The sequence below is a fragment of the Coregonus lavaretus genome, assembly GCF_964263955.1.
Source record: "Coregonus lavaretus genome assembly, chromosome: 1".
Classification (NCBI taxonomy): domain Eukaryota; kingdom Metazoa; phylum Chordata; class Actinopteri; order Salmoniformes; family Salmonidae; genus Coregonus; species Coregonus lavaretus.
The window spans coordinates 71805247-72046865 of record NC_139988.1 but is presented as its reverse complement, the minus strand read 5'-3'; the positions used below and the strand labels follow the sequence as shown (position 1 = coordinate 72046865).

General features: G+C 43.4%; 4 protein-coding genes and 1 pseudogene across 6 annotated transcripts; 3 read left to right on the top strand and 2 right to left on the bottom strand.

Annotated features, from left to right (window-relative positions):
• The first annotated feature begins 50246 nt into the window (after positions 1-50246).
• On the top strand, positions 50247-102863 carry rundc3ab (RUN domain containing 3Ab). The gene is made up of 11 exons (XM_084163835.1): positions 50247-50430; positions 56745-56860; positions 57024-57151; positions 57433-57518; positions 63496-63585; positions 63843-63923; positions 80540-80705; positions 82209-82366; positions 100590-100703; positions 101007-101110; positions 101367-102863. The coding sequence occupies exons 1-11, from the start codon at positions 50318-50320 to the stop codon at positions 101507-101509; spliced, it is 1299 nt and encodes a 432-aa protein (XP_084019961.1). The 5' UTR covers positions 50247-50317; the 3' UTR covers positions 101510-102863.
• Positions 102864-107568: 4705 nt separating this feature from the next.
• On the top strand, positions 107569-153839 carry LOC311126991 (protein FAM117A-like). 2 transcript variants are annotated; one of them, XM_084158724.1, is made up of 8 exons: positions 107569-108204; positions 113428-113573; positions 116731-116826; positions 122701-122820; positions 134496-134612; positions 150362-150527; positions 151217-151385; positions 153059-153839. In XM_084158724.1, exons 1-8 carry the CDS (start codon positions 108090-108092, stop codon positions 153303-153305), a joined length of 1176 nt encoding a protein of 391 aa, XP_084014850.1. In that variant the 5' UTR covers positions 107569-108089; the 3' UTR covers positions 153306-153839. The 2 variants fall into 2 exon arrangements, with proteins under 2 accessions (XP_084014850.1, XP_084014849.1); XM_084158723.1 differs by having other exon boundaries at positions 107569-108213.
• Positions 153840-177557: 23718 nt separating this feature from the next.
• LOC311133931 (26S proteasome regulatory subunit 8-like) lies at positions 177558-182695 on the bottom strand (the record flags this gene model as incomplete). The annotated part of the gene is made up of 2 exons (XM_084167553.1): positions 177558-178422; positions 182662-182695. 2 exons carry the CDS (start codon positions 182693-182695, stop codon positions 177698-177700), a joined length of 759 nt encoding a protein of 252 aa, XP_084023679.1. The 3' UTR covers positions 177558-177697.
• A 3733-nt stretch (positions 182696-186428) lies between these two features.
• Positions 186429-219219, top strand: LOC311131052 (speckle-type POZ protein). The gene is made up of 10 exons (XM_084163871.1): positions 186429-186498; positions 208820-209013; positions 209208-209329; positions 209550-209701; positions 212347-212474; positions 213367-213544; positions 213657-213712; positions 214639-214761; positions 217113-217255; positions 217408-219219. Exons 2-10 carry the CDS (start codon positions 208936-208938, stop codon positions 217550-217552), a joined length of 1125 nt encoding a protein of 374 aa, XP_084019997.1. The 5' UTR covers positions 186429-186498; positions 208820-208935; the 3' UTR covers positions 217553-219219.
• Positions 219220-236345: 17126 nt separating this feature from the next.
• On the bottom strand, positions 236346-236846 carry LOC311133923 (neurexophilin-1-like; annotated as a pseudogene). The gene has a single exon. The product of its transcript is annotated as a neurexophilin-1-like (transcript).
• Between the last annotated feature and the right edge of the window lie 4773 nt (positions 236847-241619).

Below are 241619 nucleotides of genomic sequence, written 5' to 3'. Positions count from 1 at the left end.
GAATAAGCAGCAGTATGCTGCATTTGAAGACATCCTTACCTGGGGCCTATCGGCCAACGAGGAAAACTAGTGCATTTAAAATCCCAACACACTTTACCATGAAACAATAATAGATTACTAAAATAACATAAACACATGATGTCTAAAACAGTCAAATATCAGCTCAGGATTTACCTTAGCTTCACACAGGAAGCACAGACATAAAGAAATTGTTATCTTGGATTCTAATAGCACACGTGGTATGTCCAGTGCATTCGGAAAGTATTCAGACCCCTTCACTTTTCCCACATCTTGTTACGTTACAGCCTTATTCTAAAATGTATTAAATTGTTTTTTCCCCTCATCAATCTACACACAATACCACATAATGACAAAGCAAAAACAGTTTTTTTTACATTTTTGCAAATGTATTTAAACTTAAATATTACATTTACATAACATTTACATTTACATTTTCGTCATTTAGCAGACGCTCTTATCCAGAGCGACTTAAAATTGGTGCATTCACCTTATGATAGCCAGTGGGAGAACCACTTTACAAAAAATAAAACTTCTTTTTTTTTTCTTTGGGGTAAGGGGGGTAGAAGGATTACTTTATCCTATCCCAGGTATTCCTTAAAGAGGTGGGGTTTCAAGTGTCTCCGGAAGGTGGTGAGTGACTCCGCTGTCCTGGCGTCATGAGGGAGCTTGTTCCACCATTGGGGTGCCAGAGCAGCGAACAGCTTTGACTGGGCTGAGCGGGAACTGTGCTTCCGCAGAGGTAGGGGGCCAGCAGGCCAGAGGTGGATGAACGCAATGCCCTCGTTTGGGTGTAGGGACTGATCAGAGCCTGAAGTTAAGGAGGTGCCGTTCCCCTCACAGCTCCGTAGGCAAGCACCATGGTCTTGTAGCAGATGCGAGCTTCAACTGGAAGCCAGTGGAGTGTGCGGAGGAGCGGGGTGATGTGAGAGAATTTGGGAAGGTTGAACACCAGACAGGCTGCGGCGTTCTGGATGAGTTGTAGGGGTTTAATGGCACAGGCAGGGAGCCCAGCCAACAGCGAGTTGCAGTAATCCAGACGGGAGATGACAAGTGCCTGGATTAGGACCTGTGCCGCTTCCTGTGTAAGGCAGGGTCGTACTCTGCGAATGTTGTAGAGCATGAACCTACAGGATTGGGTCACCGCCTTGATGTTAGTGGAGAACGACAGGGTGTTGTCCAGGGTCACGCCAAGGCTCTTTGCACTCTGGGAGGAGGACACAACGGAGTTGTCAACCGTGATGGCGAGATCATGGAACGGGCAGTCCTTCCCCGGGAGGAAGAGCAGCTCTGTCTTGCCGAGGTTCAGCTTGAGGTGGTTATCCGTCATCCACACTGATATGTCTGCCAGACATGCAGAGATGCGAAACGCCACCTGGTTATCAGAAAGGAGAAGATTAATTGTGTGTCGTCTGTGTAGCAATGATAGGAGAGGCCATGTGAGGATATGACAGAGCCAAGTGACTTGGTGTATAGCGAGAATAGGAGAGGGCCTAGAACTGAGCCCTGGGGGACACCAGTGGTGAGAGCACGTGGTGCGGAGACAGATTCTCGCCATGCCACCTGGTAGGAGCGACCTGTCAGGTAGGACGCAATCCAAGAGTGAGCCGCGCCGGAGATGCCCAACTCGGAGAGGGTGGAGAGGAGGGTCTGATGGTTCACAGTATCAAAGGCAGCAGACAGGTCTAGAAGGACGAGAGCAGAGGAGAGAGAGTTAGCTTTAGCAGTGCGGAGAGCCTCCGTGACACAGAGAAGAGCAGTCTCAGTTGAATGACCAGTCTTGAAACCTGACTGGTTTGGATCAAGAAGGTCATTCTGAGAGAGATAGCAAGAGAGTTGGCTAAAGACGGCACGCTCAAGAGTTTTGGAGAGAAAAGAAAGAAGGGATACTGGTCTGTAGTTGTTGACATCGGAGGGATCGAGTGTAGGTTTTTTGAGAAGGAGTGCAACTCTCGCTCTCTTGAAGACGGAAGGGACATAGCCAGCGGTCAAGGATGAGTTGATGAGCGAGGTGAGGTAAGGGAGAAGGTCTCCGGAAATGGTCTGGAGAAGAGAGGAGGGGATAGGGTCAAGCGGGCAGGTTGTTGGGCGGCTGGCCGTCACAAGTCGCAAGATTTCATCTGGAGAGAGAGGGGAGAAAGAAGTCAAAGCATAGGGTAGGGCAGTGTGAGCAGGACCAGCGGTGTCATTTGACTTAACAAACGAGAATCGGATGTCGTCAACCTTCTTTTCAAAATGGTTGACGAAGTCATCCACAGAGAGGGAGGGGGGGGGGGGATTCAGCAGGGAGGAGAAGGTGGCAAAGAGCTTCCTAGGGTTAGAGGCAGATGCTTGGAATTTAGAGTGGTAGAAATTGGCTTTAGCAGCAGAAACAGAGGAAGAAAATGTAGAGAGGAGGGAGTGAAAAGATGCCAGGTCCGCAGGGAGTCTAGTTTTCCTCCATATCCGCTCGGATGCCCAGAGCCCTGTTCTGTGAGCTCGCAATGAGTCGTCAAGCCACGGAGCAGGAGGGGAGGACCGAGCTGGTCGGGAGGATAGGGGACATAGAGAGTCAAAGGATGCAGAAAGGGAGGAGAGGAGGGTTGAGTAGGCAGAATCAGGAGATTGGAGGGAGAAGGATTGAGCAGAGGGAAGAGATGATAAGATGGAAGAGGAGAGAGTAGCGGGAGAGAGAGAGTGAAGGTTGCGACGGCGCATTACCATCTGAGTAGGGGCAGAGTGAGTAGTGTTGGAGGAGAGCGAGAGAGAAAAGGATACAAAGTAGTGGTCGGAGACTTGGAGGGGAGTTGCAGTGAGATTAGTAGAAGAACAGCATCTAGTAAAGATGAGGTCAAGCGTATTGCCTGCCTTGTGAGTAGGGGGGGGGGACGGTGAGAGGGTGAGGTCAAAAGAGTAGAGGAGTGGAAAGAAGGAGGCAGAGAGAAATGAGTCAAAGGTAGACGTAGGGAGGTTAAAGTCACCCAGAACTGTGAGGGGTGAGCCATCCTCAGGAAAGGAACTTATCAAGGCATCAAGCTCATTGATTAACTCTCCAAGGGAACCTGGAGGGCGATAAATTATAAGGATGTTAAGCTTGAATGGGCTAGTGACTGTGACAGCATGGAATTCAAATGAGATAGACAGATGGGTCAGGGGAGAAAGAGAGAATGTCCACTTGGGAGAGATGAGGATTCCTGTGCCACCACCCCGCTGACCAGATGCTCTCGGGGTATGCGAGAACACATGGTCTGACGAGGAGAGAGCAGTAGGAGTAGCAGTGTTTTCTGTGGTAATCCATGTTTCTGTCAGCGCCAAGAAGTCGAGGGACTGGAGGGTAGCATAGGCTGAGATGAACTCTGCCTTGTTTGCCGCACAACGGCAGTTCCAGAGGCTGCCGGAGACCTGGAACTCCACGTGGGTCGTGCGTGCAGGGACCACCAGGTTAGAGTGGCAGCAGCCACGCGGTGTGATGCGTTTTTAGAGCCTGTGTGGAGAGGAGAGAACAGGGATAGACAGACACATAGTTGACAGGCTACAGAAAATGGCTACAATAATGCAAAGGAGATCGGAATGAAATGAACTAAACATCTGGGAAAGCGAGAGAGCGGGGCCTCCCTCACTTACGTTTCACTGAAACACTCAAATATAACTCTCCCAACTTCCACTTTAGAAATTATCATTGTTATAAACTACAGCGGTTCTTAGTTTATTCAGCTAGCTAACTTGGTACAGTATTCTTCCGTGAAAACCGTCCAGGGCACTGAATCCTATGATGCCATAGCCAACTAGCATGCCAGCCTCCAATAACACGGTTTAGCACCAACACTCGGTTACAACAAACCACCAGTGTGTTAACACGCCAAGCAGATCATTTGTGTCCATGTCTAACGTTGTGTAAAGTTTTGGGTTAGTTTTGACAGTTTGAGTGAGTCCGTCGTCAACTTATTCAGCCAGTTAGTTAGCTAGAATTGTTAGCCTACTAGCTAGACATTGCTCTCTGCCAACGAAAAAACCCTCCTCCCACGGCACGAACACACAGAGAGAGCCAAGCTAACGTTAACTAGTCACCCATGTCCCGAATTCCCTTGAACGACTCTGGTTACCAGTATGTAAAAACAAAACACAAATGTAGGTTATAACTTACCCTTATTAGCTACTGTTAGCCAGTTAAGTGCAAAGCTAGCCACTGAATCGATTCAGCCAGTTCGCGTCTGTTTGCTAGGTCGTTCCGTCTATTGTTTAGTTAGCTATCCAGGTAGCAACAAGCTAGCTACATTTCGAGTACAGTAGCTACTAACTACCTAATGTTAACGCTTCAGATAATGAGGTTAGAAAATCAGCTGAATGGTAGGCAGCGAGCTGGCATAATTACAGGTACTCTTAAGCGTGAAATAATATTGGAAACAACTATCCACAGTTGCTAATAGCTACCAGTAGCTACCCGCTAGCTAGTCCAGGTAGTGGGTTAGCTAGCCTCGTGCTTCACCGGGCTCAGCCGAATACAATACTTACCTACAATAATTATCTACAATAACCTACGATAACTACCTAGATAAACTACCTACAATACCTAACTACAATCTAAATACATGGTTTAAGCTTTACTCAACACCATATAAGCCAAGCTTACCTCCCGCCAGAGAGAGACACAACCTCACCCGACGACTACATAAGTATTCAGACCATTTACTCAGTACTTTGTTGAAGAACCTTTGGCAGCGACTCCAGCCTCAAGTCTTTTTGGGTCTGACGCTACAAGCTTGGGACACCTGTATATGGGGAGTTTCTCCCATTCTTCTCCGTAGATCCTCTCAAGCTCTGTCAGGTTGAATGGGGAGCGTCGCTGCACAACTATTTTCAGGTCTCTCCAGAGATGTTCGATCGGATTCAAGTCCGGGCTCTGTCTGGCCCACTCAAGGATATTCAGAGACTTGTCCCGAAGCCACTCCTGCGTTGTCTTGTAGTGTGCTTAGGGTCATTGTCCTGTTGGAAGGTGAACCTTCACCCCAGTCTGAGGTCCTGAGCGCTCTGGAGCAGATTTTCATCAAGGATCTCTCTGTACTTTGCTCCGTTCATCTTTCCCTCAATCCTGACTAGTCTCCAAGTCCCTGCTGCTGAAAAACATCCCCACAGCATGATGCTGCCACCACCATGCTTCAACGTAGGGATGGTGCCAGGCCAAAGAGTTCACTCTTGGTTTCATTAGACCAGAGAATCTTAATAATAATATGTCATTTAGCAGACGCTTTTATCCAAAGCGACTTACAGTCATGCGTGCATACATTTTTTGTGTATGGGTGGTCCCGGGAATCGAACCCACTACCTTGGCGTTACAAGCGCCGTGCTCTACCAGCTGAGCTACAGAGGACCACATCTCTTGTTTCTCATGGTCTGAGAATCTTTAGGTGCCTTTTGGCAAACTCCAAGTGGGCTGTCATGTGTCTTTTACTGAGGAGTGGCGTCCATCTGGCCACTCGACCATAAAGGCCTGATTGGTGGAGTGCTGCATAGATGGTTGTCCTTCTGGAAGGTTCTCCCATCTCCACAGAGGAACTCTGGAGCTCTGTCAGAGTGACCATCAGGTTCTTGTTCACCTCTATGACCAAGGCCCTTCTCCCCCGATTGCTCAGTTTGACAGGGCGGCCAATTCCTGCGGCCAATTCCTTCTGACAATTCCTCGACTTGAATTTACCACAGATGGACTCCAATCAAATTGTAGAAACATCTCAAGGATGATCAATGGAAACAGAATGCACATGAGCTCAATTTTGAGACTCATAGCAAAGGGTTTGAATACTTATGTATATAAGGTATTTCTATTTTAATTTTTTTATAAATTAGCAAAAATTGCAAAAAATCTGTTTTCGCTTAGTCATTAAGGGGTATTTTGTGTAGATTGTGTGAGGAAAAAAAGTCATTTAATAATTTAATCCATTTTAAAATAAGGCTGTAACGTAACAAAATATGGAAAAAGTGAAGGGGTCTGAATACTTTCCGAATGCACTGTATGTAATTGGCTATATTAGGCCGTCAGGTTTGTATTGTAAATTAAAAAGAAGTAAATGAAGAATTTTATTTTTCTATCCTTAAAAATCGCCCACCCTTTTGTAACACCTCTTTTCATTATTTATCTTGGGGGGGAAAGTGTTGACAGATTATGTACAGTAAATTGTGGTATTGATAACATAAACCATGCATTGTCAAACTCTACTCCTGTCACACCCTGATCTGTTTCACCTGTCTTTGTAATTGTCTCCACCCCCTTCCAGGTGTCGCTCATTTTCCCCATTATCCCCAGTGTATTTATACCCGTGTTCTCGTTTTGTCTGTTGCCAGTTCGTTTTTTTCGTCAGGCCTACCAGCGTTTTCCCCCTTGCTCCTGTCTTTCTCCAGTTCCTGTTTTCTAGTTTTCCCGGTTTTGACCTTTCTGCCCTGAACCTGCTTGCCGTTCTGTACCTTGTCACACCACCCTGGATTATTGACCTCTGCCTGCCTTGACCCTGAGACTGCCTGCCGTTCTGTACCTTTTGGACTCTGATCTGGATTACTGATCTCTGCCTGCCCTTAACCTGTCATTTGCCTGCCCCCTGTTTTGGTCATATATTTTGTTACTTTGACACTGTCTGCATCTGGGTCTTCTCCTGAAACGTGATAGTACGAACTGGCCATGACTGACCCAGCAGACTCGGACCAGCTCCGCAACGCCATCTCCTCCCAAGGAGCCACCATTGGAAGGCACGAGGAGTTGCTTCGTGGTCTCATGGAAGGGTTCCATACCTTGGCCGAACGCCATGACAGAGCGTTTAACACATTGCTGGAGCAATTATGGGGGTTGTCTGTTTTAGGCAGCCTACCATGACGGTAACCTCCCAGCCCATCAGTAACCCAGCTGTTAGCAGCGCGGCCTCCCCGGCCACCCCGGTTTACCAAGAACTCCACTTACAGTTGAAGTCGGAAGTTTACATACACCTTAGCCAAATACATTTAAACTCAGTTTTTCACAATTCCTGACATTTAATCCTAGTAAATGTTCCCTGTCTAAGGTCAGTTAGGCTCACCACTTTATTTTAAGAATGTGAAATGTCAGAATAATAGTAGAGAGAATGATTTATTTCAGCTTTTATTTATTTCATCACATTCCCAGTGGGTCAGAAGTTTACATACACTCAATTAGTATTTGGTAGCATTGCCTTTAAATTGTTTAACTTGGGTCAAATGTTTTGGGTAGCCTTCCACAAGCTTCCCACAATAAGTTGGGTGAATTTTGGCCCATTCCTCCTGACAGAGCTGGTGTAACTGAGTCAGGTTTGTAGGCCTCCTTGCTCGCACACGCTTTTTCAGTTCTGCCCACATATTTTCTATAGGATTGAGGTAAGGGCTTTGTGATGGCCACTCCAATACCTTGACTTTGTTGTCCTTAAGCCATTTTGCAACAACTTTGAAGTATGCTTGGGGTCATTGTCCATTTGGAAGACCCATTTACGACCAAGCTTTAACTTCCTGACTGATGTCTTGAGATGTTGCTTCAATATATCCACATACATTTCCTTCCTCATGATGCCATCTATTTTGTGAAGTACACCAGTCCCTCCTGCAGCAAAGCACCCCCACAACATGATGCTGCCACCCCTGTGCTTCACGGTTGGGATGGTGTTCTTCGGCTTGCAAGCCACCCCCTCTTTCCTCCAAACATAATGATGGTCATTATGGCCAAACAGTTCTATTTTTGTTTCATCAGACCAGAGGACATTTCTCCAAAAAGTACGATCTTTGTCCCCATGGCTTTTTTATGGCGGTTTTGGAGCAGTGGCTTCTTCCTTGCTGAGTGGCCTTTCAGGTTATGTCGATATAGGACTTGTTTTACTGTGGATATGGATACCTTTGTACCTGTTTCCTCCAGCATCTTCACAAGGTCCTTTGCTGTTGTTCTGGGATTGATTTGCACTTTTCGCACCAAAGTACGTTAATCTCTAGGAGACAGAACACGTCTCCTTCCTGAGCGGTATGATGGCTGCGTGGTCACATGGTGTTTATACTTGCGTGCTATTGTTTGTACAGATGAGCGTGGTACCTTCAGGCATTTGGAAATTGCTCCCAAGGATGAACCAGACTTGTGGAGGTCTACCATTATTTTTCTGAGGTCTTGGCTGATTTCTTTTGATTTTCCCATGATGTCAAGCAAAGAGGCACTGAGTTTGAAGGTAGGCCTTGAAATACATCCACAGGTACACCTCCAATTGACTCAAATGATGTCAATTAGCCTATCAGAAGCTTCTAAAACAATGACATCATTTTCTGGAATTTTCCAAGCTGTTTAAAGGCACAGTCAACTCAGTGTATGTAAACTTCTGACCCACTGGAATTGTGATACAGTGAAATAATCTGTCTGTAAACAATTGTTGGAAAAATTACTTGTGTCATGCACAAAGTAGATGTCCTAACCGACTTGCCAAAACTATAGTTTGTTAACAAGAAATGTGTGGAGTGGTTGAAAAATGAGTTTTAATGACTCCAACCTAAGTGTATGTAAACTTCCGACATCAACTGTACCTCCCCCAGAACGCTTTGCTGGAGAGTCGGGAAACTGTTGAGCATATCTCGCTCAGTGTTCGCTCATCATCGAGCTGCAACCCTCCTCCTTCCCCTCGGACCGCTCTAAGATAGCGTACCTCATCACGCTGATGTCCGGGAGGGCTCTTGCTTGGGCTACGGCAGTGTGAGAACAACAGTCAGCGGTATGCTTCAGTCTGGAGGAGTTCATGCAGGAGGTAAAGAAGGTTTTCGATGCTCCATTGTCTGGGAGAGAGGCTGCCCAGACGTTACTCCAGCTTCGGCAAGAATCCCGCAGTGTGGCAGACTATGCAGTGGATTTCCGCATGTTGGCAGCTGAGTGTGCCTGGAACCTGGAAGCGCTGTTCGACACGTTCCTGCACGGTGTATCGGAGGAAGTAAAGGACGTGTTTGCAGCCCGGTAACTACCGACTGATATCGACTCGCTCATCGCCTTGACCATTCGGATCGATGGGTAACTACGGGAACGAAGGAAGGACAGGAAGTCCGATTCCACTCGCCCGCCCGAGGATTCCACCTCGCCTCCAAGGCATCCCGGAAGTCCCCGAAGCTTCGTTGCCGAGAGAACCCGAGTCTACCCGAGTTCCCCCGAGAGTCTCCGAAGTCTGCCGATTCACCTCTTCCCGAGCCGATGAAACTAGGCAGAGCTAGGCTGTCTCCAGCCGAATGGCAATATAGGCTTCACACGAAGAGTTGCCTGTATTGCGAGACTACTGGTCATTTTGTGTCCACTAAAAGACCAGGCTCACTGGTAGGAGCGAGTACTCTGGTGGGCCATATGATAACTTTTCCTCTCCCCTTACTCGTACCCGCTTTCATGCCATCTTGCTGTTGGGGAATCAGTGAAAACTCTCCGAGTACTCTGGGGCTGATGAGCGCTTTATGGACGCTACCATAGCATCCGAGCTGGGCATCCCCACTCAGCCCCTCTCCCTTTCCATGGACGTTAGAGCGCTGGACGGGCGCTCTATAGGCCGGGTCACCCACAATACCACTCCCATCAACCTACAAGTACCAGGGAACCACAGCGAGACGATCCAATTCCTGCTAATTAAGTCTCCTCAGGTTCCCGTGGTATTGGGTTTCTCTTGGCTCCAGCGACACAACCCCTTTATTGACTGATCTACTGGTGCCATCATGGGCTGGAGCCCGTTCTGCCACGCTCATTGCCTAAAGTCAGCGCAGCCTGCCCCGGGACGTCTTCCTGGGGGCTCGGAAGTTGCCTCGGACCTCTCCGCCATTCCTGCATACAAGGACTTCCGGGAGGTGTTCAGTAAGGCCCGGGCCACTTCGCTTCCGCCGCACCGACCCTACGACTACTTCTTTGTGGAGAAGAAGGATAAAACCCTGAGCCCGTGCATCGACTACTGGGGCCTCAATGACATCACAGTAAAGAACCGCTACCTGCTACCACTCATCTCCTCGGTCTTTGAGCCGCTCCAGGGGGCCAACGTGTTCTCCAAGCTGGATCTACGGAATGCCTACCACCTGGTGCGGATACGGGAGGGGGATGAGTGGAAGATTGCCTTAAACACGGCCAGCGGTCACTACGAATATCTGGTCATGCCATTTGGCCTTACCAATGCCCCAGCTATGTTCCAGGCCCTGGTTAATGATGTTCTCTGCGACATGTTGAACCGGTTCATCTTCATCTACCTCGACAACATCCTCATTTTCTCATGCTCTGCCCAAGAACACGTGCTCCACGTCCGACAGGTCCTCCAATGTCTCCTGGAGAACCAGCTTTTTGTGAATGCGGAGAAATGCGAATTCCATCGCTCCACCATCCCCTTCCTGGGCTACATCATCGCTGCAGGGAGTGTACAGATGAATCCCGGGAAGGTGAGCGCAGTGGTGAATTGGCCCCAGCCTACATCCAGAGTGCAGCTGCAATGTTTCCTGGGATTCGCCAACTTTTATTGTCGCTTTATCCGGGGTTACAGCACCCTGGCTTCCCCCCTGTCTGCACTCACCTCTCCCAAGGTTCCGTTCACATGGTCCCTAGCTGCTGACCGGGCATTCCGGGACCTCAAACACCGTTTCACCACTGCTCCCATCTTGGTTCATCCTGACCCGTCCCGCCAGTTCGTGGTGGAGGCCGATGCTTCGGATGTCGGAGTGGGGGCAGTCCTGTCCCAGCGTTCGGCCCTGGACCTCAAGTTACATCCCTGCGCCTTCTTCTCCCATCACCTCAATACCACAGAGAGGAATTACGATGTGGGGAATCGTGAGCTTCTCGCTGTGAAGATGGTGTTGGAGGAGTGGAGGCACTGGCTGGAGGGGAGGAACATCCGTTCATTGTGTGGACAGACCACAAGAACTTGGAAAGTCTCCGCACCGCCAAGCGTCTCAATTCCAGGCAAGCTAGGTGGGCCCTGCTCAGAAAGGAAGGAATCTGGTATGCATCAGCTTACGAAGACCAGTGGCTATCTGGTATACTGTATACATTTCCAGGTTATCTTACAGCCCCCAATGGAACAGGGTATCTCATACAGTACACTACATTCCTAAAGAAAATAATGTTATTTTTACTCCATACATTTTCCCTGACACCCAAAAGTACTCGTTACATTTTGAATGCTTAGCAGGACAGGAAAATTGTCCAATTCACACAGTTATCACGAGAACATCCCTGGTCATAATAATAATATGCCACTTAGCAGACGCTTTTATCCGAAGCGACTTACAGTCATATGTGCATACATTTTTACGTATGGATGGTCCCGGGGATCGAACCCACTACCCTGGCGTTACAAGCGCCATGCTCTACCAATTGAGCTACAGAGTCATCCCTACTGCCTTTGATCTGGCGGACTCACCAAACACAAAAATGCTTCATTTGTAAATGATTTCTGTTGGAGTGTGCCCCTGGCTATCCATAAATTAAAAAAACAAGAAAATTGTGTCGTCTGGTTTGCTTGATATTTGGATGTCAAAAAGGCAGGAATCTGGTATGCATCAGCTTATGAAGACCAGTAGCTATCTGGTCTATGTGAGTCAATAGCGTCTGTTATACTGTATACATTTCCAGGTTATCTTACAGCCCCCAATGGAACAGGGTATCTCATACAGTACAGTTGTGGGCACTAAAACGTTTTTGGAGAAGATAAGAGTGCCACATTGCCAGTGGTGTAAAGTACTTAAGTAAAAATACTTTAAAGTTCTACTTAAGTAGTTTTTTTGGGGTGTCTGTACTTTACTTTACTATTTACTCCACTACATTCCTAAAGAAAATAATGTTATTTTTACTCCATACATTTTCCCTGAAACCCAAAAGTACTCATTACATTTTGAATTCTTAGCAGGACAGGAAAATGGTCCAATTCACACACTTATCACGAGAACATCCCTGGTCATCCCTACTGCCTCTGATCTAGCGGACTCACAAAACATAAAAATGATTCATTTGTAAATGATGTCTGTTGGAGTGTGCCCCTGGCTATCCGTAAATTTAAAAAACAAGAAAATCATGTCGTCTGGTTTGCTTAATATAAGGAATGTGAAATGATTTAAACTGTCACTTTTGATACTTAAGTATATTTTAGCAATTACATTTACTTTTGATACTTATGTATAGTTAAAACCAAATACTTTTAGATGTTTTACTCAAGTGGTATTTTACTGGGGGACTTTTACTTTTACTTGAGTCATTTTCTATTAAGGTATCTTTACTTTTAGTCAAGTATGACAATTGTGTACTTTTTCCACCACTGTACATTACTGAATTGGGGGATTGGGCAGGCTGGGTGGGTGGGCACGGATGGATGTGTTTTCACTCCACTGTCTAACTCAATGCCAAGGCATGCCTGCCAGGCTTGGACAAACAGGGCCAGTGTCTGCACAGATTATGTATAGCCCTATAGCCTTTTCAGTCCTGCTGCCTCAAAAGAGAAGTCAAAGAGAGAGAAAATAGGCTTTCTTAAAATAACTTATTATACCCACAGGTTAAGTACAGTTACAGGTGGTCCAGAAACTTTCTGTGGCCTTTGTTAGAGTGAGTGAGTAAATGGTTGAAGGGATGGATGGATGGGATGGGGGGGGGATAAAGGAATGGATAAATGGTGAGTGGGTGGTTGAAGGGCTGAATGGAGCAGATGATGAGGGAAGACATGCATTGAGGTATAGACAGACAGATTTATATACCATTTCTTGTTGTTGTAGACAAATGGACCTGATCTGGAGATTTCAGAGCCACTGCCACAACTTTAGGTTGGCAAGAAAGGTGCCCCTTGAAGTAGCCAGACATTGCATTTAGTTGCCACTGAAACTTTCCAATTTACACTAAGGTGTCAGAATAGCAACACCTTAATTTTCCATTAGCAATCGGAAAGTGCGGCTCCTGAACAGTTGCCCTGATGTGCAAAAAAAGTGAGACTTTCATGTGATTTTTCCTCCCTTGCATCTTCTGTGTTGTCTTTTCCAGGCTGGACTATTTAAAAGCAAATACTTTTAGAATTTTACTCAAGTAGTATTTTACTGGATGACTTTCACTTTTCTATTAAAGGGATCTTTACTTTTACTCAAGTATGACAATTGGGTACTTTTTCCACCACTGGGATTATGTCATCATTGTAACCACTTTTCAACATAGACCAACCTTGCATAAAATGTTGAATTTGTATCTTTGAAACAACATCAGATCTTCAACGTTATATCCACTATCAGAATGGGCAGCACCTCCTGTTCTATCTACAGCTTTTCATTTGGTCTCCCATCCAGGGCTTTAAGAGGTCTCTTAATAACTAAATATATTCACTGTTGATATCAAAGTCATTCCAAAGGGTAGGTTTAAAGAGCAAATGAAATGTAACCATACTTTATAAGTCATATATCATCACTGATATTATTTAGGCCTATATAGCATTTGCAAAGTCATCAACAGCTATTGTTTCAATTCAACCTATAAAGTTCAACAATAAATAGACAATACATATACAGTGCCTTCAGAAAGTATTCATACCCCTTGGCTTATTCCACATTTTGTTGTGTTACAGCCTGAATTCTAAATGGATTAAATATTATTTTTTTTCTCACCCATTTACACACAATACCCCATAATACAGAAATATCTCATTTACATAAGCATTCACACCCCTGAGTCAATACTTGTAGAAGCACGTTTGGCAGTGATTACAGCTCTGAGTCTTTCTGGGTAAGTCTCTAAGAGCTTTGCACACCTGTATTGTACAATACTTGCACATGACACTTTCAAAAATTCTTCAAGCTCTGTCAAGTTGGTTGTTGATCATTGCTAGACAGCAATTGTCATGTCTTGCCATATACTTCCAAGCAGATTTAAGTCAAAACTGTAACTAGGCCACTCAGGAACACAAGTCGTCTTGGTAAGCAACTCCAGTGTATATTTGGCCTTGTTTTTTAGGATATTGTCCTGCTGAAAGGTGAATTTGTCTCCCAGTGTCTGTTGGAAAGCAGACTGAACCAGGTTTTCCTATTCCATTTCTTTTTATCCCCCCAAAAAACTCCCTAGTTCTTGCCGATGACAAGCATACCCATAACATAATGCAGCCACCACCATGCTTGAAAATATGAAGAGGGTTACTCAGTGATGTATTATGTTCGATTTGCCCCAAACATAAAACTTTGTGTTCAGGACATTAAGTTAATTTCTTTGCCATTTTTACTTTAGTGCCTTATTGCATGTTTTGGAATATTTGTATTCTGTGCAGGCTTCCTTCTTCGCACTCTGTAATTTAGGTTAGTACTGTGGAGTAACTACAATGTTGTTGATCCATCCTCAGTATTCTCCTATCACAGCCATCAAACTCTGTAACTGTTTTAATAATATAATAATAATATGCCATTTAGCAGACGCTTTTATCCAAAGCGACTTACAGTCATGTGTGCATACATTTTTACGTATGGGTGGTCACGGGGGTCAAACCCACTACCCTGGCGTTACAAGCGCCATGCTCTACCAATTGAGCTACAGAGGAAGTCAACATTGGCCTTGTGGGGAAATCCCTGGGTGGTTTCCTTCCTCTCTGGCAACTGAGTTATGAAGACGCCCGCATCTTTGTAGTGACTTGGTGTATTGATACACCATCCAAAGTGTAATTCATAACTTCACCATGCGCAAAGGGATATTCAATGTCTGTGTTTTTTTCCCCCATCTACCAATAGGTGCCCTTCTTTACAAGGCATTGGAAAACCTCCCTGGTCTTTGTAGTTTAATCTGTGTTTGAAATTCACTGCTCGACTGAGGGACCTTACAGATAATTGTATGTCTGGGGTACAGAGATGAGGTAGTCATTCAAAAAATCATGTTAAACACTATTATTGCACACAGAGTGAGTCCATGCAACGTATTATGTGACTTAAGCACATTTTTACTCCTGAACTTATTTAGGCTTGCCATAACAAAGGGGTTGAATACATATTGACTCAAGACATTTCAGCTTTTCATTTTAAATTAATTTGTACAAATTTATAAAAACATCAATACACTTTGACATTATGGGGTATTGTGTGTAGGCCAGTGACACAAAATCTAAATTGAATCAATTTTAAATTCAGGCAGTAACACAACTAAATGTGGAAAAAGTCAAGGGGTGTGAATACATTCTAAAGGCACTGTATCAATTATACATTTGTAGACAAACTGGAATTAATGCCAGACTAAGTCAGTGACACAAAAGATGCATCTCCTTCAAATGTTGATATTTGGTTGAATTGACAACCAAACACAATTCAGTACCACTTTTGCAACACAGTAAATAGCCTATTAACTTGTTGACAAGTTAACAAATGATATGTTGGATTCACGTCTCCAACTAAACCAAAAATAAAAGTTAAAAAAGTAGAATTTAACCAGTGGCTCAGATGAAACTATCCAAGCATTAGATATCCTTGAAATGTTGATATTTGGTTGCGTTGTCAAACAAACACAATTCAATAATACTTTTGTAATACAGTAAATAGCCTAAAGTTAAGGGTATCTTACAAACTAATGTTACAGTATTTATTCAACCTTAAAATGAGTAACACATCCATGGCCACATTACAGAAGGCTTAATGTAACTATCAATGTATTTTTATGTAATCTTAGAAAGCGTGCATGTTGAAGATAGCATGCATTGGTGGAGATTTTCACAATTGCTATAATAATCTGTGCAGAATCTTGAACAGCATTGATAACTTGCACTACGTACTTTTAATGTAATCTCAACTGCAATCTTGGTAATTCGGTTGTGCTATTAGAGGAAGCACAGTGATAACATTAAGTGTTACATAAATACAAAATATCTGACTTTGTATTCCCATTTGAACTTTGTGCTTTTAAATGGTTGAAAGCGCAGTGATAACACATTTAGATGACAATTAAACCAAAGATCCTAAATTGTTTTTCTATTGGAATTTGGTTGTGCTTTTAGATGGCTGAAAGCATAGTGATAACCCTGGGAATTCAGTTAACTTATGGCTGTCTTTTTGAGTGGGTGAATAAAGGTTGAAATCTCCTTGATCAACGTCTCAACCAAATATTACCAAAATGTAAATTATAATTTACATGGTCTGCCCAGTGGGACGTACACACACACACACACCTTCTCCTCTCTTCTCTCGTCATGAACTACAAAAGGCATTCTGTGGCACTGACTGTATTCCTTCTAGGCCTGCTTTAGAGATGATCCCGTTTCCGCTGCTAGCAAATATTGACCTGTACGTTTCAGGGAACGTTTACCCAAGCTGGTGATGGAAAAAGAGAGTTTTTCATCGCTTTCTTTTTTTCTCTCACAGTTGACTGTATTATTTCCACAATGGTCAGTCTAAACTCTCCTTTTGTTTCAGGCTTGTGTACCTTGCATATTAATTGCAGATACACGTGGGTTGCCATACTCAAGGTCGCTGGTTTGTTTTTTGTTTTCGAACCTTATCACAACCCCTAGACTTAACCAATTGATTTCTTTCTCAAACTTCACCCAACCCCTTACCCTAACTTTAACCAATTGTGATTACTTGCCTAATCTTAACCAATAACATTTGTTTCTGCCTTCGAGACAGTAATGCCCTCAGAACAAGGTCGAATAAGGAAAACTCTAATGTGCGTGAAAGCTGGGGTTACAGACAAGAGGACCAAGAGAGGTGGTCGGTGGAAGCTTCTGCACCTGGAAGGGCAACTTGAAGCCTTCCCTCCCGAAACCCTTCTCTGTCCCAAACGCCCTCGCGACCGGGTCTGGAATTTCACAGCCGGCCATGAGGTCTCGTCCCTGAGCAAGAGGTAGCCAGGCTGTGTCTGCAGGACTCGAGTCTTAGTGGCAAAACCTGACTCATAACCCACCAGTGTCTCTCATCCACATAGCACAGCGAAGATAAATACCAACACAAAATGGTGGTGGTGGCTAAGACATCTAATAATACCTGTTTTAGAACAAATGGGGGATTCAAAGGCAACTTGGCAAGCCAAGAAGGACATTTCAGCCCATGCGAGAATGAACGTGGCAAGAGACTGAATTCTCCAATAATAGTTTATTGGTTAGAAACTTTTTGGAATGACTCTTGTAAAATTCTTGCAACTCTCCTTAGATATAATAGAGGTTCCTTAATTATCAGTGGGCAAAAATAAAGGAATGACAATACTGTTAACAGACAACAAAGTCGGATGCCCCTTTTAAAACATTTTGGAATCACTTGCAGAGAACACAAGAAGAGGCACTGTTGAAGTCCAATGGAAGTTGAAGTGATATTGACCCTGGTTGGGATTTATTTTCTTCCAGTCAGTGACATAAAAGTTGGTAGACATAGTGGTTCTCTCTCCCTTTAAGTCTATCTCTGGTCTAGTCTCTTCCTGTTTGCTTAGAGCAGACACACTGACCCCCTGAACATCCTTCTCCAGGCTGTCTACACATGTCATACTTACACACTATAGTGTAGCCTAACACAGAAATTAACATTCTACAAGCATTTCAATTACCAGCTTCTTGAAAGAAGAAAAACTGTAAATGTTATAAATTGCACTAAACTATGTCATGCTGTGTAGGTTTCATTTAATGCAGATTTCTTTCTTTTAAAGAAAAAAATTAAACTTCATCCAAATGGTCTCTCTAGAATGTGATTCAACCCTTACTTATAGTATAGTGTCAGAATGTGCAACTTAATGGATAAAATATGGTCTACATCCACCATCTTGTGGCCAACTATGAGAACAAATATGCCAAACGTTAAAGTCTGATGCCATCAATGCCACAGTGAAACAGCCAAGAATGATTTCCTATAAGAACATATTAGGGTTTTAAATAAATAATTGAATGCAGAGGTTAAATAATAGTGTGAAGGTGAGGGTTTATAGAGCTGTCAGTGCCACATGCTCCAAATGCTCTAAATGGTATCCAAATGCAATATGTTTGCATACATTTTGTGTAGGCTATATCGTGTATTTTTCTCTCCTAACAAATGAATGGGCATATGGCCCCTCAGTTTCAATGTGCAATTGTGCATGCATGGCTCTGGCATCTGTGGAATGACCTGGAGTGGGTCTGGCGAGGGTTTAGTCTTCATATGTAAACCTGTAAAAAGGGTGTTGGCATTTGTGTAGGATACAATTGTCCAATTGCCATTACAACTGTAGGCCTATGGATTTTCATCTCCTAAAGCTCAGCCTTCTTTTACCATACATACACTACCTATCAAAAGTTTTAGAACACCTACTCATTCAAGGGTTTTTCTTTATTTTTACTATTTTCTACATTGTAGAATAATAGTGAAGACATCAAAACTATGGAATAACACATATGGAATCATTTAGTAACCAAAAAAGTGTTAAACAAATCAAAATATATTTGAGATTTGAGATTCTTCAAATAGCCACCCTTTGCCTTGATGACAGCTTTGCACACTCTTGGCATTCTCTCAATCAGCTTCACCTGGAATGCTTTTCCAACAGTCTTGAAGGAATTCCCACATATGCTGAGCACTTGTTGGCTGCTTTTCCTTCACACTGCCGTCTGACTCATCCCAAACCATCTCAATCTGGTTGAGGTCGGGGGATTGTGGAGGCCAGGTCATCTGATGCAGCACTCCATCACTCTCCTTCTTGGTAAAATAGCCCTTACACAGCCTGGAGGTGTGTTGGGTCATTGTCCTGTTGAAAAACAAATGATAGTCCCACTAAGCCCAAACGAGATGGGATGGCGTATCGCTGTAGAATGCTGTGGTAGCCATGCTAGTAAAGTGTGCCTTGAATTCTAAATAAACCACAGACAGTGTCACCAGCAAAGCACCCCCCACAACATAACACCTCCTCCTCCATGCTTTACGGTGGGAAATACACATGCGGAGATCATCCGTTCACCCACACCGCGTCTCACAAAGACATGGCGGTTGGAACCAAAAATCTCACATTTGGACTCCAGACTAAAGGACAAATTTCCACCAGTCTAATGTCCATTGCTCGTGTTTCTTGGCCCAATCAGGTCTCTTCTTATTATTGGTGTCCTTTAGTAGTGGCTTCTTTGCAGCAATTCGACCTTGAAGGCCTGATTCACACAGTCTCCTCTGAACAGTTGATGTTGAGATGTGTCTGTTACTTGAACTCTGTGAAGCATTTACTTGGGCAGCAATTTCTGAGGCTGGTAACTCTAATGAACTTATCCTCTGCAGCAGAGGTAACTCTGGGTCTTCCATTCCTGTGGCGGTCCTCATGAGAGCCAGTTTCATCATAGAGCTTGATGGTTTTTGTGACTGCACTTGAAGAAACTTTCAAAGTTCTTGACATTTTCCGGTTTGACTGACCTTCATGTCTTAAAGTAATGATGGACTGTCGTTTCTCTTTGCTTATTTGACCTGTTCTTGCCAAATATGGACTTGGTCTTTTACCAAATAGGGCTATCTTCTGTATACCCCCCTACCTTGTCACAACACAACTGATTGGCTCAAACACATTAAGAAGGAAAGAAATTCCACAGATTAACTTTTAACAAGGAACACCTGTCAATTGAAATGCATTCCAGGTGACTACCTCATTAAGCTGGTTGAGAGAATGCCAAGAGTTTGCAAAGCTGTCATCAAGGCAAAGGGTGGCTATTTGAAGAATCTCAAATCTAAAATATATTTTGATTTGTTTAACACTTTTTTGGTTACTACATGATTCCATATGTGTTATTTCATCGTTTTGATGTCTTCACTATTTTTCTACAGTGTAGAAAATTGTAAAAATAAAGAAAAACCCTTGAATGAGTAGGAGTTCTAAAACTTTTGACCGGTAGTGTATGTATGTTCTAGTATCCCATAAATCAGCTGTCAAAGACAACTGGTGAATGTGGGAGTCTACAGCAACCTTGCTGCCATTTCCCACTTCTGCAAACAGCGGTTCATAGTAGTGATGTGCAGTTCGCGAACGATTCGTTATTTTAGAACAACTATTTTTACTGACTCAAGAGTTATGATTTGTTTATCTGAGTGACTCGTTTATTTAAGTCGTTGTTTGAATTACTAGTGCTTGCAGCAATTAGCCCTACAGCAGGATTAATAAACACTTCTCCGGCTCAGCGGCTCCAGAGACCTGTTCCAACCACCAACTGTCTGTCATATGCATGCAGGAAAATAGTTAATGAGCCTAGAAAATAATAATACATGTTTAGAACTGACAATTGATCTCAAGGTTCAGGAATGATTGCAGTGCAGGAAAATAGATCATGGGCCTAGAAAAGAAAAATACATTTTTAGAACTGACAATTGATGGCATGGTGTAAGAATGAATGCAATTAATTTATACTGAACAAAAATATAAACACAACATGGAACAATTTCAAATATTTTACTGAGTTAGTTCATATAAGGAAATCAGTCAATTAAAATAAATGCATTGGACCCTAATCTATGGATTTCACATGACTGGGAATACAGATATGCATCTATTGGTAACAGATACCTTAAAAAAAGTAGGGGCGTGGATCAGAAAACCAGTCAGTATCTAGTGTGACCACCATTTATTTGCCTCATACAGCGTGACACATCTCCTTCGCATAGAGTTGATCATGCTGTTGATTGTGGCCTGTGGAATGTTGTCCCACTCCTCTTCGATGGCTGTGCGAAGTTGCTGGATATTGGCAGGAACTGGAACACGCTGTTGTACACGTCGGTCCAGAGCATCCCAAACATGCTCAATGGGTGACATGTCTGGTGAGTATGCAGGCCATGGAAGAACTGGGACATTTTCAGCTTCCAGGAAGTGTACAGATCCTTGCGACATGGGGCTGTGCCTTATCATGCTGAAACATGAGGTGATGGCGGAGGATGAATGGCACGACAATGGGCCTCAGGATCTCGTCATTGTCACGATCGTCAGGGTAAGGAGTAGACCAATGCGCAGCGTGATGAACGAACATGTTACTTTATTATATTAAAGCACAAAACAATAAACGACTCGTGAAGTCCACGGTGACAATGACCGAACACGGAACAAAAACCAACAAACACCAAGGGAAAACAGACAGTATAAATATGGTTCCCAATCAGAGACAACCAGCCAACAGCTGACACTCGTTGCCTCTGATTGGGAGTCACTAAGGCAAACATAGAAAACGACAAACTAGGACCCCCAACATAGAAATAAACCACATAGAATGAACACACCCTGGCTCAACATATAGAGTCCCAGAGCCAGGGTGTGACAGTACCCCCCCCTAAAGGCGCGGACTGCGACCGCGCCTCAATAAGAGCAAAACAGGGGAGGGCTGGGTGGGCATACCTCCTCGGCGGCGGTTCTGGCTCCGGCCTTGCCCACCACCCTCCAATAAACCCCCCATAGCGCCCCTGGTCCGGTCTGGCCCCGCTGGCTGGAGCTGACCTGGACGTAGCAGGAGCGGCTAGCTTCAGCTCCGTTGTGGAGCAGTTGAGCGGTACCTGATTTGGCACCGATGACCCAGGCACGGGTTGTGCCGGACTGACGACGCGCACCCCTGGCTTGGTGCGTGAGGCAGGAACTGACCGGACCGGGCTGACGATGCGCACCCCTGGCTTGGTGCGTGGAGCAGCAACGGGCCGGACCGGGCTGACGATGCGCACCCCTAGCCTGGTGCGTGGAGCCGGAACGGGCTTCACCGGACTGACGACTCGCACCCCTGGCTTGGTGCGTGGAGCCGGAACGGGCCTCACCGGACTGACGACTCGCACCCCTGGCTTGGTGCGTGGAGCCGGAACGGGCCTCACCGGACTGACGACTCGCACCCCTGGCTTGGTGCGTGGAGCCGGAACGGGCCTCACCGGACTGACGACTCGCACCCCTGGCTTGGTGCGTGGAGCCGGAACGGGCCTCACCGGACTGACGACTCGCACCCCTGGCTTGGTGCGAGTAGCAGGAACGGGCCTCACCGGACTGACGACTCGCACCCCTGGCTTGGTGCGAGTAGCAGGAACGGGCTGGACCAGGCTGACGACTCGCACCCCTGGCTTGGTGCGAGTGGCAGGAACAGGCCGGGCCGGGCTGGCGACGCGCACCGTATACTTAGTGCGAGTGGCAGGAACAGGCCGGGCCGGGCTGGCGACGCGCACCGTAGACTTGGTGCGAGTGGCAGGAACAGGCCGGGCCGGGCTGGCGACGCGCAAGTTAGACTTGGTGCGTGGAGCGGGGACAGGCCGGGCCGGGCTGGCGACGCACCCCGTAGGCTTGGTGCGTGGAGCAGGGACAGGCCGGGCTGGGCTGTCGACGCACACCGTAGGCTTGGTGCGTGGAGCAGGGATTGGCCGGACTGGGCTGGCGACGCACACCGTAGGCTTGGTGCGTGGAGCAGGGACAGGCCGGACCGGGCTGGCGACGCACACCATAGGCTTGGTGCGTGGAGCAGGGACAGGCCGGACCGGGCTGGCGACGCACACCGTAGGCTTGGTGCGTGGAGCAGGGACTGGCCGGACTGGGCTGGCGACGCACACCGTAGGCTTGGTGCGTGGAGCAGGGACAGGCCGGGCTGGGCTGTCGACGCACACCGTAGGCTTGGTGCGTGGAGCAGGGACTGGCCGGACTGGGCTGGCGACGCACACCGTAGGCTTGGTGCGTGGAGCAGGGACAGGCCGAACCGGGCTGTGGAGACGGATAGGAGCCCTGGAGTGAAGAGCGGCCACAACCCGTCCTGGCTGAATGCCTACCCTCACACACTCTGTGTGAGGCATCCGCACAGGACGTACAGGGCGGTGTATCCGTAACCTGGTGGCCTCCAGAATCCGCCCCTCTTTTGCCTCCGTCAGCCCCGTCGTCCATGCCGTGTGCCCCCCCCTAAAAAATTTTTTGGGTTGCCTCTCGTCAGTCTCACTCCATGGCCGGCAATCCTCCCATGTCCAGTCTGCCTGCTCCTGGACACGCTGCTTGGTCCTAGTATGGTGGGTTTTTCTGTCACGATCGTCAGGGTAAGGAGTAGACCAATGCGCAGCGTGATGAACGAACATGTTACTTTATTATATTAAAGCACAAAACAATAAACGACTCGTGAAGTCCACGGTGACAATGACCGAACACGGAACAAAAACCCACAAACACCAAGGGAAAACAGACAGTATAAATATGGCTCCCAATCAGAGACAACCAGCCAACAGCTGACACTCGTTGCCTCTGATTGGGAGTCACTAAGGCAAACATAGAAAACGACAAACTAGAACCCCCAACATAGAAATAAACCACATAGAATGAACACACCCTGGCTCAACATATAGAGTCCCAGAGCCAGGGTGTGACAGTCATGGTATCTCTGTGTATTCAAATTGCCATCAATAAAATTCAATTGTGTTCGTTGTCAGTAGCTTATGCCTGCCCATACCATAACCCCACCGCCACCATGGGGCACTCTGTTCACAATGTTGACATAAGCAAACGGCTCGCCCACACAACGCCATACACGTGGTCTCCGGTTATGAGGCCAGTTGGACATACTGCCAAATTATTTAAAATTTGAGAGAAATAAGCTTTTTGTGCATTTGGAACATTTCTGGGATCTTTTATTTCAGTAAAGAACAAGAATGCCCGCACACCGTTAAAGCTCCCAATTCACCGCTTTATTGACAACGTTTCGATTCTAAACTGATCTTCATCAGGTCAAACAAACAAACTGAGTTCTCACTTCCCAAAATATACACATTTCACCTGACATGACCATTACGCACATGACACATGGTGGGTGTGGAAACAATTACATTCCCTTTTGTGCACAATCAATCATAATTAATCACAGAGGTACATATGGTCATAAAGGAGTATACACATACAAATGGGTTCAAGTTAAAACCTAGGCAAGAGTAAAAAATATTATGTTGGAAACTGTTGGAATACCAGCCCATATGACCATTATGCGCAGGAGGCGCTGTGGCCTTAGATATAATTCCAGTGACCTATTTCAAAAACAATTTGTGTATCTCTAATAATTTTATATCAATGAGATGGGCACATGTACTAGTTACAGAATCTAATATATATGTACAAAATGACCAAGTAGGAGACCTGGAAGGCAAGACTAATCAAAGTGACAAGTAAGAAATGGTCTGATATCAAACTCCTGGTTCAGACCTTTAGGAGACATGGTGCACAAACAGTGACTCCAATACAATTCTCTTCTCAATAATAGATTATCAGTATTCAGTATTCATTATCAGTATTCAGTATTTGGGCGTGAGGCTGTCATCCTGGATTATATTTTTTATAACTATCCCTTGCTTCATGCAGCCACTCTGGGTAACCCCGCTGTCTGAAACGCACATTCAGACAGTCGGATTGTTTATCATAGTCACTCTGTTTACTACAAATCCTGCGTATTCAACTGTATTGGCTGATGGGGAGGCTCTTTTTTAGGAGTGTAGGGTGGAAGCTGTCTCCGCGTAACAGGAAATTAATGTCCGTCGGCTTCCTGTATAGGTCTGTGCTAAAGCCACCCCCCTCCCTCTTTATCAATGTCCAGAAAACTTGTTTCATGTGCATCAAAGGTAGAAAACTTGTTTCATGTGCATCAAAGGTGAGGGTGAATTTCAAATGTTCACTGCTTGTATTGATGAAGGAGTGGAATCGATGAAGTTCCTCTGCTGTGCCCTGGCATAGAAGGAATACGTCATCAATGAAGCGTTTCCAGTATTTGATATATTGCGCAAGAATGAATTGTTAGGGCTGAATATCACATTCTTCTCAAACAACCCAACATACAGATTGGCATAATTCGGTGCCATTTTTCTACCCATAGCAGTTCCCTTCTGTTGAATGAACATATCATTTTCAAACATGAAAAAGTTCTTAGTCAGAACAATCTCGTCAAGTTCAACAATACAGTTAGTGATAGGGGGTCGTTTATTTTAGCTCATGAAACATGGGACCAAACTTTACGTTCCGTTTTAATATTTTAATCCAGTGTATTATTGAATGTTATGATGGACACGGCTTTGTAGAACCAAAACATACACAGCCTCAGGTCAACAAACACGAACTTGATAATTAATCATTTGGGGGGCTGCAGTTCGCGAACGATATTGTGATTAGCACCGCAGTCAAGGAATGCATTCTGCCAAGAGTCGTTCACAATCCAGTACGGTTGCGGCTACAACTAGTCTAGACCTCGTTTAAAATGTATCAAGAAATAATCGTATTTGTTTGTATGCCTAGCAATACACAGATGTACATTGTTTAAAGCACACGTTAACAAGTCTCAGTCACAAATGACAGCTCCAATTAGCCCAGTATGGTGAACGAGAGGCTTGTACAATTATGACTCGAATTTCGAGTTTTCAATTCATCGTTCGCCGGTAGGGGGTCCTGTGTGCTCTGGGCATGACTGACTCAAATGAACGAAATGAGTCGAAAGATTTGTTATTTTGACTGAACGAGTCAAAAAGATCTGAGTCAATAAAAAGAGGCGAACTTCCCATCACTAGTTCATTGGTTAATTGTGTGGGGGACGGGGTTATTGCAAAGGCCATGGCGAAAATATTGCCTACTAAATTGTTAATTTCATTACAGTGTGTGTGCGTGTGTTTCTTACATATATTTTAATGCAATGTGAACGTGAGGATGATGATGATGAAGAAAATATAGCTGTCATGACAGTGATTTTTGTGCTGAGTCATCATCAATTTCTGTGATGTGGGTTGAGATCACCATAATGTCAAAGGCGGGGTGCAATGACATGAATATTCATGAGTCTCGACATAGATGGTTGAGCCTTCTTGAGTGTGTGATGTCACACAGATTCTCTACAGAGCCATCTGTTTAGCTAGCTCGTGCCGCCGGCATGAGCAGTTAGCACTGACCCAACGACTTGGGAAACCCAGCTTCAGCTTGATCACCAAATTAATTGGAAATAAATGAAAGCCTCACCAGCTAGCTACCAATCTATTTTAGTTTCACTGTCTGATCATTCACAAAACAAGCCCACTAATTGTTATTTTTACCTTTCCACAAACGATCTGGTATGTGTTGCTTGATATGAGCAAGTTAACCCAAATATATCAAAGAATAGGTCACGCGTCCACGATTAGTTAGTGGCTACTGCCTGGCCAGTGATCTAGCTAGCTACATTTCAGTAATTAGCTATCCTCCTAAATGCGGTGGTCAGTGGATAAACTAACAATGAGTTGAAATATTTGTCTGAAAATGAACTAGTTGCCAGTTATTGTTGCCCATGATGTAATCATGAACTCCCAAATCTAGATAGCTGTGTCTTGGCGTCCACGATTACCTAGCTAGCTAGTTTGATGACTGGTTGCAAATCCCACAACCAGTCATCGAAACTCAACTCTGCCTCGATATAACCCTTAGGAAAAACATTGTAGTGAGAGTGCAGTATAACTACAGTACACTGTAGTATAACTGTAGATAGAGTGTAGTATAACTGCCGTATGCTGCAAATACTGTGTCCAAAATAACAGTTTATTTTACTGCAGTAATTTTGCAGTGTAACTGCAGTTATTCTGCAATTACTGCGTCCAAAATACCATAGTCGACTGCAGTTACTGCACCTTTAGTGCAGTTTCAAAACTGCAATATTTTATTGTAAGGGAAGAGAACAGAGTTGAGGGTTCCTCAGCTATTGCATTACCAGTGTGAGCCAGCATGCTAGCTAGCCAGCTGGCTAGCTACATTTCAGTCAGAACTGCCAACTCTCACGCATTGGCCGTTAGACACACGCATTTGACCCTCTTCTCACGCTCACACACCACACCTCTTATATCTCACGCATTGAAAAAGACTGCTTTTATTTTTCTAATTAATAATTTCCAGTGTATATTTAATGCGTTAACTTTTCAATCGTATTGAAAAAAGAGCATCTGCACCTGCAACTTAACATCACGAGCGGAACCTCTATCATTGTCCCGTCTTGCCACACACAGCACACATTGAAGCATATGATTGGTCTAGTTATGTAAGGGATCAAGGGGATTGGATGCGTGTTTTAAAGAAACACTCCTCAAGATTAGAGTGGAGCTGAATGGAGAGAGAGAACATTCTCCGCTGAGTTTATAAAACTAAAAAATAGCAGTTTTATGTACAATGTTGTCAACAAAATTAGGTTGCTGTTACTCCCGTCCCTATTGCAGAATGCAGCCTTTTGACAGCATGTACTGAAGTCGATTTAATCCACACTTGCATTAGTCCCTGGTTTGGTGACCGGCATTTAGGCTATGTCAACGAAAAGGCAGCAGATAGACCTACAGAGTATGTTTTAGCAGGGAGGTTTGGTAGGGTGACCTGATTTGTAACTATGAAAATCATTTTCTCAAACAGATTTTGAACCCAAAAGTGTAAGTTTGATTCTATAGGGGGGACAGTAAATAGAAAAATAATTTGGTTAGGTTGTAGGGGCAGATTTATGTAATTTTGTCTTCAGGAGTTCCCAGTTGTTTTGAACGCGGCAACCGTCTGCATAAACTCCCGAGTCCAGCCAACATTAGCTAGCTAGTGTCGCGAATTAGCATTTCTCTAGCTAGCGGAGCTGTTTTATAAGAAAACATCTGATATGAATCAAACACTGTAGCTAGTTAGCAAGCCCTCCTTGGCGACAATGTTATTGAGCGTGGCAATGTCAGATTCATATTAAAATGTTAACTAGGGTGAACATATTTTAGTTTTCAAAAAAGAGGACAGGGAGCGGGAGGCAGACGGACACCCGCAGTGGGTGGTAAATACAAATGCGTTCACAACCATGCAACTATGTTATTGAACTTTAATAATAATAAATAATATGCCATTTAGCAGACGCTTTTATCCAAAGCGACTTACAGTCATGCGTGCATACATTTTTGTGTATGGGTGGTCCCGGGGATCGAACCCACTACCTTGGCGTTACAAGCGCCGTGCTCTACCAGCTGAGCTACAGAGGACACTTTAATACATAAAGTAATACAGTGGGGGAAAAAAGTATTTAGTCAGCCACCAATTGTGCAAGTTCTCCCACTTAAAAAGATGAGAGAGGCCTGTAATTTTCATCATAGGTACACGTCAACTATGACAGACAAAATGAGAATTTTTTTTCCAGAAAATTACATTGTAGGATTTTTAATGAATTTATTTGCAAATTATAGTGGAAAATAAGTATTTGGTCAATAACAAAAGTTTCTCAATACTTTGTTATATACCCTTTGTTGTCAATGACACAGGTCAAACGTTTTCTGTAAGTCTTCACAAGGTTTTCACACACTGTTGCTGGTATTTTGGCCCATTCCTCCATGCAGATCTCCTCTAGAGCAGTGATGTTTTGGGGCTGTCGCTGGGCAACACGGACTTTCAACTCCCTCCAAAGATTTTCTATGGGGTTGAGATCTGGAGACTGGCTAGGCCACTCCAGGACCTTGAAATGCTTCTTACGAAGCCACTCCTTCATTGCCCGGGCGGTGTGTTTGGGATCATTGTCATGCTGAAAGACCCAGCCACGTTTCATCTTCAATGCCCTTGCTGATGGAAGGAGGTTTTCACTCAAAATCTCACGATACATGGCCCCATTCATTCTTTCCTTTACACGGATCAGTCGTCCTGGTCCCTTTGCAGAAAAACAGCCCCAAAGCATGATGTTTCCACCCCCATGCTTCACAGTAGGTATGGTGTTCTTTGGATGCAACTCAGCATTCTTTGTCCTCCAAACACGACGAGTTGAGTTTTTACCAAAAAGTTATATTTTGGTTTCATCTGACCATATGACATTCTCCCAATCTTCTTCTGGATCATCCAAATGCACTCTAGCAAACTTCAGACGGGCCTGGACATGTACTGGGTTAAGCAGGGGGACACGTCTGGCACTGCAGGATTTGAGTCCCTGGCGGCGTAGTGTGTTACTGATGGTAGGCTTTGTTACTTTGGTCCCTGCTCTCTGCAGGTCATTCACTAGGTCCCCCCATGTGGTTCTGGGATTTTTGCTCACCGTTCTTGTGATCATTTTGACCCCACGGGGTGAGATCTTGCGTGGAGCCCCAGATCGAGGGAGATTATCAGTGGTCTTGTATGTCTTCCATTTCCTAATAATTGCTCCCACAGTTGATTTCTTCAAACCAAGCTGCTTACCTATTGCAGATTCAGTCTTCCCAGCCTGGTGCAGGTCTACAATTTTGTTTCTGGTGTCCTTTGACAGCTCTTTGGTCTTGGCCATAGTGGAGTTTGGAGTGTGACTGTTTGAGGTTGTGGACAGGTGTCTTTTATACTGATAACAAGTTCAAACAGGTGCCATTAATACAGGTAACGAGTGGAGGACAGAGGAGCCTCTTAAAGAAGAAGTTACAGATCTGTGAGAGCCAGAAATCTCGCTTGTTTGTAGGTGACCAAATACTTATTTTCCACCATAATTTGCAAATAAATTCATAAAAAATCCTACAATGTGATTTTCTGGAAAAAAAAATCTCAATTTGTCTGTCATAGTTGATGTGTACCTATGATGAAAATTACAGGCCTCTCTCATCTTTTTAAGTGGGAGAACTTGCACAATTGGTGGCTGACTAAATACTTTTTTCCCCCACTGTACATCCTTTCCATTCAACTGTTGGCCCTCAACAATAGAATAATAACAACAAAAAAAAAAGGAAAAAGTTTAGCTTTTAACACCTTTTACATGACACTCTTTTCATGGCCATAGGTAAAAAAACAAAAAATAAAAGAACAGTTGTCATAAAAAAATCCACTATGTCAGTCAAAAATAATGTCAGTCCTCCTGATGCTCTCTGGTATACTTTCCCGAAGATCGAATCTTTCCCAACAGTCCTTGATTACCAATCAAGTAGGCATGAAAATCTTTGCAAGACATGTTTTTAAAGTTGTATTGTGTACACAGAAGCCCCTTCAGTGACAGACGACACCATTTTGTATACATCTGGCCCTTCATTGGACACTGTGTTAACAAACCTCCAAACGAGCTTCAATGCCATACAACACTCCTTCAGTAGCCTCCAACTGCTCTTAAACACTAGTAAAACTAAATGCATGCTCTTCAACCGAACGCTGCTTGCACCCGCCCACCCGCCTAGAATCACTACTCTCGACGGGTCTGACCTAGAGTATGTGGACAACTACAAATATCTAGGTGTCTGGTTAGACTGTAAACTCTCCTTCCAGACTCACATTAAGAATCTCCAATCCAAAGTTAAATCTAGAATCGGTTTCCTATTTCGCAACAAAGCCTCCTTCACTCATGCTGCCAAACATGCCCTCGTAAAACTGACTATCCTACCGATCCTTGACTTCGGCGATGTCATTTACAAAATAGCCTCCAACACTCTACTCAGCAAATTGGATGTAGTCTATCACAGTGCCATCCGTTTTGTCTCCAAAGCCCCATATACTACCCACCACTGTGACCTGTACGCTCTTGTTGGCTGGTCCTCACTACATATTCGTCGCCAAACCCACTGGCTCCAGGCCATCTATAAATCACTGCTAGGCAAATCCCCGCCTTATCTTAGCTCATTGGTCACCATAGCAACACCCACCCGTAGTCTGCGCTCCAGCAGGTATATCTCACTGGTCATCCCCAAAGCCAACACCTCCTTTGGCCGCCATTCCTTCCAGTTCTCTGCTGCCAATGACTGGAACAAATTGCAAAAATCTCTGAAGCTGGAGACACTTATCTCCCTCACTAACTTTAAGCATCAGTTGTCAGAGCACCTTACCGATCACTGCACCTGTACACAGCCCATCTGAAATTAGCCCGCCCAACTACCTCATCCCTATATTGTTATTTATTTTGCTCATTTGTACCCCAGTATCTCTATTTGCACATCATCTCTTGCACATCTATCATTCCAGTGTTAATACTAATTGTAATTATTTTGCACTATAGCCTATTTATTGCCTTACCTCCATAACTTGCTACATTTGCACACACTGTATATATATTTATTTATGTTGTATTTTTGACTTTGTTTTGTTTTACCCCATATGTAACTCTGTGTTGTTGTTTTTATCACACTGCTTTGCTTTATCTTGGCCAGGTCGCAGTTGTAAATGAGAACTTGTTCTCAACTGGTTTACCTGGTTAAATAAAGGTGAAATAAATAAAATAAAATAAAAGTGATTCCTTTCCTTTGTCCACTGGCTTTGCATCAGTGAAGAAACTCTCTCTACATTTGCATTGTGAGAAGGAATAGCAAAGAAAAACTGTGCAATCTTCAGTAGCTCTGAATGAAAATCTATGCTTTTGGACCTTTCAAAATATTTGGTCCACTTCTTGTGTGTTTGCAGATTACTGAACTCTCCATCACTGTTATACCTTCTTGTGAATTTCTTCAGGTTGGTGACCTGATCAAAGCACTTTGCATCATCAATTGGCACCCCCTTTTCTCCCAGGTGTTTGATACAGGCTTCTATGTCATTCCAGTCAGGTGTCTCACTCAGATCCATCCACATGAAAGAGGAGAACTCCTCCATGGGTGCCATCCATTTCTCCAGATACTCCAGGCATGAACTGTACAGACCCTGTACTTGAGCACTGAAATGGTCACAATTCTTACCAAGTCCATCCTTGTGCTTTTGTGCCAATAGTCCCTTAACTTAGTTACCTATTCAAAAGGTTCTTCACTTCCACAATTGAATTGCTCTCCCTTTCCATCTCTTGAATGTGTGAATGAAACACACACATGAGTGAGTGCATGTGCCAGAGGTAGATTTCACTGAACTCATCTTCAAAAAACGTATTGATCAAGGAGGGTGTTTTTTCCTGTGACAAAAATAATGCTTTCAAGGCTGGAAACATCTGTAGCAGCCTCTCAATACCTGGGAATAATGACAGCCATCGCGTCTTGCTGTGAGAAAGGAGACTTCTGTATTCAACATCAACAAATTCACAGTACTCCTTCAGATTCTCTGTGCGCACAGTGTAGATGTGAAAGTATTGACATATTTTGAAGATTATGTTCTCAATATCGACATCTAGTGTGTCTGCCCCGTAATGAACACAATTGTTCAAGACGTGTGCTGGGCAGCCCACACCGATTAAAGACTTGTTCTGCAATGACTTCTTTAAGTTTGCGAAAACATTCTTTCCTTCTTCATCACGCCGGATTCCCCCGAACATTGTATTGCAGTTGTCACCTGTAAATGCAAAACATTTTGAAAAAATCCCATTTGTTTCCAGTGTTTCTTTGATATATTGCGCGATCATATCAGCTGTCTCATTTGGAGTGTTTTTAACTTCGACTAATTTACTTTGCACGCCACCATTCTTCCAATCAAGATACTGAATAAGCAGAGGGAATATTTTCACAGCACCGTGATTGCTCCCATCAGTAGAAACACGACAGTAAGGTATGTCTTCTAGTGCTTTCAGAGCTATGTCGACAGAATGTGGTGCTATCACAGCGCTAACAATTGCTTCGGTCTTAGTACGAGCGCTTGAACATTTTCGCGCAGTCTCTGAATCAGGGAAAGCCTTTTTTAACAAGGCAGACGTGCAGTCCATTAATCTGTAGCAATTGTGATGCTTTGTCGTGTAGAATGCAAAAACTCCCTCCGCAGCAGTAACAGCATCTTCTGTTTTACCTGCTCTCACAAAATAGTCAGTTAATTTACCTGACGAACTCTCTCCTTTAGCTGCAATTTTGTGTTTTGCGGAGCTTATGGGGCGGCAGGTAGCTTAGTGGGTAAGAGCGTTGTGCCAGTAACCGAAAGGTTGCTGGTTCTAATCCCCGAGCCGACTAGGTGAAAAATCTGTCGATGTGCCCTTAAGCAAGGCACTTAACCCTAATTGCTCCTGTAAGTCGCTCTGGATAAGAGCGTCTGCTAAATGACAAAAAAAAAAAAAAAAAAAAAAATGTGGGCTTTTATGTCGCTAGCACCTTTATTTGACACTGACACATACGTGCCAGCTTTGCAGGTCATGCATTCTGCTTCACATGGATCCCGACCAAGACGAAAACACGTGAATCTTCTCTGTAAATCGTCAGTGAATTTACATTTGCGTGTGGGCATTTTTACGCTGTTCTGGAGCCATGTGCCACTGTTGACAAGCAGGCTGTTGCCATGGTGAGGGTAATGATTGAGATGCAGTTTGACCAATGTTTGCGTAGGCCTACATGACTGACCAATGGTGGCGTGTGAGAAGGCGGGACCTAAAGAGAAAGGTCAAAGCAATGCAAAACCCCAAAAACGCACACAATAAATGGCGACTGTAGAAAGCAAAAGCCGAATCCCGGACATTTTGGGTGATTTAGAAATCCCGGCCGGACGCATTTTTTTAGGTCCAAAAAGAGGACCTAAAAATGTTAACTGTCATTGAAGTTGGTGGTTACTTACTACCGAGGCGAGATAAATTGTCTGCCATGTTTTGTGTTTTGATAAGGGCTCAGAGTGACGTCACGCACTCAAGAATCCTCAACCAATCACCCAACGGATATTAATGACTTTTGGTGCTTTCAAGACAACTGGGAACTTGGGAAAAAAACGAGGTCGAATCATGACGTCAGTGATATTCAGGTCGGAAAGTCGGAGCTCTAGATAGATGACCGTTCAAAACTAATTTTCCCAGTCGGAGCTCGTTTTTCCCCAAGTTCCCAGTTGTCTTGAAGGAAATGAAGTCGAAGATTTCCCAGTTCTGAGTTCCCAGTTGTTTTGAACGCGGCATTCGACTCCGGGTATCCTACAAAAGGAACTTTCGCTAACCGGAGGCAAAGTCATTAATATTGCCGCATTCACGTGCTAGTCAATTTCGGAGTTTCCTAGTTCCGACTAGCATGTGAACGTGGCATATCTGTTGGGTGATTGGTTAAGGTTTCTTGGGGATACAGTCAAGGGCCCTTAAATTGTGTGTGAGTGCCTTCAGGACGACACCTGTTGTGGCATTGCAGGTGGATAGTGGGGAACTGCCACTGAGGATAAGGTGGGACAAACTTGCATTAGCGTACTTGGGCGAGGTTGAAAAGGAGTTCAGAAGGACATCCTGCGGATACCGCAACTGGGGAATGCTGGAAGCGAGGAGGGGGTAAGCAGAGGGCGTACGGGTGGACAAACGGACAGAAGGTGGTAGAATATGGATTGGGGGAGAGAGAGTAGATGTGGACATGATTGAGGGTAGGAGAGAATGGGGTGATGACATGAGACGGTGTGTGGAGAGATATATAGATAATCGTTTTTATTCCTTTTTAAGGATATATACAGATTGTTCAAAGGATCCAGTCAGTGGTAGGGTGGGGGCAGGGGTGTATATCCCAGATTTCAATGTTAAGAGTATGTAAGCGGTTAACTGATTACGTGTCAGTTTATGCGGCCGCGTTTATGGCCATGATTATAGGTTTGAGATGGATGGAGGAGGTGAAAACACTCAGAGTGGTGATCTGTTCTGATTCGGCTGCAGTGTTGAGTAGTGTGAAGTTGGGAAGGTCGGATAGGGGAGACTTGTTTGTGGAGATGATGGAGCTATTAATGGGATTGGAGAGGATGGGAGTGGTGGTAAGCTTTTGCTGGGTTCCCGCCCATGTGGGTGTGGAGGGTAATGAGAAGGCCGATGTGGTGGCTAAGAGTGCTGTGAGGAGAGAGGGGGTAGATTTGGGAAAGAGAGGGGAGGCAATTTTATCACGTGTATCAGTCGGTAAAGGAATAGGTGGGGAGTATGGGATGTAGGAGAGAGGAAGTTGTGTGGAGTAGACTACGGTTTGGGCACACAGGTTTGAATGCCACATTGTGGATGATAGGGAGACATGAAACAGGTCTGTGTGATAAGTGTTTAGTGGAGGAAACGGTGGAGCATGTGGTGATATTTTGTGAACTGTATGACATAGATAGGGAGAGATTGTGTGAAAGGGTTAGAGAGGCTGGACTGGGTTTGGGGTTTGGGTGGTGTAGTGGGGGGAAGAAAGGGGAGGGAAGTGGTGTCTAGGGCTCTATTTCACTTTCGTAGAGGAACAGGACTAATGAAGATCATTTATTGTAAGTAAGCTGTGACTGGCTTCACACTCCAGTACAGTAGGTGGTGGTGTATGCACCTTAAAAGTTGGATGCGATCCGCCAACCCAATTCCAAAGAAGGAGAAGAAGAAGAAGAAGAAGAAGAAGAAGAGTCCGAACTGAACAGCTGTCTGGAGGCAGATATAACCATATCATTAGGAATTAAAAGGATCTCAATGCATAGAACACAGTAGAAGAAGCTAGTTCGTTGTTTAAGTGTGAGAGAGGGCTTGACAATGTGCTTGGGTTGGAAAAGGTAGCGAGTAGTGTGGACGAAATAAGGAAATTAAGAAAAGGCTGGAGAAGCAACAGCTGTGCTGGAAGGAAAACAATATGGATGTCAGTTCTTATGATATGGAGCGGGACATGGATGAGGGTCAAGAACCTGAATGGTATGTAGTGGAAAGACATAGGAAGAAGAGACATCATGATACTGAAAGCAGTGGCGCGTCTAGTAAAGAAAGCATAAAGAGGGCCAAGGTAGGAAGCAAGAGTAATAATGTGTCGGAGTGGAAAGTGGTGATGGTGTTTGATGAGACCACAGGGCCTCATTTACACCTTATCATACTAACAATGCCATAGAGAAAGAGATAAGTGAAGTCAAACTAGCCCGGTTCATTGGAAAAGGTATTTTGCTAATATTTTGTGGTAGCCAGGCTCAGCAAGGGAAGATTCTGCAAATGGAAAAGCTTAATGGGAAGAAGATTAAAAGCCATGTCCCTGGTGCTTATGCTGAGGTTTGAGTAGGTTTTGCCTGGAAAAGTACAGATAGGATTCCTTAGTTTCAATGTCAGAGAATTTGTCCCATCCCCATTGCGGTGTTTTAAATGCCAAAGAATGGGACATGTAGCTGTTCAGTGTAAAGGAAAGAAAAGATGTGCCAAGTGTGTAGGTGTTTTTTTTACCCAATAAATTACTGGGAGGTTATACATATGGAGTGTGCGACTGTCTTTGTTTTTATAGCTTCCAAGTGTGGAGGGGAACATGATTACGGTGATGTGGGAGCAATGTGAAGGTTAAGTGTTGTAATTGTGTGGGGGAACATTGTGCAGCATTTGGCAGATGCCAGGTGCAGAGAGAGGCTAGAGAGGCTCAGAGATATAGGATCAGTCATGATGTATCATATGCAGAGGCTGTAAGACAGATTGGTGGAACTACAGTGCAGACTGATGGAGCTTCCATGGCTGCTCCTTAACTAAGTGGACCTACTGTCAGGGCTGGTGCTTATGCTGGTCCTGGCATGTTTTCGAGACCTGTTCAGAAATCTTGCTATCATGAATGTGCTGTGACAAAGGACACTTTAATAGTGAATAAATTTAACTTCATAGCTTTCATTGGTAAGGTTATCAACAGGACTCAGGTTGTAGAAAGCAGAAATGCCAGGTTGAAGGTTATAGTGGATATGGAAAAATAGTTATTGGGGGTAACATATGTTACTGTCGAAATGGTTGTTGACATGCTGAATAATGTGGGTGGATTGTTTAAGCATGATATAGATAGAAGTTAATAGGGATTTATTTGTTTTAAACATTTTCTTTTCTTAGTAGTATAGAATTAGGCAGACCATGATTGATCACACACTCCAGCACAGTAGGAGGCGGCATGCACCTTAAACGTTTGTTTGCGGACTGTTATGATATCATAGATGAAGAAGAAGATCACTGCGCCATTAACAAAACATGGAGGACAATTTCTGAAACCAGTTGTAACCACGAACTTCAATGACAATTAACTTTAAATTACAAGACAAATCTAACATTCCCGCACCCCAATAACATTGTCGCAGAGGTGGGCTTGCTAGCTAGCTACAGTGTTTGAGTCATCTCAGCCGTTTTCTTATAAAACAGCTCAGCTAGCTAGCTAACGTTAGTTAATAGCTAGACCACAGACAAAAGGGGAAACATTAGTTAGGGGTTAGTTATCAGTATCTTTGGCTAGACTGCCTCTAGACTCAGGATCTCATGGGCACAATAGGCTTCAGGAGCTAGCGGGTTAGATATGATTCCACGATGGGCAACAACAACACTCACTGGCTACTCATTCGTTTTCAGCCAAATATGATCAACTCATAGCTAGTTTATCTAGTGACCATAGCATTTAGGATGGCTACTGACTGAAATGTAGCTAGCATACTGGCCATGCAATAGCCAACTAGCTAGCTAATTGTGGATGCCAAAATACGCAGCTAGCTAGGTCGTTATCAATAAAACATCACAATTAGGTGCAGAGCGTTCGATTTGCCTGCTGGGGAGCAAGGAGACCCCCAGCTCCACTAAAACCATTCTTCTGAGGTGGGGTTTAACGGCATTTGGCATCCAACATTAATATTACCACCACCAACTGTACTGGAGTATAAATCCATTCTTCTTGTGATACAAAAAGTGGAAAAAGGGAAAAGGAAAGAATTACCCTGCTAACTAACCCTACACTCATTAAAAACCCACCAACTCATTCCCCTATTTTGACCCAAGATGATCCTACACCAGGCCAACAGCCTGGGAGGACAGATCTACCATTCAACACACCCTGTAACTCTTCTGCAGTAAAAATAGTTCTCTGCACAACACCTATTTTCTGTGATTTACGTTCCATTTCTGCATGGCAATGAGCTAAAAAGCCAAAACCTTACCGAAGCACATTTCATTCATACGCCTATCCCTCTGTACTGGCAAAAGTCTACTACTCACCAGAAGCCTCTTAGGATCCCTCACCCTTACCCATCTTCCTCTACTTTCTTCACTGCCTCAGCATATGACACCTTCTGTACAACTCTGACCCTGGCAACCTCAACCTGCCTCTCTCGCACTGGACACTTCTGATCCCCAGCAACATGGGCACCCCTACAGTTAACACATGCCGCTTCACCAGTACTGTACATTCCTTTGTCCCATGCCCTCCTGCACATTTCTTGCATCCAGGAATGTCCCTCCTACACACTGCTGCAACATGACCATAAGCTTGGCACCTGAAACACCATAGTGGATTCGGCACAAAAGCTCTTATGGGATAACGGATATATCCTAACATTACTTTGTCAGGAAACAACTCAGCATCAAAACTCAAAAGGACAGACAGTGACTCTTCTGTTTCACCACGCTTGCCACCGGGTCTGCTTTGCACCAAACGGCGGGTGTTTCAGACATCGGGAATCTTCAACTTCAGTTGATCCACCTCCACCCTTACCGCTACCCCAGTAATCACTCCTTTCAATGGCGCCCTGTACCTGAGAGCAAAGCAAGTAACAGATCTTGTCCACACTTTTTTGTTCACTTGGCACGGAGCGCCTGCTCCCTAAGGACGGAAGAAACACAAAAAAACATCACAATTTCACTTCGGGTTACCTTCACCGATTCAACAGTACTCCTTTTTCGCCCAACCTGAAACCACATACCGTGCATTCTGAAAGTTTTCAGACCCCTTGACTTTTTCCACATTTTGTTACGTTACAGACTTACTCTAAAATGGATTAAATAAAAATCCTCATCAATCTACACACAATACCCCATAATGACAAAGCGAAAACAGTTTTATAGAATAAAAAAACAGAAATACCTTATTTCATAAGTATTCAGACCCTTTGCTATTAGACTTGCGCTTGAGAGGATCTGCAGAGAAGAATGGGAGAAACTCCCCAAATACAGGTGTGCCAAGCTTGTATCATCATAACCAAGAAGACTCGAGGCTGTAATCGCTGCCAAAGGTACTTCAACAAAGTACTAAGTAAAGGGTCTGAATACTTATGTAAATGTGATATTTCAGTTTTTTATTTTTTATAAATTAGCAGAATTTTCTAAAAATCTGTTTTTCCTTTGTCATTATGGGGTATTGTGTGTAGATTGATGAGGAAAAAAACAATTTTATAAATTTTTGAATAAGGCTGTAAGGTAACAAAATGTGGAAAAAGTGAAGGGATCTGAATACTTTCCGAATGCACTGTATGGGTCAGCCAAAAGGCAGGGGTCCACTTTCTCCCAAAATGTCACTCCTACTGGACCAGATTCATCTTTATCATGGCCATCGGTGTGAGGCTCGAGTGCCAAGATCTTCACCACACCTACCACCTCAGGTAATTCCTCCTCACTCTCTTCCAATTCACCTCCAGAGCTATTGGAGTACAGCTAATTCTGTTTGTATTTGACGCCAATTTTCCTCGACCCACGTCTCCCTCGGCACTCAATTCCTCTCCCTCCTCCTCGCTGTCCATCTCCACATTACACATTCCTCTCCGTATCACAGCTAACATCCTTGCTACATCCCGTGTCACCATGCTTCTTTTCTTTCCCCTTGTTCTCAACCTCATAGTCTAGACTCGTCCACGTAAATACGACATATGATGGGCTGGCTTGGCATCCCCGCCCTCGAAAACTGCCTTCCAATGTAACACCTCTTCAAAACTGCTTGAGAACACACCACTGAGGTATAAGGTACACACACACTTTTTCACGCCACTTCGATACCCGCTAAAACCATTGACAACTACACTATATATACAAAAGTATGTGGACACCCCTTCAAATTAGTGGATTCAGCTATTTCAGCCACACCCATTGCTTACAGGTGTATAAGATTGAGCACACAGCCATGTAATCTCCGTAGACAAACATTGGCAGTAGAATGGCCTTACTGAAGAGCTCAATGACTTTCAATGTGGCACCGTCATAGGATGCCACTTTTCCAACAAGTCAGTTTGTCAAATGTCTGCCCTGCTAGAGCTGCCCTGGTCAACTGTAAGTGCTGTTACTGTGAAGTGGAAACGTCTATGAGCAACAACGGCTCAGCAGCGAAGTGGTAGGCCACACAAGCTCACAGAACAGGACCGCCTAGTGCTGAAGCGTGCAAAAATCATCTGTCCTCAGTTGCAACACTCACTACTGAGTTCCAAACTGCCTCTGGAAGCAACGTCAGCACAATAACTGTTCGTCGGGAGCTTCATGAAATGGGTTTCCATGGCCGAGCAGCCGCACACAAGCCTAAGACCACAATGCGCAATGCCAAGCGTCGGCTGGAGTGGTGCAAAGCTCGCTGCCATTGGACTCGGGAGTGATGAATCACTCTTCACCATCTGGCAGTCCGACGGACGAATCTGGGCTTGGCGGATGCCAGGAGAAATCTACCTGCCCCAATGCATAGTGGCAACTGTAAAGTTTGGTGGAGGAGGTAAAATGGACTGGGGCTGTTTTTCATGGTTCGGGCTAGGCCCCTTAGTTCCAGTGAAGGGAAATCTTAACGCTACTACAGCATACAATGACATTGTAGATTATTCTGTGCTTCCACCTTTGTGGCAACAGTTTGGGGAAGGCCCTTTCCTGTTTCAGCATGACAATGCTCCCATGCACAAAGCGAGGTCCATACAGAAATGGTTTGTCGAGATTGTTGTGTAAGACCTTGACTGGCCTGCACAGAGCCCTGACCTCAATCCCATCGAACACCATTGGGATGAATTGGAACGCCGACTGCGAGCCAGGCCTAATCGCCCAACATCAGTGCCTGACCTCACTAATGCTCTTGTGGCTGAATGGAAGCAAGTCCCCGCAGCAATGTTCCAACGTCTAGTGGAACGCCTTCCCAGAAGAGTGGAGGCTGTTATAGCAGCAAAGGGTGGACCAACTCCATATTAATGCCCATGATTTTGGAATGAGATGTTCGACGAGCAGGTGTCCACATACTTTTGGTCATGTGGTGTATGTGACGTTTTCAAGGGCTTGTTAAATAAATGTTAACTATTTAGTTCTAATATCATCATCTCTTGAAGAGCATAGTCAGAACTACACGTCAGATTATTCCATGAAAAACAATTGTGCACATTTAGCTCTATCGTCAGAGTTATACAGCAAGTAACTGCATGCTTTTAATGATCAGTAAACATCAATTGCTCTAGCCTCTTTTAGAATCTGAGAGTGAAATACTTACACACTTGTCTCTAACATGTAGGTTCAGAATTCCAGAACAGTCCCATTACAAGTCAGAATGTAGAACAAACTTCATTTCAACTTACATTACCTGTTGTCTGCCAATTTTGTCTCTATGTCGGAGGTAGTCTGATATAACATATCCAGTGGCGATTTTAGCAAGCAAATCGTGGTGGGGCAAACAAAATAAAAAAATGTGGGATGCATGCCAGCAATGCCACTACACAACACAACACTAAACAATGCATTAATTGCAGTATAACGGTGACAAACGCTGCCCACAAACTGTTCGGGCCTACATAAAGCTGTCCCAACAGCAGTCCCAACATCTTACCACTGCTACACCTGGCTATCAGCGGAGCCTTGTATGGCAGCGAAACAGTTCATTCTGCCTCATTTACTGCCTTTTAAAAAAACATAGCTGATATGGCTGACTTGCTTAAACAAATCGAATGACAATTTAGATGTACAAACTTTTTTATTTTTTTTATTTTTATTTAACCTTTATTTAACCAGGAAGGGCTCATTGAGATTTAAAATCTCTTTTTCAAGAGCGTCCTGGCCAAGATAGGCAGCACCAAGTCATTACAAAAAATTACAGACAGACAACATGAAAAACTACAAGTAATCTAGTAAAAACCATTCATGAATTCACAAGAGTATAACAATATCAAAAACAGCAAATTAAAGACATTGACAGGTCAGGGAATCAGCCTCAAAATCCTTCATCAGAGATTTAAAAACACCAATCGGGACAAGTTCTTCCAGTTTAAAATTATTTTGTAAGGTGTTCCAAGACGATGGCGCAGAGTACATAAAAGACTATGGCATAAGGGGACGACAAGCGGATAAAAGGCTATCCGTAATTTTGATTAAGACATTAATGAGCGAGCTAGGATTGACGTAGTCAATATAACTATTTGTTTAGCACTTTCGAAATGTGCAGCGACAGAATTCAGAACATGGGCCGTTCTTACAGTGTTCTCCCTGTACACCAAGTCAGAACCGTAGGATAAATAAAGGGGGCATATAAGCAGACTATGAAAGCTCATACAATATTCGATGATTACATTTCTTTAAAACAGGTTATTGACTACATGTGCACCACCAAGTCAGAACAGTATGCGAAATTAAGAGGCGAAAATAGACCAAATTATTAGGGTGAGGCACATGGGCTACTAACAGCTTACTACACAACAAACCAGTGGCGACATGTCATTCAGGGCAGGTGGGGCAGAGCCCCACATTTGGGCTTGCCTGTTTTGCATGTTATTTAGGCATTAATACGTGTCACATATCAGTTTGCAAACAATGTATTTTTTGTGAATATAATATTAGTTAATAAAGCCGCATACAAACTGGTCTCTTTTTTGCTTTCATGAGTAAGGCACACAGGCGACATCAGCCAACTGGTTAGACATGATTACACCACGGGCAATAACTGTCGACTAGTCTGTTTTCAGACAAATATGTTCAACTCATCATTTATCCACTGACCACTTCAATTTGCTTACCGCCCCAATAGATCCACAGACGATGCAATCGCCATCACTCAGCACACTGCCCTATCCCATCTGGACAAGAGGAATACCTATGTAAGAATGCTGTTCATTGACTATAGCTCAGCATTCAACACCATAGTACACTCCAAGCTCATCATTAAGCTCGAGGCCCTGGGTCTGAACCCCGCCCTGTGCAACTGCGTCCTGGACTTCCTGACGGGCCGCCCCCAGGTGGTAAAGGTAGGAAACAACACCTCCACTTCGCCGATTCTCAACACTGGGGCCCCACAAGGGTGTGTGCTCAGTCCACTCCTGTACTCCCTGTTCACCCATGACTGCGTGGCCAAGCACGCCTCCAACACAATCATCAAGTTTGCAGACGACACAACAGTAGTAGGCTTGATTACCAACAATGACGAGACCGCCTACAGGGAGGAGGTGAGGGCTCTGGGAGTGTGGTGCCAGGAAAATAAAGTCTCACTCAAAGTCAACAAAACAAAGGAGATGATGGTGGACTTCAGGAAACAGCAGAGGGTGCCCCCCTATCCACATCGATGGGACCGCAGTGGAGAAGGTGGAAAGCTTAAAGTTCCTTGGCGTACACATCACTGACAAACTGAAATGAACCACCCACACAGACACTGTGGTGAAGAAGGTGCAACAGAGCCTCTTCAACCTCAGGAGGCTAAAGAAATTTGGCTTTGCACCTAAAACCCTCAAACACTTTTACAGATGCACAATTGAGAGCATCCTGTCGGGTTGTATCACCGCCTGGTATGGCAACTGCACGGCCCGCAACCGCAAGGCTCTCCAGAGGGTGGTGCGGTCTGCTCAACGCATTACCGGAGGCAAACTACCCACCCTCAAGGACATCAACCACCCAAGCCACTGCCTGTTCACCCCGCTATCATCCAGAAGGCGAGGTCAGTGCAGGTGCATCAAAGCTGGGACCGAGAGACTGAAAAACAGCTTGTATCTCAAGGCCATCAAACTGTTAAACAGCCATCACTAGCACATTAGAGGCTGCTGCCGATAGACATAGACTTGAAATCACTGGCCACTTGAAGAAATGGAACACTAGCCACTTTAATAATATTTACATATAGTGAGGGAAAAAAGTATTTGATCCCCTGCTGATTTTGTTTGCCCAGCTGGAATGGGCTACAAGACCATCGCCAAGCAGCTTCGTGAGAAGGTGACAACAGTTGGTGCGATTATTCGCAAATGGAAGAAACACAAAAGAACTGTCAATCTCCCTGGGCCTGGGGCTCCATGCAAGATCTCACCTCGTGGAGTTGCAATGATCATGAGAACGGTGTCAGATGGCGACGGTGAAATGCGGTAGGCGAAGTCAAACGCAGGACATAGAGCTTACTGGAAACGTACTTTACTTGAAAGTAACCAGAGAAGAAAACCATCTCCATACAAGGAGGAAAACAACCCGCACACTAACACTGCCGAAGATGAATACAATAACACACAACACACAATGCACGACAGAGGGTTAAATAGGGGAAACAATACAACATAATGGGGAACAAGTGTACACAATCAGGACAAAACAAGTCAAACACCGAAACATAGATCGGTGGCAGCTAGTACTCCAGGGACGACGAACGCCGAAACCTGCCCGAGCAAGGAGGAGGAGCAGCCTCAGCTGATTCCGTGACAGTACCCCCCCCCTTGACGCGCGGCTCCAGCCGTGCGCCGACCCCGGCCTCGGGGACGGCCAGGAGGACGCGGAGCAGGGCGAGTCGGATGACTCCGGTGGAAGTCCCTCAACATGGAGGGATCTAGAATGTCCCTCCTGGGGACCCAGCACCGGACCGTACCCCTCCCACTCCACGAGATACTGCAGGCCCCCCGTCCGACGCCTCGAATCCAAGATGGAACGGACTGAGTACGCCGGAGCCCCCTCGATGTCCAACGGGGGCGGAGGAGCCTCTCGTACCTCATTCTCCTGGAGTGGACCAGCCACCACCGGCCTGAGGAGAGACACATGGAACGAGGGGTTAATGCGATAATACCTGGGCAGTTGTAACCTATAACATACCTCGTTCAATCTCCTCAGGACTTTAAAGGGCCCCACAAACCGCCGACCCAGCTTCCGGCAGGGCAGGCGAAGGGGCAGGTTTCGGGTCAAGAGCCAGACCCGGTCTCCCGGTGCATACACCGGAGCCTCACTGCGGTGGCGATCGGCGCTCGCCTTTTGACGCCTGATGGCCCACTGCAGATGGACGTGCGCAGCGTTCCAAGTTTCTTCCGAGCGCCGAAACCACTCGTCCACCGCAGGGGCTTCGGTCTGGCTCTGATGCCAAGGTGCCAGAACCAGCTGATACCCTAACACACACTGGAAAGGCGTAAGGTTAGTGGACAAATGGCGGAGGGAGTTTTGGGCTATCTCTGCCCAGGGAATATATCCCGACCACTCCTCTTGCCGGTCCTGGCAATATGATCTCAGAAACCTACCCACATCCTGGTTAACTCTCTCCACCTGCCCATTACTCTCGGGGTGAAAACCTGAGGTAAGGCTAATCGAGACCCCCAGACGTTCCATAAATGCCCTCCAGACTCTAGAGGTGAACTGGGGACCCTGATCAGACACTATATCCTCAGGCACCCCATAGTGCCGGAAGACGTGTGTAAACAGGGCCTCAGCAGTTTGTAGGGCAGTAGGGAGACCTGGCAGGGGAATGAGACGGCAGGCTTTAGAAAACCGATCCACAACGACCAAGATCGTAGTGTTCCCCTGGGAGGGGGAAGGTCCGTGACAAAATCTACCGATAGGTGAGACCACGGCCATTGTGGAACGGGTAGGGGTTGTAACTATAGAGTATAGGAGTGGGCTCAATGGACCTCTCCTCTGTGTCATATAGTCGGGACAGGGCATCTGCCTTAGCGTTCTGGGACCCTGGTATATAGGTGAGCTTAAATACAAAACGGGAAAGAAACATTGACCACCTTGCCTGGCGAGGATTCAGCCTCCTCACTGCCCAGATGTACTCCAGGTTACGATGGTCAGTCAGAATGAGAAAAGGGTGTTTAGCCCCCTCAAGCCAATGTCTCCACACCTTCAGGGCTTGAACCACAGCCAGCAGCTCCCTATCCCCCACGTCATAATTGCGCTCCGCCGGACTGAGCTTCTTAGAATAGAAAGCACAGGGGCGGAGTTTAGGTGGCGTACCCGAGCGCTGAGACAGCACAGCGCCGATCCCAGCCTCGGAAGCGTCCACCTCCACCTGGAATGCCAAAGAGGGATCCGGATGCGCCAGCACCGGAGCCGAGGTAAACAGGTCCTTCAGACGTTTAAACGCCCTGTCCGCCTCAGCTGACCACTGCAGGCGCACCGGACCCCGCTTTAGCAGAGAGGTAATGGGAGCTGCTACCTGTCCAAAGCCCCGGATAAACCTCCGGTAGTAATTGGCAAAACCCTACCGTGGTGGGAGTCTGCCAATTACACACGGCAGAAACGCGGTCAATCTCCATCTCTACCCCTGACGCGGACAACCGATATCCCAGAAAGGAGATGGACTCCTGGAAGAACAGACATTTCTCCGCCTTCGCATACAGGTCATGCTCCAACAGTCTACCAAGCACTCGACGCACCAGGGACACATGCTCGGCTCGTGTAGCGGAATATATTAGAAAGTCATCAATACACCCTGTCCATGTAAGTCCCGGAAAATCTCGTCCACAAATGATTGGAAGACTGAAGGAGCATTCATTAACCCGTATGGCATGACGAGGTACTCATAGTGACCCAAGGTGGTACTAAATGCTGTCTTCCACTCATCTCCCTCCCTAATGCGCACCAGGTTGTACGCGCTCCTAAGATCCAATTTTGTGAAGAATCGCGCCCCGTGTAATGACTCCGTCATACTAGCAATCAGAGGGAGAGGATAGCTGTATTTGATGGTGATCTGATTTAGACCACGGTAATCAATACACGGGCGTAAACCCCCATCCTTCTTCTTCACAAAAAAGAAACTTGAGGAAGCAGGGGAAGTAGACGGCCATATGTAACCCTGTCTCAAAGATTCGGTGACGTAGGTTTCCATAGCGGCCGTCTCCTCCTGAGACAGAGGATACACGTGACTACGTGGAAGCGCAGCGCCTACCTGGAGGTCTATCGCACAATCCCCCTGTCGATGAGGTGGTAATTGAGTCGCCTTCTTTTTACTGAAGGCGAGAGCCAAATCGGCATACTCAGGTGGAATATGCAAGGCGGGAACTTGGTTCGGGCTTTCCACCGTCGTTGCCCCTACGGAAACGCCTACACACCGCCCAGTACACTGATCAGACCATCCCTGGAGAGCTCTCTGCTGCCATGAAATGTTGGGGTCATGAGCTGTTAACCAGGGAAGCCCCAACACCACGGGAAACGCAGGAGAATCAATCAAATACAAACGTACTATCTCCTCATGACCCTCCTGCGTTTTCATCCGGAGAGGCGCCGTGACCTCCCTAATCAAACCAGACCCCAACGGGCGGCTATCTAGAGCATGAATGGGGAAGGGCACATCAACAGGTACGATAGGAATCCCTAACTTATAGGTGAACTGGCGATCAATGAAATTCCCAGCTGCGCCTGAATCTACTAGCGCCTTATGCTGGGAGTGAGGAGAAACCTCGGGAAACACCACTTTAATACACATATGATCAGCAGAGAGCTCTGGGTGAGTTGGGTGCCTACTCACCTGGAATGACTCATCAGTGCGTCACACACTGCCTCGATTCCTAGGAGACCCTCCCCAGCACCGACCAGCAGTGTGTCCTCTGCGGCCACAGTTGGTGCAGGGACGGCCTCCCTCCTGGTCTCCCTCCTGGTCTCCCTAGCACCAGCACCCCCGAGCTCCATAGGGGTCGGCTCGGAAGTGCTGGGGGATGGAATGGACGGCCCCGAATCCGGACGTCCGCGGGTAGCCAACAGGGTATCCAGGCGAATCGACATGTCCACCAGTTGGTCAAAGCTGAGGTTGGTGTCCCTGCAGGCTAATTCCCGACGCACGTCCTCCCTCAGGCTGCATCTGTAGTGGTCGATGAGGGCCCTCTCATTCCATCCCGTGTTGGCTGCTAGCGTCCGGAGGTCCAGCGCGAACTCCTGCGCGCTCCTCCTCCCCTGTCTAAGGTGGAATAGACGCTCACCCGCCGCTTTACCCTCTGGGGGATGATCGAATACTGCCCGGAAGCGGCGGGTGAACTCCGCATAGCTGACCGTAGCGGCGTCTATCCCACCCCATTCGGCGTTGGCCCATTCCAGCGCCTTGCCGGACAGGAGATGAGGGCGGACACGCTCTCGTATCCCGAGGGCGCCGGGTGAATGGTTGCTAGGTAGAGTTCAACCTGGAGTAGGAAACCATGACACCCGGCCACGGTGCCATCATAAGCCCTCGGGAGCGAGAGCCGAATCCCACTGGACTCCGGAGATTTACCGATGGGTATGGCTGATGGTGGTGGTATCGTAGGATGAGGTGTGGGCAAACCTCCACTCTCCCATCGCCTCAAGGTGTCCATCACCCCTTGGATGGTGGTACCCAGGTGCTGGATCACGGCCTCTTGTTGGGTTACACGCTCCTCCAGTGCTCCCCTGAGCGCGGACGATCCTGCTGACTCCATCGGAAGGTGTGTTATTCTGTCAGATGGAGACGGTGAAATGCGGTAGGCGAAGTCAAACGCAGGACACAGAGCTTACTGGAAACGTACTTTACTTGAAATAACCAGAGAAGAAAACCATCTCCATACAAGGAGGAAAACAACCCGCACACTAACACTGCCGAAGACGAATACAATAACATAATGGGGAACAGGTGTACTTAATCAGGACAAAACAAGTCAAACACCGAAACATAGATCGGTGGCAGCTAGTACTCCGGGGACGACGAACGCCGAAACCTGCCCGAGCAAGGAGGAGGAGCAGCCTCGGCTGATTCCGTGACAAACGGTGAGGAATCAGCCCAGAACTACACGGAAGGATCTTGTGAATGATCTCAAGGCAGCTGGGACCATAGTCATCAAGAAAACAATTGCTAACACACTACGCCGTGAAGGACTGAAATCCCGCAGCGCCCGCAAGGTCCCACTGCTCAAGAAAGCACATATACAGGCCCGTCTGAAGTTTGCCAATGAACATCTGAATGATTCAGAGGAGAACTGGGTGAAAGTGTTGTGGTCAGATGAGACCAAAATGGAGCTCTTTGGCATCAACTCAACTCGCCGTGTTTGGAGGAGGAGGAATGCTGCCTATGACCCCAAGAACACCATCCCCACCGTCAAAGATGGAGGTGGAAACATTATGCTTTGGGGGTGTTTTTCTGCTAAGGGGACAGGACAACTTCACCGCATCAAAGGGACGATGGACGGGGCCATGTACCGTCAAATCTTGGGTGAGAACCTCCTTCCCTCAGCCAGGGCATTGAAAATGGGTCGTGGATGGGTATTCCAGCATGACAATGACACAAAACACACGGCCAAGGCAACAAAGGAGTGGCTCAAGAAGAAGCACATTAAGGTCCTGGAGTGGCCTAGCCAGTCTCCAGACCTTAATCCCATAGAAAATCTGTGGAGGGAGCTGAAGGTTTGAGTTGCCAAATGTCAGCCTCGAAACCTTAATGACTTGGAGAAGATCTGCAAAGAGGAGTGGAACAAAATCACTCCTGAGATGTGTGCAAACCTGGTGGCCAACTACAAGGAACGTCTGACCTCTGTGATTGCCAACAAGGGTTTTGCCACCAAGTACTAAGTCATGTTTTGCAGAGGGGTCAAATACTTATTTCCCTCATTAAAATGTAAATCAATTTATAACATTTTTGACATGCGTTTTTCTGGATATTTTTGTTGTTATTATGTCTCTCACTGTTCAAATAAACCTACCATTAAAATTATAGACTGATCATGTCTTTGTCAGTGGGCAAACGTACAAAATCAGCAGGGGATCAAATACTTTTTTCCCTCACTGTATTACGTTTTTATCTTGAAGTGATTTTCCAATATGCCATCTTGTCACGTGTCTTTGTGAGTGAATGAATGAATACAAACCCGGTGTGTGTGATGCTCGTCGTTTGGTGCAACGCAGACAGGGTGGCGTGAGTGGAGAAACAGAAGAGTCATTGTCTATTCTTTTGAGTTTTGATGTTGAGTCTTTGCCCGACAAAGTGATGTTAGGATATATAAGTTATCTGGTACGAGCTTTTGTGCCGAATACATTACGTTGTTACAGGTGTCAAGATTATCGGCATGTGGCAGTAGTATGTAGGAGGGAGGTTCCTAGGTGTGAGAAGTGTGCAGAAGGGCATTAATAAAAGGAATGTGTAGCATTTGGGAAAGTAGTTGTATGTGTTAATTGTAGGGGTGATCATGGGGCTGGGGATCAGAAGTGTCCGGTGCGAGAGAGGCAGGTTGAGGTTTCCAGGGTTAGAGTAGTGTAGGAGTTGTCATATGCTGAGGCAGTGAAGAAAGTAGAGGAAGATGGGTCAAGGGGGAGGGTGTGAGTAGTAGATATGTACCATTACAGAGGGATAAACCAACAAGTGACATATGTTTCAGCAAGATTGGATTTTTGTCATTTATAGCAATGGTTATCAACTGTACTGCAGGAATGGAACGTAGGTCACAGAAAATAGAGGTTGTGGTGGCAGCTGCAGAGAGGTATTTGGGTGTGCGAGACTTGACATCAGAAGAGTTACAGGGTGTGTTAAGTGGTGGTGTCCCATCCTTTCAGGCTGCTGGCATGAAGTAGGAATAAATAGATTTAAATAGTGGAGTAAGGTAGTTATTATTATTATTATTTTATTTGTATATTTTTGTGAGTGTAGTGTTAGATGGTAGGGTATTTTTTTTACATTGAATTTAAAGCAAAGTATAAGGGAGTTATACTCCAGTCTAGTAGGTGGCGGTAATGCAACATTTATTTGGATGCCAACCGCTGTTAAACCTCATTGAAGAAGAGGGAGGGGTCCTGTGGTGCAGGATTCATAACAGTGAGCTGTTCGGCGCCGCCATCTCCGAATGGAGCCGTGTTGTGTGCAGGCAACTATGGCTATGCTTGATGTCTCGAAAAAAACATCCTCTATTTCTCGGAATGTTGCCGTGGAGCGCAAGAACCTCATCACCGTTTGCAGGTAATGTGCGCATTTTAAAGATGTAGGCTATTACAAAATGGGTGTGCCCATAGCCTATAGATTTCGCTCACTTCTTAGGTCTTAGGTTTAGGTCTCCAATAGCATATTGTGATGTGCTATCTCCTGTTTTTTTCTTATGACGAATTTTGACATTTGCAGACAACCTTCAAAACTAAGCGACCCAGCATTTCCACCACCCACTTCAAAAATAGAGCACTTGCAAGATAGGCTACAGCAGCCATAGCTGGTGAACCACTTACGTCATCCATAGCACTATACTGTAACAAGATGACTTGACAGCACAAGCTTGACTGTTTTAAAAAAAAGGTTTTAATGAATCCTTCTCATCGACCCGGCTCTTGTGAGTTGAGTGTGTCTCATGTCATCATGTGCAATTTATTGTCTCCTCGCGGATGGTGTCGTTGCTATGACGACAACCTTCTCTGGGCAAGGACATAGCATAGCAGCTGGTACCCCAGGGAGTCAGGATACATAGGCTTGCGAGGCCTTTAAAATGGCCTACAATAGGAAGATGAATAATAGGCTATTTCAATGTTGAGTCCTTGGAAATGCAATGTCCTTAGAAGTGGTCCTTAGTCTTTTTAAGTCTCCAATCTTCTATAGTATTATACAGTAAGCCACAGAACAGAGGAATCGCCTACAATTTTGCAGCATCTTTCTTCATTTTAGGCTGAAAAGAAGCGCATGACACTGGCCACTTTATATTCCGCTGTGTTATTTATTTTTATTTTATTTTTTTCTTCAGGTTTTGTTTTTGGAATGCCACGGTTGCCATGGGTAATAGTGCTGTCACAATGCATATGATGTATGCATTTGTAGGCCAATTTGGAAACTGTAGACTGACTACATTACACATAATGCCCCAATGGGCACACACTGGTTGTATCAATGTTGTTTCCATGTCATTTCAATGAAATTATGTTGAACCAATGATGTTAAATTTACGTCTGTGCCCAGTGGGGCTCATTGACTGAACATTCCAAATTACCATAGCAATTATGCATCACAATAGTAATTATATTTTGAAGGGCCTTCTATGATGTAAGGCAAGCCAGTAACTTTTGCAACCAAATGATTTTACTGTGCCTGGTCACACACAGACTTTTATGGTCACACAAGGTGCTGTGAGTAGCCTAAAAATGATTTACTTGGCCCCAGTTGCATTTGAAACCCCCCAAAATGTCTGTGCAAAATCAATAATAGTTGCACTCATAGGTTGACAGTAGGCAATTGACAGTGAGCAGTGAGCAAAATAACCATAGACAGGAAGTTGCCAATATCTTATTAGTAGCATAAATACATTGTATTTCTATGGTTGCAGTCCTCAAAGATTGAATTGCATTGATTCTAATTAATCAGATCCAATGATTTACCACCCATAGTGCGGGGTGCCGCTAGTGTCCTTATAGTTGCTTATGGTTGTATCAGAGCTACAAATTTAGAGCATATCCTAAGATCCAGTAGAACACATTAGAATTTAAAGAAAAAATGACTGCCTGAACTAACCACGGATATCAATTATCCTGTCTTGCCCTAGCTCGTTGCAAGTACAATGAAAAATTAGGGGAATATATGCACTGCTGGCTTTCCACGATTGTCAGCCAGTTATTGTCTTGTATCCGGGATGCCCCAGTGTAGCTGAAGGAGACATTGTTACCCTTCGAACAATGGAGAGTGAAATCACTTGCTTCTCTGCCTGGCCTTGTTACCAAACTACTGTTAGAATAAGCATTGTGATGTGTTACTCAACAGTGTGTGTGTGTGTGACTGACTGACTGACTGACTGCTCCCCTCCCTGAAATTCATCATAATGACTGACCACCTGAACAATGAATGGCCATCCATTTACATACAGTCTCACACTGATATTTCTGAGCAGTGCTTTAGGGTGCAAAACCAGACAAAACACTGAGACTGTAGTCTCTATTATAGTATCCTTATCTATCTAGCTCTGCAGCAGCCTACCCATCATAGTCTAATGACCATAGCAAATGTAGGAGGTTGGAAATGGTTATTCAGCAGGGGTCAGTGGGATCCAATGACCATTTTCACCCAGTAATATCGCTCCGTCTCATTGGACATTCTGTGAAAGGACTTACTGAATAATTTAGTGTCAAAGTTAGTGCATGAGTGTTTTGCTCTACAAGAAATAGTACTCCTGAGTGGCGCAGTGGTCTAAGGCACTGCATCGCAGTGCTAACTGTGCCACTAGAGATCCTGGTTCGAATCCAGGCTCTGTCGCCGCCGGCCGCGACCGGGAGACTCATGGGGCGGCGCACAATTGGTCCAGCGTCGTCCAGGGTAGGGGAGGGAATGGCCGGCAGGGATGTAGCTCAGTTGATAGAGCATGGCGTTTGCAACGCCAGGGTTGTGGGTTCGATTCCCACGGGGGGCCAGTATAAAAAAAAAAAAATTTATTCACTAACTGTAAGTCGCTCTGGATAAGAGCGTCTGCTAAATGACTAAAATGTAAATGTAAATATCTCTTAGTTACCATAACAACAGATTGGTAAAAGGAAAAACTTATTGTATGTAGTAGGTGTGGACAATAGGAACTAAAATTCATATCACGATATTTTCCACTGTCCGGACGATAACGATATAATATCACGATATACTATGATACAATTGTTTAAACATTTTATGAGCCCTTCAAAGTTAATAAATGACAAAATATTGCATTTTACTTCTGTTGTAAACCTGTGCAAACATGAAACATAAACAAAGGTATGTGAGTTAAATAAATATGCAGTAAAATCAAATAAAAAAATATTTAAAGTACTCAGGATGTAAAGAAAATGGAAACATCGTTTTTTTACTTTTTCCTGCCAAATATAAGAAGTGCAGTCTTTTTTCAGCATAACACCAGTCATTATGAATTCAAGTTGTAAACCTTTTCAAACTAACTTCTTCACCATGTAACAATTCACTGCCTCCCTCATCACAAGTTCCATGCCAGGAACACCAGCCTATTGACAGTTTCTGGCTTCAATGTTGCCCGGTGGCATGTGACCACATTGCCCCCAGTGCTAAATGCTCTCTCAGAGGGCGAACTTGTGGCAGGGATGCATAAGTATTTATTTGTCAGACAACTCACTTGTGGGAAGTTGGATGCGTGAACTCGCCACCACTCCAAAGGATCAGCCTCACTGTCTGCTGCCATCATCAGAGTGTAGCTGTCCAGCTCTTGCTCGATGACCTGTCTCTGAGTTCTTAAAGCAGGTGCACTACTGGTTTTCTTAAAGAAGCTCCCAAGGCTCTTCTTGGACTTCTTTGCTGATTGTGGAGCAGTGGCAGCTTCTTTCTCTCTCTCACTCTGGTCCTCTTCAAGAGAGAAGTCTCCCAAGGCTGTGTTCCCTACCAGGAGGGCTTCTGTCTCGGAGGCAGCTCTCACCTTCACCTCCACCAGTTTCTCAGTGGTCATGTAGGTGGTCTTGAACCTTGGTTCCAGAAAGGTAGCCATGGTGAGCAGCTCATCTGTTTCAGGGTCGGTGTATTTGTCATTCAGGTAATTGAGGACCCTCATCTTAATCTCTCGGGTCAGTTTGGCTTCGCCCTGATTTGATTTCAAAACCTCCGTCTTGAACAAATGGAGGACCGGCTTCAGATAGGACACACTCACGTATGTCTCTCCTGACAGGGCATCTGTGAAATCCTGGAGTGGCTTAAGTGCTGCCGTGATAGATTCAAAGACCTCAATGTCTTGCAAGGAGGGTGCAAGGTGCTGTGTTTTTTTGTCTGCTGCCAGGACTTGTGTGATGTCCTTTTCCTGCTCCAGGACTCTTTCCATCATCTGCAGTCGAGATCCCCACCTTGTCGGGGATTCCGTGATGAGCTGGTGGAGGGGCAGGCTCAGTTTATCCTGTGCACATGTCAGGGCCTTCTGCTTCTTCCAACTATAGGAAAATGTGCTGACCACTTTACATTTTACATTTACGTCATTTAGCAGACGCTCTTATCCAGAGCGACTTACAGTTAGTGAGTGCATACATTATTGTTACTTTTTTTTTTTTATACCCCCCCGTGGGAATCGAACCCACAACCCTGGCGTTGCAAACGCCATGCTCTACCAACTGAGCTACATCCCCTGCCGGCCATTCCCTCCCCTACCCTAGACGACGCTGGGCCAATTGTGCGCCGCCCCATGGGTCTCCCGGTCGCGGCCGGCTACGACAGTTTCTTGCACACTCCTGTGGCCCGGGAAACCAGAGGTTCGTTTTGGACATTCCTCTCTGAAAAATAAAAAGGTGAAAAAGAATTACATATGAATCACAATTATTCAATATAAATAACATTGCATCTGCTGTAATTACAACAATTTACAGCATGGACATTGGACATGATTACAAATGTAATCCATCTATAGATTTACATACAACTGTTGTGATTAAGAGAGCTGTGTTGCTTTAGAAAACGGGATCATTAATTGAGTAGGCTATTTATTATTGAAAGAGCAAGGATAGATTCATATATTGAAACCATAGGCTAATGTATCAATTACAAATAAAAGCAATGTAATCCATGTAATGTTTGGATATTGCACACATTTATTACAATTACAAATATTATAGATTTGCATAGCTGTATATATTCGGCTTAACATATAAGAAGGATCAGGCAGTGTAGTCAGCTATAACTTTAAACAGAGGAGATAAGGAATACAATAGTTATTCTGCATTTTAAGTTATGTTGTTTTTAAGTTACGTAATTTTTCTACCTAGCTCTATGTGTTTTGGACGTTGAAACTTACCAATAGCAATGTGTAGCCTGTGTCCGAAACACCCTAGTCTTGTCCATTTGTTCTGCTCCAATGCTTTGACCATGTTCGATCCGCTGTCGGTAGTCATACATACTTGACGCAACTCTTTCAAGCGCGGGATGAAAGTGCCTCCCTCAGCCCAGCAGTAATTATTTATCCGATGTGGTCGTCTGGGAAATAAGAGGTTTGAAGGCATTTGCTTTGCAGCTTCCAGTTGTCATCAATGTAATGAATCGTGAGGCTAATGTATGGCTCTGTGGTCCGGCTTGACCATAAGTCGGCAGTGGTAGAGAAGAATGCAGCGTTACGGATTTCGTTAGCAACTCTGTCCCGATATTCTGTGTAGAGTTCTGGCAGACATGTTTTGCTGAAGTATTTACAGCTCGGGATCTGGTATCTTGGGTCTAGAGTTCGAATTAACTTTCTGAAACAGCCTTTCTCCACAGTTTGAATTGGTTCCATGTCTTTCGCTATGTGATACATAATTGCACTTGTTATCTCATTCCACTTCTTGCTCTTCTTGTCAAAGGGAGTACCACTAACGAATGATGACTTGAGTGATAGCTGAGTGCGGGTCTGGCTTGAAGATTTCTTCGGACTTGCTCCGCTGCTCCGGGGGTTTGTTGCACGCATTCTGGTAGATTCTTCATATTCGCGCACATGCAGGGTTTTCAGGTGGTGAAAAAGATTGCTGGTGCTTCCACCTTTGGCTAGCACAACGCGTCGACACAACGCGGTCCTCTGTAGCTCAATTGGTAGAGCATGGCGCTTGTAACGCCAGGGTAGTGGGTTCGATCCCCGGGACCACCCATACGTAAAAATGTATGCACACATGACTGTAAGTCGCTTTGGATAAAAGTGTCTGCTAAATGGCATATTATTATTATTAACTTACACAGTATTTTCGCAGCACTCATTTTTCACGTCAAAAGTCGTCAAGCAATGAAGTGGCTATGATGACTGAGCGCATTCTGAATCTGTCTGTAGGCCCAAATACAGAGCGTGCTGCCAGGCTACAGCGCCATCTATTGGAGGTTGTTTGTATATTATGGAATGAGTAATTTTAGGCCAAAAATCGTAACTCAAATATAATTATATTTTATACATTTAAAAAATGTCTCGCGGGCCGGATTGAAGTGCCGTACTTTGCCCCCCCTTGATGTAGAGGAACATGTAGGCCTACAATAGGCAGATCTGGTCTTTGTCACATTGAACTTACAAATTATACTGTTATTACTTGTGTTGGAGCATGTGCTGTTGTCTCCTCACTGAGTAATTTCCTAGAAGTGTCTTATTCATGCAGTGTTGTAAATTTGAGCTGCCCGGTAAAAGCTGATTGACTCTTCTTTTGAGAGCTTTCTGAATTTGTAATGATATTTTAGTCTTATGAAGGTATTATGACAAGCTGCTTCAAGTATAGTTTGTAATTGTTGGTCTGTTACCACCCTCGACATTCACATGAAACAAACTTTGTGTTGATTGGTGGAAAAACCATCAGTTAGTAGTGACCTAACCGTCTCTCTCTTCCTGATAGGTTTTCAGTAAAGACACTGTTGGAGAAGTACACCGCCGAGCCCATCGATGACTCATCAGAGGAGTTCATCAACTTCGCAGCTGTCCTCGAGCACATCCTCAGCCACGGCTTCAAAGGTAAAACTAGCATATTATCATTGACATATTATCAAATAAATTTTAATAGTTGCAGTACACAAAGACAGAGAAGTTTTAAGTATCACAATCAGAAGAGGGATACATTCCAAAAAGCAGTGTTTTGAGAGTGACCAGTCTCTACCCTTTCTTTGGGCGGGGTCAGGGTCGGGCAGCTGGTTTGATGGACAGCGCAGCTACTGGGACTTCATCAGGCTGGCCTGCGGGAAGGTCCATAACAGCTGCATCAGCAGCATCGAGAACATGGAGAATATCAGCACCTCGCGGGCCAAGGCAAGGGATCGGCATCCTTACTTACTTAGACTGACTGAATCACTGACTAACTGACTGACTTACTTCTTACTTACTTATTTACTTATTTACTTACTTACTTACTTACTTAAAGCCTAGTAGCACTATGTTTGTCTCACTGGCATTTGGCAGGGACTACAGATTACATTTAGCTATCTAGCTAAATCTGGTGCAATGGCATGTTGTACATGGTCCCTGACAAATAAACTAATAAGTAAATGTGATTAATAGTGTCTGGCTGTCTGTCTGTCTGTCTTCTGCAGGGTCGAGCCTGGGTTCGAGTAGCCCTGATGGAGAAGAGACTCTCTGAATACATAGCCACTGCTCTGAGGGACAGTCGGACAACCAGGTCAGAAGTATGCTCTGACTACAATGCAACCATGCCTCAACCATGCTATTGTAGCGGACATGGTTGCTCATGGTCACGTGATGAGATAGCCCCACCTGCGAATGTCAAAACCAGTGTCTGCCCTCGGACCAAGAGGGAATTTCCTCTTGGACTAACGGTCTAAGACGTGACCCACGGGAGCAACCAACGTCTTAGACCGTTAGACCAAGAGGATATTCCATCTTGGTCTGAGGGCAGACACTGGTTTTGAAGTTCGCAGGCGGGGCTACCTCATCACATGATCATGAGCAACTATTGACAGCCACTATGACTATACAATGTTCACCAAAGACCACAATACAACCATACCTGAACTAAGCCACAACCATACAGTGTGCAACAACAACTAATGCAGGCACACAAACTGGGTGCATAGCATGACAACTGCGGCTGTTGCGGTGACTGTATTACACACCAGCAGTCATGAGTCATGACACAAATTTCATCAGCCGGTGATTGTCAAGCAAATAACTGTCGGTCTCACGGTAATTGACCGTTAATTAACATAAACACATTTAGCATCTCCTGGCTTCCACACGTAGCCTATAAGCCACTGATGCAGACCTTTGGAACATCTACATTTAAAAAAGTATAATAAATCCATGTAATATAGCCTACACCTTCACAATAAATCCTTCTTTTTTTGTTGACAGGTCTAAAGAAACATGATATGAAGAAACTGTAGTCTATTTCAGAAGAAGAGAATAGCATACTCTGAGTTGTCCTTATGTTAGGTCCTGATCTGGCTATGACAAATGGCTGTGGGCTTAACTAGTTCATTTAGCAGACAAGATTTGCTTAGAATTCCATGGCATTTTTTTATATTATTTTATAGTATGAAGAATACAATTGAACATAGCTGAATAAAACATTTCTCCAAACGATTTGAGGGAGTGCACACATGCGGCTATTCTGTGTTGAGCGGTTAACAAAGAAATAGGTACTCCTACATACTTAATTTAGAGTTATTAATGTAACTTTAGTTGTTCTACAAACGTTGGGCTATATGTTTTGATTTTTAATACATTGTAAGGCTGCATGATACGACTCTAATGATGATTTGAAAAAAGTTGCTTGAAAGGCATGAGCTCTGCTTTGTTTTTTGCGCAGGCTGTACACACTTCATCAGTCTATCATTCACAATTTGACAAGCACTTGATAATGCCTTGAATTTCCCGGTGGCATCCCCTTTGTGTGGCCGTAATGCACCCTAAAAAAATCCATGTCTTTTGCGGCCAGTGGCCGTTGTGCCCTTTGCCCGGAGTGCTGCTTTGTGCCTTTCTCCCTGAGTGCTGCGTGATCTGAAGCGCCTCTCACTCACATAGCTCTCCATCACGTGATCGGGTCTTTCTCACAGGCTACAAGCGAAGACAGACACATCGAGGATGCAACTGCGCGCGTCTTATCCAATTCCGAGGTGCATATTGAAGATATTGGAAGAACTGTCCACATTTACATTTCGTCAGCCAACAAGATGAGTAGGCCTAACGAACAGCAAAAGCACTAGCCTATGTCAAATTACTATCCTCCATAGTACAAAAGTTGACCTATTCTGTGCGAGAAATAAATATTCCAAACATAGCCTGGGACAGTTGTGGGATGTGATAGATCCCAAATGAATACAACCACTAGCATCAAAAAACTTTTTTTACGCAATGTGGCTGACGCAACCGATCAGAACGTTTAGCTTAAAATGTTGATAAACTATTAGGCTATTTCTTCACATTATAAGCACAGCAATACGCACACGGCAGTAGGCAAAACGCCATTATCAAAAGTGACTGCAAATACGATTATGCATGTATTGCTTTTATTATCAAGGTGTATTGAAACTCACGCGCTGCTTATGTATGCCAGTTAGGCTCTACACCCCTTGTAAAGCGGATTAATGTGCTTAATATTAAGAAGTTATTTGACCACTTTAGTTGTGATACAAACCTTATCAAAACATATAGGCCTATGGGCTAGGCTACATGATGTGTGTGACTATGATTCGAAAAAGTCGCAAAAAAAAGGCATTGTTTCTTGCCTTACGCTGGGCATCATTCACAAGTGATAATATATTATTCACAAGTGATAGGCTAATATTGTCACCCATCAGACTATTCTTGATTTAATCTTGTCTTTACATATACTAAATAATATGTGTGAAATTTGTTTTGATTTAGAATGGACCAAATCAAATCAAATTTTATTGGTCACATGCGCCGAATACAACAGGTGCAGACATTACAGTGAAATGCTTACTTACAGCCCTTAACCAACAGTGCATTTATTTTAAACAAAAAAAGTAAGAATAAAACAACAACAAAAAAAGTGTTGAGAAAAAAAGAGCAGAAGTAAAATAAAGTGACAGTAGGGAGGCTATATATACAGGGGGGTACCGTTGCAGAGTCAATGTGCGGGGGCACCGGCTAGTTGAGGTAGTTAAGGTAATATGTACATGTGGGTAGAGTTAAAGTGACTATGCATAAATACTTAACAGAGTAGCAGCAGCGTAAAAAGGATGGGGTGGGGGGGCAGTGCAAATAGTCCGGGTAGCCATGATTAGCTGTTCAGGAGTCTTATGGCTTGGGGGTAGAAGCTGTTGAGAAGTCTTTTGGACCTAGACTTGGCACTCCGGTACCGCTTGCCGTGCGGTAGCAGAGAGAACAGTCTATGACTAGGGTGGCTGGAGGCCGTTGTGCCCTTATCATGCACCTGTCTCAAAACATGGGCAGGGGAAAAAATAAATGTCATTTATGCACTTAAATAGCGAATGGAGGACGCTTTTCCCGTGGTTAATTTTCATGCCAGCCAGGTAGGCTATACTCCTGTTGTAAAGATAAGCAATGTGCTTAATATTAGGAAAGTTGAGAAATAAATATAGTAGGCCTAGCCTATAGAAAGCTGATGGGATCCTCCTCTTTTTAATAGAGGCCATCACTCTGTTTTCTCACGCAATTGCATAGCCTATAGAAATGTTGCGCACATGAGCTCATGGGCTCTCATGAAGTGTTTGATTAGATTTTCGATTACATTTGCATTGATGTCAGAGTGATTAGAGGGACAATAGAGTGCTAAGTACCAGGCAGTTAGCAAGTTTGGTAGGCTACTAATGGCGATCAGCAGCATTAGAGCTTGGAGAGAAGCCTAATTACCGTGACTAAACGGTCACGTGGAATTTGACTGCCTTCATGACTCGTGACCGCCTGTGAGGCGGTAATACGGTCACCGCAACAGCCCTAGTCATGACCGCAGTAAAATTCCATGTGACTGTTGAGTCACGGTAATCTCCTTTTACGCACTCTGGACTGTCACGATCGTTTACGGATGAGACGGACCAAGGCGCAGCGTGATAAGCGTACATATTTATTAACGTACTGAACAAAACAACAAACAAACGATACGTGAAGTCCAAGGTAGACTAATAACATACAAGATCCCACACAGACTGGTGCCAAACAGGCTGCCTAAGTATTGTCCCCAATCAGAGACAACGAGCTACAGCTGCCTCTGATTGGGAACCACCCTGGCCAACATAGATCTAAACGATCTAGAACAAAACATAGAAAAACACAACATAACACGGAAAATACACACCCTGACTCAACAAATCAACGTCCCCTGAGTCAGGGCGTGACATGGACATGCTTTGGTAGTACCCAATTTGCTAATGACCATCAGGTCGTAATGGCCTGTTAATCAGGGCTTTATTTTCCCTCTAACCACTCTGACATAAATGCAATCAAAAATCACATCAAACACTTATCATCAAAACAGTATCACGCTTTTAAAACTCACCTCACTGTGATGATCAATATAAAGAAAGAAGTTCAACAGCAGGTTTAAACTGAGTTTAAAACATGGCCGTTGTCGATGTTGTTTCAAAGCCTAACACAACAAAATGGACAGTGCTTTCTAAGGTGTTGATTAATTCAAAACACCTAAATGCATATTAGAGCTTATGCATACACATAGGCTTATGAGCCCAAGCCGAAAAGAAAACCCTGAATTAAAATGATGCTTGTTCTGTTATACAATACATATCCTACCTCAATTACCTCGACTAACTGGTGCCCCCGCACATTGACTCGGTACCGGTACCGCCTGTATATAGCCTTGCTATTGTTATTTTTACTGCTGCTCTTTAATTATTTGTTACTTTTATTTCGTATTGTATTTTTTTGTGATTTTGTTTTTGGTATTCTTTCTTAAAACTGCATTGTTGGTTAAGGGCTTGTAAGTAAGCATTTCACTGTAAGGTCTACACCTGTTGTATTCGGCGCATGTGACAAATACAATTAGATTTCATTTGATTACGCATGGCAGAAAAACGTAAAACAAAACTGATTTAAGATGTCTTTGGTACATAATTGGTCTAGCCTATACTCCAAAATTAAACCAATTTGAGTAATCGCCTTTGAGTGTGGACTGTATTATTATGCATACTGGGGGGACTGGTTACCTTATGCTACACTCCAAAATGTCTATCCACGAGTCTCTGAGAAAGTATAGCCCTAGGCGATGCCTTTAGTTCATTGATTGTGCAGGGCGGCTTACAGTTAGCCTACAATTATAGTGAATTTGTATTTTATTTTGAATAGCCTAGTAATAGGGAATTTTGTATATTTTCATAATTAATTGGGTGACACATTACCTTTAGCTATACAGAATATCTCACCACCATGCGTTTCCATCTCCTCCTCTCTCTCCTTTATTACCTTCTCGAGCACGCAGAGAGGCGGTCAACAGTTTAGTGAAATATGTTTAGTTGCGGAAGCATGTTACTATCGATGTTCCCGAACAGATTTCACTTGGTTTCCCAAATTAAGCACTGGGTAGCTGCAGGAACAGGGTTGGAGAGCCCATGGCATACAGAGTTTGGGCGGAATATCACCTGTCCGCAGCGAGATTATGCTCCTCAAACAGTGGTTGATGCGTGGAGTGAAATAAGTGTTCTTATATTTATTTCTCAGTTGCTCATATTAAGCACAGCTCCACTATAAAACCGAAGTAGCCTAGCCGGCATCATTGAAAAACAGACTGGCGGGAAAGCGTGTGCCTCCATTCGCTATTGGAGTGCATAAGGATGTCTTTTTTCCCCTGCCTCTGTTCCTGCCCATTTGATAATGGGCCATTCTAAATCTAAACAAATTTGACATATTAGTAAAGACAAGATTCAATTGAGAATAGTCTGATGGGTGAAAATATGATCACTTGATGTGAGAACAGCTGTGCAGCCTGAGGCAAGAAACAGAGCGCAAGCTTTTTTTGCGACTTTCTCAAATAATCTATAGCCTATAGTCGCATCATGCAGCCCATATATGTTTTGATTTATAAGACTTTCTAAGGTTTGTATCATTCACAACTAAAGTTGCCAAATAACTCTAAATCTAGCGTACAGGACCTGTTTCAAATGATCACTTTTACACTCAATATAGCCACTTCATATGCACACTCACTCTAGAACGGGAAAAATATCATTTGTATTTTATTCAGATAAGTTAAATTATATTCTTCTTACTATAAAATCGTATAATATAAAATAATGGCACGGGAATTATAAGCATATCTTGTCAGCTACATTAACAAGCCTACAGCCTATGGCATTGAGCATAGCCAGATAACATACAGTAGGCCAACTCATATTCTGTTCTTTCTTCATATCATAATGTTTCTTTAGATCTAACTAAAATAAGGGATTTATTGTGATGGTGTATATTAAATTGATTTATTAGACTTTTTAAAATGTAGATGTTCGAAAGGCGTGCATCAGTGGCTTGTATGCAGCTTGTATGCATGGACTCCGTGGAGACCTGGAGATGCTAAACTTTTGTTAATTAACGGTAAATTACCGTGAAATTTCATTACCGCCACAACCCTAATGACAACTAACAATCCCAACAAACACCTAGGGTTCCTGACAATCCTACCTTTGTGTGTGTGTGTGCTACAGGAGGTTCTATGGTGAGGGGGCCATCATGCTAAGGGAAGAGGCCACGGTCCTAACAGGGATGCTTATTGGACTCGGAGCCATAGACTTCAGGTGAGGCTGGGAGAACACGCTTGCTGAAATCAGAGAAATCAATTGTTTTTATAGTGCTTTTAAAAAATGCATTAGTCACAAAATGCTTTAAAAAAATAAGGCCTTAAGAAAGTTTGAGGAAGTTACAGCAACAATGGCAGAGAGAAACCCGGAGAGGAACTCAAGAGGGCCATATTATTCTGTGATGGACATAGTCATATGACAAGGTTGCTCTCCATAGGTCCATGTGTGATTGGGTTATGACTTTCTCTCCACAGTTTCTGTCTAAAGGGGGAGGCCCTGGATGGAAAATCCTCTGCTGTCATCGACTACACGCCATACCTAAAGTTCACACAGAGGTAATGTAGAGAGCTATGTTAAAGCCACAATTATGATTAAACAAACATTGGACAATACATTGTTTATACATTTTTATAAAGACTGAAAGGACCATAAAACATAAACAAAATAGTATTACAACCTTATGTATTACAACCTGGTGTTATGATAGTGTTAGACAGTTTAAATAATCATGAAGTTTGAACATGTTAGGATTATAAAAAAAATAAAAAAAAAATGTAAATAATATGGATCTTTATTGGGATCTTTGACGGGGTAAATATTGTCCTTGTTATTAGCGTAAGATCCCAATGGGGATTGAAACATTGCCCTTGTGTTGTGCATCTCACCAATAAGTCACTGCTAAGGGTGTGTCGTTGTTGTGGAAAGGAATTACTTTCTCATGCGTGGTCCAGCTCCTCAACCAGTGGGATGTGTATTAATTTGCTTTCATTGATAAATGACTGTTGAACGGGACATACAGTATGAACGAAATTCAACTGAACTGATCTTTAAGGGGGTCGTTACTAATGCTGTGGCGGTCATGAAATTTTGTCAGCCGGTGATTGTCAAGCAAATAACTGCCGGTCTCACGGTAATTGACCGTTAGTTAACATAAACACATTTAGCATAGCCTACAAGCAGACCTTTGGAACATCTACATTTTAGTCTAATAAATCCATTTAATATAGCCTACTCCATCACAATAAATCCATTATATATTTTAGACAGGTCTTAAGAAACATGATATGAGCAAAATGTAGTCTATTTCAGAAGAACAGAATAGCATACTCTTGTCCTTATGTTAGGCACAGATCTGCCTATGCCATATGGTTGTGTGCTACACTAGTTCATTTAGCAGACAAGATTTGCTTAGAATTCCATGGCATGATTTTATATTATTTTATAGTATAAAGAATACAATTGAACATAGCTGAATAAAATAGAAAGGATATTTTCTCCAAACGATTTCTGAGGGAGGGCTATTCTGTGTTGAGCGGTTAACAAAGAAACTGGTCCTCCTATATGCTTAATTTAGAGTTATTTATGCAACTTTAGTTGTGATACAAACGTTGGGCTATATGTTTAGATTTTTAATACATTTTAAGGCTGCATGATGCGATTCTAATGATGATTTGAAAAAAGCTGCATGAAATGCACAAGCTCTGTTTTGTTTCTTGCGCAGGCTGCACACACTTTGTCAGTCTCTTATTCACAATTTGACAAGCATTGGATAATGCCTCTAATTTCCCAGCGGCATCCCTCTTGTGTGGCCGTAATGACCCCTAAATAAATCCATGCCTTTTGCGGCCAGTGGCTGTTGTGCCCTTGGGCTGAATATAATAATTGTAATTCCCTTCTCCCGGCTGCCAATCGCAGTGCTCTGAAGCACCTCTCACTCACATGGCTCTCTCAGATACAGTGCATTCGGAAAGTATTCAGACCCCTTGACTTTTTCCACATTTTGTTACGTTACAGCCTTATTCTAAAATGTATTAAATACAATATTTCCCTCATCAATCTACACACAATAGCCCATAATGACAAAGCAAAAACAGGTTTTTAGACATTTTTGCAAATTTGTAAAAAACTAAAAAACAAACAGATACCTTATTTACATAAGTGTTCAGACCCTTTGCTATGAGACTCGAAATTGAGCTCAGGTGCATCCTGTTTCCATTTATCATCCTTGAGATGTTTCTACAACTTGATTGGAGTCCACCTGTGGTAAATTCAATTGATTGGACATGATTTGAAAGGCACACACCTGTCTCTATAAGGTCCCACAGTTGACAGTGCATGTCAGAGCAAAACCCAAGCCATGAGATCGAAGGAATTGTCCGTAGCGCTCTGAGACAGGATTATGTCGAGGCACAGATCTGAGGAAGGGTACCAAAAGATTCTGCAGCATTGAAGGTCCCCAAGAACACAGTGGCCTCCATCATTCTTAAATGGAAGAAGTTTGGAACCACCAAGACTCCTCCTAGACCTGGCTGCCCGGCCAAACTGAACAATCGGGGGAGGAGGGCCTTGGTCAGGGAGGTGACCAAGAACCCGATGGTCACTCTGACAGAGCTCCAGAGTTCATCTGTGGAGATGGGAGAAACCTATAGAAGGACAACCATCTCTGCAGCACTCCACCAATCAGACGTTTATGGTAGAGTGGCCAGACGGAAGCCACTCCTCAGTAAAAGGCACATGGCAGCCCACTTTGAGTTTTCCAAAAAAGGCACCTAAAGACTCTCAGACCATGAGAAACAAGATTCTCTGGTCTGATGAAACCAAGATTGAACTCTTTGGCCTGAATGCCAAGCGACACGTCAACTTAGTGTATGTAAACTTCTGACCCACTGGAATTGTGATACAGTGAATTATAAGTGAAATAATCTGTCTGTAAACAATTGTTGGAAAAATTACTTGTGTCATGCACAAAGTAGATGTCCTAACCGACTTGCCAAAACGATAGTTTGTTAACAAGAAATTTGTGGAGTGGTTGAAAAATTAGTTTTAATGACCTGAAAGGGCGCTCAGCAAGGAAGAAGCCACTGCTCCAAAACCGCCATAAAAAAGCCAGACTACGGTTTGCAACTGCACATGGGGACAAACATCGTACTTTTTGGAGAAATGTCCTCTGGTCTGATGAAACAAAAATAGAACTGTTTGGCCATAATGACCATAGTTATGTTTGGAGGAAAAAGGGGGTCGCTTGCAAGCCGAAGAACACCATCCCATCTGTAAAGCACAGGATGGCAGCATCATGCTGTGGTGGTGCTTTGCTGCAGGAGGGACTGGTGCACTTCACAAAATAGATGGCATCATGAGGAAGGAAAATTATGTGGATATATTGAAGCAACATCTCAAGACATCAGTCAGGAAGTTAAAGCTTGGTTGCAAATGGGTCTTCCAAATGGACAATGACAATGACCCCAAGCATACTTCCAAAGTTGTGGCAAAATGGCTTAAGGACAACAAAGTCAAGGTATTGGAGTGGCCATCACAAAGCCCTGACCTCAATCCTATAGAAAATGTGTGGGCAGAACTGAAAAAGTGTGCGCGAGCAAGGAGGCCTACAAACCTGAGTCAGTTACACCAGCTCTGTCTGGAGGAATGGGCCAAAATTCACCCAACTTATTGTGGGAAACTTGTGGAAGGCTACCTGAAACGTTTGACCCAAGTTAAACAATTTTAAAGGCAATACTACCAAATACTAATTGAGTGTATGTAAACTTCTGACCCACTGGGAATGTGATGAAAGAAATAAAAGCTGAAATAAATCATTCTCTACAATTATTCTGACATTTCACATTCTTAAAATAAAGTGGTGATCCTAACTGACCTAAAACAGGGAATTTTTACTAGGATTAAATATCAGGAATTGTGAAAACTGAGAGTAATATGTATTTGGCAAGGTGTATGTAAACTTCCGACTTCAACTGTAAATATTATTAGTGTCGCACCATTGTTCTTATGTAATCTAATCATATACAATTTCAGTAGCACATGTCTTAGAGTGATGGACTGTGCCATCCCCATGGCCTCCACAATGGATTAGTCTTGTACAACATGATAAATATATATTTTTAATTGCTACTGCTTGTCTAAAGAAATCTCAGTCGACCAACAGCCTATCGACCAAACAATCGACCAGTCGACTAAATGGGGTCAGCCGTAGTTTAAACCCTTTTTCCTGCTTGGAGTCTTCACAGATTTGGCAAAAATCGTGTGACATTAAACACACCTTTCTTTCCTTTCAATTATTACATTTAACATTTTAGTCATTTAGCAGACGCTCTTATCCAGAGCGACTTACAGTTAGTGAGTGCATACATTTTCATATTGGCCCTCCGTGGGAAACGAACCCACAACCCTGGCGTTGCAAGCGCCATGCTCTACCAACTGAGCTACTGTTGTTTGTCGTTGTATCATATACTAAGTATTTAACAATTGAATTACACATTGACCTTGATCCTGTGAAATTCCTGGATATTGCTGTCAGACTCTTTTTTTGTATGGAGATCTCGGAAGTGTACTGTAACCTTGTAACATTTCGTATCTCCCTATGTTACGGGTGTGAAAACAGTTTTCATGGGCACACATCTCCAAAATAATATATGTGATTGCAAAATCCAATGCTTCAAACAGAAAGAGTAACTTTAATATGATAAATAAAACAAAAATCGATACTGTCATTAACAGGTTCTTCAATAATTTAGCATAATAGTTGTTTGATGCGCGTTTGATGTCTAGCTGTTTAGTTATGTGTGGACATTATCGAGCAACATCAGCTGATTCAGCTGATTCAAGGATTTTCTAAATGACAGTCAAGTGATAAAGAGCTTGTGTGATTTAACAACAGCTAAAGTGCAGGAATTAATGTTGATCTCGATGATTGACAGAACATTTTGGTGTCTATGTTGTTATGGCAGTCAAGATAATTAGCCTACTTCACAGACAACATTAAATCAAGATACCTGAGGTAAGACTACGGTCCATGTACGTTATGATCGTTTGTTTTCCTAGTTAAAACTGAGCAATCGGGATCATAAAAACGGGCTATTTATGAAATGTAAAAATGGATTGTTTTTTTTTTCTCTTCCATTTTTGCATATAAAACCAAAAAACAACTTCATATTTGTGACACTCTGGCTCCATGGACTTTGATTATTGAGCCAGGGTTGTTCATTTTCATTGTTTGGGTGTATTTCTATGTTGGGGTTTCTAGTTGTTCATTTCTATGTTGGGTGATTGTGTTTGATTAGTCATATGACTCCCAATCGGAGGTAACGAGTGTCAGCAGTTCGGCTCGTTATCTCTGATTGGGAGCCATATTTAAACTGTGTGGTTTCTCCTTGGTTGGTGGGTTTTTGTTCCATGTTTCTGTCAGTGTTACAGAGGACTTCACTATCGTCATTTGTTGTTTTTTGTGGTTGCTTTATTAAATAAAGTCATCATGTTCACTCCACGCGCTGCGTATTGGTCCGCTTCTTCAGACGATCGTGACAGAAAAACCCACCATAAAAGGACCAAGCAGCGCGTCCAGGAGCAAAGGGTCTGGACATGGATGGAACTGTTGGACGGTAAAGGGTCCTGGACTTGGGAGGAGATCCTGGATGGTATGGATCGCCGACCATGGAACGAGACGGTGGAGAGGCGACGGCGAGAGGAGCAACGGCATCGGCAGGGCCATCGTCGGAAGGACGAGAGGCAACCCCAAAAAGTTTTTGGGGGGGGGCACATGGCTTGGGCGACTGAGCAGCAGGAGGCTGCCACAAGGCAGATTCAGAAGGCTACCAGGTTAAGGGGGCTGACGGAGGCAGAGAAGGGACGGATTCAGGAGGCTACCAGGTTAAGGGGGCTACTGGGAAAAGCAGGGAAGGAAGGTGTAGAGGCACGGCGAGAGGTACTGGGGTGTGTAACCAGTCCGGTCCGGCCCGTTCCTAATCCCGAGGTACAGCCAGTAGTGTGTGTCCCCAGTACGGTACGGCCTGTTCCGGCCCCTCGCACTAAGTGTACGGTGCGCGTCGCCAGCCCAGCCCGGCCTGTTCCTGAGCCTCATACGAAGCCTACGGTGCGCGTCGCCAGCCCAGCCCGGCCTGTTCCGGCCACTCGCACCAGGGATACGGTGCGCTTCGCCAGCCCGGCCCGGCCTGTTCCGGCCACTCGCACCAGGGATACGGTGCGCGTCGCCAGCTCAGCCCGGCCTGTTCCTACTCCACGCACCAGGGATACGGTGCGCTTCGCCAGCCCGGCCCGGCCTGTTCCGGCCACTCGCACCAGGGATACGGTGCGCGTCGCCAGCCCAGCCCGGCCTGTTCCTACTCCACGCACCAGGGATACGGTGCGCTTCGCCAGCCCGGCCCGGCCTGTTCCGGCCTCTCGCACCAGAGATACGGTGCGCGTCGCCAGCCCAGCCCGGCCTGTTCCTGCTCTCCGCACTAGGCCTTATGTGCGTCCCCAGGGTCCAGCATGCCCTGTTGCTGCTCTCCGCACTAGGCCTTATGTGCGTCCCCAGGGCCAAGCATGCCCTGTTGCTTCTCCCCGCACTAGCCCTGAGATGCGTGTCCTCAGCCCGGTACCTCCAGTTCCGGCACCACGCATCAGGCCTACGGTGCGTCCCCAGGGCCAAGCATGCCCTGTTGCTTCTCCCCGCACTAGCCCTGAGATGCGTGTCCTCAGCCCGGTACCTCCTGTTCCGGCACCACGCACCAGGCCTACGATGCGCCTCAGACGGCCAGAGTCTGCCGTCTGCCCAACGGGGCCTGAACTGTCCGTCTGCCCAACGCCGTCTGAACTGCCCGTCTGCCCAACGCTGTCTGAACTGCCCGTCTGCCCAACGCCGTCTGAACTGTCCGTCTGCCAAGCGCCGCAGGAACTGCCCGTCTGTACTGAGCCTGCAAAGCCGCCCGTCTGCCATGAGCCTTCAGAGCCGTCCGCCAGATCGGAGCCGCTAGAGCTCTCCGCCAGACAGGAGCAGCCAGAGCCTTCCGCCAGACAGGATCAGCCAGAGCCTTCCGCCAGACAGGAGCAGCCAGAGCCTTCCGCCAGACAGGATCAGCCAGAGCCTTCCGCCAGACAGGATCAGCCAGAGCCTTCCGCCAGACAGGATCAGCCAGAGCCTTCCGCCAGACAGGATCAGCCAGAGCCTTCCGCCAGACAGGATCAGCCAGAGCCTTCCGCCAGACAGGATCAGCCAGAGCCTTCTGCCAGACAGGATCAGCCAGAGCCTTCCGCCAGCCAGGATCCGCCAGAGCCGTCCAGCCAGGATCCGCCAGAGCCAGCCAGCCAGGATCCGCCATTCAGTCCGGTGCTGCCCCTCAGGCCGGTGCTGCCCCTTAGTCAGGTACTGTCCCTTAGTCCGGTGCTGCCCCTTAGTCCGGTGCTGCCCCTTAGTCCGGTGCCGCCCCTTAATCCAGTGGGGTTTAGTTGGGGGGTGGTCAGGTGGAGGGGGCTACGGAAGCGGATAGTGACTAAGGTGGGGTGGGGACCACGACCTGGGCCAGAGCCGCCACCATGGACAGACGCCCACCCAGACCCTCCCCTAGACTGTATGCTGGTGCGCCCGGAGTGCGCACCTTTAGGGGGGGGTACTGTGACACTCTGGCTCCATGGACTTTGATTATTGAGCCAGGGTTGTTCATTTTCATTGTTTGGGTGTATTTCTATGTTGGGGTTTCTAGTTGTTCATTTCTATGTTGGGTGATTGTGTTTGATTAGTCATATGACTCCCAATCGGAGGTAACGAGTGTCAGCAGTTCGGCTCGTTATCTCTGATTGGGAGCCATATTTAAACTGTGTGGTTTCTCCTTGGTTGGTGGGTTTTTGTTCCATGTTTCTGTCAGTGTTACAGAGGACTTCACTATCGTCATTTGTTGTTTTTTGTGGTTGCTTTATTAAATAAAGTCATCATGTTCACTCCACGCGCTGCGTATTGGTCCGCTTCTTCAGACGATCGTGACAATATTTCGATGTTCAAATGTGGGTGGGATTAAATGTGGAATGCCTGGTCAAGTGCACAGCCAACACTTCCTGTCCTTTCAAAGTAGGGGGTCACCCTTCTAACTCCATCTATGAATCTATTATCTATGAATTAATTGATTAATAGCTTCCCATACCGTGCCACAGTACCAAGATAAGGTAAGATTTCTCAATTTCTGCATAAGATTTAGTGTGTATTGACTTATTAATGAACTGCTGTTACAGGCCTCCTGTAGCTCAGTTGGTAGAGCATGGCGCTTGCAACGCCAGGGTTGTGGGTTCGATTCCCACGGGGGGCCAGTATGAAAAATGTATGCACTCACTTACTGTAAGTCGCTCTGGATAAGAGCGTCTGCTAAATGACTAAAATGTAAATGTTACTGTAAATGGTTAGCTGACTGATATGTCCTATATACTAGTGGTGTGCGGGTCAGCTGTTTGTTCCAAACGTTGTAAGGAAAAAGAAAACTGTGAAAACGACCCAACGTGTTTCTGATAACATTTCAGCATTGCATTCCCTCATGATGCAGAAATAAATAAATCATATTCCTCCACTCCTGTTCCCAAGTCCAAATTTTGCCTACATTTGGTGTATCATTTTACTGCAAGAAATGCTTAATTCTGCAGGAGTTATTATTAAGGATATAGTCCTATTCGCACGGGACTAGTATTACTAGAGAACGTTGGTTATGTATTTATTACCACAGAATGTCCGTTATTCCAGATGACGATTCGGACGGGATTCGTCTTTTCCAAACTGCCCCCTGTAATTATTTATTTAAAACAGTTATGACGGAACCCTAGACGTTTTTTTCTAGGCGTGAACATATTTCAACAAGTCCAGGCGATAACAGGCTACACTGATAACTCGAGTTTGGTTCCCAAGTTTCTAAACCATACCAAACCATCTTTGTCGCCATAATATTTGAATTGAGGAAGTGTGATCATAATCATTTGGATATTTTAGCGATTCGCAGTAGAATACGTCCCAAAATGCCCCCATTCTTCAGATATGAGCTAAACAGCTAACTTGCACTTGATACGCGTTTTTAGGCTATGGATGATAAAGTGAACTTGTTCCAAACGTTTAGTTCAGTTGTATGCTGCTTTGCGATCTATTAACAGCAAGGTTGCATTAAATAGGCGCAATATGCATTTATTGATGCATTTGGCCATGTTCAATTCATTCGCACAAAACGTATTTAACAAAAGCATTCACTGTGAAAGTTGACACATGTAGGCCCTTCATAGGCTATGTGCAGCACTCTGTTCAATTTATCGAATCAGTTATTGTTTTCTTGCTCAAACCACGAGCAAAACCTGTCAAACTCAGACATTTCTCTCAAAACACAGGCATGTCGATTCGCACAGGACTAGTATTATCAGAGGACTTTGGAGTTTGCCAGAAATCAGTAGGTTATTCTGGTTAGTCAATGTCCAGATTTCAGTTTCCGTTTAACCCATCTAAACAGTAGGCTAAAGTTCCGTTGACATGAATGTATAGGCCTATTTGAAGTCCCGTCTTGTGACTGTCAAATTTGTATAAAGCCTCACAATCATCACACATAACATAGCCGGCACTGCTATCACTCTTTTACCACTTCACCAAATCTTCTCCAAACATTACATTTCTGGCCCTCCCTTCTCGTTATTTCCAACTCTCCTTTCGCAGCTTTTGTCTTATTGAATGAAACTTCGACTATGTCCTTTTTGCCTCCATGGATTGACGTTAACTTTTTCTGCCTGGTCCCAAAAGCATTATTTGGCGGTTGGCTGTGTAGGCTATTGGGCCCCTGTACAGTTAAGCCCTAAAGTTTAGGCTAATGCATTAATACCAGATAGCCTTAAATAATTTAAGAAAAACCTCAATGTAGCCTATATACAGTGGGGGAAAAAAGTATTTAGTCAGCCACCAATTGTGCAAGTTCTCCCACTTAAAAAGATGAGAGAGGCCTGTAATTTTCATCATAGGTACACGTCAACTATGACAGACAAAATGAGAAGAAAAAAAATGCAGAAAATCACATTGTAGGATTTTTAATGAATATATTTGCAAATTATGGTGGAAAATAAGTATTTGGTCACCTACAAACAAGCAAGATTTCTAGCTCTCACAGACCTGTAACTTCTTCTTTAAGAGGCTTCTCTGTCCTCCACTCGTTACCTGTATTAATGGCACCTGTTTGAACTTGTTATCAGTATAAAAGACACCTGTCCACAACCTCAAACAGTCACACTCCAAACTCCACTATGGCCAAGACCAAAGAGCTGTCAAAGGACACCAGAAACAAAATTGTAGACCTGCACCAGGCTGGGAAGACTGAATCTGCAATAGGTAAGCAGCTTGGTTTGAAGAAATCAACTGTGGGAGCAATTATTAGGAAATGGAAGACATACAAGACCACTGATAATCTCCCTCGATCTGGGGCTCCACGCAAGATCTCACCCCGTGGGGTCAAAATGATCACAAGAACGGTGAGCAAAAATCCCAGAACCACACGGGGGGACCTAGTGAATGACTTGCAGAGAGCTGGGACCAAAGTAACAAAGCCTACCATCAGTAACACACTACGCCGCCAGGGACTCAAATCCTGCAGTGCCAGACGTATCCCCCTGCTTAAGCCAGTACATGTCCAGGCCCGTCTGAAGTTTGCTAGAGTGCATTTGGATGATCCAGAAGAGGATTGGGAGAATGTCAAATGGTCAGATGAAACCAAAATAGAACTTTTTGGTAAAAACTCAACTCGTCGTGTTTGGAGGACAAAGAATGCTGAGTTGCATCCAAAGAACACCATACCTACTGTGAAGCATGGGGGTGGAAACATCATGCTTTGGGGCTGTTTTTCTGCAAAGGGACCAGGACGACTGATCTGTGTAAAGGAAAGAATGAATGGGGCCATGTATCGTGAGATTTTGAGTGAAAACCTCCTTCCATCAGCAAGGGCATTGAAGATGAAACGTGGCTGGGTCTTTCAGCATGACAATGATCCCAAACACACCGCCCGAGCAACGAAGGAGTGGCTTCGTAAGAAGCATTTCAAGGTCCTGGAGTGGCCTAGCCAGTCTCCAGATCTCAACCCCATAGAAAATCTTTGGAGGGAGTTGAAAGTCTGTGTTGCCCAGCGACAGCCCCAAAACATCACTGCTCTAGAGGAGATCTGCATGGAGGAATGGGCCAAAATACCAGCAACAGTGTGTGAAAACCTTGTGAAGACTTACAGAAAACGTTTGAACTGTGTCATTGCCAACAAAGGGTATATAACAAAGTATTGAGAAACTTTTGTTATTGACCAAATACTTATTTTCCACCATAATCTGCAAATAAATTCATAAAAAATCCTACAATGTGATTTTCTGGATTATTTTTTCTCATTTTGTCTGTCATAGTTGACGTGTACCTATGATGAAAATTACAGGCCTCTCTCATCTTTTTAAGTGGGACAACTTGCACAATTGGTGGCTGACTAACTACTTTTTTTCCCCACTGTAAATTGCACAATAGTTATATATTGATGGATTTTTTAAAGGTATTGTTTCAACCTGCCCACCACCCACCCGCCCTTCAGCCATAGAATATTTAATGATCCTAAACCCGTCTGCCCCGCGAATATAACCGAGGGGACTGCAGGAATCAGGCCTTCATGGTCGAATTGCAGCAAAGAAACCACTACTAAAGGACACCAATAAGAAGAAGAGACTTGCTTGGGCCAAGAAACACGAGCAATGGACATTAGACCGGTGGAAATCTGTCCTTTGGTTTGATGAGTCCAAATTTGAGATTTTTGGTTCCAAGCGCTGTGTCTTTGTGAGACGCATAGTAAGTGAACGGATGATCTCCGCATGTATGGTTCCCACCGTGAAGCATGGAGGAGGAGGTGTGATGGTGTGGGGGGTGCTTTGCTGGTGACATTGTCTGTGATTTATTTAGAATTCAAGGCACACTTAACCAGCATGGCTACCACAGTGTTCTGCAGCGATACGCCATCCCATCTGGTTTGCGCTTAGTGGGACTATAATTTGTTCAAATCAAACTAAAATGTATTTGTCACGTACGTGTTTAGCAGATGTTATAGCGGGTGTAGCGAAATGCTTGTGCTTCTAGCTCCGACAGTGCAGTAATATCTAACAAGTAATATCTAACAATTTCACAACATATACCCAATACACACAAAACTAGTAAGGAATGGGATTTAAGAATATATACATATATGGACAAGCAATGACAGAGCGGCATGGACTAAGATACAATAGAATAGAATGCAGTATATACATATGAGATGAGTAGTGCAAGATATGTAAACATTTTAAAGTGACTAGTGTTCCATTTCTTAAAGTGGCCAGTGATTTCAATAGGCAGCAGCAGCCTCTAATGTGCTAGTGATGGCTATTTAACAGTCTGATGGCCTTGAGATAAAAGCCGTTTTTCATTCTCTCGGTCCCAGCTTTGATGCACCTGTACTGACCTCGCCTTCTGGATGATAGCGGGGTGAACAGGCAGTGGCTCGGGTGGTTGATGTCCTTGATGATCTTTTTGGCCTTCCTGTGACATCGGGTGTTGTATGTGTCTTGGAGGGCGGGTAGTTTGCCCCCGGTAATGTGTTCGGCAGACCGCACCACCCTCTGGAGAGCCCTGCGGTTGTGGGCGGTGCAGTTGCCATACCAGGCGGTGGTACAGCCCGACAGGATGCTCTCAATTGTGCATCTGTAAAAGTTTGTGAGGGTTTTAGGTGCTAGGCCAAATTTATTCAGCCTCCTGAGGTTGAAGAGGCTCTGTTGCGCCTTCTTCACCACACTGTCTGCGTGGGTGGACCATTTCAGTTTTGTCGGTGATGTGTACGCCAAGGAACTTGAAGCTTTCCACCTTCTCCACTGCGGTCCCGTCAATGTGGATATGGGGGTGCACCCTCTGCTGTTTCCTGAAGTCCACGATCATCTCCTTTGTTTTGTTGATGTTGAGTGAGAGGTTATTTTCCTGGCACCACACTCCCAGAGCCCTCACCTCCTCCCTGTAGGCGTTTTCGTCATTGTTGGTAATCAAGCCTACTACTGTTGTGTCGTCTGCAAACTTGATGATTGAGTTGGAAGCGTGCTTGGCCACGCAGTCATGGGTGAACAGGGAGTACAGGAGGGGGCTGAGCACGCACCCTTGTGGGGCCCCAGTGTTGAGGATCAGCGAAGTGGAGATGTTGTTTCCTACCTTCACCACATGGGGGCGGCCCGTCAGGAAGTCCAGGACCCAGTTGCACAGGGCGGGGTTCAGACCCAGGGCCTCGAGCTTAATGATGAGCTTGGAGGGTACTATGGTGTTGAATGCTGAGCTATAGTCAATGAACAGCATTCTTACATAGGTATTCCTCTTGTCCAGATGGGATAGGGCAGTGTGCTGTGTGATGGCGATTGCATCGTCTGTGGATCTATTGGGGCGGTAAGCAAATTGAAGTGGGTCTAGGGTGAGAGGTAAGGTAGAGGTGATATGATCCTTGACTAGTTTCTCAAAGCACTTCATGATGACAGAGGTGAGTGCTACAGGGCGATAGTCATTTAGTTCAGTTACCTTTGCTTTCTTGGGTACAGGAACAATGGTGGCCATCTTGAAGCATGTGGGTACAGCAGGCTGGGAAAGGGAGAGATTGAATATGTCCATAAACACACCAGCCAGCTGGTCTGCACATGCTCTGAGGACGCGGCTAGGGATGCTGTCTGAGCCGGCAGCCTTGCGGGGGTTAACATGCTTAAATGTCTTAATCACGTCGGCCATGGAGAAGGAGAGGCCACAGTCCTTGGTAGTGGGCCTCGTCAGTGACACTGTGTTATCCTCAAAGTGCGCGAATAAGGTGTTTAGCTTGTCTGGAAGCGAGACGTCGTGTCGGCGACGTGGCTGGTTTTCCTTTTGTAGTCTGTGATTGTCTGTAGACCCTGCCACATACGTCTCGTGTCTGAGCCGTTGAATTACGACTCCACTTTGTCTCTATACTGATGTTTTGCCAGTTTAATTGCCTTGCGGAGTGAGTAGCTACACTGTTTGTATTCTGCCATATTCCCAGTCACCTTGCCATGGTTGAATGCGGTGGTTCGCGCTTTCAGATTTGCGCGAATGCTGCCATCTATCCACGGTTTCTGGTTAGGGTAGGTTTTAATAGTCACAGTGGGCACAACATCACCTATACACTTCCTGATAAACTCAGTTTTTCAACAGGACAATGACCCAAAACACACCTCCAGGCTGTGTAAGGGCTATTTGACCAAGAAGGAGAGTGATGGAGTGCTGCATTAGATGACCTGGCCTCCACAATCACCCTACCTCAACCCAATTGAGATGGTTTGGGATGAGTTGGACCGCAGAGTGAAGGAAAAGCAGCCAACAAGTGCTCAGCATATGTGGGAACTCCTTCAACACTGTTGGAAAAGTATTCCAGGTGAAGCTGGTTGAGAGAATGCTAAGGGTGTGCAAAGCTGTCATCAATGCAAAGGGTGGCTACTTTGAAGAATCTCAAATATAAAATATATTTGGATTTGTTTAACACTTTTTTGGTTACTACATGATTCCATATGTGTTATTTCATAGTTTTGATGTCTATACTATTATTCTACAATGTAGAAAATAGTAAAAATAAAGAAAAACCCTTGAAGGAGTAGGTGTGTCCACTGGTACTGTAGATGTTTTGTTGTTGGTAAGAGTTATGGTCTCATTGTGCCTATCTAGACTCTTATTCCTGTAACTACACATGTGAAGCTGCAAGAAGATGTTGACCCTGATGTCACACATTGGCCCCTTTTATTTATAGAAAGACCCAAAAGCAGGTGAGCTCGTTCTACTCTTTTTGGCCATATTCTGGTGTTTTGTGGTGGAAAACGGAGCGGGTCGAGCATAACACGTCAACACTGTTACCCATAGATAGACAGGCATTCAATTGCCCCTCCCTGTTGCAGACAACAAGCTTCCATTCCCCCTGTCACAAGGGGATTCATGGCTGATTTAATCGTCTACCCAGTTACGGTCAACCATGTTACTTTATTTTGTACTTACAGTACTTTAGTCATTTTTTTATTCAACCTTGAGATAGGAAACTTGTTTTTTATTAAGTTGAACGTACTCTTTTAACAGAATGTTAAAATTAGGTGAAATACATATTTATTTATTTTACCAAGTTACACTACTCAAAAGGGACTCATTTAGATGTTCCTGTGTTTTATTTATATTTCCACACTATGAGGTTGAAAGAATATTGTGAAATTGTGAAAATTATGATAATGCCCTTTTAGTGTAAGAAGTGTTTAAATTGCCCTTCTGAAATTTCTGCATGTTTTGGTGGGATGGAGTTTTGGCCTGCCTGCTGACATCACCAGGCGGTAAATTAGTTAATACAGTCGTGGTCAAAAGTTTTGAGAATGACACAAATACAAATTTTCACAAAGTCTGCTGCCTCAGTTTTGATGATGGCAATTTGCAAATACTCCAGAATGTCATGAAGAGTGATCAGATGAATTGCAATTAATTGCAAAGTCCTTCTTTGCCATGAAAATGAACTTAATCCCCCAAAAACATTTCCACTGCATTTCAGCCCTGCCACAAAAGGACCGGTGATTCTCTCATTAACACAGGTGAGAGTGTTGACGAGGACAAGGCTGGAGATCACTCTGTCATGCTGATTGAGTTTGAATAACAGACTGGAAGCTTTAAAAGGAGGGTGGTGCTTGAAATCATTGTTCTTCCTCTGTTAACCATGGTTACCTGCAAGGAAACACGTACCGTCATCATTGCTTTGCACAAAAAGGGCTTCACAGGCAAGGATATTGCTGCTAGTAAGATAGCACCTAAATCAACCATTTATCGGATCAACAAGAACTTCAAGGAGAGAGGTTCAATTGTTTTGAAGAAGGCGTCAGGGCGCCCAAGAAAGTCCAGCAAGCGCCAAGACCGTCTCCTAAAGTTGATTCAGCTGCGGGATCGGGGCACCACCAGTGAAGAGCTTGCTCAGGATTGGCAGCAGGCAGGTGTGAGTGCATAAGAAGGGCAGCAAAGAAGCAACTTCTCTCCAGGAAAAACATCAGGGACAGACTGATATTCTGCAAAATGTACAGGGATTGGACAGCTGAGGACTAGGGTAAAGTCATTTTCTCTGATGAATCCCCTTTCCGATTGTTTGAGGCATCCAGAAAACACCTTGTCCGGAGAAGACAAGGTGAGCGCTACCATCAGTCCTGTGTCATGCCAACAGTAAAGCATCCTGAGACCATTCATGTGTGGAGTTGCTTCTCAGCCAAGGAAGTGGGCTCACTCACAATTTTGCCTAAGAACACAGCCATGAATAAAGAATGGTACCAACACATCCTCCGAGAGCAACTTCTCTCAACCATCCAAGAACAGTTTGGTGACGACCAATGCCTTTTCCAGCATGATGGAGGACCTTGCCATGAAGCAAAAGTGATAACTAAGTAGCTCGGGGAACAAAACATTGAAGTTTTGGGTCCATGGCCAGGAAACTCCCCAGACCTTAATCCCATTGAGAACTTGTGGTCGATCCTCAAGAGGCGGGTGGACAAACAAAAACCCACAAATTCTGACAAAGTACGGATTGCAGAGGTCTTGAAAAAGTATTGACTCTTTGCATAAACTTAATGTAATTGTAAATAAAAGCCTTTGACACTTATGGAGTGCTTGTAATTATACTTCAGTATACCGTAGTAACATCTGACAAAAATATCTCATAACACTGAAGCAGCGAACTTTGTGAAGACCAATACTTGTGTCATTCTCAAAACTTTTGACCACGACTGTAGACCAATAAGAAAGAGTTCCAAACCTCTCTGCCAATAACAGCTGGTTTTCCCCTCCCCACTCAGACCACTGCCAGACAGTCCTAGCAACATTTTTGTTTGAGAAATTGCTCTTTGCTAAGCTATTTTTGTTTCTTTTTGACCATTTTAATTGAAAATAATCACAGTAAGATACTTAATTGTTACCCAGAAATGATTTGATATTGAGATAAAAACGGCTGCATTGGACTTTTAAGCCTACACTAAAACATGCTTTTAATGGTGATCCTCTATTGAGAATGATTTTTAATCCAGGACTAGGCTCAATCTGGGTCTGGGAAACTGGCCCAATATTACATAGCCTAAATAGGCCTATTATTGACGTATGTTGTTGTCTGTGTAGCTATGACTACCTGAGTGATGACGATGACCGTCGGAGCATCGACAGCAGCACAAGTGATGACAGTGTCCCTGAGCACCCCTACGTCCCGCTGGTGACCGACGAGGAGAGCTGGGCCAACAAATGCCGCAAGATGGAGCAGAGGTTCAAGATTGTCTATGCTCAGAAGGTGGGTGGCCATTTTATATCTTTGTAGATCCCCACAGTAAGCCTATGAGTGGCACTCAAGTACAAGGGACAAGATAGTCATTGTTGGGTGTCTTTCTTCTAGTACTGTAATAACTATTCACAGCTCACTTGCTCCCTAGGGAAGGTTGCTCCTAGGTTTACACTAGGTCATAGGTGTATCATTGTACACTAGCCCTTGGTGTATACTCACACACTAGGCACTGGGTCTATATTGTGGTGTATACACGTGCCCAGGCATGCCCCAAATGACTGTTACCTCAGAGATCAGGGCTGAAAAAGAGGACTGAGCACGCCCCCATTCTCATCGACGGGGCTGTAGTGGAACAGGTTGAGAGCTTCAAGTTCCTTGGTGTCCACATCACCAACGAACTATCATGGTCCAAACACACCAAGACAGTCGTGAAGAGGGCACGACAAAGCCTATTCCCCCTCAGGAGACTGAAAAGATTTGGCATGGGTCCTCAGATCCTCAAAAACTTCTACAGCTGCACCATCGAGAGCATTCTTACTGGTTGCATCACCGCCTGGTATGGCAACTGCTTGGCCTCCGACCGCAAGGCACTACAGAGGGTAGTGCGTACGGCCCAGTACATCACTGGGGCCAAGCTTCCTGCCATCCAGGACCTCTATACCAGGCGGTGTCAGAGGAAAGCCCTCAAAATTGTCAAAGACTCCAGCCACCCTAGTCATAGACTGTTCTCTCTGCTACCGCACGGCAAGCGGTACCGGAGTGCCAAGTCTAGGTCCAAAAGACTTCTCAACAGCTTCTACCCCCAAGCCATAAGACTCCTGAACAGCTAATCATGGCTACCCGGACTATTTGCACTGCCCCCCCCCACCCCATCCTTTTACGCTGCTGCTACTCTGTTAATTATTTATGCATAGTCACTTTAACTCTGCCCACATGTACATATTACTTCAACTACCTCAACTAGCCGGTGCCCCCGCACATTGACTCTGCACCGGTACCCCCCTGTATATATAGCCTCCCTACTGTTATTTTATTTTACTTCTGCTTTTTTTTTCTCAACACTTTTTTTGTTGTTGTTTTATTTTTACTTTTTTGTTAAAAATAAATGCACTGTTGGTTAAGGGCTGTAAGTAAGCATTTCACTGTAATGTCTGCACCTGTTGTATTCGGCGCATGTGGCCAATACAATTTGATTTGATTTGATTTGAATGTTATTGCACAGTTTGTTCTTATGAAGATGCTGCTCCTGCCCAACAAAAACTTGAAATGCCTCATCTGCAAGAGATAATGTGGCTCACAAATTGCGCTCTGTACTCTATCATAGGACTCATTGATAGGACAGAAGTAGACGGAAGGCATCATTGGATATGTGTAGCTGGGTCATAGGGCACACCGTAGCAAAACGTAAAAAAAAAGAAAAAAAAAAAGTTTCTCCCCATTTTACTCAATTTCAGACCGTTTTCTTCCATTTAGCACCTATTAAAAACAGCCCTGATGTGTGCTTGTCTCCAGGGCTATCTGGAGGAGCTGGTGCGTCTGCGGGAATCCCAGTTGACGAACGTGGAGACGGAGAACAAGGAGCTGAACGCGAGGCTGGTGGAGCTGGAGGAGCAGAGCCAGCAGGAGAAGAGGGAGCTGGAGGCCATCGTACTGGAGCTGCAGGAGCAGCTGTGAGTGGCTACACACATACATGCAACGTACAGTGAGGGAAAAAAGTATTTGATCCCCTGCTGATTTTGTACGTTTGCCCACTGACAAAGACATGATCAGTCTATAATTTGAATGGTAGGTTTATTTGAACAGTGAGAGACAGAATAACAACAACAAAATCCAGAAAAACGCATGTCAAAAATGTTATAAATTGATTTGCATTTTAATGAGGGAAATAAGTATTTGACCCCTCTGCAAAACATGACTTAGTACTTGGTGGCAAAACCCTTGTTGGCAATCACAGAGGTCAGACGTTTCTTGTAGTTGGCCACCAGGTTTGCACACATCTCAGGAGGGATTTTGTTCCACTCCACTTTGCAGATCTTCTCCAAGTCATTAAGGTTTCGAGGCTGACGTTTGGCAACTCGAACCTTCAGCTCCCTCCACAGATTTTCTATGGGATTAAGGTCTGTAGACTGGCTAGGCCACTCCAGGACCTTAATGTGCTTCTTCTTGAGCCACTCCTTTGTTGCCTTGGCCGTGTGTTTTGGGTCATTGTCATGCTGGAATACCCATCCACGACCCATTTCCAATGCCCTGGCTGAGGGAAGGAGGTTCTCACCCAAGATTTGACGGTACATGGCCCCGTCCATTGTCCCTTTGATGCGGTGAAGTTGTCCTGTCCACTTAGCAGAAAAACACCCCCAAAGCATAATGTTTCCACCTCCATGTTTGACGGTGGGGATGGTGTTCTTGGGATCATAGGCAGCATTCCTCCTCCTCCAAACAGGGTGAGTTGAGTTGATGCCAAAGAGCTCGATTTTGGTCTCATCTGACCACAGCACTTTCACCCAGTTCTCCTCTGAATCATTCAGATGTTCATTGGCAAACTTCAGACGGCCCTGTATATGTGCTTTCTTGAGCAGGGGGACCTTGCCGGCACTGCAGGATTTCAGTCCTTCACGGCGTAGTGTGTTACCAATTGTTTTCTTGGTGACTATGGTCCCAGCTGCCTTGGGATCATTGACAAGATCCTCCCGTGTAGTTCTGGGCTGATTCCTCACCGTTCTCATGATCATTGCAACTCCACGAGGTGAGATCTTGCATGGAGCCCCAGGCCGAGGGAGATTGAGAGTTATTTTGTGTTTCTTCCATTTGCGAATAATCGCACCAACTGTTGTCACCTTCTCACCAAGCTGCTTGGCGATGGTCTTGTAGCCCATTCCAGCCTTGTGTAGGTCTACAATCTTGTCCCTGACATCCTTGGAGAGCTCTTTGGTCTTGGCCATGGTGGAGAGTTTGGAATCTTATTGATTGATTGCTTCTGTGGACAGGTGTCTTTTATACAGGTAACAAGCTGAGATTAGGAGCACTCCCTTTAAGAGTGTGCTCCTAATCTCAGCTCGTTACCTGTATAAAAGACACCTGGGAGCCAGAAATCTTTCTGATTGAGAGGGGGTCAAATACTTATTTCCCTCATTAAAATGCAAATCAATTTATAACATTTTCGACATGCGTTTTTCTGTATTTTTTTGTTGTTATTCTGTCTCTCACTGTTCAAATAAACCTACCATTAAAATTATAGACTGATCATTTCTTTATCAGTGGGCAAACGTACAAAATCAGAAGGGGATCAAATATTTTTTCCCCCTCACTGTACATGTAGACAAACAAACACACATACACACACACACACACAATACACACAACTACAGAGACACATACAGGTACCCAGCTAACAACAAACGTTACCACAACTTTAGAGAACGTTCCCATAAGAGTCTCATTAGGTAATGAACTAACATTTTCATAAAAATGTTCCTGTGATGTGCAAGGAATGTTTCCAAGAGACCATTCCCTTAAAGTCATATAGAACTTGGATACCATGTTCTCATAACGTAAGATATTCATGTTCTAGACACGTTTCATAGAAACGTTGCAAGAACACTCGTGTCCAATTTTCTGTTGGTTAGGAGAATATTCCATCAACGTCCCACCAAACATACACAGAACATGGTTGCCATGTTCTCAGAACATACACTCTTAGAAAAAAGGTGCTGTCTAGAACCTAAAAGGGCTCTTCAGCTGTCCCCATAGGAGAACCCTTTGAAGAACCCTTGTTGGTTCCAGGTAGAACCCTTTTGGTTCCAAGTAGAACCCTTTGGGTTTCATATAGAACCCTTTCCACAGAGAGTTCTACATGGAACCCAAAATGGTTCTACCTTGAACCAAAAAGGCTTACGCTATGGGGACAGCTGGAAAAACCCTATTATAACCCTTTTTTCTAAGAGTGTAAGATATTAGTGTTCTAGGCACGTTTCATGGGAACGTTCCAAGAACATTCATGTGTCCAGTTTTCTGAGTGTTAGAAGAATATTCCATCAACGTCCCACCAAACATACACAGAACATGGTTGACATGTTCTCAGAACATAAGATATTAATGTTCTAGACACGTTTCATGGGATCGTTGCAGGAACATTTCTGGGTAGAGCAGCTTTAATATTGCAGATAGATTGTATCTTCCATCAATGTAATTGTCTGCATCATTTCCATTCCCCCATATATATTTTTTGGTAAATATGTACACTACCAGTCAAAAGTTTGGACACACCTACTCATTCAAGGGTTTTTCTTTATTTTTACTATTTTTTACATTGTAGAATAATAGTGAAGACATCAAAACTATGAAATAACACATATGGAATCATGTAGTAACCAAAAAAGTGTTAAACAAATCCAAATATATTTTATATTTAAGATTCTTCAAATAGCCACCCTTTCCCTTGATGACAGCTTTGCACACTCTTGGCATTCTCTCAACCAGCTTCACCTGGAATGCTTTTCCAACAGTCTTGAAGGAGTTCCCACATATGCTGAGCACTTGTTGGCTGCTTTTCCTTCACTCTGCCGTCCGACTCATCCCAAACCATCTCAATTGGGTTGAGGTCGGGGGATTGTGGAGGCCAGGTCATCTGATGCAGCACTCCATCACTCTCCTTCTTGGTCAAATAGCCCTTACACAGCCTGGAGGTGTGTTGGGCCATTGTCCTGTTGAAAAACAAATGATAGTCCCATTAAGCCCAAACCAGATTGGATGGTGTATCTCTGGAGAATGCTGTGGTAGCCATGCTGGTTAAGTGTGCCTTGAATTCTAAATAAATCACAGACAGTGTCACTAGCAAAGCACCCCCACACCATAACACCTCCTCCTCCATGCTTTACGGTGGGAACTACACATGCGGAGATCATCCGTTCACCCACACCGCGTCTCACAAAGACTCGGCGGTTGGAACCAGAAATCTCTAATTTGGACTCCAGACCAAAGGACAACATTTCCACCGGTCTAATGTCCATTGCTCGTGTTTCTTGGCCCATGCAGGTCTCTTCTTCTTATTGGTGTCCTTTAGTAGTGGTTTCTTTGCATCAATTGACCATGAAGGCCTGGTTCACACAGTCCCCTCTGAACAGTTGATGTTGAGATGTGTCTGTGACTTGAACTCTGTGAAGCATTTATTTGGGCTGCTATCTGAGGCTGGTAACTCTAGTGAATTTATCCTCTGCAGCAGAGTTAACTCTGGATCTTCCATTCCTGTGGCGGTCCTCATGAGAGCCACTTTCATCATAGCGCTTGATGGTTTTTGCGACTGCACTTGAAGAAACATTCAAAGTTTTTGAAATGTTCCGTATTGACTGACCTTCATGTCTTAAAAGTAATGATGGACTGTCGTTTCTCTTTGCTTATTTGAGCTGTTCTTGCCATGATATGGACTTGGTCTTTTACCAAATAGGGCTATCTTCTGTATACGGGGGCTACCTTATCACAACACAAATGATTGGCTCAAACGCATTGAGAAGGAAATTATTTCCACAAATTAACTTTTAAGAAGGCACACCTGTTAATTGAAATGCATTCCAGTTGACTACCTCATGAAGCTTGTTGAGAGAATGCCAAGAATGTTCAAAGCTGGGTGGCTACTTTGAAGAATCTCAAATATAAAATATATTTTGATTTGTTTAACACTTTTTTGGTTACTACATGATTCCATATGTGTTATTTTATAGATTTGATGTCTTCACTATTATTCTACAATGTAGAAAATAGTAAAAATAAAAACCCTTGAATGAGTAGGTGTGTCCACACTTTTGACTGGTACGGTATATACAGTTGAAGTCGGAAGTTTACATACACTTAGGTTGGAGTCATTAAAAGTCGTTTTTCAACCACTCCACAAATTTCTTGTTAACAAACCATAGTTTTGGCAAGTTGGTTAGGAGATCTACTTTGTGCATGACACAAGTAATTTGTCCAACAATTGTTTACAGACAGATTATTTCACTTATAATTCACTGTATCACAATTCCAGTGGGTCAGAAGTTTACATACACTGAGTTGACTGTGCCTTTAAACAGGTTGGAAAATTCCAGCAAATGATGTCATGGTTTAGAAGATTCTGATAGGCTAATTGACATCATTTGAGTCAGTTGGAGGTGTACCTGTGGATGTATTTCAAGGCCTACCTTCAAACTCAGTGTCTCTTTGCTTGACATGGGAAAATCAAAAGAAATCAGCCAAGACCTCAGAAAGAAAAGTGTAGACCTCCACAAGTCTGGTTCATCCTTGGGAGCAATTTCCAAACGCCTGAAGGTACCACGTTCATCTGTACAAACAATAGTACGCAAGTATAAACACCATGGGACCACGCAGCCGTCATACCGCTCAGGAAGGAGATGTGTTCTGTCTCCTAGAAATGAACGTACTTTGGTGCGAAAAGTGCAAATCAATCCCAGAACAACAGCAAAGGACCTTATGAAGATGCTGGAGGAAACAGGTACAAAAGTATCTATATCCACAGTAAAATAAGTCCTATATCGACATAACCTGAAAGGCTGCTCAGCAAGGAAGAAGCCACTGCTCCAAAACCGCCATAAAAATCCCAGACTACGGTTTGCATGTCCTCTGGTCTGATGAAACAAAAATAGAACTGTTTGGCCATAATGACCATCGTTATGTTTGGAGGAAAAAGGGGGTCTCTTGCAAGTCAAAGAACACCATCCCAACCGTAAAGCACGGGGGTGGCAGCATCATGCTGTGGGGGTGCTTTGTTGCAGGAGGGACTGGTGCAATTCACAAAATAGATGGCATCATGAGGAAGGAAAAATATGTGGATATATTGAAGCAACATCAAGACATCAGTCAGGAAGTTAAAGCTTGGTCGCAAATGGGTCTTCCAAATGGACAATGACCCCAAGCATACTTCCAAAGTTGTGGCAAAATGGCTTAAGGACAACAAAGTTAAGGTATTGGAGTGGCCATTACAAAGCCCTGACCTCAACCCTATAGAAAATGTGTGGGTAGAACTGAAAAAGCATGTGCGAGCAAGGAGGCCTACAAACCTGACTCAGTTACACCAGCTCTGTCAGGAGGAATGGGCCAAAATTCACCCAACTTATTGTGGGAAGCTTGTGGAAGGCTACCCGAAACGTTTGACCCAAGTTAAACAATTTAAAGGCAATGCTACCAAATACTAAATTGAGTGTATGCAAACTTCTGACCCACTGGGAATGTGATGAAAGAAATAGAACCTGAAATAAATCATTCTCTCTACTATTATTCTGACATTTCACATTCTTAAAATAAAGTGGTGATTCTAACTGACCTAAGACAGGGAATTTTTACTAGGATTAAAGGTCAGGAATTGTGAAAAACTGAGTTTAAATATATTTGGCTAAGGTGTATGTAAACTTCCGACTTCAACTGTATATATACATATACACTACCATTCAGTTTGGGGTCACTTAGAAATGTCCTTGTTTTCAAAAGAAAATCAATTATTTTGTCCATTTAAATTAACATCAAATTGATCAGAAATACAGTGTAGACATTGTTAATGTTGTAAATGGCAATTGTAGCTGGAATATCTACATAGGCGTACAGAGGCCCATTATCAGCAACCATCAGTCCTGTGTTCCAATGACACGTTGTGTTTGCTAATCCAAGTTAATCTTTTTAAAAGGCTAATTGATCATTAGAAACCCTTTTGCAATTATGTTAGCATATCTGAAAACTGTTGTTCTGATTAAAGAAGCAATAAAACTGGCCTTATTAGTTGAGTATCTGGAGCATCAGCAATTGTGGGTTCGATTACAGGCTCAAAATGGCCAGATTCAAACTCATCAGTCTATTCTTGTTCTGAGAAATGAAGGCTATTCCATGCAAGACATTGCCAAGAAACTGAAGATGTTTCATCTACATAAGTGTAAATGCCTAGGGAGGAGGGGCTAGGGTTTCTTCTAGACAGGGCCTAACTATACTGGCCCAATAAGCACATGCCCTTATTGGGACAGTGTTTAGGGCATTCGTCATTAGTGCTTGTGGCCTGGGTTCGAGACCCGTAAGGGTAGTCACCCTACTCTCACATTATAAGCCATATATGTTAATCTCATTATTTGGCAACACTTACGACACACCTATCCAGGGCCGGTGTTATGGGCGGTCCTTAAGGCGTCAGCTTGCTTCAGTTCGGGTGGCGGCTAGCCGAGGTCGGCTAGGCGAACTGAATGAGTGTGCTTGCCTTAAAAGACCTTTGCTTGAAAAATGGGAACATAGCGGCAATAGTACTGTTCGTTCATTTTGAGACGCCTTAGCCAGTATACACTTCCTCAAAATAGTCAGAATTAATCTAAAATCTGTCATTTATTTTTGCCAAAAAGATCTTAGTGGCGCAATTTTATATATGACTAAGATGTTTCTCAATTAAAAATGTGCATGAAAATGAGTCGTCTCTCATTGAATGTCAACGAAGACTTTATTGAAGAATCCCTACAGTTGACCAATCATGGACAAAGGGGCGTAGACTTCGGCTCCCGAACATCGGCTGGCCTCGAGAAAAAAAGGTGTGTGCCCGAACACCCGAAAAACCCTTACCAAAGTCCAAAACAAAATGTCACAATGTCGTCATAATATATGCACAAACTCTTCCGAACTGTTTTGGCTGGGAAGCATGTGGACGCCTTTAGGGGGCCTGGCCCGCCCTACCGTATCCCCTTGCCTGTCCAAATAAAATATTGAAATACTGATCATTTATTTGACCAAGACGCACGCCGACAGAAAGAAGCATCAATCTCAGATAAAGCATCTGAGCGAGCGAAACAGCGCCCCTCTGTCTCAGTATGTGTAGACCATGTATCTGAAGCTGTCCTGACAGCATCAGATACATGGGCTACATATAGTAAGACAGAGGAGCGCTGTTTTGCTCACTCGGATGCTTTCTCAGGTGAGATAGTTTCAGCACAGAGGAAGAGGAGAAGCGAGAGGGCTCACTCTCGCCAAAATCTGACCAGAATAAGCCCTATGCGTTTCTATGGGCTTAATATGCAGACCTAAGCTTGTCACTTTCCTTCCTGCTTTTGGGACAACGACTCCCATTGTTAGGGTGGAGACATGAGCATCTCATCATTATACTGTATACAGGTCTCTGGTTTCAGCCACTTGCGAATTGGAAAGGAAAGTTGGTGGGTACACAGTGCTGGCTTCCCCTAAAAGTAAATTGATGTTTTGCCAAAATTATATAATTACACCTGTCTAAATAAAATCATTCAATATACTCCACCAGAGAGCATGATTTAGCCACAGAGGATTATTAGCTCACTTTAAAAAAATAGCTGGTCTTTCAAATCGCGTAAGTCTATGCCTATTTGGGAAGCCCGCAATTTGGGCAACCTAGCTGATTATTGAGTATATAATCACCAAGCCAAATATCATGATCTGATGATCCCATATATCCAGTGGAAATGTCATAAAATACCTGAACGCTTTTCCCTTGCACAAAAAACAGCTGTCTGTTCCGAGCTCACTGTTGTGGGAAACTCTGAGGGCCCGGAATAGGCTAGTTGATACAATGTTGCAAGTTCGCTGATTGATTTGATACAATGCTAGCTCAAGTCAAGACAGATAGAAAGGGAGGCAGACAGGCAGAGTAGAGAGATTGTGATTGAAAGAACCTACATTTTCATCAGGATATTCTCTGCTGTTTTTATTTTTCGGCTTTAGGCCTATGTATTTTACTTAGTTGACGATGGAAGTTATACGCTTACTGCTGCATTGGACTATAGGCAAACATTTTTTAGCCTCCAATCGATCAGTGTTTCAATGTGTCCATATGGCAGAGGATGGTGCTCTCGCATTAGTTGAAATGTAACTTTTAGATTTGTGTCATTTTAATTACGATTTTTATGGTTAACCACGTGACAATGATTTTGAGAAATGAAAACGTTATTATTGAAATTAAACTGTTCCACGAAAATGCGAATATGAAAATCATAACTGGCATGCAGATCGGTAGGATAAATTGTAAGCTACCCCAAACTTGAAACTCGCGCACCGCCTATGGTCTTTACTATAACACCCATAAAAAAATGTGTGCAAGCTCAAGCGCGTGCACACATAGGAGGTCCCATGAAAGAAATGTGCCCCCCTATGGAAATCAAATTCCCATCCAACTGATTCGTTATGGCCCCAGCCCTGCACCTATCTGATCTAATACGTTTCTCAATGACAGATGTTTGTTCTACATGGTATGTGGTGTAGAGTTCAAAAAGACGATGGAGTTCTCTTTGAGATGCTCAATTATATAGAATTAATAAATAGGCCTACTGATAATTTGAGGTAGTGGAAATGTGGTCATAATTCATGCTCAAGGGGAAATCATGAGAAACTCATTTTAATTAGATCAGATAGGTGTGTTGTAACTGTTGCCAAATAATGTAATTAACATACTGTATTTTGCTAAGAATGTGTAGGGTGACTTCCTTAGCGGGTTTCAAACCTAGGCCACCAGCACAAGTGACGAACACCCTAACCACTCTCCAAGTAAGGGATATCTCTAAGATGTGCTTATTGGGCCAGTATAGTTAGGCCCTGTCCTGTCCAGAAGAAACCCCTACCCCCTCCTCCCTAGGCACTTGTGTAAATAGGTGGAAGGCTTTAAGCAATAGGGTGAATGCACTTTGAAGTAAATCTCAGGTCTGTTAAAAGTATACTCAAGTATACCTTTATTGATCATAGAGATTCAGGAGTATCATTAAAACATGCCCCACCAACATTAGACAACTATACTGACAGCCCTCAAATTGCTGAAATAAGTAGGCCTAAATCAAATAAATAATGAGAATAGTCAGATTAACCGATACATGAGAAGGATTTAGCAGGAAGATCAGAGTACCAAGAGGTTGTAAATTCAAATCCCAGGTGAGGACATGTTGAATAATTACTGTATAAATTGAACATGCACAATGTAATCATGTATGTCAAAGTGTGTCAAGTATATACACTGAACAAAAATATAAAACACAACAATTTCTAAGAGATACAGTTCATATAAGGAAATCAGTGAATTTAAATAAATTCATTAGGCCCTAATCTATGGATTTCACATGACTGGGAATAGAGATATATGCATCACAGATACCTTAAAAAAAGGTAGGGGTGTGGATCTGAAAACCAGTCAGCATCTGTTGTGACCCCCATTTTCCTCATGCAGTGGCGACACATCTCCTTCGCATAGAGTTGATCAAGCTGTTGATTGTGGCCTGTGGAATGTTGTCCCACTCCTCTTCAATGGCTATGTGATATTGTCGGGAACTGGAACATGCTATCGATCCAGAGCATCCCTAACATGCTCAATGGGTGACATGTCTGGTGAGTATGCAGGCCATGGAAGAACTGGGACATTTTCAGCTTCCAGGAATTGTGTACAGATCCTTGTGACATGGGGCAGTGTATTATCATGCTGAAACATGAGGTGATGACTGCGGATGAATGGCACGACAATGGGCCTCATGATCTCATCACGGTATCTCTGTGCTTTGAATGTGAGCATTTGCCCACTGAAGTCGGTTATGACGCCGAACTGCAGTCAGGTCAAGACCCTGCTCATCACGTAGATGAGCTTCCCTGAGACGGTTTCTGACAGTTTGTGCAGAAATGTCCCCAGCACAAGGTGCACCTGTGTAATGATCATGTTGTTCAATCAGCTTCTTGATATGCCACACCTGTCAGGTGGATGGATTATCTTGGCAAAGGAGAAATGCTCACTAACAGAGATGTCAACAAATGTGTGCACAAAATTTGAGAGAAATAACCTTTTTGTGCATATGGAACATTTCTGGAATGACCAACACTTGACATGTTGCGTTTATATTTTTGTTCAGTGTAAGTTTAAAACACTGTATGTTAAAAGCACTGTGTGTATGTGTGAGTATCCCTAACCTTGCCAACAGACAAAGAGCTATGAATGGATCAGTGGTTCACCAATCAGGGCCTTGATTGGCTCTGCAATAGTAACAGGGTGTGATGTATAATAAAAATTAAACAATTGTGGAGAAAGTTTCTTTGGGACCATCAAGCAATGTCCTGACAACTGATACACAGAAATGTTCTTGCAACATTCTCATGAAACATGTCTAGAACATTAATATTGGATACACTGAGAATATGGTAACCACTTTCTGGGTATGTTCTGTTTGACATTGAGGGAATGTTATCCTAACTCTAATGGCAAAACATGCTAAAAAGGTTCTCAGAAGGTTTTTGCTAACATAGATAGAATGTTCGACTATCTAACGGAAAACTGGACACTAAACATTAGGGGAACATTACAGGTAACATTACAAAAACTTTCTCTCTCCCTAGAATTATTAGCTGGGTTTCTGTATAGTTGTCAAATTTTGGTGGGGCATATTAACCGGTTTTAATGATACTCCTGAATCACTATGATCAATCAAATATTTTCTTGAGTTTACTTTTAAGAGGGGTGAGATTTACTTCAAAGGGAATTCATCCTATTGCTTACACCTATCAAGTTGTTTCAGATTCACACAAGTGCCTAGGGAGGAGGAGGGGTTAGGGTTTTTTTCTGGACAGGGCCTAACTATATTGGCCCAATAAGCACGTCTTGAGATATCCCTTATTGGGACAGTGGTTAGGGTGTTTGCATTGGTGCTGGTGGCTTGGGTTTGAGACCCGCTAGGGGAGTCTACCTACGCTCACATTCTTAGCAGTATATGTTAATGTCATTATTGCTGTTATCAGACATTTCTATTGTTTACTCTGCCTTCAGAAAGTATTCACCCTTGACTTTTTCCACACACTGATGTTACAGCCTGAATTTAAAATGGGTTACATTTAGATTTTGTGTCACTGGCCTACACACAATGTCAAAGTGGAACTATGTTTTTAGACATTTTTACAAATTAATTAAATAAAATCCTGAAATGTCTTGAGTCAATAAGTATTCAATCCCTTTGTTATGGCAAGCCTACATTAAGTTCAGGAATAAACATTTGCTTAACAAGTCACATAATAAGTTGCATGGATTCAAGGAAACTGCTCAGGGATTTCACCATGAGGACAATGGTGACTTTAAAACAGTTACAGAATTGAATGGCTGTGATAGAAGAAAACTGAGAATGGATCATTGTAGTTACTACACAATACTAACCTAAATGACAGAGAGAAAAGAAGGAAGCCTGTACAGAATTCAAATATTCCAAAACATGCATCCTGTTTGCCATAAGGCACTAAAGTAAAACTGCACAAAATTTGGCAAAGAAATGAACTTTATGTCCTGAACACAAAGCGTCATTGAGTACCACTTTTCATATTTTCAAGCATGGTTGTGGCTGCATCATGTTATGGGTATGCTTGTCATCAGCAAGGTCTAGGGTGTTTTTTAGGATAAAAAGAAACGGAATAGAGCTAAGCACAGGCAAAATCCTGGTTCAGTCTGCTTTCCAAAAGACACTGGGAAACAAATGTATCTTGCAGCAGGACAATAATCTAAAACACAAGGCCAAATATGGCACTGGAGTTGCTTATGGCAAGACTTGAAAATGGCTGTCTAACAATGATCAACAACCAACTTGAGCTTGAAGAATTTTTAAAAGAATGTGCAAATATTGTACAATCTAGGTGTGCAAAGCTCTTAGAGACTTACCCAGAAAGACTTACACCTATTATCACTGCCATTGGTGATTCTAACATGTATTGACTCAGGGGTGTAAATACTTACAGTACCAGTCAAAAGTTTGGACACACCTACTCATTCCAGGGTTTTTCTTTATTTTTACTATTTTCTAGACTGTTGGAAAAGCATTCTTCATGAAGCTGGTTGAGAGAATGCCAAGAGTGTGCAAAGCTGTCATCAAGGCAAAGGCTGGCTACTTTGAAGAATCTCAAATATAAAATATATTTTGATTTGTTTAACACTTTTTTGGTTACTACATGATTCCATATGTGTTATTTCATAGTTTTGATGTCTTCACTATTATTCTACAACGTAGAAAATAGTAAAAAATAAAATAAAACCCTGGAATGAGTAGGTGTGTCCAAACTTTTGACTGGTACTGTATGTAAATGAGATATTTCTGTATTTCATTTTCAATACATTTGCCAAAAATGCACTTTGTCATTATGGGGTATTGTGTGTAGATGGGTGAACAAAAATTTATAATGTAATGCCTTTGGAATTCAGGCTGTAGGACAACAAAATGTTGAATAAGTCAAGGGGTATGAATACTTCCTGAAGGCACTCTATATGGACATTTCGTTAGAAGACTTGGAAAATAATATTTATGCATCTTTGTTTATTACCATAATGTGTATAGATTTATCCTCTTTCGTGCATTTCTGGAACATTGACTACCAGCTTTGTGTCTTTGTGCATGACCTCCAGATACTTTTTCAGGTCTGATGTGGTGTTTATGGATGAAGAGATCAATGCTGCCTTTGCAGAGTTTGCATTTTACTAAAATGTTGTTCTCTTTCACCCCGATTAACTCAAAATAATGGGAGAATTTCCACAAGGAAAAGGTAAAGCGGTGTAACAACACAGCTGCCATCTTTCTTTGATTTTCAGCTTTACGATGGCCTATTTTAAACGAGTTAGCCTACAGCATGAATTCCGTTAGCATGAGACAAGGCTTTAAAAAATATATAACACGCCGGTAGAGATATGCTTCTGAAAGTAATATACGGATTACTATAAATAATAATAATAATATTACAATATTTAAAAGAGAGTAACTTGTTATATTACTCCTTACTCATAAAATTGATAAAAACATTAAGTAATATATTATCCCCAACACTGGTCCCAAGTAATTATGTTGCAATTTGTCTATTTTTACACATAATAATAATAATAATAATATGCCATTTAGCAGACGCTTTTATCCAAAGCGACTTACAGTCATGCGTGCATAAATTTTTTTGTGTATGGGTGGTCCCGGGGATCGAACCCACTACCTTGGCGTTACAAGCGCCGTGCTCTACCAGCTGAGCTACAGAGGACCACACATGAAAACTTTGAGATTAAACTATGTGTTGTGTATTGTTTTTGGTATAACCGGTATCATCATTGCTTAAATGCCAAATGTGAGAAAGTACAGACATGCTACTGTAAATGTACATTTCTGATATTCTTTTATGTTTCTATCAGAAGCAACACTACTTCCTGGGCCATGTTTCGGCAACAAATTAGGAATGTTACAGATAGAAATGCAGTGGCGAGAGCTGATGTGATGTTTGTTCTACATGATTCCCATCTACTGATTCCCATCTTTCAATGAGAAACTAATTTTAGTTGTATCACATAGGTGTGTTGTAACTGTTGCCAAATAATGACATTAACATATATCGCTTAGAATGTGTGATTCCCCTATCGGGTCGCGAACCCAGTTCACCAGAACCAATGACGAACACCCTAACCACTGTCCAGTTATCTCTAAGGATTTTTTCTTATTGGGCCAGTATAGTTAGGCTCTGTCCAAATGAAACCCTAACCCCTCCTCCTCAAATGGTTGAAATAAGTAAATCAAATAAATTAGAGAATAGTCAAATTAACTGATAACTGACACAGACATGGTGGTGTAGAAGGAAGATCTGAATGCCGTGAACCAAGAGGTTGTGAGTTCAAATCCCAGGTGAGGACATGTTGAATAATAATGACTGTATACAGTGCATTAGGAAAGTATTCAGACCCCTTGACTTTTTCCACATTTTGTTACATTACAGCGTTATTCTAAAATTGATTAAATCGTTTTTTTGCATCATCAATCTACACACAATACCCCATAATGACAACGTAAAAACAGGTTTTTAGAAAATGTATAAAACATTTTTAAAATAGTCCTCCTGAGTGGGGCAGCGGTCTAAGACACTGCATTGCAGCGCTTGAGGTGCCACTACAGACCCGGGTTCGATCCCGGGCTGTGTTGCAGCCGGCCATGACCGGGAGACCCATGAGGCGGTGTACAATTGGCCCAGCCTCGTTAGGGGAGGGTTTGGCCGGCCGGGATGTCCTTGTCCCATTGGCTCTAGCGACTCCATGTGGCGGGCTGGGTGCTGACACGGTCGCCAGTTGTACGGTGTTTCATCCGTGCGGCTGGCTTCTGGGTTAAGCAAGCAGTGTGTCAAGAAGCAGTGTGGCTTGGCAGGGTCGTATTTCGGAGGATGCATGGCTCTCGACCTTCGCCTCTCCCGAGTCCGTACGGGAGTTGCAGCGATGGGACAAGACTGTATCTACCAATTGGATATCACGAAAAAGGGGTAAAAAGTACTTTGTTGAGGCACCTTTGGCAGCGATTACAGCCTCAAGTATTCTTGGGTATGATGCTACAAGCTTGGCACACCTGTATTTGGGGAGATTCTCCCGTTCTTCTCTGCAGATCTTCTCAAGCTTTGTTAGGTTGGTTGGGGAGTGTCACTGCACAGCTATTTTCAGGTCTCTCCAGAGATGTTGGATCGGGTTCAAGTCCGGGCTCTGGCTGGGCCACTCAAGGACATTTAGAGACTCCTGCGTTGTCTTGGCTGTGTGCTTAGGGTTGTTGTCCTGTTGGAAGGTGAACCTTCAGCCCAGTCTGAGGTCCTGAGCGCTCTGGAGCAGGTTTTCATCAAGGATCTCTCTGTATTTTGCTCAGTTCATCTTTCATTCGATCCTGACTAGTCTCCCAGTCCCTGCAGCTGAAAAACATTACCCACAGCAAGATGCTGCCACCACCATGCTTCACCGTAGGGATGGTGCTAGGTTTCGTCCAGACGTGACGCTTGGCATTCAGGCCAAAGAGTTCAATCTTGGTTTCATCAGACCAGAGAATCATGGTCTGAGAGTCATTTAGGTGCCTTTTGGCAAACTCCAAGCGTGCTGTCATGTGCCTTTTACTGAGTAGTGGCTTCCGTCTGGCCAACTACCATAAAGGCCTGATTGGTGGAGTGCTGCAGAGATGGTTGTCCTTCTGGAAGGTTCTCCCATCTCCACAGAGGATCTCTGGAGCTCTGTCAGAGTGACCATCGGGTTCTTGGTCACCTCCCTGACCAAGGCCCTTCTTCCCCGATTGCTCAGTTTGGCCGGGCGACCAGCTCAAGGAAGAGTCTTGGTGGTTCCAAACTTATTCCATTTAAGATTGATGGAGGCCACTGTGTCCTTGGGGACCTTCAATGCTGCAGACATTTTTTGGTACCCTGCCCCAGATCTGTGCCTCGACACAATCCTGTCTCGGAGCTCTACGGACAATTCCTTCCACCTCATGGCTTGGTTTAGGCTCTGACATGCACTGTCAACCTAGGGACCTTATATACAGTGAGGGAAAAAAGTATTTGATCCCCTGCTGATTTTGTACGTTTGCCCACTGACAAAGACATGATCAGTCTATAATTTGAATGGTAGGTTTATTTGAACAGTGAGAGACAGAATAACAACAAAAAAATACAGAAAAACGCATGTCAAAAATGTTATAAATTGATTTGCATTTTAATGAGGGAAATAAGTATTTGACCCCTCTGCAAAACATGACTTAGTACTTGGTGGCAAAACCCTTGTTGGCAATCACAGAGGTCAGACGTTTCATGTAGTTGGCCACCAGGTTTGCACACATCTCAGGAGGGATTTTGTTCCACTCCTCTTTGCAGATCTTCTCCAAGTCATTAAGGTTTCGAGGCTGACGTTTGGCAACTCGAACCTTCAGCTCCCTCCACAGATTTTCTATGGGATTAAGGTCTGGAGACTGGCTAGGCCACTCCAGGACCTTAATGTGCTACTTCTTGAGCCACTCCTTTGTTGCCTTGGCCGTGTGTTTTGGGTCATTGTCATGCTGGAATACCCATCCACGACCCATTTTCAATGCCCTGGCTGAGGGAAGGAGGTTCTCACCCAAGATTTGAAGGTACATGGCCCCGTCCATCGTCCCTTTGATGCAGTGAAGTTGTCCTGTCCCCTTAGCAGAAAAACACCCCCAAAGCATAATGTTTCCACCTCCATGTTTGACGGTGGGGATGGTGTTCTTGGGGTCATAGGCAGCATTCCTCCTCCAAACACGGCGAGATGAGTTGATGCCAAAGAGCTCCATTTTGGTCTCATCTGACCACAACACTTTCACCCAGTTCTCCTCTGAATCATTCAGATGTTCATTGGCAAACTTCAGACGGGCATGTATATGTGCTTTCTTGAGCAGGGGGACCTTGCGGGCGCTGCAGGATTTCAGTCCTTCACGGCGTAGTGGGTTACCAATTGTTTTCTTGGTGACTATGGTCCCAGTTGCCTTGAGATCATTGACAAGATCCTCCCGTGTAGTTCTGGGCTGATTCCTCACCATTCTCATGATCATTGCAACTCCACAAGGTGAGATCTTGCATGGAGCCCCAGGCCGAGGGAGATTGACAGTTCTTTTGTGTTTCTTCCATTTGCGAATAATCGCACCAACTGTTGTCACCTTCTCACCAAGCTGCTTGGCGATGGTCTTGTAGCCCATTCCAGCCTTGTGTAGGTCTACAATCTTGTCCCTGACATCCTTGGAGAGCACTTTGGTCTTGGCCATGGTGGAGAGTTTGGAATCTGATTGATTGATTGCTTCTGTGGACAGGTGTCTTTTATACAGGTAACAAGCTGAGATTAGGAGCACTCCCTTTAAGAGTGTGCTCCTAATCTCAGCTTGTTACCTGTATAAAAGACACCTGGGAGCCAGAAATCTTTCTGATTGAGAGGGGGTCAAATACTTATTTCCCTAATTAAAATGCAAATCAATTTATAACATTTTTGACATGCGTTTTTCTGGATTTTTTTGTTGTTATTCTGTCTCTCACTGTTCAAATAAACCTACCATTAAAATTATAGACTGATCATTTCTTTGTCAGTGGGCAAACATACAAAATCAGCAGGGGATCAAATACTTTTTTCCCTCACTGTAGATAGGTGTGTGCCTTTTCAAATCATGTCCAATCAATTGAATTTACCACAGGTGGACTCCAATCAAGTTGTAAAAACATCTCAAGGATGATCAATGGAAACAGGATGCACCTGAGCTCAATTTTGAGTCTCATAGCAAAGGGTCTGAATACTTATGTAAATAAGCTAAAAAATATATATATATATATTATATCTCTAAAAACCTGGTTTCGCTTTGTCATTGTGGGGTATTGTGTGTAGGTTGTTGAGGAAAAACAATTATTTAATCCATTTTAGAATAAGGCTGTAATGTAACAAAATGTGGAAAAGGGGAAGGGGTCTGAATACATTCCGAATGCACTGTAAATGAACATGCATAATGTAATAATGCGTGTCAAGTATGTAAGTTAAAAACACTATGTTAAAAGCACTGTGTGTGAGTGTCCCTATCCTTGCCAACAAACAAAAAGAGACGTGAATGGATCATCAGTGGTTCACCAATCAGGCCCTTGATGGGCTTGGCAGTAGTAACCAGGCGTGATGTGTAATGATTCTTTTTTGGGGAAAAACCCTCAGAAAACTGGACACAGGAATGTTCTTGCAAAATTCTTATGAAATGTGTCTAGAACATTAATATCTTATATTGTGAGAACATGGCAACCATGTTCTGTGTATGTTTGGTGGGACGTTGATGGAATATTCTTCTAACCCTCAGAAAACTGGACACAGGAATGTTCTTGCAATGTTCTCATGAAATCTGTCTAGAACAGTAATATCTTATATCTTGTATATTCTGAGAACATTGTAACAGATAGAATGTTCCCCTAACTAACAGAAAACTGAGCACTCAAAGATTAGGGTAATATTACGAGTACAATTACAAAAATGTTCTCTCTCCCTAGAATTGTTAGCTTGGTGTAGTGTACACATATTCACAGTGAAGTACAGGGACATCACTGTAAAAGCCTACCGTATTGACACCATTGGATATGCTTTGATTATACTGGGATCCTTGTGTTTTGCAGGACAAGCCTGATTCCATGTGACTCCAACCATTTGGCAAAAAACCTGTCAATCCCTCTCGTCAACCAATGGCAACAGCCCTACAACAACCATGACGATGGCAAGCTCTTTCGCAGGTGTGACCACATACTCCTAGCAAAATGCTTGTCTTTGTACTGCATCTATGTAGCAACAGTTTTGGTTGAATTAGTTCCTAAATTCATAAGAGGTTATTTTGTCCATCAGTCAATTATGTTTAAAAATATATATATATTTGGCTGCTTCTTGGCCTTGAAACATTACAGAACATTCAGATTGAAATGAACGATATGAGGTAGATATGATTGTCTGTCATGTAGAATCGGGGATCATGTCAGCGCAGAGAGACAGCGCGAGAAAAAGAGCAAGAGTATATTTACTATGCCCCCATATGCCTGTAGGAGGAGCTTCCCCAGCACAGAGCTGCTGTCAGTTGAGGTCAGCCTAGACTCCGACTCCCAGAATACCGCGGGGCAGCAGAATGGAGAGGCCTGGTGCACAGCAGGTGCTGTAGTCACACACTCATACACACTACCCGTATTGTTCACAAATAAGGACACATGACAATACACCACACACAGACGGCCACGCATCTATGGTACCATGGACACATGCATGCATGCGATTGCCACACATGCAAGCGTGCAGAAATCATGCACATGTGCACACACACACACGTGCTCTCATAAAATTAATCACGCACACGCCTACAGCTAACACACATTTCATGTTGGTTTTGACAACATATGTCCTTCCCCTAGATAAAGACTACACCCCTTCCATGATGGTCCTGTGTGGTTCTCTAAACTCGCTGCCCAGCTGCAAGTCCCTGGCAAGCCTTAAGTCCAGTGAGTGCCTGGTCCACATCAGCACAGACAACAGCCCTGCCCTCTCTCCCAGCTAGGGGGCACCAAAGAACGACTGCCATTCACAAACACTGGAGGAAACAGCTCAACCCAACATGAGAAACCTGGGTTGTGTTCATTAAGCACCAAATGGATGAAGACAAACTGAAACAGGGAGGGACTACCTGGACTTGTCAAAAAAGAAACACAAATGTTCCATTTTTTCTTCTGCTGTCAAAAGGAGGACGATGTTCCCCCTCAATAAACCTTTAAAATTCCCTTTATTCCACCCTCATTCCTCAAATCCAACACTCCCTCATTTCAAAACACTGTCATTCTATAAGACTGTCTCATCTCTGACTGAATAGCTTGTCTATCACATGCATCTCCAATCGTGTCAAAAAAGAAAACCAACCGGAAGAGCTGCAGTACTGCCCAAATCCTTAAATTCCACTGTCTTTCAATGTCTTTACTCGGCTGAACTGCGGACCACCTGCTATAGATGGGAAATATGTCTGCTTACTTGAAAACATAGCCATTATACAATTACAGATCGTAGTGTACAATTTACAGCAACTACAAACATGTATCTCTCCCATTGACCAAAACATTAAACCTTCCTAGAGGGTTGTACTGTAGAATTACACCTATCGGTTTGTGTTCGTCTGTCTCTGTCTTCAGTCTTGCAAGTCTGTCAGTAGTAGTATCGGTACTCGTATCTACTCTCTGCCTGCTGTGAACTCTTGCAGTGCAGGACTTTTAACTGTCAGGACCTCCTTGACACCATTCAGAAGCTTAACACATTTCTTTGCCATATTACACCTTATGTGGCATTATTACAAGTCTGTTAGTACAAGCTAACATTGAGGGATGCAAAAGGGTTTGTATTATATAATTTCTAAACATACAGTAGTGGCCATTGATTGTGAAGAATAAGTAAGTAGTTCTTCATATTACCAAGTAAGTGTCAATGAAGCTTTGGGCCTGACTCAGTCAATTCTGGTATCCAGGTTTAAAGCATATGGCGAAATTGAAATTGCTCATGTACTGCACGAATGCATGGAATTTAAGTGTGGGAAACAACAAGAGACATAACTGCATATCAATTCAAACAGGCTGTGTTGCTGCGGGGGACGGATGTTGCCTTTCACTTATCCTGCAGACCTGGATACCGGTTTTGATTGAATTGTCTGTCTGTGTGTCTTTGTGTGAGTGTAGGAGTTACTTGTATGAGTATTGGATGTTCAGTTTTTTTGGGGGTGTATGCTATATTTATTTTGTATTATGATTCATTCCTATTATACTTACTCGTTTTATGTATCTTCATGTAGATCACTATCTCATCCCAGGTGTTGGGAGTTTGGACGTATGTCATTTAAAACAGCAATAAAACAGCCTTTTTTGTTAAACATTACATTGCTTGTGTTGTTGCTAAAGTAGGGCTACTTATGGTACAGTGCCTTCAGAAAGTATTCACACCCCTTGACTTTTTCCACAATTTGCTTAACAAGTCACATAGTAAGTTGCATGGACTCACTCTGTGTGCAATAATAGTGTTTAACATGATTTTTGAATGACTACCTCATCTCTGTACCCCACACATACAATTATTTGTAAGGTCCCTCAGTCGAGCAGTGAATTTCAAACACAGATTCAACCACAAAGACCAGGGAGGTTTTCAAATGCCTCACAAAGAAGGGCACCTATTGGTAGATGGGTATAAAACAAAAAGCAGACATTGAATATCTCTTTGAGCATGGTGAAGTTATTAATTACACTTTGGATGGTGTACCAATACACACAGTCACTACAAAGATACAGGCTTCCTTCCTAACTCAGTTGCTGGAGAGGAAGGAAACCCCTCAGGGATTTCACCATGAGGCCAATGGTAACTTTAAAACAGTTACAGAGTTTAATGGCTGTGATAGGAGAAAACTGAGGATGGTTCAACAACATTGTAGTTACTCCAAAATACTAACCTAAATGACAGAGTGAAAAGAAGGAAGCCTGTACAGAATACAAATATTCCAAAACATGCATCCGGCACTAAAGTAAAACTGCAAAAAAATGTGGCAAGGAAATTAACTTTATGTCCTGAATACAAAGCATTATGTTTGGGGCAAATACAACACAACACATCACCGAGTACCCCTCTTCATATTTTCAAGCATGATGGTGGCTGCATCATGCTATGGATATGCTTGTCATCGGCAAGGACTAAGGAGTTTTTTGGGATGAAAATAAACGGAATAGAGCTACAGTGGGGGAAAAAAGTATTTAGTCAGCCACCAATTGTGCAAGTTCTCCCACTTAAAAAGATGAGAGAGGCCTGTAATTTTCATCATAGGTACACGTCAACTATGACAGACAAAATGAGGGAAAAAAATCCAGAAAATCACATTGTAGGAGTTTTTATGAATTTATTTGCAACTTATGGTGGAAAATAAGTATTTGGTCAATAACAAAAGTTTCTCAATACTTTGTTATATACCCTTTGTTGGCAATGACACAGGTCAAACGTTTTCTGTAAGTCTTCACAAGGTTTTCACACATTGTTGCTGGTATTTTGGCCCATTCCTCCATGCAGATCTCCTCTAGAGCAGTGATGTTTTGGGGCTGTCGCTGGGCAACACGGACTTTCAACTCCCTCCAAAGATTTTCTATGGGGTTGAGATCTGGAGACTGGCTAGGCCACTCCAGGACCTTGAAATGCTTCTTACGAAGCCACTCCTTCGTTGCCCGGGCGGTGTGTTTGGGAACATTGTCATGCTGAAAGACCCAGCCACGTTTCATCTTCAATGCCCTTGCTGATGGAAGGAGGTTTTCACTCAAAATCTCACGATACATGGCCCCATTCATTCTTTCCTTTACACGGATCAGTCGTCCTGGTCCCTTTGCAGAAAAACAGCCCCAAAGCATGATGTTTCCACCCCCATGCTTCACAGTAGGTATGGTGTTCTTTGGATGCAACTCAGCATTCTTTGTCCTCCAAACACGACGAGTTGAGTTTTTACCAAAAAGTTATATTTTAGTTTCATCTGACCATATGACATTCTCCCAATCCTCTTCTGGATCATCCAAATGCACTCTAACAAACTTCAGACGGGCCTGGACATGTACTGGCTTAAGCAGGGGGACACGTCTGGCACTGCAGGATTTGAGTCCCTGGCGGCGTAGTGTGTTACTGATGGTAGGCTTTGTTACTTTGGTCCCAGCTCTCTGCAGGTCATTCACTAGGTCCCCCCGTGTGGTTCTGGGATTTTTGCTCACCGTTCTTGTGATCATTTTGACCCCACGGGGTGAGATCTTGCGTGGAGCCCCAGATCGAGGGAGATTATCAGTGGTCTTGTATGTCTTCCATTTCCTAATAATTGCTCCCACAGTTGATTTCTTCAAACCAAGCTGCTTACCTATTGCAGATTCAGTCTTCCCAGCCTGGTGCAGGTCTACAATTTTGTTTCTGGTGTCCTTTGACAGCTCTTTGGTCTTGGCCATAGTGGAGTTTGGAGTGTGACTGTTTGAGGTTGTGGACAGGTGTCTTTTATACTGATAACAAGTTCAAACAGGTGCCATTAATACAGGTAATAAGTGGAGGACAGAGGAGCCTCTTAAAGAAGAAGTTACAGGTCTGTGAGAGCCAGAAATCTTGCTTGTTTGTAGGTGACCAAATACTTATTTTCCACCATAATTTGCAAATAAATTCATTAAAAATCCTACAATGTGATTTTCTGGAGAAAAAAAATCTCAATTTGTCTGTCATAGTTGACGTGTACCTATGATGAAAATTACAGGCCTCTCTCATCTTTTTAAGTGGGAGAACTTGCACAATTGGTGGCTGACTAAATACTTTTTTCCCCCACTGTAAGCACAGGCTAAATCCTAGAGGATAACCTGGTTCAGTCTGCTTTCCAACAGACACTGGGAGACAAATTCACCTTTCAGCAGGACAATAACCTAAAACACAAGGCCAAATATACACTGGAGTTGCTTAACAAGATAACATTGAATATTCCTCAGTGGCCTAGTTACAGTTTTGACTTAAATTGGCTTGAAAATCTATGTCAAGACTTGAAAATGGCTTTCTAGCAATTTTCAACAACCAACTTGACAGAGCTTGAAGAATTTTTAAAAGAATAATGTGCAAATATTGTACAATCCAGGTGTGTAATCGCTGCCAAAGGTGATTTTAACATGTATTGACTCAGGAGTGTGAATACTTATTTATATACATTTGATATTTCTGTTTTTCATTTTCAATAAATTTGGAAAAAATTCTAAAAACATGTTTTCACTTTGTCATTATGGGGTATTGTGTGTAGTTGGGTGAGAAAAAAAAGAGTTCATACATTTTGAATTCAGGCTGTAACACAACAAAATGTGGAATAAGTCAAGCGGCATGAGTACTTTTTGAAGGCACTGTATGTTGACTTACTGCATTTGCTATGTCACAATATAACGTTATCTGTTAGTTTACTGTAGTGCACAACCAGTATCCATTCTTCTTGTTGAATGATATTATGTGTCTTTGTGTCATGTAGGTGCAGATATGGGTTCTAGTTCTGCAAGACGTGCCAGTTTTTCAGTTTTTAAGAGCCTGATTTCAAAGTTTTCTTCTTTGATCTGAATGGAAGTACAAAATGCTATTCACAATTCAAAATGAAACCAAAAAATGAATGATGAGACAATATTCTATGTTATGTTTCCGCCATCCGCCATTAAATTCAAAATTAGACCTTTAAGATCTAAGAGAACCAAGACATACTGTTGTGTACTTCGCAAAACCTACCAGATCTTCCCCTTTTGTAGTCTTCCTCCTTTTGTATTCTAACTTTTAGTAAACCAACACCTCTCCCCTTTTAAAAATGGACCAGTCGAATGTTACAAAGATTGGGGTCAGAGGATAGAGTCATTAATTAATTAGCACAGTCAAACACACATAGAGGTCTGTTTGACTACAGCAAACAACTGCTGTAGGTCCCTCGGTGGAAGATGGTAATATATTATGTTGAGGAGTGAGGACACATTCCTGGTTGACATACTGTCCTTTTAGTTCCCTGGGTATAACCCAATGATGTATACACACACACACACACACGCACACGCACTCGCACACACATCTATGGTATGACCCCATGTGGGCTATGCTATGGGTCATGGAAGGTTTGCGAAGGGTAAGTCATTTTCTGTCATGACACCTTTTGACTTGTGAGGGCAGCAACCTAGACATACAGTATGTACACTGTGTGTGTGGACATGAGGTAGTGAGCATGACCGTTCTGTGATAATGCTGCTCATTCACTCCCTCCCATGTCAGGGAGGCCGATGCGAAGACCTGTTATCTCTGGTGTAGGTTGAAGTTCCACTTGAATTGCTGATCTAGGGTCAGTTTTGCTTTGTACCTACCAGTGGGTAACCTTTTAATTTGGGTTGGTTAAAGCTGATCTAGAATTTGTGGTTAGAAGCTACTACTTCTGGTTTGAATGTTATCGCTATCCCCTCTCCGGTCACACAATTGGCACTCCCTCTCTCAGGCTCAGGGACAGTTATCTATCACAATGCACACTGTCACACACCACCCACGTTCCACAATCGCCCCTCTGTGGAGATACACCTCGTTGTCTACCCTCAGACAGACACACAAATACACACACACTAAACCGCAGTCATGATTACATAAGAGTGAGCCCGTTATTAGAATGAATTAAGATATGCTTATGCATTGAATTAATTAATGGATGGATGGATAGATGAATGTCATATGAAGACTGCACATTGTGCACAACAAATATTATTTCAGAATCTCAGGTTAAAAGTAATTTTAAACAAAAATATTAAAATGTAACGTTTGATATGCTTGAATAGCCTAGGCTATGTCATAAGATGTTGAATCAGTGTCCAGTTTGATTATCTCAGTATGGAAACAAAAACAAGAGAAAGTTCAAATCAATATGACAAATGAATTGGGCAGTGACAGATCTTTTTTTTCTGTCACAGTGATATATTGGTAGTGAGTTGCTCAATGGATTTATGGTAATACATTTGACTAACCAACCAAATCTCAGATTGAAAACTGGACCCACCCCGCATAATGAAATCCACACGAGCGTGAAAGTTGTTTGAGTTGGCGTGAATCAACAACTCAAGAAACTCCACCGTGACCACCTCAACTTAATTGGTGATCAAAATAAGTTACACTGCGAATAATTATGATGATATATCGTTTACTAAGAAGACTAATGATATGTAGTTTATTAACATACTGAGGTTGGACTGCTTCCTTCTTTGATAAAAGTGCTGAAATAGCTCAATATCGTCACAAAGGAACTCTGCTGGCTGGCTAGCTAGCCAACTCGCACGAGCGAGAGAGTAAAGAAGATACATTTATCACCGGGTAACTTCATCTCGTAAACTATTTCGTAGGCATAGCTCAGTTAGAACACTATTTAGCTAGCTAGCCATTGAAAACATGTACTGACTTGAATAGTTATCAAAGTGAAGTAGCTAAGAACTGAGGGAACAGGTAGCCACTGTTAGCTAGAGTGAGACCTCCCCAGTTAAGTTCTAGAAGTTGGGTATTCAATACTTTTTACCAGAAATTCAACGAGCTAGCTAAACCTTGAGTTGCAGCCGTTTGGGAAGATGTCTTGCCGAGGCGGAGTCAGCCAGAACCGGGGAGCCACTTCTGGTCCACAGCCCTTGAGAGCAACAGTTCCATTCCAGCTGCACAGCAAAGCACAGACCAGCTTGAAAAATGGCAAGTCAGGTATGGTAAACAGACAGTACAGATATAGCTAGCTACCTACATGTTTTCATTTATTATCTCATTCAACATTGGTAACTGCTTTCAAAAGTCATGCTTTCATCTGATAACAACCAGTAAAATGTATAACAGAACAATTCAATAATTGCCTGACAAAGGAAATGGTTGAAACAATGTTACACCCATTCAACCATCCAATGCTGAATAAGGTCACTTGAACAAAAATACAAAATGGCTGTAAAATACAGCAATTACTGTAATATTACTCTAGGCTACATAACGTACTATATTTAAAACTGTCATATAGTAGTTGTAGTAATACAGCTGTACTGTTGGAACCTTCCGGTAACAGTTACTAGTCAAAACAGGTTGAACGCCTTTCTGGGCTTCATGGAGTATCAGTCTCCCCATCACCAATTACAACTAAAAGAGGTGTAATGGGGTTGTACACTAACTTTTTCCACTGGTGGCAACAGCACATTTTGTGTCCTATAATGTGCCTGCATTCCATACAGAACCAGGCTAATAATGACTAGCCATTTTTTAACTTAATTTAATTAGCATGCCCTTGTTTAATTGATTTGGATAGATTTACTGTAACAGTATTTATTGCAGATTTCAAAGGCCATGTGTTCTTTTCTGCTAAACCCTCTAGAGGGCAGAATTTGAAAGCGGGGAGGACTGATTTAGCCCAGTTTTTTTCTCTCTCAAAATCACCCTTTTCTAATAGAACATCCAATTTTGTTTTTCAATGTCAACAACAATGCTTAAACCACATCGTGGGACCTTTTTTGAGCCTGGGGAAAATCTGAGAAATTAAGATTTTTTTCCTTGTGTGCGCACACCAGCCAGACAGTTGTTTGGCTAGCAATGTTTCTGTAGCACACTTTGTAGTTACCTTTTTAATTGCCTTTCCATCTACCCGAAAACGGATAGGCTATCATAAGCATTGTTAACGGCTACACAAAGTGGTAGACATATAGGTCCAATGCGCACCGCACATGCAACTAAAAGATACTGGCCCCAAAAAAATTACATTACTGGCCCGGGTCAAGATCTGACAGGAAAATGAATGATGCGTGCATAATTTAAATAGCAGGTGATTTTTTTTTTATCTTTCATTTTTTTGCGTTTGAGCAAGGAGCCTATACAGGGTTCATAAACATTGACAAATCAAATTCAAGGACTTCCAAATACTTTTTCAAGCACTTAATTGTAATTTTAATTGTACATTTCATATTTAATTGTTTTTAGCCTACAGGGAAAAAAACTCCCCTCAATGTATGCCAAATAGTATGCATTACCACTTTAAGAATATATATATATATATTTTATAGGCCTAGCCAATGGCATTATGCATTGACATTCACATTTATTTGTACATTCTAAAATGTCAGAATAATGTGGGCATTGCCTGACTAAATAGACAGCATACTCCCGAAACAAACGCACTAATGAAGTCTGTCCATGTGGTAGCTAGTCAGTCTCGCCATTTGAGATGTTGAAGAGTTATTGATGGGTTATTGTATCATGTTTTAAAATGAGAAAGCCACCAAAAACAGGGTTGCCGTTGTAATGGAACTGGTTTGTATGGAAAACCAAGTTTAAGCCAACATTTCAATGTTTTCTTGCTCATAATAACCTCATGTTTTTACCACAACAAGCACAACAGACTAGCGCAACACCCTTCTATTGAAACGGCGAGAAACAAACTAAATGAAATCACAGAATAATTATTTTGGAGCAGTAGAACTTCTAAATCGGCTACCATAACTTCAATGACTTTTCAAGGACCAAATAGCCTAGAAAATCTGAAATTTCCTCAAGGTAGGCTATTCCATGATGACTGAATTGCATATCACAAATATTCAACCAATACTTTTTAAATAGCTGGTTTGCATACCCATTCTTGCCTTAGCATTTACTGGTAGATATCATAACATCTTTCCTACCCTTACCGCTGTTGGTCTTCAGTAAGCTGCTCCACGCAACAACGAGCTGTTTGAGAGCTGCGCGCTCTCTCTGCCTGGCAGATTATCTATAGGCTGTGTGCTGCGCATGTGATAAATAATCGACATGAAGAATGAACCGCTTCATGAATCCATCAGTTTTTGTATCAATTATATAGCTTAGATAAGGGGTACTCAACTCTTACCCTACGAGGTTCGGAGCCTGCTGGTTTTCAGTTCTACCTGATCATCAATTGCACACACCTGGTGTTCCAGGTCTAAATCAGTCCCTGATTAGAGAGCAACAATGGGGGGGAAAACGCAGTGGAACTGGCTTTGAGGTTCAGAGTTGAGTATGAGGGGCCAAGAAAAAAAAAAATCATAATGCTATTTTTAATATCACTGGCCCAAGCAGGCCACTGACGGGGATGATCAAGTGGCCTGGAGGGTTTCCAAAACCTCCCCTGTATGTTGAGCCTTGACACACACAGACCAGGGCATTCCCGTGCCTTTGTTACCTCTTCAGAAAGTTGGTTTATTTTTGGTTAATTGCACATTACTGTTTGAATAAATCATTTTTCTTGTGAACGTAAAACTAATGTGACCAGGTTAAAAAAGAAATTGCTGGCCCCCTTGTAAGTAATTAAACATTTGTGTCGCACTGCCAAGTAAAACGGTGGCAAATGCGACTGTTTTGGCCGCAGTATCGAACCCTGTGTAACTTCAGCTGTCCTCTGCTAGATGGGTAACTTGTTAAAATGCCAAAATATACACAAATACAGGTCTCATCTAAGTCCCTGAACCCACCTAAATTATATTGAAGTAACTGCCCAGTGAAAATCTCACTTTTTAAAAGTTCATATTCTGTTAACTCGTATCCAAATAATGTTTTTGACTCGTCCTATAATCGTATTTGTTGACCAACGGATAAATTAGGGTAAAAATTCAACAACAAAAAACCCACCTTTTAAAGTCATATCTCATAGAGACCGTTTCAAAATTGCTTGCTATTTCCTCATAGAACATGATGCCATCTCCCTGAGGAGGATGAGCTGGCCAATCAGCGGTCAACTTGCATCCTAATATTTTAAATGACCAGTATACGCCCACATCATTATGTTGTTGTGGTACCCACATACCATTCCAACACAGAAAAGCAGATTTTTGACATACTTAATGACAATTTTTTGGAAGGAAAACTGTTTCATTCACACTACGTGACCAAAAATATGTAGACACCTGCTCGTCGAACATCTTAATCCAAAATCATGGGCATTAATATGGAATTGGTCCCCCCTTTGCTGCAATAACAGCCTCCACTCTTCTGGAAAGGCTTTCTAGAAGTTGGAACATTGCTGCGGGGACTTGCTTCCATTCAGCCACGAGCATTAGTGAGGTCGGGCACTGATTTTGGGTGATTAGGCCTGGCTCACAGTCGGCTTCCAATTCATCCCAAAGGTGTTTGATGGGGTTGAGGTCAGGGCTCTGTGCAGGCCAGTCAAGTTCTTCCGCACCGATCTCGACAAACCATTTCTTTATGGACCTCGCTTTGTGCAAGGGGGCATTGTCATGCTGAAACAGGAAATGGCCTTCGCCAAACTGTTGCCACAGAATCGTCTAGAATGTCATTGTATGCTGTAGTGTTAAGATTTCCCTTCACTGGAACTAAGGGGCCTAGCCCGAACAATGAAAACAGCCCCAGACCATTATTCCTCCTCCACCAAACTTTACAGTTGGCACTATGCATTCGGGCAGGTAGCGTTCTCCTGGCATCCGCCAAACCCAGATTGCCAGATGGTGAAGTGTGATTTATCACTCCAGTGAACGCTTTTCCACTGCTCCAGAGTTCAATGGCGGCGAGCTTTACACCACTCTAGCTGACGTTTGGCATTGCGCATGGTGATCTAGGCTGCTCGGCCATGGAAACCCATTTCATGAAGCTCCCGCCGAACAGTTCTTGTGCTGACGTTGGTTCCAGAGGCAGTTTGGAACTCGGTAGTGAGTGTTGCAACCGAGGACAGACAATTTTTACTCGCTTCAGCACTCAGGAGTCCCGTTCTGTGCGCTTGTGTGACCTACCACTTCGCAGCTGAGTCGTTGTTGCTCCTAGACTTCACAATAACAGCACTTATAGTTGACCGGGGCAGCTCTAGCAGGGCAGAAATTTGACGAACTGACTTGTTGGAAAGGTGGCATCCTATGCCGGTGCCACGTTGAAAGTCACTGAGCTCTTCAGTAAGGCCATTCTATTGCCAATGTTTGTCTATGGAGATTGCATGGCTGTGTGCTCAATTTTATACACCTGTCAGCAACGGGTATTGCTGAAATAGCCAAATCCACTCATTTGAAGGGGTGTCCACATACTTTTGTGTATATTTACTGTAAGTACACTGAACAAAACTATAAATGTAACATGTAAATTGTTGGTCCCATGTTTAATGAGCTGGGAAAAAAATAAAATCCCAGAAATGTTCCATGTGCACAAAAAGCGTATTTCTCTGAAATGTGCACGAATTTGTTGACATCACTGTTAGTGAGAATTTCTAATTTTCCAAGATAATCCATTCACCTGACAGGTATGGCATATCAAGAAGGTGATTAAACAGCATGATCATTACACAGGTGCACCTTGTGCTGGGGACAATAAAAGGCCACTTTTAATATGTGCAGTTCTGTCACAATGCCACAGGTGTCTCAAGTTTTGAGGGAGCGTGCAATTAGCATTATGACTGCAGGAATGCCAGAGAATTGAATGTTAATTTCTCTACCATAAGCTGCCTCCAACGTCGTTTTAGAGAATTTGGTAGTACGTCCAAAACCCAGAACCTCCACATTCAGCTTCTTCACCTGCGGGATCGTCTGTAATAAATCCCTTTTGTGAGGAAAAACTCATTCTGATTGGCTGGGCCTGGCTCCCCAGTGGGTGGGCCTATGCCCTCCAAGGCGCACCAATGGCTGCACCCCTGCCTAGTCGTGAAATTCATGGATTTGGGCCCAATTTATTTAAATTGACTGATTTCCATATGAGCTGTAACTCAGGAAAATCTTTGAAATTGTTGCGTTTTTATATTTTTGTTCAGTATAATTATAGGTCGTATATCATAGAAATCTGGACACACTGGGCAGTTACTGTAATGTTACAGTATTATCCTAGGTAAAATCTTATTTCAGCAGGTGCAAAATGAAAGACATGATTGCTATAGACTTGACATTATACACGTTTTCCTAACGATGCATGTTAAAATTCCCCTCCTTTCATTGTTATCAGAGAAGAAGACCGAAGCGCGACAGGTGACCCCTGGGATGCGGCGGACACACTCTCTGGACGCCATTGTGGGCCCCTACCTGCAGGGCCACTGGCCCAAAGAGCCCGAGGGCCAGGCAAGCCTCTGCAGGAAGGACCAATCAACCCAGGTGACTACCTCCCATTGAATCCTCTGACAATATCAGTTTGTTATATTTCCTCTAGTTTATGTATCTGAATGGGGAAAGTCACAGAATGTTTTTGATGTAAGACCAGGAAAGGTAATTATAGATTTTCTGCTAGTTTGGCTTTGTTAGGAACATTAAGTTATATGTATGTAGAATAATAACAAACAAAATGTACCAGAATAGGCAATGCCTACATCATTCGACTCATGTTTTGAGGTTAATAATAGCCAGCATAAGTGACCGTAAATTACCTGTAAAAGTACACTGCTCAAAAAAATTAAGGGAACACTAAAATAACACATCCTAGATCTGAATGAATGAAATAATCTTATTAAATACTTTTTTCTTTACATAGTTGAATGTGCTGACAACAAAATCACACAAAAATGATCAATGGAAATCAAATTTATCAACCCATGGAGGTCTGGATTTGGAGTCACCCTCAAAATTAAAGTGGAAAACCACACTACAGGCTGATCCAACTTTGATGTAATGTCCTTAAAACAAGTCAAAATGAGGCTCAGTAGTGTGTGTGGCCTCCACGTGCCTGTATGACCTCCCTACAACGCCTGGGCATGCTCCTGATGAGGTGGCGGATGGTCTCCTGAGGGATCTCCTCCCAGACCTGGACTAAAGCATCCGCCAACTCCTGGACAGTCTGTGGTGCAACGTGGCGTTGGTGGATGGAGCGAGACATGATGTCCCAGATGTGCTCAATTGGATTCAGGTCTGGGGAACGGGCGGTCCATAGCATCAATGCCTTCCTCTTGCAGGAACTGCTGACACACTCCAGCCACATGAGGTCTAGCATTGTCTTGCATTAGGAGGAACCCAGTGCCAACCGCACCAGCATATGGTCTCACAAGGGGTCTGAGGATCTCATCTCGGTACCTAATGGCAGTCAGGCTACCTCTGGCGAGCACATGGAGGGCTGTGCGGCCCCCCAAAGAAATGCCACCCCACACCATGACTGACCCACCGCCAAACCGGTCATGCTGGAGGATGTTGCAGGCAGCAGAACGTTCTCCACAGTGTCTCCAGACTCTGTCACGTCTGTCACATGTGCTCAGTGTGAACCTGCTTTCATCTGTGAAGAGCACAGGGCGCCAGTGGCGAATTTGCCAATCTTGGTGTTCTCTGGCAAATGCCAAACGTCCTGCACGGTGTTGGGCTGTAAGCACAACCCCCACCTGTGGACGTCGGGCCCTCATACCACCCTCATGGAGTCTGTTTCTGACCGTTTGAGCAGACACATGCACATTTGTGGCCTGCTGGAGGTCATTTTGCAGGGCTCTGGCAGTGCTCCTCCTGCTCCTCCTTGCACAAAGGCGGAGGTAGCAGTCCTGCTGCTGGGTTGTTGCCGTCCTACGGCCTCCTCCACGTCTCCTGATGTACTGGCCTGTCTCCTGGTAGCGCCTCCATGCTCTGGACACTACGCTGACAGACACAGCAAACCTTCTTGCCACAGCTCGCATTGATGTGCCATCCTGGATGAGCTGCACTACCTGAGCCACTTGTGTGGGTTGTAGACTCCGTCTCATGCTACCACTAGAGTGAAAGCACCGCCAGCATTCAAAAGTGACCAAAACATCAGCCAGGAAGCATAGGAACTGAGAAGTGGTCTGTGGTCACCACCTGCAAAACCAGTCCTTTATTGGGGGTGTCTTGCTAATTGCCTATAATTTCCACCTGTTGTCTATTCCATTTGCACAACAGCATGTGAAATTTATTGTCAATCAGTGTTGCTTCCTAAGTGGACAGTTTGATTTCACAGAAGTGTGATTGACTTGGAGTTACATTGTGTTTAAGTGTTCCCTTTATTTTTTTGAGCAGTGTATTTGTGTCTAGGCTTTGTTGAGGTTGCATTTAGGGGTGGGGGGGTGGGCTTGTAGCAGAGGATTGAGAGCGAGCGAAAAGGCAAGTGGTGAGAGAGACAGAAAAAGGAGTGTTAGGTGGTTGTTCTGCTCTCTGAAGGAGTGAGAACCACAGTCATGTGAACATGCCTGGAGTCAGCTGACAGGGCCTTTTTCTGTTACGCAGCAGGCTGCACCCATCCTATCTGTGTGCTTGCTCTCTGCAGGGACTCGCCACTAGCCCACATCCTCTCCCTCTTTCTCCATCTCTCTGAGGCTTGAGAGGCAGCAAGCAGACTGTAGATGTGTGTAGGGGTACAGTGTGAGTCTCTTACCTCAAGCCCTTATGCTCTGCTCTGTGCAAAAATGTGTGTGTTCAACAAAGTAGACATGATGTAACATCACTTGAGCATAGAGCACATCTGGTAATAGACAGTGGACATGACACTGTGTCTTACATGTCCCCTCCTTTGTCCTAGTCAAAAGGTCAATGTTGCGCATTATTAGACATTATTCAATGCCCTAAATGATTTTTTTAAAAAGAAACACAATTGAAGACACCAATGCAGTTATGCGTTTTCAGTGGTGGAAAAGTACCCAATTGTCATACTTGAGTAAAAGTAGAGATACCTTTAATAGAAAGTTACTCAAGTAAAAGTGAGTCACCCAGTAAAATACTACTTGAGTAAAAGTATTTGGTTTTAAATATACTTAAGTATCAAAAGTAAATTGAATTGCTAAAATATACTTAAGTATCAAAAGTAAAAGTATAAATCATTTCAAATTCCTTAAATTAAGCAAAGTGGACAGCACCATGTTCTTGTTTTTTAAATGTACGGATAGCCAGGCGCACACTAACACTCAGATATCATTTACAAAATATGCATTTGTGTTTATTGAGTCCGCCAGAACATGGGCAGTAGGGATGACCACGTGTTCTCTTGATAAGTGCGTGAATTTCATAATTTTCCTGTTCTGCTAAGCATTCAAAATGTAAGGAATACTTTGGGTTGTCAGGGAAAATGTATGGAGTAAAAAGTGCAATATTTTCTTTAGGTATGTAGTAAAGTAAAAGTTGTCAAATATAACTGGTGAAGTACAGATACCCCAAAAAACAACTTAAGTAGTACTTGAAAGTATTTTTACTTAAGTACTTTACACCACTGTGCGTTTTTAACTTGCAATAGGCATGGATAAAATGTTTTTGATTCCATATGCTGAACCCCTCATGACGTGTGACTTAGGAAGATGATAATGATGATGACACTGTGCTCTTCCTCCTCCAGACGCCTGTCTCATGGTCAGACGAGGCTCCAAACAGGAAAGGCAGCGAAGGGCACAAACGCTCTGCATCGTGGGTCAACGCTGAGCACCTACAGGAGGCATGTACACCCACTCACATCGCATGAAACCACAAGTGTTTGTGTGTGAGAATGGGAATTGAAAGCTTTTGGGTCTCAAGAAGCCAGATGTAGGGTTGCAAAACTCCCAGTAAATTTCCAAAGTTACCATATTGTTTGGACATTTTGGTAATTAACAGGTAATTAAGGAAATCTATGGAAACTTTGGTAATTTATACTTGAATAATAATAAAAATAAAAATAAATCATTAGGGATGTAACGATTGACCGATACGCATCGGTCCCCAATTTTAAATGTTTAAGATACAAGTGCATGGGTCTGCGGACCCCAAACCGTTCCAAATGTACATGCATCGGTCAGAAAATGGATTCAAACGTTATGAATCGCCGGTTCACATTTTTCTTTGGCTCATATTACATTCTTTCTACCTTCTGAAAATACCTAATATTTTGTGACAACTGATGTGTCCTTTCCTTCACTGTCAAACTGCATGTAACTGTGTTGACAGTCATTGATCTACAAGTCATTTTGCTTGCCGAACAACCCCAGGCAATAAATGATAATATGGCTAACGTGATATTAGGCTTTATTAGTTGTGACAACCTATCTAATTTGCTAGGTTATTGTTATCTATGCACTGTTGAAAATTGTGTTTTACCATTATTAAAGTAGCTACCGGAGAGACAACTCATCTGGCTATACCTGCTTAACGGGACTTACAATAGTTGTGCTATATATTCATTGCCTAGAGTGCATTCGGAAAGTATTCAGACCCCTTCCCTTTTTCCACATTTTGTTACGTTACAGCCTTATTCTAAAATTGATTAAATTACATGTTTTCCTCATCAATCTACACACAATGACAAAGCAAACACTGGTTTTAGAAATGTTTGCTAATTTGTAAAAAACAAAAAACAGATACCTTATTTACATAAGTATTCAGAACCTTTACTATGAGACTCGAAATTGAGCTCAGGTGCATCCTGTTTCCAGTCATCATCCTTGAGATGTTTCTACAACTTCATTGGAGTCCACCTGTGGTAAATTCAATTGATTGGACATGATTTGGAAAGGCACGCACCTGTCTATATAAGGTCCCACAGTACATATCAGAGCATAAACCAAGCCATGAGGTCAAAGGAATTGTCCGTAGAGCTCCGTGACAGGATTGTGTCGAGGAACAGATCTGGGGAAGGGTACCAAAACATTTCTGCAGCATTGAAGGTCCCCAAGAACACAGTGGCCTCCATCATTCTTAAATGGACGAAGTTTGGAACCACCAATACTCTTCCTAGAGCTGGCCGCCCGGCCAAACTGAGCAATCGGGGGAGGAGGGCCTTGGTCAGGGAGGTGACCAAGAACCCGATGGTCACTCTGACAGAGCTCCAGAGTTCCTCTGTGGAGATGGGAGAACCTTCCAGAAGGACAACCATCTCTGCAGCACTCCACCAATCAGGCCTTTATGGTAGTGGCCAGACGGAAGCCGCTCCTCAGTAAAAGGCACATGACAACCTGCTTGGAGTTTGCCAAAAGGCACCTAAAGGACTCAGACCATGAGAAACAAGATAAAATGTTATTTGTCACATGCGTCGAATATAACGTTCTCTGGTCTTATGAAACCAAGATTGAACTCTTTGGCCTCAATGCCAAGCGTCACATCTGGAGGAAACCTGGCACCATCCCTACGGTGAAGCATGGTGGTGGCAGCATCATACTGTGGGGATGTTTTTAGCGGCAGGGACTGGGAGACTAGTCAGGATTGAGGGAAAGATGAACGGAGCGAAGTACAGATAGATCCTTGATGAAAACCTGCTCCAGAGCGCTCAGGACCTCAGACTGAGGCGAAGGTTCACCTTCCAACAGGACAACGACCCTGGACACACAGACAAGACAATTCAGAAGTGGCTTCGGGACAAGTCTCTGAATGTCCTTGAGTGGTCCAGCCAAAGCCCGGACTTGAACCCGATCGAACATCTCTGGAGAGACCTGAAAATAGCTGTGCAGCGACGCTCCCGATCCAACCTGACAGAGCTTGAGAGGATCTGCAGAGAAGAATGGGAGAAACTTCCCAAATACAGGTGTGCCAAGCTTGTAGCGTCATACCCAAGAAGACTCGAGGCTGTAATCGCTGCCAAAGGTGCTTCAACAAGGTACTGAGTAAAGGGTCTGAATACTTACGTAAATGTGATATTTCATTTTTTGTATTTTTTTATACATTTGCAAAAATGTCTAAATCTGTTTTTGCTTTGTCGTTGTGGGGTATTGTTTGTAGATTGAGGGGGAAAAAACGATTTAATCCATTTTAGAATAAGGCAACAAAATATGGAAAAAGTCGAGGTTTGAATCATTTCTGAATAAACTGTATGTCATAGTATTGTTTACAAAATCCTCTATCTCAAACATTTAATCTGCAAAAAGGATAAGTTAATTAGTGTTTGATGGTGATTTTAGAAACAAAGTGTGGGGGGGAGGGGGGCAAAAAACATACTTCCCCAAGTCCCGAACAGACTCCGGGAAACTACATAGAACTCTATTCCACATCAAGTTACTCGTGCAAGCAGTAAAATCAGATTTTAAAAAACTGATAAAACTACACCTTGTGCAACAACGCAGACTGTGAAGAGGCACACGCATACGCACAGACACGCTAGCGAACACGCACTCTACATAAACGTCAGTAAAGGCTCCTCAGGAGGAAGGGGAGGACCTTCCTCAGTGAATTTCATATTTTAAAAACTAAATAAAGTTATCCTTTTTTAGATAAAACTATACTAAATATATTTGCTTGTCACTAAATAATTGATTAAAACACACTGTTTTGCAATGAAGGTCTACAGTAGCCTCAACAGCACTCTGTAGGGTAGCACCATGGTGTAGCTGGAGGACAGCTAGCTTCCGTCCTCCTCTTGGTACATTGTCTTCAATAAAAACCTAGGAGGCTCTTGGTTCTCACCCCTTCCATAGACTTACACAGTAATTATGACAGTTTGGAGGACATCCTCCGGAAGTTATCAGCGCTCCTGCAGCATGAACTGACATGTTGTCCACCCAATCAAAGGATCAGAGAATTAATCTAGTACTGAAAGCGTAAACTACAGCTAGCTAGCACTGTAGTGCATAAAATGTGGTGAGTATTTGACTCAAAGAGAGACAATAGTTTAACCGTTTTTAACACATTTATTTCTTACAAAATGAAGAAGCAAGAGAGCGAGAGAGTTCGTCACTTTTTTTTGTTTCACTTACTTAGCTAGCAAATGCAGCTAGCTAGTTTAGCCTACTCAAACACCCTGCTCAAACAGAGGGATGCTATGTTAGCCAGCTGGCTATGACTATCCAACACAACTCTGGAACTCTTCCAAGTCAAGGTAAGCTTTTTGTTGTACTCATTTATTGCCACCGGGGCCCGCCAGTGTAAGTGCTAATCTGCTTACAACCTGTTTGCTTACAACCTGTTTACGCGTGATCAGGGGTGTATTCATTCCGCTGATTCTGTTGAAAAACGTTTCTTACACGGAAGCAACCGAAACGGGAATAAACATACCTGAATTTGTCCAATAGAAACTGTCGTTTGCAACTGTTGGACTAATATTTACAACCTAGATCAGCTAGGTCCAGGCAAGAGTGCAAGGCGGTATTGAATGTGTCACTGTCTGTCAACTCAAATTTTTCTCTGGACGTGGGCACCTACGTTGTACACTTTCTTTCATAGGCTAGGTTGTAGCAACCTCATGATGGGTATAGGGAAAATTAGAGTATCACATAGCAGCCTAAACCTATCGCTGTTACATTGAACTGGTTGAATGGAATATGAATGACAGTCATCTTCTATGCTGTAATAGAAATAAGGCCATGCTCATGTAATTTTTATTTGTTGGTTTGATACAATGTTGCACTTCACTAGCGATAGCTCAAGTCAAGACGGATGGATGGATAGAAAGGGAGGTAAAAGGCTACTAACAAATGTGCAGTTTTGTCACGCAACACAATGCCACAGATGTCTAGTTTTGAGGGAGTGTGCAATTGGCATGCTTACTGCAGGAATGTCCACCAGAGCTGTTGCCAGAGAATTGAATGTTGATTTCTCTACCATAAGACGCCTCCAACGTCATTTTAGAGAATTTGGCAGTATGTCCAACCGGCCTCACATCCGCAGACCACGTGTAACCACGCCAGCCCTCCATATCCAGCTTCTTCACCTGCGGGATGGTCTGAGACGAGCCACCCGGACAGCTGATGAAACTGTGGGTTTGCACAACCGAAGGATTTCTGCACAAACTGTCAGAAACAGTCTCGTGAAGCTCATCTGCGTGCTCGTCGTCCTCACCAGGGTCTTGACCTGACTGCAGTTCGACGTCTTAACCGACTTAAGTGGGCAAATGCTCACCTTCGTTGGCCACTGGCATGCTGGAGAAGTGTGCTCTTCACAGATGAATCCCGGTTTCAACTGTAGACAGCGTGTATGGCGCCGTGTGGGAAAGCGGTTTGTGAACAGAGTGCCCCATGTTGGGGTTATGGTATGGGCAGGCATAAGCTACGGACAACGAACACAATTGCTTTTTTAATCAACAGCAATTTGAATGCACAGAGATACCGTGACGAGATCCTGAGGCCCATTGTCGTGCCATTCATCCTCCGCCATCACCTCATGTTTCAGCATAAAACACGGCCCCATCTCGCAAGGATCTGTACACAATTCCTGGAAGTTGAAAATGGCCTAGTTCTTCCATGGCCTGCATACTCACCAGACATGTCACCCATTGAGCATGTTTGGGATGCTCTGGATCGACGTGTACGACAGCGTGTTCCAGTTTCCACCAATATCCAGCAACTTCGCACAGCCATTTGAAGAGGAGTGGGACAACATTCCACAGGCCACAATCAACAGCCTGATCCACTCTATGCGAAGGAGATGTGACCACCAGATGCTGACTGGTTTTCTGATCCATGCCCCTACCTTTAAAAAAAAGCTATCTGTGACCAACAGATGCCTATCTGTATACCCAGTCATGTGAAATCCATAGATTAGGGCCTACTGAATTCATTTCAATTTACTGATTTCCTGATATGAACTGTAACTCAGTAAAAATCTTTGAAATTGTTGCATTTGATCTTTTTGTTCAGTGTAATTTGAAAAAGTTGGGGTGAAATATAGGAGAGTGAACACTTACTTGACTTGAGCTACATTTTGCATAACTTTTTAGGAGCGTGACGATTTGCAAGCAGAGGGAAATACATTTATTTCTAGTCCATGTTGGAGTCTAAACTATAGCCTATCATATGAAGGAAGTTAAAGATGACTTCTCCGCCCATGTAGCATAGTCTACAGGCTATTTAATTGAGACCACACATATATAGTCACACTTGATCTCGCACGCCCAACAAAAGAGAAGGGTAGGCTACTGAATGTAAATCCGCAACAATTAGGCTTTGAGTTTGTGAATATTGCAACAGTTGCTTTTAATACAATAGATATCTAATAACCTACAAACAAAATAACTGTCGCAACTTTGATAGGAGCGGGACAATTTGCAGGCAGACTCATGTGTTATCAATATTTATTTCCAGTCAATGTCGGAGCCTAAATATTTAAGAAGTTAATTTCCATGGAAAGACAACTGCGCGTGCTTCTCCGCCCATGCATATAGCCTATAGGCAATTTAATTGAGAGCAAGCCTAGGTGCATTTGATCTTGCACACCCAATACGAGCGGTAGACAGGCTACTAAATTTGAAGCAGAATAATCTTATGAGAGTTTGTGAATAGTGCGAGAGAGGGGATTTTAAGACTATAACGCATACAAAACAGAATGACAACCGTTCTAAAAGAATCCGCTGGATTACAGAGACTGTGTGTGTGTTTTGAGGTTGACTGACACTACTCTCTGCCCGTCACAGATTGCCAAGCTGAAACACCAGCTGCAGCAGCACTGCCCCAAACCTGGGGCGTCTGGGGGCAACGAAAAGGTCCGCCACCACAATTACCTTCAAGGGAGCTACTCCCCAGGCACCACACAGGTGTGACACCCACACTCCACCATTGGTGGTCTTTGTTCTGCATCTGCTCACTTCATTCATATATGGTCCAAATGTATGTATTTTATAGAGTATTATGAACTTGAAGACATTTCGGAAGTATTCTAGACGAGTGTGCCACTCCTCTTATTGGAGTCATACACCGAGTATACAAAACCACTAAGAACACCTGCTCTTTCCATGACAAACAGTTTCTGTCTCAAGAGCATCAGACTGTTAAATAGTCACCACTAGCCGGCTTCCGCCCAGTACCCTGCCCTGAACTTTAGGCACTGTCACTAGCCGGCTACCACCCGGTTACTCTACCATGCACCTTAGAGGCTGCTGCCCCTATGTACATAGTTTTACCCACTTCATATGTATATACTGTGTTCTAGTCAAGGCCTATCCTATTTAACTATTGCTGTTCAAATACTATTCTTCAGATATACTACATTCTATCCATATGCTGTCCATATTGTCTATGCATCCCATCACATATATATTTATTCTCCGGACTCCGACATTGCTCGTCCTAATATGTGACTCATTTCAGGAAACTAGGCGTATGTTGCACGTCACTACTTCACAGGAGAGCCATTTGAACTTAAACTTTATTTTTTTAAATCAAAATGCGTTTTCATTGCAGAAATGCCTTATGGAACATGTGAACTTTCATGTGGCTTAAAAACAAACTTGTACGCCATCTGTAAATACGAATAAAATGGTTAAATTACGAGCCTAGTTGGTTTAGCCATGGAAAAAGACAGCAACCTTCCCACTAGCCATGATTGGCCGAGATAATGAGTGGGCTGGACATGCCGAGCGATGAGTTCAGATTGGTCTGCCATGTAGCACGCTTCTGTCTATAACATGAGCTGGTCAGTATGTGTAGGTAATTATTTCTAACGTAGCTTTTTTGAAAGCAATCATGTAGTAGAACTGCATAAGTGTTGTTCTCCAGTTTCTGGAGGACCGAGTTTTGAAATCAGTGGAATTAGAGTATGATAGCTATGGAGAAAAGTATTACATTTGATTGCAAATATGCGGACTGATTCGAAAAGAGAACACCTGCCTCCGGATTACATCTTCAAATTTAAGGGCAATCATGGCATCTGTGACAGAGAGGGAGAAGCGTCCATCCATGTATACGGGTAAGATAGTCTAGCTAGCTATATTTTCAGATATTACACGTTTTCATTTCAAGTTAAAGTGTACTGTTAGCTGGCTCGCTAGCTAACATTACGTGTATGATCTGTGTAGTAATATTATTCGTATCTGAGCCGTTTGCATTGCTAGTTATAGCCTAATGTTAGCTAGCTGACATTGAACCTGGTTAGTAAACAAAAGTCTCCACTATGCAAGTAACCATTTCAATAGAATGTTCATTATATTTTTGTTCAGTGTATATATTAGTTCATTATTTTACTTTTTTGATTTGGGTGTATTGTTAGATATAAATCCACTTCAATCAGTGTAGATGAAGGGGAATAAGGCTGTAATGTAACAAAATGTGGAAAAAGGGAAGGGATCTGAATACTTTCCGAATGCACTGTAAATTATCCATGGTATGATTGATGCACCGGTGCGTCAATCTAAGTAACATAATACAAATATCCCCATCAAACTCAAAATGGGGATACAGTATCTGGTTTGGAAGGTGCAGTGGAAGGTGGCTGAGCTACAGCAGTGTTTGTCAGACCATGAGAGATCACAAAAATCGTTTTTCTCACAAACGTCTGTAGCGTCCGAGTGGTTGACCCCTTAATGGAAAGATGAGAATCTCACGAACACAATGGTGGTCTCCGTTTTGCTTTACGACCCCCACAAGCCCCAAGAAACTTGTCTGAAGTCGGTACCATTGATGTGCCAACTTCTGTTTGTTGTGTCCGAACTGTTTGGGCTACAACTAAAGTGATAACACTGTGGAAATGGGAGATTCTCACAAACTATGGTGTTCTCAGTTTTGCTCTACAACCTACACAAGTGTCACGGGACTCGTCTGAAAGTAACCGGTACCGGTTTAAAAAATGAATGGAAGTATGGAGGTAGTTTTGTGCCTACCCAAAAAAATGGGGTTAGAAATGTGTAAAACAAACAACTATTTCCAGATGTAGGACAGACACTTCAAAACCTTATTCCTTATGATTTATTTTTTGACTGTCATTTATTTTTGAAATGTTAGTAAATGTTTTAAATAGAAAAATCATATACAGTGAGGGAAAAAAAGTATTTGATCCCCTGCTGATTTTGTACGTTTGCCTACTGACTGATAATTTTAATGGTAGGTTTATTTGAACAGTGAGAGACAGAATAACAACAAAAAAATCCAGAAAAACGCATGTCAAAAATTTTATAAACTGATTTGCATTTTAATGAGGGAAATAAGTATTTGACCCCTCTGCAAAACATGACTTAGTACTTGGTGACAAAACACTTGTTGGCAATCACAGATGTCAGACGTTTCTTGTAGTTGACCACCAGGTTTGCACACATCTCAGGAGGGATTTTGTTCCACTCCTCTTTGCAGATCTTCTCCAAGTCATTAAGGTTTCGAGCCTGACGTTTGGCAACTCGAACCTTCAGCTCCCGCCACAGATTTTCTATGGGATTAAGGTCTGGAGACTGGCTAGGCCACTCCAGGACCTTTTAATGTGCTTCTTCTTGAGCCACTCCTTTTGTTGCCTTGGCCGTGTGTTTTGGGTCATTGTCATGCTGGAATACCCATCCACGACCCATTTTCAATGCCTGGCTGAGGGAAGGAGGTTCTCACCCAAGATTTGACGGTACATGGCCCCGTCCATCGTCCCTTTGATGCGGTGAAGTTGTCCTGTCCCCTTAGCAGAAAAACACCCCCAAAGCATAATGTTTCCACCTCCATGTTTGACGGTGGGAATGGTGTTCTTGGGGTCATAGGCAGCATTCCTCCTCCTCCAAACACGTTGAGTTGATGCCAAAGAGCTCGATTTTGGTCTCATCTGACCACAACATTCTCACCCAGTTCTTCTCTGAATCATTCAGATGTTTATTGGCAAACTTCAGACGGCTCTGTATATGTGCTTTCTTGAGCAGGGGGACCTTGCGGGCGCTGCAGGATTGCAGTCCTTCACTGCGTAGTGTGTTACCAATTGTTTTCTTGGTGACTATGGTCCCAGCTGCCTTGAGATCATTGACAAGATCCTCCCGTGTAGTTCTGGGCTGATTCCTCACCGTTCTCATGATCATTGCAACTCCACGAGGTGAGATCTTGCATGGAGCCCCAGGCCGAGGGAGATTGACAGTTATTTTGTGTTTCTTCCATTTGCGAATAATCGCACCAACTGTTGTCACCTTCTCACCAAGCTGCTTGTTGATGGTCTTGTAGCCCATTCCAGCCTTGTGTAGGTCTACAATCTTGTCCCTGACATCCTTGGAGAGCTCTTTGGTCTTGGCCATGGTGGAGATTTTGGAATCTGATTGATTGCTTCTGTGGACAGGTGTCTTTTTATACAGGTAACAAACTGAGATTAGGAGCGCTCCCTTTATGAGTGTGCTTCTAATCTCAGCTCGTTACCTGTATAAAAGACACCTGGGAGCCAGAAATCTTTCTGATTGAGAGGGGGTCAAATACTTATTTCCCTCATTAAAATGCAACATTTTTGACATGTGTTTTTCTGGATTGTTTTTGTTGTTATTCTGTCTCTCACTGTTCAAATAAACTTACAATTAAAATTATAGACTGATAATTTCTTTGTCAGTGGGCAAACGTACAAAATCAGCAGGGGATCAAATGCTTTTTTCCCTCACTGTATTTTATTTACATAAGCCGCCTGGCCAAACTGAGCAATCGGGGGAGAAGGGCCTTGGTCAGGGAGGTTGGGACAAGTCTCTGAATGTCCTTGAGTGGCCAAGCCAGAGCCCGGACTTGAACCTGATCGAACCTCTGTGGAGAGACCTGAAAATAGCTGTGCAGCGGCGCTCTCCAGAGAGCTGACAAAGATTGAGAGGATCTGCTGAGAAGAATGGGAGAAACTCCCCAAATACAGGTGTGTCAAGCTTGTAGTGTCATACCAAAGATGACTCAAGGCTGTAATCACCAGGTGCCTCAACAAGGTACTGAGTAATAGGGTTGACACAACTGTGGGAAGCATTGGAGTCAACATGGGCCAGCATCCCTGTGGAATGCTTTCAACACCTTGTAGAGTCCATGCCCCGACTAATTGAGGGTGTTCTGAGGGCAAAAGTGGGGGGTGCAACTTATTTTAGGAAAGTGTTCCTAATGTTTGGTGTACTCTTGTGTATTTCTTTAATGTAATTTATTTTTCTATACTTATGAAGTCATATTCTGATACTTCTGAGACTGTGCACATTTTGTCCAGCCACTCAATGCAAACAATGTTCAAGCCATATTCTCTTAGAGGCAATCTGCAGTTGCTACATCCATTTTTGGACTTATAAATTAATGTTATGTACCCATTGATTCTTGAAGAATATAACTTCTAAATGACTCATGAGCTTACTCCATCAGAACCCAAAATAGAAGCTTGTTTTACTCCAATGTTTGTAAACAAAATAAATTAAACAAACACTGTATAGCCTCAACATGGTTGAAACTATAATTTTGATATCATGGATCGTCAGTCCTTCCATCCATAGCTCTGTCTGTGAATTTGATAGTGGTTACATTTCTCCAGCCCCATCCCTCAGCTTTTTACAGAAACAGGAGCGGTGGACCACAGTCAATTTTACAGAACTGAGTGGTGGACCACACAGTCAATAAGCAAAGCAGCATATCAGAGGAAGTGAATCAAATAGCCGACTAGTGAAGCAAGCGGAAAGTGACGATATCACTACTCGCTTCTGCTTTATGCGCCAGCTGTGGAACACACTGTTTCCGATGCCAGCCTGTAGAAGTGGGTTGTGTTCATTAGGGCACACAGCCAAAAAAAATGAAGTTTTGCAACATAAACAATAATGAGCATTTCTTAATGGTCAAGCCCAGCTTGTCCCGCCCTGTTTGTTTTCGTCAGTTTGAAGATTCTCTGATACGCATCGGTCCCCGGTTCAAATGTTTAAGATACGAGTGCATCAGTCCGCGGGACCCCAAACCAATCCAAATGTAGCATGCATCAGTCAGAAAATCGATTAAAACGTACACAAATTGTCGGTTCCCAAATTTGTTTTGCTCATATTACTTTCTTTATAGCTTCTTAAAATACCTCATATTTTGTGACAACTGATGCGTCCTCTCCTTCAGTGTTGAAAATATGCATATAACTGTGTTGACAGGCATTGATTAGCAACATTCATCGAACTTGTGAATTTAAAAATATATAACTTTTGTTATGCATTCATATACATTTTCTTATTGTATATGTTAAAATAAAGACCATTTATATGTGCATAATTTGCATAAATATGTTGGTGTATTTGCATATCAATAAATTCATATAAAGGGGTAGGACAGGCCTGGAACCAGCAAACACTTGCTCAGTCTACCCTACCTGCATTCACCTGTGCTGTCTAGACTGCCTCTAATTACTGTTGTCACATTCTTGTTCATAATTAAACGGATGAGTCAATAGCAGGATACCCTCGGGTTAAAAATCTACACGCTCTACACATACTTAACATTGTTTGCGAGATCAGACTTAATATCATTAATCCAAGTGTTTTATTTTCGGAAGTCTTTCATTTCAGCGCTTTTAATTTGTAAACATTTCAACTGTACTAAATTATTACTTATTTCAATTGCACAAAAAATGAACACCCATCAAAATAAAGTTGTATTTTTCTTGTGATGTAAGGGTCGAGACAGTGCGTTAAATCCCAGATGACGCTTTAGCCTTTCTTAGGTACAACGGAAAGAGAATGTATTCCATTGAGCCCATTTGTGTTTTAACAGGGCTCAATGTTAAAACAGGTCATTACTAACATTTCCTCTGTTGTAATGTTAACGGGGAAAAACAACAGGCACAAGCAAGAGTATGAACGAGTCGCAGGAGTAAAATTTAAAGCAATCAATCAGCGAGATTTAAGTAACAAGTGGAATTTGCACCCATCAAACACAGGAAATGGATGGCTATAGAAGACAGATCCTCAGGTGGGCGGGGCATGCGCGTTGCTACGTTGGTCATTTTGCATGCCGAACAACCCCAGGCAATATCAGTAGCCTAGTCAAACTGCGCTGCTTGCCGTGCGGCACGTTCAGCATTGAAATGGCTTGAGCAATATTAGGCTTTATTAGTTGAGTTACAACCAATGTAATTTGATAGGTTAGTTATCAAATGCGCTGAAAATGTTGTTTTACCTGAATACAAGAGAGTTGTCTCTGATAGCTTACATCTGGCTATAGCCTACCTGCTGATCGGGGCTTACATTAGATTTTATTTATATTGTTCAGGTTCACCATCAGCAGTAGTTTTGCTTTACAAAATCTGTATATGGTTATTTTTTAGATATACAGGGTAAAGTTGATGATTTCATAACGAGGACAGCAATCACTTGTGTGAGCCCGGTCGACGCGGGTGGAGAAGTGAAGCTCACTCTGTAAAAACGTCCGAACAGAAAACAATTCCATTTTGAGACTGGGGGTGAAATCCAACATTGTGCTATATACAGTGCATTCGGACAGTTTTCTGACCCCTTCACTTTTTCCAAATGTTGTTACGTTACAGCCTTATTCTAAAATGGATTAAAATATTTTTTATCCTCATAAATCTACACATAATACCCCATAATGACAAAGTGAAAACTGGCCACTCTACCAATCAGGCCTTTATGGTAGAGTGGCCAGACGGAAGCCACCACTGAGTAAAAGGCATATGACAGCCCGCTTGGAGTTTGCCAAAAGGCACCTAAAGCACTCTCAGACCATGAGAAACATGATTCTCTGGTCTGATGAAACCAAGATTGAACTCTTTGGCCTGAATGCCAACGTCTGGAGGAAACCTGGCACCATCCCTACGGTGAAGCATGGTGGTGTCAGCATCATGCTGTGGGGATGTCTTTCAGTGGCAGGGACTGGGAGACTAGTCAGGATCGAGGGAAAGATGAATGGAGCAAGTACAGAGATCTTTGATGAAAACCTGCTCTAGAGCGTTCAGGACCTCAGACTGGGGCGAAGTTTACCTAAGCACACAGCCAAGACAACACAGGAGTGGCTTCGGGACGAGTCTCTGAATGTCCTTGAGTGGCCAAGCCAGAGGCCGGACTTGAACCCGATCGAACATCTCTGGAGAGACCTGAAAATAGCTGTTCATCGACGTTCTCCAGAGAGCTGACAGAGCTTGAGAGGATCTGCAGAGAAGAATGGGAGAAACTCCCCAAATACAGGTGTGCCAAGATTCTAGTGTCATACCCAAGAGGACTTGAGGCTGTAATCACTGCCAAAGGTGCCTCAACAAGGTACTGAGTAATAGGGTCTGAATACTTATGTAAATGTGATATTTCAGAATGTCTAACCCTGTTTTTGCTTTGTCATTATGGGGTATTGTATGTAGATTGGGGGGGACAATTTTATCTATTTTAGAATAAAATAAACTGATAGTGGAGTAGTAGATGCCCACTAGTCTCCTTTATGGCTTATACACTACATACACCATAGACATACAGTCGTGGTCAAACGTTTTCAGAATGACACAAGTATTGGTGTTCACAAAGTTCGCTGCTTCAGTGTTATGAGATATTTATACAGTGGGGAAAAAAATTATTTAGTCAGCCACCAATTGTGCAAGTTCTCCCACTTAAAAAGATGAGAGAGGCCTGTAATTTTCATCATAGGTACACGTCAACTATGACAGACAAAATGAGAAAAAAAATTCCAGAAAATCACATTGTAGGATTTTTAATGAATTTATTTGCAAATTATGGTGGAAAATAAGTATTTGGTCAATAACAAAAGTTTCTCAATACTTTGTTATATGCCCTTTGTTGGCAATGACACAGGTCAAACGTTTTCTGTAAGTCTTCACAAGGTTTTCACACACTGTTGCTGGTATTTTGGCCCATTCCTCCATGCAGATCTCCTCTAGAGCAGTGATGTTTTGGGGCTGTCGCTGGGCAACACGGACTTTCAACTCCCTCCAAAGATTTTCTATGGGGTTGAGATCTGGAGACTGGCTAGGCCACTCCAGGACCTTGAAATGCTTCTTAAGAAGCCACTCCTTCGTTGCCTAGGCGGTGTGTTTGGGATCATTGTCATGCTGAAAGACCCAGCCACGTTTCATCTTCAATGCCCTTGCTGATGGAAGGAGGTTTTCACTCAAAATCTCACGATACATGGCCCCATTCATTCTTTCCTTTACACGGATCAGTCGTCCTGGTCCCTTTGCAGAAAAACAGCCCCAAAGCATGATGTTTCCACCCCCATGCTTCACAGTAGGTTTGGTGTTCTTTGGATGCAACTCAGCATTCTTTGTCCTCCAAACACGACGAGTTGAGTTTTTACCAAAAAGTTATATTTTGGTTTCATCTGACCATATGACATTCTCCCAATCCTCTTCTGGATCATCCAAATGCACTCTAGCAAACTTCAGATGGGCCTGGACATGTACTGGCTTAAGCAGGGGGACATGTCTGGCACTGCAGGATTTGAGTCCCTGGCGGCGTAGTGTGTTACTGATGGTAGGCTTTGTTACTTTGGTCCCAGCTCTCTGCAGGTCATTCACTAGGTCCCCCCGTGTGGTTCTGGGATTTTTGCTCACCGTTCTTGTGATCATTTTGACCCCACGGGGTGAGATCTTACGTGGAGCCCCAGATCGAGGGAGATTATCAGTGGTCTTGTATGTCTTGTATGTCTTCCATTTCCTAATAATTGCTCCCACAGTTGATTTCTTCAAACCAAGCTGCTTACCTATTGCAGCTTTAGTCTTCCCAGCCTGGTGCAGGTCTACAATTGTGTTTCTGGTGTCCTTTGACAGCTCTTTGGTCTTGGCCATAGTGGAGTTTGGAGTGTGACTGTTTGAGGTTGTGGACAGGTGTCTTTTATACTGATAACAAGTTCAAACAGGTGCCATTAATACAGGTAACGAGTGGAGGACAGAGGAGCCTCTTAAAGAAGAAGTTACAGGTCTGTGTGAGCCAGAAATCTTGCTTGTTTGTAGGTGACCAAATACTTATTTTCCACCATAATTTGCAAATAAATTCATTAAAAATCCTACAATGTGATTTTCTGGATTTTTTTTCTTCTCATTTTGTCTGTCATAGTTGACGTGTACCTATGATGAAAATTACAGGCCTCTCATCTTTTTAAGTGGGAGAACTTGCACAATTGGTGGCTGACTAAATAATTATTTTCCCCACTGTAATTACAAGCTTTCCATAAGTGTCAAAGGCTTTTATTGACAATTACATTAAGTTTATGCAAAGAGTCAATATTTTCAGTGTTGACCCTTCTTTTTCAAGACCTCTGCAATCCGCAGTGGCATGCTGTCAATTAACTTCTAGGCCACATCCTGACTGATGGCAGCCCATTCTTGCATAATCAATGCTTGGAGTTTGTCAGAATTTGTGGGTTTTTGTTTGTCCACCCGCTTCTTGAGGATCGACCACAAGTTCTTAATGGGATTAAGGTCTGGGGAGTTTCGATGTTTTGTTCCCCGAGCCACTTAAGTTATCACTTTTGCCTTATGGCAAGGTGCTCAATCATGATGGAAAAGGCATTGGTCGTCACCAAACTATTCTTGGATGGTTGGGAGAAGTTGCTCTCTGAGCATTTGTTGGTACCATTTTTTATTCATGGCTGTGTTCTTAGGCAAAATTGTGAGTGAACCCACTCCCTTGGCTGAGAAGCAACCCCACACATGAATGTTCTCAGGATGCTTTACTGTTGGCATGACACAGGACTGATGGTAGCGCTCACCTTGTCTTCTCCGGACAAGGTGTTTTCCGGATGCCTCAAACAATCGGAAAGGGGATTCATCAGAGAAAACGACTTTACCCCAGTCCTCAGCAGTCCAATCCCTGTACCTTTTGCAGAATATCAGTCTGTCCCTGATGTTTTTCCTGGAGATAAGTTGCTTCTTTGCTGCCCTTCTTGACACCAGGCTATCCTCCAAAAGTCTTCGCCTCACTGTGCGTGCAGATGCACTCACACCTGCATGCTGCCATTCCTGAGCAAGCTCTGCACTGGTGGTGCCCCGATCCCGCAGCTGAATCAACTTTAGGAGAAGGTCCTGGCGCTTGCTGGACTTACTTGGGCGCCCTGACGCCTTCTTCACAACAATTGAACCTCTCTCCTTGAAGTGCTTGATGATCCGATAAATGGTTGATTTAGGTGCAATCTTACTAGCAGCAATATCCTTGCCTGTGAAGGCCTTTTGTGCAAAGCAATGATGATGGCACGTGTTTCCTTGCAGGTAACCATGGTTAACAGAGGAAGAACAATGATTTCAAGCACCACCCTCCTTTTAAAGCTTCCAGTCTGTTATTCTAACTCAATCAGCATGACAGAGTGATGTCCAGCCTTGTCCTCATCAACACTCTCACCTGTGTTAACAAGAGAATCACTGACATGATGGCAGCTGGTCCTTTTGTGGCAGGGCTGAAATGCAGTGGAAATGTTTTTTGGGGATTAAGTTCATTTTCATGGCAAAGAGGGACTTTGCAATTAATTGCAATTCATCTGATCACTCTTCATGACATTCTGGAGTATATGCAAATTGCAATCATCAAAACTGAGGCAGCAGACTTTGTGAAAATTTGTATTTGTGTCATTCTCAAAACTTTTGAACACAACTGTATACATAATTTACACACACACACACACACACACACACACACACAGAGTGAGAAGTCAGCTCAGACAGATCCAGCTCCATTAGCAGCAGATTTTAATTTGGAATGGAAAATGAATGTCTTTATGCAACAAATGTTATGCACTGAATCAATTCGTTCCTCTAATCAAACCGCATCTAATCTAGTTTTAAACAAAAAATGATCTCCTTTATTGGAGCACATGTATCTAGACACAAATCTAATCGTCTTGAAAGGGAAAGATGCACATTCCTACAATGAACATTACCCTTCTATAGGCCTTCAACCCATATGCACTGCATTACGGTCATTGCGCAAGGAGAGAATAAATTATGAATGGGCCTACTCTCATCAAAACATATGAAGACTAGAAGTAAGCACAGTGATAGTTGTTATGCATTGCAAAATAGACCAAACCTGGGTTCAAATAGTAATTTGCTATCTTACAAATTCTTTGAGTATTTGCTTGAGCCTGCCTGGTGCCGGATAGGCAGGATTTGTACTTTAGGTATGGTTCCATTGCTCTAGATAAGCTCACTCAAGCACAGCTAAAGCTTTGAACGATTTTGACTACTAGACTTATTTGAACCTGGGTTCTTAATTTCCTTAGATTTCCGAAGTCTAGTCACTATCTGATAACTCACACACATGATGTGTACTGGGAGCGATATGTCATTTTTATGTGCTTTGTCTGTTTGCATGGTGTGTGTTTTGTATGCTTGTGTGTGTCTATACTTGCATGTTGCGAGTGTATTTGGTGTGCGTGCCTGCTTGTTTACCTACGCTTGCTCGTATGTCTATGCCCATGTTTTGTTTACTCCTATGCATTGCACATACATTATGAATGTGTACAATTTATTCAATCAGCTGATGCCACTGTCTCCTCTCTCTCTCTCGCGCTCTCTCTCGCGCTCTCTCGCTCTCTCGCTCTCCCTCTCTTTCAGCCCATCCCACCCACTCCCCTATACAAGCTGACCTCTCGTCTGCGCCGCAGCGTGGAGGGCCTCAACCAGGAGCTGGAGGGCATGTTTGTGTGCCAGCCGCCCCACCACCAGTGCTGGGTAAGACATTGACATATTTAGTTTGCTAATTTCCAGTGGAGCCCTACAATATAAATAGATTATTTATATTACGATAATCCATCGCGTTACCTTACCTGGTTTCCTGAATTAGTTCCTAGCAAAAAATGTTTTTGTTATTGTTTACCCCCCTTTTCTCCCCAATTTCGTGATATCCAATTGCGATCCAATTACGATCTTGTCTCATCGCTGCAACTCCCAAACGGCTCGGTAGAGGCAACGGTCGAGTCATGCGTCCTCCAAAACATGACCCGCCAAACCGCGCTCCTTAAACACCTGCCCGCTTAACCTGGAATCCAGCCGCACCAATGTATCGGAGGAAACGCCGTACAACTGGCAACACGAGTCAGCGTGCATGCACCCGGCCCGCCACAAGGAGTCGCAAGAGTGCGATGGGACAAGGACATCCCGGCCGGCCGGCCAAACCCTCCCCTAACCCGGACGACGCTGGGCCAATTGTGCGCCGCCTCATCGGTCTCCCGGTCGCTGCCGTCTGCGACACAGCCTGGGCTCGAACACATGTCTGTAGTGGCGCCTGTAGTGCACCAATCGGGAGGCCCCCAAGTTCCTAGGTTTTTGACTGATAACTGAAAAGAAGTAGCCATGCCTTGTGTCCACACAGGCTTATACAAGCCTTGCCGATTTAAACTGAGACTCAGTAATATGGCATTGCCATGAGCACGATTCAAGATTATGCACTCAGAGTAACACATAGTGTCTGCACATGGTGTTCTTCAATCTCCTACAATGTGATCGCTGAGGGACCAAAACAGCAGAGAACTTAAGCCTCGTGCTTCAATGCGCTTAGTTATTGGGGAAATTGTCCCGATACTGCTGTTTACTTCATGCACCGCTGACTCTAATCTGTCACTTTAAGATTTGTTTCTGCAGGTTTGCAGAATATCTCAATCCTAAACATAATGTGTAAATATAGCTGCAAGTATCAATAAAAGCGGTGGTGGCTTATGAGCAGGCTGAGAGGAAGCATGGAAGCATTATACATCCCTTGTGTACATGTAACAATTCAAAAATACTATGTGCAAATAATTTTTTACAAAGATGCCATTTTCTAATCTTTGGACGTATTGCTTTTCTCAAATGTACTAGAGACAGACATGATTAACATAAATTCTGAGTTTGGAGTGCATGAGAGATTTTTTTAAAATATTTGATTAAAAAATCCAAGATGTCGGATCCCGTTTTCTAATTCTCTTAGAAATATTTCAGATGGCTTACACATTTATGCATTGGATGGTTCTTTCATCGAGCAGGTTCCCGCCTATAAATATCTAGGCTTTTGGAATTGACGTTTTAAAAAACATACGGATGAGCAAGTTAAGAAGCTGAGATTTTAAAGTAGGCTTCTTTTATATAATCTCCTTCCTGCTCTCTAAACAGCAGGAAGGAGATTGTACAGTCAACCTTTCTGCCAGTTCTTGACTATGGTGACACCATTTATCAGAATACAGCAGCTACTACTCTTAAACCTTTGGGTGCTGTCTACCATTCATCGCTTTAGTAGTGTCTGCTCTGTGCGAAATTTGAGTAGTTGAGACATAAAAAGGGTATTGTTAGAAAAGTTAACTTCTCCTCTAATATATTAATGTCTCAATGTGTTTTGGTGTCCATATGACCGATTCTGTTGGACCAAACCTCAAATGCAAATAGCGAGTTGAAACAGCTTGTCAGAGAGGAAGATGTGATCATTCAACTTTGGGTGTGTTCGTATATTCGCGCTGGCTATCTACTCCGATTTTCAGAGCACTCTCGTCAGTGTGCCAGAGCACAGAATAACTGATGAATCTACGAACGCTCAACACCAGTTGAATATGGCCAGTGTCAGGAAACGTCGGCAAAAAAGCGTAATTTAAATTGCCAGCAGCACAGCTAGTCACCAACACTCTGGATAACATGAAAACCAGCTCTGCTAGGGCGAGTAAAATGGTCAGTGAGGTGTACACTCATTTGTGTCTGGAAGTAGCTAGCCAACGTTAGCCAGTTAGCTTGGGTGCTTGACTGCCGTTGTGAGGTCAGAACGCTGGGATCAACCCTACTCCGGCTTGGTGTGTGCGTGTAAACCATAGAGGAAGAGACTAAGCGAAAATATGTCAAAAATAAGGCCAATGCGTATCTATGGGCTTATTTTGGACCTAAGTGTGTCGCCTGCCTTCCCGCCTTTGGGACAACGACTCCCATTGTTAGGGCGGAGACATGCATCTCGTCATTATATATAGATCTTTGGTGTAAATGGGAAGATGCGCACAGCACAGAGGAGCGAAGGAGACGAGACCAAAAATGCAACATAAGAACAAGTGGACATAGACGCTCATAAAAAAAACTAAAAAACTAAACCTTGATTCTTGTGATACAGGCATTTGGAATATCACACAAAAACATTAATTCAATATTGCCCAGCCCTATTCTTGACCTTCAACAGATGCACAGTCTTTGCCAGGGGAAAACAACTCAGTTGGTAGAGTAAAAGTCTCCCATTCAATGGTGTTCCGTTTCAAGTTGTGGGCACAAAGACATATGAATGCCACCAGGGAAATGACAGACAAACAAAAGCCAAAGAGAAATATGCTGCTGAAATGAACAAGAAGGCAGTAAGTTCAGATGAATCACTGTAATTTCTACCATACACTTTTACAACATTAATTTCATTTTAATAATGTTGAAGTACTAACTAACAATGGAATGTTCCTCAATAAAATTGAAGATGGGACTTTAAACGGGTGTCCCAACTCTGGGGCGGGGGGAGTTGCTTATATTTGTCCTGTTTTCACTTTGTGTATCTCAAACTGTATTCCTATCATGTGGTACTTTTATACACAATATTACATGCAAAGTGTATGAATAATGTATACAGTGAGGGGAAAAAGTATTTGATCCCCTGCTGATTTTGTACGTTTGCCCACTGACAAAGAAATGATCAGTCTATAATTTTAATGGTAGGTTTATTTCAACAGCGAGAGACAGATTAACAACAAAAAAATCCAAAAAAAATGTTATTTCCCTCATTAAAATGCAAATCAATTTATAAGTATTTGACCCCCTCTCAATCAGAAAGATTTCTGGCTCCCAGGTGTCTTTTATACAGGTAACGAGCTGAGATTAGGAGCACACTCATAAAGGGAGCGCTCCTAATCTCAGTTTGTTACCTGTATAAAAGACACCTGTCCACAGAAGCAATCAATCAATCAGATTCCAAAATCTCCACCATGGCCAAGACCAAAGAGCTCTCCAAGGATGTCAGGGACAAGATTGTAGACCTACACAAGGCTGGAATGGGCTACAAGACCATCGCCAAGCAGCTTGGTGAGGTGACAACAGTTGGTGCGATTATTCGCAAATGGAAGAAACGCAAAATAACTGTCAATCTCCCTCGGCCTGGGGCTCCATGCAAGATCTCACCTCGTGGAGTTGCAATGATCATGAGAACGGTGAGAAATCAGCCCAGAACTACACGGGAGGATCTTGTCAATGATCTCAAGGCAGCTGGGACCATAGTCACCAAAAAAACAATTGGAAACACACTATGCCGTGAAGGACTGAAATCCTGCAGCGCCCGCAAGGTCCCCCTGCTCAAGAAAGCCCATATACAGGGCCGTCTGAAGTTTGCCAATGAACATCTGAATGATTCAGAGGTGTTGTGGTCAGATGAGACCAAAATCGAGATCTTTGGCATCAACTCAACTCGCCGTGTTTGGAGGAGTAGGAATGCTGCCTATGACCCCAAGAACACCATCCCCACTGTCAAACATGGAGGTGGAAACATTATGCTTTGGGGGTGTTTTTCTGCTAAGGGGACAGGACAACTTCACCGCATCAAAGGTACGATGGACGGGGCCATGTACCGTCAAATCTTGGGTGAGAACCTCCTTCCCTCAGCCAGGGCATTGAAAATGGGTCGTGGATGGGTATTCCAGCATGACAATGACCCAAAACACACCGCCAAGGCAACAAAGGAGTGGCTCAAGAAGAAGCACATTAAGGTCCTGGAGTGGCCTAGCCAGTCTCCAGACCTTAATCCCATAGAAAATCTGTGGAGGGAGCTGAAGGTTCGAGTTGCCAAACGTCAGCCTCGAAACCTTAATGACTTGGAGAAGATCTGCAAAGAGGAGTGGAACAAAATCCCTCCTGAGATGTGTGCAAACCTGGTGGCCAACTACAAGAAACGTCTGACCTCTGTGATTGCCAACAAGTGTTTTGCCACCAAGTACTAAGTCATGTTTTGCAGAGGGGTCAAATACTTATTTCCCTCATTAAAATGCAAATCAATTTATAACATTTTTGACATGCGTTTTTCTGGACTTTTTTGTTGTTATTCTGTCTCTCACTGTTCAAATAAACCTACCATTAAAATTATAGACTGATCATGTCTTTGACAGTGGGCAAATGTACAAAATCAGCAGGGGATCAAATACTTTTTCCCCTCACTGTATAACTAAATATCTGTAAAAAACTAAAATGGAAAACAGTTAGTTTTGTCGTCCGAAGAGGGGGGTGGATAGACCAATAAAATAAATACAAATAAAGTGGGGTTACGGTGGTGAGTTTCCCCTTACACTGTAAAGCGCTTTGGGTGTCTAGAAAAATGCAATTTAAGTCAAATCTATTGTTGTTATTAGTATTATAAAATGTTTTGCAGTCTTCCATAGGTTGAAGACCATGCCTTTGTACAGAGACAGAAACTGGTATAAAATACCAAAAAGGTGGACTGCAATGTTAAGTTAAATAAATGACTATACTAAGTGCCTAGGTGCCAAAGAAAGTAACAAGGTTGAAGTTTATCTTAAGTCTGACAAAAATCTGCAAATTTAACAAAATTGACATTTCTATTCAACTTAATATATTTTACTTGTGGATTACAAAACATCTAAAATCAAAATGTCAATTTGTTTGTCTACAAGCCATTTTAAAAGCAATGCAGATATTGGAGTAAACCCATGTTGGGTTAGTACAAGTAACTATGAGTAATGGCAAACATGATAAGCTTGCAAACTGAGTTTGAATAAGACATCCGATTAACACTTTGCATTTATAACGGTTGGTTTTACTACAGTGCCAGTCAAATGTTTGGACACACCTACTCATCTTTAATTTTACTATTTTCTACATTGTAGAATAATAGTGAGGACATCAAAACTATGAAATAACACATGGACTCATGTAGTAACCAAAAAAGTGTTAAACAAATCAAAATATATTTTATATTTATTGGTAAAACACCAAGTCCATATTATGGCAAGAACAGGTCAAATAAGCAAAGACAAACCACAGTCCATCATTACTTTAAGACATGAAGGTCAGTCAATACGAAACGTTTCAAGAACTTTGAAAGTTTCTTCAAGTGCAGTTGCATAAACCATCAAGCGCTATGATGACACTGGCTCTCATGAGGACCGCAACAGGAATGGAAGACCTAGCGTTACCTCTGCTGCAGAGGATAAGTTCATTAGAGTTACCAGCTGGTAACATTTAGAGTTACCAGCCTCAGACCAAATAAATGCTTCACAGAGTTCGTCACAGACACATCTCAACATCAACTGTTCAGAGGGGACTGTGTGAATCAGGCCTTTAATGGTTGATTGCTGCAAAGAAACCACTACTAAAGGACACCAATAAGAAGAAGAGACCTGCTTGGGCCAAGAAACACAAGCAATGGACATTAGACGGGTGGAAATGTTGTCCTTTGGTCTGGTCCAAATTTGAGATTTTTGGTTCTAACCGCCGTGTCTTTGTGAGACGCGGTGTGGGTGAACGGATTATCTCCGCATGTGTAGTTCCCACCGTAAAGCATGGAGGAGGAGGTGTTATGATGTGGGGGTGCTTTGCTGGTGACTCTGTCACACTTAACCAGCATGACTACCACAGCATTCTACAGCGATACACCATCCCATTTGGTTTGGGTTGAGTGGGACTATCATTTGTTTTTCAACAGGACAATGACCAAACACATCCAGGCTGTGTAAGATTTGTTTAACACTTTTTTTGTTTACATGGTTCCATATGTGTTATTTCATAGTGTTGATGTCTACACTGTTATTCAAAAAAATTTAAATATAAAGAAAAACCCTTGAATGAGTATGTGTGTCCAAACTTTTGACTGTTAGTATGCGTATGTATTTGTCTGTGTATGTGTATATACAGTGGGGAGAACAAGTATTTGATACACTGCCAATTTTGCAGGTTTTCCTACTTACAAAGCATGTAGAGGTCTGTAATTTGTATCATAGGTACACTTCAACTGTGAGATGTAATCTAAAACAAAAATCCAGAAAATCACATTGTATGATTTTTAAGTAATTCATTTGCATTTTATTGCATGACATAAGTATTTGATCACCTACCAACCAGTAAGAATTCCGGCTCTCACAGACATGTTAGTTTTTCTTTAAGAAGCCCTCCTGTTCTCCACTCATTACCTGTATTAACTGCACCTGTTTGAACTCATTACCTGTATAAAAGACACCTGTCCACACACTCAATCAAACAGACTCCAACCTCTCCACAATGGCCAAGACCAGAGAGCTGTGTAAGGACATCAGGGAGAAAATTGTAGACCTGCACAAGGCTGGGATGGGCTACAGGAAATAGGCAAGCAGCTTGGTGAGAAGGCAACTGTTGGCGCAATTATTAGAAAATGGAAGAAGTTCAAGATGACGGTCAATCACCCTCGGTCTGGGACTCCATGCAAGATCTCACATTGTGGGGCATCAATGATCATGAGGAAGGTGAGGGATCAGCCCAGAACTACACGGAAGGACCTGGTCAATGATCTGAAGAGAGCTGGGACCACAGTCTCAAAGAAAACCATTAGTAACACACTACGCCGTCATGGATTAAAATCCTGCAGCGCATGCAAGGTCCCCCTGCTCAAGCCAGCGCATGTCCAGGCCTGTCTGAAGTTTGCCAATGACCATCTGGATGATCCAGAGGAGGAATGGGAGAAGGTCATGTGGTCTGATGAGACAAAAATAGAGCTTTTTGGTCTAATCTCCACTCGCCGTGTTTGGAGGAAGAAGAACGATGAGTACAACCCCAAGAACACCATCCCAACCGTGAAGCATGGAGGTGGAAACATCCTTCCCTCAGTAAGAGCATTGAAGATGGGACGTGGCTGGGTCTTCCAGCATGACAACTACCCGAAACACACAGCCAGGGCAACTAAGGAGTGGCTCCGTAAGAAGCATCTCAAGGTCCTGGAGTGGCCTAGCCAGTCTCCAGACCTGAACCCAATAGAAAATCTTTGGAGGGAGCTGAAAGTCTGTATTGCCCAGCGACAGCCCCGAAACCTGAAGGATCTGGAGAAGGTCTGTATGGAGGAGTGGGCCAAAATCCCTGCTGCAGTGTGTGCAAACCTGGTCAAGACCTACAGGAAACGTATGATCTCTGTAATTGCAAACAAAGGTTTCTGTACCAAATATTAAGTTCTGCTTTTCTGATGTATCAAATACTTATGTCATGCAATAAAATGCAAATTATTTACTTAAAAATCATACAATGTGATTTTCTGGATTTTTGTTTTAGATTCCGTCTCTCACAGTTGAAGTGTACCTATGATAAAAACATTACAGACCTCTACATGCTTTGTAAGTATGAAAACCTGAAAAATCGGCAGTGTATCAAATGCTTGTTCTCCCCACTGTATGTGTGTACAGTGGGGAAAAAAAGTATTTAGTCAGCCACCAATTGTGCAAGTTCTCCCACTTAAAAAGATGAGAGAGGCCTGCAATTTTCATCATAGGTACACGTCAACTATGACTGACAAAATGAGGGGGAAAAAATCCAGAAAATCACATTGTAGGATTTTTAATGAATTTATTTGCAAATTATGGTGGAAAATAAGTATTTGGTCAATAACAAAAGTTTCTCAATACTTTGTTATATGCCCTTTGTTGGCAATGACACAGGTCAAACGTTTTCTGTAAGTCTTCACAAGGTTTTCACACACTGTTGCTGGTATTTTGGCCCATTCCTCCATGCAGATCTCCTCTAGAGCAGTGATGTTTTGGGGCTGTCGCTGGGCAACACGGACTTTCAACTCCCTCCAAAGATTTTCTATGGGGTTGAGATCTGGAGACTGGCTAGGCCACTCCAGGACCTTGAAATGCTTCTTAAGAAGCCACTCCTTCGTTGCCTAGGCGGTGTGTTTGGGATCATTGTCATGCTGAAAGACCCAGCCACGTTTCATCTTCAATGCCCTTGCTGATGGAAGGAGGTTTTCACTCAAAATCTCACGATACATGGCCCCATTCATTCTTTCCTTTACACGGATCAGTCGTCCTGGTCCCTTTGCAGAAAAACAGCCCCAAAGCATGATGTTTCCACCCCCATGCTTCACAGTAGGTATGGTGTTCTTTGGATGCAACTCAGCATTCTTTGTCCTCCAAACACGACGAGTTGAGTTTTTACCAAAAAGTTATATTTTGGTTTCATCTGACCATATGACATTCTCCCAATCCTCTTCTGGATCATCCAAATGCACTTTAGCAAACTTCAGACGGGCCTGGACATGTACTGGCTTAAGCAGGGGGACACGTCTGGCACTGCAGGATTTGAGTCCCTGGCGGCGTAGTGTGTTACTGATGGTAGGCTTTGTTACTTTGGTCCCAGCTCTCGGCAGGTCATTCACTAGGTCCCCCCGTGTGGTTCTGGGATTTTTGCTCACCGTTCTTGTGATCATTTTGACCCCACGGGGTGAGATCTTGCGTGGAGCCCCAGATCAAGGGAGATTATCAGTGGTCTTGTATGTCTTCCATTTCCTAATAATTGCTCTCACAGTTGATTTTTTCAAACCAAGCTGCTTACCTATTGCAGATTCAGTCTTCCCAGCCTAGTGCAGGTCTACAATTTTGTTTCTGGTGTCCTTTGACAGCTCTTTGGTCTTGGCCATAGTGGAGTTTGGAGTGTGACTGTTTGAGGTTGTGGACAGGTGTCTTTTATACTGATAACAAGTTCAAACAGGTGCCATTAATACAGGTAACGAGTGGAGGACAGAGTAGCCTCTTAAAGAAGAAGTTACAGGTCTGTGAGAGCCAGAAATCTTGCTTGTTTGTAGGTGACCAAATACTTATTTTCCACCATAATTTGCAAATAAATTCATAAAAAATCCTACAATGTGATTTTCGGGATTTTTTTTCCTCAATTTGTCTGTCATAGTTGACGTGTACTTTTTTTCCCCACTGTATATGTATGTATATACACTGAGGGGCTAAAATTATTTCATCCCCTGCTGATTTTGTACGTTTGCCCACTGACAAAGACATGATCAGTCTATAATTTTGATGGTAGGTTTATTTGAACAGTGAGAGACAGAATAACAACAACAAAATGCAGAAAAACGCATGTCAAAAATGTTATCAATTGATTTCCATTTTAATGAGGGAAATAAGTACACTGCTCAAAAAAATAAAGGGAACACTTAAACAACACATCCTAGATCTGAATGAATGAAATAATCTTATTAAATACTTTTTTCTTTACATAGTTGAATGTGCTGACAACAAAATCACACAAAAATTATCAATGGAAATCAAATGTATCAACCCATGGAGGTCTGGATTTGGAGTCACCCTCAAAATTAAAGTGGAAAACCACACTACAGGCTGATCCAACTTTGATGTAATGTCCTTAAAACAAGTCAAAATTAGGCTCAGTAGTGTGTGTGGCCTCCACGTGCCTGTATGACCTCCCTACAACGCCTGGGCATGCTCCTGATGAGGTGGCGGATGGTCTCCTGAGGGATCTCCTCCCAGACCTGGACTAAAGCATCCGCCAACTCCTGGACAGTCTGTGGTGCAACGTGGCGTTGGTGGATGGAGCGAGACATGATGTCCCAGATGTGCTCAATTGGATTCAGGTCTGGGGAACGGGCGGTCCATAGCATCAATGCCTTCCTCTTGCAGGAACTGCTGACACACTCCAGCCACATGAGGTCTAGCATTGTCTTGCATTAGGAGGAACCCAGGGCCAACCGCACCAGCATATGGTCTCACAAGGGGTCGTGAGGATCTCATCTCGGTACCTAATGGCAGTCAGGCTACCTCTGGCGAGCACATGGAGGGCTGTGCGGCCCCCCAAAGAAATGCCACCCCACACCATGACTGACCCACTGCCAAACCGGTCATGCTGGAGGATGTTGCAGGCAGCAGAACGTTCTCCACGGCGTCTCCAGACTCTGTCACGTCTGTCACATGTGCTCAGTGTGAACTTGCTTTCATCTGTGAAAGGTGCCAGTGGCGAATTTGCCAATCTTGGTGTTCTCTGGCAAATGCCAAACGTCCTGCACAGTGTTGGGCTGTAAGCACAACCCCCACCTGTGGACGTCGGGCCCTCATACCACCCTCATGGAGTCTGTTTCTGACCGTTTGAGCAGACACATGCACATTTGTAGCCTGCTGGAGGTCATTTTGCAGGGCTCTGGCAGTGCTCCTCCTGCTCCTCCTTGCACAAAGGCGGAGGTAGCAGTCCTGCTGCTGGGTTGTTGCCGTCCTACGGCCTCCTCCACGTCTCCTGATGTACTGGCCTGTCTCCTGGTAGCGCCTCCATGCTCTGGACACTACGCTGACAGACACAGCAAACCTTCTTGCCACAGCTCGCATTGATGTGCCATCCTGGATGAGCTGCACTACCTGAGCCACTTGTGTGGGTTGTAGACTCCGTCTCATGCTACCACTAGAGTGAAAGCACCGCCAGCATTCAAAAGTGACCAAAACATCAGCCAGGAAGCATAGGAACTGAGAAGTGGTCTGTGGTCACCACCTGCAAAACCAGTCCTTTATTGGGGGTGTCTTGCCTATTTGCCTATAATTTCCACCTGTTGTCTATTCCATTTGCACAACAGCATGTGAAATGTATTGTCAATCAGTGTTGCTTCCTAAGTGGACAGTTTGATTTCAGAGAAGTGTGATTGACTTGGAGTTACATTGTGTTGTTTAAGTGTTCCCTTTATTTTTTTGAGCAGTGTATTTGACCCCTCTGCAAAACATGACTTAGTACTTGGTGGCAAAACCCTTGTTGGCAATCACAGAGGTCAGACGTTTCTTGTTGTTGGCCACCAGGTTTTCACACATCTCAGGAGGGATTTTGTCCCACTCCTCTTTGCAGATCTTCTCCAAGTCATTAAGGTTTCGAGCCTGACGTTTGGCAACTCTAACCTTCAGCTCCCTCCACAGATTTTCTATGGGATTAAGGTCTGGAGACTGGCTAGGCCACTCCAGGACCTTAATGTGCTTCTTCTTGAGCCACTCCTTTGTTGCCTTGGCGGTGTGTTTTGGGTCATTGTCATGCTGGAATACCCATCCACGACTAATTTTCCATGCCCTGGCTGAGCGAAGGTTCTCACCCAAGATTTGACGGTACATGGCGCCGTCCATCGTCCCTTTTGATGCGGTGAAGTTGTCCTGTCCCCTTAGCAGAAAAACACCCCCAAAGCATAATGTTTCCTCCTCCATGTTTGACGGTGGGGATGGTGTTCTTGGGGTCATAGGCAGCATTCCTCCTCCTCCAAACACGGCGAGTTGAGTTGATACCAAAGAGCTCGATTTTGGTCTCATCTGACCACAACACTTTCACCCAGTTCTCCTTGAGATGTTCATTGGCAAACTTCAGACGGGCCTGTATATGTGCTTTCTTGAGCAGGGGGACCTTGCGGGCGCTGCAGGATTTCAGTCCTTCACGGCGTAATGTGTTACCAATTGTTTTCTTGGTGACTATGGTCCCAGCTGCCTTGAGATCATTGACAAGATCCTCCTGTGTAGTTCTGGGCTGATTCCTCACCGTTCATCCTTGGGAGCAATTTCCAAGCGCCTGAAGGTACGACGTTCATCTGTACAAACAACAGAATGCAAGTATAAACACCATGGGACCACGCAGCCGTCATACCGCTCAGGAAGGAGATGCGTTCTGTCTCCAAGAGATGAACTTACTTTGGTGCGAAAAGTGCAAATCAATCCCAGAACAACAGCAAAGGACCTTGTGAAGATGCTGGAGGAAACAGGTACAAAAGTATCTATATACTATATATCTATATATCTATATATCCACAGTAAAACGATTCCTATATCGACACAACCTGAAAAGCCGTTCAGCAAGGAAGAAGCCATTGCTCCAAAACGCCATAAAAAAGCCAGACTACGGTTTGCAACTGCACAAAGATCGTACTTTTTGGAGAAATGTCCTCTGGTCTGATGAAATAAAAATAGAACTGTTTGGCCGTAATGACCATCGTTATGTTTGGAGGAAAAAGGGGGCTCTTGCAAGCCGAAGAACACCATCCCAACCGTGAAGCACGGGGGTGGCAGCATCATGCTGTGGGGGTGCTTTGCTGCAGGAGGGACTGGTGCACTTCACAAAACAGATGGCATCATGAGGAAGGAAAATTATGTGGATATATTGTAACATCTCAAGACATCAGTCAGGAAGTTAAAGCTTGGTCGCAAATGGCTCTTCCAAATGGACAATGACCCCAAGCATACTTCCAAAGTTGTGGCAAAATGGCTTAAGGACAACAAATTCAAGGTATTGGAGTGGCCATCACAAAGCCCTGACCTCAATCCTATAGAAAATGTGTGGGCAGAACTGAAAAAGCGTGTGCGAGCAAGGAGGCCTACAAACCGGACTCCGTTACACCAGCTCTGTCAGGACGAATGGGCCAAAATTCACCCAACTTATTGTGAGAAGCTTGTGGAAGGCTACCCGAAATGTTTGACCCAAGTTAAACAATTTAAAGGCAATGCTACCAAATTCTAATTGAGTGTATGTAAACTTCTGACCCACTGGGAATGTGATGAAAGAAAGAAAAGCTGAAATATATCATTCTGATCCTAACTGACCTAAGACGGAATTTTTACTAGGATTAAATGTCAGGAATTGTGAAAAACTGATTTTAAATGTATTTGACTAAGCTGTATGTAAACTTCCCACTTCAACTGTATATACATACAGTGGGGAGAACAAGTATTTGATACACTGCCGATTCTGCAGGTTTTCCTACTTACAAAGCATGTAGAGGTCTGTAATTGTTATTATAGGTACACTTAAACTGTGAGAGACTGAATCTAAAACAAAAATCCAGAAAATCACATTGTATGATTTTTTAAAGTAATTAATTAGCATTTTATTGCATGACATAAGTATTTGATACATCAGAAAAGCAGAACTTTAATATTTGGTACAGAAACCTTTGTTTGCAATTACAGAGATCATACGTTTCCTGTAGTTCTTGACCAGGTTTGCACACACTGCAGCAGGGATTTTGGCCCACTCCTCCATACAGACCTTCTCCAGATCCTTCAGGTTTCGGGGCTGTCACTGGGCAATACGGACTTTCAGCTCCCTCCAAAGATTTTCTATTGGGTTCAGGTCTGGAGACTGGCTAGGCCACTCCAGGACCTTGAGATGCTTCTTACGGAGCCACTCCTTAGTTGCCCTGGCTGTGTGTTTCGGGTCGTTGTCATGCTGGAAGACCCAGCCACGACCCATCTTCAATGCTCTTACTGAGGGAAGGAGGTTGTTGGCCAAGATATCGCGATACATGGCCCCATCCATCCTCCCCTCAATACGGTGCAGTCGTCCTGTCCCCTTTGCAGAAAAGCATCCCCAAAGAATGATGTTTCCACCTCCATGCTTCACGGTTAGGATGGTGTTCTTGGGGTTGTACTCATCCTTCTTCTTCCTCCAAACACGGCGAGTGGAGTTTAGACCAAAAAGCTCTATTTTTGTCTCATCAGACCACATGACCTTCTCCCATTCCTCCTCTGGATCATCCAGATGGTCATTGGCAAACTTCAGACGGGCCTGGACATGCGCTGGCTTGAGCAGGGGGACCTTGCGTGCGCTGCAGGATTTTAATCCATGACGGCGTAGTGTGTTACTAATGGTTTCCTTTAAGACTGTGGTCCCAGCTCTCTTCAGGTCATTGACCAGGTCCTGCCGTGTAGTTCTGGGCTGATCCCTCGCCTTCCTCATGGTCATTGATGCCCCACGAGGTGAGATCTTGCATGGAGCCCCAGACCGAGGGTGATTGACCGTCATCTTGAACTTCTTCCATTTTCTAATAATTGCGCCAACAGTTGTTGCCTTCTCACCAAGCTGCTTGCCAATTGTCCTGTAGCCCATCTCAGCCTTGTGCAGGTCTACAATTTTATCCCTGATGTCCTTACACAGCTCTCTGGTCTTGGCCATTGTGGAGAGGTTGGAGTCTGTTTGATTGAGTGTGTGGACAGGTGTCTTTTATACAGGTAACGAGTTCAAACAGGTGCAGTTAATACAGGTAATGAGTGGAGAACAGCAGGGCTTCTTAAAGAAAAACTAACAGGTCTGTGAGAGCCGGAATTCTTACTGGTTGGTAGGTGATCAAATACTTATGTCATGCAATAAAATGCAAATTAATTACTTAAAAATCATACAATTTTTGTTTTAGATTCAGTCTCTCACAGTTGAAGTGTACATATGATAAAAATTACAGACCTCTACATGCTTTGTAAGTAGGAAAACCTGCAAAATTGGCAGTGTATCAAATACTTGTTCTCCCCACTGTGTGTGTGTACATGTGTGTGTATGTATATATATGTGTGTGTGTATATATGGGTGTGTGTGTGTATATTTGTATGTATATATATATATATATATATATATATATATATATATATATATATATATATATATATATATATATATATATATATATATATATATATATATATATATACACACATATGTATACATGTATAAAAACATGCATACATACATACAGTACCAGTCAAAAGTTTGGACACCAACTCATTCAAGGGTTTTTCTTTATTTGTACTATTTCTTAGTAAAAATCGGATGTACGGCTCATGAGAAGAAGATTTTATGAAGAATCCAAGATGACGGAAAATCCAATATGGCAGACCTTATGGATCCTTGAGGCAAATGTGTTTCTTATGATGAGAAACACTTGTGTACCACGTTTTGTTGTTGTACATGTAACAGGGTGGCGGGGCTGACCCTTAGCATTTATGTTTATGCTAAAATGATGTCTAACAGTTTGAGGTTCACAACTGAATTGCTTGCTTTTTCCATGTTTATTGAGATATCAACACCTGCTTCGGCATACTCATTCCTACTAGTGCCCTCAAGACAATCAATCCGTTTCAAGTTGATAGAGCGAAGATACGTTTAGTAATTAGGGTTTGATTGAGAATGCAATATTATTTTTAAAGAGTTGCAATTTTCTCTTCCATCTGACGTATCGCTAAGTTTTTTTCCCAAACTAAGTAGAGGCTGACATGATGAATATACATTCTGAGTTTCAAGTCAATCAGATTTGCAGTTAATAAGAAGTGTTTTGAAGATTTTATAAACATCCGACAGGCCAGAAAATCCAATATGGCGGATATCATGGGTCCTTGAGGCAAAGTTTTTCCTTATGCCAAATACCGCTATACCAAGTTTTATGTCAAGTGGGGTAGCGGTGCTGAGCCTTAGACTCTGCATTTTTATTACTGCACGAACTATGGGCCAATTGGTGCAGTTTTTGGTGTCTGAGTAGCAGTGTTCATATTCTTCGACAGTAAAAATAAAAAAAAGTATTGGGCATGGAGATATTGTGACAAAAGTGGAAGAATAATACGAATTCCATCAGAATCAATAGGTTTGCTTGCAGCTTCGCTGCCAGCACCCTTAAGGAGGTATTCACTCTTGTCCAGTGTATTCACTGCATTCATTTATGTCTCTCATAGATTCTGGAGGTTCCTGACGGCCACAGGGCTCCAGTTCCACCCCAGAGCTGTAGCAGTGGCTCCCAGAGCGACCCCTCCACCATGCCCCTCTCCCCCACACCCTGCTCTTTCTCCCCCTCCATGTCCCCCTCTTCTGTAGAAGACCTACCCGTGAATCAGGACCCAGGTCAGTCTCTCCCTAATATAGCCCTGTAACAACATCAGTGCAGGGTTATGTTCAGTATGGTGCACACAAACGTGCAAAATGTTTTGCAATGGGAAACTGTGTGCTTATTGGACAGTTTCACGGTGTACCTCCTGGTTGTTCTGTTTCAAAACGCTATCTCCCTATTGAACAAGACCCATTTGGTTTATCAACATAGAAGTGAGTAATACCAGGCAGGAAAAGCTAAATTGGCTATAAATGGTTGAGACAGTTTCCACAATAATGGTGCCTCTTTACAATGACGTGATACAACTTTGATACAAAGTTTCCACTTGTTGTAGCATGAAATGCATGCACCAGAAACAGGGCACACTTTTGTGAGAGAGATATCAGCAAGCTAGGCTAGCTAAACTGTAGCAAAATATCTACCTTACTGTCTGCTTGGCTGGCTAGCTAGATGCTTGGCTAAACACAGAATGTCAGCGCACTGTTGTGATTGGCTAGTCGCAAGTCTTTAGCTAAGATTTGACATGTTGAACCTTGGAAACTCCAGCAGCCGACATGAGACGTTCTAGAACTAGACCGTTCAGATCAAGCAAACTTCGTTCTAAAACTGCATAAAACTGTCTCGGCTGCTGTATCTGAACTGGGCATCAGTGATAGGAATTTAGAAACACAGATACTGGACTTTTTCTCACACCACTCTTCAGGTGTGGCGGAGGGTGTGGAGCTGTGTCTCCTGTCTCCCCTGTCCTCCCAGGGTGGGTGGGAGCCGTCCCCCTTGCTGCTCTCCTCCTCGCCACGGCCCAACAAGAGCTACTGCTTCCAGAGGGAGCCCCCCGAGGGCTGCGAGAAGGTCCGCGTGTGTGAGGAGACCAGGTAGGTTCTCGCAAATACTCGTACACGCACACACATGCACAATTGTTTGATGTGCACAGAAACGTACATGCCCACACAAATGTAAATACACACTAACTTGTATGTATGGGCAGATGTATGCTTAGGTACATAGACAAATACAAACATTCTGACTTTTGGATGCATTTATTCCAAAAGGCTTATGAACAGTAACACATGGCTCCTTAGATTGAGTCTGTACATACCCCCAGTTGTTTTCGAAGTTATTGGAGACTGGGTGTGTCAATATCACAGGGTTCATATGATCATGAAAATCCTGAAAAAGTCATGGAATTTAAAAATTGTGTTTTCCAGGCCTGGAAAAGTTTAGGAAATAATTAAATCTGAAAAGTAAATAACAGAAATTATGAAATTAATTTTAATGTAATCTATTTAAATATTTTATCAATAAAATACAAAATTCTGCCAGGATCGGAATTACACTTCAGCGCGTCTATTTGCGCGCATCACCTGCATGTGTGCGAGACGAGTGGGCCGTAGCTCAAGGGGGGAGAGAGAGAGAGACAGTCTGACATTTCAGCAGCAGGTAGGCATAGCCTATAACATATGATAAACAGACCAACTAGGTAACCAATTCACAACATATCTTGTACTCTCTATTTAAGTGTTTAGCTATTATTAGCATGTATTAATGTTTTCGTCTTGTCCTAAAAAAAACGTATTATCCTTTCACTCACAAATAATTTACTTTTTTGAACGATTCATATGATTCATTTAAACAATTATTTAGGATGAAACTAACAATTCACTTCACCATTGTATTAGTTGGTATTCGGTTTAATTGCATTGACTCTAATCATCTGAATCAAAATTATTTGTGAATTGTGAACATTAATTTTAGGCTACATCTAATCTTTTTTCCTTTCTTTTGGATTATGTGGGTTCAAAAATTGTAGATGCTTCCAGTTGATTTGGGCATCCAATGTATGGGAGGTTGCAATAGATGCTAGTCAGCCTGAAAAGTAAACACTTCTAAGGTGGCTAAGATAAATATGACTAAACTATAAAAGGTACATAAAGAAAATGTGTGGGCTTGCTTCAGCTGAATAAAAAGATTTGTAGCCTACCATAGCCATTTGATCTTTGATATATTGAATAAACTAATTGTTTCAAAAGGCATAAAATTAATTTGGTTGTAATGTTGAAATGTTTTACATCAAGGGTGGTCAACCATCCTCCAGGAGAGCTAATGGGTGTGCAGGCTTTTATTCCTGTCCCACTGCTGCTCAACCGGACCTTGATAAACTGGCTCTGTGTTTGAGCAGGGCTTGCTCAAAAGCATGCACACCCAGTAGCTCTCCAGAATGAGGGTTGACCACATGTTTTATACCCTTGCCTAACATGTATTCTACTTTGGGGGGGGTTAAGTGCCTTGCTTAACGACAGGAGATGTAAATGGGATCAGAGAGCAGCCTCCCAGTGTCGATACCACATTACGCATACTTTTTTTATGCTGTACTTACAGAGACGCCGTCAATTGTTGGTAATGGAAATTTGGTTAAAAGTAATGGAAGTCGTAGAAAAGTCATTAAATTCCATCTGTCAAAATGTGTATGAACCCTATCAGGTCTACTGACATATTTGAACAGTTTGTGATCCTGCTTCTAACAACCCCGTCTCTTTCTCTCCCACAGCATTCCACACCTAGCCCAGTCCTCGCCCCTCCTCTCCTCCTGCCCCGACCCCAACAAGGTGAACTTCACCCCCCACGGCAGCTCAGCATTCTTCCCCGTCAGCCTGCTCAAGCCCCTGCTCCCATCCATGGACCTGCTGTTCTGTAGCCTGGCCGTGTCCCCAGTCACGGGCTGCTCTGGCCAGGGCGCAGCCCCCTCGCCTGGGTACCTGGGGCCTCACTCCGACTCGGTCACCACTGCCATGTAAAAGGGGCTCCATTTAAAGGGGGAAATGTCAAGGCAGCGGTATGCTTTGAAAACTACATTACATATCATGAGGACGTCTTTGTTACTCCCCCTATTCTTGTCGATTGTGGCCCCCCTAAATTAAACGCAATAGCATTTCAAAGTGCTTGAGAAGACAGCCTTTTTACCAACCATGCTCCAATTTAGTAAGAGTTCACAAACTGGTTACTGTTGACCAAAAATGTCAGGGAATCTTTTTTGGACAGTAGTGGCTTCCTTTCCCATTTCTCTTGACTTCATCATAGCTTTTTTCCCCATTTTAGTTCAGATTTCCCTCTTGAAAGTGTCATTGGCTGTGCACTGACTATTTTTTTCCTCGTATCCGTATTGAAGAGACATGACACACCAGCTGACTTTTGGCCTTTAACCTTGGGTACCAACCACAGTGGCTGCCCCATTGAAAGTGGTCTGAAATGTATTAACTTGTGGACCAATAGCCACTGAGAGGCAAGCATACTTTTATAAAAGGATCAATTTATTTGGTCATTTCTGTTAGAAAAAATCAAGAAAATGTAAAAAATTATAAGAAGAAGAAATAGAAAATATATAAGGTCGGATGTTATTTGCTTGAATCAGTCCCCAAGAGGACATTTGCTTTTTAGAACAGATCAGTCCATAAGGGTGTCGAATCGCAACATAATTTGATTTTCTGTGTTAGGATGGTACATATAGCACTGCGAGTCATTGGATTGTCAATGACTTATAGTCATTTTTGCAACAATGTTGGTCTTCTGTATTAATGTCCAGTAGTCACTATCTTATGATGCTCAAAAGACACTGCATTGCTTCAGCATTTGGCATGATGGTGTAGGGTAGTCTAGTCATTTGACCAAACTACTAACCATATTTTATTCTCTGGAAGAGGAATGTTTCCTATGATTTTTCTAGGGGATGATGCTTCACCCCTCACTTTACACACATTGAACTCTCGTTTTGGATTTTAAGAGCCTGTTGGCCCACTTCTCTTTTAATGGTGATTCAGGTTTTCCCTCTCTTTGTATGAAAGGTGTCTTGGGAAAGCTGTACTCTTTGGAACTTTAATGTTCTGCTCTGGATTAGTTTGTGCATTGTAGAAAAAGGCTGCTGTCAAATACCAATTAATTATTTAAGTTATTAGAAAAGGAGGCAAAAAATGCTCTTTGCCAAAATCTGGTTGCTTTTAGTATTTAAAGATATTTATATAGAATTTTCAATTGAAATAAACTTTTTTTTAACCTTAAAGTAACATCAATGACACACATGCAGAGTTTTTTTTTCCTTAGCGTTCTCAAACAAAGCATGACAAATCAGTTTGCCACATTTGTGTTAAGTGGAACATAGTGCTACATGAATTAGCTTTTTCTTTCTTTCTTGCATGCTTTTAAATTATTTTTTTAATAGCCTAGTTTAAATCGGTAATAAGATGATCATCTTAGTGACTCGTTTTCCTTTTTGCCCTGCTTTTCCTCATGATGGTGAAAGAAGACATTTATAGAAGTTTGGTGCTATTTCTGTTCATGTTGTTTAGTGACTCTTTTATTTTGTTTCAAATAAGGCAATTTATACATGTTAATCAGAGCATAGCTCTTCTAGTTGTGTGTGTATATATGTTTATAGCTCTGTGAGGACTCTCACGACACTGTTGACTACCAAACCAGATGTCGTGGTCTAGAGTCATCTGATCTCATTGGTAAATGTTGATAATTTTCTTGGATGTTTTTCCTCTACCAAGGTTACAAGATGAAGGTAATTGAGAATCTTTGCACAAAGTCGACAGCTATTTTTCCAGTTGCAATTTCTATTTTTCTTGTTTATATTTTGTACTTTAGAATAACATTGTTTTGGTGTATGAATGTATTTTGGTATATTTTTCAGTTATCTGCAACATAAGCTAAACCGGGGGGGGGGGGGAGAAAGTATGTTCGGTTCCCCACTCTGTCCGTTTTATGTAAGGGGACTGACAAACAAATTGTTTTTGGGGAATTTTTATGCACTTCAAGGAGAGGGTTTGATGTGGCGGCTGTATTTTATTTTTGTATATAACTATACAGAAATGTGTTCTGTGTTACATAGTTGTTATTGAAAGTTTTCAATGTTTGGGGGGAATTTTCCAGGTGTCTCTCCTCACATCTTTCAATGGTTACATCCCAAATGGCACCCTCTTATGGAATAGGGTTCCATTTGGGACACAAGCCTATGGTACCCCTACTTGGTTCCTATACAGGTGATAGACGGTAAAAGAGGTGGTCTTTTGATTATAGACCGGCCAGTGTTGACACTTCTTATACACTGCCTAACCATTGTACACTGCATTTTGCCCCCTGTAACGCGCGCAGCTCACGCTTCCCAACACATTTGGTTCTCCCATTATTAAAACCGATATTTGGGGGTGAATGGATCATCTAGCACTACAATGGTGATTGCTTTCATGGCCAAGACGCTGAAAAGCTACCCAGCCATAAGTGTTCCCTGCATAGATGGTATGGTTTCTGATAAACCTGCTGATTACTTTGAAACGTAAGTGGGAGTTTTGTTTTGTCAATGTACTATTTTTATTAAGTTAGTTTTCCCTATCATGTATGGATTTTATTTTTACCTTGTTTTGGTTTCAACCCGTCCAGTTGGTGGCAGCAATACAACTTTTTGGGTTGTAGTCCGCCATAAAACCCACAGAAGAAGAAGACTGAAACGTGCCTTTCTGTTTTGGAGTAGTGGTTGCTCCGCCACCCATTAAGTGCGCGCCTACATAACATAATCAATCGGCTACAATCAATGAAAAAGGAGTCTTACCAAGTAAGCAATTTTTTCGATAGGCATATTGATACTATGCTACAATAAGCGTTTATCTTTACGTTGCTGATTAGTTAAAAGTCAAATGTAGGCATAGGCCTACTGTACGAATTTATACACGGCTAGCTCCCATGGTTTAATTGTTTATTTATTTTTTATTTTATTTTATTTTTTCTATTTTTTTTTTTTTTTTCATTTAGCAGACGCTCTTATCCAGAGCGACTTACAGGAGCAATTAGGGTTAAGTGCCTTGCTCAAGGGCATTGTTAATACAGACAGGTGCTGCAACCTGCGACGTGGAAAATAATCAGGTATGTTTGGTGCATAAATTAAGAACCAGACGTGCGCGTCACACAGGTCTGTAGAATAAACATAACAGAAAAATAGATATATTTCTGTTAAATACATACATTACACACTGGCTGCTAGGTTTTACATTTTAGTCATTTAGCAGACGCTCTTATCCAGAGCGACTTACAGTTAGTGAGTGCATACATTTTTCACACTGGCCCCCCGTGGGAAACGAACCCACAACCCTGGCGTTGCAAGCGCCATGCTCTACCAACTAAGCTACAGGGGACTGGTTTCTGTAAACTAGAGAGAAAATGCGGGGCATGACAGATTAATTAAATATAGCCTATGTAAACTACAATCATTCGGATTTTTAAATTGTATTTCTAGCCTAGATAATAGACAACCACAACACCGAGGTATTGATGGGACTAATCCCGCGTTTACATGCTAGTCGGAAATTTCCGATTTGCTAATTCGTTGGATGATGCACGTGATTAACTACAACCAGTTAGCAAGTCGGAAATGTCCCAGCTCCGACTAGTACGTGAACGCGGTATAAAGGTTGGTTTACAGTTGGACTATCCACGTGTCTATAGGTTGTCGCAGTGACATCGTGAACATTCTATTGTCGTCCGACAAGCGCAGACACACTTCCCCAAACTCTGGGACAGTGCTGGTCAGAAAAAAAGCTAGCTAGCTGATGGATGTAAACAATGTTCTTCCCCCAAAAACGTAGCAAAACGACAATCTGTTTCAGTAGCTATAGTTGGCTAACTATCTAGCTAGGTGTCATCTAAAATACCCCACATTTATAAAATGGTTCGTTTTGGATTAATGATGGTCAAACACACATGTGAAGCTAACCACAATAAGGACTGGCCACAATAGTGTAATTTGCGGTTCGCCTTCAAAATAAAACGCCCTCATTGAAAGTGATGCAGTGACACCAACAGAACACAACTGTGAAGCATTTACACAAATATTACCGTCGTAGCTCTTATTGCTGGACTTGTCACCTCCCCAGTCAGCCTATTGTGCGTATTGACATTCATATTGCACTGTACAGCCTTACCTATGGATTGTGGATCAATGAAATGGGGTATCAGTCTACTCAGTACCCAAGCATGTAAATCTTGCCTGCAAAGCCACTACACAACACAACACTAAACAATACATTAATTGCACTATAATGGTGACAAACGGTGCCCACAAACTGTTAGGGCCTACATAAAGCTGTCCCAACAGCAGAGCTTTCTTTTCAGCACCATGGAGTGAATCCTTACCACTACTACACCTGGCTATCAGCGGAGCCTTGTCTGGCAGCGAAACAGTTCATTCAGCCTCATTTACTGCCTTAAAAAAAAACATAGCTGATATGGCTGACCTGCTTAAACAAATGTGGTTTCTTCTGACAATTGAGATGTACAAACTATAGCATAAGGGGACAACGAGCGTATAAGTGGCAATCCATAATTTCGATTAAGACGATGAGCGAGCTAGGACGGACGTAGTCAATATAACTATTTGTTCAGCACTTTTGAAATGTACAGTGACAGAATTCACAACATGGGCCGTTCTTACAGTATTCTCCCTGTACACAAAGTCAGAACAGTAGGATAAATAATGGGGGCATATAAGCAGACAGTGAAAGCGCTTACAATATTCAATGATTACATTTATCTAAAACAGGCTATAGGCTACATGTGCACCACCAGGTCAGAACAGTAGGCTAAGTTATAAGGAGTAAAGGGACCAAATTATTAGGGTGAGGCACATGGGCTACTAACATTTACTACACAACATACACTTAGTATTACTTTCTTAGCTACAGTATACATATCTCCCTGGTATGTTACATCATTTATCCAGCAGCATACAAGGCGTGGCGGTACTTCTTTTGGGCAAATTTTGTCATCAAAGTCTGGCATTCTCTGGATGTATGGTGCTTTCAAGACAACTGGGATCTCGGGGGGGGAAAAAAGGTTGGATCATGATATCATTGATCTTCAGGTCGGAGCTCTAGAAAGAGGCCTGAGTTCCCGACTTGGGATTCCGAGTTTGATGACCCTTCAAAACGTATTTTCCCAGTCAGAGTTCACAGTTGTCTTGAACTCACTGAAATCTGAGATTTCCCAGTTCTGAGTTTCCAGTTGTTTTGAACGCGGCAGAAATTATGCTGGATTGACAGCATGAATGTTTATACCTTTTAAGCTTGGAAAAGAGACCCTTAAACCCAGACTTGGACCACACCCCCACTCCACTGAATAGCAGGCTAGTGATTGCTTTGTAACGCTTGCAGTTAGCCACTGATTCCTTCCAAACCACTCATTGTTGAATTTGCGATTTCCTATTTATTGTGTAATGTTTATGTCCAATGGCCGATGAGCACCGATACGTTTTATCTATAATTTCTCTTCATATGACAAGGATTGAAAAGGATTTGCCAGTAGATTGTCCACGTGATTCATGATGATGACTAAAAAACTTAGCTAGCAAGCAAGACAAGCAAAGTATGATGTTGACATGATCAGTCCAATCAAAGCTATGGTAGATGTAACGTGATTTGACATCATTTTATCTGTGGCCAATGACCTTGAGCCTTCTTGGATGGGCACTTCTAATGTATCTATGGCAGCACCCAAGGGGCTTGAATTTTTCAAGCTCTCCCTGTAGATTTTGCAGTGATGTAGTGTTCCAATGAGTGACAGAACACTGAGCCAATCACGGCGCAACTAGAGAACATTACCAACCCCTACGCTCCGTATTTTCCGCTTGCTGCCCCACCACCACAGAAAGCACTGAGCTAGGCTAAAACACCTGCATTTTGGAGCTGCCTTACTCAAGAAAGCAAAAGAGAGACCATGTTTGTATGCAGCTTTATTAACTCAATTATTATAATTTTTTACATAGTTTGCAAACTGATATGACACGTATTAATGCCAAATTAACATGGAAAGCAGGCAACAAATTATTATTATTATAAAAAAAAATTTGGCCTGAACAGGTGGGATTGAGCCCCCCCCACCTGCCCTGAAATACAGGTCGCCACTGAATAGGCCTATGGCATGTCAAGGAAACTGTATCCTACTGTTTAGATGGGTTAGGGGTGTCAAACTCATTTTAGCTCAGGGGCCACATGGAGGAAAATCTATTCCCAAGTGGGCCGGACCGGAAAAATCATGGTATATATAACTTAAAAACAACAACTTCAGATTGTTTTCTTTGTTTTAATACGATCAACATACAACATAAAGCTGGAGCCTGAGGACAGTGTGTCCAAAATAGTACAAGCACAACATCACTATTAATCATAAAACACGTCAAGTTTATTTGAAAATTCTAAAGAAAAAGAACACACAAACACACATGCCTCAGTGATTAACAGAACTGTTTCACAGATCACAGAACTATATCAGGGTGTCATTTCTCAGGCAGAAATGTAGATAAAAATAATGAAATCCTGTTCCCCAAACAAGTGCAAGAACCACAGAGTCAAGAATAGGTTAAATATACAAATAAAATAAAATCAATTAAAAACAATAGCACATCAACATAAAAACATATAAACATAAAGCTGGAGCCTGAGGACAGTGTCCAAAAGCACAACATCACTATTAATCATAAAACACCTCAAGTTATTTGAAAGTTCTGAGGACAAAGAACACACAAACACACAATGCCTCAGTGATTAACAGAACTGTTTCACAGATCACAGAACTATATCAGGGTGTCATTTCTCAGGCAGAAATATAGATAAAAATAATGAAATCCTGTTCCCCAAACAAGTGCAAGAACCACAGAGTCAAGAATAGGTTAAATATACAAATAAAATAAAAACAATTAAAAACAATAGCACATCAACATAAAAACATATAAACATAAAGCTGGAGCCTGAGGACAGTGTCCAAAAGCACAACATCACTATTAATCATAAAACACCTCAAGTTATTTGAAAGTTCTGAGGACAAAGAACACACAAACACACAATGCCTCGGTGATTCACAGAAGTATATCACAGATCACAGAACTATATCAGGGTGTCATTTCTCAGGCAGAAATGTAGATAAAAATAATAAAATCCTGTTCCCCAAACAAGTGCAAGAACCACAGAGTCAAGAATAGGTTAAATATACAAATAAAATAAAATCCATTAAAAACAATAGCACATCAACATAAAAACATATAAACATAAATCTGAAAGCGTTGCTCAAACTCCCGTAACAGTCCCGTTATTTTATCTTTGAACCGCTTCATGTCTGCCACATGTTGGGTCGCGCACACATTTTTCAGACAGGGGAAGTGAGCTGCATCACCACCGGCAAGTTGCGTCTCCCACAATGACAGCTTCAACTTGAAAGAACGTATGCTGTCATAATACTGCGTGACAACTTTGTTGCGCCCTTGCAGCTGTTTGTTCAAGTTATTCAGGTGCCCTGTAACATCCACCATAAATGCAAGGTCCTGCATCCATTCTGCGGAATGAAATTCTTACACTGGTTTGCCCTTTTCTTCCATGAACTGTTCAATTTCTTCTCGTAAATCAAAGAAACGCCTCAGCACAGCACCTCGGCTTAACCATCTTACCTCAGTGTAGTATGGCAGGCCATAGATGTGGTCTTTCTCTCTGAGATGGCTGTCAAACTGACGGTGATTCAGGCTTCTGGATCGGATGAAATTAACAGTTTGGATGACCACCTTCATGACGTTATCCATCTTTAATGACTTGCAACACAAAGCCTCCTGGTGCAAAATACAGTGAAAAGTCAAAAAATCACGTCCTCCATTTGCAGATTGCACTTTCTCTCTGAACTTTGTCACAACGCCTGCTTTTTTCCCGATCATTGAGGGCGCACCATCCGTAGCCAGGCTGACAGCGCGGGACCAGTCCACTCCGACCCTGTCCAGCGCGCCGACGAGTGCGGTAAAAATATCAGCTGCTGTCGTTGTATCTGTCATCGGCACCAACTCCACGAACTCCTCAGAACTCCTCAGAACTATATCAGGGTGTCATTTCTCAGGCAGAAATATAGATAAAAAGAATGAAATCCTGTTCCCCAAACAAGTGCAAGAACCACAGAGTCAAGAATAGGTTAAATATACAAATAAAATAAAATCAATTAAAAACAATAGCACATCAACATAAAAACATATAAACATAAAGCTGGAGCCTGAGGACAGTGTCCAAAAGCACAACATCACTATTAACCATAAAACACCTCAAGTTATTTGAAAGTTCTGAGGACAAAGAACACACAAACACACAATGCCTCAGTGATTCACAGAAGTATATCACAGATCACAGAACTATATCAGGGTGTCATTTCTCAGGCAGAAATGTAGATAAAAATAATGAAATCCTGTTCCCCAAACAAGTGCAAGAACCACAGAGTCAAGAATAGAGTCAAGGTCAAAGTCAACCACAGAGTCAAAGCCTATTCCCCCTCAGGAGACTAAAAAGATTTGGCATGGGTCCTCAGATCCTCAAAAAATTCTACAGCTGCACCATCGAGAGCATCCTGACTGGTTGCATCACCGCCTGGTATGGCAACTGCTTGGCCTCCGACCGCAAGGCACTACAGAGGGTAGTGCGTACGGCCCAGTACATCACTGGGGCAAAGCTTCCTGCCATCCAGGACCTCTATACCAGGCGGTGTCAGAGGAAGGCCCTCAAAATTGTCAAAGACTCCAGCCACCCTAGTCATAGACTGTTCCCTCTGCTACCGCACGGCAAGCGGTACCGGAGTGCCAAGTCTAGGTCCAAAACGCTTCTTAATTAACAGCTTCTACCCCCAAGCCATAAAACTGCTGAACAGCTAATCAAATGGCTAGCCGGAGTATTTTCATTGACCCCCCCCCCCCCCCCCCCCCTTTTCTACGCTGCTGCTACTTGCTGTTTATTATCTATGCATAGTCACTTTACCCCTATCTACATGTACATATTACCTCAATTACCTCAACTAACCTGTACCCCCACACGTTGACTCGGTACCGGCACTACCTGTATATAGCCTCATTATTGTTATTGTTATTGTTGCTCTTACATTTTTTTTACATTCGTTTATTTAGTAAATATTTTCTTAACTGCATTGTTGGCGAAGTGCTTGTAAGTAAGAATTTCATGGTAAGGTCTACACCTGTTGTATTCGGCACATGTGACACTTTTTATTTTATTTGATGTGATAAGGCCAGATGATGATCTACAGTGAGGGAAAAAAGTATTTGATCCCCTGCTGATTTTGTACGTTTGCCCACTGACAAAGAAATTATCAGTCTATAATTTTAATGGTAGGTTTATTTGAACAGTGAGAGACAGAATAACAACAAAAAAATCCAGAAAAACGCATGTCAAAAATGTTATAAATTTATTTGCATTTTTAATGAGGGAAATAAGTATTTGACCCCTCAATAAACATGACTTGTTGGCAATCACAGAGGTCAGACGTTTCTTGTAGTTGGACACCAGGTTTGCACACATCTCAGGAGGGATTTTGTCCCACTCCTCTTTGCAGATCTTCTCCAAGTCATTAAGGTTTCGAGGCTGGCGTTTGGCAACTCGAACCTTCAGCTCCCTCCACAGATTTTCTATGGGATTAAGGTCTGGAGACTGGCTAGGCCACTCCAGGACCTTAATGTGCTTCTTCTTGAGCCACTCCTTTGTTGCCTTGGCCGTGTGTTTTGGGTCATTGTCATGCTGGAATACCCATCCACGACCCATTTTCAATGCCCTGGCTAAGGGAAGGAGGTTCTCACCCAAGATTTGATGGTACATGGCCCCGTCCATCGTCCCTTTGATGCGGTGAAGTTGTACTGTCCCCTTAGCAGAAAAACACCCCCAAAGCATAATGTTTCCACCTCCATGTTTGACGGTGGGGATTGTGTTCTTGGGGTCATAGGCAGCATTCCTCCTCCTCCAAACACGGCGAGTTGAGTTGATGCCAAAGAGCTCGATTTTGGTCTCATCTGACCACAACACTTTCACCCAGTTCTCCTCTGAATCATTCAGATGTTCTTTGGCAAACTTCAGACGGGCATTTATATGTGTTTTCTTGAGCAGGGGGACCTTGCGGGCGCTGCAGGATTTCAGTCCTTCACGGCGTAGTGTGTTACCAATTGTTTTCTTGGTGACTATGGTACCAGCTGCCTTGAGATCATTGACAAGATCCTTCCGTGTAGTTCTGGGATGATTACTCACCGTTCTCATGATCATTGCAACTCCACGAGGTGAGATCTTGCATGGAGCCCCAGGCCGAGGGAGATTGACAGTTCTTTTGTGTTTCTTCCATTTGCGAATAATCGCACCAACTGTTGTCACCTTCTCACCAAGCTGCTTGGCGATGGTCTTGTAGCCCATTCCAGCCTTGTGTAGGTCTACAATCTTGTCCCTGACATCCTTGGAGAGCTCTTTGGTCTTGGCCATGGTGGAGAGTTTGGAATCTGATTGATTGATTGCTCCTGTGGACAGGTGTCTTTTATACAGGTAACAAGCTGAGATTAGGAGCACTCCCTTTAAGAGTGTGCTCCTAATCCCAGCTCGTTACCTGTATAAAAGACACCTGGGAGCCAGAAATCTCTCTGATTGAGAGGGGGTCAAATACTTATTTCCCTCATTAAAATGCAAATCAATTTATAACATTTTTGACATGCGTTTTTCTTGATTTTGTTGTTGTTATTCTGTCTCTCTGTCACGCCCTGGCTCTGGGGACTCTTAAATGTTGAGCCAGGGTATGGAGTTTCTATGTCATGTTTTCTATGTTGTGTTTTCTAGATCGTGTAGATCTATGCTGGCCAGGGTGGTTCCCAATCAGAGGCAGCTGTAGCTCGTTGTCTCTGATTGGGGACCATACGTAGGCAGCCTGTTTGGCACTAGTCGGGGTGGGATCTTGTTCCGTAAAGGTTTGTTTTGTGTAACCTAGGACTTCACGTATCGTTTGTTTGTTGTTTTGTCGTGTGTTAAGTACTTAAATAAAATGTACGCTTATCACGCTGCGCCTTGGTCCGTCTCATCAGTAAACGATCGTGACAGAAGATCCCACCAAAAGAGGACCAAGCAGCGTGTCCAGGAACAGACAGCCTGGACCTGGGAGGAGATCCTGGACGGGAAGGGATCCTGGACTTGGGAGGAGATTCAGGCCGGAATGGATCGCCGTCCTTGGGAGGAGACTGTGGAGGCGCGCTATAGAGAGGAGCAGCGGCAACGCAGAGGGTACCGGCCGAGGAGGAAGCCCGAAAGACAGCCCCAATATTTGTTTTGGGGGGGGGGCTAAAAGGGTGGTTGGCGGAGCCTAGGGTTAGAGCAGAACCAACTCCCCGTACTCAGGCTAGGAAGCGTGTGACTGGGCAGGCTCCGTGTTATGCGGAGCCACGTACTGTGCCGCGAGTGTTCCGGCACAGTCCTGTATGTCCTGTGCTAGCACCACGCACGTGTCGTGCAAAGATGGGCATTCAGCCAGGACGGGGTGTGCCGGCTCAACGCTCGTGGTCTCCAGTACGCCTCCTCGGTCCCGTATATCCTGCGCCAGTGCCACGTGCTGTAGCGCCAGTACGAGTGCACAGCCCCGTACATCCTGTGCTGATGCCTCACACGTATTGTGTGGAAAAAGGCATTCAGCCAGGACGGGTTGTGTCAGCTCTTCGCTCCAGACCTCCAGTCCGCCTCCACAGTCCGGCCCGGCCCGTTCCGGCTCCCCGCACCAAGCCAGTGGTGCGTGTTCCCAGTCCAGCCCGGCCTGTTCCTGCTCCCCGCACCAAGCCAGTGGTGCGTGTTCCCAGTCCAGCCCGGCCTGTTCCTGTCCCTCGCACCAAGCCAGTGGTGCGCGTTGCCAGCCCGGTCCGGCCTGTTCCTGTCCCTCGCGCCAAGCCAGTGGTGCGCGTCGTCAGCCCGGTCCGGCCCATTCCTGCTCCCCGCACCAAGCCAGTGGTGCGCGTCGTCAGCCCGGTCCGGCCCGCTCCTGCTACCCGCACCAAGCCAGTGGTGCGCGTCGTCAGCCCGGTCCGGCCCGTTCCTGCTCCCCGCACCAAGCCAGTGGTGCGCGTCATCAGCCCGGTCCGGCCCGTTCCTGCTCCCCTTACCAAGCCAGTGGTGCGCGTCGTCAGCCCGGTGCGGCCCGTTCCTGCTCCCCGCACCAAGCCAGTGGTGCGCGTCGTCAGCCCGGTCTGGCCCGCTCCTGCTCACCGCACCAAGCCAGTGGTGCGCGTCGTCAGCCCGGTCCGGCCCGCTCCTGCTCCCCGCACCAAGCCAGTGGTGCGTGTGTCCAGTCCGGCACGGCCCGTGCCTGTTCCACCGGTGCCTGGTCCGGCACCGGTCAGCTGCTCCACTCCGGAGCCAGAGCAATCCGCTCCACCGGGGTCCGGTCCAACTCCTGTCAGCGGATCCACTCCGGAGCCAGAGCAATCCGCTCCACCGGTGCCCAGTCCAGCTCCGGCCAGCGGCTCCAGTCCGGAGCCTGTACAGATCGATCCACCGTCGTCGGGTCCAGCTCCAGTCAGCGGTGCCAGACCAGACCAGGGGCGCAACGGGGAGGTGGAGAGAAAGTGGTGGTCACGCCCGGATTTGGATCCACCTCCGAGGCGGAATGCCCACCCGGTCCCTACCCTGTTGTGTTTGTGTGGCGCGGTCGCAGTCCGCGCCTTTGGGGGGGGGTACTGTCACGCCCTGGCTCTGGGGACTCTTAAATGTTGAGCCAGGGTGTGGAGTTTTTATGTCATGTTTTCTATGTTGTGTTTTCTAGATCGTGTAGATCTATGTTGGCCAGGGTGGTTCCCAATCAGAGGCAGCTGTAGCTCGTTGTCTCTGATTGGGGACCATACTTAGGCAGCCTGTTTGGCACTAGTCGGGGTGGGATCTTGTTCCGTAAAGGTTTGTTTTGTGTAACCTAGGACTTCACGTATCGTTTGTTTGTTGTTTTGTCGTGTGTTAAGTACTTAAATAAAATGTGCGCTTATCACGCTGCGCCTTGGTCCGTCTCATCAGTAAACGATCGTGACACTCTCACTGTTCAAATAAACCTACCATTAAAATTATAGACTGAAAATGTCTTTGTCATTGGGCAAACGTACAAAATCAGCAGGGGATCAAATACTTTTTTCCCTCACTGTATACTGTACCATAAACTTAAATAGCAGTGGGCTTTATTTTATCAAGGATGACGTTCAAAAGGATGTTTATTTTGAAGTGTCTGTCCTATATCTGGGCGATATAAGAAAGATAATTATTTTTTGGGTCCCATATTTAACCCCTTTTACCCCTAAACTACTTCCATATATACAGTTGAAGTCGGAAGTTTACATACACTTAGGTTGGAGTCATTAAAAGTCGTTTTTCAACCACTCCACACATTTCTTGTTAACAAACTATAGTTTTGGCAAGTCAGTTAGGACATCTACTTTGTGCATGACACAAGTAATTTTTCAAACAATTGTTTACAGACAGATTATTTCACTTAGAATTCACTGTATCACAATTCCAGTGGGTCAGAAGTTTACATACACTAAGTTGACTGTGCCTTTTAAACAGCATTGAAAATTCCATGGCTTTAGAAGCTTCTGATAGGCTAATTGACATCATTTGAGTCAATTGGAGGTGTACCTGTGGATGTATTTCAAGGCCTACCTTCAAACTCTGTGCCTCTTTGCTTGACATCATGGGAAAATCAAAATAAATCAGCCAAGACCTCAGAAAAATAATTGTAGACCTCCACAAGTCTGGTTCATCCTTGGGAGCAATTTCCAAACACCTGAAGGTACCACGTTCATCTGTCCAAACAATAGTATGCAAGTATAAACACCATGGGACCACGCAGCCGTCATACGCGTTCTGTCTCCTAGAGATGAACGTACTTTGGTGCGACAAGTGCAAATCAATCCCAGAACAACAGCAAAGGACCTTATGAAGATGCTGGAGGAAACTGGTACAAAAGTATCTATATCCACAGTAAAATGAGTCCTATATCGACATAACCTGAAAGGCCGCTCAGCAAGGAAGAAGCCACTGCTCCAAAACCGCCATAAAAAAGCTAGACTACGGTTTGCAACTGCACATGGGGACAAACATCGTACTTTTTGGAGAAATGTCCTCTGGTCTGATGAAACAAAAATAGAACTGTTTGGCCATAATGACCATCGTTATGTTTGGAGGAAAAAGGGTGTCGCTTGCAAGCCGAAGAACACCATCCCAACCGTGAAGAACGGGGGTGTCAGAATCATGCTGTGGGGGTGCTTTGTTGCAGGAGGGACTGGTGCACTTCACAAAATAGATGGCATCATGAGGAAGGAAAATTATGTGGATATATTGTAACATCTCAAGACATCAGTCAGGAAGTTAAAGCTTGGTCGCAAATGGGTCTTCCAAATGGACAATGACCCCAAGCATACTTCCAAAGTTGTTGCAAAATGGCTTAAGGACAGCAAAGTCAAGGTATTGGAGTGGCCATCACAAAGCCCTGACCTCAATCCCATAGAAAATGTGTGAGCAGAACTGAAAAAGCGTGTGGAGCAAGGAGGCCTACAAACCTGACTCAGTTACACCAGCTCTGTCAGGAGGAATGGGCCAAAATTCACCCAATGTATTGTGGGAAGCTTGTGGAAGGCTACCCAATACATTTGACCCAATTTAAACAATTTAAAGGCAATGCTACCAAATACTAATTGAGTGTATGTAAACTTCTGACCCACTGGGAATGTGATGAAAGAAATAAAAGCTTAAATAAATCATTCTCTCTACTATTATTCTGGCTTTTCACATTCTTAAAATAAAGTAGTGATCCTAACTGACCTAAGACAGGGACTTTTTACTAGGATTAATTGTCAGGAATTGTGAAAAACTGAGTTGAAATGTATTTGGCTAAGGTGTATGTAAACTTCCGATTTCAACTGTACTTCCATAATTTAAAAAAATGGTACTGGGCTACCTTCAGATGAGAATTATGTTCGTGAGTCTCATCTTTCCATAGAGGGGTCATATTAGGTTCGGACGCTACAGACGTTTTCTTGAGAAGACCGATTTTTGGGATGTCTCCTGGTCTGACAAACACCACAGTAAATTTCACATCGACTATAAGGGTTTTAAACGGCTTAATGGTAGCTTCCATGTTATTTAAATAGGCTATAACTGTTATGTGTCTTCCTATGAATAGGCCTATGCATTATTCTAAGATCAAAGCCATGTATCCTAGAAATTACTAGAGACCACAACACTACAATAAAAATACAACAAATCAATAAAAATGTTTTGAGGAAGACCCTATAGCAGGGGTGTCAAACATCCGGCCCGCGGGCCGGATCAGGCCCGCAAACGGGTTTAATCCGGCCCGCAAAATGATTTTGAAAAAAAAATAAATAATAATAATAATAATAATAATAATAATAATAATTTTGTAAAGTATAAAAATGCGCTGCAATTTTTCAATAAAATAAACTGCTGTTCCAATTGCGTCCACTGGATGGTGCAATAGCAATTGTGTTAAGCAAGCAAACTGTTTATACCGGGGCAGAGCAAGTAGGTCAAGCACGTGCAGCCAATGAGCTACTTTGTTTTGCCCGCGATATTTAGTACGGCTTCTACTTTTAACATTATGTGCTTTGGCACCCTCATTGCCCCAATATGTCTCTGTCAAAAAAGAGAAAAGTGGACGCAGAGTGCAGAGTGTTCCAAGAAAAATTGTCATCCTATTTATTCACGGAATTGAATGGGAAAGCTGTATGTTTGGTGTGTTCAGAGCATGTTGCAGTGCTGAAAGAATATAACCTTCGTCGCCACTATGTGAGTCTTCATGCCGACAAATATGACAACTTTCAAGGACAGCGGAGATGAGAGAAGGTGAATGAACTGTTGGCGGGTCTGAAGAAACAGCAGTCTGTGTTTACTCACAGCCGAGACATCAGTGACGCTGCAGTGAAAGCTAGCTACCTCATTGCTAATGAAATCGCAGTGGCTTCAAAACCATTTAGTGAGGGTGAATTTGTAAAAACATGCATGATGAAGGCAGCGGAGATTGTGTGCCCTGAAAAGCGGCAGGCTTTTGCAAATATCAGCCTGACAAGAAACACAGTTGCAGACAGGATTTCCGATCTTTCAGTGGATTTGGACAGCCAGTTGAAGCAAAAAGTAAAGTCATTTATTGCGTTTTCGGTTGCAATTGATGAAAGCACGGACATTACAGATGTTGCACAACTGGCCATTTTCATCCGCGGAGTTGATGACACATTGACCGTCACCGAGGAGTTCGTGGAGTTGGTGCCGATGACAGATACAACGACAGCAGCTGATATTTTTACCGCACTCGTCGGCGCGCTGGACAGGGTCGGAGTGGACTGGTCCCGCGCTGTCAGCCTGGCTACAGATGGTGCGCCCTCAATGATCGGGAAAAAAGCAGGCGTTGTGACAAAGTTCAGAGAGAAAGTGCAATCTGCAAATGGAGGACGTGATTTTTTGACTTTTCACTGTATTTTGCACCAGGAGGCTTTGTGTTGCAAGTCATTAAAGATGGATAACGTCATGAAGGTGGTCATCCAAACTGTTAATTTCATCCGATCCAGAAGCCTGAATCACCGTCAGTTTGACAGCCATCTCAGAGAGAAAGACCACATCTATGGCCTGCCATACCACACTGAGGTAAGATGGTTAAGCCGAGGTGCTGTGCTGAGGCGTTTCTTTGATTTACGAGAAGAAATTGAACAGTTCATGGAAGAAAAGGGCAAACCAGTGTAAGAATTTCATTCCGCAGAATGGATGCAGGACCTTGCATTTATGGTGGATGTTACAGAGCACCTGAATAACTTGAACAAACAGCTGCAAGGGCGCAACAAAGTTGTCACGCGGTATTATGACAGCATACGTTCTTTCAAGTTGAAGCTGTCATTGTGGGAGACGCAACTTGCCGGTGGTGATGCAGCTCACTTCCCCTGTCTGAAAAATGTGTGCGCGACCCAACATGTGGCAGACATGAAGCGGTTCAAAGATAAAATAACGGGACTGTTACGGGAGTTTGAGCAACGCTTTCAGATTTATGTTTATATGTTTTTATGTTGATGTGCTATTGTTTTTAATGGATTTTATTTTATTTGTATATTTAACCTATTCTTGACTCTGTGGTTCTTGCACTTGTTTGGGGAACAGGATTTTATTATTTTTATCTACATTTCTGCCTGAGAAATGACACCCTGATATAGTTCTGTGATCTGTGATATACTTCTGTGAATCACTGAGGCATTGTGTGTTTGTGTGTTCTTTGTCCTCAGAACTTTCAAATAACTTGAGGTGTTTTATGATTAATAGTGATGTTGTGCTTTTGGACACTGTCCTCAGGCTCCAGCTTTATGTTTATATGTTTTTATGTTGATGTGCTATTGTTTTTAATTGATTTTATTTTATTTGTATATTTAACCTATTCTTGACTCTGTGGTTCTTGCACTTGTTTGGGGAACAGGATTTCATAATTTTTATCTATATTTCTGCCTGAGAAATGACACCCTGATATAGTTCTGTGATCTGTGAAACAGTTCTTGTCACACCCTGGCTCTGGGACTCTATATGTTGAGCCAGGGTGTGGATATTCTATAGGTTGTATTTCTGTGTTGGCCAGAGTGGTTCCCAATCAGAGGCAACGAGTGTCAGCTGTGGCTGGTTGTCTCTGATTGGGAGCCATATTTATAGAGGCTATTTGCCCACAAATGTTGTGGGATCTTGTTTCTAGTCTGTTTGTGTTAGACCGTGAACTGTCACGTTATCGTTTTGTTGTTTTTGATCGTGTCTCTAAATAAAGAGTATGTTTGCCTGCAACGCTGCGCCTTGGTCCTCCTCTGTATACGACGATTGTGACAGAAGATCCCACCAAACCAGGACCAAGCAGCGTGTCCAGGAACACACGCAGGAGGTAACGCTGGTGGATGTCCTCCTCGGCTGGGGGCAGATTACGAAGGAGGAGGCCGTCCGGTACCGGAAGGCGATGAAGGGGGAGACCCAGGCAGGAGTGGAGAAGCGGCGTCAACCGGGCCGTGGTCGGACAGGCGAGAGGCACCCCCAATAATTTTTTAGGGGGGGGCACACGGCATGGGCGACTGGGCAGCAGGAGGCTGCCACAGGGCGAATTGGGAGATTAGGAGAGGAGGCCACCGGGTTTTGGGGGCCAGAAGGCAGGTTGGCGGAGCCTGGATGGAGAGCAGAGCCAACTCCCCGTACTCAGGCATGGCAGCATGAGACTGGGCTGGTTCCGCGGTATGCGGAGCTGCGCACTGTGCCACGAGTGGTCCGGCATAGTCCGGTACGTCCTGTGCGAGCACCCCGCACGTGTTGTGCGAAGGTGGGCATGCAGCCAGGACGGAGTGTGCCGGCTCAGCGCTCGTGGCCTCCAGTGCCGCTCCTCGGTCCCGGATATCCTGCGCCAGTGTCACGTGCTGTTATGCCAGTATGGGTACACAGCCCTGTACGTCCTGTGCTGATGCCTCACACAGAGTGTGTGAAGGTAGGCATTCAGCCAGGACGGGTTGTGGCAGCTCTTCACTCCAGGTCTCCTATCCGTCTCCACAGCCCGGTCCGGCCTGTCCCTGCTCCACGCACCAAGCCTACGGTGTGCGTCGCCAGCCCGGCCCGGCCTGTCCCTGCTCCACGCACCAAGCCTACGGTGTGCGTCGCCAGCCCGGTCCGGCCTGTCCCTGCTCCACGCACCAAGCCTACGGTGTGCGTCGCCAGCCCGGTCCGGCCTGTCCCTGCTCCACGCACCAAGCCTACGGTGTGCGTCGCCAGCCCGGTCCGGCCTGTCCCTGCTCCACGCACCAAGCCTACGGTGTGCGTCGCCAGCCCGGCCCGGCCTGTCCCTACTCCACGCACCAAGCCAGGGGTGCGCATCGTCAGCCCGGTCCGGCCCGTTCCTACTCCACGCACCAAGCCAGGGGTGCGCATCGTCAGCCCGGTCCGGCCCGTTCCTACTCCACGCACCAAGCCAGGGGTGCGCATCGTCAGCCCGGTCCGGCCCGTTCCTACTCCACGCACCAAGCCAGGGGTGCGAGTCGTCAGCCCGGTCCGGCCCGTTCCGGCTCCACGCACCAAGCCAGGGGTGCGCGTCGTCAGTCCAGCACAACCCGTGCCTGGGTCACCGGTGCCTGGTAAGGTACCGGTCAGCTGCTCCACACCGGAGCCAAAGCGGTCCGCTTCTACGATGTCCGGTCCAGCTCCAGCCAGCGGGGCCAGACCGGACCAGGGGCGCCACGGGGGGATGGTGGAAGGGTGGTGGTCAAGCCCGGAGCCGGAACCGCCTCCGAGGAGGAATGCCCACCCAGCCCTCCCCTGGTGTGTGTACGTTTAGGCGCGGTCGCAGTCCGCGCCTTTAGGGGGGGGGGGTACTGTCACACCCTGGCTCTGGGACTCTATATGTTGAGCCAGGGTGTGGATATTCTATAGGTTGTATTTCTGTGTTGGCCAGAGTGGTTCCCAATCAGAGGCAACGAGTGTCAGCTGTGGCTGGTTGTCTCTGATTGGGAGCCATATTTATAGAGGCTATTTGCCCACAAATGTTGTGGGATCTTGTTTCTAGTCTGTTTGTGTTAGACCGTGAACTGTCACGTTATCGTTTTGTTGTTTTTGATCGTGTCTCTAAATAAAGAGTATGTTTGCCTGCAACGCTGCGCCTTGGTCCTCCTCTGTATATGACGATCGTGACAGTTCTGTTAATCACTGAGGCATTGTGTGTTTGTGTGTTCTTTGTCCTCAGAACTTTCAAATAACTTGAGGTGTTTTATGATTAATAGTGATGTTGTGCTTTTGGACACTGTCCTCAGGCTCCAGCTTTATGTTTATATGTTTTTATGTTGATGTGCTATTGTTTTTAATTGATTTTATTTTATTTGTATATTTAACCTATTCTTGACTCTGTGGTTCTTGCACTTGTTTGGGGAACAGGATTTCATTATTTTTATCTATATTTCTGCCTGAGAAATGACACCCTGATATAGTTCTGTGATCTGTGAAACAGTTCTGTTAATCACTGAGGCATTGTGTGTTTGTGTGTTCTTTGTCCTCAGAACTTTCAAATAACTTGAGGTGTTTTATGATTAATAGTGATGTTGTGCTTTTGGACACTGTCCTCAGGCTCCAGCTTTATGTTTATATGTTTTTATGTTGATGTGCTATTGTTTTTAATTGATTTTATTTTATTTGTATATTTAACCTATTCTTGACTCTGTGGTTCTTGCACTTGTTTGGGGAACAGGATTTCATTATTTTTATCTACATTTCTGCCTGAGAAATGACACCCTGATATAGTTCTGTGATCTGTGAAACAGTTCTGTTAATCACTGAGGCATTGTGTGTTTGTGTGTTCTTTTTCTTTAGAATTTTCAAATAAACTTGACGTGTTTTATGATTAATAGTGATGTTGTGCTTGTACTATTTTGGACACACTGTCCTCAGGCTCCAGCTTTATGTTGTATGTTGATCGTATTAAAACAAAGAAAACAATCTGAAGTTGTTGTTTTTAAGTTATATATACCATGATTTTTCCGGTCCGGCCCACTTGGGAATAGATTTTCCTCCATGTGGCCCCTGAGCTAAAATGAGTTTGACACCCCTGCCCTATAGTAATGAAAAAGGTATATTTATGGGTGTTGATATGATAATTACATCTGCACATTCAGTCAAATATGATTTAATTGGTGGTTCTAGAAGAGGTGGCTACTGTAACATCTTGATGTTGACACAGTGCCAGTGTGGAACCTCATGGTATTGATCCAGTTTCAGTATTTGATTTACATGTCATTTGAACCGCAGTCCACAGGTACATGCCATGTATAGTTTTGAATGCCACCTAAATATATTACAAATGTTAACTGGTTAAAAGGTGTCTGCCTGACTCATAGTCCATTAATCTCTCCTGTCTCCTCTCGCCCTATAGTTAATAGTGGGAGAGAGAGAGTGAAGATTGCGACAGTGCATTATCATCATTAGTGGGTAAGAGCGTTGTGCCAGTAACCGAAAGGTCGCTGGTTCTAATCCCGGAGCCGACTAGGTGAAAAATCTGTCGATGTGCCCTTAAGCAAGGCACTTAACCTTAATTGCTCCTGTAAGTCGCTCTGGATAAGAGCGTCTGCTAAATGACTAAAAATGTAAAGGAGAAATGAGTAGCCCTGTGCCACCACCGCAACGACCAGATGCTCTTAGACTATGAGAGAAAACGTAGCTAGATGAAGAGAGATCAGCTGAAGTAGCAGTGTTCTCTGGGGTGATCCATGTTTCCGTCAGGGCCAAAAAGTCAAGGGACTGAAGGGCAGCATAGGCTGAGATTAACTCTGCATTCTTGACCGCAGTTCCAAACGCTGACAGATACCTGGAATTCCACATGGATTGTGCGCGCAGGGTACGCAAAATTAGAAGGGTTGCAGCCAATGTTCCCTCTAATTGTTTTGGGACTTTTCAAATTTCAGGCCTGCTGAGCACAAACTTGAATATTGTGAAAATTCTGTGCAACTTCCAGTTTGCATTTACTGTGAACACAGGCTGTACCCGCTTTAAGTTACAGTTTTAACAGTGGCCATGTAGGCTACTGTGGCTATTTGATTATAATGTAGGCCTACCAGAGTGGCCTACCATCAAAAACAATGGAAAAAGCGATCCCATAACATTTTAACATTCTAAATAGCCTACAGCCTAGTAGCAGCCAATGTAGGCCTACATTCCATGAGACTTTTGAAGAAAAAAAACACGCAGGGCTTGACATTAACATGTCCGTCAGACAAGGAGGTGACTGAAAATTATTCAAGCCTGTCTCAAAATACAACACTGCCCCTTTAAGACAAAAAAATGCTCTTTACCTGACTCGCTTTTCGAAGATGTCTAGAAATGTACACGTTTTGTGCTGTTGTAGGAAGCAATCGCTCCCCTATTGCTGACTACAAATGATATATTATAACTGGGCTAATAACTCACTAACTAGCAAAGGATATGAACAAAATGTGCACATATGGCTAAATGCAGCTCTCACTTTGATCTCAAAACAAGCGCATCTACTCCCGACCGCTCATGCTGTAAACACAGTCCAGTTCAAAGTAAATGGCACAGATCCATATATGGCAATGATCTATTTGCATATAGGCCTACTGCAGCTCTGATTGTTTATGCCACACCAGTCTATGTAAAGTACAGGCTGAGTAGTGCATGTCAATGCAATAGAATCCTACTCCGATGCGTTCTGCCTACAACAAAATCTCTTGCATAGTTTGTTTTGTTTCGGTATGTTGCTTTGATTTGATCACAATTGCCACAGTAAAGGGAAAGGTTGATAGGGTTAACAGGGAAACTCTAGAACAGTGGTCACCAACGTTTTCTGAGTCAAGATCACTTTGAGTCAAAATACAAGCCGATATCAATCACTGAGATTTCTTTATAACACGACTTAAAATATGTAAGCCTATGCAGCAGTAACCAATTAAAAAAAGTACTGTAGCAATGAGGTTTGTGCAGTAAGCTATAGGCCCAATACATTATCACCGCATATTGACTTTGCTTGAAATGCCCTTCCAATGAATGCATTGTTGTTTGGGCCATTTTTGAGGTAGGTTATATGATCACATCGGTAATAGATCCGTTGTTGTATTACTTGTGAAGCACAGAGCACAGAGTGAGAATAAATAATTAATAATAATTAATAATTAAATAATTTGCTTTTTATTTTTATTTTACTGGCTGATGGTGCCTGCATCTGATGGACAGTCTCAGCGGAGGGAGAGCAGCAGACTAAGGGTCTTCCTCTCAACATCACTCCGCTCTCCCTTTCTTCCACTGACACTGACAAAAAAGGGACAAAGTCTTCCAGCTGATGGCGAAACTCGAGTCGCAACGCATTATTTCTGCCTCATGCACAAATTCATGTTGTTACTCCTATGAACAGAGAAAATGAAATATTCCTTGGTATTAAAAATGACCCAAGCCGTTAATAATAACAACAACAAAAGCCTATCTATACACGTTCCTACTCATTCATTACTGCTGCAGTGCTTGTTGTAGTACTGAGTGGAAATAAGAAGAACATGCATTTTATGGCTTATAAAAGTGTTGACATTTACATTACATTTTAGTCATTTAGCAGACGCTCTTATCCAGAGCGACTTACAGTTAGTGAATATATATATATTTTTTATACTGGCCCCCCATGGGAATCGAACCCACAACCCTGGCGTTGCAAACGCCATGCTCTATCAACTGAGCTACATCCCTGCCGGCCATTCCCTCCCCTACCCTGGACCAATTGTGCGCCGCCCATGAGTCTCCCGGTTGCGGCCGGCTGCGACAGAGCCTGGATTTGAACCAGGATCTCTAGTGGCACAGTTAGCACTGCGATGCAGTGCCTTAGACCACTGCGCCACTCAGGAGCTTAACTAGCTAGCCAGCCAACTTCGCTGGTTCATTGTTGCCCATGCCAGGAAGTTAAACTAGCAAGCACTTTAGTTTGGTACCCTATGACAACAAAAACTAAAAGTGTACTGTATGACAAAGCCATAGACCGTTTTGCCAACATGAGGATGTCTACAAGTAGGGTGAGGCATTATTTTTTTAACTTACACACATACCATGGACAGCCACATGATATTTAGCAACATTGATTGGACTAAATTGTTTTTGATGTCTTTAAGTTTTTTCTAAATTAGTAGTTGTTATTTAGTAAACTATCGAAAACAAAAAACTTGCTTGACCATATTACAGGTGATATAACTGTTTGTTAAATGCAATATTTGCTTTGTGGACTACACCGGACAGATGTTGCTCTCTGGTTTTGTGATGAAACAGCCAGTGTGACTTGTCTTATTGTATATCACGGTGGCGTATGAACGAATAGGTTATAGAGCAAACAACGCAATTATCAGAACATAGGTTGTAATATGGCTTTTTTTACTGGCTTGGCTTCCTCAGTTATTTACCCACGTACCGCTACTGGTTGTTTATCAAAAGTTACCTGGGCAACTCCTTGATCCTGTTTTGTAGTATACCCCCCTGGTCTTGACTTCCGAAAAATAAACACTTACTATATTCAAGACTCAGGAGAGGTAGCCTAGTCCCAGATCAGTTTGTGCTGTATAGCCAACCCCCTATGGTCATGTTAGGTATACAGCACAAACAGATCTGGAACCAGGCTACAGCAGAGGGAAAAAAATGGAAAAGGGGGGACTTGTTTCTCAGTGGGGAGACAATTTATTTTAGAATGAACTTTAGGTAACAATTATAAACCAACCCTAAACAAAAGAGGAAAAATATACATATGTGACTTTGCGGGTAAATATCTGCGTTGGGGTCAAAAAAATCCCAAAGGTCTACTTCCAGAGTTTCTTGATGGACATGTTCTTCTCGCTGTCCTTCTGCATCACCTTGGCAACAGCCATCTCAAAGTCCTCCTGGTTGACGTGCACTCTCCTCTCCCTGAGGGCATACATCCCTGACTCTGTGCACACACCCTTAACCTCAGCCCCGGATGCTCCTGGCATCAGCTCTGCTATCTTCCTCAGGTTAATACCACGCGTCAGGTTCATCTTCCTTGAGTGGATCTTCAGGATGTCCAAACGGGCCTCTTCATTGGGAGGGGGGAACTCTATTTTCCTGTCGATGCGGCCGGGCCGGAGCAGGGCAGAGTCCAGGATGTCAATACGGTTGGTGGCCATGATGACTTTGATGTTCTTGGTGGCCTCGAAGCCATCCAGCTGGTTCAGCAGCTCCAGCATGGTCCTCTGCACCTCACTGTCGCCTCCGCTGCCCCCCTCCAGACGTGACGAGCCGATCGAGTCAATCTCGTCCATGAAGATGATGGAGGGCGCGTGCTCACGGGCCATGACGAACAGCTCACGCACCATGCGGGCACCCTCTCCAATGAACTTCTGCACTAGCTCTGAGCCAGACACCCTGATAAAGGTGCAGTCGGTGTGGTGGGCCACAGCTCTGGCCAGCAGGGTCTTCCCTGTGCCCGGGGGGCCGTACAGCAGCACGCCCTTGGGCTGCGCAATGCCGCGGGCCTCGAAGAGCTCTGGGTGCTTGACTGGCAGTGCTGAGTAAGAACTTAAACATGAACTCACTCATAGAAACAGCATCTCTTGGCTGTATTCGTTGACAGTCTCTCTCTAGTCATGGTTTTAAACATTTTGAAATATCACAGTATCAAATTTGCTGTAGCTTTCTTTTATGCCTGCTATGTTACTGCAGACACAGTCATCTGAGCCTTCCGATTGGCCAGCGGTAGGCCTATAGAACACTTGATTTGCTCTCTGGGCCAACAGGGAAGGCAGAGTTTGTACCTTCAGACAAATAAAATGGTTCAAAATGGCAACAGTTCGCCTAATTGGCACGCATGGCAGCTAATCGGGTGCACCTACCGCCAACAGCCTGTGACAAATAAAAATAAATAGGAACACAAGGCTTTATCGTTGGGTTTTTTACAGAAATATTTGGCGATCGATTAGGAATGCCTTGGAGATCGACCAGTTGGTGACAACTGCTCTAGAAAGTTGAGTGAAGTTCAATCTCGTGCTTCTCTCTGTGGGCTGATATTTCTGCATGGCAGTCCTGGGGAGCTGCGTGGCAGTCTACAGGCTACGCGCGCAGCTTAGAGGGAACATTGGTTCCAGCCAGAAGATGTTAGCAAGTTGAGCAGTTGGAAATCCCGCTCATCGCTCATGGAGCGGTGCTTGCGCACTGCTATGGCACTCCATGTCCTTTCCAACCACTCCACTAAAAACCGTTCAGTGCTCAAAGGAAAAGAAACTGCCGCTTCAAATTTGCTCCATTCATTAAAATCACAATTTAACCAACAGCCATCTATTTTTGTGACTATCTGGACCTACCATTTGGTTTTGAAGTATTGAAACCAAACCATATGGATTTGAATGAAAAGTATTTGAATAAACATGAAAAGGCAATTGTAAGAAGCGCACATCATTTCAAATAGGCTACATGTCATATTAAACAGCATATTGTCACACTCTGATCTGTTTCACCTGTCTTGTGATTGTCTCCAACCCCCACCAGGTGTCTCCCATTACCTCGTGTATTTATGCCTGTGTTTTCTGTTTGTCTGTTGCCAGTTCGTCTTGTCCCGTCAAGTCCTACCAGTGTGTTCCCGTGTTTCCTGTGCTCTAGTTTTTGTTTTTTCTAGTCTTCCCAGTTCTGACCTTTCTGCCTGTCCTGACCCTGATCCTGCCTGCTGTCCTGTACCTGCCTGCCTGATTTGTAGGAAGCAATCACTCCCCTATTGCTGACTACAAATGATCTATAACTGGGCTAATAACTCACTAACTAGCAAAGGATATGAACAAAATGTGCACAAAATGGATTACAACTCTTTAACTGCCTTGACCTACCGATTGGCTGCCCCTTGTACTGTAATAAACTCTGAGACTCGTACTATCCACCTCCCATGTCTGCATCTGGGTCTTAGCCTGAGCCGTGATACATATAAACACTCTAAATAGGTCAGGAGCCAGACAGGGAGCCTAAGAAGGCTATTTCAATTATTTCAAGGCTATAGCCTACAAAGAAATACATTGTGACGCATTTGCGAGTGCGACACAATAGGCTGGTAGGGACATAAAAGTACTCAGCATTTAAACAACATTTGTTGTATTAAATAATTATAGCCTATAAATTGCGCATATAGGCTGTGACTTACTTCAAATTAAATGCAAATGAAAGGAAAAACGACTTATTAGTGCCTTTGAATTCATTTTTAGAAACTGGAGTTTGGCCAGTTTGTGGCTTCAGGCTCATGCGATTGTGCATGGAGAGTAGGCCAGCAGCGGAGAATACCCGCTCCACACTTGCAAAGCCACTGGGGATGCTAAAAATAAAGTAGGCCTAAAGATTTTTAGGCAAAATAACCCAATCAAAACGGAAAGCTCCTTGAACGTGGGAATATGCCAGGCCTATTGGGCCAAAATCAGTTATGGCCTATTGTATAGATAATATTATAAAAATGAACAAACCGTTTAAGAGATCTGATTTTTTGTTTATAAATACTTTGCTACAATAACACACTTAGTTATCTACCCACCTCGTTCCTTTCTTTTAGCATTTGCATGTAGTCAGTACACCATCATGTGTCTTTTCAGAATCCACAATCATTATTTAGTTGTGGACACTACATCACTGCACTCCCTCTCTTGCTCTTGGTCCTCATCTTTGTAAGTAATCTTGATTTAGGACCTGTGTGTTTTATCAGTTTCTTTATGAAAATATTTAGCGAACTCCATGACAGTAGCTAAAGCAAGGGGCTTTAGCAGCACACAAGTAGACTACAAATGCATGCTGGGCCGGGCATGCCCTGAGCTCGTGAAGTGAGTGCTACTGGAGCAAAATTGGAGCGGGGAGAAGGCCGGTGCTGCAGCCTTTGGGAATCTCGCTCCATGCTCCAGTCAAATTGTTTTAGATACAAATGTCAAAAATATGTCAACAATCCTTCAGTTTCTTGGCAATTTCTCGCATAGAATAGCCTTCATTTCTCAGAACAAGAATGACGAGTTTCAGAAGAAAGTTATTTGTTTCTGGCCATTTTGAGACTCTAATCGAACCCACAATTGCTGATGCTAACATAATTGCAAAAGGGTTTTCTAATGATCAATTAGCCTTTTAAAATGATAAACTTGGACTAGCAAACACAACGTGCCATTGGAACACAGGACTAATGGGCCTCTGTACTCCTATGTAGATATTCCATTAAAAATCAGCCGTTTCCAGCTACAATAGCCATTTACAACATTAACAATGTCTTCACTGTATTTCTGATCAATTTGATGTTATTTTAATGGACCAAAAAATTGCTTTTCTTTCGAAAACAACGAAATTTCTAAGTGACCCCAAACTTTTGAACGGTAGTGTATATCTGACATTGTATTCCTATTTGAACTTTGTTTAAAATGCAGTGATAACACATTTAGGTGACAACTAAACCAAAAATCAGACATTTGTTTGTGCTTTTAGATGGTTGAAAGCGTAGTAATAACACATTGTGAATTCAACAAACTTTTGGCAGTCTTTTTAAGTGGGTGAATATAGGTTGTAATCTCATTGATAAATGCCTCAACCAAATCTTACCCAATTGTCCACATTGAAATTACAGGGTGTGTCCAGTGGGAAGACTCTAATTTCATTTTCTATTCAATCAGCACTTGAGTCATTCACATAATACACCAGCCTTTTTAAAGCTTCTTAAAAATGTATTATAATATAAAGCAATTTGATATGCAGCTTTTTGTTCGAATATTTATGTCTATCAAACCAGCTGCAGAATTGTAATTGAAGTCACACAAGATAAAGTATGTCATAAAGTAGTTACACAGTTTACAGAAGGATATTTACCTGGAAACCTTTGGGGATAAACACACGGTCAATCAGCTTAGAGCCTCTTTCTAATATGGTCCTTAGGGTTATGGATTTGTATGAAGGTAAAAGTGTGTTACTTATGGGGGAAATATGGCTGTTTGGTTATGTTTCCCGGCTAAATGATGGTCAACTGTTGATTCCTCATGGAATTATGACATAAATTATGACATCATGCAAAACTTGAATGTATACTCGAAGGCAGTAAGTGAAAGTAGCTAAATTCATGATGTCATAAATTAATTATATCAGAATTTTCAGTACATTTCTAAGGAAACAGAACCAAACAGCACCATATTCCTCCCCAAAGTAACACACTCTCGTGTGACTATGGATTCCTCCGAAATGTTGAAACCCAAACTAATTTATCATTGTGAAACAGGTAGGGGAATTGAGTTTATTTTTTTCCTTAGAAAACTTTTTTATATTAATTTCGAACAGAATAGTTAGTATTTGTGTAGGCCTTATGACAACAATTTGACCTTTTCAAATACTTACACCTATGACAGCGTTTACGTTACGTCAGACTTCAAAATAGTTAATTAGGTTCATCACCCACTCTCTTTCCCACAGTTCAGTCAGCGTTTGGGGAATGTGAAGGCCCTGTTCAGACCATCACCATCCCTGTCTTGCTTCCTGTGTTCAAACCCAAAACATGCCCCCAAAGTGTGGAAAAGTCAGGTGAGTGCATCTGCTTACAAGTGTTCAGGATAGTTTTTAGAATGTAAAAACTTCAGAATTTCTCAGTGATGTATTAAAAAATGGATTAGGTTAAACTTACATGTTTCTTTATTGTTATCAACAGATAAGCCAATGATCCCAAACCTTCCAAGCACTTGTCCTGATGGTGACTATGGGACTTCTTCAGGCCCAACCTTCCACAGCCTTCCTTCAGGCATAGGCACATATCACCTACAGGCAGACTTTGTGCTGGCTATCTCACGCCACATGTCTGAGGAGGGCTACCAGTGTGCCCTGTGCCAGCTGGGCTGTGCCAGCCTGGCCACCTTCAGGCTTACCTGTTGGCCAGCTGGGAGAGGAAGGAAGGGCAACTGCAGCTTCCTCTACAGTGCTGTATTCACTGTCTGTCCCCCTGAGGAGGATAGGCGCCCCAGTCCCCAACCCGGCCCCAGCAACCTGTGGAGGGGAGACGACCAGCAGCCTGGCCCCTCCAGGAAGAGGTCCAGCGAGTGCCTCCAGAATCACTGTCCCGATACCAAACCCACCAAGAGGCGCAGGAACGAGGAACCTGAGGTAATCATCTCTGGCCGAAAGAGGACCAAAAAGAGCAAACACCTCAACAGCCCAGAGCCTGACCACCACACTACAAAGAACCATAAGAAAAGGTTGAGGTCAAAGCGCAGGCTGCAAGAGAAACTTGATAGGAAGCTTGCTAAGAAGCTAGCCAAGAGATACAGGATTTAATAACGTGACTCATTGATGTGAATTTATTTTTATTTTTCATAAGGTATATATCTATGAATTTACTCTGAATTTTTATACATTCATTCAATAAAACAATTGTTATTTATTTACATGTGGCTTTTTTTGTCCACTGTATTTACACATTATGGAATGAATATCCGTTTGTATCTACAGTACATACAACATAGGCCATTTATTTAAAACTATTATGTTGATCTCATTGACTATCGGTTCTTGCAGCCATAGCTCCGTCTATGAATTTGAGAGTGGTTACATTTCCCCAGCCCCATCCCTCAATTTAGCCTAAGCAAATCCAACATGCCCACCTTGAGAGCAGCCTTCTGTCATAAAATGGTTCCGAGAGTCCTGGTGGAGGTCAGTGCAGACCTGCAGTCTTGCTGATTAGGTTACGGTGACGGACAGGCAATAGTGCTGACAGCAAACCCAGCCCAGTCACGCCCGTTTTATCTCAGGAATTCATTATGACCTATCGAGAACCGAGGCACCTCAGGACATCCCAGTTATTCTGGGACAGTGAACATTGTAACTAGTCATTAATTTAACACATTGATATCAGTGCCCACCCCATGACCTATTTCAATTGGTGACACATGATGCATTTCAGATAAACAGTAAGCCTATACTTCATTCAGAATAAATGTATCCTATGACACTTATAACTATGTGTATAGTCACTGTACAATTAAATGTATTTAAAACCACTTTGTCCGCTAGACACTTGCACATTGAGTTAATCCATACAATTTGTACTTTGATGTGATAGAATGTTGTGTATGTTTTGCATGAAGAAATTTAAACTATTTTAAACTAGGCCTGCTTATAACTGCTGTAGCTTTCTTACAGTAATCCATCCACATCTGCATATCAGCGTCATAGTAATCCCAATGATTATGATAAATTAGCCAAGATAGGACAAAGGTTTTTTTTACAATGGGAACTGCCTGAGCACAGTGGGAAGAGCAAGCAAGGAGGTGGGCAGAGCCAAGCATGAACTAGCGAGATCCTATAGGCATGTTTTCGCATGTATTTGCATATTTCTGTTAAGGAACGCCTACTATTTGAAGTGCTTGTGTGCAAGAACTCAAATTCGCCCTTGGCCTTGCACTACTTTTAAACACCATTTTATAAAACTTTGGCAAAGGGTCAAATCTACAGAACTAAGTGCACTGTGTTCGTAAGAGATTTCAGTTTTGGGAAAATACATTTTGCATAATGTCGGCCCAGTTTCATCTTGCCCCATCTTCTCCCTCTGCCTGCCACTGGACTTCCTCTCATCACCAAATTTGGTGGTGAGTGGAAGTCCCAACCAGCGACTTGATGCTTCAGGTTTCGACCCCATGTGACCCCTTCATCTGTGGCAATCACTGAGGTATAAAGAACTGGAGACTGCAAGATGTCCCACCATTGTTTTCAAGGTAATATACTCACTACAGGTGGCCGGTGGCACCTTAATTGGGCAGAATGGGCTCATAGTAATGGCTGGAACGGAATAATGGTTTCCATGTGTTTGATACCATTCCATTTACTCCATTCCAGCCATTATAATGAGCCATTATTATAAGCCCCTCAACAGCCTCCTGTACTACTCACGTTCGCATACGCCGATTCATGGACCGTCTATATCCGGGTTGCATCCGGTTTACACGGACCAACATCACATGCGAACTAGCACTCAGTGCGCACAAGGAGCAGCGCGAGCAGCAACAACGTCATCACGTCATCCCAAAACACGGCAGACATTGGATGAATATATAATATTAATATCTTCGGCTGTGAGTGATGGAAAAAAAAATATCCTCAGGAACAATTATTTGAATAAGTCAATCGATGTTTTGTGCACAAAGGTGATGACTAAAGTCTTTTATTAGGAATTTTCTAATCTGACTTCTCTATGTGGCCTATGGAAATTATTTTTCTTGGCCGGGTGTCAGTTAAACTGCAGTACCGAAGCAAGACTGTAGGAGCAGTTAAAACCTGCTTCTAAACTGGAACCCTGGCTCCTTGGTGGCAATACTCTCAATTTTTGCATTTATGTTATGCATTTTCTTACTAAATCCACTAGATTACGCCATTTCACTGTCCCCTCTTGCAATTCACTGTCTGTCTACGAAGGGCATGTCATGTATTTAGGTCTATGACTAATCTAACTATCATGATTTTCTGACTCAATATGCTGTTCACATCATGCAATGTCTCTTTGAAACTGGTTAAGCTTAATTTCAAATGACCTACAGTGTGAAACTAGGGTAAAATCACCAAACAAAGGTCTTGTAATTTTCACAAGATTGTGCACAATGAAATGAACATCAGCATAGATGCAGCTTAAATCAAATCAAATGTTATTTGTAGGGTAAAGTGACTAGACATCAGGATAGATAATAATAAAGTAAAATAAAGAACAGAGTAGCAGCAGCATATGATGATTATGAAAGTATGTGTGTATGTGTTCATATATAATTAACTGTTTAGCAGTCTTATGGCTATTTAGCAGTCTTATGGCTTGGGAGTAGAAGCTGTCTCGGAGCCTGTTAGTCCGAGAGCCGATGCTCCGCTACCGCTTGCCGGATGGTAGCAGAGTGAACAGTCTACGGCTTGGGTGCCTGAAGTCTTTGGCAACAGTGATGTACTGGACCGTCCGCACCACCCTCTGAAGCGCTTTGCGGTCGAGGGCGGTGCATTTGCTATATCAAGCAGTGATGCAGCCAGTCAAGATGCTCTTGATGGTGCAGCTGTATAACATTTTGAGGATCTGACGGCCCATGCCTAATCTTTTCAGTCTCCTGAGGCTTAGTTGGAAGGGTGGTGGTAGCTAACCTTGAACATTAACATTTGAGTAATTGAGTGTCCGCAGAGAGGGGAGATGCTGCTATTAATTCTAATCCATGTGCAAATTTAATACACCCATATCAGCCTCTCTTAGAGCTTTAATCTTGGGGCATTGTAATTAAAGTGAGGGAATAGCTCACTCAGTCTGCAGATTGAATGAAGATAAATTGGTCCAATGAAAATAAAACACTGACCCCCAAATGTCAGTGTATACCAAAACCCGAAAGGTTGATTAATTTTCAGCAAATTCAACTAGTACAATTTCAATCAATCAACACTGTAAACTTTAACTTTTTGTTGTTGTTGTCCTAAACATTGACATTAGGGATGGTTTGCAAAATTCTCTGACTTCCACTCCAAAACAGTAGATAGCGCTGTGCATGCAAATTGCTTTGGCTGAAATCCAATGATGGAATCTTGTCGATGGAGCAGCAGCTAACGTTAACAACATAAGATCCGCGCAAATACAGCCAGCTAAAAGGTGAGTTTACCAAAAATGTAGCTAACAAGACAGATTGTTACAAAGATTTAATGGAAATATGAATTGACATCTTTGTCGTTATGAAATTAAAAACAATGTTGCTATTTCCCAAAATAAACAATTAGTTGCAATCAGCAGCTAGCTACGTTAGTATGGGAATTTGAAGTGAACGTTAGCTACCGCAGCTAGTTAGCTAGTAGCACCAACTTACTGGCTAGCAAACCGTAAGGGGTTCAAAATGGGCTAATTCAATGTACCGCAGGCATTTGTTAGCCAAGTTATACATGCATGCCCTTAACATCGCTTCAGAGTTTTAAATGAATGAAAACAAGCTAATTTCGCCATGTTGCAGTTCGCCAGCAAGGTACTGATTATTATTATTTTTTAAATTACCAGTTGACGTATGGACAAATATGGCTAGCTCCAATTTAGCTAACGTTAGCTAACTAACTTGCTCTTCAAGTTTTGGTGTTAGCCAACTGTTAGTCATCAGTAACGTTAGCTATCTAGCTAGCTGCCCATCTAAAGCTTTGGTTTGGTGATAAAGTATTGTTAGCTAGCTATGAGCCTAACGTCAGGTCGTTCGTTAGATAGCTAGCTACCTATTAGGTACATGGCTAAGTGCTAACGTTACTGTGGGTAGCTAGAAATATGATTGATTAGCCAGCCACCCGACTTGTGTTGTGGACGAACATCTGCCATCAACTTTTCCTACAGTTATCATTTCATGTTGGCTAATGCACATGCCATTCTGCCTGTTTGAAATGAGCAAATTGAAGATGGTGATTTTAACACAATACAGACAGTATAGTTGAGAAGAAGCCTAGGAAATATATTCACTTTCAACTAGCGTGGTAGTTAAGGTTGCACCAGCCTGCATCCATTGTGCAGTTAGGTACTGCATTGCAGCTCATCAGAACAATAGTAGCCACTGCTTAGTAGATTGATCATGAAACCTTCCATCTTGATAATATGAAATTTAGAAATGAACTGATCTGTTGGACCCATATTCCCCAATAACAAATTATCTTCCCTAACTTCCTAGACCAGATAGTTTATACAACTCAATATGACCTAAAAACTGCCCACTGTCCCCAAATGAAGGGACAAATTAGGCCGGTAGCTCCAAATGCCAAAACATTTAGATAAAGAGATAAAGGTGCTCAAAGTTGAGTATACAAAACATTTGGAACACCTGCTCTTTCCACAACATAGATTGACCAGGTGAATCCAGGTGAAAGCTATGATCCCTTATTGATCTCACTTGTTAAATCCACTTCAATCAATGTAGATGAAGGGGAGGAGACAGGTTAAAGAGGATTTTCAAGCCTTGATTGTGTATGTGTGCCATTCAGAGGGTGAATGGGCAAGACAAAAGATTTACATGCCTTTGAACAGGGTATGGTAGTAGGTGCCAGGTGCACTGGAACATGCATTGCTGCTGGGTTTTTCATGCTCAACAGTTTCCCGTGTGTATCAAGAATGGTCCACCACCCAAAGGACATTGAGCCAATATGACACAACTGTGGGAAACATTGGAGTCAGCATGGGCCAGCATCCCTGTGGAACACTTGACACCTTGTAGAGTCCATGCCCCAACAAATTGAGGCTGTTCTGAGGGCAAAAGTGGTGCAACTCAATATTACGAAGGTGTTCCTGATGTTTTGTAGACTCAGTGTATTTTGCATACCCCACCATACCATGAGACATCCATGTCTTCATCACTGGAAATGATAAACGGTTGAGATTGGTATCGTTTTAAAAGATTACAAACCAGATTTTTGTATTTTTTACATTTGTAATTTTTTTACCTTAAACATAAATGATTTAAAAACAATTGTTTTCATATTCGCATATGTTGTAGCTTGGACCTTATTTTACATCGTCTGAGGTTTTTGTGTTGTGCCTGCCATCGGTTGAGATACGACATGCTCTTCAATACAGGGTGGGTGTCATGTTTTGGCTGATAAATGTACTAAAATGGGAATACAATTTAAATTTCAACTTTCAAATGGTACCACAAAGATGGTTGGAGGTCCACATATCAGATAATGTTGGCTTGAATGGGAATATCTGTTTTAAATTATACTCTGTCGTCCATAGGAAAACTATTGCAATCATTGAAAAATATAGATAATAGAATTGAAATGACCATTTAAGTTGACATTCGACGGTGTATGGTCCGACGGCCATCTTTGTGGTAGTAATTAGAAGTACAAATTATATCAATTTAAATTTCAATGGTGTCCCAGCTAAATTGCAGTGGTCTGAAGGGATAGGTCCATTCTATGAATTCTATTTCTATGATTGAAATGACACCCACCCTGCATGCTCTGTTTAAACCGATGGCGGGCACAATAAGCGTTTTTAGATAATTTACTTTAAAGGTTACAAAAAAGTGTCATTTTTTCTCTCCAAGAAATTATGAAATAGTTTGACAACCCTGTTTGTAAGCTTTTAAATGATCTCAAACTCAACCGTTTATCTTTTCCAGTGATGAAGACAAGGATGTCTCAACTTTGAGCACCTTTATCTCCTGAATGTTTTGGTATTCAGGTCCAAAATGTCACTTTCTGACCATGGGCAAACATGGATGGAAAGTTTTGTTTAAATCAAAAGGGATGCTGTCAAAAAGTGATTGAATTACAAATGGATTTACCCATGTAACCTCTTGGTGCAGCTGCACCGTTAGTAATAGCATCAAATAGAAGGTGACTGGAGACAATAGATACAGTGCATTCGGAAAGTATTCAGAACTCTCGACTTTTTCCACATTTTGTTACATTACAGCCTTAACTCGAAAATTGATTTAAATATATATTTTTTTCTCATCAATCTACACACAATACCCCATACATTTATAAAAAATAAAAAATACCTTATTTACATAAGTATTCACACCCTTTGCTTTGAGACTCGAAATTGAGCTCAGGTGCATCCTGTTTCCATTGATCATCCTTGAGATGTTTCTACAACTTGATTGGAGTCCACCTGTGGTAAATTCAATTGATTGGAAATGATTTGGAAAGGCACACACCTGTCTATATAAGGTCCCACAGGTGACAGTGCATGTCAGAGCAAAAACCAAGCCATGAGGTCGAAGGAATTGTCTGTAGAGCTCCGAGATAGGATTGTGTTGAGGCGCAGATCTGGGGAAGGGTACCAAAACATTTCTGCAGCATTTAAGGTCCCCAATAACACAGTGGCCTCCATCATTCTTAAATGGAAGAAGTTTGGAACCACAAAGACCTTTCCTAGAGCTTGCCACCCAGCCAAACTGAGCAATCGGGGGAGAAGGGCCTTGGGTCAGGAACCCGATGGTTACGCTGACAGAGCTCCAGAGTTCCTCTGTGGAAATGGGAGAATCTTCCAGAAGGACAACCATCTCTGCAGCACTCCACCAATCAGGCATTTAGGTTAGAGTGGCCAGACGGAAGCCACTCCTCAGTGAAAGGCACATGACAGCCCGCTTGGATTTGCCAAAAGGCACCTAAAGGACTCTCAGGCCATGAGAAACAAGTTTCTCTGGTCTGATGAAACCAAGATTCAACTCTTTGGCCTGAATGTCAAGCGTCATGTCTAGAGGAAACCTGGCACCATCCCTACGGTAAAGTGTGGTGGCAGCAGCATCGTGCTGTGGAATGTTTTTCAGCGGCAGGGACTGGGAGACTAGTCAGGCTCGACGGAAAGATGAACGGAGCAAAGTACAGAGAGATCCTTGATGAAAACCTGCTCCAGAGCGCTCAGGACCACAGACTGGGGCGAAGGTTCACCTTCCAACTAGCCAACGACCCTAAGCACACAGCCAAGACAACACAGGAGTGGCTTTGGGACAGGTCTCTGAATGTCCTTGAGTGGCCCAGCCAGAGCCCGGACTTGAACCCGATCGAACATCTCTGGAGAGACCTGAAAATAGCTGTGGAGCGATGCTCTCCGTCCAACCTGACAGAGCTTGAGAGGATCTGCAGAGAAGAATGGGAGAAACTCCACAAATACAGGTGTGCCAAGTTTGTAGCGTCATACCCAAGAAGTCACGAGGCTGCCAAAGATGCTTCAACAAAGTACTGAGTAAATGGTCTGAATACATATGTAAATGTGATATTTCCGGGGGTGGTTTCCAATAAATTTGCAAAGATTTCTAAATCTGTTTTTGATTTGGTAGATTGACGAGAAGGGGAAAAAAAAACAATTTAATCAATTCTAGAATAAGGCTGTAACGTAACAGAATGTGGACAAAGTCAAGGGGTCTGAATACTTTCCGAATGCACTGTATGCATGAAGTCTCTCTTCCCCTCCCCATAACCTCCTTTGCTGAGTAAAGGTGAAGGGATTTGTGTGAGGAAGTACACAAATCCCCTTAAATTAATTTGTAGGGTTACGCAAATTCAGGGATGAAAGAGAGGCCAGATGATCGCGGTTACAAAAATCAATAGTTCAAACCTTTTCTGAGATTTAGTTTTTATGAAAGGAGGAGTCCTATGAGCAAGAGCAGAATATCAAATCTCTCCCATAGAGCCCCAATATGCGCCGTGCGATCGATTTCCAGTCCCTGTACCAATTGGGCAGTTACACACGAGGAAAGTGGCCATTTTAGGCCGCTATTAAACCTGTACATGCCTCTTGTAAGAACCTGTGGTCCGGTAACAGCACATTAAACAGACTCCTTATAATGTGCTCTAAAATATGTAGTATGTCTAGATTCTGGAATAAAAGTTTTCACATTCATTTATTCAACATAATAAATATGAATATCTCAAAAGTACCCTTTTTAATTGAGCTTATTTTTAGACATATTGTTTGCAACAATATACTCTTCAAACATGTCAAATTGCCAGAGTGGGTGCTCTGCTACTTTTGAAGATTTGACCCATTATAGATATTTACATTGTAGGTCATTAACCAATCACATTCAGCAAATCACCCGCAGAGGAAGTTCCCTTCGAATACATCCCCCCATCACATTTTACATTTTAGTCATTTAGCAGACGCTCTTATCCAGAGCGACTTACAGTTAGTGCGTGCATACATCTTTTTTTATTATTTTTTTACATACTGGAATCGAACCTACAACCCTGGCGTTGCAAATGCCATGCTCTACCAACTGAGCTACATCCCTGCCGGCCATTCCCTCCCCTACCCTGGGCCAATTGTGCGCCGCCCCATGGGTCTCCCGGTCGCGGCCGGCTACGACAGAGCCTGGATTCGAACAAGGATCTCTAGTGGCACAGCTAGCACTGCAATGCAGTGCCTTAGATCACTGCGCCACTGTGTTGGTGGTGCTCGTAAAACTAATCATAACTTCAAAAGTACCAGAGGACCCCCTCTGGAAATTTGATGTAGCCTACCTGTAGAGTATATTGTTTAAAAACAATATTTTAATAAAAAAATTAACAAATTCAAAAAGTGTACTTTTGAGATTCATATGAATAATTTTAATATTAATCTCTAATGTATTTCAGAATCTAAACATACTCCATATTTTAGAGCACACTATAAGAAGTATAATGACACCAATATTTTGTCTATCATGTACGTTTCATGGATCATAGGATCTAGGTTTAAAAAGGGCCTAACAAAAATGGTTTGTGGTAAATTTAACATTTAATTCAAACATCCTTCCTCCCAATTAAGTTTATATGTGAGAGTTGCCAGAACAATCTGAGATACCAAAATTATTTCCTTGCCTTCCTGCCGTGGAATTGCCCAATTATTGTTTTAAGGTTTTGTCCGTGACTTAGCGCAGTCATCAATGACTGATGCATTGGAAATAGACCAATGCATCAGAAAGAGACGCTCAGGACTGAGAAGCTCAGTTCTGGTGACTTTTTTAAAGGATATTCTACTCCAAAGTTAATGAAAAATTAATTATGCTGACCACTATCTAAAATATAATTCCACCTCCAGAAATGACATAGGCTATTGGTAAAATTATTTTAATATAATGAACCATGCATAAAGCCTATGCATTAGAGCTGGGATGATAAACCAAAAATTATCGACACCAACCATACCGATCACTTATGGCAGACATTTTTCTGATATCCTTCATTACGATAAGTAGCCTATACTGTATTAGAGAAATGTAAAGTTTGAAATGAAATAAGTTAGCTAATGGGACAATTGATTGCTACAACGACCAAACTATACTGAACAAAAATATAAACGCAACCATGTTTCATGAGCTGAAATAAAAGATCCCAGAAATGTTCCATACGCACCAAAAGCTTATTTATCTCATTTTGTGCACATTTGTTTACATCCCTTTTTGTGAGCATTTCTCCTTTGCCAAGATAATCCATCCACCAGACAAGTGTGGCATATCAAAATGCTGAATAAACAGCATGATCATTACGCAGGTGCACCTTGTGCTGGGGACAATAAAAGGCCACTCTAAAATGTGCAGTTTTGTCACACAACACAATGCCACAGATGTATGAAGTTTTGAGGGAGCGTGCAATTGGCATGCTGACTGCAGGAATGTCCACCAGAGCTGTTGCCCGATTCATTTTAATGTTCATTTCTCTACCAACGTCGTTTTAGAGAATTTGGCAGTACGTCTAACCGGCCACAGAACCGCAGACCATGTGTCACCACGCCGGCCTAAGACCACCACATCCGCCTTTTTCACCTGCGGGATCGTCTGAGACCAGCCACCCGGACAGCCGATGAAACTGTGGGTTTGCACAACGGAAGAATTTCTGTACAAACTGTCAGAAACTCTCTCAGGGAAGCTCATCTGCGTGCTCGTCGTCCTCATCAGGGTCTTGACCTGACTGCAGTTCGGCGTCGTAACCGACTTCAGTAGGCAAATGCTCACCTTAGATGGCCACTGGCACGCTGGAGAAGTGTGCTCTTCACGGATGAATCCCGGTTTCAACTGTACTGAGCAGATGGGAGACACCGTGTATGGCGTCATGTGGGCGAGCGGTTTGCTGATGTCAACGTTGTGAACAGAGTACCCCATGGTGGGGTTATGTTTTGGGCAGGCATAAGCTACGGACAACTAACACAATTGCATTTTATCTATGTCAATTTGAATTCACAGAGATACCGTGACAAGATCCTGAGGTGTGCAATTCATATGCCGTCATCACCTCATGTTTCAGCATGATAATGCAATGCCCCATGTCGTAAGGATCTGTACACTGTTCCTGGAAGCTGAAAAAGTCCCAGTTCTTCCATGGCCTGCATATTCACCAGACATGTCACCCATTGAGCATGTTTTGGATGCTGTGGATCGACGTGTACAACAGCGTGTTCCACTTCCCGGCAATATCCAGCAACTTCGCACAGCCATTGAAGATGAGTGGGACAACATTCCTCAGGCCACAATCAACAGCCTGATCAATTCTATGCGATGGAGATGTCGCAATGGTGAGGCAAATGGTGGTCACACCAGATACTGACTGGTTTTCTGATCCACGCCCCTACCTTTAAAAAAAAAAATAGTTATCTGTGACCAACAGATGCATATCTATATTACCAGTCATGTGAAATCCATAGATTAGGGCCATTAATTTATTTCAATTGACTGATATTCTTATATGAACTGTAACTCAGTAAAATCTTTAATTGTTGTGTTTTATAGTTTTGTTCAGTGTAGTTGTAGTAGTAGGAGTAGTAGTAGTTTAAAGGATAATACAAACAAATGTTATAAACAAATCGTTCTCTTTATCGTTATCACATCAATTCAGGCAATTTATCTCAACATGGATTTTTGTCCATATCCCCCAGTTCTACAATGCATGGTCCATATTATCAGGTATGCTATTAACAATATGCGTAATCACCTGTAGCCCAACTGATAGCACCATAGTGGCTATAAATGGGCAACCCCATGCTTCAGCCTATATGCATTTAGCCTGTTGAGCTAATCATTAGCTAGATCTCAAATGTGATCTTTTTAAGTAAGTAGCATTATATTGATTAATTTTATATCCCCAAAAACGTACATGAACACAGTGAATATAATGTAGGCCTAACTGTTAGGGTAACTTGGGGTATAACGCCACCGTTGGTAGCACGACCCCTGCCTGTACTTCTTCTTTAAGAAAATGGTTAAGAAATGATTTGCTAAATAAACTAAAAATGTAAAATAAAGTAACACAATAAAATCACGAGGCTATATACAGGGGGTACCGGTACCAAGTCAATGTGCGGGGGTACGTAATAGTCGAGGTAATTTGTACATGTACAGTGGGGAAAAAAAGTATTTAGTCAGCCACCAATTGTGCAAGTTCTCCCACTTAAAAACATGAGAGGCCTGTAATTTTCATCATAGGTACACGTCAACTATGACAGACAAATGAGATTTATTTTCTCCAGAAAATCACATTGTAGGATTTTTTATGAATTTATTTGCAAATTATGGTGGAAAATAAGTATTTGGTCAATAACAAAAGTTTCTCAATACTTTGTTATATACCCTTTGTTGGCTATGACACAGGTCAAACGTTTTCTGTAAGTCTTCACAAGGTTTTCACACACTGTTGCTGGTATTTTGGCCCATTCCTCCATGCAGATCTCCTCTAGAGCGGTGATGTTTTGGGGCTATCGCTGGGCAACACAGACTTTCAACTCCCTCCAAAGATTTTCTATGGGGTTGAGATCTGGAGACTGGCTAGGCCAATCCAGGACCTTGAAATGCTTCTTACGAAGCCACTCCTTCGTTGCCCGGGCGGTGTGTTTGGGACCATTGTCATGCTGAAAGACCCAGCCACGTTTCATCTTCAATGCCCTTGCTGATGGAAGGAGGTTTTCACTCAAAATCTCACGATACATGGCCCCATTCATTCTTTCCTTTACACGGATCAGTCGTCCTGGTCCCTTTGCAGAAAAACAGCCCCAAAGCATGATGTTTCCACCCCCATGCTTCACAGTAGGTATGGTGTTCTTTGGATGCAACTCGGCATTCTTTGTCCTCCAAACACGACTAGTTGAGTTTTTACCAAAAAGTTCTATTTTGGTTTCATCTGACCATATGACATTCTCCCAATCCTCTTCTGGATCATCCAAATGCACTCTAGCAAACTTCAGACGGGCCTGGACATGTACTGGCTTAAGCAGGGGGACACGTCTGGCACTGCAGGATTTGAGTCCCTGGCGGCGTAGTGTGTTACTGATGGTAGGCTTTGTTACTTTGGTCCCAGCTCTCTGCAGGTCATTCACTAGGTCCCCCCGTGTGGTTCTGGGATTTTTTCTCACCGTTCTTGTGATCATTTTGACCCCACGGGGTGAGATCTTGTGTGGAGCCCCAGATCGAGGGAGATTATCAGTGGTCTTGTATGTCTTCCATTTCCTAATAATTGCTCCCACAGTTGATTTCTTCAAACCAAGCTGCTTACCTATTGCAGATTCAGTCTTCCCAGCCTGGTGCAGGTCTACAATTTTGTTTCTGGTGTCCTTTGACAGCTCTTTGGTCTTGGCCATAGTGGAGTTTGGAGTGTGACTGTTTGAGGTTGTGGACAGGTGTCTTTTATACTGATAACAAGTTCAAACAGGTGCCATTAATACAGGTAACGAGTGGAGGACAGAGGAGCCTCTTAAAGAAGAAGTTACAGGTCTGTGAGATCCAGAAATCTTGCTTGTTTGTAGGTGATCAAATACTTATTTTCCACCATAATTTGCAAATAAATTCATTAAAAATCCTACAATGTGATTTTCTTTTCTCATTTTGTCTGTCATAGTTGACGTGTACCTATGATGAAAATTACAGGCCTCTCTCATCTTTTTAAGTGGGAGAACTTGCACAATTGGTGACTGACTAAATACTTTTTCCCCCACTATGGGTAGGGGTAAAGTGACTATGCATAGATAAACAGCGAGTAGCAGCAGTGTAAAAACAAATGGGGGGGTGTCAATGCGAATAGTCCTGGTGGCCATTTGAGGGTAGAAGCTGTTAAGGACCCTTTTGGACCTAGACTTGGCACTCCGGTACCACTTGCCGTGCGGTAGCAGAGAGAACAGTCTACGACTAATTGCACTATAACGGTGACTTAGTGATGAGCTTTGAGGGCACTATGGTGTTGAACACTGAGCTGTAGTCAATGAATAGCATTCTCACGTAGGTGTTCCTTTTGTCCTGGTGGGAAAGGGCAGTGTGGAGTGCAATAGAGATTGCATCATCTGTGGATCTGTTGGGGTGGTATGCAAATTGGAGTGGACCTAGGGTTTCTGGGATAATGGTGTTGATGTGAGCCATGACCAGCCTTTCAAAGCACTTCATGGCTACAGACGTGAGTGCTACGGGTCCGTAGTAATTTAGGCAGGTTCTTAGTGTTCTTGGGCACCGGGACTATGGTTGTCTGCTTGAAACATGTTGGTATTACACACTCAGTCAGGGACATGTGTACTCCGCATGCTCGGAGTACACATCCTGGTAATCCGTCTGGCCTTGTGAATGTTGACCTGCTTACTCACATCGGCTATGGAGAGCGTGATCACATAGTCATCCGGAACAGCTGATGCTCTCATGCATGCTTCAGTGTTGCTTGCCTCGAAGCGAGCATAGAAGTGATTTAGCTCGTCTGGTAGGCTTGTGTCACTGGGCAGCTCGCAGCTGTGCTTCCCGTTTGTAGTCTAATAGTTTTCAAGCCCTGCCACATCCGATGAGCGTCGGAGCCAGTGTATTTGTACATTTAACATGCTGGTAGAAATTAGGTAGAACGGATTGAAGTTTCCCTGCATTAAAGTCCCCGGCCACTAGGAGCGCTGCCTCTGGATGAGTGTTTTCCTGTTTGCTTATGGCCTTATACAGCTCATTGAGTGCAATCTTTGTGCCAGCATCGGTTTGTGGTGGTAAATAGACAGCTACAAAAAAAATTGGTAAATAGTGTGGTCTACAGCTTTTCATGAGATTCTCTAACTCAGGCGAGCAAAACCTCGAGACTTCCTTAGTATTAAATTTTATGCACCAGCTATTGTTTAGAAATATACACAGACCGCCACTACTTGTCTTACCGGAGTCAGCTGTTCTGTCCTGCCGATGTAGCGTATATCCCGCCAGCTGTATTTTATCCATGTCGTCGTTCAGCCACGACTTGTTGAAACATAAGATATTACAGTTTTTAATGTCCCGTTGGTAGGATAACCTTGATCTTAGGTCGTCCAATTTATTTTCAAATGATTGAATGTTGGCTAATAGGATTGATGAAAGAGCCAGTTAACTCGCTCGCCATCGGATCTTTACAAGGGTCCACGATATCTCCGTCTCTTTCTCATGCGGATGACGGGGATTTGGGCCTTGTCGGGTGTCTGTAGAATATCCTTTGTGTCCGACTCGTTGAAGAAAAAGTATTCGTCCAATACGAGTTGAGTAATCGCTGTCCTGATCTCCAGAAGCTCTTTTTGGTCATAAGAGATGGTGACAGAAAATGATGTACAGAATAAATTACAAATAACGCGAAATAACACACATAATAGTACAATTGGTTAGAGGGCCGTAAAACGGCAGCCATCTCCTCCTGCGCCATTTTAGAGTGCATATCCTTTTAAGCTTGGAAAAGAGACTCTTAAACCCAGACTTGGACCACACACCAACTCCACTGAATAGCAGGCTAGTGATTGCTTTGCCAGACTTCCAAACCGATTTCCAACTTGTTGTTTAATGTTTATGTCCAATGGCCGATGAGCACCGATACGTTTGATCTATAATTTCTCTTCATATGACAAGGATTGAAAAGGATTTGCCAGTAGATTTTCCACATGATTCATGATGATGACTGCTTGCTAGCAAAGATTTTGAAAGTATGATGTTTACATGATCAGTCCAATCAAAGCTACGGTAGATATAACGTGATTTGACATTTTATCTGTGGCCAATGACCTTGAGCCTTCTTGGATGGGCACTTCTAATGTAACTCTATGGCAGCACCCAAGGGGCTTGAATTTTTGAGCTCTCCCCGTAGATTTTGCTGTGACGTAGTGTCCCCATGAGTGACAGAGCACTAAGCCAATCACGGCGCAACTAGAGAATATGACCAACCCATACGCTATGTATTTTTTGCTGGCTGCCCCACCACCACAGAAAGCACTGAGCTAGGCTGAAACACCTGCATTTTGTAGCTGCCTTACTCAGGAAAGCAAAACAATAGACAATATTTGAATGTGGCTTTATTAACTCAATGTTGTTATTATACTTTTTTTTACATTGTTTGCAAACATATATGTGACACGTATTAATGCCCAAATAACATGCAAAACAGGCAAATTAACTGGTGGGGCTCTGACCCACCTGCACTGAATGACGGGTCGCCACTGGTGGCGGCAATGATTTTGCCGTGGCGTATCGCCACAGGTGAATGAATGCAGCGAAAACACTGACATAGACCCTGTGTTCGATGACACTTTGACAAGTTAGTGGTTTATTTTCTGGACATTGCCACCTAAAATGCCTGTATAATATAATAATATAATAATATTCCATTTAGCAGACGCTTTTATCCAAAGCGATTTACAGTCATGTGTGCATACATTTTTACGTATGTGTGGTCCCGGGGATCGAACCCACTACCCTGGCGTTACAAGCGCCATGCTCTACCAATTGAGCTACAGAGGACCACTTCTACTCCTTAATCTGTAAAGGTAATTGGGTTTTGAAATGGCATTTTGTCCCTGATTTTAATTGCAATTGCTCAAAATAAATTGACTTTTGCTGTTTTGAAGCATTTCTATGTTTTTAACTAAAATATTTATTTTGGGCTTGATGGAAAGGACCTCTTCTCTTCCTGAAAATGTTTTACTGGAGGAATTGGTTCAATATGAGGCAATATGACCCTATTAGGTGACCAGAACTAGCCTACATTCTATTACCTGTTTGTGGATTAGCCTATACAAGGTATCTCTGGCTACATTTACACAGGCAGCCCAACTATTATATTTTTGCCCCAAATTTGACTTTTGACGGATCAGATTTAGATATTTTGCCTATAAAACATGTCTCATGAAACCGCTCGCATGTGCGGTGTGCTTTTGACATAGGTGTTTTCCGGCTAATTGCATTATGGAACTAACATTTGCGTGCAGTTTACTGCCTTTTGCGCATTGCTGCGCTTATAATGTGAAGAAATAATAGTTAATAATTTTATGCTAAACGTTCTGATCTGTTGTATGAGCCTCACTGCTAAATGTTTTTTTTAATTTTTTATAAGGACTACTGGTTGTATGAATATGGGATCCATCGTTCCACAATTGTCCCAGAGTCTGTTTGGAGTAGGCTATTTATTATTCGCACAGAACGACAAGCTGACCAATAAAATAAGTACACTTTTTCTACTATGGGAGATAGTAGATTTACATAGGCTAGTGATTTTGCCGTTGTTTATTTGTCTTGTTGGCTGAGGAAATGTGAATGTGGACAATTATTCGATCTTCAACTTGCGCATCGGAATTTGGTAAGAAGGACGCACGACTTTGCATCCTCAAGTTGCATGTTCTATTAAGATGAATTACAATAATCGAAATGTGATTTCTGTCATTCTGAGCACTGTGGTTACGCACTAATCAGGTTACGTACCCAATGCATATGGCTCCAGTAAATGTCTTCAATGTCCGGTAAATTAAAATACTGCAGGCACCACATTTTCCTAACGGAAACCATGTTCCGGCAGTACTGCTCTAACCTCTAATTTTGCATGGTTTTATGGGATCTGTCAAATAGGCTTATGTGTATTTTTGTCGAGCAAAACTTTGTGGAAGGTACTACGCTGCATAAAGACTCCCCCCGCGCACTCAACATCGTCTAGGTACATCGGTTTCCTTGTAGGCTTATTTGGCGGGGTAACTGTGAAGTGAGCTTTAGGCTATTGCCTGTTTTTGTTTGTCTTTTATTAAATCATGCAGAGCTGTTCTTTATATGGCCTAAAATAAATGTGTTCATATAGGCAGAATATTTTATATAGGCTATAGCATAGGGAATTTTGATCAGTTATGAAAATAAAACAGTTAATGCGGGGGATGGGGGGGAATGAACTGGTAAAAGGCAGACATTTGGATGTTTCAATAAAAAAATAAAATTGAAACATTGTGATTTTAGAGACACAATATAACAATATCGTATGATTAAGGGGACTACAATCAATTTTTTAATGGGCTCTCACCATCATCCTTATCATTAGGCTATTCACATAATTAAATCAAGTCACATGAACAATTCGATCACCCACCATTCATTCATTGACATCAGTGACGAGAGACACATTGGGTCCAACAACAATAGATCTAGGACTATAATTTAATATTTCTTTGTCATGACATTTCATAACCTTATTACCAAAGAATTTTGTTTATAAGCCCACAAGGCGACTCATTTGTCATTATAAATGTCCTGAATAATGGAAAGGAAAATACCGTTGGGTGTTGCGCAATAGCCTACACAATTGTGCACAGTGGACTAGGTGTCCAATCTGACGTACAGAAACGTGAAAACATCCAGTAGCCGTTAACCGCACCATCGATGTGCTCGTGAAACTACCTCCAACTTCCTTCATACTGGACACAGACATAAAAATGGTATCCACGAGTTCATCTGACTCTGGGGAAGTAGATAAAGGGCCTCATTGCCAAAATCCCGAAGTATCCCTTTTAAGGAAATACCTGCAGTCAACTTGTGCAATACATTAGGCGATAAAGAAGATCGCCGCCTTCATTTCACATGTCACAATTTTTCATTATGAAGCTTACCGCTAGTCCCCAGTCACGTGGTGTTTGTTTACAAGTACACAACGACGAGAGACCGGAGCCTTGTGAATCACTCACTGTTGTGCAGCACGCGCCAGGTGATCTAGTAACAGTATGAAATTCACAATTAAATGTTTGCCAGCTAGATATCTTATAACTATTAAGTTAACTGTGTAAAATGTACTAAAATGCTCTGCAGTTGTGAATTTGGTTTGCTAATTTAGTAGCTAGTTAGCTAAGTGGTTTGTTCCTTCCAAAATAAAGCTTTGCTTGGTAACAGCAAAGAATCACTTCCTGAATCAAGAGCCTTGCTGTCTAATATTTGTTTTGTGGGTGCAGCAAACTGTGAGTAGCATTTTTTTAGTTAGTTGTTTAACTTTAGGAGCTGGGATGTCGGTCCTGCAAATAGTTTAGGTCAGAGACTATAAAATGTTTGGTGCGCTCATTAGCATTTAGTTAGCATTCTCTATGGGAATGTACATGTACTTGTTAGCATTGCTAACCTTTGGATTACTAACTGAGGTTTGAAATTGGTGCCCCTTGTGTTCAGTGCCGGTATTACCGAATATCCCGGTATGGCACAAGGTCGGTATGACTATCTGGATACCGCCCAAGTCTAATCAGCACACAGTCTGGACACTTTCCTGTATTTATTCTGTCAACACTGTAGAAACTAGATATAGGCCTAGATATTGTAGGCCTATAGGCGTGTTTAAATGAGTTCCCCAGCTAGCTGTTCTTTGCACACTAAAATCACAATGTTTCCATTTCTATAGCTAGTCATGTTACAAAGTTTAGAAAAAAATTGAAACAACCTAATGTTGGCCTTGAACCATCCGAATATTTTATACAATATTCTGCCCATATGAATGAATGCAGCTCATGCTTCCTGTGACTTTGCATTCAGCTCAGATTTATTTTTTATAGACCAAGAAGAGCTATCAAGGTGTGAAATAATATTAACATGGCGTACTTATAAAAAAAAAAAATAGAGCCTTTACAATTTTCTCCGTGAGCCAGCCGTTCACCAGCCAATGCGCATGGGCTAAAGTGGCCAACAAAGGAGTTTGCTTCTGCTGCAGCCTTCGCTGTACAATATAACGAGTGGTGGTGGTGCTTCGGTCAAATAGACTACAGGTTAATTAAGCGCAACACAAGCCTGTACTGCTCTGTTGAATGATGGCTCAGAATTACATAATTGCATTTTTCGTTCTTTTCTTTTGTTCAACACGTTTTTTCTGGATCCAAAAGGGGCTTAGGTGATGGGCGTGGCGGGGGTGCAGTTGGCCCGGGTGCAGAGGCCCCCCATCTTGGTGGTGTAGAGGACTGTTTAAGCCAATTTCCTGCAATTCTACACATTTCTCCATGCCGCTGAGCGAAAATGTTGCAGTTTTAAATCAAATTTCCTGCGGTTTTACATATTCTGCAATGGAGCTGAGAACGTTTTGCAATTTTAAAGCAAATTTCTTGCAATTCTCTGCATTTTGCCAAGTCTAATTCTGTTCTTTTGAAAACAAAATATAATATTGCAGATAGATTGTGGCTTCCATCAATGTAATTGTCTGCATCATTTCCAATCCCCCATTTTTTTGGTATATAAACATATTTTAATATTTTCCTTTATTATTTTCCCCTAACCTTACCATCCCTCCCCTAATTGGAGTAAACTAATGAAAAACAACACTTAGGTTGCTACTTCCAGTTTATACATACTATATACGTTTTACAGACACAGTATATTTTACAATAGTTACCTTTTGTTTGTTTTTAGTCCCATCCTTCAGCTCCACTTAACCACAACCATCTATCTCTGAACACCATCCAGTTTTGATTTCTATTTGCCATATAGTTTTCAACTGTGCTGTGATATTTCACAAAAGTTCTGAACCTTTCTATTCTCATAGATTTTACTGATTTGTAAATAAAAAATATTTTTTGCTAAGAGTATTATTATATTATTGATCGATTGACTATGACTTTTCAAATCACCCAGCAGTGCTATTTGTAGAGTTAGCTCCAGGTAAATGTTGCAATTCTTCAGCCGTTCCTGAACCTGCGACCAAAAACAAGCTACATATGGACAGTACCAAAACAAATGATCTAATGTTCTGTCTCTTTACAGCAAAATCTGCAGAGCTGGGATCGTTGTATCCCCCATATACAGAACCAGTCAAAGATTTTCTTTATTTTTACTGTTTTCTACATTGTAGAAAAATAGTGAAGACATCAAAACTATGAAATAACACATATGGAATCATGTAGTAACCAAAAAAGTGTTAAACTAATCCAAATATATTTTAGATTTGAGATTCTTCAAATAGCCACCCTTTGCCTTGATGACAGCTTTGCACACTCTTGGCATTCTCTCAACCAGCTTCATGAGGTAGTCATCTGGAATGCATTTCAATTGTGTTGTGACAAGGTAGGGGTGGTATACAGAAGATAGCCCTATTTGGTAAAAGACCAAGTCCATATTATGGCAAGAACAGCTAAAATAAGCAAAGAGAAATGACAGTTCATCATTGCTTTAACACATGAAGGTCCGTCAATATGGAACATTTCAAGAACATTGAAAGTTTCTTCCAGTGCAGTCACAAAAAACATCAAGCGCTATGATGAAACTGGCTCTCATGAGGACCGCCACAGGAAAGGAAAACCCAGAGTTACCTCTGCTGCAGAGGATACATTCATTAGAGTTACCAGCCTCAGAAATTGCAGCCCAAATAAATGCTTCACAGAGTTCAAGTGACACATCTCAACATCAACTCTTCAGAAGAGACTGCAAAGAAACCACTACTAAAGGACACCAATATGAAGAAGAGACTTGCTTGGGCCAAGAAACACGAGCAATGGACATTAGACCGGTGGAAATCTGTCCTTTTGGTCTGATGAGTACAAAATGTGAGATTTTTGGTTCCAACCACTGTGTCTTTGTGAGATGCAGAGTAGGTGAACGGATGATCTCCGGAAGTGGTTCCCACTGTGAAGCATGGAGGTGTGATGGTGTGGGGGTGCTTTGCTGGTGACACTGTCTGTGAATTATTTAGAATTCAAGGCACACTTAACCAGCATGGCTACCACAGCATTCTGCAGCGATACACCATCCCATCTGGTTTGCGCTTAGTGGGACTATAATTTGTTTTTCAACAGGACAATGACCCAAAACACACCTCCAGGCTGTGTAAGGGCTATTTTACCAAGAAGGGAAGTGATGGCGCGCTGCATCAGATGACCTGGCCTCCACACTCACCCGATTTGAGATGGTTTGGGATTAGTTGGACCGCAGAGTGAAGGAAAAGCAGCCAACAAGTGCTCAGCATATGTGGGAACTCCTTCTAGACTGTTGGAAAATAATTTCTCATGAAGCTGGTTGAGAGAATGCCAAGCGTGTGCAAAGCTGTTATCAAGGCAAAGGGTGGCTACTTTGAAGAATCTCAAATATAAAATATATTTTGATTTGTTTAACACTTTTTTGGTTACTACATTATTCCATATGTGTTATTCCATAGTTTTGATGTATTCACTATTATTCTACAATGTAGAAAATAGTAAAAATAAAGAAAAACCCTTGAATGAGTAGGTGTGTCCAAACCTTTGACTGGTACTGTACATACAAGTTAAATTCAGGTATCGTGGAATTGCCCAGGTCGATATTTTTCTTATCTAAAAAGTGGGTGAAGGTTTGCTTCAGTATATTTCTCTAGCACATAAAAGTTATGTGTATTGTAACCAATGGGATAAATACACGGAATGCGCCTGGTAAAAAACGTATAGCTTATTGCTCAATATATTCCAAAATGCCAACTAAATTAATCAGCGACACATTTTAGGAGATAAAGGTTGTAAGCACTGTTTCTGATCGGGGTTGACAATGATCTTTTAACGTAACACGTACATTTGTATCCCTCCATTTAATATGCTATGTTACGTTTCATATGATATGTATGAATTTGTAGATGTCCATCATCCATTTTGTATATGTTATGTCCTACAAATTGAATGATATCTTACACATTTGTAAGTGCGAGTTCACTGTGAAAGGAATGAGTGTGCAACTCGCGTGCCCTAAATATTTAATGCATTGAATGTAAGGATTGTGTGGCTTTTTCTCAGCCAGGAGAAGATAACAGATGGTTAATTATACATGCATGAGCCATACATTGACACAAGTCCAAAACGGAAGATTTAAAAAATACCGACTGAGTTTTCAAGATCCGGTTCAATCTCTTTGTATTGAGCCTCTAATTTTGAACAACTGTTGAACAAAAGTATGTGGACAAGAGCTATTCCTCGGGAGCTTCATGAAATGGGTTTCCATGGCCGAGCAGCCGCACACAAGTCTAAGATCACCATGCGCAATGCCAAGCGTCGGCTGGAGTGGCGTAAAGCTCGCTGCCATTGGACTCTGGAGCAGTGGAAACGAGTTCTCTGGAGTGATAAATCACGCTTCACCATCTGGCAGTCCAACGGACAAATCTGGGTTTGGCGGATGCAAGGAGAACGCTACCTGCCCCAATGCATAGTGCCAACTGTAAAGTTTGGTGGAGGAGGAAAATGGTCTGGGGCTGTTTTTCAAGCTTCTGGCTAGGCCCCTAAGTTCCAGTGAAGGGACATCTTAATGCTACAGCATACAATGACATTGTAGATGATTCTGTGGCCACAGTTTGGGGAAGGTCCTTTCCTGTTTCAGCATGACAATGCCGACGTGCACAAAGCTAGGTCCATACAAAAGTGGTTTGGAAGAACTTGACTGGCCTGCACAGAGCCCTGACCTCAACCCCATTGCACACCGTTGGGATGAATTGGAACGCTGACTGCGAGCCAGGCCTAATCGCCCAACATCAGTGCCCGACCTCACTAATGCCCCTGTGGCTGAATGGAAGCAAGTCCCCACAGCAATGTTCCAACATCTAGTGGAAAGCCTACCCAGATGAGTGAAGACTGTTATAGCAGCAAAGGGGGGACCAACTCCATAATAATGGCCATGATTTTGGAATGAGATGTTTGACGAGCTGGTGTCCACATACTTTTGGTCATGTAGTGTATACTGTCACTCTGCTAAGAAAACAGAGTAATTTTGTTAGCTAGGCTAATTGTGCATCATTTCTCATTCAGTGAGCAGTAGGCCAACAAACTGTTCGTGTGTGCATGTGCTCACGACTCGGTGTGTGGCTCGCTAGCGCTTGGGAGGTCTACAGTCTGTTGGCAGCGAATTCCACACGAGTAGCTCTCACCCTTGTTTATTTACAGTTCATTTTGAGACCTAATTGCCATTGTGGCGGCTATTGATCCTGGAGTGGCCCGGCAATGGCCATCAATCGTCCGCTGTCGACGTCTGTAGCCATGAAGTGCTTTGAAAGGCTGGTCATGGCTCACATCAACACCATTATCCCAGAAACCCTAGACCCACTCCAATTTGCATACCGCTCCAACAGATCCACAGATGATGCAATCTCTATTGCACTCCACACTGCCCTTTCCCACCTGGACAAGAGGAACACCTACGTGAGAATGCTATTCATTGACTACAGCTCAGCATTCAACACCATAGTGCCCTCAAAGCTCATCACTAAGCTAAGGATCCTGGGACTAAACACCTCCCTCTGCAACTGGATCCTGGACTTCCTGACGGGCCGCCCCCAGGTGGTAAGGGTAGGTAACAACACATCTGCCACACTGATCCTCAACACGGGGGCCCCTCAGGGGTGCGTGCTCAGTCCCCTCCTGTACTCCCTGTTCACCCATGACTGCATGGCCAGGCACGACTCCAACACCATCATTAAGTTTGCCGACGACACAACAGTGGTAGGCCTGATCACCGACAATGATGAGACAGCCTATAGGGAGGAGGTCAGAGACCTGGCCGTGTGGTGCCAGGATAACAACCTCTCCCTCAACGTGACCAAGACAAAGGAGATGATTGTGGACTACAGGAAAAAAAAGAGGACTGAGCACGCCCCCATTCTCATCGACGGGGCTGTAGTGGAACAGGTTGAGAGCTTCAAGTTCCTTGGTGTCCACATCACCAACGAACTATCATGGTCCAAACACACCAAGACAGTCGTGAAGAGGGCACGACAAAGCCTATTCCCCCTCAGAAGACTGAAAAGATTCGGCATGGGTCCTCAGATCCTCAAAAAATTCTACAGCTGCACCATCGAGAGCATCCTGACTGGTTGCATCACCGCCTGGTATGGCAACTGCTTGGCCTCCGACCGCAAGGCACTACAGAGGGTAGTGCGTACGGCCCAGTACATCACTGGGGCCAAGCTTCCTGCCATCCAGGACCTCTATACCAGGCGGTGTCAGAGGAAAGCCCTCAAAATTGTCAAAGACTCCAGCCACCCTAGTCATAGACTGTTCTCTCTGCTACCGCACGGCAAGCGGTACCGGAGTGCCAAGTCTAGGTCCAAAAGACTTCTCAACAGCTTCTACCCCCAAGCCATAAGACTCCTGAACAGCTAATCATGGCTACCCGGACTATTTGCACTGCCCCCCCACCCCATCTTTTTACGCTGCTGCTACTCTGTTAATTATTTATGCATAGTCACTTTAACTCTACCCACATGTACATATTACTTCAACTAGCCGGTGCCCCCGCACATTGACTCTGCACCGGTACCCCCCTGTATATATAGCCTCCCTACTTTTTTTCTCAACACTTTTTTGTTGTTTTATTTTACTTTTTTATTAAAATAAATGCACTGTTGGTTAAGGGCTGTAAGTAAGCATTTCACTGTAATGTCTGCACCTGTTGTATTCGGCGCATGTGGCCAATAAAATTTGATTTGATTTGTCCACAAAGGGTAATGGACAATTCATCCAGCCTGTCCCAATTTCCTCACTGGCAATCTGTAGGCGTACAGCACTGCCTCATACAGAGTTAGTGAGAATGAATTGAAATTTATATTGAGTTTACACGAGTCTAGACCAGCGTTTTCCAAACTCGGTTCTCGGGACCCCAAGGGGTGTACGTTTAGTTTTTTGCCTTAACATTACACAGCTAATTCAAATTATTAAAGCTTGATGATTAGTTGATTATTAAAATAATCTTATTGCTTGGGCTAAAGCGTGCACCCCTTGGGGTCCCAAGGACCGAGTTTGGGAAACCCTGGTCTAGACTAATGAGATATGTGCAGCATCTATCCTTCTTGGTCATTTTATGGAGGATATTGCATGGTGGTTAGGCTACATGTGAGGCCAAACCATTGCCTATTTTTCAGACTGCTGACTTACATGGGCGCGCTAGCCTGGGCTTGCAGACAAGTGACAGGTCTGAGCAAGACTTTCAAACTCCTGACAGCCTTATGTAAATCTCAAAATATCCATTTCATCTTTGTTTTTTTATGCAAAAGTGGTCTTCTGTAAATTTCAGGAATTAAAAAACAAACATGAAATGTATATTTTTCGATTTACATAAGGCTGTGTCAGGAGTTGGAACATGGTCCTCTGTAGCTCAATTGGTAGAGCATGGCGCTTGTAACGCCAGGGTAGTGGGTTCGATCCCCGGGATCACCCATACGTGAAAATGTATGCACACATGACTGTAAGTCGCTTTGGATAAAAGCGTCTGCTAAATGGCTTATTATTATTATTATTATGTTAGTTTGAAAGTCCTGCTCAGACCTGTCGCTTGTCTTTTCAGGGCACAAATTGTTACCGCCTGAGGTTTGTCGACACATCTTGGACTCGGGAGTGATTCTGGACCTCTGAAAGAACAGATTCTCCCACACTCCGCCACAACCTGCTGCCACCCTGGCGATGTCAAGAGTCCCGAGTCCCCCACCCCCTGCGGAAATGTCCAGCGGGCCTGTGGCGGAGAGCTGGTGCTACACTCAGGTAAGAGACAGGTGGAGGTGTGGGGTTGGGGATTAGAATAATTATTTCATTTCTCAGGAGGTCAAAGCATGCATCTCTTCACTCTCTAAAAAATGCGGGTCCTTATGTACCCAAAGAAATGTATCAACATGTTGGGCATACTTAAATATTTCCAATATATTGCTTCCCATCTCTGGTTGCATCCCCCCCCACAGATCAAAGTGGTAAAATTCTCCTACATGTGGACCATCAACAACTTCAGCTTCTGTCGCGAGGAGATGGGCGAGGTCATTAAGAGCTCCACCTTCTCCTCAGGAGCCAATGACAAGCTCAAATGGTGCGTGGTGGACAATATTTTGTATTTGTTATGAATGAAGATCAGAATTCTACACAATGACTAAGGCATTATCTCCAGATGTTGTTGGTTGGAGAGTTAGCAACGGCACCAGTGCAAGCAGCCCAACTCTTGTGACAATGGTAGCTAACCGCTTTGATGAGAATGCTAACTGTGTTTAACTGTTGAGTATTGACTGTTCACTCGCTCATAATGCTAACAGGTGTCTGCGGGTGAACCCTAAAGGGCTGGATGAGGAGAGCAAAGACTACCTGTCCCTCTACTTGCTCCTGGTTAGCTGTCCCAAGGCTGAGGTGCGTGCCAAGTTCAAGTTCTCCATCCTCAACGCAAAGGGAGAGGAGACCAAAGCCATGGGTGAGTGGGGTTTGCAGTAGCCTCTCTGATAGAGAGCTCTGAGAATAGGATGGGTGTGCCGAGTACTCGGATAAAACGAATATCGTAACATACAGTGGGGAGAACAAGTATTTGATACACTGCCGATTTTGCAGGTTTTCCTACTTACAAAGCATGTAGAGGTCTGTAATTTTGATCATAGGTACACTTCAACTGTGAGAGACGGAAACAAAAATCCAGAAAATCACATTGTATGATTTTTAAGTAATTAATTTGCATTTTATTGCATGACATAAGTATTTGATACATCAGAAAAGCAGAACTTAATATTTGGTACAGAAACCTTTGTTTGCAATTACAGAGATCATACGTTTCCTGTAGGTCTTGACCAGGTTTGCACAAACTGCAGCAGGGATTTTGGCCCACTCCTCCATACAGACCTTCTCCAGATCCTTCAGGTTTCGGGGCTGTCGCTGGGCAAAACGGACTTTCAGCTCCCTCCAAAGATGTTCTATTGGGTTCAGGTCTGGAGACTGGCTAGGCCACTCCAGGACCTTGAGATGCTTCTTACGGAGCCACTCCTTAGTTGCCCTGGCTGTGTGTTTCGGGTCGTTGTCATAATGGAAGACCCAGCCACGACCCATCTTCAATGCTCTTACTGAGGGAAGGAGGTTGTTGGCCAAGATCTCGCGATACATGGCCCCATCCATCCTCCCCTCAATACGGTGCAGTCGTCCTGTCCCCTTTGCAGAAAAGCATCCCCAAAGAATGATGTTTCCACCTCCATGCTTCACGGTTGGGATGGTGTTCTTGGGGTTGTACTCATCCTTCTTCTTCCTCCAAACACCATGAGTGGAGTTTAGACCAAAAAGCTCTATTTTTGTCTCATCAGACCACATGACCTTCTCCCATTCCTCCTCTGGATCATCCAGATGGTCATTGGCAAACTTCAGACGGGCCTGGACATGCGCTGGCTTGAGCAGGGGGACCTTACGTGCGCTGCAGGATTTTAATCCATGACGGCGTAGTGTGTTACTAATGGTTTTCTTTGAGACTGTGGTCCCAGCTCTTTTCAGGTCATTGACCAGGTCCTGCCGTGTAGTTCTGGGCTGATCCCTCACCTTCCTCATGATCATTGATGCCCCACGAGGTGAGATCTTGCATGGAGCCCCAGACCGAGGGTGATTGACCATCATCTTGAACTTCTTCCATTTTCTAATAATTGCGCCAACAGTTGTTGCCTTCTCACCAAGCTGCTTGCCTATTGTCCTGTAGCCCATCCCAGCCTTGTGCAGGTCTACAATTTTATCCCTGATGTCCTTACACAGCTCTCTGGTCTTGGCCATTGTGGAGAGGTTGGAGTCTGTTTGATTGAGTGTGTGGACAGGTGTCTTTTTATACAGGTAACGAGTTAAAACAGGTGCAGTTAATACAGGTAATGAGTGGAGAACAGGAGGGCTTCTTAAAGAAAAACTAACAGGTCTGTGAGAGCCGGAATTCTTACTGGTTGGTAGGTGATCAAATACTTATGTCATGCAATAAAATGCTAATTAATTACTTAAAAATCATACAATGTGATTTTCTGGATTTTTGTTTTAGATTCCGTCTCTCACAGTTGAAGTGTACATATGATAAAAATTACAAACCTCTACATGCTTTGTAAGTAGTAAAACCTGCAAAATCGGCAGTGTATCAAATACTTGTTCTCCCCACTGTATATGGGAAATTTTCCGCGTACCATTGTGATACAAGTATTTTCGTGATACAAGTATTTTCGTGATTGGAAATAAATAATTTTCAGCTGCCAGCATGCATCTGTCTCAAGTCAGAGATGCTGCATGTTCTTAATGACTCAATTGTATAGTTATGTCTGTAAGAAATGGGTGGGCTGTATGTTGATGCTGCTGCTACGATTAGATGGAGCGCAGCTGTAACGCTCTTCAGCTCCTCATTGCATGACGATTTCTAAAGTCAGTTCTCCTCGCATGTTTTGCTCCGATCATTTAGATTGTTGCTGCCAGCTGTTTATATGATAAAAATCAGTGGGCAAGGACGTTTGCCAGTAAGCTAACAATGTGTAAAATATCTAAAAAGCGGAGCGAAGGTAGATCAAAAAGATGAAACTCATGATGTGCGAGTGACAGCAAAAATGCCTGCTGCAAGTTCTGAGAACACACACACACCTCCGCTGCTCCTGGAGCTTTTTGTGGTCTATAAACGTGCAAGGAGACTATTAGGTAGGTCTAGGCTATTGCCAATAACCATTTTAAAGCATTTTAGGCATTACGTTTTTCCTATTACAAGTATCATCCAATCTATCAACTGCCAATTTCGGATACGATTACGAATATGAGTATGGCCAGATCGGCAAACCCCTATAGAATAGTGTGCCTGAACATTTTTGTCGTTGATCTCTCTCTCTCTTGTCGACATTGCAATTCAGCTTTTAGCTGCAAATGTGTACATCATGAAATAAAAAGTAGATTTGCAAATGGTTTTAAAGTATTACTAAGACAACCTTTACTGGGCCAAATCAAATCAGCTCACCGGCCAGATTTGGCTCGTGGGCCGCCTGCCGGTTGAAAACCCTTACTCTAGTTCAACACATGAGTCTTTTTATAAATAGAAGTGTTTCTCACAAACGTTTCCTCTCCTTGGCTCTGCAGAAAGCCAGAGAGCGTATCGGTTTGTCCAGGGGAAGGACTGGGGCTTTAAGAAGTTCATCCGCCGAGACTTCCTGTTGGACGAGGCCAACGGTCTTCTGCCTGATGACAAGCTCACCTTGTTCTGTGAGGTAAGACCCTGTTCCACTAAATGAGAAAGGCTTAAAAGAGGACATTTTCCTGTCAAATAATTAATCATCTTTAGACATTAGGCTATTTTTCAGGTCTGAAAACATCTGACGAACTTTAATTTTGTAGTGAAATGTTCCTTTAAACAAGAAGATGGGAAAATTCAGGAGTGTACAGACTGTCCTTTGTGTTAATTTCAGGTGGCCTGGTTTAGATTCCCCCTGTATCTCAGCTATTCATGTCTCTCTGAGGTTTGGTGGGCTGCTACAGTTGTCATTGTTTTAAGTGATTTAGGTGTTTTTGGGCGGTTGATATGGCTGTCTTTGTTTCATTGGAGCACATTAGTTAATATAAACGTCTCTTTTTGATGTGATTCGTTTGATCATTGGGTAAAGCGTCTATCATAGTCCAAAATGTGTACGCACAGCAGTGTTCTAGAATATTGGACTGTTGGCTTTCATACTTTTCGATTTCTCAACGCAGCTCAAGCTATTTTTCCAACTGTCAACAGGACTCGTACCGGAGCTGCGTTGGTTGGGAATTGTGGGGAGGTGCATGTTCGGGCTATGCGTCCCCCACGGATGGTGGTCTCAGAGCCGCGTAGCTATGTCACAATGGGACGCCGGACTATCGCTTCTCAGTGTCTGTGGACTTTGATTTATGTTTAAGGCAGTATGTATTTAGACAGAGCAGCTTTAGTGTCTTCACATTGTTGATAATTGTGACCAGGTTGGTTTGGTGGGCTAACTCTCTGGCTGCGTTTAGACAGGCAGCCAGGCCAATTCTGATCTTTTGTTCACTAATTGGTCAAAAGAACTGATGTGAAAACACCAATTAGTGGAAAAAATATTAGAATTGGGCTGCCTGTCTAAACGCAGCCTCTGTTTTCTCAAGGTGAGTGTGGTGCAGGACTCGGTGAACATCTCGGGTCAGAACACCATGAACATGGTGAAGGTGCCTGACTGCAGACTGGCTGATGAGCTGGGTGGGCTGTGGGAGAACTCACGCTTCACCGACTGCTCCCTGTGTGTGGCCGGGCAGGAGTTCCAGGCCCACAAAGCCATATTAGCAGGTACAAACAGAACACACACACATTCATAAAATGCAGACACCTCCAATTTCTATTGAGGCCCAGTGGCATAATCTAATCTTTTAATCTAAAGAAATATTTGTATTTTCCTCAGCACGCTCTCCTGTGTTCAGTGCCATGTTTGAGCATGAGATGGAGGAGAGTAAAAAGGTGAGTCTGAGGCCCCTTTCCTCAATCTTCCTTCACTTGGATCCTCTTAACATGTTTGTATGTCCCAAAATATATCAGTGCGGGTTAAGAGTAGCCATCTTTTTTTTCTTTTTTCTTTTTAGCTTTATTTAGCCATGTAAATCATTGAGAACAAATCCTCTTTTACAATATTGACTTCAAATTCATGTTTGTTTTTTGTTCTTGGCTTAACACGTTTGTGTAAAAAAAAAAAGGTTGTTTCACTATTGTATTCCCTCTCTGCTGGTGTAATGGCATAATGTAACAAATAGAATGCAGACACACTTATAGTATCTGCAGCGACTTACTGTCAGTTCATAGTGAAAGGTGTTTTGTAGCCCGTTCTATTGCACAAGGCCGTTTGACGAAACCAAACAAGAGGGTTTCTAAAATAAAATAATCTCTCACTATACGCAAGGTCAACATTTCATCCTTTGCTGTCAAAGCAGCGCGAGCCCAGGAATTGATTTTCTTCTCCTTTGTGTGCTTGCAACAATAAGAAATACAATTGTGAGAGATGCCTCAACCATTCTGAAATTCAAAAAGGTCATTTTTCAGTCGTGGAGCAAGGTTTTGTCCACCTTGCAATTTCAGACACATTGGTCAATGAAGAGCAAGAAGGGGGAAGACACGGAAATCTATTTTCTCTGATGTTTTAGTGGTATTTCCTATTTTGTAATTGAAAGGGCAGCTCTCAAAGTTCCCCACGAACATGTATCATGCACATGTTGTGCATTATTCCTCTTCTGCTTCTTCTCACATGGATCAATAATAAACTACTAAAAACACGTGCAATTTACATGTATCTCTCTCTGGCTTTCTCCTTCCCCCTTTCTCTCTCTTCCTCACCGTCTTTCTCGCGCGCTCGCCGTCTCTCCACCTCTCTCTCTACCTCTCCACCTCTTTAGAACCGAGTGGAGATCAACGACGTGGAGCCAGAGGTCTTCAAGGAGATGATGTGTTTCATCTACACAGACAAGGCCCCCAACTTGGACAAGATGGCTGACGACCTTCTAGCAGCCGCTGACAAGGTAGGGTGAATTTGCCCATTGATCAGTGTTTCGCAGTCTTGGTCCTGGGGACCCTAAGGGGTGCACATTTTTGTTTTTGCCCTAGCACTACACAGCTGATTCAAATAATCAACTCATTATTAAGCTTTTATTATTTGAATCCGCTGTGTAGTGCTAGGGGAAAAACTCAACGTGCAGCTGATCCTAGATCTGTACCTAGGCGAAACCTCACCCCGTAGTGACAAGGAAGCATCAAATCAAAGTTTATTGGTCGCGTACACAGTTTAGCAGATGTTATAGCAGGTGCAGCAAAATGCTTATGTTACTAGCGCCTAACAATGCAGTCAAATGTCAAGACAGGTACACAAATAATCTCTTAAATAAAACAAAAAAAGAAAGAACAACAACTCAAGAAATGTTGGAACGAATCCAATTAACAACCCAAGTAGCACTGTAACAGTAATCCAAATGCAATCTATACCTATCTACACCAGATTAATTTACACAAGATGTACTAGGAATGATATGTACAGCAGTGGATACAGTACATTAGTAAGCGCAAGAATACAGAATATATATAAATATGCGCTGTGTATAAACTATTTAATTAAAATGCAATGTACGGTAGTAGAAATATTAGAATGAGCTATGTCAAGAATACGGTATACACTACCCCCATAGCAAAATGGATAGAATTGCAGGGTGTTGGGCTGACCGCACCACCCTCTGGAGAGCCCTGCGGTTACGGACGGTGAAATTGCCGTACAAGGCAGTGACACAGCCCAACAGGATGCTCTCAATGGTGCATCTGTAGAAGTTTGTGAGGGTCTTAGGGACCAAGACAAATTTATTCAGCCTACTGAGGTGCCTTCTTCACTACACTGTCTTTGTAAAGGCACCATCGTTCCTTTTTAAACCTCTGAAATCTTTAATTAATAATCTCAATTTTATCTTTAGTTTTCTGGCTGAGTAAGTAGCCTATAATGACCTACTCTCCATACACAAATAGTTACATTTTAACTTGACAATATCATTTACATAGATTGTTTGGAGGGGGAAAAATGTGTTAGTTAGCGATTTTGAACAGTCAGCAGTCTATTGTTGTAGGGCACTATAAAATCATATATTTTGCTAAATTCAGTTTTCCTGGTATAGTTTTTCAAGGTTTCCGAGTTTTCACTCTCCCACTTTTTAATAGAAAAAATACAAATTGGATGTTCTAAGTGCACGACATCAGGAGACCATTTTTGAGGTCTGGGAACAATAAAATAAAATAAACATTTGGGAGGTGTAGTTGTCCTTTAATTCAATTGTGCACCTAGCAAGATACCTTTGTTTGGCTAGCTGTGTTTTTGTACTGTACAATGTACAGCGTAGGCTACATGTGACGGCAGAGTTTGCAAAACCAATGCCCCAAGATTGATAAAAATCATCATGATATCATTATGCCAGGTAGGCCTACTTTGCAGTCAACATTTAATTGGGAAGATTTTTGGGGAAAGCGTTAAGAAATGTTAATTCAAACAGAGAATGATGACTGAATTGCGCATCGTAAAGACTCACCCAAGACTTCAGACCAAACTTTTCGAATTCTGTGAGCTGCTCCACGCGACAACATTTACATTTACATTTTAGTCATTTAGCAGACGCTCTTATCCAGAGCGACTTACAGGAGCAATTAGGGTTAAGTGCCTTGCTCAAGGTCACATCGACAGATTTTTCACCTAGTCGGCTCGGGGATTAGAACCAGCGACCTTTCGGTTACTGGCACAACGCTCTTAACCACTAACCACAACCAGTTGAGAGCTGCACGCTCTTGCTACCTGACAGATTATTCAGCTCAAACTAGGTTATGTGTGCGGCGTGAGTGTGATACATAATCTACAAAACAAACTTAACGGCTTCAGGAATTCGTCAGTTTTTTTCATCAATTATTTAGCCTAGATTGAAAATGGCATTATTACAAAAAAAATGTCACAGGCCCAAGCGGGCCTCTGACATGGATGATTGACTGGCCTGGAGGGTTGTCGAGCCCTTTACAATACCCATGAAAGGTTCTAATGGAAAGATTGTCTGTAAAAACCCTTTGCCCCCACCTGAGCACATTGCCTGCCACTTAGAATAACTATTTTCATAGAAGATTAATTTTTATTAGTATTTTGTTAATCTGTTTGTCCTCATTTCATGTTCTCTCTCTCTCTCTCTCTCTCTCTCTCTCTCTCTCTCTCTCTCTCTCTCTCTCTCTCTCTCTCTCTCTCTCTCTCTGTCTCTGTCTCTGTCTCTGTCTCTGTCTCTGTCTCTGTCTCTGTCTCTGTCTCTGTCTCTGTCTCTGTCTCTGTCTCTGTCTCTGTCTCTGTCTGTGTCTGTGTCAGTATGCTCTTGAGAGGCTGAAAGTGATGTGTGAGGATGCGCTGTGCACCAGTCTGTCTGTGGAGAACGCTGCAGAGATCCTCATCCTGGCAGACCTGCACAGCGCCGACCAGCTCAAAACACAGGCTGTGGACTTCATCAACTAGTGAGTTAACTACTGTACTGTGTCTGTTCGTGGGGGGGGGGGGGGTAGCAGTCTCCTATACTAGTGTTTCTTAATCTTGGTCCAGGGGACCCACATGTGGGGTGCACATTTTAGTTTTTTTTTTTTTATTGTCTCTCCCCTCCTGTCTCTAGCCATGCTGCCGAGGTGATGGAGACGGCGGGCTGGAAGTCCATGGTGGCATCCCATCCTCACCTGGTGGCCGAAGCTTACCGCTCGCTGGCCTCGGCCCAGTGCCCCTTCCTGGGGCCGCCCCGGAAGCGCCTCAAACAGTCTTAACACACATACCCCCACCCACCCCCCTCGCACGCACAGGGAAAATCCCTCCCCACCACAATTAACGCCTCTCCCTCAACCCCTCCGACCCATATCTGAACCTGCTGTATTTGTATTCTAAGATGGAGGGGGAAAATGGAAGAGAAAAAGGAGGAGAGGGCCGACAGTCGGCCTAAGAAGGGGATGTTTTGTTTACAACGAGCCGCTAGGCTACACTAAAAACCCTATTTCTCCTCAGCTCTGGCTTAATGAGGTCTGTGTTTGTTGTTGTGAACCCGTAACCACAAGAAGACCTGCGTCCTTCGATGACATGGGGTCAGCCACATCCCAGGATGTGGAGTCTACCAACTGCATAGGAGATTGGGGGGGAAAGAAATTGACAACTCCAACCAAGCCCACAAGAAACACTCTTTTGAACATGGAGGATACAAGAGGACGAGAGCAAAGTGGAGCGACGCAAAGCAAGGCCTTCACTGCACATGTGTAGATTAGCTTCGTCTGTCCCTTTCTCTGTTCTCATTGGTTGACAACCATAGGCGCAGGTGTCAATCGAAAAAGGGCCTATTTGATAGGCTGGTTAGGTAAAGGCAGCATGAAGGAATGGGCCTGTTTACCATGATGACCTAGGAGCCCAGGGCCAAGACCCTGAAGCCAAGGGCCTGTTCAAAGACTGGACAATATCAATGAAACCCTGTTTTTAAAGTAGTGGGAAAATGTTGCACTAATGTTACAGGTCAACCCTTTGTCAAACGCCACTGCAGCAGCAGTGATACAGAGTACTGTAATAGAGAAGCACACATAACACAAGCTTAGTGGGCGAAACCGTTGGACAAAAAACCCTTTAACCTTCAAGCTAGCGATGGGTCATTTTGACCCGAGGCATATTTTTTATCGTAGCCCAGAGATGGTTTATTAAATTCTTCAAGTTTTTCATGACTTTGTCAATCACTTGTTCTTAATAAATCTAAATAATTGTTTAGTGTTTCTGTATCAATGTGGACTCTTAAAAAAGTATACTGCTTTGGAGTCATTTTTTAAAACAACTTATCCATACCATCAGAGGGTGGAGGGGGACCTGTATCTGTGATTTTGACCAGATAGACAGATCATCTGCAGAGATACTGTATACAGGTAACTGCCAAAATAAAGGAAACTCCAACATAACATGTCTTTAATAGGGTGTTGGGCCAGAACAGTGCCAAGTAAGACAACTGAGATGGTAGCCTATGATTCGAAAAGTAAGATCTTTCATCTAACATATCTAGGGAATGCATGATTTATAATTTTTATTTGCAACCTGTTAAAATATGATCCAGAATTATCAGACTTATTTTGGGCTCTTCAGAGAATTTGCTGACATCTTTGTGCATATTGGCTTATAGACTATATTATTCACCACCTGAGAAAGTGGGAACTCAAAACACTTAGCTATATTGCTAACTCTAAATATGTTGTTGCTATATAGCCATTTAGGCTTATTTATTAATATATCACTAAATGTAAGCTAATATCCTACAAAAACTTTCCAGCGCTAGGCCTAGCCTATTTGATGTTGGCCTGTTTACTGCACATCGCGTGCTCTGCATCAAAACAACACTACAGCCTCCTCTGGTTGTAAAGTGGTGCCATGAACTCAATATTAAGAGGTGTGAAATAAATTATATACTCACAAAGCTGTGACTCCTCTCTGTAACTAGAACGACAGTAGATGGTTTTAAACTATTTTTCCCACAATTACAGTTTGAGCATTGGTCATGCTTGTGCTTCTCTGAATGCATCTCCCTCTGTGCGCACAGTGGGGAGAGTGAGTGGACAGGCAGATACTTTCATAGCAGGAATCAACATAATGCATAGGCTATTACTGTTGACCAAATAATGGTTTTAGAACAAGCTACAGAAAAGTAGAAAATTACCTACGTACGCAAAATGCTTCAGTAAGAGGAAGGCGGTGTCGGTAATTTTAGGTATATTGTCCCAGCTCTAAAACACACACACCCTTTAAACCCCCTATGCTCCTTTGAAACCCCTCTTTCAAAGTCACTGAAATCTCCTCTTCTAGCCATGTTAGCCAAAATAATGGGCATCTGGGCTTTTTATACCCTAAGCATGATGGGCTGTTAATTGCTTAATTAACTCCTGAACCACATCTGTGTAGAAGCACCTGCTTTCAATATACTTTGTATCCCTCATTTGCTCAAGTGTTTCTTTCATTTTGGCAGTGTCCTGTAGCACCCCATGTACTCACCTAAGATTGTACTTTTCTAGACCACGTATCTTATGACTGTACAAAACCAACATTTCCTTATTTTTGTGCATAATACAAATCTGCCAATGGTATACATACTTGATAGAACTGCAATACAGAACTCAGATACTCTGAATCTACACAGAGAGCTGTATTGGTGTGCATTATCCAAAAAGTAGTTATTCTAGGGAAAATCTAAAAAAGTTGTGATTTCAGGTTTCAGTGGAGACATAATATTAAGTAATGCATATCATCAGAGGGTGGAGGGGGACCTGTTGCAGTGATCTTGTCCTGAAAGACGGATCACCTGCAGAGATGGAGCACCTTATGTACTCGCCTTGGTTATAACTAGGTATGCGCGTGTACAAAATCCAAATTACAATTGATATAGTTGCAGTCAAAACACCTTTATAAAAGTCTGTCAGTGGTATGAATACTTCGTAGAACTGTAATACAGAAACCAGCTATTCTCTGAATGTACATATAGTGCTGTATTGGTGTGTATTCTCTAAAACAAAAAAATCTATGGAAATGCTATTTAAATAACAGAATTCCTACAGATATAGGATCTTAATGTGAGACAGTTTGCCACAGCAGGAAAGTAATCCTGTAGCAACAGGAAATTTGAATTATGTGGATTATAATGGACATTTTTGTAGGGGTTGATACATGTTTTAAAGCAAATCAAGTCTGACATTTTTAAGTGTAAATTACAAACTTTAGAATCCTTTTTAAACATTGAGTACACTACAAGTTAATGTTTCCTGCAACAACAGGGTGATCAAATTAAGATCCTACATCTGTATAATATTCTCTAATATTTTACATGTGCAACTTGTTAAGATATTTTGGTTGCTATACAATTTGATTTAATGCGACTTTGAGGATTTGGGCATACTATTTTAAGCATGCATTAGCCCCTACCACTCCCATTGTTTCGCTAACAGTTGGTAATCCACATATGTAAAATATGTTGGTAGCTTGAGGAGTAAAGCAAAATTCTCTGCAAGAGACACAAAAAGAAGAGAAAACCCTCTCCCATATGGAACGTTGCTTGATCTGCATCTTATTTTATTAATAGAAAAGACAAAGTAGAGGGGATGGAATAGAACAATGCACAACGGAAAGTATTTTTTGGGGGTCATGATGTGTTGTAATTTTGTGTGTAGATCTGTCTTGAAATCTCTGGATTTCTGTTGGAAAAACCGAGAGAAGATGTTGTGCACCAGTTACAATATGACATTAAGCTTCAATCGGGCTTCTATATATTTTTTTGTGATTTACTTTCTAGTTGTTTTTCCTCAACTGTCCTCGTTGTTTTTCATAGGAATTTGTACAGACACAAAAAGTATTTTTGAACGATGTAAACAAACATTTTCAACCATAAAATTGAAAAGCAGTTCTTTTTTTTGGGCTCGGCCCGGGGAGAGAATAATCAAATGAAGACGTTTTGTCAGAGAGAACCAGAATGTGAAAACGATGTATAAAAGCAAAAACAAACAAAAATCTAATATTTGACTACGGTTTTTACCTGACTGCAAATTAACTTGGATATTCTCTTGGGAGAAGGAGCCATTGCCGTTTCTTTCCTGTAGACATGTCTGGTAATGCTTAGTTATTGCCGTTTTTTCTCCCCAAAGGAATAAACCACAGCTATTTTGTAATGAATGCAGCACAGTCTTGGTTCATTGTGTGATAACATGTTTTATATGCATACACCTTGACTTATTCCACATTTTGTTCCAGCCTGAATTCAAAATTGATTTCATTTATTTTTTTATCACCCATCTACACACAATACCCCATAATGACAAAGTGAAAACATGTTTTTAGAAATGTTTGCAAATTTATTGAAAATGAAATTCAGAAATGTATCATATACATACACTATTTGAGATTCTTCAAATAGCCACCCTTTGCCTTGATGACAGCTTTGCACCATCTTGGCATTCTCTCAATCAGCTTCACCTGGCATGCTTTTCCAACAGTCTTGAAGGAGTTCCCACATATGCTGAGCACTTGTTGGCTGCTTTTCCTTCACTCTGTGGTCCGACTCATCCCAAACCATCTCAATTTGGTTGAGGTCGGGGGATTGTGGAGGCCAGGTCATCTGATGCAGCACTCCATCACTCTCCTTCTTGGTCAAATAGCCCTTACACAGCCTGGAGGTGTGTTGGGTCATTGTCCTGTTGAAAATCAAATGATAGTCCCACTAAGCCCAAACCAGATGGGATGGCGTATCGCTGCAGAATGCTGTGGTAGCCATGCTGGTTAAGTGTGCCTTGAATTCTAAATAAATCACAGACAGTGTCACCAGCAAAGCACCACCAAACCATAACACCTCCTCCTCCATGCTTTACCATGGGAAATACACATGTGGAGATCATCCATTCACCCACACCGCGTCTCACAAAGACACGGCGGTTGGAACCAAAAATCTCAAATTTATTTTCGGTCTAATGTCCATTGCTCGTGTTTCTTGGCCCAAGCAAGTCTCTTGTTATTATTGGTGTCCTTTAGTAGTTATAAATTAACTTTGAAGAAGGCACACCTGTTAATTGAAATGCATTCAAGGTGACTACCTCATGAAGCTGGGTGAGAGAATGCCAAGAGTGTGCAAAGCTGTCATCAAGGCAAAGGGTGGCTATTTGAGGGTGGCTATAAGTATACCATTATACTTTAGTATACCATAGCAACATCTGACAAAAATATCTAAAAACACTAAAGCAGCAAACTTTGTGAAGACTAATACTTGTGTCATTCTCAAAACTTTTGACCACGACTGTACTGACTCACGGGTGTGAATACTTACTTTAGAACACCTACTCATTCAAGGGGGCGGCAGGTAGCTTAGTGGGTAAGAGCGTTGTGCCAGTAACCGAAAGGTCGCTGGTTCTAATCCCCAAGCTGACTAGGTGAAAAATCTGTCTATGTGCCCTTAAGCAAGGCACTTAACCCTAATTGCTCCTGTAAGTCGCTCTGGATAAGAGCGTCTGCTAAATGACATAAATGTAAAATGTAAGGGTTTTTCTTCATTTTTACTATTTTCTACATTTTAGAATAATAGTGAAGACATCAAAACTATGAAATAACACATATGGAATCATGTAGTAACCAAAAATGTGTTAAACAAATCAACATATATTTTATATTTGAGATTCTTCAAATAGCCACCCTTTGCCTTGATGACAGTATTCCATAAGTGTCAAAGGCTTTTATTGACAATTATATGAAGTTTATGCAAAGAGTCAATATTTGCAGTGTTGACCCTTCTTTTTCAAGACCTCAGCAATCCGCCCTGGCATGCTGTCAATTAACTTCTGGGCCACATCCTGACAGATGGCAGCCCATTCTTGCATAATCAATGCTTGGAGTTTGTCAGAATTTGTGGGGTTTTGTTTGTCCACCCGCCTCTTGAGGATTAACCACAAGTTCTCAATGGGATTAAGGTCTGGGGAGTTTCCTGGCCATGGACCCAAAATGTCGATGTTTTGTTCCCCGAGCCACTTAGTTATCACTTTTGCCTTATGGCAAGGTGCTCCATCATGCTGGAAAAGGCATTGGTCGTCACCAAACTATTCTTGGATGGTTGGGAGAAGTTGCTCTCGGAGGATGTGTTGGTACCATTCTTTATTCATGGCTGTGTTCTTAGGCAAAATTGTGAGTGAGCCCACTCCCTTGGCTGAGAAGCAACCCCACACATCGCTGCCAAAGGTGATTCTAACATATACAGTCGTGGTCAAAAGTTTGAGAATGACACAAATACTAATTTTTACAAAGTCTGCTGCCTCAGTTTTGATGATGTCAATTTGCATATACTCCAGAATGTCATGAAGAGTGATCAGATGAATTGCAATGAATTGCAAAGTCCCTCTTTGCCATGAAAATGAACTTAATCCCTAAAAAAGACATTTCCACTGCATTTCAGTCCTACCACAAAAGGACCAGCTGCCATCATGTCAGTGATTCTCTCGTTAACACAGGTGAGTGTTGACGAGGACAAGGCTGGAAATCACTCTGTCATGCTGATTGAGTTAGAATAACAGACGGGAAGCTTTTAAAGGAGTGTGGTGCATGAAATCATTGTTCTTCCTCTGTTAACCATGGTTACCTGCAAGGAAACATGTGCCGTCGTCATTGCTTTGCACAAAAAGGGCTTCACAGGCAAGGAGATTGCTGCTAGTAAGATTGCACCTAAATCAACCATTTATCGGATCATCAAGAACTTCAAGGAGAGAGGTTCAATTGTTGTGAAGAAGGCGTCAGGGCGCCCAAGAAAGTCCAGCAAGCGCCAGGACCGTCTCCTAAAGTTGATTCAGCTGCAGGATCGGGGCACCACCAGTGCAGAGCTTGCTCAGGAATGGCAGCAGGCAGGTGTGAGTGCATCTGCATGCACAGTGAGGCGAAGACTTTTGGAGGATGGCCTGGTGTCAAGAAGGCCAGCAAAGAAGCCACTTCTCTCCAGGAAAAACATCAGGGACAGACTGATATTCTGCAAAAGGTACAGGGATTGGACTGCTGAAGACTGGGGTAAAGTCATTTTCTCTGAATCCCCTTTCCGATTGTTTGGGGCATCCGGAAAACACCTTGTCCGGAGAAGACAAGGTGAGCGCTACCATCAGTCCTGTGTCATGCCAACACTAAAGCATCCTGAGACCATTCATGTGTGGGGTTGCTTCTCAGCCAAGGGAGTGGGCTCACTCACAATTTTGCCTAAGAACACAGCCATGAATAAAGAATGGTACCAACACATCCTCCGAGAGCAACTTCTCCCAACCATCCAAGAACAGTTTGTTGAGGACCAATGCCTTTTACAGCATGATGGAGCACCTTGCCATAAGGCAAAAGTGATAACTAAGTGGCTCGGAGAACAAAACATCAACATTTTGGGTCCATGGCCAGGAAACTCAAGAGGCGGGTGGACAAACAAAACCCCACAAATTCTGACAAACTCCAAGCATTGATTATGCAAGAATGGGCTGCCATCAGTCAGGATGTGGCCTAGAAGTTAATTGACAGCATGCCAGGGCGGATTGCAGAAGTCTTGAAAAAGAAGGGTCAACACTGCAAATATTGAATCTTTGCATAAACTTAATGTAATTGTCAATAAAAGCCTTTGACACTTATGGAATGCTTGTAATTATACTTCAGTATTCCATAGTAACATCTGTCAATAATATCTCATAACACTGAAGCAACAAACTTTGTGAAGACCAATACTTGTCATTCTCAAAACTTTTGACCACGACGAGATTTAAGTCGAAACTGTAACTAGGAACTCCAGTGTATATACAGTGGGGAAAAAATGTATTTAGTCAGCCACCAATTGTGCAAGTTCTCCCACTTAAAAAGATGAGAGAGGCCTGTAATTTTCATCATAGGTACACGTCATCTATGACAGACAAATCCAGAAAATCACATTGTAGGATTTTTAAAGATTTTATTTGCAAATTATGGTGGAAAAAAGTATTTGGTCACCTACAAACAAGCAATATTTCTGGCTCTCACAGACCTGTAACTTCTTCTTTAAGAGGCTCCTCTGTCCTCCACTCGTTACCTGTATTAATGGCACCTGTTTGAACTTGTTATCATTATAAAAGACAGCTGTCCACAACCTCAAACAGTCACACTCCAAACTCCACTATGGCCAAGACCAAAGAGCTCTCAAAGGACACCAGAAACAAAATTGTAGACCTGCACCAGGCTGGGAAGACTGAATCTGCAATAGGTAAGCAGCTTGGTTTGAAGAAATCAACTGTGGGAGCAATTATTAGGAAATGGAAGACATACAAGACCACTGATAATCTCCCTCGATCTGGGGCTCCACGCAAGATCTCACCCCGTGGGGTCAAAATGATCACAAGAACGGTGAGCAAAAATCCTGACCTAGTGAATGACCTGCAGAGAGCTGAGACCAAAGTAACAAAGCCTACCATCAGTAACACACTACGCCGCCAGGGACTCAAATCCTGCAGTGCCAGACATGTCCCCCTGCTTAAGCCAGTACATGTCCAGGCCCGTCTGAAGTTTGCTAGAGTGCATTTGGATGATCCAGAAGAGGATTGGGAGAATGTCATATGGTCAGATGAAACCAAAATAGAACTTTTTGGTAAAAACTCAACTCGTCGTGTTTGGAGGACAAAGAATGCTGTGTTGCATCCAAAGAACACCATACCTACTGTGAAGCATGGGGGTGGAAACATCATGCTTTGGGGCTGTTTTTCTGCAAAGGGACCAGGACGACTGATCCGTGTAAAGGAAAGAATGAATGGGGCCATGTATCGTGAGATTTTGAGTGAAAATCTCCTTCCATCAGCAAGGGCATTGAAGATGAAACATGGCTGGGTCTTTCAGCATGACAATGATCCCAAACACACCGCCCGGGCAACGAAGGAGTGGCTTCGTAAGAAGCATTTCAAGGTCCTGGAGTGGCCTAGCCAGTCTCCAGATCTCAACCCCATAGAAAATCTTTGGAGGGAGTTGAAAGTTCGTGTTGCCCAGCGACAGCCCCAAAACATCAATGCTCTAGAGGAGATCTGCATGGAGGAATGGGCCAAAATACCAGCAACAGTGTGTGACAACCTTGTGAAGACTTACAGAAAACGTTTGACCTGTGTCATTGCCAACAAAGGGTATATAACAAAGTATTGAGAAACTTTTGTTATTGACCAAATACTTATTTTCCACCATAATTTGCAAATAAATTCATTAAAAATCCTACAATGTGATTTTCTGTATTTTTTTTTCTCAATTTGTCTGTAATAGTTGACGTGTACCTATGATGAAAATTGCAGGCCTCTCTCATCTTTTTAAGTGGGAGAACTTGCACAATTGGTGGCTGACTAAATACTTTTTTTCCCCACTGTATTTGGCCTTAATTTTTAGGGTATTGTCCTGCTGAAAGGTGAATTTGTCTCCCAGTGTCTGTTGAAAAGCAGACAACCAGGTTTTTCTCCAGGATTTTGCCTGTGCTTAGCTCTAGTCCTTCTTTTTAACCTAAAAAACTCGGTAGTCCTTGCCGATGACAAGCATACTCATAACATGATGCAGCCACTACCATGCTTGAAAATATGAAGGGGTACTCAGTGATGAGTTGTTGGATTTGCCCAAAACGTAATGCTTTGTATTCAGGACATAAAGTTAATTTCTTTGCCACATTTTTTGCAGTTTTACTTTAGTGCCTTATTGCAAACAGGATTAATATCTTTACTTATTTTCACTGTCATTTATATTAGTATTGTGGAGTAACTACAATGTTGTTGATCCATCCTCAGTTTTCTCCTATCACAGCCATTAAACTCTGTTTTAAAGTCACCATTGGCATCATGGTGAAATCCCTGAGTGGTTTCCAGTGACTGTGTATTGGTACACCATCCTAAGTGTAATGAATAACTTCATCATGCTCAAAGGGATAATAAATGTCAGCTATTTTTTTTTACCCAGCTACCAATAGGTGCCCTTCTTTGCGGTTGAATCTCTGTTTGAAATTCACTGATCGACTGAGGGACCTTGCAGATCATTGTATGTGTGGGGTAAAGAGATGAGGTAATCAAATTAACATTTATTTGTCACATGCTTCATAAACAACAGGTGTGAAATGCTTATTTACGGGCCTTTCCCAACAATGCAGAGAGAAAAAATTTAAATAATAGAAAAACAGTATGAGGAATAAATACACAATGAGTAACTAACTTTCCTATATACACGGGTTACCAGGAACCCGATGGTCACTGACAGAGCTCCAGAGTTCCTCTGTGGAGATGCGAGAACCTTCCAGAAGGACAACCATTTCTGCAGCACTCCACCAATCAGGCCTTTATGGTAGAGTGGCCAGACGGAAGCCACTCCTCAGTAAAAGGCACATGACAGCCCGCTTGGAGTTTGTCAAAAGGCACCTAAAGGACTCACAGACCATGAGAAACAAGATTCTCTGGTTTGATGAAACCAAGATTGAACCCTTTGGCCTTAATGCGAAGCATCACGTCTAGAGGAAACCAGGCACCATCCCTACGGTGAAGCATGGTGGTGGCAGCATCATGCTGTGGGTATGTTTTTCAGCGGCAGGGACTGGGAGACTAGTCAGGATCGAGGGAAAGATTAACAGAGCAGAGTGCAGAGATCCTTGATGAAAACCTGCTTCAGGGCCTCAGACTGGGGAGAATGTTCACCTTCCAACAGGACAACGACTCTAAGCACACAGCCAAGACAATGCAGGAGTGGCTTCGGGACAAGTCTCTGAATGTCCTTGAGTGGCCCAGCCAGAGCATGGACTTGAACCCGATCTAACATCTCTGGCGAGACCTAGAAATAGCTGTGCAGCGATGCTCCCCATCCAACCTGACCGAGCTTGAGAGGATTTGCAGAGAAGAATGGGAGAAACTCCCCAAATAACGGTGTGCCAAGCTTGTAGCGTCATACCGAAGAAGTCACGAGGCTGTAATCGCTGCCAAAGATGCTTCATCAAAGTACTGAGTAAAGGGTCTGAATACTTACGTAAATGTGATATTTCAGTTTTTGCTTTGTCATTATGGGGTATTGTGTGTAGATTGATAAGGAAAACATTTTATTTAATCAATTTTAGAATAAGGCTATAACGTAACAATGTGGAGAAGTTCAAGGGTTCTGAATACTTTCCGAATGCTCTGTATATTTTGTCAAATACACTAGATGGGTGTCTGATACATGGTAAAGCTACATTATTTGGCCTGATTAGCAAAACCGAGCCAAGTACAGCTGAGCTGTACTGGGCAGATAGTGATAACGCATCTGCCATAGTTGCTGGAACCATGTTGGAAAGGACAATGTGAAAAGAAAATATCAGCCAGCACAGTATGGTTTGGGTCAGCCTATAGTGTGAATCAGTAGGTCCTAATGTGAAGGTCTGAAGCTCACACTTTGGTCTCCAAGACAAGCTCAAATAAGTTGGTAAAAAGGGGAAGGCAGTGATAAAGACGCAGCTCACCATTTTGTGAGCATATAGGCTGTTCACTATTGTTACACGTACAACAGATGTAAAAAAAAAATAAAAAAAAATGCATATTGAGATGGCTTTGAAAGAGTGGGGGAAATGTAATGCAGTCTTTCAATGAAGGACCTATTGTTGTTTTTTGTTGTCCTCCCCCTCATTTTGTTCCCCTTTTTGATCTTGGGTGGGTCTCAATAGTCCACATTGGCTTCCTTGTCTTCTCATCTCCATGATTTGACATCACAGGATAGTTGAAAGCAACATGGTGGATGCCCAATAATAATAGTTTTTCACCTGTCCAGTCCTTTGGCATCACTGCAGATAATGGAAAGAGATGAGGGGAGGAAGCCTCTTTAGACGATTGAGATGCACCCCAAGGACGAGAAGGACCGCAACTAGAGGAGATCATTCCTTGAACGAATGCATTCAATTGTCTTGGTTGTTGCAACAAGCGGACCCTTCCCTAGTTAGTAAAGTAACTGATACTTGTGCTGTATGTGACACCCTCTCTCAAGATTGAATTTGTAATGTATTTTCAGGCCCCTGATCACTTCCTTTGCCTCTGCCAACTATATAATTAAAATGATATATCTGGCATCTGTTTTGACACTCTCATCCAGTCTGACACAAGATGGCGCCGATATACATGGTCGCCCTGTTCATGGCTCCAAAGCAACTTTGCAGTATTTTTTTTAAATTATTAGCTCAGAACTCACCAGCATTTCGACCAGAAATACGACTTTCCTGAACTGGATCCTTTGTTCGTACCCCCCAAGGCAATTCCACTGATTCCAAAGACTGCTCCAAGACACCGCTGGCAGAGAAGAGGTATTTGGAGTGGACTTTTAGTCTGACTCAGGAGGCGTGTACAGTGCCTTGCAAAAGTATTCATCCCCCTTGGCGTTTTTTCCTATTTTGTAATAACCTGTAATTTAAATACATTTTTATTTGGATTTCATGTAATGGACATACACAAAATAGTCGAAATTGGTGAAGTGAAATGAAATAAATAACGGAAAAGTGGTGTGTGCATATGTATTCACTCCCTTTGCTATGAAGCCCCTAAATAAGATCTGGTGCAACCAATTACCTCCAGAAGTCACATAATTAGTTAGATTGCACACAGGTGGACTTTATTTAAGTGTCAAGGAAAACGCTATGTCTGGCGCAAACCCAACACCTCTCATCACCCCGAGAACACCATCCCCACAGTGAAGCGTGGTGGCAGCATCATGCTGTGGGGATGTTTTTCATCAGCAGGGACTGGGAAACTGGTCAGAATTGAAAGAATGATGGATGGCGCTAAATACAGGGAAATTCTTGAGGGAAACCTGTTTCAGTCTTCCAGAGATTTGAGACTGGGACGGAGGTTCACCTTCCAGCAGGACAATGACCCTAAGCATACTGCTAAAGCAACACTCGAGTGGTTTAAGGGGAAACGTTTAAATGTCTTGGAATGGCCTAGTCAAAGCCCAGACCTCAATCCAGAATCTGTGGTATGACTTAAAGATTGCTGTACACCAGCGGAATCCATCCAACTTGAAGGAGCTGGAATAGTTTTGCCTTGAAGAATGGGCAAAAATCCCAGTGGCTAGATGTGCCAAGCTTATAGAGACATACCCCAAGAGACATGCAGCTGTAATTGCTGCAAAAGGTGGCTCTACAAAGTATTGATTTGGGGGGGGGAGGGTGAATAGTTATGCACGCTCAAGTTTTCTGTTTTCTTGTCTTATTTCTTGTTTGTTTCACAAGAAAACATATTTTGCATCTTCAAAGTGGTAGGCATGTTGTGTAAATCAAATGATACAAACCCCCCAAAAATCCATTTTAATTCCAGGTTGTAAGGCAACAAAATAGGAAAAATGCCAAGGGGGGTGAATACTTTCGCAAGCCACCGTATAATCTGTGATTGTTTGGAGTCCCTGCCAAATACATCTTGTGTCTGAGCCGTTGAATTGCAACTCCACTTTATCTCTGTACTGACGTTTTGCCTCTTATTGCCTTACGGAGGGCATAACTAGATTGTTTGTACTTGACCATATTCCCAAAAACCTTGCCATGGTTAAATGTAGTGGTTCGCACTTTCAGTTTTGCCCAAATGCTTCCATCTATCCACAGTCTTTGGTTTGGACAGGTTTTAATTGTCACAGTGGGAACAACATCCCCTATACACTTCCTGATGAACTAAGTCACCGTGTCAGTGTATACGTCAATTTTATTCTCAGAGGCAACCCGGAACATATCCTTCAATTCTGACCAGTCTCCCAGTCCCTGCTGATGAAAAACATCCCCACATTGTGATGCTGCCACCACCATTCTTCACTGTGGAGATGGTGTTCTCTGGGTGATGAGAGGTGTTGGGTTTGCACCAGACATAGCGTTTTCCTTGATTGCCAAAAAGCTTAATTTTAGTCTCATCTGACCAGAGTACCTTCTTCCATATGTTTGGGGAGTCTCCCACATGCCTTTTGGCGAACATCAAACGTGTTTGCTTATTTTTTTCTTTAAGCAATGGCTTTTTTCTGGCCACTCTTCTGTAAAGCCCAGCTCTGTGGAGTGTACGGCTTAAAGTGGTCCTATGGACAGATACTCCAATCTCCACTGTGGAGCTTTGCAGCTCCTTCAGGGTTATCTTTGGTCTCTTTGTTGTCTCTCTGATTAATGCCCTCCTTGCCTGGTCCATGAGTTTTGGTGGGCGGCCCGCTCTTGGCAGGTTTGTTGTGGTGCCATTCTTTCCATTTTTTTATAATGGATTTAATGGTGCTCCGTGGGATGTTCAAAGTTTCGGATATTTTTTTATAACCCAACCCTCATCTGTACTTCTCCACAACTTTGTCCCTGACCTGTTTGGAGAGCTCCTTGGTCTTCATGGTGCAGCTTGCTTGGTGGTGCCCCTTGCTTAGTGGTGTTGCAGACTCTGGGGCCTTTCAGAACAGGTGTATATATACTGAGATCATGTGACAGATCATGTGACACTTAGATTGCACACAGGTGGACTCTATTTAACTAATTATGTGACTTCTGAAGGTAATTGGTTGCACCAGATCTTATTTAGGGGCTTCATAGCAAAGGTGGTGAATACATATGCACGCACCACTTTTCCGTTATTATTTTTTGTTTAGTTATTTGGGTCTGAACCCCACCCTGTGCAACTGGTTTCTGGACTTCCTGATGGGCTGCCCACAGGTGGTGAAGTTAGGCAACAACACCTCCAATACGCTGATCCTCAACATAGGGGCCCCACAAGGGTGCATGCTCAGCCCCCTCCTGTACTCCCTGTTAACACATGACTGCGTGGCCACGCGTCTCCAACTCAATCATCAAGTTTGCAGACGACACAACAGCGGTAGGCCTGATTACCAACAACGACGAGACAGCCTACAGGGAGGAAGTGAGGGCCCTGGCAGAGTGGTGCCAGGAAAATAGCCTCTCCCTCAAGGTCAACAAAACGAAGGAGCTGATCGTGGACTTCAGAAGACAGCAGAGGGAGCACGCCCCCATCTACATTGATGGGCTGCAGTGGAGAAGGTGAAAAGCTTCAAGTTACTCAGTGTGCACATCACTGACAATCTGAAATGGTCCACCCACACAGACAGTGTGGTGAAGGCGCAACAGCACCTCAACCTCAGGCGGCTGAAGAAATTCCTCTTGGCCCCTAAGACCCTCACTAACTTCTACAGATGCACCATTGAGAGCATCCTATCGTGCTGTATCACCACCTGGTACGGCAACTGCTCGAACACAACCGCAGGGATCTCCAGAGGGTGGTGCGGTCTGCCCAACGCATCACTGGGACATCTACAGCACCCGGTGTCACAGAAAGGCCAAGAAAATCATCAAGGACCTCAGCCACCCGAGCCACGGCCTGTTCACCCCGCTACCATCCAGAAGGTGAGGTCAGTACAAGTGCATCAAAGCTGAGACCGAGAAACTGAAAAACAGGTTCTATCTCAAGGCCATCAGACTGTTAAATAGTCATCACTAGCAGGTACCCTGCCCTGAAATTTAGTCACTGTCACTAGCCGGCTACCACCCAGTTACACTACCATGCACCTTAGAGGCTGCTGCCATATGTACATAGTCATGGAACACTGGTCACGTTAATAATGTTTACATACTGTTTTACCCACTTCATATGTACAGTGCATTCGGAAAGTATTCAGACCTAATCTAATCTAACTTTAAATGCACTTTAAATAAAGTTTGATTTGATTTAGTCCTATTCTTTAAGTTAGATTTTTGGTTCAGATGGAGACGTGAATCCAACATATTTAATGATTAATTTGAAGAATGAATTTGAATTCAACCAGAGCTTGAAACCCTAGGCATATGTATTGTCTATTTTTTGTTGAACTCTGGGTTGAATTGAAACAATAGCTGTTGATGACATTGCAAATGCTATATAATCATAATAATAATCATTATTTATTTATTTTATTTAGCACTTTTCATTCCAAGTGGAATCTGTCGCTTTAAAAACAAAATCAACCAAAAATGATTTCATAAAACAAATATAGGGATCTGGCAGTATTTGGGCGATGGTGTTCCACATATTTAGATGATAGGCAATTCAGAAAGGTAGAATCTTGAGAGGAGGGAGCATAGATGATACAGCCAGGCTGGGAGGTAGAGACAGACAGGCCACGGGCACCTCATCGTCTTTGATAGTCACAGCTCCTCCTGCGTAGGTAGGCTGGATCGTCGACTACTGAAATGTAGCACCCACCTGAGTGATGCTTCGGCGACTGTAAAAGTACCAGTAAGACCACCACACCTCAGCAGTGGTCCAGAAAAGCCCCCGAAAAAAGTGAGCCTCTGCATCCCCTCACACCGCAGTCCACTTTCCTCTAGGAACTGGGGCAGGGGGTCAAAAAGCTGATGCTGTTAATCTGGTGTTGCTGCATCATTCAAATCACGAGTTAGTTCTATTAGCTATGTTGACTATGACTTTAATATGGTGACAACCATAGGGCCCCCAAAGTTTTCAATGGCACCGGAGGAGATGGCTGCCGTTTTACGGGCTCCTAACCAATTGTGCTATTGTGTGTGTTTTCTCGTGTTATTTGTACCTTATTTTGTACATAATGTTTCTGACCGAAAAGAGCTTCTGGATATCAGAACAGCGATTACTCACCTCGTACCGGACAAAGATTTTTTCTTTAACGACACCGGACAAGGCCCAAATCCCTGTCATTCGCATGAAGAAGAGACTGAGATATAGGGGACGTAGGTCGGGGTGCCTTGTAAGAATCTGATGGCAAGTGGGTAACCCGCCTCTACCTTCCATACTATTAGCCAATGTGCAATCATTGGATAATAAACTGGATGAGCTCCGATCAAGACTATCCTACCAACGGGACATTAAAAACTGTAATATCTTATGTTTCACAGTGTCATGGCTGAACGACGACATGGATAACATACAGCTGACTGGGTTTTCCGTGCATCGGCAATATGGAACAGCTGCCTCCGGTAGACGAAGGGTGGCGGTCTATGTCTATTTGTCAATAACAGCTGGTGCACGAAATCTAATATTAAGGAAGTCCCGAGGTTTTGCTTGCCTGAGGTAGAGTATCTCATGATAAGCTGTTGACCACACTATTTACCAAGAGTTTTCATCTATATTTTTCGTGGCTGTCTATTTACCACTACAAACCGTTGCTGGCACTAAGACCACACTCAACGAGCTGTATAAGGCCATAAGCAAACAAGAATATGCTCATCCAGAGGAGGCGTTCCTAGTGGCCGGGGACTTTAATGCAGGGACATTTTAATCTGTTTTACCTCATTTCTACCAGCATGTTAAATGTGCAACCAGAGGAAAAAAAACTCTAGACCACCTTTACTCCACACACAGAGACGCGTACAAACTCTCCCTCGCCCTCCATTTGACAAATCTGACCATAACTTTATCCTCCTGATTCCTGCTTACAAGCAAAAACTAAAGCAGGAAGTACCAGTGACTCGCTCAATACGGAAGTGGTCAGATGACGCAGATGCTAAACTACAGGACTGTTTTCCTAGCACAGACTGGAATATGTTCCAGGATTCTTCCGATGGCATTGATGAGTACACCACATCAGTCACTGGCTTCATCAATAAGTGCATCGATGACGTCGTCCCCACAGTGACCGTACGTACATACCCCAACCAGAAGCCATGGATTACAGGCAACATCCGCACTGAGCTAAAGGGTAATAATAATAATAATAATATGCCATTTCGCAGACGCTTTTATCCAAAGCGACTTACAGTCATGTGTGCATAAATGTTTATGTATGGGTGGTCCCTGGGATCGAACCCACTACCCTGGCGTTACAAGCGCCATGCTCTACCAATTGAGCTACAGAGGAGCGGGACTCTAACCCGGACGCTTATAAGAAATCCCGCTATGCCCTCCGATGAACCATCAAACAGGCAAAGCGTCAATACAGGACTAAGATTGAATCCTACTACACCGGCTCCGACACTCGTCGGATGTGGCAGGGCTTGCAAACTATTACGGACTACAAAGGGAAGCACAGCCGCGAGCTGCCCAGTGACACAAGCCTACCAGACGACCTAAATCACTTCTATGCTCGCTTCGAGGCAAGCAACACTGAAGCATGCATGAGAGCACCAGCTGTTCCGGACGGCTGTGTGATTACGCTCTCCGTAGCCGATGTGAGTAATACCTTTAAACAGGTCAACAAGGCCGCAGGGCCAGACAGATTACCAGGACGTGTACTCAGAGCATGCGCTGACCAACTGGCAAGTGTCTTCACTGACATTTTCAACCTCTCCCTGACCGAGTCTGTAATAACAACATGTTTCAAGCAGACCTGTGCCCAAGAACACCAAGGTAACCTGCCTAAATGACTACCGACCCGTAGCACTCACGTCTGTAGCCATGAAGTGCTTTGAAAGGCTGGTCATGGCTCACATCAACACCATTATCCCAGAAACCCTAGACCCACTCCAATTTGAATACCGCCCCAACAGATCCACAGATGACGCAATCTCTATTGCACTCCACACTGCCCTTTCCCACCTGGACAAGAGGAACACCTACGTGAGAATGCTATTAATTGACTACAGCTCAGCGTTCAACACCATAGTGCCCTCAAAGCTCATCACTAAGCTAAGGACCCCGGGACTAAACACCTCCCTCTGCAACTGGATCCTGGACTTCATGACGGGCCACCCCCAGGTGGTAAGGGTAGGTAACAACACATCTGCCATGCTGATCCTCAGCTATGACAGAGCCTGGATTCGAACCAGGATCTCTAGTGGCACAGCTAGCACTGCGATGCAGTGCCTTAGACCACTGCGCCACTCGGGATTAGCTTGAACAAGGCGTGGAACATAAGCACTAATCTGGATCACACAATTAGTATTTATTTGTAGTTCAGTGATTCTCAGCAGTCCGACTGCAATGTAGTCTAAAGCAAAAATACACTTTGTCTTTGCAACGCCTTGAAATACCCCCAAAATGTTTTGTCTACGAGAACCCTCACACGTTTCTCCTTGCACCCATACAAAGTCGCTTTGTACCCCCCAGCCAGCAACTTGTCTCTTTGTGCCCTTTACTGTCTCCAAGGCTGTCCTCAGCCTGAGGGCATATAGGAGCCTTGAATGTGGTAGTTGTAGTCCGGACAGACCTTCTGCACCAGGCGATAGTCCGTACTATAGAAAGACGCGTAGATGCAGATGATCCATGGAACACATACAGGTCACATGGCTCTGGGTCTGCTCCTGGGAACAGGTCTTGGATGGGTCGTAGTTGCAGAGGGCCACCCGGTTATTGTGCTCCACCTTCTCGTACTCCACCTGACAGTTGAAGGTCTTGGAGTCCTTGGGGTGGAGCATACTCTTGCGCTCCAGGTCGAACTCCACCTCCTTTGCGGGCAGCACCAGGCTGATGGACACGTTGCATTCACCTGTGGAGTTGTGGCAGAAGTAGATGTCCAGCCGTTGCCGTGGTCAACAATTTTGCCCATGATCAGCAGGTTGAGCTTCACCGTCTTGAGGTTGGAGTAGAAGTCACCCCAGCCGAAGATCCTGGACAATTTGGCGTCTTGATGACAATGGGGCAATGCTAGATCCATGACGACAGGTCCTGGTTGGCCAGTTGGATATTCCCCATTTTGCCTCCTGGCATCTCCCAGAATTCCTGCTTGGAGAAGGGGACAGGGGAGCGTTTAGTAAGCGGGGTGTTTGGGAACAGTCTTTTGGAGTGCAGTGTCCAGTAGTCAGAAGGAGAAGCCTCCTGCTTTCTGAATGCTTCAGCTGACCTACTCTAAGCAGCAGTGGAGCTGTTCTGGGCTCTGTCCTGCCCCAGAACCAACTAAATGGAGAGGAAAAAGGAGGGGGAAAGGCACTGCATGAGCATCATGGCAACACCAGATGATCCGGAAAAAATTGACCTTCCATGAGTTCACACTTAACAATGGTGCAGGTAAAACAAACAAACATGTTGCTTAGGGACCCCAAAAGGATAGAGACGGCTCTGACTGCATATGTGGGTATGGATGCCGGTACACAGACCCACGAGCCACTGCGGCCCCTCATGATGAGCTCAGATTTTGTGGCCCCCACCCCCATCAAAGTTGCCCATCCCTGCTTTAACCTGTCCTGTCTTCCCACATCGGCGCTGATGAGGGAGAGGAGACGAGGAGAGGAAGCCATTGTAGACTAATTGATATGCAGCCAATGTCCTGTCTTATTTTATGACCAGATGTTTTAAATGTCAATCAATTACAGTGCATTTGGAAAGTATTCAGACCCCTTGACTTTTTCCACATTTTGTTACGTTACAGACTTATTCTAAAATTGATTAAATAAATAAAATCTCATCAATCTACACACAATACCCCATAATGACAAAGCAAAAACCGGTTTGTAGAAATTGCTGACCACTCCATGGGGGAATCCAGCGACCAGCTGCCTCTGAACACGGCACCTCAACCCGTCAGTGTCTTCAGTGCACACCAGCTCTCTGTGGTGGACTCTGATCAGGCTCACCCCCTTTAACAGGATAGCCACTTTGATAGGGTCCTCAAACATGCACTCATCTCCAACAGTTGACTGTGTCTGTGTTGTTTTGGGTGCCGGCCGCGGGAGTTGAACCATCGCTGGAGTGTCCTGATGGATAATGCCCAGTGGAACCAACAGTGAAGCCACCGTCAATAGGCTGAGTAACTGCTGGCACTCTAACACCGACATGGCTCGTCCGAGACGGAAACGATTGAGGTAGGATAGGACTTTGTTACTCTCACCTGAGGGAGACGTGCCCTCATGAGAGTCGAGTCTATGGACATCCCGAGGTAGATCACCTTTCGTGAGGGGGTCAGGTGACTCTTCTCCTCGTTTAGGGTGAGGCCCAGAACACAAATGTGGTTCAAGAGGGTCCTCGTGTCCGTTGTGGCCTGTTCCATGGATGGGGCAGACTATCCAATCATCCAGGTAAGGCAGTTAATCCTCCAGTATAATGTGCCACCACAGCAAAAGGCAAAGGCTGGCGGGCCAGCCGAAATGCTGCAGTAAGTGTCCACCATGCAATGTGAGCGTCCGGTCGGATAGGCCCTGGCCCAAAACTCTCACCATTGTTAACAAAAACTGATAAAGCTTTCGTTTTGCCTGCGTCTGTGAAAATAGTCTATTGCCCTAGCTGGGCACAACACACTTGGGGAAGCCCCTAGTTCACCCGCAACAGCGAGAGGGGCGTGTGTGGACAACTGTAATGGCAGGTTAACGTGTCTGTCAGACAGAACTCTTGGCCAGAATGAGGGGTTTGGATGTAGGTTGACACTCCTTCATCTGAACTCATTCGGAAACACTCAGTCAGCCAGGGCGTCAACACTAGAAAACCCTGAGACATTTGAGGCGCCAGAATTATAGTGGTGGCCAGCATCGGAGTTGGTTTGTAGCCTTCCATCACTGTATTCAGTGCCCATGGGGACTCCACTTGCCTCTCTCAGTTTGGCCTTTGGGCCTGTGAGAAGCTGACAATGCTGCCAGTCAGCTGCCTGTTGGCAGGGACATCTCACATTTCTCAAGGCGAAAAGCCATACTGGAAATGGTAGTTTCTCTCTGTGGGAAGAAGAGAATGGTAGTGTATACCCTGCAGTATAACAAAATAATATGGCAACCCCAGCTACACACTGCGTAAGACCAGCAGTGTAATCTAGCTGTTATGTGAATTTCTAAGGGAAACTAGGATAGTTACTGTCTGTACTGTAAATTAATGTAAACCCAGCTATATACTGAAACCCTCGGTGTAATAGATCTGAGATGTAAGTTTCCAGGGGAAATTAGGATAGTTACTGTCTTAACTGTAAGTACAACAGAACTAGTAACCCCAGCTACACACTGTGCAAGACTGCAGCGAAATAGCTGAAAAGTGAGTTTCCAAGGGAAACTAGTATAGTCACTGTATGTAGCCTACTGTAAGTAGTGCAACAGAAAAACTATAGTAAACCCAGCTACACACTGTGAAAAAAACAGTATTGTATTAGAGCTGTCAATTCTAATTAAGGGATAGTTACTGTCTGTACTGTAAAGTAGTGCAACATAACTATAGTAAACACAGCTACACACTGTAACCCTCAGTGTAATAGAGCTGAGATGTGAGTTTCCAAGGAAAACTATGATAGTTACTGTCTGTACTGTAAAACAGTGAAACAAAAACTATCACAACCCAGCAACTGGGTGAAAAAAACACCAGTGTAATCTCACTATGGTTGGGCTAATATAAACTCAGCCCAATATTGGAAAATGAAGCCAACAGTGTAATATTACTGTGTCTATAGTATACGCTGCGCAAAACTGTTCGATAGTATAGAATGGGACCTACAGTATCAGCCTTAGTCTCATACACTATCTGAAGGAGAGGAGACGTGAATGGCTGTACCTTTTCCTTGTGGAAAAAGTTAAGCCAACAGTGTAATATACTGTTTACAGTAAACACTGCGCAATACTGTATAATAAGAAAGATTACTAGTGACCCAGTATCATCCTTTGTCTCATACACTATCTGAAGGAGAGGAGACATGGGCTGTAGCGTTTCCTTGTGGAAAAATAATTAAGCCAACAGTGTAATATACTGTGTCTATAGTAAACACTGCGCAATACTGTATTATGTTAAGATCACTACAGACCTACAGTATCAGTCTTAGTGTATGAGACAATCTGAATGAAGGAGAGGAGACATGAATGGCTGTAGCTTTTCCTTGTGGAAAAATAATTAAGCCAACAGTGTAAACTGCCTGACCGTGAAGGGGCATTCTACCTCACACACGTCTAGATTTTGGGGGTTTCTATTACATTTACATTTACGTCATTTAGCAGACGCTCTTATCCAGAGCAACTTACAGTTAGTGAGTGCATACATTTTTTTTTTTCATACTATTACAAAGTAGTTAATTGCCCTTAATAGACACCATTGACCCTTTAAGAGCTCTGTTGTTGCGCTGCTGTGCATAAACCATGCTTGAAACTCTGGTTATAACTGCATTTGTTAAACAATGCCACTCGTGCAATTGAAGGAGTAGAGAAAAGAGCGTAGTATAAATGGAAAACTGGGATCCTCCTCTTTTTTAACAAAGACCAAAACTGCTTTCGAAAGCGTTTTCCTGCGATTGCATTACGAATTGATGTGCATTGACTGCTTGTCAGAATACATGTTTACCTCCCTATGGCTCTCACAACTTGAATGCACCTCGAGAGGAATATTTATCTCTCGTAGATCACACAACAACAAGCTGACTAGGTAAATAGGTAAACTATTCTACTATGGGGTTGTCTGATTTTGTTTTAATAACATTACATGGAAAAAATAGCAGCACTGAAAAGTTGCATCCTGAGTAATAAAGTATAGGCTTTGAATTACTTTGCCAGCAGCTACAGTAGGCTACACACCGCTGTTTGAATTGAGCAACTGTTGTGGTGCACTGAACATTACACAGGGTTGTGAATAGTGTAGCTTGTCCCCGAGTTGGCAGATGAATGGTTCTTGCCTCTCTTCCTGCTGGAGGTACCAACCTTAAAAGAAACAACAAAGAAAGTTAGCAGGTCTGTTAGGAAATGCCTTTGTCACACCATCTGGATAAGGGCATTTCTGTGCTGCTGTGATGAGTGTGATGGAAAGGAGTCAGGCGCAGGAGGGTAATCACCGAATACAGAGTTTATTCCTTCGTAGACACACAAATGCGCTCAAATAGCGATCAACGAAACAGGCACAGGGGAAACTATCCTCCCTAGCAAATACACTGTAACGGATATCCAATAATACATAGGCACAGGGGGAAATCTACCCTGGCAACACAACGTTACGAGTAGCTCCACCGAGCTACACTACTCTCACAAATAACAATCACCCACAAGGACAAGGGGGCAGAGGGGACACTTATACACAGACTAATGAGGGGATTAGGACCAGGTGTGTGTGATTGACAAGACAAGACAAATGTGATGATGATTGGGGCGGTAGTGGTTAGTAAGCCGGTGACGACGAACGCCGAAGCCTGCCCGAACAAGGAGGGGAGGCAGCCTTGGCCGAAGTCGTGACATCTGCGCCAGAAACTCTAAATTGGAAGATGGGAAACTCCATTAATTTACAAATTTGATGATGTGACTATGAGATGTGGCTGTATCTAGTGGGATTTGTAATAAGCTGAGCCTGCTAGCTAGCTAAATTTCAGATAGCTAACAATTGCTGTGAAGTCACCAATATTACATTTAAAATAACGACTGGGGTAGCTACAGTATGTAATCTAACTCAACACTTAAATTAAATTACAATAAATAAAGTTCCATTGACTTGTTTTTCACAGTGGCAGCACAAGTGAGGCTTTGGCTGCAGTCCAAGCACGTAATTTTTA

Excerpts from the sequence above, each read along its gene's own strand:
- rundc3ab (XM_084163835.1), top strand. The coding sequence starts at position 50,318 with ATGGAGCCGTGTTGTGTGCAGGCAACTATGGCTATGCTTGATGTCTCG. Across the intron at positions 57,152-57,432 it reads TCAGCACCTCGCGGGCCAAG|GGTCGAGCCTGGGTTCGAGT; the intron begins GCAAGGGATCGG and ends TGTCTTCTGCAG. Across the intron at positions 82,367-100,589 it reads CTGGAGCTGCAGGAGCAGCT|GACAAGCCTGATTCCATGTG; the intron begins GTGAGTGGCTAC and ends TGTGTTTTGCAG.
- LOC311126991 (XM_084158723.1), top strand. The coding sequence starts at position 108,090 with ATGTCTTGCCGAGGCGGAGTCAGCCAGAACCGGGGAGCCACTTCTGGT. Across the intron at positions 113,574-116,730 it reads GGAAGGACCAATCAACCCAG|ACGCCTGTCTCATGGTCAGA; the intron begins GTGACTACCTCC and ends TTCCTCCTCCAG. Across the intron at positions 150,528-151,216 it reads ACCCGTGAATCAGGACCCAG|GTGTGGCGGAGGGTGTGGAG; the intron begins GTCAGTCTCTCC and ends ACCACTCTTCAG.
- LOC311131052 (XM_084163871.1), top strand. The coding sequence starts at position 208,936 with ATGTCAAGAGTCCCGAGTCCCCCACCCCCTGCGGAAATGTCCAGCGGG. Across the intron at positions 213,713-214,638 it reads AGATGGAGGAGAGTAAAAAG|AACCGAGTGGAGATCAACGA; the intron begins GTGAGTCTGAGG and ends CCACCTCTTTAG. Across the intron at positions 217,256-217,407 it reads GCTGTGGACTTCATCAACTA|CCATGCTGCCGAGGTGATGG; the intron begins GTGAGTTAACTA and ends TCCTGTCTCTAG.